Source organism: Macaca mulatta, chromosome 9, assembly GCF_049350105.2.
Source record: "Macaca mulatta isolate MMU2019108-1 chromosome 9, T2T-MMU8v2.0, whole genome shotgun sequence".
NCBI classification, from domain to species: Eukaryota; Metazoa; Chordata; class Mammalia; order Primates; family Cercopithecidae; genus Macaca; species Macaca mulatta.
Genome location: NC_133414.1, coordinates 76,674,299 through 76,902,500, shown reverse-complemented (window position 1 = coordinate 76,902,500; position 228,202 = coordinate 76,674,299). Strand labels below are relative to the sequence as shown.

General features: G+C 39.3%; 2 protein-coding genes and 2 pseudogenes across 7 annotated transcripts; 2 read left to right on the top strand and 2 right to left on the bottom strand.

Moving 5' to 3' along the window:
* Positions 1 to 18,330: 18,330 nt before the first annotated feature.
* On the top strand, positions 18,331 to 227,681 carry MCU (mitochondrial calcium uniporter). Of its 6 annotated transcripts, XM_077946635.1 has the most exons (11): positions 18,331 to 18,489; positions 34,988 to 35,061; positions 41,723 to 41,845; positions 42,469 to 42,517; positions 177,586 to 177,655; positions 201,968 to 202,138; positions 203,255 to 203,359; positions 211,481 to 211,641; positions 213,815 to 214,018; positions 224,280 to 224,396; positions 225,746 to 227,681. In XM_077946635.1, the coding sequence occupies exons 4-11, from the start codon at positions 42,491 to 42,493 to the stop codon at positions 225,821 to 225,823; spliced, it is 933 nt and encodes a 310-aa protein (XP_077802761.1). In that variant the 5' UTR covers positions 18,331 to 18,489; positions 34,988 to 35,061; positions 41,723 to 41,845; positions 42,469 to 42,490; the 3' UTR covers positions 225,824 to 227,681. The 6 variants fall into 6 exon arrangements, with proteins under 6 accessions (XP_077802761.1, XP_015002893.1, XP_077802760.1 ...); XM_015147407.3 differs by lacking the exon at positions 34,988 to 35,061; XM_077946634.1 differs by lacking the exon at positions 34,988 to 35,061 and having other exon boundaries at positions 42,377 to 42,517.
* LOC708539 (40S ribosomal protein S10-like) lies at positions 46,244 to 47,407 on the bottom strand. The gene has a single exon (XM_015147409.3). The coding sequence runs from the start codon at positions 47,366 to 47,368 to the stop codon at positions 46,871 to 46,873; it is 498 nt and encodes a 165-aa protein (XP_015002895.2). The 5' UTR covers positions 47,369 to 47,407; the 3' UTR covers positions 46,244 to 46,870.
* LOC107000162 (interferon-induced transmembrane protein 3 pseudogene) lies at positions 51,125 to 51,577 on the bottom strand (annotated as a pseudogene).
* On the top strand, positions 55,789 to 56,683 carry LOC144331146 (high mobility group protein B3 pseudogene; annotated as a pseudogene).
* Positions 227,682 to 228,202: the final 521 nt, after the last annotated feature.

The window sequence follows — 228,202 nt, the reverse complement described above, 5'->3', positions numbered from 1 at the left end:
ATAGTAATCTTTTCCAAATAGAATTGATCTGGCTCAAACTCAGAGAGTACTAAGTACCTAAAAATACCAGTGGAAATAATTGAAAGGACACTCCTCTTTATATAGAAATGTTCTAGCGAGATCCAAGAATTTTTATAGCATTGATACCAATTCCCTGGTAATTACTACATTTGTGTGAAGGAGGCGGAAGGAAGATGAGCAAATGCTTTATCATTTTTTTTCATAGATAAAGAAACTGGGGTACCAAATTGGCCAAATTCTTGCTTGAGACCGTAATGGTACATCAACTGAAGAAATAAGATTGCGGCATCCTCTTATTTGTTAGCTTACAGAGTGTTTTTTCCGAATTTCATTGCTAACATAATTGAGATTCCCAGTAATAATAGGAGATGGTCAGGGCAGAGTGGTGGTAATGAGCCAGAGAGAGAACTGAAAATAGAGTCCAAGCCTTCTAACTCCTTGCTCATTGATCCTGCCATTAAGCTGCAAGACTAAATTACTGAATTTCATCAAAAAGTGTTACCCTAACGCTATGAAGGGCTAACCAGCATTAATATTTTTCATTTTAGATGAGCAGAATAATTCATTTTTTAGCTTACCTAAGGGAAAAAAAATCTAAAATGGAAATTCTTTTTGGACATTGTTGTTTTTTTCTATTTCAGTATTTACTTGTGTGATACAAAAGGATCTCGGTTGACTGAAGCTTGTTAGGAGTCAGGAAATAATAAAGACATTATGAGTTAAAAACAATCATCTCTTTGCTTAAAGAAGGTGTGAATCAGCAAGCTGGAGAGCTCAGTTTTTCAGTGCGTTGGCTAGTCTATTGTGTCAGTCTGAAAGGTAATGTGGTCCATTTCAAGCTCTGAGAATAGACCAAGGAAGAAGAGGAGAAAATAGAAGAGACGGAGGGGGGCCAGCTTTTGTCCTACATTTAAAACATCTGTTGCTTAACCTTACACATATGGATAAATGACACCAGTCAGAAATCATGAGGCTTTTTACCTAATTTGAAAAAGATTATAAGAGAATCAGTGAGATGAGTTCTTTTTTTTTTAACTAAAAAAATTTTTTTGGTAGAGATGGGGTCTTTCTTTGTTGCCCAGGCCAGTCTCGAACTCCTGGCTATGAGTAATACCTCCCACATTGGCCTTCCAAAGTGCTGGAATTACAGGAATAAGCCACCATGCCTGGCCAGTGAGATGAGTTCTCATTATATAAGCTGACACTTGGTCCCCTCCTCAGACATACATGTATTTTCAAGGGCACAGGCATTTGCACTGCTTAAAGAGATATAAAGCTCATATAGACTTCCTCAACAGTGAAACTTTTCATATAAATCAGAATTCCAGAAAGGTAGGAGCCAAATGAACAAAGATGTTATTTCTTCATAATTCTCTCTTAGTTTTTTGTTTTTTTGTTTTTTTTAAACAATAAATTAGAAGATGCAGAACATCTTTAGTGTAACACTCCTGGTTTTAATTAAACTGACATTTGTTAGGCTGTCATGTAGCTTTATGTACGTAATCTTTTTCTTTTTCTTTTCTCGCTTTTACATCTTTACAACAACCTAGAGAATTGAGTATTCTCATTTTACAGGTTGGGAAGCAGAAATTGAGGAGCAGTTTGGGCAAAGGTCACACGGATTGCGTGGTAGTAGATCTAGATGCAGAATCTAGGTCTCCAAAACCACTTTCAATATTCTTTCTACTATCTTTTCCTAAAAGGCTTTGGCAATATTTTGATTTTTACCTTTGAGGCAATTTATTTTCCTTTTTTTTTTTTTTTTTTTTGTTTAGATAGGGTCTTGCTCTGTCATCCAGGCTGGGGGTATAGTATCATGATCACGGTTCATGGCAACTTCGAACTCCTGGGCACAAGTGATCCTCCCGTCTCAGCCTCCTGAGTAGCTGGGACCACATGAGAAAGAATGCCACCATGCGCAGCTAATTTTTGTACTTTTTGGAGAGACAGGATTTCGCCACGTTGCCCAAGTTCGTTTCCAACTTCTGGGCTTAAGACATCCTCCTGCCTCAGCCTCTCAAAGTGTTGTGATTAAAGGCATGAGACACTGCACTCTGCTTGAAGCGATTTCTAGATAAACTTTAAGCTACTCAATAGTTTTTTTGAGAAATGGATGCAAAAATATTTATTTTGCATCTTTTTTTTCTTTTCTTTCTTTTCTTTTTTTTTTTGGTTGAGACAGAGTCTTGCTCTGTCACCCAGGCTGGAGTGCAGTGGCGTGATCTCGGTTCACTGCAAGCTCCGCCTCCCAGGTTCCCGCCATTCTCCTGCCTCAGCCTCCCAAGTGGCTGGGACTACAGGCGCCCACCACCACACCCGGCTAATTTTTTTTTTTTTTCGTATTTTTAGTAGAGACGAGGTTTCACTGTGTTAGCCAGGATGGTCTCGATCTCCTGACCTCGTGATACGCCCATCTTGGCCTCCCAAAGCGTTGGGATTACAGACGTGAGCCACCGCACCTGGCTGCATCTTTTTTTCATTGTATTAGCAATGTATAGATATTAGACCATTAGACATCGATTGTGAGTCTTTTTTTTTTTTTTTTTTTCCAATAAGGTAGAAATGCATTTCTTTAAATGTGTCTGGGTACTATATGCCTATTTGTTTAGGGTTTTACCAAGGGTACTATAAGTTGAACATGATAGTTGCAGGTAGAATCCTAAAGTTAGAACTGTGAATTGACTTGCTATAAATGATTTCCTATGCTTTCTAAACAAGCTGGAGAAGGACACTAGTGAATTAACTGAGCTACAAACCTTTTTTTTTTTTTTTTTTTTTTTTTTTTTTTTTTTTTTTTTTGAGACAGGGTCTTGTTCTGTTGTCTAGGCTGGAGTGCAGTGGTGTGATTCTCAGCTCACTGCAGCTTCAACCTCTTGGGCTCAAGCAATCCTTCCACCTCAGCCTCCCAAGTAGCTGGGACTAGAGGGGAGCTACCACCACACCTGACTAATTTTTTTGAAAATATTTTTTTGTAAAAACGAAGTCTTACCATGTTACCTAGGCTGGCCTCAAATTCTTGTGCTCAAGAGATCTTTAGCAAGTTACTTCTCAATGTCACATTTGTTTTTCATTGGAAAAATGGAGGCTAGTGTAGTATTTTCCTCACAGGGATATTGTGAGGATTAAACAAGAAGTTATAATGTAATATCTATACAGCACCCAGCACAACACCTCACTAACAGCTGGTACTCAACATCAAACAGTATTTCTTTCTTTCAGATTTTAGAAAAATAGTCTAAAATCTAGAGTCAATTAACCTTGTTATGACCTTGTTAAAGGGTCTGCTTCCATATGCTGCTTGCCAGATGGCCCACTTACAAATGAGAAGTCAACAGCTCACCTGTGATAAATCAGCCCATTGAAGGTCAATGCGGTGGAGTAAATGGGGTTCACATAACTGAGAATGTGCAACTGCACAAACTCAAGGAAGCAATTATCGGTGACAGGGCGTGGTAGAATGAGACAAGAAAAGCGTGAGTCAGAAGACCTCAATTTGACTCAGCTCAGCACATAATACTTAACCTCTTTGAATGATTTCTTAGTTATGTGCCTGAGGGAAACTACTTAAGCTCTTTGGACCATTATTTTTCTCATCTGTAAAACTGGGATGAGAATATACAATTCACGGAGTTTTTTGTGATCACAGTAACTGCACAGAGTAGGGGATCAGTAGATCAGTGAGGGCTGCAACTAGGCACTGTGAATATTAGTTCCTTTCTCATTTTCTAGGGCTATCTTGGGAAAAGAGTAACAACAGTGGGAGTGCAGGCAGAGCAGGCCCTAAGCAACATTATGATGTATGTGCTTGATACAAGTTGGTCACAAATTGTTCAGTGCACAGTAAGTTTTCACTTAATGCTGTTGATAGATTCTTGGAAACCATGACTTTAGGTGAACTGACTATAAAATCAATTTTATCACAGGCTAATTGTTATAAACAACAGTTAAGTTCCCATGGCATATTCCTGGTCACAAAAACATCATCGAACTTGTTAATAAAGACTCAGCCTGGGCGTAGTGGCTTAAGCCTGTAATTCCAACACTTTGGGAGGCCAAGGTGGGCAGATCACCTGAGGTCAGGAGTTCAAGATCAGCCTGGCCAACATAGTGAAACCCTGTCTCTACTAAAAACACAAAAATTAGCTGGGCGTGGTGGTGTGTGCCTGTAATCCCAGCCGCTCTGGAGGCTGAGGCAGAGGCAGGACAATCACTTGAACCCAGGAGGTGGAGGTTGTGGTGAGCTGAGATCATGCCACTGCAGATGCCAGCCTGGGCACCAGAGCAAGATGCAGTCTCAAAAAAAAAAAAAAAAAAAAGACTCAAAACATTTCCAGTATTAAATATTGAAATAAATGTGAGCTATATATGCATTTAAGAAAGATTAGGCAAGGCGAGGTAGCTCATGCCTATAATCCCAGCATTTTGGGAGGCCGAGGTGTGCAGATACACAAAAAATACAAAAATTAGCTGGGCATGGTGGTGTGCACCTGTGGTCCCAGCTACTTAGGAGGCTGAGGTGGTGGAAGGATCACTTGAACCTGGGAGGTGGAGGTTGCAGTGAGCTGAGATTATGCCATTGCATTCTAGTCTGGGAGACAGACCAAGGCCTCCCTCAAAAAAAAAAAAAAAAAAAAAAAAGAAAAGAAAAAGAAAAAAAGAAAAGAAAAGAAATTAATAAAAACAAGTAAGATAACAAGTAAGATAATTATTTACGTATTTTTGGTGAATCAGTGAGTAACAGTGGTCATACTGGTGGTGGGTGAAACCAAGGAATAAATGTGGGCAGAGTGAAAATTTTAAGGAGCAACTCCCCTCACCACACAGCGTAAACGAGGCAGGCTCCCCGAGTGCTTTCATACCTCATTGTTTATTGTGTGGTGAGGGTTGATTATCATCTACTTTATGAATTTTTATTTTACAATAATTTATATTCATTCATTCATTTTCTGACTTGTTTATTCCAGTTCAGGGTCCTGAGTGGCCAGAGCCTATCCTGACAGCTTAGGGAACAAGGTGGGAACCAGCCCTGGGTAGGACACTATCCCATCATAGGGCACACATATGCACATGTGCACACACATGCACACACACTCACTCAGACTAGGACAATGTAGACACGCCAATGAACCTAATGTACACATCTTTGGGATGCGGGAGGAAACCGGACTACCTAGAGAAAGCCCATGCAGACATGGGACAGGGGGAATGTGCAAACTCTGCCCAGCCAGTGGCCCCAGCCAGGAATTGATTCCTTTTTTACCCCCCTTATCAACATTGTAACAAAACAACATTGGGTGAAACAATGTTATTCTAGAATCTACAAGGGGACCACTGTGGGTGGAAATCCAGTCTGTGTTCCAGGATGTGCAAAAGGGGTCTTTTTTTTTTTTTTTTTGAGACAGAGTTGCTCTGTCACCCAGGCTGGAGTGCAATGGCGTGATCTTGGCTCACTGCAACCTCCGCCTCCCAGGTTCAAGCGATTCTCCTGCCTCAGCCTCTCGAGTGTCTGGGATTACAGGCAGGCGCCACCACGCCCGGCTAATTTTTATATTTTTCAGTAGAGATGGGGTTTCACCATGTTGGCCAGGCTGGTCTTGAACTCTTGACCTCAGGTGATCCACCCACCTTGGCCTCCCAAAGTGCTGGGATTACAGGCATGAGCCACGGCGCCTGGCCAGGGCCTCTTTTTTTAATTTGTACAAAAGTGCTCCATTCTCTATGCTTGTTTCTGCCTCAATGTCCTTCCCACTTTCCCTAGGAGCTCAATGACTTTATATGCCATGACCCCTCACTGCAGTTCCCACTCTAACCTACTTCATACATATTAGGCCATCCTGTACCATTTGATTCTGCACGAAAATCCTAATCTTTCCGGAGTCCTACTCCTTCAGGATTCTTCCAAGAGGCAAGTGCTAATTGTATAAATAAATTTCAGCTAAGGTGTTGACAAGATCTTTCTTTAGTTATACTGTCCATTGGCATTTTCACAGAGGTGTCCAGTGCTCTAACCCAAAGGAGCAAATAATGTGAGGGTTTGAGGTATTAAGACAAAGCTAATGTAGCAAAGCAGTTTGAAAGCACAATCTTTTGGCTGGGCGCCGTGGCTCACACCTGTAATCCCAGCACTTTGGGAGGCCAAGGGGAGCGGATCACAGATCATGAGGTCAGGAGTTTAAGACCAACATGGCCAATATGGTGAAACCCCCGTCTCTACTAAAAACACAAAAATTAGCTGGGCATGGTGGTGCGCACCTGTAGTCCTAGCTACTCCAGAGGCTGAGACAGAAGAATTGCTTGAACCGGGAGGCAGAGGTTGCAGTGAACCGAGATCACACCACTGCACTCCAGCCTGGTGACAGAGCAAGACTCTGATTCAAAAACAACAACAAAAAAGAAAACAAGATTTTTTTTTCGCACAGCACATCCTACCTGCTCACTCTGCTAATGTGTAGAATTGAAGGTGGCATTGCATATAGACCAGGAAGTAGAAGCTGCAAAGGTGTAATTGCCAATCCTTCCTAACTGTGTCAGCCAGTCCATTCAAAGAGTCAACAAGAACTTTGGATCCTATACTAATACCTATCCCCAAAGGAAGAGAATGTAGGAGGGGCAGATTTTGTGGTATAGTGAAAAGAGAACTGCTTTGAGAGTTTGGAAACTTGGATTATAATCTTGCCTTTACCACCAAATAGCTTTGTGGTCTTGGGAAAGTCAGTTACATGCTTAGACCTCAGTGGCTCCATTGTGGACTAAGAGACTGAATTAGAGACCCTTTCAAGTCTTTTTCAGCTCTAACCTTCTATACTGCTTTTTTTTCCATTGCAAACTGAATGGCCTGGGAGATATAAAAGCAATGATGAATTATAGCTTTAAGAGAACTATATTGGACTGCACATCAAGAGTGCTGGTTACTGGAGAGGCAGATTACATTAATAGTTAAGAGTATAGGTGCTGGAGTCCCTCATTCCTGAATTTGGGAACTGAATTTAAGCCGATTCTCATTCCTGAATTTGGGAACTGAATTTAAGCCAATTCTTTTTTTTTTTTTTTTTTTGAGACGGGCTCTGGCTCTGTCACCCAGGCTAGACTGCAGAGCACAGTGGCACAATCTCAGCACACTGCAACCTCTGTCTCCTGGGTTCAAGCAATTCTTCCGCCTTGGCCTCCTAAGCAGCTGGGATTACAGGAGCCCACCACCTCGCCTGGCTAATTTTTGTATCAAAAAATTTTTTAAAAAAAATTTTTATTATTGTTTTGAGACAGAGTGTTACTCTTGTTGCCCAGGCTGGAGTGCAATGGCACAATCGTGGCTCACCTCAACCTTGGCCTCCCAGGTTCAAGTGATTCTCCTGCCTCAGCCTCCCGAGTAGCTGGGATTACAGCCATGTGCCACCATGCCCGGGTAATTTTGTATCTTTAGTAGAGACAGGGTTTCTCCATGTTGGTCAGGCTGGTCTCGAACTCCCGACCTCAGGTGATCCGCCTGCCTCAGGCTCCCAAAGTGCTGGCATTACGGGTGTGAGCCACGGTGTCCAGCTAATTTTTGTATTTTTAGTAGAGATGGGGTTTCACCATGTTGGCCAGGCTGGTCTTGAACTCCTGACCTCAAGTGATCTGCTCACCTTGGCCTCCCAAAGTGCTGGGATTACAGGCATGAGCCACTGTACCCGGCCTGAATTTGGGCAGATTCTTAACCTCAATTTCTTCATTTATAAAAGAGGAATACTAAATTGTTTAATACAGATTCCTTAATACAAATTCTTTTTTTTTTTTTTTTTGAGATGGAGTCTCACTCTGTTGCCCAGGCACGATCTCAGCTCACCACAATCTTTGCCACCCAGGTTCAAGTGATTCTCCTGCCTCAGCCTCCCAAGTAGCTGGGATTACAGGCGCCTGCCACCATGCCCAGCTAATTTTTGTAATTTTAGTAGAGACGGGATTTTACCATCTTGGTCAGGCTGGTCTTGAGTTCTAGACCTCATGATCTACCCGCCTCGGCCTCCCAAAGTGCTGGGATTACAGGAGTGAGTCACCAGGCCTGGCAATAAAAATTCTTAATACGAATTCCTTAATCTTTTTCATGAGATACTTTGTCACCTGCTCTTATTGCCTCTCTGATATCAAATGTCGCTACTCTCCCTCTGGCATTTACTCCTACTGATCTTTCAGACCTCACCCAATATTGCTTCCCTAGAAGTGCCTTCTCAGATCCTCAAATCTGGGTGAATGACTTCCTACAATCTTCCCCTGCTTTCCTTATTTTTATTATATGGTAAGCTTTGTTAGGCCAGAGCCTTCATTTTGTTGGCTGTAGTAACTTAACCAAGTATTATTTGTTGAAATAAAGAGTTAATTTCTTGAACCTCAGTGATAGCCATTACTGCAGTTGCAGAATTTGTTTTATTAAATTTAAGAAGTATTTCAGATCCTTTTAACTGGGAGATGTCTGGACACAGTGTAGTTACAGCTAACACATTTGGAAGAGTATAAAGCCAAAGTTCATCTTATTTATTCAGATGCTTTTAGGAACTATTGTTTGTGATGAGCATGTATTAAAAGTGTATCTGTCAAGATGAAACAAAAATTGAGAATTCCATCTTAAAGGATACATTCTAGAAATGATTAGGGTTTTAATTCTCAAAATTGGCCTGCTTAGTATTAGCTTATATGTAAAATTTAATTCTAAAAGATTCATTTATGTCCCAGGACTTTTTTTTTTTCTTTTTTTTTTTTTTTCGAGACCGCGTCTTGCTCAGTCGACCAGGCTGGAGTGCAGTGGCGTGATCTCAACTCACTGCAACCTCCACCTCCCAGGTTCAAGCGATTCTCCTGCCTTAGCCTCTCGAGTAGCTGGGACTACAGGCGCGTGTCACCATGCCTGGCTAATTTTTTGTATTTTTTAGTAGAGGCGGAGAACCACCACACCTGGCAAGCAATTCTTTTGTTTTTTAAGAGATGGGGTCTTGCTCTGTTGCCAAGGCTGGAGTGCAGGCATGTGATCTCAGCTCACTGCAGCCTCATCCTTCCGGGCTCAAGCGATCTTATCACCTTAGCCTACTGAGTAGCTGGGACCACAAGCATGTGCCACCACGCCTGGCTAATTTTGTTTATTTTTGTAGTTTTAGTAGAGACGGGGTTTTATCATCTTGGCCAGGCTGGTCTCATTGTGTTGTCCAGGATGGTCTCAAACTCCTGAGCTCAAGCAGTCTTCCCGCCTCAACCTCCCAAAGTGCTGGGATTACAGGCATGAGCCACTGCACTCAGCCTGTCCCAGGACTATTTCTGGGAGAAGGACCTGGTTGGCAAACAAGAAGTTATTTGTCTCTTCATATTTTTTCACCTTCCAAAAGGCAAAATTGGTAAGAAAGCAGCAAAGCAGCGAAGATGGATTTTAAAAGAACCATTAAATCTTTACAATCTTTATTAAATCCTCTTTGATATCAAATCCATATTGTGGGAGGTAATAATAAAGATATTTCCAAATTAAATCAAAATTCTGAGTAAGGATCTTTCACGCGCCATCTTGGGTTAATCGTCTAGTGGTATTATGTGAAAATTTTCTCTTGGCAATAAACAAAATGTTTTGATCAAACAGATAATAGGCATAATTGCTTCAGGGCCTTAAAGTAGTAGCATTTATAGGTGCTGAAAACTCAGCTTAAATTTTAACAAGCTTATTAGTTTAGTTATTTCCCCTGATAGTGAGTAACCCAAAGGGCCCTGTTTCAGCCTAATATATATATCTTAGCAAAGCAAGGCATGAAGAAAGTAATACCATGTTGTCTTATAATTCTCTGAGACTGAAATTTAGTTTATACCCTAGGCAATGAAGTAGTTTAAAACCATTTAAATAGAATTGTACTCTACTACACATTGACAGGAAAAAAATTACAATCTCTTAGTGTCTTTTTTTTTTTTTTTTTTAATGGAGGCAGGGCCTCACTATGATGCCCAGGCTAGTCTCGAACTTCTGGGCTCCAGTGATCCTCCTGCCTCAGCTTCAGCTTCCCCAGTGGCTGGGATTATAGGAGTGCCACTGCACATGGCTATTCCTCATGTCTTCTTTTTTTTTTTTTTTTTTCCGGAGTCTCGCTCTGTCACCCAGGCTGGAGTGCAGTGGCGGGATCTCGGCTCACTGTAACCTCTGCCTCTTTGGTTCAAACAATTCTCCTGTCTCAGCCTCCTGAGTAACTGGGACTACAGGAGCATGCCATCACACCTGGCTAATTTTTGTATTTTTAGTAGAGGTGGGGTTTCGCCATATTGGTCAGACTGGTCTAGAACTCCTGACCTCAGATGATCCACCCACCTTGGCCTCCCAAAGTGCTGGCATTACAGGTGTGAGCCACTATGCCCAGCCTTTTCATGTTTTCTTAATAAAGTCATTGAGTGGGGTGATTGTTACATTGGTGGTATGTTTTAAATTCATATTATGTTAATGCTCTGAGATTGCTCAAGGGATCTTTCATTCTTTGGAGTGATATGTAAATGTTTGACTACAAAGTTATGGGAAGGATTTATTCCATTTCAAGGTCAGGGTTATGGTGGTTAGATGAATATTTCAGAAAAAGAAATACACAATATAGGGAATGCAGATTTTGGAAAATTTCTCCTCACATATATTGCCTCGCACCTACTATTCAATATATTTTTCTTGACTGACTGACAATGAATGAATTAGTAAATTATATTAATCCAGGTCTTGTCCCCTTCTCTGAATTAATAATAATTATTTTCTGAGCTTCAACCAATGCTTTTAGATGCTTTTGCTCCCATGTTTTGGCAGCTGGAATGGCTTTTAAAGTCCCTAATTAAGAACAATTTGTTAATAATTATCTTTGAATAATTTCCTAATAATTTCCTTCTCCTTTTTTTTTTTTTTTTTTTTTTTAGAAAGAGTTTCGCTCCTGTTGCCCAAGCTGGAGTGCAATGGTGTGATCTTGGCTCATTGCAACCTCCACCTCCCAGATTCAAGCAATTCTCCTGCCTCAGTCTCCAGAGTAGCTGGGATTATAGATGTGCACCACCATGCCAACTAATTTTTTGTATTTTTAATAGAAAGGAGGTTTCTCCATGTTGGCCAGGCTGGTCTCAAACTCCTGACCTCAGGTGATCCACCCGCCTCAGCCTCCCAAAGTGCTGGGATTACAGGAATGAGCCACCACGCCTGGCCTCCCTCTTCTATTTTTTTAAGCTGCCTTTATACCCTCTAAGTCTTTTACTATTTTTCATTCCTTAGGTTAGTTTTTATTAAATAAAAGAGAACAAAACTTTTTTCTCTCTGCCTTTTAATAAATGTGACCCTTTCTGTCATCCTTTCCTTGATCCTTTCCAAATCAGTAGCAGTTGCCATAAGTGACGGCTGAGAGACAAGACGCCAAGTGCCATGGCTAAATTTAAAGAGCAGTGTTTGCACCTGTTGTTAACCGGCAATGACCAATCTCACGCCTACAGTTTCTTCCACGCCCTGCCTCCCACCAAGTACAACCCATAGCCTAGATTCTATGTGTTCATGTGTAAATAAGTACTGATGAAGATTATATACATTATATCAAAATTGAGAACGAATATAGCTTTTTTCTTTTCTTTTCTTTTTCTTTTGTTTTTCAGGGATGGAGTCTTCCTGTGTTGCCCAGGCTGGAATACGGTGGTATGATCATGGCTCACTACAGCCTCAGCCTCCTGGATTCAAGTGATTCTCCCACTTCAGCCTCCCAAGCAGCTGGGACTACAGACATGTGCCACCACACCAGGCTAATTTTAAAATTTTTTTGTAGAGATAGGGTCTCACTATGTTGCTCCCAGGCTGGTCTCAAACTCCTGGGCTCAAGTGATCCTCCCAGCTCAGCCTCCCAATATGCTGGGATTACAGGTGTGATCCACTGCATCCAGCCCCAAATATAGCATTTTGACAATACATTAGTTTAGTTTAAGAGGAGCTGAAATTTGGGCAAAACCCAGCATGATATAAAGATGTATCTGACCTTGAAGAAGGCAGACTAATATGGCTCAGTATTTGATGAATTTTTGAAGACTTTTAAGGGACCAAAATAATTTTTTTAGACTTGCCACACTTTGTGAAAATCTTTTAGAAATCAGCATTGAAACTCCTATAAATATAAGTGTTGTATAAAAGAGGCAATCTAAGGAGTAACTGATATCATCTAAAGTTAGCTTCAATTAATTTACCAGATTGGTACCTCTAACCTGGAAGAGCTCTGTAGGAGAAAGATAGTAACATAAACAATTTTGATATGAAATATACATAGAGGCCGGGCGCGGTGGCTCAAGCCTGTAATCCCAGCACTTTGGGAGGCCGAGATGGGCGGATCACGAGGTCAGGAGATCGAGACCATCCTGGCTAACACAGTGAAACCCCGTCTCTACTAAAAAATACAAAAAAAAAAAAACTAGCCGGGCGAGGTGGCGGGCGCCTGTAGTCCCAGCTACTCGGGAGGCTGAGGCAGGAGAATGGCGTGAACCCGGGAGACAGAGCTTGCAGTGAGCCGAGATCCGGCCACTGCACTCCAGCCTGGGCGACAGAGCGAGACTCCGTCTCCAGGAAAAAAAAAAAAAAAAGAAATATACATAGAATGGTGGGAGACGGGAACTGTGGCCCAACCAACCAAAATAGCCTAATTAAATAGATGTGATAATCAAGGCCTATGACAGACCTCCCAGTCAGATAAGCTCAGATCCAGGACCAAGATACTGAGATAGAAAGTCAAACAACAAATTATGAGAAGATGCAAGAGGGAGAGTTTAATTTTACTGGGACATTTACCCTCAGATGAGACCAAGCTGGTAATCAAAAGAACAGTAGGACAGGTGGCTACAGGGAGAGTAGGAGCAAAGAGTGGAGGTTGGAAGTGTCAGGGCATATTCAGGGTATGGAGAGTAGATGTCTGGGCAGGAGGCTGGGCGTGGTGGGTCATGCCTGTAATGCCAGCACTTTGGGAGGCTGGCGGGTGGATCACCTGAGGTCAGAAGTTTAAGACCAGCTTGGCCAACATGGAGAAGCCCTGTCTCTACTAAAAATACAAAATTAGCCGGGCGTGGTGGCACATGCCTGCAATACCAGCTACTTGGGAGGCTGAGGCAGGAGAATCACTTGAACCTAGGAGGCGGAGATTGCAGTGAGTCGGGATCGCGCCACTGTACTCCAGTCTGGACTATAGAGTGACTCCACCTCAAAAAAAAAAAAAAAAAGTTATCCAGGCCAGGGATTGCTGAGAGAGGAGCCGCTTTACTAATTTGGGATTTTTTTTGTAGTTGAACCCTATTAGAGAAAGTTATGATCTTTTGGCACTTTTGAATGCTCTGGAATGGATGGTGTTGGGTTCCGTAAGAACGTGAGCTGAATTCTTATGCACTTAGGAGGTGTGGTTTATTTAAGTGTAAAATTAGTGTCCCACCCTTTGAATCACTTCCGATAGAGACAAAAGACTTCCTATATCAAGAAGTCTAGTAAGCAGAAGATTACAGGAGGCCACATGTCAATGGAACACAAAAAGGACAGCTTTAAAGTTTGCTGCCAACCTCTCAATTTCCGAGAAACATGAACAAAGATAATCCTATTTGAACAAGCCCTGCCCTTCCCAACTCAGTGCTTTCCTGGAGTTCTGCTCTCAACAGAAAAACTTGCAGATTGGATGTTCCTGACCTAAAAGAATGTTAGATTATAAGGCCACTAAGTTATAAAATGAATGTGGAGTCTGTCATCCTTTGGAGACCAGGACATGAGCCTCCTTCCACACAAAACATTTTACAGGGATTATATAAATCTATCTCTGACTTATTATTTTTATTTATTCATTTTTTTGAGACAGAGTCTTACTCTGTCATCCAGGCTGGAGTGCAGTGGCCCTATCATAGCTTACTGAAGCCTCTAACTCCGGGGTTTAAGGGATCCTCTCACCTCAGCCTCCTCAGTAGCTGAGAATACCGACACACATCACCACACTGGGCTAATTTTTTTGTAGAGCTAGGGTCTTGCCATGTTGCCCAGGCTGGTATCTCTGATTTAGACTAGGGTTGAAATCTATATTAGAGTATGAGAAATGGGAGTGTTGGAGGAAGAAAAAAGAGAAACAAAAATGAGGAAGGAAAAGTTGTGTGTGTGTGTGTGTGTGTGCGTGTGAAGTGAGAATAGATATAGATATAGACAGGAAAAGATATGTCCTGCAGTTTAAGAGTAGAAACCTTCTCAACTACGCTGACTAGAAATATTTATGATCCAGAGGAGCTGACAGAAAAAAGACAGGAATCATCACAGAAACTAGGAAATCATGGGAACAGGCGTGGTAGTGATGAAGAGTTGACTGCAGGTGGATATACGAGGAGAAATGGGAATAGAAACATCTGGATAAACAGTAAAGCATAGCCAGCAAACAGGTCTAGGCTGTGGTTCGTAATAAATATTGGAAGGCGAAACCCTTTCCTTTTGGCTTTCCTCTTCGTATACCTTTTCCTGTTAAATACTGCTGATTTCACTTGAATAATAATTCATATTATCAGTAAGCAATGAAATGCAGCCCCTAGATCTCTGGGCAGATTCCTTTTATGCTTTCTTGATCATGTCAATGAACCGTGTGCATCACCTACCCTAGCTATTCTGGAATGCTTAGGCAAATACTCCACTGATTTGAGTCATACTTGAGAGCTGACGTCAGTGTACATTTTGGTAGAGAACCTAGTTAAGTTTCATGCTCCAGGAAGCCTGTTCTGATTAGTTTTAGTTTAAAAAAAAAAATCAACCTGCGCTTAAGAGTTGGCACAGAAAACAATTCCGCAGCCATGTTGGTTTTAGTGACCATGTTTTTATAATTACACAGTAATATGCAGGTGAGAACAATTTACTTTTCATATATATATAAATTGTAAGGTGTGTATATATATACATCTTAAATTCAAGCAGATGAGAATATTTTAAACCATTCAGAAGAATAACTATCCCTTAAAACTTCCCAGAGGTAACATGTTTTCTTCTGGAAACTACTATCTATCTAAGTTATACATATATATAAATTACTTTAAAAAGGGTCATCTATGCTCTGTCATCTATATTATTTAAACATATAGATAGCACCTGTAATCCCAGCATTTTGGGAAGCTGAGGTGGGAGAATCACTTGAGGTCAGGAGTTCAAGACCAGCCTGGCCAATGTGGTGAAACCCCCATCTCTACCAAAAATACAAAAATTAGCTGGATGTGGTGGTGCACACCTGTATTCCCAGCTACTCAGGAGGCTGAGGTGAGAGGATCGCCTCTGAACCCAGGAGACAAAGGTTGCAGTGAGCCAAGATTGTGCCACTGCCCTCCAGGCTGGGCAATAGAGTGAGATTTCATCTAAAAAATACATATATATATATGTATAGATAGAATAATTTTTTTTAAGAGGGAGGGTCTCACATTCTCACCCAGGCTAGAGTGCAGTGCCATGATCATAGCTTACCGTAACCTCAAATTTCCTGGACCCAAGCAAGCCTCCTGCCTCAGCCTCCTGAGTAACTGGGACTACAGGCGTGCACCACCACACCCAGCTAATTAAAAAAAAATTTTTTTTTAGAGATAGGGTCTCGATGTGTTGCCCAGGCAAGTCTCAAACATGTGGTCTCAAGTGATCCTCCTGCCTCAGCCTCTCAAAGAGCTGGGATTACAGGTATGAGCCACTGTGCTTGGTACTCAATTTTTTAATGGTTGAATAATTTTCTGTTACAAAGTTAGTATCTAATGTATTTAACCAATTCCCTGTTGGAAGACATTGAGGTTTTCTTCAACTTCTTTCTCATGAAAGTTACAATTTTTAAATGTTTTCTGTGGTTGTCTTGCCATATTTTTTAAATATAGTATCTCTGGAGTGATCAGCACAATCTCTGGCACATAGCAGGTATGTTAATTCTCTTCTCTCTCTCTATAATGTGTGCGCACACACACACACATATATACACACACGTACACACATAATTTTTTTTAGGTTTGAGAATGACTTTCTGTTGAGCTATCTACACTTTCTCCTTATCAGGCTTGGCCAACCAGCTCATTTGAGATATGTCCTTTGCAGCTATGAAGAAGTTTTTCTCTGTGAGGAGATAATTGATATTTGTTTCAATTAATTGCTGGCCTTGGATTACTAATACCCAGAACTGAGTATAGTCAGTTAATCCTCAGATTTATACAGCCTACCTCTCTCTGGTGCATCAGTGGTTTCATCTTAGTAGATAAAAGATGACATATTTTGGTAAATAGGTAGGAAGAAAACTTTTGCTAATACCTCCAGTTTCATGTTTGTGTACTTAAAAATATTATTTACTTAGTTCTTTTGCTAATGCACATGAGTAAATCTCACTGCAGGATGCACATCTAATGTTCATACTTGGAAAAATAGAGTAAAGGCAATTCTAGTAAAATTTCTTAAAGTGGAAAGTGGAAATGAAAGGAGCAATCCTGATTCATAGCTAGATCTGGTGAAGGCACAGAAAATAAAAACAAAACTAAAATCCATGGTGATCTTTGTAAGAAGGTGTGAAGGGGTGAGAGAGAAAATGACACAGTATGGGTAAGTACATCAAAAGCAGTTGGGATAAATATAGATGGGTGGAAAATGATTGCAAGGGAAATTGTTCCAGGAATGTCATGGATTTCCAATGAGGGGGATTACTGTGTGCAGCTGTTGAATGGGGGCTCATTCTTGAGGTCTCAAGTTCCACTTGTTGGGTAATAAAGCCTTTTGGGTGAGTGACGTGATATCTCACCCGGAGAAGCCAATCATCTCACTGTTTTGGGGTAGGTGGGGCATAAGGATTAAACAAACAAAAACTTCCACGTAATTTTTAAGCTATTCTTGGCCAAGAAGGTACCATTTCAGTCAAACTTTAAAGAATATTCTTAGAACAAGTGATAATATTTTCTTCGTATTTATGTGTGTGTTTTGTTTTGGTTTTAAATTTATCATCTAAGGCTATACACTACAAAGATGTTTTCCAAAATTTAAAATAATGCTTGTATTTGCTTCCCGAACTATTTTCCTGCTCCAGATTTTAAAAAGAGGTGTGAGAATTTAATCAGCTCATAATAATAAACAGATAGCAAGGAAATCCTCTTTTAAGGAAATTCAGGACCCAAAATTTTTCTTAGGCAGTATTCAAGGAGCCCTCATTGTGAGTTTAAGTGGAAAGAAGTATTTTTCGCGAGAAAGTGATTGTTACTCCAAAGTGTATTCTGAGAGCTATTGTGGCAAATTTATGAAACATCATTAAAATAGCCTTTTACATGATTTTTTTTTTTTTGAGAGGGAGTCTCTCTCTGTCGCCCAGGCTGGAGTGCAGTGGTGCGATCTCGGCTCACTGCAAGCTCCGCCTCCCGGATTCACGCCATTCTCCTGCCTCAGCCTCCCGAATAGCTGGGACTACGAGCGCCCACCACCACGCCCGGCTAATTTTTTGTATTTTTTAGTAGAGACGGAGTTTCACTGTGTTAGCCAGGATGGTCTCCATCTCCTGACCTCCTGATCCGCCCGCCTCGGCCTCCCAAAGTGCTGGGATTACAGGCGTGAGCCACCGCGCCCGGCCTTATATGATTTTTTATGACGTTATTACTGCGTTCTGTTTCTGTAAATGCACACAAGGTAAAGTAGTGCTGTTTCTGGAGAGTGTAAGAATATCAGTATAAAGGTGCTGTAAAAATGAATTGGGTATTTGAGATGTATACAGGTCTGTTAATTCACTCTGATGGCATGTACTCATTCTGGGACTTTGATATTGTAATCGTTCTACCCCTCCTATACTATGCTACACATCACAGTCATTAGATCACTCCGTGATGCAGGGTTAATTTCAGCATATCTAAATATTATCAGTTATGAATGATAACTCTGGGCGTGTAGTTGAGAGTTACAGCATACAGTTAATGGTTATTTGGTGCCTATTTTGCCAACTTAGAACACTGACTTAGAACTCAGAACAAAGCTTTTCACAAATATCTATATCCCCCGTTACCCTTATCATAGTTCTACCGTTGGTGAAGATTAGCTGAACCGAACATGCCATCTCTATTGCTGTTATTTTCACGGGCTTGGGTGCCAATTACCGGTTCCCTAGAATTTGCCCGTAATTGACTATGTCCCACTATAGGTAACTCTGGAAGTGACAGGCAGTTTCCAATGTGGTTCTCCCGCCTGTCGATTGGGCCTTGCAGGAAGCCCCGCCTCATCAACTCAGTCAAGGGCGTTAGTTGGCTCGGCGTCGGTGAGTGGCGGATCTTAGCTCCGCCCCGACCGTCCGCTGCGCTGCCTGGGTCGGCGCCGTTTCCAGTTGAGAGATGGCGGCCGCCGCAGGTAGATCGCTCCTGCTGCTCCTCTCCTCTCGGGGCTGCGGCGGCGGGGGCGCCGGCGGCTGCGGGGCGCTGACTGCCGGCTGCTTCCCTGGGCTGGGCGTCAGCCGCCACCGGCAGCAGCAGCACCACCGGACGGTGAGCGAGCGCGCCCGGAGGCTCCGGGGAGGGCGGGGCGGCGCTGGCGTGTGGGAGCCGCCGGCGGGCAGGCCGCCGGGGCAGCAGGCGAGTTACCTCAACTCCCGGCCGCTCCCGAGGTTGCCGGGCACCGAGGAGCCGCCGTGCCCTTCAGGCGCCTGCGGCGGCGACCAGGAAGGGAGGGAGGGCGGGCGGGAGGAAGCCTAGAGGAGGAGGAGGGGCGACGGCGGGGATGTTCCCGCAGGACTGGGGACACCAGGGCGGGGAAGGCACGGGACTTGAACCTCTCCCCGACCCACCCCCAATCTCGGTCCCTCCCTTCTTCGTTCTTAACAGCCCTGCCCCAAGGCTCCCGAACGGAGCCCGGTGGAAGTTGTCCCCTTTCCCTCCTCCTCTGGGCGGGTTGGGGAGTCCTGAGTTGCCGCGGCCGCCTTGTGTGTGCCAGGAGAGTGGCAGTGCCATGCTGCTGGGAGCTGCCCCGGAGAGCAGCCCAGGACCCCGGCGGGGCCGCCCCTCGTCCTCTCTCGTCCCGGAGGGGTCGGGCAAGAAGGAAAATCAAAGTTTATCCCCCTCTGTGACTTCCTGTGTGTGTGTGTGTGTGTGTGTGCAGGGGGAACCAGCTCCCTCGAGATGGATGCTGCATTGCTTCAGGAGGCAAGCTCCATACTCTCGGGTTCTTAAAGGTGCTTTTGGGGGTCCTTTCGAGGGTTACTGTATAAGCGTGTTCACGCGTGCCTGAGCGGGACGGTGGGCAGCAGGCACAGGAGAAGCGAATATGACAAGTTATTGACAGAGGCAGAGATTTGGTGGTTGTATTAACCAGTTGTTGCTAGGTTTCATTGGCTGGCAGAAAAAGAGGATTTCTGTTTGAACACTCTTGGGTGAGTGTGTGTGTGTAAGAGAGAGAGACAGAGTGTGAGAGAGATTTCTTTTTTCAGTTGCAAGAGATGAATTTGGCATGGAGTTCTTAACCTAACAAGTCAGGAGGTTTCCTTCCCTTGGGCTTTCTAGACCTGTATGTGTTGGTCTCTGGCCACCTCTGAGGGAAAGAATGTAGGTTTTATTTCCTGGGGCTGAGTTGTATAGTGTGGTTATTAGAGGATCACTGTAAACAGCCTGATAGGAGAAACTACAATAGTACCTTCAACCCTCAATAAACACATCACCTGCCTTGTTCTGATCATAGCTCTTAAGAGGAAACTGAACTGGAGCTCTTCAGAGAGGATACTCCTAAGGCCAATGACAACATCAGAATCAAGTGTCTGACAGAGCTATGAAAAGACCTAATGCTCTGCACAAGCAAGGTGGTATTATTATTAGTCATAGGTATGGGCTCTATCCTCATTCTTGTAAGAAGATTGTACCTCTTTTTATTTGGCATACTGGCATATTGCTTTGCTGAAGCTTTTGGGTGAGAGCCGAGCTTTTCCACAGTTCAATTTAATTTGCTTGTTTCGTAGCCTCCAGTTATGTGTTTTGTTCTCTTAAAAACATAAGGCCACCCCAAATTTTGATTGCATTCCCCTTTTCCTCGAACTATTTAAAGGCTTCCCAAGTTGTCCTTAAGTCCATATTTTAATAAGACATCTTCTGACTTTGCACAGTTTTTAAGACTGTTTGGGTGTGATATTCATTTAGCATTTTTAAAAATTTGTGCCTTGTATATTTTCCATTATGCAAATTTGTCAGGCTGTGAGTGTCTCCCTTGTGGGGATGCTTCATGAAGGTGTTCTCTGTGCTATTCTAGGGTGGGTAAAAATGAAGTGCTGAATTTGTAACTGAAAGCACAATTAAAATGAAATGTTATTTCTAAAAGGCAGGAATGTTATGGGAATGGTGACTTGTACATGAATTTAGAATTGTAAGATTTTGAAAAAAATCGAACCCGATTATTTAAAATATATAAACAGACTTTTTATTTTTCTACAATTCTTCTGAAGCCATCATATATACAGCTGTTTCCATAGGATAGTCTGTGATTCCTTACAAGACATTCCATTTAGAAGATATTGAGACCCTGAACAGAGAGAGGCTTGGCCAAGGTTATGTTAGCTAATACGTAACAGTTTTAGGACTCCCATTCATCTGAGATAGTCTCACCCCTTATTGTGTTCCTTTTATTGTAAAGTGCAAATGCTGCTTTACATCTCTTTACTACCTTGTAAAATGTCCTATTGTCCGTTAGGAAAGTATTGCTATTTCAAAACCCCATGAAGGGGAATTCTCCTGTAAGTAGGGTTGATTTGAGTACATATATTAGGTGAATATGGAAGCAAACAGCTTACCAGAAAGAATAGATGTTCTGGTAAAGTTCCCTGAGAGACACTAAGGTTGAATCTTGCTTGGGAGACATCCTGTGTATGTGCAGCAGATGGCAGTCTGCATTGGTCTGGATCACAAGTCCAGTTTGTGCCACTTTTGTTCTGCTGTATGGTATAGTAAATTACAACCGGGGGGCATAACCAGTTACAGCATTGCCTAATTTTTTGAGTGAGAAATTCATGTTTTCCAAGTTTCGAGAATGAGTCCAAAGCAATACAGTAGCTCAGCTAGTTGGTAAGTGCAATTATGAGGTTATAAACTTAGTTTGTCCCCTCCCCCTTCTCCATTATATCTTTCAACTGAGTAAATAAGAGTAAAGGTACAGGGGCTTATTCAATATTTTTAGCACCATCTAGTGTAATTTTTTTCCTTCTCTCCAGCTTGTGACTGTAACCAAAACTGATGTAAAATGTTTGTTGCCTGCTTTTCTGTATGGTTAGTGAAGGTGGCTGCTATTTTTAAGGATGGTTCTTCGAAGAGGAACTGCCTTTCACTGTGAGCTGTGTAATTCCATTGCTAAAACAAACTGTTTCATGTCTGATTATGACAGCCCCACTGTTGGCATTTTCTAGCAGTTAACGGCTATGCTGAATTACTACATCTTTTACTTAAGTCTGTCATTGTCCTGTTACAGTTTGTGACTGACTTGCTCTACTTTACACATCACAGTTCTTTTGGCAGTGACATTGTTTCAGCTTAACCTGAAAGTTTTAACAGGTTACATTGCCTGATACAGAGGCAGGTCCTAATTCTTTAATTGAGTTCCTCATGGTCTGGCCCAATCTTATGCCAGATTCATCCCAGCACAAATACTCTGTTGTACTTAAGCTAGTCTCTGCACTGTCCCATACATCCATACTAAACCTTTATGGATTTTTTGTAGCTGAATTTCAGCCTTTATCACCCCAATCACTCCTCTAGCCTCTAAGGTTCATTTCAGGTTACAGACTGTGATGTACAATTCCCTTTGAATCTAACATTCTCACTTTACACGTGAGGAAACCTAATAAACTGAGGAAAGTGACTGTTAAGTTATGTTTGTGGTTACGAACAGACCAAGGATTAAAATTCCTTTACTTTTTTTTTTGATACAAGGTCTCGCTTTCTCACCTAGGCTGGAATTCATTGACACTATCACAGCTCACTGCAATCTTGAACTCCTGGACTCAAGCTGTCCTCCCACCTCGGCCTCCCCAAGTAATGTGCACCACTGTGCCCAGCTAATTAAAAAAATTTTTTTTGGCTGGGCACGGTGGCTCACACCTGTAATCCCAGCAACTAGGGAGGCTGAGGTGGGCAGATCAGGAGGTCAGGAGTTGGAGACCAGCCTGGCCAACATGGTGAAACCCCGTCTCTCCTAAAAATGCAAAAATTAGCCGGACATGGTGGCAGGTGCCTGTAGTCCCAGCTACTCGGGAGGCTGAGGCAGGAGAATCACTTGAAACTAGAAAGTGGAGGTTATAGTGAACCAAGATCACGCCACTGCACTCCAGCCTGGGCGAAAGAGCGAAACTCCATCTCAAAAAAAATATTTTTTTTTTTTTTGGTAGAGACAGGGTATTTCTACCAGGCTGGTCTCGAACTCCTGGACTCATCCTCCCAAAGAGCTAGTATTATATGCGTAAGCCACTGCATCTGGCCTAAAATTCCTTTAAATGGAGATGGATTCAAGAATTCCTAGTGTGAAGATGATACTTTCAGGGATAATTTCTATAGTTCATTACTAGAAAAATTTCTCTAAATGTGTAGAGAAAAAAAATTTCCTAGTTTGAATCTTGATTTGTGTAATTCCTGATTCTTAACCCTTTTCTATTTTTATTCTGTCCTCTCTGAATTCTGATGAGATTTATTATCTTTAGGACACAGATTGACACTGACATGTTTTCTAAATGTTTTATTTGTGGGCATCTGATCTTACTGGGGAGATAAAGCAATGATGTGTATCTTATTACCTTTGTGGCTCATAGACTCTAGCACAATGCTGGGTACATAGGTGACACTCAGACAAGCATTAATTAGCTATGTACCCCTTTTTCTGCTTGCTGGGGAAAAGATATGCCCTTTATCTCCTCTTCCTATCCCCCTACCCCCGGTTTGGCTTGCTTAATAGCCTTCCTTAGGTAACCACATTTGGAGAATTGCTTTAAGCTTAGTATTGCCAGTACTGTCTTTGGTTATATATTACACTTCTTTATGGTGGATTGATGGAAAGAGTTGGTACCACTGGAGTAGCTCAGCAGTGGTCACTAGCTTTCTGACAATAGCCAGCAAAAGTATAGTAATTACCCAGATTATTACAAATATATGTTTGAATCAGATTCCACATTTGTTGGTTTATTCTATATTAAGATTTTGAGAGTTCTGGATAAATATGTTTAAGAACAGACTTCTATATATTTATTTTTTTTAGATGGAATCTTGCTCTGTTGCCCAGGCTGGAGTGCAGTGGCGTGATCTCTGCTCACTGCAGCCTCCACCTCCTAGGTTCAAGTGATTTTCCTGTCTCAGCCTCCCAAGTAGCTGGGCTTATAGGTGCGTGCCACCATGCCTGGCTAATTTTTGTATTTTTAGTAGAGATGGGGTTTTGCCATGTTGGCCAAGCTGGTCTCGAGCTCCTGGCCTCGGGTAACCCACCCGCCTCGGCCTCCCAAAGTGCAGAGATAAAAGGCATGAGCCACTGCACCCAGGCCAGACTTCTTCTATTTTTTTTTTTTTTTTTTTTGAGACAGAGTCTCACTCTGTTGCCCAGGCTGGAGTGCAGTGGGATGATCTCGGCTCACTCCAACCTCCGTCTCCCGGGTTCAAGTGATTCTCTTGCCTCAGCCTCCCGAGTACTGGGATTACAGGCGCGCACCACCACACCTGCCTAATTTTTTTGTATTTTTAGTAGAGGCGGGGTTTTACCATGTTGGTCAGGCTAGTCTTGAACTCCTCACCTCGTGATCCACCCACCTCGGCCTCCCAAAGTGTTGGGATTACAGGTGTGAGCCACCGCGCCTGGCCGACTTCTTTTATTTTTAAGGAAGCAACCATTCTTTTTTTTTTTTTTTTTAATATATTTTTTAGAGACAGTCTTGTTCTCTTAACCAGGCTACAGTGCAGTGGTGTGGTCGTAGCTTGCTGGAGCCCTCTACTCCTGGGCTTAAGCAGTCCTCCCATTTCAGCCTCCTGAGTAGCTGTGTATATAGGCATGTGTCACCATGCCTAGCTCATAAAAAGACTTTTTTTTTTTTTTAGAAACAGTCTTGCTATGTTGCCCAGGCTGGTTTCTTAACTCCTGGCTTCAATAGATCCTCTCACTTTAGCCTCCCAGAGTGCTGGGATTACAGGCATGAACTACCACATCCAGCACAAAATCTTGCTTATTTTAAAACTCATAAAATATCTGAATAAATGATCTTGGATATCTTAAAATTCTGATTATTTGAACTTAGTTCTAAGTCCCAAGTGGCTTTTCTTTATGCTTCATGTAACTCTTTTCTTTAACATGAAATCTAAATAGAAAATACAGCATCAAGAGTGGTGTAAGTCAAAGGCAATACATTGGTAGGAAATCATTCAGATGATGTTATCAATGAAATGCTATTTGATTTCAACTTCAAACATGAGGCAGCCCTAAAAAAATGATTTGCTATCAACCGCTTGGATGTTTTTTCTTCTTACGTTTTAGCTTTGCATCCCTATAGATTTTCTTAAAAATTACTGTTTGTTTTCCTGTGATTAAGGTCAAGATTACCTTTTAATATCTCAGGATAGCTGTTAGAATAGAGGATTCAAAGGCTAATAGTCAGCCTTTGAATCTTCTATCCTTTTTTTCAGACAGAGCCTCACTCTGTCGCCCAGGCTGGAGTACAGTGGCGCAATCTTGACTCACTGCAACCTCTGCCTCTCAGGTTCAAGCAATTCTTCTGCCTTAGCCTCCCGAGTAGATGGGGCTAAAGGCACGTGCTACCACGCCCAGCTAATTTTTGTATTGTTAGTAGTGATGGGGTTTCACCATGTTGGCCAGGCTGGTCTTGAACTCCTGACCTCAGGTGATTGGCCTGCCTCGGCCTCCCAAAGTGCTGATATTACAGGCGTGAGCCACCATGCTCAGCCCTTTATTCTTTTTTTTTGAGACAAGGTCTCACTCTGTCACCCAGACTGGAATATAGTAGTGTGATCACGGCTCACTGTAGCCTTGAACTCCTGAGCTCAAGTGATCCTCCAACCTCAGCCTTTTGAATAGCTAGGACTATAGGCACAAGTAATCACACTGGGCTAATTTTTAAATTTTTTGTAGAGATGAAGTCTCACTATGTTGCCCAGGTTGGTCTCGAACTCCTTGGCTCAGGCAGTCCTCCTGCCTTGGCCTCCCAAAGTACTGGGATTAGAGGGTGAACCACCATGCCCGAACCCTTTATTCTTTGATTAATGCTGTACCATGGCTCGTGGATATATTAGAATTACTAGGATAACATGTTAGGAAAACTAAGATGTTACTGTGGAAGTTGTGCACTTTAAAGAATCTTAAGAGTTGGCTGGGCACGGTGGCTCATGCCTGTAATCCCAGCATTTTGCGAGGCCGAGGTGGGCGGATCACGAGGTCAGGAATTTGAGACCAGCCTGACCAACATGGTGAAACCCCGTCTCTACTAAAAATACAGAAAAATGAGCCGGGTGTGGTGGCGCGCACCTGTAATCCCTGCTACTCAGGAGGCTGAGGCAGGAGAATTGCTTGAACCTGGGAGACGGAGGTTGCAGTGAGCCGAGATCACGCCAGTGCACTCCAGCCTGGGTGACAGAGCAATACTCCGTCCCGAAAAAAGGAAAAAAAAGAATCTTAGTGTTTAGAGTTCAGTAAGACCTTATATTGAGGGAACAAGAGTATGAGCAGTGAAATGGCTTTTTGTTTTTTTTGAGATGGAGTCACTCTGTCGTCCATGCTGGAGTGCAGTGGTGCTATCTCGGCTCTCTGCAATCTGTCTCCCGGGTTCAAGTGATTCTGCTGCCCCAGCCTCCTGAGTGCCTGGTACTACAGGTGTGCACCACTGCACCCTGCCGAGTTTTGTATTTTTAGTAGAGATGGGGTTTCACCATGTTGGTTAGGGTGGTCTCGAACTACTGACCTTAGGTGATCTGCGCGTCTTGGCCTCCCAAAGTGCTGGGATTACAGGTGTGAGCCTCTGCGCCCAGCCGAAATGGTTTTTTTCTTAGTAGCTCAGCATGTTAATACAGAACTGGAAATGGGTCACGCATCCTCTGATTTTCCTGTTCAATTAGTTTTCCTACTAAATTACACAATTCTTTGTTTCATTTAAAACACTTAAGCTGAGAGTGGTTCTAAAAAGTGGATTGGGGTCAAATTCTTTTTTTTTCCGAGATGGAGTTTTGCTCTTGTTGCCCAGGCTGGAGTGCAATGGTGTGATCTTGGCTCACTGCAGCCTCTGCCCCCAGAGTTCAAGTGATTCTCCTGTCTCAGCCTCCTGAGTAGCAGGGATTACAGGCACCTGCCACCACGCTGGACTGATTTTTTGTATTTTTGTTAGAGACAGGATTTTACCATGTTGGCCAGGCTGGTCTTGAACTCCTGGCTTCAGGTGATCCCCCCACTTCAGCCTTTGAAAATGTTGGGATTACAAGGTGTGAGCCACTGTGCCCGGCCAAATTCTTAAAGTACCTAACTTCAAAGTCAGTCTCAAATAATTACCCTCTGATTTAGATTAAGCTTGATAATAACTGTTAAAAAATCTTTCCTCTGTAGGTTGAACACAAAAGGGAAACAATGCATTTATTTCATTGCACTTTGTTAAATGCTTGCAGTTAGCCTGTGTAAAAATGAAAGTTGACTTCAAGCAAATTAATTTTAATAAGTTTAGTGAATTATTGGTTCATAAACTGTGTACACACTTGAATCTTTTATATTGATAAAAATATAGCTTCATAAATTTTATCACCAATTGGGTCTAAAGCATGCTAAAGGTGAACTTTTTCTAATGCAGTTCTGGAATAATTTGATGATATGACATTGCATTTTGACATCTCAAAGATATGAGCCTTTTCCAAATGTTCTTTAATGACGTTAATACTATTTATTAATCCAGAAGAGTATTAATTTTTATGCTTTATTCCTAAAGTTTTCAGTTTTTATGTATTTTTTCTTGCTATTTATTTTCCACTTTATTGTTTGGGGAGTGTTTGTAATAATCATCAGAAAATTGCTGAGGAGTCCATTAGGTGTTTGAGACTGTGTAGAAGACAGTTAGAAATGTACAGTCCTGAACTCTACTGCCTTGTAGGTATCAGTATCATTTAAACTTCTTTTTTGCCTGCTGAGACAGGCCTACTTTGTACCTCTTTTCTATGGTAAGTAATGTTAGAAGATGTTTAAGAGCACTGTATTAATACCTGCTTTAAACTTTAGTTCAGAGAAAGTTAGTGTGACTGATAAGTTGTCAGATAATAAGAGAGCATAGCCGGGCACGGTGGCTCACGCCTGTAATCCCAGCACTTTGGGAGGCCGAGGCGGGCGGATCACAAGGTCAGGAGATCGAGACCACAGTGAAACCCCGTCTCTACTAAAAATTACAAAAAATTAGCCGGGCGCGGTTGTGGGCGCCTGTAGTCCCAGCTACTCGGGAGGCTGAGGCAGGAGAATGGCGTGAACCCGGGAGGCGGAGCTTGCAGTGAGCCGAGATCGCGCCACTGCACTCCAGCCTGGGCTGGGCGACAGAGCGAGACTCCGTCTCAAAAAAAAAAAAAAAAAAAAAAAGAGAGCATATAGATTAGCTTGAACCACTTGGTTTCTACAGATAGAGGAATAGACATAGAAGAAACCATCTAAGACCTGAGGACATTGTTACTTCATTTAATTTTTTACCATAACCCTATGAGAGGTATTATCCCAGTTGTATAGTTTAAGTGTCATAAACTGGTTTAGTGCTAGGGATGCACTGAAAGCCAGGACACATGTTTTGGATTTAAGCCTAAGTCTGGCTAGAATGAATACTGTACTGTTCTGGGGGTCAGTGTGGGTCATCCTTCCTTTTCATTTCTGCTCCTTTAGCATGTTCTTCCTCAAGCATCTACTGCTGTTTTCCTTCAAGAGATCTTGACATCCTTCCCACTGATTACCTTTCTTAAATCTCTTTCCTCACCCTCCCCTCCAGGTGTTAGCTGTTAGAGGTCTGAGATATTTGCCTCTTGGAGATATTCCTAATTTAGTTTGGATTTCTAAATTATTCCACCCAGCTGGGTGCTGTGGCTCGTGCCTGTAATTCCAGCCTTTTGGGATACCGAGATGGGGGAATCACCTGAGGTCGGGAGTTCAAGACCAGCCTGGCCAACATAGTGAAAACCACCCCCCCCATCTCTATTAAAAATACAAAAAACAAAAAACAACAAAAAAAGATTAGCCAGTCATGGTGGGGGGCGCCGTAATTCCAGCCACTTGGAAGGCTGAGGCAGGAGAATTGCTGGAACCTGGGAGGCAGAGGTTGCAGTGACCCGAGTTCATACCACTGCACTCCATCGTGGGTGACAGAGCAAGACTGTGTCTCAAAAAAAAAAAAAAAAAAAAAAGAAAAAGAAAAAATAAGTCCCACCCAGTAAACCTGGTAATTATTGAGTTGCTTCTATACCAGATGCTTTTATAACATTCTCTAGAGTACTCTACAACAGTCCTTCTGGCAAAATAGTATTCCCATTGTACAGATGGAAAATGAAGACTTAGAAAGGTTTGGTAACTTGGAGATATTCAGAAAATATCTGTGGAACTCCTGCATTTTATGAGGCACTGCCGTGAGCATTGGAGAGAGAAATGCCTTTGTGCTGGTCGTAAAAGAGTTCACAGTCTGGCCAGGAGACATTGTAGAAACAGACTATAAGTGGCTGTGCTCCTTTTTTTTTTCCTAAAGAAGGTTAAGCGGGAGCACTTAGGACCTACCTGTGAGAGCTGAGGAAGGCTTCACAGAAGAGGTCTTGCTTAAGAGGAAACATTTCGGGCCAGGCACAGTGGTTCAGGCCTGTAATCCCAACACTTTGGGAGGCTGAGGCGAGTGGGTCACCTGAGGTCAGGAGCTCAAGACCAGCCTGGCCAACATGGGGAAACCCCATCCCTACTAAAAAAATACAAAAATTGGCATGGTGGTGTGTGCCTGTAATCCCAGCTACTCAGGAGGCTGAGGCAGGAGAATCACTTGAACCTGGAGGCAGAGGTTGCAGTGAGCCGACATGGCGCCATTGCACTCCAGCCTGGGCAACAAGAGCGAAACTGTCTCAAAAAAAGAACAACAACAGCCGGGCGCGGTGGCTCAAGCCTGTAATCCCAGCACTTTGGGAGGCCGAGACGGGCGGATCACGAGGTCAGGAGATCGAGACCATCCTGGCTAACACGGTGAAACCCCGTCTCTACTAAAAATACAAAAAACTAGCCGGGCGAGGTGGCGGGCGCCTGTAGTCCCAGCTACTCCGGAGGCTGAGGCAGGAGAATGGCGTAAACCCGGGAGGCGGAGCTTGCAGTGAGCTGAGATCTGGCCACTGCACTCCAGCCCGGGCTACAGAGCAAGACTCCGTCTCAAAAAAAAAAAAAAAAAAAAAAAAAAAAAAAAAAAAAAAGAACAACAACAAAAAAGCAAACATTTGGAAATATAATGAGACCGGAAAAGCATGGTCAGCATTCCGGCAGCACCAATCTGACATGACCTCATGAGTGAGTAAGATGTATTTGAGAAGCAGCCATTGGTTTGTTACAACTGGAGTATGGGCAAGAATAGCTGGAGATTAGGCTGGACAATAGTAGTTATGCCAATGATAGTATTTTTCAAGTATATCGTGTGCCAAGAATTTCACGTAGATTATCTCATTTAATTCTTGTGATACACTATGAGGTACTGTTTTTATCCTCATTTTATAGGTAGTGAAACTAAGTTACCTACTGAGTTAAATGATTTGCCCAGGGTCACAGCTGCTAAGTGACACGCCGTAAATGACTTACCCATGATCACACAGCTAGCAGATGTCACACCTAGCATATAAACCCAAACAGTGGCTTCAGATCCTGTCTCTTAACCGCTGTTTCTATGATGAGGGATCAGACTATGAAGGGACTTCTGAAGAAATTGAAATTTTATTCTGTAGGTCAGAGTTTTTATGTTTTGTTTTTAACTCAACCCACAGTAGAAGTACATTTTACACTGTGACCCAGTTATGTGTATGCATTGTACACACATAAAACTAAAGAAAAGTGTCTGGGCATGGTGGCTCACGCCTGTAATCCCAGTACTTGAGGAGGTGGAGGCAGGCAGATCACTTGAGGCCAGGAGTTTGAGACCAGACTGGGCAACATGGTGAAACCAACCTAATACAAAAATTAGCCTAGCATGGTGGCATACACCTGTAATCCCAGCTACTCCAGAGGCTGAGACATGAGAATTGCTTGAACCCAGGAGGCGAAGGCTGCAGTGAGCAGAAATCACTGCATTTCAGTCTGGGTGACAGCAAGACTCTGTCTCAAAAAAAGAAAAAAATACCTAAAGAAAAGTTTCATGAAATAATATTTTTACTATGTATTTTATATAGTTTCTGTTCTGTTTTGTTAAAGAAATACTGGTTGAGACCTAAATTGATTTTACATCTTAAGCCACAGTTTGAAAAAATACTACTTGCCCATAGGTGAGCCTCTGAAGAATTTCAAGTGGGAGAATCAGATGATCAGGTAGGTAATGCTGGCAGCAGTATGAAGGCTGGCTGGAAAGAATGGGATCAGAGAGGTAGAAGGACCAGTAAGGAGCGTCTCACTGAACCAAGGAAAAGATGCCTGAACTAGGACAGTAGCATTGTAGATAGAGAAAAGGAAATAGAGAGAAGAGAGATTTAGGAAGTAGAACTGATAGAACTTGGTGATTGAATGTAGACTATCACTACCAGTAGAAAGGCCATTCAATTCAAGGTCTGTCTGACTTTATTACTCAGGCACTGAAACTTTATTTCTTTTTTTTTTTTTTTTTTGAGACGGAGTCTCACTCTGTCGCCCAGGCTGGAGTGCAGTGGCGCGATCTCGGCTCACTGCAAGCTCCGCCTCCCGGGTTCACGCCATTCTCCTGCCTCAGCCTCCTGAGTAGCTGGGACTACAGGCGCCCACAACCGCGCCCGGCTAATTTTTTGTATTTTTAGTAGAGACGGGGTTTCACCGTGGTCTCGATCTCCTGACCTTGTGATCCGCCCGCCTCGGCCTCCCAAAGTGCTGGGATTACAGGCGTGAGCCACCGCGCCCGGCCCGAAACTTTATTTCTTGACCTTCGCTGAGTGTTCCTTTTTACAATCATGTTAAATATGCTTTTTTTCTATGCCTCTAATTTTGTATTTAAAACTGTGCTGACCTGCTACAATTTTAAGTTTTGACCTGATTTAAAATTTGTGATTTAAAAAAAATTTTTAAATGAAATTAAAACTTTTCTAAAGACAAGGTCTTCCTCTGTCACCCAGGCCAGAGTCCAGTGGCACCATTATAAATCACTGTAGCCTCGAACTCCTGAGCTGAAGGGATCCTCCTGCCCCAGCCTCCTGAGTATCTGGGACTACAGGCATGCACTGCCATGCTTGGATAATTTTTTTTTTTTTTTTTTTTTTTTTTTGAGATGGAGTCTTGCTCTGTAGCCCAGGCTGGAGTGCAGTGGTGCGATCTCGACTCACTGCTACCTCCGCCTCCTGGGTCCTGGTTCAAGCAGTTCTCCTGCCTCAGCCTCCCCAGTAGCTGGAATTACATGGACACGCCACCATGCCCAGCTAATTTTTGTATTTTTAGTAGAGATGGGGTTTCACCATGTTGGCCAGGCTGATCTTGAACTCCTGACCTCGTAATCTGCCCGCTTCAGCCTCCCAAAGTGCTGGGATTACAAGCATGAGCCTCCACACCCAGCCACCTGCATAATTTTTAAATTTTTTGTAGAGGTGAGGGTCTTGCTATGTTGCCCAGACTGGTCTCAAACTCCAGGCTTCTAGTGATCCTCCTGCGTTGGCCTCCCAAAGTGCTGGGATTATAGATGTGAGGCACTGTGCCTGGCCAAAACAAATTTTTGTAAAAAAATTTTACTTTAAGTTCTGGGATACATGTGCAGAATGTACAGATTTGTTACATAGGTATACATGTGCCATGCAAAAAAATTTTTTTTATTTTAAAATTTATATATCAAAAATCAGATGCCTACCTTATTTTCATATGCCTGCTTCCCCTACTCTGTTCCATAGAATTTGAATGATTTGCATAGCAGTATGAAAATATTTGTTGAAAGGACATATTCTGGGCTGGGCGCTGTGGCTCACGCCTGTAATCCCAGCACTTTGGGAGGCTGAGGTGGGTGGATCACTTGGGGTCAGGAGTTCGAGACCAGCCTGGACAACGTGGTGAAACCCTGTCTCTACTAAAAATACAAAAAAAAAAAAAAAAAAGACTGGGTGCAGTGGCTCACGCCTGTAATCCCAGCACTTTGGGAGGCTGAGGCGGGCAGATCACCTGAGGTCAGGAGTTTGAGACCAGCTTGACCAACATGGAGAAACCCCATCCCAACGAAAAATACAAAAATTAGCTGGGTGTGGTGGCACATGCCTGTAATCCCAGCTACTAGGGAGGCTGAGGCAGGAGAATCATCTGAACCCGGAGGAAAAGGTTGCAGTGAGCTGAGATTGAGCTATTGCACTCCAGCCTGGGCAAGAAGAGCAAAACTCTGTCTCAAAAAAAAAAAATTAGGTGTGGGTGCACATGCCTATAATCCCAGCTACTTGGGAGGCTGAGGCAGGAGTATCTCGCTTGAACCAGGAGGTGGAGGTTGCAGTGAGCTGAGATCGAGCCACTGCACTCCAGCCTGGGCAACAGAGCAAGACTCTCTCAAAAAAAAAAAAAAAAAAAAAAGGGTATATTCTGTTTATTATACTTCTCTGAAGCTTTGTGCTATAACTGAATTTTATGTTTGTTAATTAGAAGAATACTTTTGAGTAATTTTCTTTGACTTTATTCTCTTTAATTTTTCATTTCTATAATATATAAGTTGATAAAGAGCTTTCTAATGGCCTTAACTTGTTTTGATCTCCTTTAGGGACTATTGAGCATTGTATGATGGTCTTATCTTTTTTTTTTTTTTTTAAAGTAGCCATTACTAAGCATGAAACCTTTTCGTAGTAAAATTGTACCAGCCTTCCCCTCCACATTAGAAATACAGATATATGAGATTCCTACTGCTTCTGCTGCTCCAGTGACTCAGAAGGTATAAAAATATATAATTGAAAATGTTACTTGGAGTGATTATAGCATTTTGATTGACTAGGTATCTTACTAGATTGCTTTAGACAACACACATTCTTTGGTTTTCTAGTTATTACAGTACAAAAGTGTAGGTATTTATTTCTTTGATAACTATGAAAGTTTTTAGAGATGTTGCAATATCTCTTTTTTTTTTTTTTTGAGACAGAGTCTTGCTCTGTCACCAGGCTGGAGTGCAGTGGCGCGATCTCAGCTCACTGCAACCTCTGCCTACGGGTTTCTAGCGATTCTCTTTCTCAGCCTCCCAAGTAGCTGGTGACTACAGGTGTGTGCCACCACATCCAGCTAATTTTTGTACTTTTAGTAGAGGCAGGGTTTCACCATGTTGGCCAGAATGGTCTCCATCTCTTGACCTCGTGATCTGCCTGCCTTGGCCTCCCAAAGTGCTGGGATTATAGGCATGAGCCACTGCTCCTGGTCTTTTTTTTTTTTTTTTTTTTTGAGACAGAGTCTTGCTCTGTCGCCCAGGCTGGAGTTCAGTGGCACAATCTCAGCTCACTGAAACCTCCACCTCCTGGGTTCAAGCGATTCTCCTGCCTCAGCCTCCTGAGTAGCTGGGACTACAAGCACTTGCCACCATGCCCGGCTAATTTTTGTATTTTTAGTAGAGGTGGGGTTTTACCACATTGACCAGGCTGGTCTTGAACTCCTGACCTCACGTGATCCATCTGCTTCGGCCTCCCAAAGTGCTGGGATTATAGGTGTGAGCCACCGCACCTGGCCGGACTACCATATCTTCTCTATCGGAAGAGAGATTATATTTGTAATGCTATTGGTGAGCCTTTTGAAATCTTTTTTTTTTTTTTTTTTTTTGAGACAGAGTCTTGCCGTGTCGCCCATGCTGGAGGGCAGTGGTTGAGTCTCGGCTCACTGCAACCTCTGCCTTCCGATTTCTAGCTATTCTGCCTCAGCCTCCCGAGTAGCTGGGATTATAGGCGCACACCACCACGCCTGGCTAATTTTTGCATTTTTAGTAGAGGTGGGATTTCACCTTTTTGGCCAGGCTGGTTTTGCACTCCTGACCTCAAGTGATCCACCCGCCTCGGCTTCCCAAAGTCTGGGATTACAGGCATGAGCCACCGCACTTGATTCGCCTTTTGAAATCTTATGGGAGCCAAGGATTGCTGTACCATCACAAAATATTTTTATTATTAGTTTTCTGAGATAGTTAAATAAATGAAGAGGTGGTCGTAGTGAGTGGGGTGGGGTGTGTGTGTGTGTGTGTGTGTGTGTGTGTGTGTGTGTGTATTTCCCACCAAAACAAAATTGAAGAGAATTTGGTGCCAAGTGGTATAATAGGAACTGGGTCTGTTCCTCTTTGTTCTGTTAACTTGTTATTTGATCTTGGACAAGTGACTTAACCCCTTTGGTCTTAATATTTTTGTCAGTTAAATAAGGATGCTTGATTAGGTGAACCTAAAGGGCTTTTAATTTTTATTTTATTTATTTTTCTAAGGTGGGGGGTCTCACTATGTTGTCCAGACTGGTCTTGAACTCCTGGGCTAAAGTGATCCTCCTGCCTCAGCTTCTTCAGTAGCTGTGACTACAGGCATGCACCACCATGTTCAGTTAAAAAAAAAAAACCTTAAAATTATAAAACATGTTGTATTTTTATACAGTACTTTACAATTAATTATGTTATTTCATTAGATGGCTTGTGTAAAATCATAAACTCAGGTATCACATATTTGCTTATTCTCACAAGGGCCAAGAGCTTGAAATGAAGAAAAACAGCCTTCAAGTTCCTCTTTAGGACAGTTTTCATAATTATTTCTGACATCTTCATGAACAATTTACCTTGTATTCCTCTTAAACAGTTCATTATGCCTGTAGTCTCATCTTTCACCTTTGTTTTCTTTTCTCTAATCCAAATTGCCGAAGGGAGTGGAGGAAGAGGTGAAGATGTGGAAAGCCCAGAGAGTTGGAGAGTTGAGAGAAGGAAGAAAGCAGTTAAGGTCAGAGTACTGAAGTAAGATGGGACTGTACTAGTAATTTATTAATTCTGAGTTGTACCTTGCCAGCCTGAAGCAGAAAATGTTTTATTTTGTAGTAACACTGTAGGAATCCTAGGTGTGAAATCCTTAAGTGATTAGTTGCCTGCAGGAGTCAATAGGCATAGTAGCCCTTAAATTCTTCCAGCTCTGTGAACTGAGCCTAGTGTAGTATCAGTCACATAGACATTCAGTCCATGTTGGGTGAATGAGAGTCAAATAGTCCTAGAAACTATTTCCTAAATCCTTCAACCCTGTGGGTAACACAGCTGTAGATCATCTTGTTCTCTGTGCCCAGATACTACAGTGATGGGAATTATGGGAATGTCAAGACGGAATTACTTCTCTTTGATTCATGTAGCAGCTAATACTCTTAAAACAGGTCCGATTGTGCTGAACAAGCAGGACTAAATAAAATGCTAAGTAAAAATAGTAATGAAAGAAGATTGTAGAGCTATTATGTTAAAAGTAATTTGAGGCCAGGCTCAGTGGCTCACACTTGTAATCCCAGCACTTTGGGAGACTGAGGCAGGAGGATCGCTTGAGCCTAGGCTATGGTAAACTTTGATTGCACCACTGTACTCCAGCCTGGGTGATACAGTGAAACCCTATCTCTAAAAAAAAAAAAAAAATTTGAGAAATTGATACAGTGGCATCTACCTGGCATGATTGGTGGGAGTGTAGGCCATGCTGGACACTGCAGAAGAGAGAAAGGAACTATTTCAAAGAGGTGCTGCCAACTGTAGATTCTTTCTGTATATATATATTTCCAAAGAAGGCAGATTTTTGGAAGTGTTTATTTTGGAACTAATCTTGTGTATTTCCATTCTGTCCCCACTGTATCCTGTATTTTGTATTGCCAGAATTCTGATAGCTGCCATGAAGCAGGGCTGTGGCAAGTGGCCAAGTGTGATAAAAAACTATTTTTCATTTTAAAACAGAAAGTACAGATGTCAGAATACTTTAAAGAAGTATTTAAAGATAGAGTAGAATGGAAGAAGTAGTAAAAACCTAATGAGAAGATTGAAGGTTTTCCACTTGCTTTGGATGCAATTACATTTTTTGTAAACAGAAGAATACCAGGTTATATCTGTCTTGATCTGTTAGTTTCTCTCTCCCCCTTTTTCCTCATCTGTGAGTGCTGATGCTAGACACTTGCTGAATAGACAGGAAAAATTGATTTTCTGGTGTTTTTTTTCTTTTTTGAGAGGGCCCGTAGGGTATACTTTGTGTGAATATCTGCCTAGATATAGATATAGATGTTAATAGTTTGGTTTTCTTTCTTTATTGTTTTAAACCCAAAGAAAATGAAATCTTGTTTTCTTTATTATCAGCTGTGACTTAAACGTTAAAAATGCTGTCTAAGCACAGTTGAGATAGTAAAACAGAATTTTAGTGTAACATATTACAATTTTGGAATATTCATTTACTTAATGGAGAGCTGAACTCTAGTCAGTGCTTTCTTTAAGTTTAATATCTCATCCTGCATTGGTGTTTGATTCAGAATGAATTCGAGTTCTTAGTGTGGCCAACTGCCACAAAGTTGGGTGAACTTTGAATATATAATGGCTTTCTGTTTTGTTTGTTTTGTTTTGGAGACGAAGTCTCGCTCTGTCACCCAGGGTGGAGTGCAGTGGTGCGATCTCAGGTCATTGCTACCTCTACCTTCCGGGTTCAAGCAATTCTCCTGCCTCAGCCTCCCAAGTAGCTGGGACTACAGGCACGCGCCACCACGCCTGGCTAATTTTTTGTATTTTTTAGTAGAGGTGGGATTTCACCATGTTGGCCAGGATGGTCTTGATCTCCTGACCTCGTGATCTGCCCCCCTCAGCCTCCCAAAGTGCTGAGATTACAGGTGTGAACTACAGCGCCCGGCTAATGGCTTTCTTTTTAATGATTTCTAGAGCTTTTAACATGAAAAAGTGGAAAATGAAAGGAAACTATAATAGATTTCTTGCCTAAAATGGGTATTCTGTGTAAGATGAAAAGTAGAGACAAGCCAAGACCCTGAGTTATGGATCCAAAGGTCACATCACAGCCAGTGTTAGAAAGTCATAACACTAGTGGAAGAAAAGGCAGAAGGTAAACTGATGGGAATGCTGTCAAAGGAGCTCACTTGGAAGGGCCATTCCATCACCTGAGGGTTTTTTTTTTTTCTTTTTTGGTGGAGGTGGGGTGGTCGTTTATAAGGAAGTTACATTATGTTCAATCAGACGTACAAGGACAAAAATCTTTTATTTTTAAATTATGAAGTGTGTCATGTGTATAAAAAGTAGAATAATATAATGTACAACCTTTAGCATGAGAAATTGAATATTATGATTATAATTGCTGCCCCCAAGTACCCTTCCGTAGACCTTTCTCCCAAAAGTAACATTCTCTTAAATTTGGTGTTTACCATCCCATGAGTGTCTTTATCCTTTTGCACTCGTTCTCGCGCTCTCTCTCTTTCTCTCTCTCTTTCTCTCTCTCTGTGTGTGTGTGTGTGTGTGTGTGTGTGTGTGTGTGTATAATCCCATCTTTTCGGGAGGCTGAGGCAGGATAATTGCTTGAACCCGGGAGGCAGAGGTTTCAGTGAGCCGAGATCACGCCATTGCGCTCCACCTGGGCAACAAGAGCAAAACTCTGTCTCAAAAAAAAAAAAAAAAAAATTACACTGTATGTATCCTTCTGCAAATCTTTTTTTTTGGAATGGAGTCTCCCTCTGTCACCCAGGCTGGAGTGCAGTGGTGCGATCTCAGCTTACTGTGATCTCCGCTTCCTGGGTTCAAGTGATTCTCCTGCCTTAGCCTCCTGAGTATCTGGGACTATAGGCATGCGCCACCACACACAACTAATTTTTGTATTTTCAGTAGACACGGAGTTTCGCCATGTTGGCCAGGCTAGTCTTGAACTCCTGACCTCAAGTGATCTGCCTGCCTCTGCCTTCCAAAGTGCTGCAATTACAGGCATGAGCCACTACGCCTGGCCTTTTTTTTTTTTTCTCTTAATACTTAAAAAAAAAAAATTAGGCCAGCACAGTGGCTCATACTTGTAATACCAGCACTTTGGGAGGCTGAGGTGGGAGGATTACTTGAGGCCAGTAGTTTGAGGTTACAATGAACTATAATTGGGCCATTGCACTCCAGCCTGGGGATAGAGCAAGACTGTGTTTCTTTTCTTTTCTTTTTTTTTTTTTTTGAGACAGAGTCTCACTGTGTCGCCCAGGCTGGAGTGCAGTGGCGCGGTCTCCTCTCACTGCAAGCTCTGCCTCCCGGGTTCATGCCATTCCCCTGCCTCAACCTCCCGAGTAGCTGGGACTGTAGGCGCCTACCACCATTCCTGGCTAATTTTCTGTATTTTTTAGTAGAGACGGGGTTTCACCTTGTTAGCCAGGATGGTCTCCATCTCCTGACCTCGTGATCCGCCTGCCTCGGCCTCCCAAAGTGTTGGGATTACAGGCATGAGCCACCGCGCCCGGCCCAAGACTGTGTTTCTTAAAAAAAACAAACAAAAAGCAAGAAAAACCTTATTTAGTTGATACATGTGGTTCTGGTTCATTCATTTTTAACTACTTTGGCATTTCTGTCTCTATTTCATATATTTAAACCTCTGTTGACTGACAGACTTTTTGCTGAATATTCTGGGGGACAGGAAAGAGGAATTTATTATGTCATTTTTAAAGTTAGACTAGGAATGCTGTTTTGACTTTCAAAAAAGCCAGTTTTCCTTTTTTGGTGTGTAATGTCCTCGTTTATCATATTCCTGGGAAAATCCTTTGTACTTCCTGAGAGAAGGCAGAGAAGAAGAATGTTTTATTACACAGATGAACATGTCTTGTACAAAATGCAGAGCAGCATCTGCCACAATACAGTGAACTCATGGGGAATTGAGCTGCTGCAACAAAAGCCTGGGTTACTAAAATTCTCAGATGTTTCAAGTGCAGAAAAGCTGTGGGTGGAAATTTGTTGGCATTAATTCATTGTTTCTTTTCTGTGTGTTTGGAATTGTCTGCAATTTGGGAACTATCTGCTTTATTTTGTAAAAGGAGGTGCGCCTTTTATGGTAAAAAGGCTGTTCTTGAATTGTGTCGTGGTTTTATGGGGCAAGCAAAAGAAAAGGTCTAGAAATGAGGGGGCATATTTTTTGAGACAGGTAGTTGATGTGAAATAAATATTTGTTTTAATAATAAATCTGTATGTATTAGTCAATGTATATTCTTACTTTGAAGTCGTTGTTTTAAAAAGACAATCTCTGATAAAGTTTTTTATCTTCTCAATTTCATGCTGTTGTCTTTCATTTCCAACATTCTTGATAATGGTTTGAGCATTGTTGCAGAGTACACAGGGCAGAGCTTCATTCAGGTTGTCCCTCCAAATGATTTGCTATAGTGCATCAACGAGAAATGCTGAGGCAGCAAGGGAAACACTAATAAATTGGGTGGTTTCCAGGGACTATAGCTAAGGCAAGCAAACACAAGCCAAAATTAAAATGTTAGTTAGGCACCCAGGATATAAGTCTGGCCAGATATGCTATTAACAGTGAATCTTCCATTCTCATTAAATTATTTGAGATCTGTACAATTTGAAGATTGTTACAAATGGTGACCAATTTTAAGCATATTTTAGTTAGGGATGGTACAATAGTCTTTTGGCTAAAACTTAATTAGAATAAAAAAATACTTTTGCCTCTTTTATTTGATAGATTCCAGTGCCTCAGGAATGATTAGAACTTAGTTGCCTATTTGTTTCTTCCATGGTTCTGAAGGGAAAGAGTGCTGGATGGACCTCCAGTAATGGAAGAGTTTTTTCTTTTTCCTTTTTTTTTTTTTTTTTTGAGACGAAGTCTCGCTCTTGTTCCCCAGGCTGGAGTGCAGTGGCGTGATCTCGGCTCACCGCAACCTCCGCCTCCCAAGTTCAAGGGATTCTCCTGCCTCAGTCTCCCGAGTAGCTGGGATTACAGATGCCTGCCACCAGGCCCGGCTAATTTTAGTATTTTTAGTAGAGATGGGATTTCACCGTGTTGGCCAGGCTAGTCTTGAACGCTTGACCTCAGGTGATCTGCCTGCCTTGTTAGTGCTGGTTTTCTTGCTAACTACACAAATTATACTTCTGTAATAATTTTCACAAATTATTTTACCTGTGAAAAGTATAGGTATGGGGAGAGGAGATAGTGGTATGTGAAAGGGCCTTTTATATTTTTCTTGTTTTGGAATGATTTCCAATCATTTTCAAACAGAACCCCTACCAAAGAGTTGTGTGACTTGGCAAATGAACCAGAATTTTTTAAAATTTAGTGCTCCAAGGTTTCTAAAGTTTGTAAACTTGTTTCTGAAACTAGTGAAAGCCTGAAACTAGTGGATAGCCTAAGACTTTTTTAATTTAAAAAATATTTCTTGTTTCTTCATTATTTGTTAGGGTTCTGTCAGTTTTTTATATTCCGGAAGCACAGAGACGGGGTGAAAATTTTTTTCCTCTTCCTTCATTTGTGTGTGTGTGTGTGTGTGTGTGTGTGTGTGTGTGGTGTTGGAGTGTCGCTCTGTCACCCAGGCTGGAGTGCAATGGCACGATCTTGGCTCACTGCAACCTCTGCCTCCCGGGTTTAAGTAGTTCTCCTACCTCAGCCTCCCGAGTAGCTGGGATTACAGGTGCGCTCCACTACACCTGGCTAATTTTTGTATTTTTAGTAGCGATGGGGTTTCACCATGTTGGCCAGGCTGGTCTCTTTGGCCAGGCTGGTCTCGAACTCCTGACCTCGTGATTCACCCACCGTGGCCTCCCAAGTGCTGGGATTAGAGGCATGAGCTACCACGCATGGCCAATTTTTTTCTTCTTTAATCTAAAAATATTTATAAAAGAATTGGTTTACGAGCTGTTACTTCAGTCCCCCCCCCCACCACCTCAGTGTTTTTCAGAGTTGGGGTCTTGCTTGTTGCCCAGGCCCGGGCTGGCCTTGAACTCCTGGGTTCAAGCAGTCCTCCTGCCTTGGCCTTTTGAATAGTTGGGACTATAGGCACACACCAACACAGCCAGCTAACTCCCAATTTTTATATTTGTTGAGCTTATGTGATTATCAGATATTTATTATTATTATTTTTTTTGAGACAGAGTTTTGCTCCTGTTGCCCAGGCTGGAGTGCAATGGCATGATCTCGGCTCACCACAAACTCTGCCTCCTGGGTTCAAGCAATTCTCCTTCCTCAGCCTCTCGAATGGCTGGGATTACAGGCATGCACCACCATGCCCTGCAAATTTTGTATTTTTAGTAGAGACGGGGTTTCTCCATGTTGGTTAGGCTGGTCTTGAACTCCAAATCTCAGGTGATCCACCCCCCTTGGCCTCTCAAAGTGCTGGGATTACAGGTGTGAGCCACTGCGCCCTGCCCAAATACGTAATACTTTATTTCTGAAAAAAGTATTTCAGAGTTTCTTACAGTCAATCTGGATTTTTCTAGGTTACAAGTCATTTTTTTTTAAAGTGCTCTCTTGTCCTAAGGGTCACTGTAATAACTAGTGGCTAAGAATGACTTAAACAAGGTCTTTTCAGACTTTCTTTCTTCTTTGGCATTATATGCTGAGGTACCCACATTAGCAGGCTCAAGAGGGCCTTTACCTTTGACATTTACTTTACTTTTTTCTATTCTTTTAGGTCTTTCACTACCATTCCTACAGTGATCAGTGATTGGCAAGATACCGTTTCCACCTCACTCTCCATGTACCATGCCAGTGACATCTTAGCTGCTAGAGTGTGGAGCTGGCCTGTGGGAGTCAAGTAAGTGCCTTTTTTACTATTTGGCATGGTTTTTGCTTACTTTGCAAAGCCATGTAGAGGAGCTTCTTAAGATTAGTTTTTAAAAAGGCACTTGCTTGACCCTTATGGGCTGGCTCTTTGCTCCAGCCTGCTGTTGAACACTTGGTAGCTAACATGGGGATGAGTTTAGTGAGGTGACTGTTGCACAATAGAATATTTTTACTATGGTACACCCTAAGGGATAACAGATCTGATCTTAGCCTGATTAGACCATATTGGTAAACAACCCCAATAAATCAGAACTGTGCTACCTCAAACAGTTACTCTGGCCTCTTGGAAATTTAATAGGTTATGGATGACCAAGGCTCTGCTGGTGTAAACCAACTAGATTGCATGGAAACAGGGCAGCTCTCCTAGGAAAGCCAGTTACCTTGGCATTTATCTTAATTAATTTGGCTTAATATATGGAAGAAGTAATGGTTGAGGTTAATCGGGTATGGGTTTCTATGTTTATCATTAAAGTTGCTAAAACCTGGTATCTTACTTTTGCAGGTCATCTTGTAAATTTTGCCTATATAAATTAACACATCCCCTGTATGTCATAACAACCATGTAAGGGAGAGTGTTTTCCTGCTCTGTCTTAGGTTTTGGTGATGTGACCTGTTCATGCAGGGGAAACTTGAACATTTGCAGGTATGTGAAAATCATGATTCATAAGCATTTTTTCCCTGCAAGCAGAACAGTTTATTTCGGTGTGAACTCATGTGGTTTTATGAAATCTATATTGCCAGTTGATTTTTCTGCCCCCTGTTACTATAGAACAGGCCTTGACAAACTGTAGCATAAATGGTTGCTTGATTTTGTAAACAAAGTTTTATTGCAACACAGACATATCCATTTGTTTACAGATTGTCTGTGGTTGCCCTGGCACTATAAGGACAGAGTTTAGTTGTTACAACAGAGACGATATCGTCCATAAAGCCTGAAAATTTTTTATTTGGCCCTTTAAGAAAAAGTTTGCCAACTGCTACTGTAGGTGAACCAAACTTCAAATTGTATTTAGAAATAAGCTTGCCAAAACCACAGTTGTTCTCAAATAGGCTTCTAAAGAGAAAACCAGGAAAGCCAAGACCTGTGCCATAATGGTGACTAACAAGTAAATATGTGCAGTATGTATAGTGGTATGATTGATTACTAATACAAGGTTACTGAAATGGAAAGCTATAATGGCAGTCCAGCTTCTTTATCTTTTCTTTTCTTTCATTCATTTATTCTTTCTCTTTCACACTGACTCTCGTTTCTCTTTCTCTTTTGCTTTCTCGCTGGGTATAGGCATTCATTCAGTGGCAGGATGTTACTACTATTAGTGGATTCTCTAAAGGTTTTATAGGCTGGTCATGGTAACTCACATGTGTAATCTGAACACTTTGGGAGGCTGAGGTGTGAGGATCGCTGGAGGCCAGGAGTGCCTGACCAGCTTGGGCAATATAGTGAGGCCCCATTTAAAACAAAAAATTAGTTGGGCATGGTAGCATGCCCCTGTAGTTATGGCTACTTGGGAGGCTGAGGTGAAAGGATCGCTTGAGCCAGGAAATTTGAGGCTGCAGTGAGCTGTGATCACGCCATTGTACTCCAGCCTGGATGACAGAGCAAGACCCTGTTCCTTGAAAGAAAGGACCTCCAGATTCATGGAAGAATTATTACAGTTAAAATACCAGTCAGGGTAATGGAAATTGAGGACCAGAGTTATTCAAGGATCACAGAGCAAATCAGTGTTCTACTACTGAAACCAGAGGGTAGGTCTCCTGCTTCCTTTCCTAGGGTTCCTTTTGCTAGGTCTCACACCATATTAGGGGATGCTTGTTTTCCCTACTAGTTGAAAGGTGCACAGTCTATTTCCTTTCTCTCTCTCTCTCTTTTTTTTTTTTGGCCCCTGAAGTAAAAGCAAAGACTCAATGATTTAAACCACAAAGATATGGTTGTTAGAGTATCGGTCTTACTTGGAATTTGGATGCTTTTATTGTTTGAAGATAACTAGGGGATTGTTTCTTTTTTTGAGACAGAGTCTCGCTCTCTCGCCCAGGCTGGAGTGCAATGGCACGATCTCGGCTCACTGCAACCTCTGCCTCCCGAGTTCAAGCAATTCTCCTACCTCAGCTTCCTGAGTAGTAGCTGGGATTATAGGCACCCACCACCACGCCTGGTTAATTTTTGTAGAGACGGAGTTTCACCACTTTGGCCAGGCTGGTCTCAAACTCCTGACCTCAGGTGATCCGCCTGCCTCGGGCTCCCAAAGTGCTGGGATTATAGGTGTGAGCCACCGTGCCCGGCCGGGATTGCTTCTTAATGAGTCACTAAGTGCTTATAGTATATACTCAGAAAGGTTGGCTTAGATGGAATAAAAAAAGAAGTTAGAGCCTTGTTCATAATTTTGAAGCTAGGAGCAACACTAAAATTGGCATAGATAGAATGCTTTCCTCATATATCTATGTATCTAAGACCATAGATAGAAAGTATATTTGTGTATGTGTATGTGGGTATGTGTGTCTAACAGCTTTAAAAGTGCATCTGGATTGCATTTTGAAAGGAGTTTAGCAGGTGTGTTGCAATCTGCAGATTATGTTGCAGAGTTTTAATTGGACTTTAAAAAAAATTTTGAACAATTTTAGATTTACAAAAAATGGGAAAGATCAGACACAGAATTCCCATATATCCCTCACCTTCTTCTATTATTAACATTTTACATTACTTTGGTACATTTGTTACAATTAATGAACCAATCTTGATATATTATTATTAACTAAAGTCCATTCTATATTCAGATTCCCTTAGTTTTTGCCTAGTATTCTTTTTCTGTTCTTGGATTAAAGGAATTTTTATTAGCATGTTCATTGAAGTAGGAGACCTTTATATGATCACGTGAAGGTTAGGCTAGTTCTGAAGTCCCTTTCAGTTTCCAAGAGTCTATTTAAATGAGTACAACAGGCAAAGTTTGGACTTGTAAAGTTTATATTCTCCTGTTACATGTTGGGGAAAAAAATCGTTACTTTATCTTATTGATAGTAATGGCTCATCAATTGTTTCTAAATTTTAGCATCATCAGTTTCAGAATGGGCAAGATGGATTTGGTTACTTCTCTTATTAAGTGTCATATGCTAAATTGCTGGTGAAAATATTCTAAAGTAAATTGCCTCCTTTGGGAATGATGTGGATCAACTCTCCTACGTCAATAAGTTTTTTCCCCACTGAAAGTAATTTTGGAGTCCATACCTTCTGATGAATCTATTAATCATTCATACTTCCCCATGAAGATTTAAAATAGTTTTTCCTTAAAAGTTCATTAGTACTCCAGCCTGGGCGACAGAGCGAGACTCCGTCTCAAAAAAAAAAAAAAAAAGTTCATTAGTTACTTACAAAAGTTGAACACATGCATACCCTATGACTCAGCAGTTCCATTTCTAGATTTATACAAAACAGAATTATATGTCTATATTCACCAAAAGACATGGACAGAAATGTTCATGGCAGGACTAATAGTCCAAACTGGAATTTTCCAAGTGCCCGTCAGCAGTAGAATAAGTATATAATTTGTGATATAACCACATAATGAGTATTAAACGGTGATCAGAATGAACAGGTTACAACTACATGTAAAAATGCATGGTTCTCACAAATAACATGATGAACGAAAGAAGCCAGACACTAACAGTGCATGATTCCATTTATATAAGTTCAAAAGCAGGTAAAACTAATCAATAGTGTCAGAAGTCAGGAGATTGATTACCCTTGTTGGGGGTTTGGGGAAAGTGACAGAGGATATGAAGGGGGCTCCTGGAGTGCTAGTAATGTTCTGTCTTTTGGTTTAGGCATTGGTTACATGGGTGGGTTCATTTTGTGAAAAATTATCAAGTTTATACTTTTTCATTTGCATGTTATTCAGAAAGTATATACAAAAAGTATTAAAAGTATTAGCAGTTCTGGAAAAAACACAACATTTCACTGTTAACATTTACAGGATATACAGCGAACCAGTTGAACAAATGAACCTTTTGTCTTAGAATATATGCTGTCAGAATTATAGGATTATCAAGATACCATTATGTTACTGGAACCTTTACGGTCTTATTTGTATTATAAGAAGAATAAAGTAGCTGATGTTAATGGTCTCTTTTTATTGTAACCAGGTTTTTGAGATGCCCCAAAGGAGGACATCTTTTCTTTTTGGTCTGTTTTGAGTCACCAAGTCAAAACGTTCATCTGTTCTTTCACTACAGTAAAGAATGTTCAGTGAAATAGTTGTGCCTTTGGAATATTCGTGTGTTCGTGAGTGCTGGTATGTGTTCCTTCCCACTGATTGTTACATCAGCGAGTGAGCTGCAGTCTTGGTTGTGTGTGTATTTTACATGTTCTTTTGGCTTTTAAGGTATCACTTAACATAACCAGAATGTAGAATCTTCTTCCCAAACAAAGCCCTTTTTGTGACTTTTCTTATTGTCACTTTTGGTTTTTCCAGTGACTTGAAGATAAATCACCTCAAGCATTTATCCTTTGTATTTCAAACAATACAATTATGTTCTTTTAGTTATTTTAAAATGTACAATTAAATTATTATTGACTATAGTCACCCTGTTGTGCTATCAAATTCTAGGTCTTACTCATTCTTTTAATTATTGTACCCATTAACCATTGCCACTTCCCAATCATTTTTATTGATTGGTTAGTTGATTGATTGAGATGGGAGTCTTGCCGTGTTACACAGGCTGGTCTTGAGCTCCTGGCCTCAAGTGACCCTCCCACTTCAGCCTCCTGAGTAGCTGGGACTGACTACAGGTGCAAAATACTACACCTATCTAATTAAAATTTTTTTTTTGGAGAGACGAGGTCTCACTAGGTTGCCCAGCTGGTCTTGCCCTCCTAGCCTCAAGCAATCCTCCCACTTTGGCCTGGGATTACAGGCATGAATCACTGTGCCTGGCCAGTAATTTTTTTTTTTTTTAAGGTTTTTTGGCTGTAAGTTTATTCAATGCAAAAGAATCTTCTCCAATTTTACTGAGGTGGCTGACCACATCCACGACCGAATCCGCCTCTAAACTGGAATTCGGTTGCTGACCCAGCCCCAGCCTCGGCTTTCTTGTTGGCACCAGATGGCACAGCACTCTGTCTGTAGGTATCTCTGTCAGCTTCCCCTCTTGTGAGTCTCGCAGGTCGCTCACCCTGCAGACCTTTAGGCCTAGGCCTGCCAGTCTCTGGACGGCTACAGCGTTGGGTGGCAGGCACAATCTCCGGGGGCAGATGAAGGTAATCACGGAGATACTGGATACCCTCATTGGTAAGGTACCAGTAGAAATGTCTCCAGGCAAACTGTTCCTTCACGTAGCCTTGGGACTTGAGAGACTGCATGGCCTTCATGACATGAAGGTTGGGCACATTCTTGTCTGCCAGCTCCGGGTGCTTAGGCATGTGGACATCCTTCTTGGCCACCATGACTCCCTCCTTAAAAAGGAGTTCATAAATGGCAATCTGGTTCTTCTTAGGCATCAACATCTTGGCGGCTGCAGGGTCTGGAGCTGGGGCTGGAAAAGGCCAGTAATGGTTTTGCTAACGAGTGACTGCTTACTAACTTTCAGGTAGTGTGACATACCATACGTATATGATTTTATTTCATATATTCTGTGCACCAGTCCTATAAAGTAGGTACTATAATTTCTACTGCTGAAGAAATAAAGACAGGAAGGTCCTATGTAACTTGCCCAAGCTAGTAAGTAATGAAATTAGGAATTCAGGTATATGTCTCCATAGTTCCCAATTGTAACCTCTGTCTCCCCACGCTCCTGAATGCCATGAGTAGATTACTCCTTAATCACCAAGTGCATTCCCGTCTTTGTCTTAGCCCTTTCACTTTGCAGATCCACTGCCTATTAGGCCCTTACTTGTTCCGTTTGTTCATTTCTCATCATCTCACTCTATCCATCCTTCAAGGCACAGCTCAAGTCCCATCTGTTCAGTGATTTCTTCCTCCTCCTTTCCAATTTATAGAATACTCCTTCGCCCTGCCACACATTTTATACTTTCATTGTGTTGAATCTATCTTTTTATATATGGATGCTTTAGTTTAAACTTCAGATTGTAACCTCCTTGAGGAAGGGGCTTGGATTACAGATTTTACTTGTGTTCTCTGCAGTGTCTTATAATAGATGTTCAATACATGTATATGTTGATCAGTTGAAATGATAATAGAACCCTTAATAACTGAAGATATGTAACGTGCATCTAAGACTCCTGGTTATTTGAGCTTCTTGAAGTACTTTATACATCCAACTAACAGTCTTAATTCAGAACCAGGAATGACATGTTTAGGTTAGAGTTAGATACTGATTTCTAGATAGGAAGCTTAGTAATTGTTGCTACATACTGATGCAAATCAGAATAGTTCTTTGTATCCAGAGCCTGAACAAAAGAGCCAGTGGTGAGACAGTGAGTTGATTACTTCTCACTGTTTCACCACTGGCTCTTTGGTTCAGGTTAACAATGTATCTCACCTAGATTATATTAACAGCTTTCTAATTAGTCTCCCTGCTTTTGTTCTTTCTTACCTGTGGTCATAACTCAGCAGTGGGAATGGTGACGTCAGGCAGAAGGGAACTTATCCAGTAGCTTCTGATCTCACTCAGTAAAAGACAAGAGTTCTTCAAGGGGCCTACAGGTAGTGACGATAAACTGGCTCTCTGGAGGGGGAAAAGGTTCTGATTTGTAGCATTTGCCTGTTTTACTGGTAAAATTACTCCCACTCTGGCTGATTCAAAGTTCTAGAATGTACAGCAATCTGCTCTCCAGCCAGTATTGGCTTGAGCACATCACTGTTGAACATTTGGCTCCCTGTCTGACTCCCATCTGCTGCCACTTTCCCTCTTGCCCACTCCATTTTGTGATACTGACCTCCTTGCTATTCCTCAAACATGCTGAACATGCACCTACCTCATAGGATTTTTGCATTGCAGTTTTCTATCATTAGAATGCTTTTCTCCTGAATATATGCAGGTTTTCATATTTCTTATCCCTCTCAAGTCTCTGCTCAAATCTTAATATTCTCAGTAAGGTCTTCCATGATCTCCCTACATGAAATTTTTGTTTTATTGGTTGTTCTGAGATGATTTTAATATACACTACAGTGTTTTTGTACTCGTCTAGTGCCTTGCTGTAGTGATGCATTACAGCTATTTCTAGGCAGTGTCATCTGTGGGTGGGGATAATGGTTATATTTGTTGTTGAAACTTAAAAAGAATCATTTCATTTTGTTTGAAACAAAAATATCTGTGAAACATGTAAACAAATCAGTTTGGGTCTCTTATTGGTAATTGCAACTTGAATTACTATCCACTTAAGCTCGTTATGGGGAATACAACAATATTTATGGTTAAATGTACATTTGGTAGTATATTGTTCTCACAGTAACATCATTGTGGGTTTGAAGATCTGTGCTAAGTTATGAAACAATGGAATTTATACACTTTATTTAAAGATAAATTGGGTTTATAAGGAATTCTTGGTATAAATATTAAAATGTATCAATTAGTATAACATACTGATTTATTATAATTAAAAAAAGGTGTGGGCATCTGAATCCCAGCTATTCGGGAGGCTGAGGCAGGAGAATCACTTGAACCTGGGAGGCGGAGATTGCAGTGAGCAGAGATTGCGCCTTTGCACTCCAGCGTGGGCAACAAGAGCGACACTCCATCAAAAAAAAAAAAAGAGGGTATATGACTTCTTATGAACTAGATGCCACCTTTTCCCCTTAATCTCAGCTGTTTTTTTTCTTTTCTATTTTACCAAGGAACTTTAACCTTCCGCTTGACTTAATCTAGGCGTAGCCAACATTACAATGAGGTAACAAGATTGAGTAGTAGTTATTGCCACTTTTTTCTTTCTTTTTTTTTTTTTTAACATTTAACTATTTTTACAAGCAAAAGTCTAGTGTAACCAGAGTTGAAAACATGATAGCTATAATTACTTTTTAAAAATTAATTTTTCAAGATTAATTTCGATAACCCATTTTTGGGGGGAGTTTGATTTATAAATCAAAGAAGAGAGTAGCTTGCACTGAAAGTTGCTACTTCTTCCTGTTAGATGATTAAGAAATAGAGACAAAGTCTGTTTCTTTTTTTTATGAGACCTTTTGTTACTTTCTTGGGTGACATTTTAACTAAAATTTGCATTATTTCTTTTCTCAAGACTATTGAACATGGGAGAAAAAGTCTCTTTTTCTTATCAAAGCTTAATTTCCTTTGTTCTGTTACTGTTATGTTTAGAAAATGTTTATTTTTGGCCAGGCGCAGTGGCTCACGCCTGTAATCCCAGCACTTTGGGAGGCCGAGGCAGGCAGATCACGAGGTCAGGATTGATCAAGACCATCCTGGCTAACATGGTGAAACCCCATCTCAACTAAAGATACAAAAGATTAGCCGGTTGTGGTGGCGGGCACCTGTAGTCCCAGCAACTCGGGAGGCTGAGGCAGGAGAATGGTGTGAACCTGGGAGGCGGAGTTTGCAGTGAGCCAAGATTGGGCCAGTGTACTCCAGCCTGGTTGACAGAGTGAGATTCCATCTTAAAAAAAAGAAAATGTTTATTTTCTAGTCTTTTTTTTGCAGTTGAGTTTTTAAAAATTACCAAATTGGTCAGAACAGAGATTAAATTAATAAACCTAGTTTTCTGTTCATATATATGATGCTATGATTCTTATTTTTCTAACATATTCAGAATCACTCATTTTTTTAAAAGTACTAAATATTTTGTCATAGAAAATTGAGATGTACAGAAAAATGGAAGAAAGAAGTGCTACTCAGAGACAACTATTGTTAACATTTTTATGTATTTCCTTCTAGACATTTTTTAATGGAATTCATCTTGCTTTGATAAAAGAATAGGTCATCTTTATATACAACATAAAACCATATAACTTACCATTGAAGATGACTCAAGGAAGAAAAAAACCCATGTAACTATATTTTGCTTTTTTTGCTCAGCATTATACAAAATATTTAACAAACTTGTCATACATATTTAATGGCAGCATAATATTCCAGAGTGGCTCTATCAATAATTTGTTCTTGCAACATGCTTTTCAAAATATATTTTATTTTTGCTAGCACATTTGAGAATTTTTTTTTTTTTTTTTTTAACCAGAAACATGTATACTTTATTGACTGCCATTGTAGAAAAGTGTGTGAGGATAAAGGGCTGATACAGGACTCAGCTCTGGGGGCAGGACCAGGAATGGAAGGTGGAGCACGTGGGATACAGGTTATGGGCAGAGCTCCTGGCCTGAATGATGTCTCCTGATCTATCGATGGGCTTGGTAGATCAATACCGGGATGACAATGAGCGGAATGGTCATGAGGATGCCCAAAATCAGGGCCCAGATGTTCAGGCACTTGGCGGTGGAGGCATAGGCCTGGGCCCCAGTCAGGTTGCCAACCATCTTCCTGTCCCTAGACTTCATGGAGTAGGCAAATGCTATGAAGCCCAGGCAGCAGGGGTGTCATGAAGAGGGTGTTGAACAGGGACCAGACAACATGGTCGGGCATGGAGGTCTCGCTGCGGATGTGGATCACGGTGGACGTCGGGGGAGCAGGGTTGTGGGGCGCCCCCAGCACAGCTACCTCGTGCTCTTCCTTGAGCATCTCATAGGTGGGGGGCTGGCCGCTGTTGACAGGAGAGAAGACGGTTTGGACCGTGTGGTTCATGGTGTCCTGCAAAGGCCAGTACTGGTCGGGTTAGTGGGATGGTTCTCAGTGGGCCCTCCCTTTCCCTAGTACATTTGAGAATTTTAAAGGTAAACATTCTTTCCTCATTTTCACCTGATGACTTTTGTAGTTTGTTGCTCTGCAAATAGATTAGGTTACCTCCCTGACCATGTTCTTCTACACTCACAGGTAATGGCCACAAATTGTAATAATGCTATTCAGAACATCCTTAGAAGTTCATCTGTTTCAGATGGTATCTTTGAGAACTTTTAACACAAACTGTCAGATTCTTCTAAGATCACTGGAAAGCCCATCCTTTTGTCTCTAGATTTGCTCATCAAGAATGTTAAGAAATAGCTTATGATTCTTTAATATAGAAGATATAGTATACTTTAAAAAAATCAATTCCCTGTTACACATGTATGTTGTTTCCAGTCTTTTACAGTTAATTGCTATGGTGAATAACCTTGTGCATTCATCATTGCTTGTGTATGAGTTTATAGAATGTATTCCTCAAAGTAGAATGTATTAGAATTACTATCTGCTTACGTCTTTGCCAACACAATGTGGTACTAAACTTTCTGACTGGTGAAAAAGTGGTATCTCAATGAAGCTTTAATATGTTTTTCTTGTATAAGTGAAATTGAGCATCTTTTAAAAGTACTGTCTTTCCCTTTGCTGTGAACTAAAACTCATGTTCCTTAACTCTTGTAGAGATGTTGGTTTTTTCTTTGTAATTTGTGGGAGTTCTTTGTATATTAGGGAAACTAATCCTTTGTAATTTTAGCTGCATTTCTACCCCCCCCCCGCAAGTTTGTCACTTTTTAACATTTTAAGTCCCTTAAGTCTGAATCTGGACATTCAACTCTTAGGCACATTTAAAGGGCTGTGTTACATATGAAAGTAGGGAACTACCTGTAAATGTTGCCAAGTAAACACAGTACTAGTCTTGAACATATTTGAAGACAACTATGTGGATGAAGGTTAGATTAGATTCATTCTTTTTCTTTATGGAGAAGCAAATTACAGCTCAGCATATGGAAGAATTTTCTCTCATTAGATCAGCTTCAAAATGGAATGGAAATCCTTTGGAATAGATGGATTATTTGTACTAGATTTTTTTATTGGAAAGGAGATGCCAACCTTTTTCCCAGTTCATTGCACAAAATAAGCACTTAGTGTTGAATAAGTGAATCTTTGGGGCATCTGGATGGTTGGATTAGCTGGTTTTTAATAACTTTCATACTGTGTTTACTTTTTTATTTTTTTGAAACAAGGTCTCATGTGGTCATCCAGGCTATAGTGCAGTGGTGTGAGCATGGCTTACTCTCCTGAGCCTTGACTTCCTGGGTGCAGGGAATCCTCCCACCTCGGCCTCTCCAAGTAGCTGGGTCTACATACACACACCACCACACCTGGCTAATTTTTTTTTTCTTTTGAGACGGAGTTTCACTCTGTCGCCCAGGGTGGAGTGCAGTGGTGCGATGTTGGCTCACTGCAAGCTCCGCCTCCCAGGTTCACGCCATTCTCCTGCCTCAGCCTCCCGAGTAGCTGGGACTACAGGCACCCGCCACCACGCCCGGCTAATTTTTTGTCTTTTTTAGTAGAAATGGAGTTTCACTGTGTTATCCAGGATGGTTGCAATATCCTGACTTCGTGATCCGCCTGCCTTGGCCTCCCACAGTGCTGGCCAGGCGTGAGCCACTGCGCCTGCCCCACACCTGGCTAATTTAAAAACTTTTTTATAGAGATGGAGTCCTACTACGTTGCCTAAGCTGGTCTCTAACTCCTGATCTCAAGTGATCCTCCCACCTGGGCCTCTGAAAGTGTTGGGATTACAGTTGTGAGCCATTGTGCCTGGCTCATACTATTTTCGTTTAAAAAATTTTTTTTTTTTTTTTTTTTTTTTTTTGAGACAGAGTCTCGCTTAGTCGCCCAGGCTGGAGTGCAATGGCGCGATCTCGGCTCACTGCAAGCTCCGCCTCCCGGGTTCACGCCATTCTCCTGCCTCAGCCTCCCGAGTAGCTGGGACTACAGGCGCCCGCCGCCTCGCCCGGCTAATTTTTTGCATTTTTAGTAGAGACGGGGTTTCACCGTGTTAGCCAGGATGGTCTCGATCTCCTGACCTCATGATCCGCCCGCCTCGGCCTCCCAAAGTGCTGGGATTACAGGCGTGAGCCACTGCGCCAGGCCTAAAAAATATTTTAAATGAAATGTAAGCCAGGCGCGGTGGCTCACGCCTGTAATCCCAACACTTTGGGAGGCTGAGGTGGGTGGATCACCTGAGGTCAGGAGTTCGAGACCAGCCTGACCAACATGGTGAAACCCCGTCTCTACTAAAATACAAAAACTAGTTGGGCATGGTGGTGGGCACCTGTAATCTCAGCTACTCAGGAGACTGAGGCAGGAGAATTGCTTGAACCCAGGAGGCGGAGGTTGCAGTGAGCCAAGATCACGCCATTATGCTCCAGCCTAGGCAACAAGAGTGAAACTCTGTCTCAAAAAAAAAAAAAAAATTAATCTATATGTTCATACATATTGCCTTTCATATAACTAAAATCAAATTTCTTTCTTCCTTTCTTGCCTGGTTCTCTCTCCTTCCCATTTTGCTCCAAGATAACCATGTCGTATATATATCCTTCCATATTTTTCCTCATACTTGAATGATTATCCTATCTGTTTTTGTTTATTTATATATTTTAAGATAGGATCTTGCTTTGTTGCCAGGCTGGTCTTGAACTCCTGGGATCAAAGGATCCTCCCACCTCAGCCTAGTATCTGGAAATTATTCTAATAGACTAGAAGATAAATTGAGTTGAGACGAATTTTAATGTATGGCTTTGGGGATGGCGGTTGGAAAATAAAGGCCATTTTGGCAATAGATTTTTATCTTTAAAGTGAGTATCCACTTGGTTGCAAGAGGATTAATTATAGGAATCTCTTCCTCTTGTAGTCTCTCAGCTTGAACAGATAAATATAGAGCACCAGTGCTCAGAGAGGGAATGCTGTAGAGAACGTGTGGGTAGCTGCTGTAGTTTTACACAGCAGATAACATCTAGAATAAAGAACAGATGAAAATACTCATTGAGGATTAGTGTTCTTGAAACATCATCAAATGGAACATTCCCCAAGCCTAGCATTCAGAGCCATTCATAATCTTGCTCATCTTGCATGTCTGATAATATCTCCTATCGAGCCCAACATACTTTTCCCTAATCCCACTTTACTCTCTGCCTGCTGCATTCATTCCTAGTGCCAGACATTTGTTTTATCCTTTCGAAGATACATCTCTGCCTTTCTACATTCCTGATTACAATCTGTCTTTTCAGTACTCCACTCAAGTGTCACCGCCTTCGTGAAGCCTCTTTGCTTTCTCTAGACCACATTGATCCTTTTTATCTCTTAACTCCTAGAGTACTGATACTTTGAATTCTTCATATTGGTTCCCGAGTATGTGTTTGTGTAGCAGTAGGAAGTGTTTTTTGAGTGCCTCTTGTATGGGAAGCACTATGGTAAATATTGGGTTTATAGGAATGAACACGACAGATAATGTCCCTGTCCTTAAGAAGTTTTATATTCTTGTGGGGAGAGACAGCTAATAAATAATTAACAAGAAAATATCAGTAAGAATCTGATGAAAAAATGTATGAAGAATGAATCAGAGCTCTTAGTTGAAACGGCAAAGCCCAGTAGTTTATTTAAGCAGAATTAAAAAAAAAAAAATTTTTTTTTAATCTAATAAGATAGCTCACAGAATCTTCACGGATGCCAGAGAATCAGTCTTGGCGTCTACTTAGCTAGGAAAAATGCCCAAATTATACCACTGGACCAAATCATTGGAGACTACTGCTTTTGCCACTGGGAATAGGTATTAGAACTTGTAACTGTCTGTGCTGAGTGTGAGATGCCACTGCTAGGACCTCTGCTATTTCTGCTTCTGAAAGAATGCTGATATAACTCTGAAATGTTCTTTAGAATGGATTTCACATGGCGTCTCCATTATATCACTTGCCTTCTAATGAATATCATGTGAATGTGTTTTATTGGCATAATATAGGTCAATTACCTGCTCCCGGTTTGCAAGAGAGGATGGGTAACTGAATTTCTGACTTTTATTTTGAGGAGGTAGGATTTAAGGGATGAGAAATTCGCCAAACAAGAAAGGCTGTTTAAAGGTACTGAATACTTAACTAGTCGATTATTAATAAACTATGGGAAATTTGATACAGTGGAGTGATTGGAGGATTAATTTAGATTTGAGTAGTCAGAGAAGATTTCTCTAAGTTCATGATACTTAAGCTGAGACATATATGACAAGGAGAAATCCATGTAAAGATACGGGTGAAGAGGAACAATACAGTCAGGATGGCTAAAGGTGACCTCAAGAAACCAAAGGGCAAGATGTCTGCTTATGCCTTCTTTGTGCAGATGTGCAGAGAAGAACATAAGAAGAAAAACCCAGAGGTCCCTGTCAATTTTGCAGAAGTTTCCAAGAAGTGCTCTGAGAGGTAGAAGATGATGTCTGGGAAAGAGAAATCTAAATTTGATAAAATGGCAAAGGCGGATAAAGTGCGCTATGATCGGGAAATGAAGGATTATGGACCAGCTAAGGGAGGCAAGAAGAAGAAGGATCCTGATGCTCCCAAAAGGCCGCCGTCTGGATTCTTCCTGTTCTGTTCAGAATTCCGCCCCAAGATCAAATGCACAAACCCCGGCATCTCTATTGGAGACGTGGCAAAAAAGCTGGGTGAGATGTGGAAGAATTTAAATGACAGTGAAAAGCAGCCTTACATCACTAAGGCAGCAAAGCTGAAGGAGAAGTATGAGAAGGATGTTGCTGACTTTAAGTCAAAAGGAAAGTTTGATGGTGCAAAGGGTCCTGCTAAAGTTGCCTGGAAAAAGGTGGAAGAGAAAGATGAAGAAGAGGAGGAGGAAGAAGAGGAGGAGGAGGAGGAGGATGAATAAAGAAACTGTTTATCTGTCTCCTTGTGAATACTTAGGGGAGCACGATAATTGACACATCTCTTATTTGAGAAGTGTCTGTTGCCTTCACTAGGTTTAATTACAAAATTTGATCATGATCATATTGTAGTCTTTCAAAGTGCTCTAGAAATTGTCATTGGTTTACATGAAGTGGCCATGGGTGTCTGGAGCACCCTGAAACTGTATCAAAGTTGTACATATTTCCAAACATTTTTAAAATGAAAAGACCCTCTTCTTGTTCTCCTCACTCTGTGCACTTTGCTGTTGGTGTGACAAGGCATTTAAAGATGTTTCTGGCTTTTTTTTTTTTTTTTTTTTTTAGTTTGTAAGGTGGTGTTAACTATGGTTATTGGCTAGAAATCCTGAGTTTTCAACTGTATATATCTATAGTTTGTAAAAAGAACAAAACAATCAAGACAAACTCTTGATGCTCCTTGCTCGGCGTTGAGGCTGTGGGGAAGATGCCTTTTGGAGAGGCTGTAGCTCAGGGTGTGCACTGTGAGGCTGAACCTGTTGACTCTGCAGGGGGCATCCATTTAGCTTCAGGTTGTCTTGTTTCTGTATATAGTGACATAGCGTTCTGCTGCCATCTTAGCTGTGGACAAAGGGGGGTCAGCTGGCATGATAATTTTTTTTTTTAAGTGCGATAGTTTTTAACTTTGTTTTTAAACAAACTGTAGAACTCTTCATTGTCAGCAAAGCAAAGAGCCACTGCATCAATGAAAGTTCAAGAACCTCCTGTACTTAAACATGATTTGCAACGTTCTGTTATTATTATTATTTTTTGTATGTTTAGAATGCTGAAATGTTTTTGAAGTTAAATAAACAGTATTACATTAAAAAAAAAAGATATGGGTGAAGAGTATTTCAGTAGAGGGAACAAGTGAAACGCCCCTGGTTTGAGATTGGGTTGGGGGTTTAGGGCATGGATATTATATGGTCTTATACTTACAACAGGAAAGAGTAGCAGGATGGCTAATGTGGTGGGAGTGTGGGAATGAGAGGGAGTATAGTATGAGATAACACTGGGGAGAAGGTTCTGTTTTAACATAAGTTTGAGGACACTCCGCTTATTTCCTTTCCTACTCTGAGAATGACTTGTTGAGAGTAGGGATGAAATTATAGGTATATGGATAAGAAAGGCATTCCTGTGTTATTAAACCCCATGAACTATTGGATACCATGAAGGGACTAAAATTATTTGTATATTTGTTTAGGAGGAGAATAACATGAGGGATCTAGCAAAGATAAATACTAGAAAGACTATGTTTCTAGTGAGTAGAGGAATGAAGCCTGTTTTTATTCTAGTGTCCAAATCTGGTGGGCCTTGAAAAGAATTGCTTCTTCATTCTTCTTACCTTGGTATCCAGGAACAGTGTATTATGGTTGCAGTTACTTGTATTGTGCTAGCTTTTAGGACTGCTTCAAAATACCAAAAGGCTCTAAACCTAAATGTACACTGATAGATCTTTCCTATTAAAGAATAGCATTATATAGTAAAGTGATAGAAAATTGTATTTTAGGCCGGCCGCGGTGGTTCATGCCTGTAATCCCAGCACTTTGGGAAGCCAAGGCGGGTGGATCACCTGAGGTCAGGAGTTCGAGACCAGCCTGACCAACATGGAGAAACGCCATCTCTACTAAAAATACAAAAAAAATTTAGCTGGGCATGGTGGCATGCGCCAGCTACTCGGGAGGCTGAGGCAGGAGAATTACTTGAACCTAGGAAGCAGAGGCTGCCATGAGCCGAGATTGCGTCACTGCACTCTAGCCTAGGTGACAGAGCAAGACTCTGCCTCAAAAGAGAAAAAAAGGAAACTGCTTTTTATATTCCTTTTAAAAAAGAAATCAGTCCCACAAACACATGAGATAAATTTGCTTTTGGAATGTTAGAACAGTAACCACTCTGATTAAAGTGGTTTCTGCTTCTTGCTCACTCTTTTTCATTTGTGAAACTCAGCTTCTCACACTAGAACAGATAGATTAATACTTTCATACTGTGGAGTAGTATTTGGACTTTAGATGCACTAACAGGACTGTAGGTGGTAGTACTCAGAGTTACTCAACCTTGGCATGTCTGATACTTTGTTTCAGATCATTGAGAGGCTCTCTTGTGCATTGTAAGATGTTTAGTAGCATCCCTGGCCTCTATCCACTAGGTGCGGGTAGCGCTTCCCTCCCTAGCTGATAGCCAAAAATGTCTTTAGACTTTACCAAATATCACCTGTGCTTAAGAACCATTGCTGTGTCTCTCTTCAGCATTCTTTTTTTTTTTTTGAGACAGTGTCTGGCTGTGTCATCCAGGCGGGAGTGCAGTGGCGTGATCTTGGCTCACCGTTAACCTCTGCCTCCGGAGTTCAAGCGATTCTCCTGCCTCTGCCTCCCTAGTAGCTGGGACTACAGGTGTTCACCACCACACCTGGCTAATTTTTTGTATTTTGAGTAGAGATGGGGTTTCACCATGTTGGCCAGGCTGGTATCGAACTCCTGACCTAAAGTAATCCACTTGCCTTGACCTCCCAAAGTGCTGGGATTACAGGGATGAGCCACCATGCCCAGCCTTTAGCATTCTTTTAAAATTTGTTCTCCTATTGGTCCTTTTTTTTTTTGAGACGGAGTCTCACTCTGTCACCTAGGCTAGAGTGCAGCACCTATCCGCTTCCCGGGTTCAGGCAATTCTCCTGCCTCAGCCTCCTGGGTAGCTGGGATTACAGGCACGTGCCACCATGCCCAGCTAATTTTTGTATTTTTAGTAGATATGGGGTTTCGCCATGTTGCCCAGGCTGGTCTCGAACTCCTGACTTCAGGTGATGTGCCCGCCTCGGCCTCCCAAAGTGCTGGGATTACAGGTGTGAGCCACCGTGCCTGGCTTATTGGTCCTTTTAAATAATATCTGATGACCACACCCTGTAGATGTTTTGCTGAGAATGCATACATGTGAACAGTCTCTGAATATGACCTCTTTATCCTAAATAGGCAGAAAGCTTTAACATAGTTTAAAAATGAGAAGACAAAATCCCTTTTCCCATGTGTATATCATTTGGATCTTTCTAATACTTCTTTTGTAAGATCAGATAAGATTAAGTATGCAGCAATGCACTGTGAGCCATGCAGTGGTTGATTCTGCAACAACTTTTCCCCATTGTGCACCAGCAGTATGATTTCTGAAGGTTTCAGGTGTGAGTTCTGATTAGCCTTAAGCCAGTCGGTTTTTAAAAAATTATTATATTTTTAGAGAGATGGAGTTTGGCCATGTTGTCCGGGCTAGTCTCAAACTCCTAGGCTCAAGGGATCCACCTGCCTTGGCCTCCCAAAGTGTTGGGATTACAGGCGTGAGCCATCACACCCGGCCCTAGTTAATTTTTTTAAAAAAATTCTTCTTAGTAGGGATGTGGTCTCACTATATTGGCCAGGCTGGTTTTGAATTGGTCTCAAGTGATCCTCAGCCTCCCAAAGCACTGGATTATAGGTGTGAGCCACAACACCTGGCTGCCTCATTCTTTTTAAGTGGCCAGAAAAAAAAAAAAAAAGGATGTGTAGAGATCAAGCCTGTGAGAAAATGGAAACTAACTCCACTTGTTCAGATTTAGATCCTTTTATTGTAGATATCTTGCCACTGAGTGCCCAAGGAATGGATATTGGAAAGCTGTAGCTGTCCTTAACTTCAGTGTCAAAGAGTAGGAATTTCCTTTTTTAAAGCAGCGGCTTTATTGAGATCCAGTTCACATAGCATAACGTTCACCCTTTTAAAGTATACAATTCAGTGGTTTTTTTTTTTTTTTTTTTTTTTTTGAGACGGAGTCTGGCTCTGTTGCCCAGGCTGGAGTGCAGTGGCCGGATCTCAGCTTACTGCAAGCTCCGCCTCCCGGGTTCACGCCATTCTCCTGCCTCAGCCTCCTGAGTAGCTGGAACTACAGGCGCCCGCCACCTCGCCCGGCTAGTTTTTTTTTTTGTATTTTTAGTAGAGACGGGGTTTCACTGTGTTAGCCAGAATGGTCTTGATCTCCTGACCTCGTGATCCGCCCATCTCGGCCTCCCAAAGTGCTGGGATTACAGGCTTGAGCCACCGCGCCCGGCCACAATTCAATGGTTTTAAAGTAGTCACAGAATTCTGCAACTGTGACTATCACTAATATCTGATTCCAGAATGTTTCCATCACTGCAGGAAAAAAAAAAGAAAAACCCAACAACCCATGTTTAGCAATCACTGTCTATTCCCCTCTATACCCAGCCTGTGGCCATCACTAATCTTTCTTATTTCTATAGATTTTCCTCTTCTGGACATTTCATTTGAATGGAATCATATAATACTTGGCCTTTTGTGACTAATTTCTTTGACTTAACATAATGTTTTTGGGGTTCATTCATGTTGTAGGATGTTTTGACATTTTATTCCTGTTTATTGCTAAACAATAATGATATAAATATCCATTCATCAGTTTATAGACATTTGGGTGGGTTTTTTTTACTATTATGAATAATGCTGTTATGAACATTTGTGTACAGGTTGGACAAATATTTGGACAAATATTTTTATTTCTCTTGGGTATATACCTTTGAGTAGAATTGCTGAGACAGGGTAATCCTGTGGTTAATTTGTTGAGGAACTGCTAAACTATTAACATTTCCCAAAGTGGCTCTACCATTTTTTAATCCCACTAACAATGTATGAGGGTTCCAATTGCCCTGTCTCCTTGTCAGCACTTCTTCATGTCTTTTTTATTTTAGCCATCCTAGTGGATGTGAAGTGGCATCTCATTGTGGTTTTGCTTTGCTTTCCATAATGACAGATGATGTTCAGTGTGTCTTTGGAGAAATACCTATTCAGCACTTTAGCCCATTTTTAAATTGGGTTGTCTTTCTGTTGTTGTAAGAGTAAGGATGCCTTTTTAAAGCTCCTTTTTAATTCATTATGAATCTGGCATCTATTCATTTAGTTCATCTATTTGATAACTCTTAGAATATTTTTTCAAACAAGGCAGTTTTGTGCCCTTTTCAGTATCCTTCAGTTATTTTAAATGCTGGTCAGCAAGAGATTAAACTATAATTCTTAAGAAAATGAGATGGAGACTGTTGATGCGAACAGACAGATATGTGAAAGAAATTATAAAGCACTGCTAATGTAGATCAAACATGATAGGATGTGGTGAACCGAATTAAAGCTCTAGAATTCCTGTGGGAATTTGATTGAGCAGGTAATCTATAACTTCTGAGTGTGTCAAACTGCCCTTGGTTTCTGGTATGCTCCTTAAGCACACTTCCTCATCAGGAATATAAGAAACACCTGTGCTTAGTTTTGTACAGTTTTGTACATAACATGTTGATTATGTATTTGTTTTACCTTTCCTCACCAGAAATTTGGGTTTAAAGAATTCATAATTGGTTTAACTAGATCATGTAGCTATGGTGTACCAACTTTTGTAGCAGCAAATGAAAGCTACTGAATATATTCTTACCTTGATTAAATGATAGGCGAGGGCATCCATGAGATGAAAATGGCCCTTTTGAGTGCTTTTTCTACATTTAGTGAGGTTAACATAATCTTTCAGTAAGAGCATTTATGTCAGATTAATATTAAATGGAAGAAAATAATAGTGCTGAAAGAAAGGTAGAGAAGGTTGGAAAAAGCACAGGTTTTGGTGCCAGACTGAATTTCAGATCAAATTTTAACTCTCCCTTTCCTCTTTGAGTGACCTTGGACAAGGGAATTAATCTCTGTAAACTTCAGTCTTCATCTGTAAAATGGGATGGATTAAATATATCTTGAGGCTGTGCGCGGTGGCTCACGCCTGTAATCTCAGCACTTTGGAAGGCCAAGGCAGGTGGATCACGAGGTCAGGAGTTCAAGACCAGCCTAGCCAACATGGTGAAACCCCATCTCTACTAAAGATACAAAAATTAGCAGGGTGTGGTGGCGCGTGCTTGTAATCCCAGTTACTTGGGAGGCTGAGGCAGCAGAGTTGCTTGAACCCGGAAGGCAGAGGTTGCAGTGGGCTGAGATCGTGCCACTGCACTCCATCCTGGGTGACAGGGTGAGACTCTGTCTGTCTCAAAAACAACAACAACAAAAAAACTATCTTGTACTGAGGCAGGAGGATTGCTTGAGCCCAGGAATTCGAGTCCAGCCTGGGCAACACAGCCAGACCCCCATGTCTAAAAAAAGGGAAATCTTGTAAGGTTGTTGTGAAGATAAAATGAACCAACGTGTGAAAAGTATTTAGGGCAGTGCTTGGCACATAATGAGTACTCTGTTGATGGTACCTGATATATATGTTTCAAATACACACATATATATATGTATTTTTTTTTTAAAGGAAAATTTAGATAATTTTATATAGCTTAACTTGCAGCATCTACTCAGTCTTGACAAGCCTTTCTGGTAATTTAATTTCACAGAAGGTAGATACAGTAAACCTGGGCCTGCTTTTTTTGTTTGTTTTAAAGAATTAACTTTTTATTATGATGGTACAATATGCTTATTGGAGAAAATTTGGAAAAATTATTTCAAAAGTAATTTTTTTAAAATTCAGAAAATTATAGTAGGAGTCTGTTAACAGAAACTTTAAAGGGAATGTGGTCCAAGAAGGAAAGAAAAATTCCTCAGAAGTAAATAATAATTATGTTAATTGGAAATTATAAGTAAGAACTAGAAGCAGAGTCTATAAAAACTGATGAATACTACAAAAGAAATTCCTGATTGGGTGTGGTTGCTCACACCTGTAATTCTAGCACTTTGGGAGGCTGAGGCAGGAGGATCCCTTCAGGCCAGGAGTTCGAGGCTGCAGTGGGCCATGATCGAGCCACTGCACTCCTGCCTGGGCGATGGAGCAAGATCCTGTTTCTAAAAAAGAAAGAAAGAAATTCTTCCTTGCTTCACTGAGATCTAAAATGGACATTTAGTCACTGGCCACATGTGACTTGAGGTGTGTATAGTCCAAACTGCTATGTACTACAAGTATAAAATACACATTGGATTATTTATATGTTGCAATAATATTTCCTGTATATTGTATTAAGTAAAATGTTATTAAAATTAATTTTGTCTTTGTCTTATGAATGTGACTACTGGCCTAGTTAAAATTATATATGTGGCTCACATATTCTGTTGGACTGCGCTGTGCTTTAGGCATTGTAATACTTACTAATTTTGAAATATTTGAAAATTTAAAGTTAAGATATTGGATAGTGAACCAAGGTTTTAATAATTTCCTTATAAACAATAACTGTTTTTTTGAGACAGGGTCACTCTGTCACCCAGGCTGGAGCTTGGTGGCCTCGTCATGGCTCACTGCAGCTTTGACCTCCTAGGCTCAAGCAGTCCTCCCACCTCAGCCTCCCAAGTAGCTAGGACCAAAGGCGTGTGACACCATGCCTAGCTAATAAAATTTTTTTTTTTTTTTTGTAGAGACAGGTCTCACTATGTTGCCCAGGCTAGTCTTGAACTCCTGGCTCAAGCTATTCTCCCACCTCGACCTCCCAAAGTATTGGCATTACAGGCATGACCCCGTCTCTACAAATAATTAAAAAAAAATTAATTGGGTGTCGTGGTGCACACCTGCAGTCCCAGCTACTAGGGAGGCTGAGGCTGTATTGCCTGAGCTCAGAAGGTTGAGGTTTCAGTGAGCTGTGATCAGGCCACTGCAGTGCAGGCTGGGTGACAGAGTGCGATTGTCTTTAAAAAAAAAAAAAAAATCGTCTATGTTGTATCATGTATCAGAATTTTTTTTTTTTTGATAGCTGAGTAGTATTTCAGTGTTCAGCATTTTTATTAATGACATGGATAGAATGTTTAGACTTGCTTTGCAAATCCATATACGACCTGGAGTTGGCAATGAAAATAAATTGTATTATTAAAGTGTCTTGGGTTTTTTTTCAGACTAGAGATTGAAAATAGTTATCAGACTGAAAGAATTGACTTAATTGATTAAAACGTATTCAACATTGATAAGTGCAAAATCCCATATATGATTTAAAAAGTTAGTGTTATTGTAAATGGATGTGATGTGGTTTAATAGCAGGTAATATGAAAAATACCTGGAGGGTTTCACTTGACAGCATGTTCATCATGAGTCCACAGTGCGATCTGGGCTCTATTAATAGAAGCGTGGTGTCCAGAATGAGGACTATGATTGTCCCAAAGTATTGTGTTCATGTCTAGGTACCTTACTTTAATGGTAAGCATTTAAAAACAAAGGCATATTCAAGAGAGAAACCAGAATGATCTAATGGGAAGGTAACTAGCCACTTAGTATTAAAATAAAGCTGTTGTAAGGTAGAGTGGACTACCTTGCGAGGTAATCAGATCTATATCACAGGATTTGTTCAAGCAGAAGCTGGATGAACACTTGGCAGGGACATTGTAGACTATTTTAGTTTCACTAGTTGGGTATAGGGGTGGAAAAGGTGCCTAATTATATAGAATATCTTTGTGGATTTTCAACCTTGTTATTAATATTTTGTAATCACAGAACGTTGCAGAATACCGGGGTTTAAAGTGTTAATAGTGGTTGTCTCTAGGGGATGGGATAGGAGACTGTCATTTCCCATGTTATGTACTTCTTTAGTTAATTTTAGTTTCTACAATGAGTATATGTTGCTCTATTAAAACAGTTGTAAGCACTTGTTTCTTGGCTAGTGACATTGGTGCAAAAAAAAATTCTTGTTTTGTAAATCAACACAAATTAATACTTAAAAAATTTTCAAAAGTAACTTAGTAAATTAGTATAAACAATTTAAGTGTTTAAAACCCTTTGTATTGGCAGATTTGCATATTCATGGACGTTGGATATATGGACTTTTTTGCCATTGGAAGACTGATTTGCTTCATGAGCCTTTATTCTTTTCTGTAGTTGATCTGGCTGGTGACAGTCAAAGTTAGCTGGGCTGTTACAAATCATTCTGCGTGCTCAGATTTACCTTCAGCTCCAAGGTTTGGATTATCAGATAATTAAACAGTAATGCCCTGACTGCTGCTGCCTAGTACCCTTGTCTAAAGGCTTAGTCCTAAAAGAAAATGAGAGTGGAAAAAATTGTTGCGTTCTTAGGAAAATATTTCCTTCTAACCCAGACATCTTTTGTTTTTCCCCAGATGGTTCTGTTATATCCCCCAGAGACCAAGGGTTGGCCCTTTATGCTTATTAGGAAAGAAGGATTATGACCAACACTTGCCTTCTGGATATGTTTAGGATAGATGTTGCTAAGCTGCTTTAGTAAATAGATCGTAAACAAAAACTGAGCCACACCTCCTCCTGCCATTATTAAATGTTTGCTTAGGATTTTGATTACTTAAATGCTGTGTTTCTCTCATGTACTTAAAAAATCTATAACATTTTGTCAGTAAAGAGATGTATTAATATGCTTCCTTTGCCTTAGCTCAGTAGTGCCCTTTTGATGATTTTTTTGGGCCAGGCATTTAGCAGTTTAAATGGTGGACTATCTTGGACATTGCCGCTTGCTGTCACCATAAAGCTGTTTGGTGTTTGAGATGGTAGTGCTAGGAAAAATGTGTTAGCATTTGCTAAAAGAGCTTTCACAGGCTGGTCGCTTTCAATGTTTAAAAAAAGTTTATATAAGACTGTTTATACTTCACTACAGTGTTCCCAAAAGCTTTCTAGTCTTGTTAGTGAAGCATGTGGGGCATATGAATTGTGGTTTAAACTCTAAATGGCCACAAACATTTTTCTTTAATATGACTCTAAACTTACTTTCTCTAAACTTCAGTTTGATACTGTAGTAGTTGTTGGTACCATAGTAGTTGTGTAGTTCAAACTCTCCAGTCATGAGTTTTCATTCTTGGATATGTTAGTGTCTTTGAGGTCGGGAAGAAAGAACAGAAGTCACTAATGTTAATAGCAGAAACTTTATAGGAATAAAAGTGGTAATAATAGATGAGCAGAAACCTTAATTCAAGAAATACTTGTTTCAAAAAATTATTATTCTGTACCTTCTGTGTAAAATGCCCATTACTAGGCCTGGGCCCTGGACTTTAAAATAGCATGTAGTCTAGTTGTAATGGATCGATAATTTAAAATGTAAAAGGAGGGGTAAGGGAAGCAGCCGTATATGAATTCCTTAGAAGGAAAGTTGGTGTTATTTTCCCTTTTTCTTGCCTTTTCTTTCTTTTTTTTTTTTTCGGAGATGGTATCTTGCTCTGTTGCCTGGGCTGGATTGACGTGGTGCGATCTCAGCTCACTGCAACTTCCGCCTCCTAGGTTCAAGTGATTCTTGTGCCTCACCTCCTGAGTAGCTGGGACTGCAGGTGCGCACCACTATGCCTGGCTAATTTTTGTGTTTTTGTTAGAGATGGGGTTTCACCATGTTGGTCAGGCTGGTCTTGAACTCCTGGCCTTAAGTGATCCTCCCCTCTCCAACTCCCAAAGTGCTGGGATTTCAGGCGTGAGCCACCACGCCCGGCCTGTTTCCCCTTTTTCTGTTTCTTACCTTTTACTTGAAGTTCAAGAGTGAGCTGTGTAGGCACCAGGGCAACAAGATGTTTATTATATTCCTAGGAACTCCATATTCTTTCTGCTTTTAAGTTGGCATGGAGCAGGGATGAGCAGTGGTATTGTTGGGGTTATCTTTAGGTACAATTGTTGCTTTAGTAGTCTTTAGGACTTACAGGCTTTTGAGAGTTAATGCAGCTGGATAAATATTTTAAACAAATGAGAAAACCTAGACTGGACACTGGGAACAGAGTTACAGTCTAAGTAAAAACCACTGGAAAAAGCTTTCAAATTCTGTTAATATAACAAAACTAATAATTATAGTAATCAAGAAGAATTTATTTGGGAAAAGTGAAGGGGAAGTTGGAGTAAACTTATATGAATAAGTATCCTGGGGGCTCTGAGAAATTGTTCCCACTCCTTCTTCCTTGCTTATACGTCCAACAAATCAAAAATAGCCTCCTGGAGTGAAGAAGAGAGCCAATCATGTATAGCAATAAAGTAAGTATATCCTACATGCTGGATTTAGCTTTTAGATTGAACAAATGTTAGAAAAGACTCTTTTCCTCTGGTTTGTGCTATTTATTTTAGATAAAATGGGGCAGAAAGACAAAGAGCCTTTCTAGAAAGTTTATGCTAAGCAAGGAAATGTGGATTTTTAATTGTCTTGAGAAAAGAAATGTTGAGTGCTGATAGCCATGATGTTGACATCTCAGCCCGTATTTTATTTTATTTTATTTTATTTTATTTTATTTTATTTTTTGAGACGGAGTCTCGCTCTGTCACCCAGGCTGGAGTCCAGTGGCGCAATCTCGGCTCACTGCAAACTCCTCCTCCCAGGTTCACACCATTCTCCTGCCCCAGCCTCCCGAGCGGCTGGGACTACAGGCGCCTGCCACCACACCTGGCTAATTTTTTGTATTTTTAGTAGAGACGGGGTTTCACCGTGTTAGCCAGGATGATCTCGATCTCCTGACCTCGTGATCCACCTGCCTCAGCCTCCCAAAGTGCTGGGATTACAGGGGTGAGCCACTGCACCCGGCCAGCCTGTATTTTAATAGTTAAGAGTTATAAATAGCAAAGCCAAAGGAAATGTTATGTAAAATTTACAGTTTCTTATCTGTGGAAATGCCATATTTGGCACCGTTTATAATGGTCACTCCTTCTGCTTAAAATCCTCTGTTGACTGTTGCCTGGAGAATGAAGCTTAAAATCTGTGAACTTTGGTATTGAAAGCCCTTGATGGTTGAACTCAGCCTAGCCTTCTAGGCTATTTTTTTCTCCTTTCCTTTTTGCACGGAGCCTTTTGCTGTGCTAGATTCCTGAGATGTGCCTTATGGTTCTCTGACTTTGTTCACATCTTTCTGTGTGGGATATCCTCCTGTTCCTTTTCTACTGGTCAAAATGCTCGGGTTTTTTTTTTTTTTTTTTTTTTTAAGGCTCCAGCTCTTTTGTTTATATGATTAACAAGAGACACTCTTCTCATTATTATATTCAACTAGAGTATATATGGGGAGACACATAGCTATGTGCACTTATACAGTGTGAACATTGTGGTTTAAATGTCATGCCACAGTGATGCGCTATATATTATAGATGTATAGTAAATCATAATTAAGTTACTGAAGTAGAAACTATGAATTGAGAGAGACTAGGTGTAATGTACCTTAAAATTTTTTTGACTACTAGTGACTAATTTTCAAAAAAGAAAAGGCTGGAATGACCAGTTTACATTACTGTGAAGTTCATATATTCGAATTTGTGCTAGACCATTCCTTTCAATGCACTTTAAAAGTAACATTTGGAGTTATATTTAGCACAACTGGAATCTTATTAAATTGTATTGCATCACATAGGATTTAAAAAATCTTGTATTAGGAATTGGAAAAGCGATAAAAGTCAGACTATATATGTGCTTTTTTTCCTTTAAATTCCAGCTTAAAAATGTTAATTTTAGTTCTAGGTGAATCCAGCATTTTAATGGTCTTCCTTGGAGTAGTGTTTTAGGCCTTCTTTGTTTATGAAACAGAGAAACATTTTCCATTTTAAAGAAAGCCAACTTCTTATGTTCCCAAAGTGACTTTTTCCAGGGGTACTGCTTTAGGGGTATGTGATTATTCAGCCTCTTTCCTCTAAAAGTAGGCTTGGTATATGAAGTTAGCCAATGAAGAATATTAAGATTTTTTTTTTCTTTCTTTTTTTTTTTTTTTGAGACCAGGCTGGCATTCAGTGGTGCGATCTTGGCTCACTGCAACCTTTGCCTCCTGAGTTCCAGCGATTCTCCTGAGTAGCTGGGATTACAGGTGCGCACCACCATGCTTGGCTAATTTTTGTATTTTTAGTAGAGATGGGGTTTCACCGTGGTTGCCAACTGGTCTCGAACTCCTGACCTCAAGTGATATGCCCGCCTCAGCCTCCCAAAGTGCTGGGATTACAGGCGTGAACCACCGTGTCCAGCTGAAAATTAAGATTGTTATTTTCTTCTCTTATGATCCTATCAATCATTGTCTTTTCTCCTTACTGTGTGTTGGTTAATAGCTCTCTTGCTTACTGTTCTGTGGCCAGCTGTAAAAAGAGTGCCATCACGCAGTGGCTCACGCCTGTAATCCCAGCACTTTGGGAGGCTGAGGTGGGCTGATCACAAGGTCAGGAGGTAGAGATCATCTGGCCAACATGGTGAAACCTCGTCTCTACTAAAATATAAAAAGTTAGCCGGGCGTGGTGGGGTGCGCCTGTAGTCCCAGCTACTTGGGTGGCTGAGGCAGGGGAATTGCTTGAACCTGGGAGGCGGAGATTGCAGTGAGCCAAGATCACAGCACTGCACTCCAGCCTGGCAACAGAGCGAGACTCTGTCTCAAAAAAAAAAAAAAAAAAAAAAAAAGAGTGTCGTCTTCATGATCTTCTCACTTCTAGTGTGAACCTGACTCTTCCATTATCTCAAGATAGGAAGCCCCATAATTTGTTAATAGTGAAATGACTGGAATATACTATTAGAAATGGTTTTCCAAAATTGAACTTATTTGTCAGTTTTGTTGGAATGTCTTGAACAATGAAGCTTCAGAATTGTGATTTTTATTTCTGTATTTCTTTCTGACTTCTCACTTGTATTCCTATTTATATTTTGCATGTTGTTTGTTTTCCTGATTTCTGATTTTGATTCCAGTAGGTCATAAGAGCTAATGTAGTACAAGGGCTGAGTTCAAACCAGCAGGTGCTATGAGTCATTTGCTCCTTTGCTGGGGCAGCCAGTGTGCTGCTGTTAAGTGTGGCTGTGTCTCAGCTCTCAGGAAAGATCCATTTAATCCAATTGTGACAGAGGGGAGATGAGAGCATGGTTCTGAAAGAAAAAGTTCCTAAATCACATAGGCAGAGACTTCTTGGATACATAAAAAGATTCTGGCCGTGTTTAACGTAATACAGGCTTTTCCATTGTATTTTAATAGTTATTAACAATATATTAATAGTCATCCATTTACTTATAAATATATTTAATTGTAAGCAATTAATCTTTTTTTTCTCAGATACAGTAGTTAATGAGTTTATGATTGAGTTCTTGAGAGAATAGCGTTTTTTTCTTTTTTTTTTTTTTTTTTTTGAGACAGAGTCTCACTCTGTCCCCCAGCCTGGAGTGCAGTGGCACGATCTCAGCCTACTGCAACCTCTGCCTCCTGGGTTCAGGTGATTCTCCTGCCTCAGCCTCCCAAGTAGCTACGATTACAGGCGCCCATCCCCAGACCTGGCTAATTTTTTGTATTTTTAGTAGAGATGGGGTTTCACCATGTTGGCCAGGCTGGTCTCAAACTCCTGACATCAGGTGATCTGCCCACCTTGGCCTTCCAAAGTGCTGGGATTAAAGGCGTGAGCCACCGTGTCTGGCGAGAGTAGCATTTTCTTGACCATAACTAAATACAGATTTCAGTAAGCATAAGCAAATTATGTCTAAAATATGTCCAATTTACTGGCATTTACTGAAAAGCATAAACAGAGAGAGACAGTCTTCTTTTGACAGTAGAAGATATTTCCATGCCAGGTAAAGCGAGAGGTATCTTAACAGTGAGAAGAGTGTCCATGTTCCCTGTGGTTAGTGGACACCAGCGTTAACATTTCCTGTGTTATGCTGCCAAGTTGATGATGGCTTGTAGGTTATGTGTATCTAAAACTTATGTCTGATTAGTCTTCTATCCTTTTCTGTGTATATCATGCGCTGCAAAACGACATTGCAGTCAACCATAACCTGCATGTATGGATGGTCCCATAAGATTATAATGTCGACTACTGTACCTTTTCTATGTTTAGATATGCAAATATTTACCATTGTTTCACATTTGCCTATAGTATTTGTTACAGGAACATGTTGTACAGGTTTGTAGCCTCGGAGCAATAGGACATACCGTATATTCTAGGTATGTAATAGGCTGTACCATCTCGGTTTGTGTAAGTACACTGTGATGCCTGCATAATGATGAAATTGCCAAAGAATGCATTTCTCAGAGTATATCCCTGTTGTGAAGGAACACGGGACTGCACTCTGTCCATCCTTGTCATCACAGGATTTTTTCAGACTTGCAATTCTATTTTATTTATACTCTGTTGTGTTGCCATTTCCCCCTATAGCTTCTCCACATTTTTATATATCATCCAGCTATTTTTTTAGACTTAAGTAAATAATGCTTAGAAATGAATATGATTCTTATAGCCTTGGTTTTCATGTGTTCTTTGGATGCTTGCATATTTATTGGAGAGAGTGATTGTGTGAAAATCCTGTCTAGTAGTATTTAATTAGGACAAAGTGGAAGATAAGTTAAACATGTCTTGCCCCCAAACTTTCACACATGTAAGTGTGCCTAATAACGAAGAGCTATTAATTTTAAGAGTATGTGGCCCATGGGCAGGGGCTGGACTATAGATAAATTGCAGGGATTGATTATACCCATTAGGGGAGACAGAAAACACCAGGGAACCCAAGTTAGGAAAAGTCTTTCTCCTGAAGATGTAATTAGAATGGCAACTTGCTCTTTGGGCAACTCCTGAGGTGATTTCTAGGGGGATGCAATGCTATAAATGCTGCTAGGGGTTTTATTCAAGGTAGGAAGTCAGGGAAAGGGGGTAAACAAGTACTCTATATTTGGTTTTGGTATCGAATGGACATGTGAGAGTGTGTGAGAGAGAGCAGTGAGAGAGTATGAGAGAGAAGGTGAGGGGGAGAGAGAGAGAGAGAGAGGAAGAGACTTGATCATCATGTTGTATTTATGGCATTGCCCCGTCATTAGCTGTCTAGAGAAAAGTGAGGATTTTTGGGCCAGGCGTGGTGGCTCACACCTGTAATCCGGGAACTTCGGGAGGCTGAGGCAGGTGGATTATCTGAGGTCAGCAGTTCGAGACCAGCCTGGCCGATATGGTGAAACCCGTCTCCAGTAAAAGATACAAAAAAAAAAAAAAAAAAAAAAAAAAAAAAGCAGGGCATGGTGGCGGGTGCTCCTCGGGAGGCTGAGGCAGGAGAATAACTTGAACCTGGGAGGCAGAGGCTGCAGTGAGCCAATATTGCACAATTGCACTCCAGCCTGCGTGACAGAATGAGACTCTATCTCAAAAAAAAAAAAAGGGGGGGATTTTTGGAGCCCCTTTAATATATGTATCTTTATGGGGGGAGATAGTAATATTCATTAGAATTAATTCCTTTATTCATTTACTGAATACCTACTGTATATGAGACACTGTTCTAATTATTAGAAGCTTTTTTTTCTGTACTTGTACAATTAAGGTGCTATGCAAGTCATGTTTCTACTTCTAGAAGGTTGTGCAAGTTATGCAGATTAGTGTATTATGAACTTAGAGGCAAATGAAAGAAACTTCAACAAATACAGATTAAATTTTTTTTATCACCTAGAGGGGTGGATGCTTTCATTGGAAGAGTGGCTATGAGGAAGTCATGGAAGATTTTTATGGGCATGATGGAATTTGAGACCAACTAATTAGACTTGAAAATAACCTTAGTTCTGCATAGTATATTTCTATATGAAATTCTCTTGGTGCCTGACGGCAGCTGATTCTGAGAAGCTGAGGAGGATACTGTTCTGTGGTATAATTAAACTCTGCCCCTCTTTCCAGAAATGCAGCCATTTGTGTTTTGTAGGTTATGCTGTAGCTCATCATTTTCATGTCTCTCCCTTAATAGTTTATGTATATGTGTGTGTATTTATATGTATTATAACATATATATGTTATTTATATACATAAATAAAATATACATGCATCTCCCTGTTAACCCACTCTTAATATAGGAGGTATTTTCTATATAGTTTATAAATTCTTTCTCTATATTATGGAATAACTATATATAACTATATAGTTGATCTTTTGGCTTCATTTTTCAGATATCTGAAGATGCTTTTTTTTTTTTTTTTAAAAGATTTTTGGGTGGGTAATATTTTGGAGAACTTTAGCAGTAATGTGCTATGCCTACTTAGTGACAGACTGAATGCAGGCTTGATTCATAGATTGACTTCATTTTGCCAACTAGCTTCTTAAATGCAGAGGAGTTTGGTGGGGAGGAGAAAGTGCTAGAATTTTTGGCTCACTGGCCATAGCTTTGGAGCAGAACACAAAACAGCAAGGGTAGACTAACTTCATTTTGTTAACTAGTTCCTTAAATTGGTGCACACCTGTAGTCCCAGCTACTCAGGAGGCTGGGGCAGGAAAATCGCTTGAACCCAGGAGGCAGAGGTTGCAGCGAGCTAACATCGCGCCACTGCACTCTAGCTTGGGCGAAAGAACAAGACTCTGTCTCAAAATTCAGGAGTTTAGGGAGGAGAAAATACCAACAGGTCACAGCTTTGGTACAGAACATGAAACAGCACAGCTGGTAGTTATTCAAAAGGGTAGGTCTGCTCTCCTTTCTTAAAAACATCTGGTTCTGCCAGCTCTCTTTGAGTACCATGCAGACTTCTTACTGCCAGACCTGTTTCTGAGTTGGAGATCATTAAAGGAATGGTCAGATAAACCTCTGGGGTCAGCAGATAATCCCTGTGTCACCAGTTGAGATTTAATTATTTTGTTTTTTAAACCTTTGGGTGTTTAGTGTAAGATAGAGGTTTGTTTTTGTTTTTGCTTTTTTGGTTTTGGTTTTTCCCCTTAACATGATCTACCCCTCAGCTTTTCTTTTGAATTTGTATAATAAGGCCCACAGATAAGTGTTTCCTTTTAATATTATAAAATTGTTTTTGGGTTAGTCTACATGCATTAAAAAAACCTATTTATAAACTCTCAAGGCTTATGGACAACTTAGATCAAAACAATTTAATTCAGTTTTCTTAAGCATGTTTATTTCTAAAGATTCAGATTTTACATTTACCTAAAGTTAGTTTTTCTTCCACTGGAATACTATTCAGAATTTTTTTTTTTTTTTTGAGATGGAGTTTCACTCTTGTTGCCCAAGCTGGAGTGCAATGGCGTGATCTCGGCTCACTGCAACCTCTGCCTCCCAGGTTCAAGCGATTCTCCTGGCTCAGCCTCCTGAGTAGCTGGCATTACAGGCGCACACTACCACACCCGGCTATTTTTCTCTATTTTTAGTAGAAATAGGGTTTCACCATGTTAGCCAGAGTGGTCTCAAACTCCTGACCTCAGGTGATCCACCCGCCTCGGCCTCCCAAAGTGCTGGGATTACAGGCGTGAGCCACCGTACCCGGCCACTATTTGGTATTTTATGCATAAATAGCTACTATAGCATGCTACTTTCATCACAGGGATATGGCAAACACGTAGAATTTTCTCATAGTACAATGTTTTCACCGAGAGTCTTTTTTCTTGTTTATTTTTTCCTTTACCATATATTATAATATGGTATATTATCATATGTCATTACCATAAAATGATATATTACCATTATGTGGTAGTATACTACGTATCGTTGCATGGCCAGACTTTCTCACCAGAGTCTCAGTGTCTTCCTGTAAAAGCATAGTCAGATGTCACGCTTGGCTAACTGTTAAAAAAAATTTGTTTTTATTGTGGTAAAGTATACATAACATAAAATTTACCATTTTAAATAATTTTTAAGTGTATAGTTCATTGACATTAAGTACTTTCATGTAGTTGTGAACCATTACCACTATTCACCTCCAGAATGTCTTCATTATTTTGTACTGAGTGGCTATTTTTCATGTTTCTAGGTGGAAGGGCATCCCAGCTGCTCCTGCCTGTGTTTTGTTTCCGTGCATACAGTTTTTCTTTGCAGTTTGGTGATAGTGGACATACTTGTCCTCTTCTCATTTATTCACTCACCAAATATTTGTTGAGCATCTTATGTGTGCACAGTATAGCATGAAACCTAGTGGAAAACTACGGTTATAGTATTCGAATATAAGACTGATACCAGCCACACTGGCATTGCAGTAATTTTTAAGAAACCAAAAAGAAAAGGCCTCCATGAAATGTTTGAATTATAGTCAGGCTTAAAATGAAAAAATATTTGAGCAGAACCTCCAAGTCACTTCACATATCTGGAGAATCAGAAGTTTTTTTGTGGTTGTAAAAAAACAAAACAAAAATTTTTTGTACAGGCGTTTTACCTTTAAGTAGAGGCGTAAATGTCATCTGTGTCTATGTAAATACTACCTCCCTTTTCAGTTGGATAAATCTGACTTAAATGCTCTCATTAAGTTAAATGCTTGAATTGTATCTATTAGAACAGTATCCTAAGCAGCAAGCCCGAGACTGTTATTTTCAGGCCTTCTGGTTCTAGGGTATGTAATAAGACTTCAGTGTTTGAAATGTCTGAAATTGTCTCCAAATAGATATTACGGTAGCCCTTATGTGTTTGGGGATTCTGTGCTAATTGCATAATTGTAATGTTTAGCAGCCATCTGAAATATAAACTTAATACCAAATTTGTTATAATTGCTTCCATGGAAGGTAACCCAGGGTTCAGAAAAAAAAACAACTTATTTGGACTTCTAATCCCTGCCAACTCTGAGATATCAAGACATGTAGTTATTATGTAGTGAGTTGGGGAGGTGACTAATTTATGATCTCTATCTAGAAGTTTGGTAAACACTTAGTGGTAGGTTGCTAGGCATGAATTTAGTCTGTTTGAAATTTGGAAATATAAGTGTAATTCTGAACCTAACAGTGAAACTGTTTAGGCCTTTTCAGCCTAACCCTGGAAATGTGACTAAAACCAGCTAAAAATATAAACTAAAAATATAAGGAAAAGTTTAGGGACTAGATGCAGGGCAGAGGTGCTGATTTTTAACTCTGGTTGCTTCCACTTGCTGCTTTTAGTCCATGTTCAGTGTCCGTGTTTTGCTTCCTCATTCCTCATTGCATTCCTTCTCTGTTGCCATGGGTTTCCCAAACTGGCATTATGGTCTTCCAAAATCCACTGTTGCATTGTTTTCAGATATTTCAGGGATCACACATTGTCTATACAAATGTTATAGATACTTAATACATTCTTAGAGGATACATTCTGAACCACAAAAGTAAGGAGTAGTGCATTTTAAAAACTTTCTGAGTTTTTGTTGGTTTTCTTTTCTTTTTGTTCTTTTAAAAAATCTGTTAAGGAATGTATAGTGCTTGTTATGATAAGGTAATAAGGACTGTTCTTGTTACAGATAATTTTGTAGCTTTTGCACTTTGCTGCAATTGTTGTTATGCCTGCTATTGGTAATACGACAATTATTTTGGAAACACATCAAAACATAGAAATAGGTCAGGCATGGTGGCTCTTGCCTGTAATCCCAACACTGGGAAGCTGAGGCAGGAGGATCGCTTGGGCCCTTGAGCCCAGTCAAGGGAACACAGGGAGACCTTGTCTCTACCAAAAAAAAGGAAGGAAAAAAAATAAAAAAGCTAGATGTGGTGGCGCGCGCGCCTGTGGTCCCAGCTATTCAGGAGGCAGAGTGGGAGGATCACTTGAGCCTGGGAGGTCGCAGCTGCAGTGAACCATAATCATGCCACTGGCTTGACAGAACAAGACCCTGTCTCAGAAAAAAACAAAACCAAACCATGGAAATATAATATGGCCATATATTTAATTTAAAATATTTTAGTAGCCATATTTTAAAAAGTGAGAACAAGTAAAATTAATTTGAATAATGTATTTAACATAAAAATATTTCACTATGTATTCAATATAAAAATTATTAATGAGTTACATTCTTTTTTTCGTACTTAATCTTCAAGAGTCTTACCACAACCATCTTTTTTTTTTTTTTTTGAGGCGGAGTCTCGCTCTGTCACCAGGCTGGAGTGCAATGGCACGATCTCAGTTCACTGCAACCTCTGCCTCCCGGGTTCAAGTCATTCTCTTGCCTCAGCCACCTGAGTATCTGGGATTACAGGTGCCCGCCACCACACCCAGCTAATTTTTGTATTTTTAGTAGAGATACAGTTTCACCAGGTTGGCCAGTCTGGTCTGAACTCCTGACCTCAGGTGATCCGCCCGTCTTGGCCTCCCAAAATCCTGCTGGGATTATAGGCGTGAGCCACCGCGCCAGCAAACTGTCTTAATTATCGTTAGATTAGACACATTTTAAGTGCTCAGTAGAGCATGTAACTGTCGTATTGAACAGCTTGGGTCTGCATTTTATTATCTTTTCCCCATCAGATCCATTAACAAGGAGTGATAAGTAATAACTTTTTTCCTGTCTAGTGAACTATCCAAAGTGAATGTCAAGGAGATATAATGGCTGAGCGAGGTGGCTCATGCCTGTAATCCTGGTGCTTTGAGAAGCCTAGCAGGGAGAATCACTTGAACCCAGGAGTTTGAGACCAGCCGAGGCAACATAGCAAGACCCTGTCTCTACAAATAATGAATTTTAAAAAAGGAGATATAAGGAGTCTGGTTAATTCATTTTCTGAAGAAATACTTCGTTGTTTAAAAAAAGAAAAAAAACAAGATAAACCAGAAAGGACATCCTGGTCCATGTTTGTAACAGTCTCAAGAAAATAATTATAATTTGAAACCTGTTCTTTCCTTGACAATGGTATTAATTTAAGGAAACAGAAGTAAACTTTCCATCTGAGGATTAAGATGTTAGGGTCATTTAGCTTCTCTAGAATTTGCCACACAGCATCCTAAATTGGGATGAAAAGCACTTACTATTCCACACTATCAAATAGCTGTAAAACTTGAGAATGTTGGATTATGATGGCTCATGCCTATAATCCAAACACTTTGGGAGGCCAAGGTGGGAGGATTGTTTGAGCCCAGGAGTTCAAGACCAGCCTGGGCAACAGCAACATGGTGAAATCCCATCTCTCCCAATAATTGAAAAAAAAAATTTTTTTTTTCTGGTCATGGTGGCACATGTCTGTGGTCTCAGCTACTTGGGAGACTGAAGTGGAAGGATTGCTTGAGCCTAGGAGGTCAAGGCTACAGTGAACCGTAATCATGCCACAGCACTTCATCCTGGATGACTGAGTGAAACCTTGCCTCTAAAAACAAAAACCAGCTTGAGAATGGTGACATGGGTAGAGATTTTAAATGAGTGATTTATTTTTCTCCAACCTGACTGATAGGAGCTTTTCTTCTAAGGTATAAGGTATTTACTAGAGTGTGAAGCTATTTATATGCAATTATATAATGCAAAGAATAGAATTTTATTAAAATATAACACATTAGGTTGATCAAATTAAATTTTTCTGCCTTTTTTGGCCTAGTATAGGGATTTCTGTTTATAAGGACTGCTTTCTATGTCTTGGTGATAGATAAGGATTAAAAGTTAGATTCTTAAAGGGGGTTAGGATGGCCATGTAAGTCACCTCTAAATTACAGTGCCTTTTGAGTGAAAAAGAGTGCTGACAATAAATACGTTACAGGAGTAGGTGTTAAGCTGGACTATCCCAGGCAGATTGGGACATATGGTCACCCTAGTTAAAGGGTGCTGTTGCAGCTTTGCTACCTTCTTCTTCTTCTTCTTTTTTTTTTTAATGGGATGGAGTCTTACTGTGTTGCCCAGGCTGGAGTGCAGTGGCGTGATCTCGGCTCACTGCAACCTCCGCCTCCCAGGTTCAAGTGATTCTCCTGCCTCCGCCTCCCAAGTAGCTGGGACTACAGGTGTGTGCTACCATGCCCGGCTAATTTTTGTACTGTGTGTTTTTTTTTTTTTTTTCCAGTAGAAATGGAGTTTCACCATGTTGACTGGGCTGGTCTTGAACTCCTGACCTCAGGTGATCCACCTGCCTTGACTTGGCCTCCCAAAGTGCTGGGATTACAGGTGTGAGCCACCATGCCCAGCCTTTGCTACCTTCTTTTTGGAGAATCCTGGTAGGCTGTAGAAAGTGAAGTCACAGAATTCATCAGTGTAAAGTTCCTGATCTGTGAATGAGGTCTCCTTCATCTCAGAGCTTAGAACACTTTTTATTCAGGGAACACTGAACTGGAGAGATTGAGTAAGAAGAAAAAGGTAAATACTTTTAATTTAACAGACGAACAATTTCTCCCATCCCTGCCAGAAGGTTTTACATGCGTGAAAACCAATGTGACAGAAGGATGTTTCCTTTTAATTGTGTAATATTATTATTTTTATTTTTAAATTATTATTTTTATTTTAAATTATTATTTTAAATTATTATTCCAATTTTTAAATTCTAGATTAAGATAATAGGTACAAAATTGAGCTCTAAGAAAACTTTGTTGCAAGGCATTGATTACAAATTTGATTTTTAAGAACATTGTTCAGTGCCCTTATTTAGGCTTTTTGTTAACCATCTTTGAGGGAGATATCCTGGCATTTATGTGGATGGGTGTCTAACTGCATGATCCAGTAGGCTTTTACATTTTCAAGAAGTGAGTATGTGATACATCTGATGTCATGGTCTTAGATATGCATCATTTGGAGGAGATACTGATTTTTTTCAGAATTTTAAAGTCTGTATTTAATAAAACTGACCTTTTTTTGATGTACATGTCTATGAATTTACATAGATTTGTGTAACTACCTTCACAATCAGAATGCAGAACAGTTTCATTGCCCCTAAATTTCTGTTGTGCTGCCCATTTGAATTCAGTTCTTCCTCTCATCCCTAACCCCTGACAACCTTTCATTTGTTCTGTTTCTATACTTTTGCCTTTTGCAGATTGTCATATAAATGAAATCAAATAGTTTACAACATTTATGTTAGCTTATTTAGCTTAGATTAGCTTATTTCACTCAGTACAGTGCCTTTGAGGTTCATCCATGTTATTGCATGTATCATAGTTTGATATTTTAATTCATTTTTATTTTTTATTTTATTTTTTTGTAGACAGAATCTTGCTCTGTTGCCCAGGTTGGAATGCAGTGGCGTGATCTTGGCTCACTGCAATCTCCATCTCCTGGGTTCAAGTGGTTTTCCTGCCTCAGCCTCCCGAGTAGCTGGGATTACAGGCACATGCCACCATACCTGGCTAATTTTTTATATTTTTGGTAGAGATGGGGTTTCACCATGTTGGCCAGGCTGGCCTCGAACTCCTGACCTAAAGTGATCCGCCTGCTTCGGACTCCTACTAAAGTGCTGGGATTATAGGCGTGAGCCACCGCACCCAGCCTCAAATGTTTTTTTTCTCTAACATCTTCTTCTTTCTTTTCTTTTCTTTCTTTCTTTTTTTTTTTTGAGACAGACTCTTATTCTGTTTCCCCGGGCTAGAATGCAGTAGCGTGATCTTGGCTCACTGCAGCCTCTGCCTCCTGGGTTCAAGTGATTCTCATGCCTTAGCCTCCTGAGTGGCTGGGACTACAGCCATGCACCACAAGGCCTGGCTAATTTTTGTATTTTTAGTGGAGACGGGGTTTCACCATGTTGGCTAGGCTGGTTTCAAACTCCTGGCCTTAAGTGATCCACCCACCTCGGCCTCCCAAAGTGCTGGGATTATGGGTGTGAGCCATTGCACTCCACCTCTTTCTCTTCTTAATGATGATGATGTTGCACAGGCTCATGAGGGTCTGGCTTCCTTTGAGACATTGTTTTTAATCCCTGAGTGTCCTTCATTCAGCAAAAAATTTTTGACCACTCATTATCTATTCCCTGCTGATAGGCATGCAGCTAATTTCCAATTATTTTCTGTAATAAAGATGCTGCTGTGAACATTCTTGTGCAGGCCTGCTTGGGTACATGTGACAGATTTTCTTTCTTTCTTTTTTTTTTCTGAGACGGAGTCTCGCTCTGTCACCCAGGCTGGAGTGCAGTGGCGTGATCTTGGCTCACTGCAACCTCCACTTCCTGGGTTAAAGTGATTCTCCTGCCTCAGCCTCCCGAGTAGCTGGGACTACAGGCACCCGCCACCACGCCCAGCTAATTTTTTGTATTTTTAGTAGAGATGGGGTTTCACCATGTTAGCCAGGATGGTCTTGATCTCCTGACCTCGTGATCCCGCCTCCCTTGGCCTTCCAAAGTGGTGGGATTACAGGCTTGAGCCACCATGCCTGGCTGCACACATTTATATCTTTAACTCATTTGTTTATTTGAAGTCAACCCTTAGGAGATAATAGTTTTCATGCATTATCTCAGAGCAGATCAGTCTGCTGAGGACATAAGTGACAGGTCCAGATTTTTTTTTTTTTTTACTAGGGACAGGGTTTTACCACGTTGGCCAGGCTGGTCTTGAACTCCTGGCCTCAAGTGATCTGCCTGCCTCAGCCTCCCAATGTGCTGGGATTACAGGCATGAGCCACCATGCCCACCCTCCAAATGTTTTTTTGAATGGGCAAAATAATCCACAGTAAATATAGACTGTGCTTTGTGTCTAAATGCTAAGAACATACAGGCATTAATGAAGTTGAAAACATTCTTTCTTAGTACTGTATTGATAAATGTATGGGTAGCTTTTTGGTGGTAGTAATAAACATGAATAACAACAAAGCGATAACAAAACTGAGGGCACATTTGGAGACAAAGAGACATGAAGGACAATATAGGATCTGGTGTTAGTTTTGTTTTGGGTTTTGCCTGCTGCATGGGTCACAGGAAACATTCAGTGACCGAACTGGAGGCCTATTAAAATCCTCTCATTTGTAGGCCTGTGGCCTGTGTTTCTTACAGCAGAGTAATGTCTGCTGTGTGACTGTAAGTTTTGGATTTATGGTAATAGAAGCTTTAAATATCCCAAACATTGCAGTAAAGGTGGAAGGAGCCCTTCGTAAAGAAGCAAGGTCAAATACTCATTTTGAAGTTGAAATGAATCAACAGGCAGTCTCTGAAGAATGCCATTTCCAAGTTCAGAGAAGATGCAGTTATGCCATCATAACATCGTAACAGTCTGCTGGTTTCTGCACGACATGTGGATATAAAACACCATCTTTTCTATTGAGAGGCCCTAATTTAAAGCAAGAAAGTTCATTGGTTGTGGTGACTTTTTTAAGTTACTTCAAACATTATAGAGTGAAGAATTTTTCTTTCATGGAGGATACTAGTTAACCTTAGACCTCTTAGATTTGTATTGTTTACATATATCTCTAATGAAATAATTTTTTTCTTGCAGTTTAAAGTGATCTATGAGCATGATTATCTTCCCTAAAATAAGTAACACCCAAAATAAGAATATATGATGTAAACATTTTAAAGAGTTAATACCAGCTGCAAAAATATTACTTGATGCTCCATCATATTAATACATTAAGTTCTAGTTACCAAGAACCCTTTATATTTACTCATTGTTACATTGTATGATATAGTTGATAAACTGCTTGTTCATTTATCAAATTTTATTCAACATTCCCAGAAATGTCTAGTGCAGTAGGTGGTATTCATTTTTAGCATATTAGGAATCTGAGGCTGAGAGAAATTATGATATTAATGGTTACAGTTTATTGAGAACCTGTTAAGTACCTGGCACCTTAACTTGCATCATTTCATGTAATACTCAAAACCACATAATGGGCCGGGCATAATGGCTTATGCCTTTAGTCCCAGAACTTTGAGAGACTGAGGCTGGTAGATCGCTTGAGCGCAGGAGTTTGAGACCAGCCTAGGTGACATGGCAAAATCCTGTCTCTACAAAAAATACAGAAAATTAGCTGGGTGTGGTGGTGGCATGCGCTTCTGGACCCAGCTACTTGGGAGGATGACGTGGGAGGATCACTGGAGCCTGTGAGATTGAGACTGCAGTGATCTGTGATCATGCCACTGCACTGTAACCTGGGTGACAGAGCAAGAAGACTCTGTCCAAAAAACAAAACACACACACACACACACACACACACACACACACACACACACACACACACACAATGAAGCAAGTACTGTTTTCAACCATATTTCCCAGATAAGGAAACTGAGGTTTAGAGTGAGTGATTAAGTAACTTACCCTAGATTATATTGCAAGTAGCAATTATTATATAGTAAGTAGCAGAGTAGGCAGAGCCACACTAGCTATGAGAGACTTCTGTTTGGATTAGGAAAGTTACCCCCTGTGGTGAACCAATGAGGAAGCCAAACTTCTTCTGGCCTGGCACACCACCCCAAGCAGTAACTTGGGGACCTGTGCTTAGATACCACTTATCTCAGCATCTGTGAGCTGAACATGGGCAGAATTTCAGCCTTATTTTGCTTCCTTGATGCCTTTGTACTGTGCACAAACTGAGCCACCCTTACCTAAAGGTCTTAAAGCCCAGATTTCAATCCAGGTCTGTTTGAGTCCAGAGCTTATATTCTGTTTAATAGCATGCTGCCAATTAATGGCAAAGTTAAGACTTCAGCCAGATTTTCTAACCATCAATGTTTTCCTCTTCCTATTATATATCATACAGGTTGGTTGAATTACAGATGACTCTGGAGCCTGGATCACACCTGTAATCTCAGCACTTTGGGAGGCTAAGGCAGGGGGATTACTTGAACTCAGGAGTTTGAGATGAACCTGGGCAACACAGACCCTGTCTTTACAAAGAATTAAAAAATTAGCCAGGCATGTTGGCACACACCTGTGGTCCCAGCACTTTGAGAGGCTGAGACAGGGTTTCACCATGTTAGTCAGGATGGTCTTGAAGTCCTGACATCAGGTGATCCACCCGCCTTGGCCTCCCAGACTGCTGGGACTATAGTCATGAGCAGCCCAGGAGGTTGAGGTGGCAGTGAGCCGTGAGCGCACCACTGCACTCCAGCCTGGGCTTAGCTAGACACTGACTCAAAAACAACAACAACAAAAAGTCCAACAAATGACACTCAAGTCCCATACTGCTCTGGGCCCAGTTTGCAGACTTTTTTTGCGGATGATGTTAAAGATTTCTTAGGACTTAAAGGGTAGTAACCTCACATATTTCATAACCAGCTGTGTTTTTATGTGGCTCAAGATTTGTATTGAATTCCTGGTGTCACCACCTAGTTAGCTGTGTGACCTTGATCAAGTTAGGAAGGGAATATAATAAGTATAGTGGTTAAAAGCATGGACGGTGGACTCAGATTACCTGGGGTCAAAATCTAGCTATTTCTTACTAGATATGTGAACTTGGGCCGCCCTTTTTTTTTTTTTTTTAAAGACAGAGTTTTGCTCTTGTTGCCTTGTCTGGAGTGCAGTGGTGTGATCTCAATCACTGCAACCTCCACCTCCCGGGTTCAAGCAATTCTCCTGCCTCAGCCACCCAAGGAGCTGGGATTACAGGCATGCGCCACCATGCCTGGTTAGTTTTGTATTTTTAGTAGAGACGGGGTTTCACTATGTCGATCAGGATGGTCTTGAAGTCCTGACCTCAGGTGATCCACCCGCCTTGGCCTCCCAAAGTGCTGGGATTACAGGCATGAGCCACCCCGCCTGGCCAGCTTGGGCAATTTGCTTTATGTCTTTAAGCCTGGTGTGTAATGTTGATGGTAGAGTGGGGAACAATTATACCTATCCAATGAGTTGTGAGTACTATATGAGTTAAATACATGAAGCACTTAGAATAGTGCCTTGCACATAAATATAGTAAATACATTAAGTACTATTTAAGTGCTAACTGTTGTTATTGTTATTAATATTAGATCACTATGAGTTTGCACTTGTAGCCTATAATTCAAAGCAATTTGAATGGCCAAAGCATAAATAGATAAATGATCATCTAAATATGGCATCTCTTCATCCTTTGTTATTGTTCTTGTTTTTTTTTTCTTTTGCCATAAGAGTTTTCAAAGATTGTGCAGAGTGCTTACTTTAGGGATATTAGCCCAACTGAAACCATTTTTTTTTTTTTTTAACTGAGACAGAGTCTCTCTCTGTTACCCAGGCTTAGAGTGCAGTGGTGTGATCATAACTCACTGCAGCCTCAATCTGCCAGGGTCAAGCAGTCCTCCCACCTCTGCCTCCTGGGTGGCTGGGACTATAGGTGTGTACCACCATGCCCAACTAATTGTTTTCTTTTACATATTTTGTAGAGACAAAGTCTCACTTTGTTGCCCAAGTGGGTCTCGAACCCCTGGTCTCAAGTGGATGCTCCCACCCAGCCTTCCAAAGTGCTGGGATTACAGGTGTAAACCACCATACTTGGCTAATTTTTTGTGTTTTTATTAGAGACAGGGCTTTACTGTGTTGCCCAGGCTGGTCTTGAACTCGTGAGCTCAAGCAATCTTGTTGCCTCAGCCTCCAAAAGTACTGGATTACAGGTGTGAGTCTGGCCAAAACCAGTTTTTAAAAGAGGTTTACATGGCTGTATGGTATTTTATTTCTTTTTTGGAAACAATACTATTTGTACCGTGTTGTGATATCAATCTATGTTTGGATTGTTAGCATTTAAGGACTACATTTTTCAGTAGATTGCTCTAGGTTATAGCCACTAACAATTACTTATACATAAAAATTTTCTTTTGAGTCATTAGCCAGTTTGGGGAGCCTCTCAGGAGAAACTGCATAATTCACTGGGTGAATGCAAGTTCATTGCTCTTGGAGGCTGTGATAGCATAATCATTGCTTGCTGTATTCATGGTCAGTACACCTTCTGATTTGTTTTTAGCAGCAGTTTTGCCATATTCAAAGAAGAGCTCAATCTGAGAAGACTCCTTGATTTGGCCTTACTTTGGCATAGCTAGCATATTACCTTAAGTTAGCCTTTGCCATCCATTTTGTTCCCTGACCTTCCTTGTTGACGTTTTTATGCCCCCCCACCACGCCATGTCCAGCTCCCCTCCTCCCAATCCCTGCACCATCTTCTTTTACAGCATTTACAGCATCTGTAAATGCTGCCATCTTCTTTAGCACTGAAAAGTTAGAGTTTTGATCTCAGAGTCCATGAACTCAAGCTTTTGCTTTATATTTATAAAAGAACCATGTGAAGCTGGGCTCAGTGGCATACACCTGTAGTCCCAGGTACTTGGGAGGCTGAGGCAGGAGGATTATTTGAACTCAGAGTATGGGTCCCGCCTGGATAACATAATGAGACCTCCATCTCAAAAAAGAAAAAAAAAGAAAAGAACCATATGAAAGTACATAAGTATATGAAAAAACTACTTAACATTTCAGAAAGCAGTAAATGGCACATTGCCAGGTGAGTAGTTTTATCAGTCAGGGTCTCACAAGGAAAACAAACCATTTCAGGCATTTACAACAGAAGGAATTCGATGAGGAAAATTATAACGCAGGTAGTGAAAGAGCTGAGAGCCAAATAGGAGATGGTGAGGTAATGTAGAGATTAGCAACAGGAAGTCACCACCACCACCTCCTTCAGCTGAAGAAACAAGGGAGATGTGACATTATTGTATAAGGAATACAAACATTATTGTTTCAGGGAAAAACATGAAAAAGGAAAATATAATTTGGGACAAGTACAGTATGCTTCATCTCCTTCTTCCTCCTACTTCCCCACCCCCCACCCAAAGAACATACAGAAAGCTCTGTAAAAATTGCTATTTTTTGAATGGAAGATTTTTACTTTTTCTAAGAGGTGCTAGCCTGTGTGTCAGTGCTAAAATATAAAAGTAGTTTTTCAAAAGACCATAAAAATTGGAGTAACATCACCTAGTTCTTACAGTTTTTTTTTTTTAATCTCTAAAGAGGGAAAGAATTTATGCCTAGCTAGCTGAAGTGGTCTGAAGAGATAATTTGAAGAGTTATTTGATAATATAAGCCAGTGTTTTTCCCCAACTAAATAATTCTGTACCCCTCCCCCATGAGAATGTTCTTTGAAGCAATTGTCAGAGAAGAAATATAATTTTTCCTTAACCCTCATAAGTTCACATTTGGGGACAGACCTTTATGACAAATGACAGATTAACAAGCGAAAAACAAGCAGGTGTATATTCATGTGTGCAGTGCACATGATGCAGGAGAAACCTCAGTGAGAAGTAATTCAAAGCAGTGGCTTACAACACTCGCCTATGTAGCATCTTCAACAAAGAGCAATGAATTTTCCAGAAGTGACAAGACAAAGGAAAGCAGGTTAACACTTCCAAAGGTGGGAAACTATGGGAAGGAAAGGTAAATATATGGCAGTAAACTAGTGGAGTAAGATTTGTGATCCCTCTGGTGCCATATCTGAGTTGATAAGTTGTCTCCAGTAAAGGAGAATTTATATCTTTAGGTGGAAATGTAGGAGAGGAGGATAGAAAGAGCTCTTCCTTTATTCATTAATTTTTCTCAACTCCCTCTTCACAGATTGTTTGTTTATTTGGTTAAGAGTGTCTAACTATGTTGTCCAGGTTGGCCTTAAACACCTGAGCTCAAGTGATCTCTCATCTTAGCCTGCCGAGTAGCTGGAACTACAGGCACATGCCATTGCATCTGCTTCTTCAGTTTAAAATACTTATGTCAAAGAGAAATATTTTGGGGTGACATATTCTGGCTTCCTTTACAGCCCTCTGTCCTCAGTTCCTCATGTCCACAGATAACAGTTTTTTACTGGTACACAGAGAGACAGTATGTAAAATCTCAGATAATTGATGGTGTATGTATGAAACCTCAGAGAAATTGCCACCCAGAGAAAGGGAAATAGTTACGAAAGCAGTCTATTTCTCTTTTCTGAAAGTATGAATATGCAACTTTCAGTTACTAGAAATAATTTCCTTTAGCCTGCTTGTGGGTGGATGAGATTAATTGATGAGTATTGGTCAAGAAATAAGCCAATGCTTTTACTGAATGTGCTAGTTTTTTTTTTTGGCTTTCCCTAAAAGCAGAAATCACAGAATCATTAAGCTAATTAAACCCTGGTTTTCATGACTCTGTTTAATCTCTTTTCTTGGCTTTGAGAAATTTAGTGTTTGAGGCTTTTAAAAAAATCTCCCTTTCCATAATATTACTTAAATTTTCTGTTGGAAACACAGTTTTAAGACAGATTTAAGAAGTAGTGTGGAATAAGACAATGGTAATACACTTAGAAAAGGTTTGAAAAATGCAGTATTATTTAATGGAATGAGCTTCAAGATAAAAAGGCTCTAGTTCTGTTTGTAGCTCTGTACCTATTTAGTTGTATTATTAAGGTTATGTTGCTGAACCTCTTTATGTCTGTTCCTCAAGTCTGCATGTAGGGTAATAGTACTTATGTTCATCTTACAAACTTAGCATGAAGTTTAAATTAAGTCTATGAAATTTGCTTTAAAATTAGAGACTCTCAGTACAAAAATAAATACTCTTTGTTACAGACTGAATGTTTGTTCCCCCCAAATTGATATTACAGATTTACACATTATAAGGTTGAAGCCCTAACCCTCAATGTGACTATTTGGAGATAGTGGCCTGTAAGGAGGTGACAGAGGTTAAATGAAGTCATAAGGGTGGGACCCTAATCCGATAGGGCTGGTACCTGTTTAAGAAGACGACATGCCAGAGCTCTTTCTCTCTACCGTGTGAGAACACAGTGTGAAGGTAGCTGTCTGCAAGCCAGGAAGAGAGCCCTTACCAGAAACCAGTCCTTGATTTGGAGCTTCTAGCCTCTAGAACTGTGAGAAAATAAATTTCTGTTGTTGAAGCCGTCCTCTCTTTGGTATTTTGTTTTGACAGCCCGAGCAGACTGAGACACTCCTGATGCTACATTATTTTTAAATTCTATAAAACTTCAATTTTTTTTTTTTTTTTTGAGACAGAGTCTAGCTTTGTTGCCCAGGCTAGAGTGTAGTGGCGTGATCACAGCTAACTGTAGCCTCGACATTTTGTATTCAAGTGATCTTCCTACCTCAGCCTCCTGAGTAGCTAGGACCACAAGCATATACCATGATGCCAGGCTAATTTTATTTTATTTTTCATAAATGTTTTGGTTTTCTTTTTAGAGAGGGTCTCACTCCATCACCCAGGCTGAAGTGCAGTGGCATGATCTTGGCTCACTGCAGGGTCAAACTCCTGGGCTCAAGCAATCCTCCTTTCTCAGCCTCCTGAATAGCTAGTACTACAGGTGTGTGCCGCCATGTCTGGTTACTTAAAATTTTTTTTTTTTTTTTTTTTTTTTTTGCAGAGACAGGGTCTCACTATGTTGCCCAGGCTGGTCTTGAACTCTTGGCTCAAGCAAGCCTCCCACCTCGGCCTGTCAAAGTGCTGCAATTACGGGCTTGAGCCACTGTGCCAGGCCCATACACATTTTCATTCCTATTCAATAAACAAGGCAACTAAAACCCAAGATCTTACAATTAGTAAATGATAGGGCTGAAATTCAAACATAGTCTCTCAGAAGCTTTTAAATTATGTCCTGATTCCTTCTGTTTCTTCTAGTTGTACTGGACTCAGTCGAATGCCAGGCAGGATATAAAGGTTAATGCCACCTTAGAATGTTGTAGGTCAGAAAAAAATTGTAGACTTCATCTAATCTGACTTTCTCATTTTATGAATGAGAAAACTAAGGTCCAGAGAGTTAATGAAGTGACTGAAGATTACAGCTAATTAATGAAGTGTGAAGATCAATATTGCTAATGTTTTGCAGTCCATTTTTAAGCCTGTGTAAATGCTAACCATTAGTAATGAGAAGCATCAGAAAATGTTGAACAAAAGGTTTGAGTTGTATATGGAACCAGTCTTAAGCCACCAAATGAGCCTACATTTGTAATCTTTCTACTTTTTGTCTCCCAAAGAATGGAAGTAACAGTTGATAAGAAAGATAGGGCTGTCATATAATTTACAGACCTATTTTCATCTTGGAAAATTTATTCTGAGGTACAAAGAAAATGAAGTTATCTTATGGCCAGAATACCTTTTCTCACCTTGTCACATGATGGTACTTTTTGGTATTTTATGATAGGCACTGCTATGCTTTCATGGGGACCTGTCTTTTTGCAAGTTCTTTCTCAACTGTGATGAATGACTTTGCCCAAATTCCAGATTTGATTAGTGGAAAGAATGATACATATGTTGATGTAAGAAATTTACTTTTAATTTCTTTTTTAAAAAGTATTTTTAAATTTCAATAGCTTTTGGGCTACAGGTGGTTTGGTTACAACCACCTGTAACATAGATGGTTACATAGTTTTTTGGTTGTATAGATGAAGTATATAATGGTAAATTCTGAGATTTTAGTGTACCCATTACCTGAGTAGTGTACATTGTACCCAATATGTAGTTTTTTTTATTCCACACTCCCTCCTCTGAGTCTCCAAAGTCCATTATATCACTCTCTATGCCTTTGTGTACTCAGAGCTTAGCTCCCACTTATAAGTGAGAATATTTCGGAACATATTTTTAGTTCTAACAATTCCAAGATCTGTTAAGAACTATTTTTATTTATCCGAAGTGCTTTGTCCTTAGGCTCCTTAGGCCCCCTGAATATCTGACAAAATATATTAGTACTGAAAGTTCAGCCCTTAAATCAAGGATTTAGAAATCTTCAGAAAGTATCAAAGTACCATTTCATAACCCTCTAAAATCAAAACATACAAACCTGCTAGATTAAATCAGGAAGAAAAGAAACCCTGAACAGACCAATAGCAAGCAGTGAGATTGAATCAGTAATTTTAAAACTGCCAACAAAAACAAAAAAAGCCCAGGGCCAGATGGATTCACAGCTGAAATCTACCAGACATTCAGAGAAGAATTGGTACCAATCAATCCTACTGAAACTATTCCAAAAGACTGAGAAAGAGGGAATCCTCCCTAAATCATTCCTAATGACAATACATACTATGATTTTTAAAAATACATGGTATTTGATATAATAGAGGAACAGGGATTTTTTTTTTTTTTTTTAACTACATACATGCAAGTTCCATGGAAAGACTGGGTCACAGTGAATCCTTGTCTTAATAAAAAGAGGCATGTGAGAAGTAGTAAACTGGAAGGACTGGTGAGGAAATGTGAAAGGAACTCATATTGGCAATTAAGATTCTGGATTGAAGAAAAATGTTTTAATTATAGTAATAGAATCTTTGAAATTATGAACATGTGTCAGTTCTAAAATACTATTGAGCATCTCTATGTACAGGAACTATGCTAGGTACTGGGAATGCAGTTTTAAGTAAGAGTTTCTGCCTTCGATATTGTTAAGGTTTAGTCAGGGAGCAGGCACAGATAGTGATAGTATAATGTCATAAAACTGTTCCCAAGTGTATTAGATGGTTTTTTTTTTTCCTGCAGTAATAAATTAAAATAACAAATTTATTATCTTGCATTTCCGTAGGTCAGAAATCTGACAGAGGTCCCACTGGGCTAAAATCAAGGTGTCTGCACGGATGTGTTCCTTTCTGGACCTGTGAGAGCAGAATCTGTTTCCTTGCCTTTTCTGGTTTCTAGAGACTACCCACATTTCCTTGGTTCATGATTTTTTTTCTCCATCTTCAAAGCTAGTGTTTTCATTTCCTTTCAGGCTACCATCTCTCTGGCACTCTGCAGCTGGAACAGGTTTTCTGATTTTAATCGATAAAATAACTGTGATTAGATTGGGCCCACCTGGATAATCCTGAGTGCAAACTTTTACATTTTTACATCAGAGTCCTTAGCCATGTCTGTAAAGCTCCTTTTGCCATGTAAGGTAACATATTCACAAATTTTGAGGATTAGGGCATGGACACATTTTGGGGTCCTTATTTCGCCTACCATACTAAGGAAATATGAAAGAGTCGGCACCTAACCCAGTTTAGGAGCCCAGGAAAAGCTTCGAGGAGCAGATCAGCTGGGTCTCAAACTGGGTGAAGTGGGAGTGTGAGTGGCTGCTGGCTGGGTGTCAAATGAGTGAGGGAAAGGCATTTGAGCTAAGGGGAGCTACATGAGTATATATAGAGGTGTGAAAAAGAATGGGTTTTAAAATTTTTATTTTTTAAAAAATCATAAATTAGTAAAAATGTAGTATGAAATGGCAGCTTGGGGATGGGTAGGGATGGAGAGAAAGGTTTGATTGTGGTGGGACTTTGCATACTGTGCTTCACAGCTTTGGTTTATCCTGTAGACAGTGGCATGTCATTGAAGGATTTGAAACTGGGGAGTGACTTGGTTAGATTTCACTTTAGGTAGATCATTTTCAGCTGTCTGGAGGGGGAATAGGCTGGCAGTAAAGAGACTGAAAAGGCTGTTACTATAGTTCAGGTATCTTTATATATAATTCAGCTGATTAAGTTTTTGACTTAGGTGACTGAGTCATGCCAGCAGAGATAGGAAAATACAGAAAGAAAGGTATGAGAGATGTAAGGTAATATTAATACTCTCCCCTTCACACTCCCCTCCCACACACACACACACACACGCTCGCGCTCAAAACGAAAGAATGAACCGTGATTAGAGTCAACCTAAATTCCTATTTTTTTCCTCTAAAAATAGCCATTTACCGTCAGTAAATAAGCAGAACAGTTTAGGTTCAACTGTTACATTTTTCCTTCTTAAGAGCTAACTTTGTTCCCTTTAGCATCCCCTTCACATTTACATAATGTTGACTGGACACATATTTTGTCTTTCCTTGCCCTGTGGCTTTCAGTTCCACTAAATGATTTAATAAATTAAGGTGTTGTACAAGTCCATTCCAGTTTACTTTCTTCTCCTTCATTTTGCTGTGGTGATTGAGCCAGTTTCTGGCTTACCAAATAGCCCATTATTCAATTTAATGGACAGTATAATCTTGTCTGAAGAAGGAACTTGATATTTGAAGATATCAAAAAAATTCCGGTGGCATAGTTACTAGTTGGGATTGGAATTTGCGTGTAGACCTGATGTTAAAAAAACCTTGTGATTTCGCAGCATTCTAATGTATTGCATACCTAGGAATTCTAGCTATTTTGAAAGAATGATTCTGTGGTTGGTCCGGTAGCTGAAAGGTAACATAACATTTGAGCACATGTGCCCAAATATGTTCTGCTTACCAGCTGAATTAAGAGTTCTTACATTACACTGCTAAAACTATAAAATGTTTAAATGGTGATTATACTTTTTCATTAGGAAGACTATGCAGTAGGGAAGAATTATAATTTGAATTTAAAATATTGCATTCCCCTAAACAGATTTGGGGTTATAATTTTAATATTTCTAATTGAGATATGGGCTACAGTCTACTCAGAGTAAGAAATGTAATTGCCATGAAGTTCTAAGTAGATGTATATGACTTTTGGCTATATTAAGAGAATAGGGTTTATCAGGGAATGGTCTGAATTTCTATAGCACAAGTTAACTGTAAATACTTTGAGAAAGCCACTAAATAGGTTCATTAATGACCACATATTTATAGAATGGGAAAACATATGACTTATATTGATGTGATGTTTGCCCTTATAAAGAATTAAATATTAGAGGGCCAGGAGTAATGGCTCATGCCTGTAATCCCAGCACTTTGGGAGGCCGAGGTGGGCAGATTGCTTGAGCCAGGAGTTCAAGAAGTGAACCCCATCTCTTAAAAAAAAAAAAAAAAAAAAAAAAGAAAGGGCATATAGAGCAAGAGTTGTAATGAAAAGATGTTTGTGTTTGACCCTAACCTCAGTTTATAAATTCAGTTGTTGATAGCATAGTGCAGTTAATTCACAACTATTTGATTGTTTAGAAATGTATTAATTAAAATAGTTTTGCCATAAAATGTTGCAAAATCTATAAAGGGTTTCATAAGTACTATAAAAGAGGAAATGATAGAAGAGGGTAATGAGTAGAAGGGAAAGGTTTTATTAGCCTTTTGTTCTTCTTTATGCTAGCTCCTCCTGCAAAGTTGTTATTTCCTAGGTCATGTTTTATATTTCAAAGATTATTATTTTAATAATCTGTAGGGCTTTCTATTATAGATATTATTAAGGCAAATACCTCCAGCAAGAATAAGGAATCAGTCTGGGCATGGTGACTCACACTTGTATTCCCAGCATTTTGGAAGGCCAAGGCCAGGAAGATTGCTTGTGCCTGGGAGTTCAAGACTAGCATGGGTAACATAGCAAGATTCCATCTATACAAAAAATAAATATAACCAGGCATGGTGGCACATATCTATGGTGCCAGCTACGCCAGAGGCTGAGGCAGGAGGATTGCTTAAGCCCAAGATGTTGAGGCTGCAGTGAGTTATGATCTACACTCTAGCCTGGGTGACAAAGCCAGACCTTGTCTCAAAAAAAAAAAAAAAAAAAAAAAGAATCCCTTTTCTCGCCAATGAGTTATAGTAGCTCTAAAACTTGACAGAATAAAAACAATTCAGATGACTGTTTTCTCTTTCCTTCCTTCCTTCCTTCCTTCCTTCCTTCCTTCCTTCCTTCCTTCCTTCCTTCCTTCCTTCCTTCCCTCCTTCCCTTCCTTCCCTTCCTTCCCTTCCTTCCCTTCCTTCCCTTCCTTCCCTTCCTAACCTTCCTTCCTTCCTTCCCTTCCTTCCCTTCCTTCCTTCCTTCCTTCCATCAGAATCTTGCTCTGTTGCCCAGGCTGGAAGACATGGAGTACAGTGGCCAGATCACAACTCACTGCAGCCTTGACCTCCCAGGCTCCAGTGATCTTCTTGCCTCAGCCTCTAGAGTAGCTGGGACTGTGGGCGTGTGACACCACACCCAGCTAATTTTTAAATGTTTTGTAGAGATGTGGTGGGCTCACTATGTTGTGGGCTAGTCTTGAACACCTGGCCTCAAGCAGTCCTCTCACCATGGCCTTCCACAGTGCTGGGACTGTAGGTGTGAGCCACCGTGACTGACTGTTTTTCATTTCTTGACATTCATATCAATTGGAATAAAGTTAAGATAAATTTGCAAATTTTGAGTACCTTTTGTGTGGCTCTTTTTTCTTGTCTTTCTTTTTATAGTATAAATATGACAAGACTAGATTTTCTTGAATCTCAGATTAAACCCAACCTATCTTAATTAGCATTAGTAATTTATGGCAAAAGTCAAGGTTTGCCACAGTCTCTGAAGTTCAGATATCAGCTTTTCTTTTAATGGTCTTTATGTATTGCTAAGTACAAAATATGCAAGAAAAAGCCAACCTATGTTTATTCATTACACATAGATCATTGAAGTTGTGAATTAGAAATCTGTACCTTAGAGCTGCTTGGACTACTAGAACCCTTGAATATTTTTCAATTTTACCTTTCACTAAAAAAAAAATTCCTTTCTTATCTGTACTTTAGGAGATTGCAGAATCTTGTGGCAAGGGTATTAAAACTGACCATTCAAGGTCATAGCCCGTTTCTTGGTACTTGCATTTCTCTCTGTGTAAAATTGGTACTTCATAGCCTTCTGATGCTGTATTTCTGATACTTATTGATCAATTATGATTGAAAGCCAGGTTGTTTAATGCTCTGTCCGTTTTCAAATGAACTTTTATTTATTAAACTGTTTATTCCTTCTGATTTAAATAAATTTCATTTCCCTAAGATGAGTAGGTATGAAAAGTAATACTCAGAAGAGATTGTTCTTGTGGGGAGAATGCTTCTACAGGATCTATCTTTGATTTTGTATCTTTCAATCTTTTTAAAGTCAACTTTAATGAATTTGAACCTATTTTAAGTGTACAAGTAATAAGTTTGACAATTGTATGTGACTTCTACCATAATAAAATATAGAACATTTTTATCATTGCATAAATTCCCTTGGGCTCTTTGCAAAGTTACCTGTCTTCTGTCATTACAAATTAGTTTTAGAGTTTGTATATAAGAAATATTTTTTATTTATCTTTTCATTATTTTGTGAAAAGGATTATTTTATGTCTTTCTTTTTTATTTTAATGGATTACTTTGGTTTAAGACTTCAGGAGTTTCCAAATTAAAATAATTTCCCTTCTGCTGTCTGTCATGATCTTCTCATTTCTGAAGTTGCCTAGGAAAGGTCTTAACTGCAATTCATAGTTAAGAAAACTGAGACACAGATATTATAGAGGCTCAGAGATTACACAGGACTATGTGAGTTCTTGCTTGTTGAAAAAGGACTCAGTTGGAAATCTTAGGAGAATGAGAATATTTTGATTTGACTATATTTATGGTTTTTACTATCAAATTGGTTAATTTAAGCTCTTTTGTATTTAATTTAATTTAGGTTTGTTTAAATTTTTTTGTAGAGATGAGGTCTCACTATGTTGCTTGGGTTGGTCTTGAACCCCTGGGCTCAAGTGATCCCTTGGTCTCAGCCTTCCAAAGTGCTGGGATTATAGGCACACGTCTTTGCACCCAACCCGTTTCAGCTCTCTTGTCTCTGGCATACTAGGTTCGGATGAATTTATAAAGGATAGAAATTAAGGATTTAAGATTTGTGTTTGAGTGCTGAGTCTTTCACTTTTTTGGGGGGATGACTTTGGTCAAAAGGTTTAGTCACTTAAGATTTCTGAAGTTTAGTTTTCTGATCTGTAAAATGAAATAATAATTCACAGTCTTATAGGAATGAAAAGAGAATGTATGAATAGACAGGAGTTTAATTTTGGGATCAGTTTTACCGGTTGTTTCATCTTCATCTTGTTAGGCTCTTTTAATTTAGGCAGATTTTAGATGATCAGATCAACTTGGAAAAACAGTATCTGAGGGAACATAGAAAATGTCAAGATTCTTAAAATGACTTGTACTATCTATTAAGATGAAGAGTTTCTAAGGGGAATAAAAAAGGATCATGAAACAAAGAGCAGTTATCTTTGAACTAGAGAGGAAAACAAACAAAACAAAAACAAAAAGACTTTAAAAAAAAAGTTGCATTAATTTTTGCATAAAATAAAATTGTCATAGAATCTTAAATTCTGTTTCTGCAATCCTTGGAATTTTAGGTGAAACTACTGATTATGAAGTCATATTGGTATTTTATTAATCCATTTTGCCTAGGTTTTGAGATAGACATATGGTTTGTAGTCAATAATAAGATTCTGAAGAACTTCTACACAAAGGCTTCTGGAAATTTATTTCTTGTTTTTAAAAACATTTATATAATCTCAGTCAATTTAGGATTTAATATTCACATTAGAATTCCAGTAAATTAGAATTAGGCAAATCAGTCTGGAACGCTATGCTACATAGTGGAGTTATCAAACCTCTTTTGTAATATTGTGCATCTATACAGTGGTTGCAAAAGAGGCTCAGAAGGTTGCATAGAACTAAGTTAGCAAGATTCATCCCGTTAAATGGTGAGGTTAGTCTGTTCACCTTGATTGTCATTAGTAATATACTGTTCCATATTTCATTGCCTCTAAGATGCCATCAGTTGTAAGACACCGTTATTTATTAGCAGTAAGAAAAATTAGTTAAGATGACAATGCTTTGTCATGTGATTTCTTATTTTATGCTTATTGAAAAAGTTAGTTTAAAAAAAAAAATTAGATACAACTTTTAGACATTTAAATTGTCTCAGGAGTTCTCTTCCAAGCCGCTGACACATTATGCATGGTTTTTGTTTTTGAGACAGCAGCATCTTGCTCTATTGCCCAGGCTGGAGTGCAGTGGTGTGATCATAGCTTACTGTAACCTTGAATTCCTGGGCTCAGGTGATCCTTCTGCCTCAGCATTCTTAGTAGCTAGTACTACAGGCATGCACCACCACACCCAACCATTTTTTTTTTTTCTTTTAAGAGATACAGTCTTGGTATGTTGCCCAGGCTGGTATCTACCTCCTGGGCTCACGTGATCCTCCCGCCTAAAAGCACTGGCATTACAGGTGTGAACCATCGTGCCCAGACGTTTTGTACTTTTTGGTCCTGGAACTTTCTTAGTGTCAGTGGAATGTCTGAGCAACAGGACTTTTATTTCCTCCTAAAATGAACCTTAAGTGGTTTGTTGTCAAAGGGTTTTAGGTAACCAGTTATGCCATGAAGAATAAAACCAAGTTCTTGCTCACACTAACAATGACAACTGTGTTATAACTGCTACTTTGCTGTCAGAGATTCCACTGCAGGTAGATGCATCTTGGTTTCATACATGTTAAAATATGGGGAGGAAAGGTTTTAATATTGATGGAACATACTATTTTATTTATTTTTCATTTTTGTTTGTTTTTTGAGACAAGGTGTCTATGTTGCTGAGGCCGGTCTTGAACTCCTGGGCTCCAGTGATACTCTTGCCTCAGCCGCCTAAGTAGCTGGGATTGCAGACATGCATCACTCTGCCTGGCTGTAGAAGTTTGTTGATTTTAACAGCCTTATAAAATACAGTTACAAACCATACAATTCACCCATTTAAAATGTAACTCATTTCAGTGGTTTTTAGTGTAGTCACAAGAGTTGTACAGCCTTTACCACAATCAAGTTTAGAACATTTTCATCACCCCAGAAGGAAACCCCATACCCATTAGCAGTCATTTCCCATTTCCGCACAATCCTCCCAGCCCTAGGCAACCAGTAATCTATTTTTTGTTTCTGTGGATTTACCTACTGTGGACATTTCTGTAATGGAATCATACATTGTGTAGGTGTTTAGGTTATTGATTTGAGATCTTTTAAAATATAGGTGTTTACAACTATAAATTTCCATCTGAGCACCACTTTAGCTGCATCCCGTAAGTTTTGTTGTATTGTGTCTTCATTTTCATTCATCTCAAAATGTTTTCAATTTTTCCTTTGTGGTTTTTTTTCTTTCTTACATTGGTTATTGGTAGTGTGTTGTTTAATTTCCACATATTTATGAATTTCCCAAATTTACTTCTGTTACTGATTTCTAATTTTATTTCGTTGTGATCAGAGAGCATACTTTATTATTTCAATCCTTTTAAATTTATTGAGGCTTGTTTTATGGCCTAGCATGTGATGTCTTATATTTTTATACCTCACTTTTCCCTCACTGCTTTCTTTTGCATTATGTGAATATTTTCTAATGTAACATTTAAATTCCTCTAATGATTTTTTTTCCCCACTGTTTTAAAAGATTATTTTCTTACTGGGCTCCAGGGTTTATCATATACATCTTAATTTACCAAAATCCACTTCAGATTTGTACTAACTCAATTAATGTGAAATATCAAAAAGTTGCTCCAATTTGTCTCTCTTTCCTCTTTCTCTTTTGTGCTATTACATTTTTTTCTGTGCTATTATTAAATATTATAGGTATATATGTTACAAACCTAACAATGTTATAATTGTTACTTTGCATAATTTTATACCTTTTAAAGAAACCAAGAGAAATATGGAGAGCAAGGGATTTTTATAGAGTTTGTTAATATTCACCTTCTTATTTACCATTTCTGGTTGTCTTCATTTGTTTCTGTGCTTTCAGGTTACCTTTTGGTGCTGTTTTCCTTACTTCAATTCATGTTTGCTTCTACTTACTTTCTTTGTTCTGATATCATCAAATATATTACATTCCTAAATGTTGTAGACCCAGTAGTACAATTATATACATATTATCCTATATAATTGCTTTTTAAATAGTTAATATAGAAATATGCATTTATACTGTCTTTTATAACTGTAATTACATTTACTGGAACTCTTCGTTTTTTTTTCCTTTGTATTTGAATTACTTTTCAGGGTCATGTTCTTTCAGCCTGAATAGCTTTCTTTACTATTCCTTGTAATGCAGATCTGCTAGCAAGAAATTCTTTCAGTTTTTATCTTGGGATGTTTTATCTGCCTTCATGTTTTTTAAAAAATTATTATTATACTTTAAGTTCTGGGATACATGTACAGAAGGTGCAGGTTTGTTACATAGGTATACATGTGCCATGGTGGTTTGCTGCAAAAATCAGCCCATCATTTTACATTAGGTATTTCTCCTAATGCTATCCCTCCCCTAGCTCCCTAATCCCTGACAGACCCTGGTGTGTGATGTTCCCCTCCCTGTGTCCATATTGTTCAACTCCCACTTACAAGTGAGAACATGCTGTGTTTGGTTTTCTATTCCTGTGTAGTTTACTGAGAATAATGGTTTATCTCATGTCCGGCTCTATCCATGTCCCTGCAAAGGACATGAACTCATCCTTTTTTATGTCTGCATAGTATTCCACAGTGTATGTGTGCACATTTTCTTTATCCAGTCCGTCATTGATGGGCATTTGGGTTCATTCCAAGTCTTTGCTATTGTGAATAGTGCTGAAATAAACATACATGTGCATGTGTCTTTATAGTAGAATGATTTATAATCTGCCTTCATTTTTAAAGTCCACTTTGCTGAATATAAGATTTTTGGTTAACACCTTTTTTTGTTGTTTCGACACTTAGAATGTCATCCCAGTGCATTGGGAGCTTCATTTTTTATTTTTATTTTTATTTTTATTTTTCATGTTTTAAAATTTTACTTTAAGTTCTGGAATATGAGTGCAGAACATGCAGGTTTGTTACATAGGCATACATGTACCATGGTGGTTTGCTGCACCAATCTATCGTCTAGGTTTTAAGCCTTGCATGCATTAACTATTTGTCCTAATGCTCTCCCTCCCCTGACCCTCCTCCCCACCACTGGCCCCAGTGTGTGTTGTTCCCTTCCATGTGTCCATGTGTTCTCATTGTTCAACTCCCACTTATGAGAGAGAACATGCAGTGTTTGGTTTTCTGTTCCTGTGTTAGTTTGCTGAGGATGATGGCTTCCAACTTCATCCATGTCCCTGCAAAGGACATGATCTCATTCCTTTTTATGGCTGCATAGTATTCCATGGTGTATATGTGTACATTTTCTTTATCTAGTCTATCATTGATGGGCATGTGGGTTGGTTCCATGTCTTTGCTATTACAAATAGTGCTACAGTAAACATACATGTACATGTGTCTTTATGGTAGAATGATTTATATTCCTTTGGGTATATATCCAGTAATGGGATTGCTGGGTCAAATGGTATTTCTGATTCGAAATCCTTGAGGAATTGCCACACTGTCTTCCATAATAGTTGAACTAATTTACAATCCCACCAACAGTGTAAGAATGTTCCTATTTCTCCACAGTCTCTCCAGCATCTGTTATTTCTTGATTTTTTGATAATCGCCATTCTGACCAGCGTGAGATGGTATCTCACTGTGGTTTTGATTTGCATTTCTCTAATGATCAGTGATGTTGAGCTTATTTTCATATGTTTGTTGGCCACATAAATGTCTTCTTTTGAGAAGTGTCTGTTCATATCCTTTGCCCACTTTGATGAGGATTGTTTTTTTCTTGTAAATTTGTTTAAGTTCCTTGTAAATTCTGGATATTAGACCTTTGTCAGATGGGTAGATTGCAAAAATTTTCTCCCATTCTGTAGATTGCGTGTTCACTCTGATGATAGTTTCTTTTGCTGTGCAGAAGTTCTTTAGTTTAATTAGATCCCGTTTGTCAATTTTGGCTTTTATTGCAGTTGCTTTTGGCATTTTCGTCATGAAGTCTTTGCTCATGCCCATGTCCTGAATGGTATTGCCTGGGTTTTCTTCTAGGGTTTTTATTTCTTTGGTTTTTACATTTAAGTCTTTAATCGATCTTGAGTTAATTTTTGTGTAAGGTGTAAGGAAGTGGTCCAGTTTTAGTTTTCTGCATATGGCTGGCCAGTTTCCCCAGCACCATTTACTAAATAGGGAATCCTTTCTCCATTGCTTGTTTTTGTCAAGTTTGTCAAAGACCAGATGGTTGTAGATGTGTGGCGTTATTTCTGAGGCTTCTATTCTGTTCTATTGGTCTATATGTGTGTTTTGGTACCAGTACCATGCTGTTTTGGTTACTGTAGCCTTGTTGTATAGTTTAAGTCAGGTAGTGTGATGTCTCCAGCTTTGTTCTTTTTGCTTAGGATTGTCTTGGGTATACGAGCTCTTTTTTGGTTCCATATGAAATTTAAAGTAGTTTTTTCTAATTCTGTGAAGACTTGTCAATGGTAGTTTGATGGGAATAGCATTGAATCTGTAAATTACTTTGGGCAGTATGGCCATTTTCACGATTAATTCTTCCTATCCATGAGCATGGAGTTTTTTTTCTATTCATTTGTGTCCTCTCTTATTTTCTTAAGCAATGGTTTGTAGTTCTCCTTGAAGAGGTCCTTCACATCCCTTGTTAGCTGTATTCCTAGGTATTTTATTCTTTTTGTAGCAATTATGAATGGGAGTTCATTCATGATTTGGCTCTCTGCTTGTCTGTTGTTGGTGCGTAGGAATGTTTGTGATTTTTGCACATTGATTTTGTATCCTGAGGTGTTTATATTATTCTCTGATGAATAGTTTATATTTCTGTGGGGTCAGTGGTGATATCCCCTTTATCATTTTTATTGTGTATATTTGATTCTTCTCTCTTTTCTTCTTTATTAGTCTAGCTAGCAGCCTGTTTTGTTAATTTTTCAAAAAACCAGTTCCTGGATTCATTGATTTTTTTTTTTTTTGAAGGGTTTTTCGTGTCTGTATCTCCTTCAGTTCTGCTCTGATCTTAGTTATTTCTTGTCTTCTGCCAGCTTTTGGATTTGTTTGCTCTTGCTTCTCTAGCTCTTTTAATTGTGATGTTAGGGTATAGATTTGAGGTCTTTCTAGCTTGCTGATGCAGGCATTTAGTGCTATAAATTTATCTCTTAACACTGCTTTAGCTGTGTCCCAGAGATTCTGGTTCATTGTCTCTTTGTTCTCATTGGTTTTAAAGAACTTCTTGATTTCTGCCTTAATGTCATTATTTACCCAGGTGTCATTCAGGAGCAAGTTGTTCAGTTTCCATGTAGTCGTGTGATTTTGTGTGAGTTTCTTAATCCTGAGTTCTAATTTGATTGCACTGTGGTCTCAGAGGCTGTTTGTTATGATTTTAGTTCTTTTGCATTTGCCGAGGAGTATTTTACTTCCAATTATATGGTCAATTTTAGAATAAGTGCCATGTGGCACTCAGAAGAATGTGTATTCTGTTGATTTGGGGTGGAGAGTTCTGTAGATGTCTGTTAGGTCCATTTGATCCAGAGCTGAGTTCAAGTCCGGGATATCATTAATTTTCTGTCTCATTGATCTAATATTGACAGTAGGGTGTTAAAGTCTCTCACTATTATTGTGTGGGAGTCTAAGTCTCTTTGTATGTCTCTAAGAACTTGTTTTATGAATCTGGGTGCTCCTGTATTGGGTATATATATATTTAGGATAGTTAGCTCTTTCTTGTTGAATTGATCCCTTTACCATTACGTAATACCCTTCTTTGTGTTTTTTGATCTTTGTTGGTTTAAAGTCTGTTAGAGACTAGAATTGCAGCTCCTGCTTTTTTTTTTTTTTTTTTCTGCTTTACATTTGCTTGGTAAATTTTCCTCCATCCCTTTATTTTGAGACTGTGTGTGTCTTTGCACATGAGATGGGTCTCCTGAATACAGCACACTGATGGGTCTTGACTCTTTATCCAACTTGCCAGTCTGTGTCTTTTAATTATGGCATTTAGCCCATTTACATTTAAGCTTAATGTTGTTATGTGTGAATTTGATCCTGTCGTCATGATCCTGTATGGTTATTTTGCACACTAGTTGATGCAGTTTCTTCAGAGTGTCATTGGTCTTTATATTTTGGTGTGTTTTTGCAGTGGCTGGTACCGGTTTTTCCTTTCCATATTTAGTGCTTCTTTCAGGAGCTCTTGCAAGGCAGGCCTGGTGGTGATGAAATCCCTCAGCATTTGCTTGTCTGGAAAGGATTTTATTTCTCCTTCAATTATGAAGCTTAGTTTTAGCCCTTATAATTTCTGATGAGAAGTCTGCTGCTAATCTTTTAAAAATTCCCTTATTAAACGATGAGTTCTCTTTCTGCTTTCAAGATTTTGTCTTGAGCTTTCAACATTTTTACTTAATATGTCTTGATGTGGATCTCTTTTTGTTTATCCTACTTGGAGTCTGTTGAGCTTCCTGGATATGTAGATTGTTTTAACTAAATTTGAGCAATTTTTAGTCATTATTTCTTTAAATACTTTTTTCTGATCCTTTTTCTCTACTTTGTGAAAAAAAAAGTTTTCTCTGTGCTCCTATTATGCATATGTTGTTATGCTTAATGGATTTCTACTTTTTCCAAGGCTTCGTAATTCATCCTTTTTTTCTCCATATTCTTCAGACTGCATAATCTCTTATTAATTTGTATTGAAGTTTGCTGATTCTTCTGCCATTTCACATCTACTATTCAGCTCCTCTACTGAATGTTTTATTTTCGTTATTGTACTTCTCAACTCCAGAATTTCCATTTTGAAGATAACTTATATATCCTAATGATATTCTCTATCTGATAAGACATTGTCCTCATAGTTTCCTTTACTTTTTAAAGTGCTGTTTTGTTTAATTTTTTGAACGTATTTTTAACAGTTGTTTTGAAGTCGTTGCCTGCTTTATTTGACATCTGGGCTCTTTCTTTTTTTTTTTTTTTTTTTGGGACGAAGTCTCGCTCTGTCACCCAGGCTGGAGCGCAGTGGTGTGATTATGACTCATTGCAGCCTTCACCTTCCGGGTTCAAGCGGTTCTCCTGCCTCAGCCTCCTGAGTAGCTGGGATTACAGGTGCGTGCCACCATGCCCGGCTAATTTTTTGTATTTTTAGTAGAGACGGGGTTTCACCATTTTAGCCATGACAGTCTCGATTTCCTGACCTCATGATCCACCTGCCTTCACTTCCCAAAGTGCTAGGATTACAGGCGTGAGGCACTGCGCCCGGCCCATCTGAGCTCTTTCAAAGGCGGTGTCTGTAGCCTGCTTTTTCCCCCTGTGTGTGGGTTATACTTGTTTCTTTGCATGTTTTATAATTTTTTGCGAAAACTGAGCATTTTAGGTAACATTATAGTAATTGAGGATACTGAGTCCATCCCCCAACTTCTCCATCCAGCTGGATGTTGTAGTTGTTGTTTGCTTATTTGTTTAGTGACTTGGTTGGACCATCTTGATAAAGTTTATTTTCCCTGCAGTGTGCAGCCTCTAATGTTGTTCCTCAGAGGTTACAGTCTTTGGCATGTACAGAGTCACCTTGGGATGATGGTTTTAGCAGGGCTCTCTAGCTGTCTCTTTCCTTGTTCTCTTTTAAGCTGTTTGCATATGTAGGTATCACACCCAGTTATTAGCCTCTACTAATTGCTAGCTGATTGCTCTGTTGTTATCAGTGATGCCAATGGTATAAATTCTTCCATAGTCTGATGCAATTAAATTTGGGCTTCATTACAGGAGTAGTTTTGAGGCCAACCTTTGTGGTTTGTTCTGAACTCAGGAATACTCTTTTTAGTCTTCTCTTTCCTAGGCGTGGTCTCTGGTAGAATTCTAGCTGATCTATGCTTTAGCTTGCTATTCTGGTAGAGCTAGCTACCAGTCTCTTGTTAATTGCTTACCACCAAAATCTTTATTGTTTTATACAGTGCCCTTAGGCTTGAACTTCCCTACACTGTGTTCTAAATAAAGTCACTTTCTTTGGGGAGAGATTTAGAGCTCTTCTCTTGTTATGATCTGCATCGAACCCTGGGCCAAACCTCTGTCACTACCCTAAAGCTGGGGGTGAGGATAGTGACCTGCTTCTCTCAGAATGACATCCCTGCTTGGTTTTCTGGACCTCTTTTATTGTGGAAATTCCACTTAATGAGTGGGCTGGGGCAAGGCAGCTGAGAGCCAGTATTTTTGGTACCTTGCCAGGGTAGAACTTCTGTCCTGTGACTGGGTCTGGGTAGAGAAGCCCCAGACTTCTCAGTTACTCTTGTTACAGAGTTTCTGCAACGTAGAGATGGTTGTATGAGAAACGTGGGTGGCCTGCCTCTCCTGGGAAGAGATGATAGTTCTCAATTGGGAGTTGAGGGAGGAGCTCTTTATTCTTTATTCAACCTCCGCTCCTGGGTTCAAGCGATTCTTCTGCCTCAGCCTCCCGAGTAGCTGGGACTACAGGCGTCCACCACCACACCTGCCTAAGAGTAGAATTTATATCACATCGAAGTGGGAGGCAGTGGGAGAAGGGAGCAGGTTGTGGCTCAAATACAAGTTTTCACTCTTCTTACAGAAATTTAGTAGATTTTCTTGAATACATATTACTTCATCTGTTGCATGTTTTTAGGACAATTTCCAGACTTTAAATGATTGTATTTTGTTGTTTTTTTTTTCTTAAGAATTTTCACAATTATGGTTGTTTTGCTTGGTAGATGGTGCACAGACATCTTCACAATTTCATTCTAGAAGTTGTCTTCATTGATATTTATTTTCATCATCTTATTTTACACTTCTAATTACTATTTATCTGCTATTTTTCTTGTGCTTTCCTTCTTTCCTTCTTCTTCTTACTGAAAATGTATTATTTGTGGCCATTTCCCTCCCTCCTCCCCCATGGGTTTAGAAGTTATATGTTCTTTATATATTTTATTAATATTTACCTGTACCTTTTTTTTTTTTTTTTTGAGATGGAGTCTTGCTCTGTCACCCAGGTTGGAGTGCAGTGGTGCAGTCTCGGCTCACTGCAAGCTCCATCTCCCAGGTTCATGCCATTCTCCTGCCTCAGCCTCCCGAGTAGTTGGGACTACAGGCACCTGCCACTACGACCGGCTAATTTTTTGTACTTTTAGTAGAGACGGGGTTTCACCGTGTTAGCCAGGATGGTCTCGATCTCCTGACCTCGTGATCCACCCGCCTCAGCCTCCCGAAGTGCTGGGATTACAGTCGTGAGCCACCGTGCCCGGCTCTACCTGTACCATTTTAACATGCATTTCTGTCTTAAAGTCTAAAGTTAATCTGTATCTCTACTTTTCTTTCATACAATTCAGAAACCTTAGTATACTTTTACTACCATCATTTCTTCTGTAATACAAAATGTTCCTTTTATTTTTTTATTTTTTATTTTTTTGAGATGGAATCTTTCTCTGTTGCCCAGGCTGGAGTGCAGTGGAGCAATCTCTGCTTACTGCAACCTCTGCCTCCCAGGTTCAAGTGATTCTCCTGCCGCAGCCTCCCGAGTAGCTGGGACTACCGGTATCCACCACTACGCCTGGCTAATTTTTGTATTTTTAGTGGAGATGAGGTTTCACCATATTGGCCAGGCTGGTCTCAACCTCCTGACCTTGTGATCCGCCGGCCTTGGCCTCCCAAGGTGCTGGGATTACAGGCATGAGCCGCCGCACTCAGCCTATTTTTTAAATTTTTACTTATTTATTTTTTTGAACTGGAGTGTCGCCCTGTCACCCAGGCTGTAGTGCAGTGACACGGTCTCGGCTCACTGCAACCTCTGCTTCCCCAGTTCAAGCAATTCCTTGCCTCAGCCTCCTGAGTAGCTGGGATTACAGGCATGCACCACCACGCCCAGCTAATTTTTGTATTTTAGTGGAGATGGGTTTTACCATGTTGGTCAGGCTGGTTTCGAACTCCTGACCTCAAGTGATCTTCCCGCCTCAGCCTCCCAAAGTGCAAAATGTTTCTTTTATCTAGCTTTTTTTTTTTTTTTTTTTTTGAGACGGAGTCTCGCTCTGTCCCCAGGCTGGAGTGCAGTGGCCGCATCTCAGCTCACTGCAAGCTCCGCCTCCCGGGTCTACGCCATTCTCCTGCCTCAGCCTCCCGAGTAGCTGGGACTACAGGCGCCCGCCACCTCACCCGGCTAGTTTTTTGTATTTTTTAGTAGAGACGGGGTTTCACCGTATTAGCCAGGCTGGTCTCGATCTCCTGACCTTGTGATCCGCCCGTCTCGGCCTCCCAAAGTGCTGGGATTACAGGCTTGAGCCACCGCGCCCGGCCTCTTTTATCTAGCTTTTAATTCTACTTCTTATTCTTCCCAAATAATTGTTGTTGTTATTGTCATTATTGGTTTTTATGTAATGCTGGTTTAGATTTATCACAAGTTTTGACAGTTTTTTGTTTTTTGTTGACCATTTCTTTCAGGTTCAGTTTTCTTTTTTTTACGTATTTAGTAGTAATTTCTCTTAGGGTATATAGTAAATTCTCTCATACTATGTTTTTGTGAAAATGTTTTCATTTTTTCTTACCCTTAATGATAGCCTAGTGGCATATGGAATTGTAGCTTGACAGTTATTTTATCTCAGTCTTTTGATGATATAATTCAATATTGGAGTAATTAGACTAGTGTCATTCTAATTACACATATATATGTACATATATATACAAACATATACATATGCACACACGTATATATACATACACATACATACACACATATACAACACAAACATTACTATCTTTTTTTTTTTTTTTTTTTTTTTTTTAGGAGTCAGAGTTCTGCTCTGTTACCCAGGCTAGAGGCTAGAGTCCAGTGGCATGATTTTTTTTTTTTTGAGACGGAGTCTTGCTCAGTCGCCCAGGCTGGAATGCAGTGGTGCGATCTCGGCTCACTGCAAACTCTGCCTCCCAGGTTCGCGCAATTCTCCTGCCTCAGCCTCCCGAGTAGCTGGGACTACAGGCGTCCACCACCACGCCTCGCTAATTTTTTGTATTTTTTTAGTGGAGACGGAGTTTCACCGTGTTAGCCAGGATGGTCTCGATCTCCTGACCTCGTGATCTGCCAGCCTCGGCCTCCCGAAGTGCTGGGATTACAGGCATGAGCCACCATGCCCAGCCCAGTGCCATGATCATAGCTCACTGCAGCCTCAAACTCCAGTCCTCCTACCTCGACATTTTGAGTGCCTAGAACTACAAATATGCCCCATCATGCCCAGTTAATTTTTTAACATTTTATTTTGTAGAGATAGGGTCTCACCATGTTGCCTAGACTGGTCTCAAATTCCTGGCTTCAAGTGATCCTCCCACCTTGGTCTCCCAAAGTTCTGGGATTACAGGTCCAAGCCATTGTGCCCAACTTTTAACCATTTTTATTTATTTACTTATTTATTGATTGATTTTTGAGACCGAGTCTTGCTGTGTTGCCCAGGTTGGAGTACAGTGGTGCAATCTCAGCTCACAGCAACCTCCATCTCCCAGGCTTAACCAGTCTTTGCATCTCAATCAATCTCCAGAACTTTTTAATCATTTCAAATGGAAATTTTATACTCGATAAACAGTAACTTCTCTTTACCCCTACCCCGAGTCCTTGGTAACCACTGTTCTTTCTGCCCTATAAATTTTACTAATTTTAACTATCTCCTTAAAGTAGAATCATACAATATTTATCCTTTTGTGTCTGGCTTCTTTTACTTAGCATAACATTTCCAAGGTTCATCCATGTTGTATTATTCATCCATGAATAATATTTCAATCTTAAAAATATGGTATATACATGTATATACCATATTTTGTTTATTCACTCATTTGTCTATAGCCATTTTGGTTATTATCACATTTTGACTTTAGTGAATAATACTGCTGTGAGCATGAGCGTACAAATAACTGTTTGAGTCCCTGTTTTAAAATCCCAGGCTGTATACTACCCAGACTAAGGAACTTTTCCCCATGGTTCTGGTTTTCAGTTCTCAATTACAGGTCCATGGGAATGTTTCTTATTTTTTTATGTGCTCTGTTATGCTTTATGCTTTTTTACCCCCAAAGAGACAGGGTCTCACTTTTCACCTAGGCTGGAGTGCAGTGGTGCATTCATGGCTCACTGTAACCTCAAACTCCTTACCACACCTGGCTAATTAAAAAAAATTTTTTTTGTGGAGATGGCTTCTTGCTATGTTTCCCAGGTTCCCAGGCTGGTCTCAAACTTCTGGCCTCAAGTGATCTGCTCACCTCAGCCTCAAGCTGTCTTCCCACCTCAGCTTCCCAAAGTGTTGGTATTATAGGTGTGAGCCAGTGCACTCAGCTCTTGTTATATATTTTTAATTTTAATTTTTGAGACAAGGTCTTGCTCTGTCACTCAGGCTGGAGTGCAGTGCTGTGATCACAGCTCATTGCAGCCTCAACCTCCTGGGCCCAAGGGATCCTCCCACCTCAACCTCCCGAGTATCTGGTACTACAGGTGCATGCCACCATGCCTGGCTAATTTTTATTTTTTAAAAAACTTTTTGTGGAGACTGGGTTTCACCATGTTGCCCAGGCTGGTATCAAACTTCTGGGCTCAAGCAATCTTCCCGCCTTGGCATTGTTCCAAAGTGCTGCAATTTTTTTTTTTTTTTTTTTTTGAGATGGAGTCTCGCTCAGTCACCCAGGCTGGAGTTCAGTGGCGCAATCTTGGCTCACTGCAAGCTCCACCTCCTGGGTTCACACCATTCTCCTGCCTCAGCCTCCCAAGTAGCTGGGACTACAGGCGCCCGCCACCATGCCCGGCTAATTTTTTGCATTTTTAATAGAGACGGGGTTTCACCGTGTTAGCCAGCATGGTCTCAATCTCCTGACCTTGTGATCCACCCACCTCGGCCTCCCAAAGTGCTGGGATTACAGGCGTGAGCTACCGCACCTGGCCCAAAGTGCTGCAATTACAAACACGAGCCACTGTGCCCAGCCCTTTGTTATATTTTTATCCAGCATTTCTCCACGTTTTGTGATAAAAGCATTTTTATTTATTTTTATTTTTATTCTTTTTTTGGAGACAGAGGCTTGCTCTATCCCCCAGGCTGGAGTGCAGTGGTGCGATCTCAGCTCACTGAAACCTCTGCCTCCCAGGTTCAAGTGATACTCATACCTCAGCCTCCTGAGTAGCTGGCATTACAGGTATCCATCACTATGCCTGGTTAGTTATTGTATTTTTAGTAGAGACGAGGTTTCACCATGTTGGCAGGCTGGTCTTGAACTCCTGACCTCAGGTGATCCGCGCACCTTGGCCTCCCAAAGTGCTGGGATTACAGGTGTGAGCTACTGTGCCAGGCTGTAAAAGTGTTTTTTAGCTTATCTGGTCTAAAGTATTGGTGATAACAAAAGTACTCCTTGATATCATTCAGGACATTTTGCATATGTGAACTAGTGCTAGTTCATGTGGAACATATAGCAGTGTGTTTGAAAATCCTGGGATTAAAGAAATCTTCCTTAATTTCCAGAATCCTTGTCTTCGGATAAAGGTAGTTGTCATGGGAGAAAGAGAGTTCAAATTCAATTTAAATCATATTGCTAGTAGTACTACAGCTTTGACTGGCCTGAGGAAAGATGGATTGATAGTATCTCTGGTTTTTTACAATTTATTTACAAACCTAAATTATATAGCCTACTTATAAGTGGTATAATGATGCATTGTTATTATCTAGCTCCCCTGCCAAAATGCATAGTAATATCAGCATAGTTTAAGATGGGAAAAGTCTCAATTTTCTTTTATTTGTTAGTATATATGTTATGATGAATGGTGAATAACATATAGCAAATACTGAGAGAGTATATAATTCACTGTTTCCCACTACGCATTTACAGGGGAAAATACTGAAAATAGGTAGCCATTTGTCTTTGGGCCTTATTGGATATGGAATGCAATGAAGTACTTTTTGGATCCAGGGGATCTGTGATTAGCTTATACCAACATTGGCACATGAGGTTACAACCTTTTATTGCTGTTACTTTTTATCAAATAGAAAAAGCCTTTGGGCATGAGGTAGCAGAAGGTGAAATACAGTTAACCCTGAACAGTGTGGGGGTTGGGACACTGACCCTCCACATAGTTGGAAATCTGTGTATAACTTTTGAGTCCCCCAAAACTTAACTATTAACAGCTTATTATTGATCAGAAGCCTTTCTGATAACATATATATGGATTTTTTTGATAGAGTCTTGCTGTACGTATTATATACTGAAGCTAGAGAAAATAAAATTACTAAAAACCAATGGAAGAGAAAATATATTTACTGTTAATTAAGTGGAAGTGGATCATTGTATGAGTTGATAATTTAATTCTCCTACCACTGTGTTTCTATTAAGTCTGTTGTAAATCTTTTACTCAGGGCAGCATGATATCATTTGGTCTTTAATGTCTTAATTGTAATACCTCTCTGCTTTTCTTATTAGCTTAGGTAAATGAGGGAATCTGATGACTTTGTGTGCTGGCAAATACACATGTAGGCACACACATATCCTGGTGGAACTCAGTTATAAAGTATTCATTCGGATTACCCAAATTTTCAAAGGTAGTAAAGGCTTGAAAACAGGGTCTCACTTTTCACCTAGGCTGGAGTGCAGTGGTGCATTCATGGCTCACTGTAACCTCAAACTCCTTACCACACCTGGCTAATTAAAAAAAATTTTTTTTTTTGTGGAGATGGCTTCTTGCTATGTTTCCCAGGCTGGTCTCAAACTTCTGGCCTCAGAAGTTTTTTTTTTTTTTTTTTTTTTTGAGACTGAGTCTCACTCTGTCGCCTAGGCAGGAGTGTAGTGGTATGATCTCAGCCCACTGCAACCTCTACCTCCTGGATTCAAGTGGTTCTCCTGCCTCAGCCTCCTGAGTAGCTGGGATTACAGGTGCCTGCCACCACACCTGACTAATTTTTGTATTTTTAGTAGAGATGGGGTTTCCCCATGTTGGCCAGGCTGGTCTCGAACTCCTGACCTCAAGTGATCCACCCACCTTGGCCTCCTGAAGTGCTGGGATTACAGGTGTGAGCCACTACACCTGGCCTAAAACTTCTTATTGAGTACTCCTAAACTGTTGAGTATACAAACACAGACCTGGACAGTGATCCATATTGAGAAATCTTAACTAGATCACTAAGATTCTACCATGACTCTATGACTAGGAAGCTATTCCTGTAAGTGATGGCAGCAAGTATATATACACATTTCAGGGTGTCTCACTATCTTAGATTAGGAAAAAGTATGAAGTTAAATGAAATTAGAGTATCTTTTAAACAGGAAACTAAAAACAATCATACTGTCTCATTGCAGTAGGGCAGTGGTTCTCAAATGGGGAAGATTTTGCCTCCTAGGGGATATTGGCAATGTTTGGAGACCTTTTTAGTTGTCAACAACTGGTGGGAGGTGACAACAGTGCCAGAGCAATTCTACTGGCATCAGTGAGTAGAGGCCAGAGGTGCTTCTGAACATATTTTAATGCACAGGTCAGCCCCTCACAACAAAGAATGATGACATAACTCTTTAGAGAAGACAAGCTGAGTGGAGTCAGTGGGAAGGTATACATATCAGAGAGCACTAACCTTTATTTCCCTTTATAGTAGGAAGTCAGTAGCTAATGCATGAACCTGAAAAGTCAAGAAGTGGTACTATAAGTGTGTTATTTAGAACTATGAAAGCAAACACCCAAAGCAACAGTTCAGAGTGATTCCTGTGGGGATAAGAAGAGGTGATGTGGGGGCTAGGAGCAGGTGTGGTGGTCATGGGTTACTGGTTTTTACAGGTTTGCAGATTACATAACATTTCACATAATGTGAATGTATAATGGGTGAAAAAAAATGAAAGAGAATAAATTTGTATATACACATTCAAACCAAATACAGTGAGGCCCATTAAAATACCTAGTCAGAAATGAATATCAGTTCTACTGTGTCTCTGTGACCAAAATAACTATGGAATTATAAAAAGAAGTACAAGATTTATACATTGACAATTATAAAACATTGAAAGAAAGAAAACCCAAAAAAGAAAAAAGATATTCAATGCTTATGGATCAGAACACTTAATATTGTTAAGAGATGGCAATACTCTCAAATTGTTCTACATATTTAACGTAATTACTCTAAAAATTCTTGCTCTTTTTTTGCATAATTTGATAAGCTGATCCTAAAATTTATATGGATATTCAAGGAACCCAGAACAGGCAAAGTAATCATGAAGAATGAGAACAAAGTTGGAGGACTCACACTTAAAACTTACTACAAGGCTTCTAGTTCCAAAATGACAGTGTGGAAGCAAACTGGCTTAACTACCCCAGACCCCTTGCCCCATACCCCCCTACCACAGAACCACAAAAATTAATATACAGCACTAAGATTTTAACCAGTAACAACCCAGAGTTCAAATATGAGGATTAGAGAATCCTAGGGCCACAGAGAAGTGAAAAATTTTAAGCAGACGGTAGGAGAATCAGACTTCCATATCTTCATTGCCCCACTACCCCATTCTACCCAGGACCAAGAGTTTGTAAAATATCCTTCCAACTCATGGCTTCTACACTGGAAACAGTGAGGTAGTCAGCGAACTTCCCCACCATCTTGGGTTCCCTGTTGGGAGACTTGTCCTTGCCTTAACCTGTGGGAAGCACAGTGACTGCCTGAAGGGAGAAAATGCCTGAGGACAGGCAGAGACAAAGTGGGGAGGTGGGACTACCATCCTCAGCCCTGAAAACTGCTGTTACTCAGTCAAAGAAAATGCCAAATCACAGTGGCTGTTGAGCAGCACCATGCTGTAGGGGTTAGGTTCCCCAAGTCCCATGGGCACGAACTCCTAGCTAGCCTTGACACACTGCTGGGACAATCCCTTTGGGACCTCCTAGAGCTCAAAAGGAGGCAGTGACTTAGCAATATTGATTCACTAAGCAGATACATCTAATAAAAATCAAAGCAAGGCTGGGTGCAGTGGCTCACGCCTGCAATCCCAGAACTTTGAGAGGTCGAGGTAGGCAGATTGCTTGAGGCCAGCAGTTCAAGATCAGCCTGGCCAGCATGGCAAAACTCCGTCTTTACTAAAAACACAAAAATTAGCTGGGCATGGTGGTGCACACCTGTAATCCCAGCTACTCAGGAGCCTGAGGCACAAGAATTGCTTGAACCTGGGAGGTGGAGGTTGCAATGAGCTGAGATCGTGCCACTGCACTCCAGCCTGGGTGACAGAGTGAGACTCTGTCTCAAAACAAAATAAAAACAAGCCAGATAGAGAAAACCAGAATAACAGATCCTTCAATGCAAAGACATAGAAGGTATACCCATAAGAAACAACAGGGAATCGTGACCTTCCCAAAAGGACAAAGCAAAAATTCAGTGACTGGCCCTAACAAGATGGCAGTTTATGAGCTTTCTAAGAATTCAAAATAGCAGGGGTTTTTGTTGTTGTTGTTGTTGTTTGTTTGTTTGTTTTGAGACACGGTCTCGCCTTGTCGCCTAGGCTGGAGTGCAGTGGCACAACCATGGCTCACTGTAGCCTCAACCTCCCAGGCTCAGGGAATCCTGTCACCTCAGCTCCCTTAGTAGATGGGACTACAGGAACATGCCACAACACCTGGCTAATTTTTGAGTTTTTTGTAGAGATGGTCACACCATGTTGGCCAGGCTGGTCTTGAATTCCTGGCTCAAGTGTTCCTCCTACCTTAGCCTTTCAAATTGCTGGGATTACAGGCATGAGCCACCATACCTGGCACAAAATAGCAGTTTTAAGGAAACTGAGCAATCTCCAAAATAACAAAGAAAAGTAGTTCAGAAATTTATCAGAGAAATTTAACAAAGAGATTGAAATAATTTTTAAAACCCCACAGAAATCTTGGAAACAAAAAAGACATTTGCTTAACTGAAAAACTGTATGGAGGCTCTCAGTGGCAGAATGGACCAAGCAGAGAAAATAATTAGTGAACTTGAAGATGGGCTATTTGAAAATATACAGTCAGTGCAGAAAAAAGAATGAAAAGGAACAGACTGTATAAGATACAGAAAATTACCTCGAAAGGCCAAATTTAAGACTTATTAGTGTTCAAGAAGGAGCTGAGCAAGAGGAAAGATAGAAAGCTTATTCAAGGAAATAATAGCAGGTAACTTTTTAAAACTTGAAAAAGATAGAACTATCCAGTTACAGGAAAGTCTGTGCCAAACAGATTAAACCCAAATAAAACCATCTCAAGGCATATAATAAACTCTCAAAAGTTAAGAACAAAAAGAAGATCCTAAAAGCAGCAAGGAAAAGCAGCAGGTAACATATAAAGGAACTCCAATTAGTCTGGCAACAGACTTCTCAGTGGAAGCCATACAGGCCAAGAGGGAGTGTAATGACATTTTCAGAATTCTCAAGGAAAAAATTGCCACCCAAGAATATTTTGCAAAATTATCCTTCAAAAACTGAGGTACAACAAAGCATTTCCCAGACAAATAAAAGCTGAGAGAATTCACCACCACCAGACCCATCTTACAAGAAATGCTAAAGGGAATTCTTCAATCTGAAAGAAAAACAAACAAACCAACAAACCAGTAACGTGCTAAAAGAAGCGTTTTCAACGTATAAAATCCACTGGTAAAATTAAGTACACAGGCAAATACAGAATACTCTATTACTGCAATTGTGGTGTGCAGTACACTTATAACTCTAATATAAAGCCCAAAATCACGTCTGTCAAAAACAATAATAACTACAGCGACCTGTTAAGAGATAGGTAATGGAGGTAATATTAAAAATGTAAATTGAGTCAAAATATGGAGGAGATGGAGTTAAAGCATAGAATTTTTTTTTGTTTTTTTGTTTTACCTTTGTTTGTGTATTTTTGATCTAAGTTCTCATCTCTTTAAAATAACGTGTTATATCTCTAAGATGTTTTCTGTAAGCCTCATGGTAACCAGAGTACAAAAACCTATAATAGATTCACTAAAAATGCAACAAATTAAAAACAAATTACTAGGGAAAGTCACTTAACCACAAAGGAAGACAGAGAGAAAGGAAGAAAAGTGGTTCAAAACAATCAGAAAATAAGCCACAAAATGGCAGTCTTGAGTCCTTACTTATTAATAATAACACTGAAAGTAGTATTGTCAGTTCTCCAGTTAAAAGGCATAGAGTGGCTGAATGGACAAAGAAACAAAACCCAACTCTATGCTGTCTTCGGGAAACCCACCTCACTAATAAAGAAACACATAAGCTGAAAGTGAAGGGTGGAACAAGACATTCCATGCAACTGGAAACCAAAAAAGAGTCGGAGTAGCTATACTTACATTGAATAATATAGACTACCAATCTAAGACTGTAAAAAGAAACCAAGAAAGGCACCATATAAGATAAATAGATCAATCCAGCAAGAAGATATACAAATTATATTATAAATATCTATGCACCCAATACTGGAGCACTTAAGTGTATAAAGCCGATGTTAGTAGATCTAAAGGGAAATGCAGACTACAACACAACTATAGTAGGGCGCTTTAACACCACAGTCTCAGTAATGGGCAGATTGTCCAGACAGAAAAATCAAGAAACATCTGAGTTAAACTACACACTAGATCTAATAGACTTGATATTTACAGAACATTCACCCAATTGCTGCAGAATACACATTCTTTTCATTAGCACATCAAACATTTTCTAGAATACAGTATCCCATAGGCCACAAAACAAGTCTGAAGACATTTTTAAAAAACAGAAATAGTATCAAGTATCTTTTCTGACCACACTGGAATAAAACTAGAAATCAATAACAGAAGGACCCTGGAAAATACACAAACACATGGAAATTAAACATCATGCTCCTGAATGACCAGTGGGCCAATGAAAAAATTAAGAGGAAAATTTAAAAATTTCCTGAAACAAATGAAAATGGAAAATACAACATACCAAAATCTATGGGATACAGTAAAAGCATTACTAAGAGGGAAATTTATGACAATAAACACTTCTATCAAAAAAGAAAATTAGAATTTAAGTAAACAGCCTAACAATGCACCTCAAAGAAATAGAAATGGAAGACCAAACCAAACCCAAAATTAGTAGTAGGAAAGAAATAAAGATCAAAGTAGAAATAAATGAAATTGAGACCAAAAAATCTCCACAGAAGATCAATGAAACAAGAAGTTGGGTTTTTAAAAAGATAACCAGTATCAGCAAATCTTTAGCTAGTCTACAAAGGAGAGAAGATCCAAATAAAACAAAAATTGATAAAGGAGGAATAATAACCGAAACCTCAGACATACAAAGAATGGTTAGAGACTGTTTTGAAGAACTATACACCACCAAAATGGAAAATCTAGAAGAAATGGATGAATTCCTGGATACCATATAACCTACTAAGATTGAACCATGAAGAAATATAAAACCTCAACAAACCAATCATGAGTAATGAAATTGAAGCTGTAATAAAATGGGGCCAGGTGCAGTGACTCATACCTGTAATCCCAGCACTTTGGGAGGCTGAGGTGGGAGGATCCCCTGACACTCGGAATTTGAGACCAGCCTGGGCAACATAGTGAGACCCTGTCTCTACAAAAACAGTTTTAAGAAATAGTTGTGTTCGGTGGCATGTACCTGTAGCCCCAGTTATGTGGGAGGCTGAGGTGAGAGGATCACTTGAGACCAGGAGTTTGAAGCTGCAGTGAGCTATGATTGTACCACTGTACTCCAACCTGGGCAACATGAGTGAGACCCTATCTCTTAAAAAAAAAAAAAAAAAAAAAAAACTGAAGAGGAGATAATACTTCCAATCTTATTCTGTGAGGCCAGGATTACCCTGATACCAAAACCAGAAAAGGACCCAAGAAAAGAAGAAAAGTACAGGCCAATATTATTGATGAACATAGATGCAGAAATCCTCAACAAAACACCAGGAAACCAAATTCAACAACACGTTAAAAAGATCATTCACCATGATCAAGTGAAATTCATTCCAGTGATATAAGAGGATGATTCAACACATGCAAATCAATAAACATGATATATCACATTAACAAAGTTAACAAAAACCACATCATTGTTTCAACAGATGCTGAAAAATCATTTGATAAAATTCAGCACCCCTTTATGATAAAAGCCCTCATCAAAATGGGTATAGAAGGAGCACACCTCAAAATAATAAAGGCCATAAATGACAAATTCATAGCTAACATCATACTGTATGGGGAGAAATTGACATTCTTTTATCTTAGGACTGGAAGAAGACAAGGATGGCTACTTTTACCACTGTTATTTAGCATAATACTAGAAGTTCTGGCCAGAGCAATTAGGCAAGAGAAAGAAATAAAGGCCATCCATATTGGAAAGAAAGAAGTCAGATTAGCCTTGTTCACAGATGACATGATCTCATACCTAGAGAAACCTAAAGACTCCACAAAAAAAATTGTTAACACTGATAAATGAGTTTAGGACAATTGCAGGATACAAAATCAACATACAAAAATCAGTAGCATTTATATATGTCAACAGCAAACAATCTGAAAAATAAATCAAGAAAGCAATCCCCCTTATAATAGCTACAAAATATCTAGGAGTTAATCTAACTAAATAAGTAAAAGATCAAGGAAAACTATAAAACTCTGATGAAAGAAACTGAAGAGGATACAAAAAAGCAGAAAGATATTCCATGCTAATGAATTGGAAGAATTAATATTTTTCAAATGACAGTACTACTTGATGTAGTTTACAGATTCAGTGCAATACCTATCAAAATACCAATGATATTCTTCATAGAAATAGGGAAAAAAATTCTAAAATTTATATGGAATTACAAAAGACCTTGAATAGTCAAAGCAATCCTGAGCAAAAAGAGCGAAGCTGGAGACACTACCTGACATCAACACTACAGTAAGTGAATAGCGTGATACTGGCATAAAAGCAGACACATAGACCAATGGAACAGAATAGAGAATCCAGATATCAATCCATGCATTTACAGCCAATTGATCTTTGACAAAGGCACCAGAACATACAATGGGGAAAGGACAGTCTTTCCAATAAATGGTACTGTGAAAACTAGATAACCATATGCAGAAGAATGAAACTAGACCCCTATCTCTCTACATTCACAAAATTCACATCAAAATGTATTAAAGCTTTAAATCTAACACCTGGAACTGTGAAACTACCAAAATGAAATACTGGGGGAACCCTCCAGGACATTGGTCTAGGCAAAGATTTTTTGGGTTAGACCTCAAAAGCACAGGCAACCAAAAGCAAAAATAGATATGGAATTACATCAAGTTAAAAAGCTTCTGCACAGCAAAGGAAACAGTCAACCCAGTAAGGAGACAACACAGAGAATGGGAGTAAATATGTGCATCTGACAAGGCATTAATAACCAGAATATATAAGAGCTCAAACAACCCAAGAGCAGAATAACAAATAATCTATACAGTGAGCAAAAGATTCAAACACATGAAGACATGCAAATGGCCAAATAGGTGTATGAAAAATGCTCAGCATCACTAATAATTAGAGAAATGCAAATCAAAACCACCATGAGGTATCATTTCATCCTAGTTAAAATGTTTTGTATTAAAAATGACAGTAACAGATGTTGATGAGTATGTCTAGAAAAGGGAACCCTCATAAACTGTTGTTAGGAATGTAGATTACTACAGCCACTATGGAGAACAATATGGAATTTCCTCAAAAAACTAAAAATAGAGTTACTATATGATCCAGCAATTTCACTACTGGGTATATAGGCAAAAGAAAGAAAATCAATATTTTTAAGGGTTATCTGCACTCCTATGTTTAATGCAGCAATATTGATAATAACCAAGATATGGAATCAACCTAAGTGCCCATCAGTGGATGAAAGGATATAGAAAATGTGGTATATATACACAATGGGATATTACTCAGCCTTAAAAAGGAATGAAATCCTGTCATTTGCAGCAACATGGATGGAACTGGAACCCATAATCTTAAGTGAAATAAACTAAGCCCGGATAGAAATATCACATGTTCTCATTCATATGTGGGAGCTTAAAAAGTAGATCTCATGAAGATAGTAGAATGGTAGTTACAGAGGCTGGGAATGGTAGGGGGAACGGGGGGAGGTTGGGAGGCACGGGGTAGAGCACCAAAGAATATAAAGTGGAAGCATAATCATGTTGATAACTTAATTGATTCATGCTAGCAAGAACACTGTCCTTGTTTCGTAATAAACCAATAGTTATAATTAAAATGCCCCACAGGCATTAAAAAATATCGTGCATGGAAATAATGAGAACAATTGAATATTGGACTAACTGGTCAAACTAGATTTTGACTGTTAATATAAAAAATCACTATCCTGACCAAGTACACATTGAAATAATGTACTAAGCAACAAAGGATTTTTCGGTATATGATAAATACTGGAAAACCGGAAAAAAAAAAATTCAGTGGGGAAAAAAACTGGCTGCAAAGCAACAGTAATGAAAACAGTGGAGAGCCTGCATAAGGATGGACTATGGAATAGAATCGAGAATTCAGAAGTATCTTTTCTTCTTTTCTTTTCTCTTTTCTTTTCCTTTCTTTTCCTTTTATTTTGTTTTCCTTTTTCTTTTCTTTTCTTTTTTAGATGGAGTCTCACTCTGTTGCCAGGTTGGAGTGCTGTGGCATGATCTTGGCTCATTGCAACCTCTGCCTCCTGGGTTCAAGTGATTGTCCTGCCTCAGCCTCCCAAGTAGCTGGGACTACAGGCACACGCCACCACACCCAGCTAATTTTTGTATTTATAGTAGAGACGGGGTTTCACCATACTGGCCAGGTAGATCTCAATCTCTTGACTTTGTGATACCCCCACCTCGGCTTCCCAAAGTTCTGGGATTACAGGCATGAGCCTGGCCTCAGAAGTATATTTTCACAGCACTTTGGGAAAGGCCTAAATGTAAGAGTTACAGCAATAAAACTCTGAAGACAACAGGTATAAACCTTCATGGTCTTGGTCTTGGACTCGTCAAATGATCTTTTAGGTATAACACTAGAGGCACAAGTGGCAGAAAATAGACTTCATCAAAATTGAAAACTTCTGTGCTGCAAAATGATACCATTAAGGAAGTTAAAAAACAATCCACGAAATGGGAGAAGATATTTGCAGATCATTTATTTGTTAGAGGACTTGCATCCAGAATTTTTTTTAAAAAACCTCTCACAATCCAATAATACAAGGGACAAAAATCCCAACAGAAACGGGGTGATTTGAAATGACATTTCTATAAGGAGATGTACAAACTGCCAATTAGCACATGAAGATGCTCAACATCATTAGTCATTATAGAAATACAAATGAAAACCACAATGAAATACCACTTTATACACACTGTATGGCCAGAATAATGAGACAGAAAATAGCAAGTGTTAGTGAGGATATGAGGAAATTAGAACCTTCATTCATTGCTGTTGGGATTGTAAAATGGTACACAGCCACTTAGGAAAATAGTTTACTTCTCAAAATGTTGAACGTATATTTCCCATAGAACCTAGCAATTCTACTTGTAAATATGTATATACCCAATAGAAATAAAAGCACATATCTACACAAAAACCTGTACATATATTCATAGCAGCATTAGTCACAATAGCCAAAAAGTGAAATAACCCTAATATCTGTCATCTGATGAATGGATAAACAGAATGTGGTATATCCATACAATGGAATATTATTCAGCCTAGAAAGGAATGAAATACTGAGACATACTATAACCCAGATGAACCTTGAAAATATTATGGTAAATGATAAGCCAGTCACAGAAGACCACATAATACCTGATTCCATTTGTTTGAAATGTGCAGAATAGGCAAATCCATAGAGAAAAAGTAGATTAGTGGTTGCCAGGGCCTGGGTAGAGGATAATGGAGAGTGACTACTTATGGGTATGAAGTTTCTTTTTAGGGTGATGATATTACTGGAATTAGATAGTGGTGATGGTTACGTAACTGTATACTAAAAACCACTTAATTGTACATTTTAAAAGGGTGAATTTTATGGTATGTAAATTATTTCTCAAAAGGATTTTAAAAAAACAGCTGTGGAAGGATGAAATGGAAAATTAAGTCTGCCGGTTATTTTAATGTTTTAAAGTATTCTTTGGCTAAGTGTGTGTGTGTGCGTGTGTTGGGTGAATTTGGAAGAGAGATACTGTTGTCATCATTTGTTAAAACAAATTTGCCATAACCTCTTACCATAGCAGGAATATCAGGGCTCCTTGATTTAGATGAAATCACTCAGAGCTTCTCTCCTGCTGCCCCCTCCCAACCTTCCCATCATCTGGAAAGATCTAGCAAGGAAAGACTTGGAAGAGTGATGTCTGGATCTTACCATGTCACTGCATCTCTGGTTTTCTCCAATGTTAGTGTCTTCTTTACACTCACAGGCTTATTTGTGATAGTTAAATGAAGTTTTAGATGGGAAAGGACTCTTAAAGAATTAAAATCATTCTGCAAATATAACACAAATATAATGAAACACTGAATGGTGTTTTAATTTGGTGACATTGTGATACCTATTTAATTGGTCTGACTGACATGTAGAGACAATAATTTAATTAATATTTTATTCATTTATTTGGGGGTATTTGCCTTCTTAATGGAATTTTAAGAATTGGAACACTCAGAAAATTAAAAATTTTTTTTTTAAAGAATTGGAACACTGGAGTGGGGAGAAAGAGGATGGAACTATGGAGGAAATTTAGGTAGGAAAATATTTGATGTAGAATCTGGTGTGTTGTTATTGGTAATCAGGATAATTCTGGTGAATTGAATTTGTCGGGCAGAGTTTGGAGATAAAAAATTGTTGGCTGAGGCTATTTGGAGCCAATAGGACATCTTTGTTTAGATGTATAAACTAATCATCATACTCTTAACCTGGGCTGCAAGCTTTCAGAATTTTTCCCCATGGCTTAACTTTGCCTCTGACACTTTGCTTTCTCCTACAGCTTACTCAGTATCTTAGATTTATTAATTTTAAATGAATCATTGTAGAGTTAAAGTCATCTCTTAAGTCCTAGTCAGGTTATAGGTGGTAAAGATTCCACAAAACCAAAAATACACAGAGTATACAGTATTTGAAGTATCATTCATTTATTCAATGTTTGGTTAAAACAAGCCTTTGGGAGTTTGAGTATTTATGGTTGTTTTTAGAAATAGATGGTCATGTGCATCTGTAAAACTTAAACAGATGTTTTGTTTTCCTGAGAATCGGTTGAGGCTTAAATATGAGAGCTTAGCCTGAGCTAATTTCTAGGTGAAGAATGAGAGTGACAGGGTGCTTAGTTCCCAAATAGTACTTCAGAAAAATAGGAACCTACTTTTATGTCATTTCTCTTTTTTTCCTCTTCCTTTGGTTGCTGCATTATATTTAAGGTCTTTTTGACTTGGCCAAAGGAATAATGATCTTGGAATCCATTTTAGTGACAGGATCTCTCTGGAAGATCCAAATAGTCAATTCTGACAGAACAAGGACACTGACTTGTGGCCATGAATAGGCTGCAACAAGGGGAAACGCCTTTTCATCTTCATCAGATGTTTGGGGTCACTTTCACGAAAGAAACCAACGAATGCTACCAGGACACTGCAGACTCCTCCCCACAGTCCCCAGATCATGAGTCTCTATACCCTGCCCTAGAGCTCTCCTTCACCATTGCTGATTCCACAAAAAATACCATGACCACACATTCAGATGAGAGTAACACAGCAATTGGCAATACAAAAGAATGTGCCATATTCTTCCTTAGTCTGCCCCAAAACTCCTTTGTGGAGTACTTGTAGAGGTAGAGTGATACTTAAGCTTGTCCATTTTTACTTGTAGAGTGCCCAGTACTTTCGTACCCTCATGCTATGTGTGTATTTCTTCACTCTGTGCTTTTTCAAATACTCTCTTGTTCTTTTCCATTTTTCTAACTTGTACATAATCCTTAAAATCGTGAATCTGTTTTGTTGTTGTTGTTGTTGTTTTTGGAGATGGAGTTTTGCTCTTGTCACCTGGGCTGGGGTGCAGTGGTGCAATCTCGGCGCACTGCAACCTCTGCCTCCTGGGTTCAAGCGATTCTCATGCCTCAGCCTCCCGAGTAGCTGGGATTACAGGCGCCTGCCACCATGCCTAGCTAATTTTTGTATTTTCAGTAGAGACGGGATTTCGCCATGTTGGCCAGTCTAGTCTCAAACTCCTGACCTCAGGCTGCCCGCCTGCCTCCCAAAGTGTTGGGATTACAGGCGTGAGCCACTTTACCCAGCCTGTAATCCTTAAAAATCAAACTGAATTTCTGCCTCTTATGTAGAACTCATTTTAACTTTTGTTTGCTTATTTAACTTTATAGGGATGTGTGTCTAGTTCCTCTCATTAGTTTCTAAGTTCCTTGCATATAGGGCTTATGGATTGTTCGTATCTTGTCCAACAAAGCCAGTAGCTGCAGAAGTTATTTTGACTCTAGTGCAGCTGTCTTACTGTGAGCCAACATCCTGCAAAAGAAGGAGTTTGGAAATATTTGTGACTGGTAATGTCTTTCACTGAACCTAAGGCAAACCTGAGCAATTTGCAGAATCAGTTGAGGCTTAAATATGAGAGTATGTATATATATATATATTTTTTAAGATGGAGTCTCGCTCTGTCGCCCGGGCTGGAGTGCAGTGGTGGCGCCATCTTGTCTCACTGCAACCTCCGCCTCCCAGGTTCACGCCATTCTCCTGCCTAAGCCTCCTGAGTAGTTGAGACTACAGGCGTGCGACACCACGCCCAGGTAATTTTTTGTATTTTGTGGTAGAGACAGGGTTTCACCATGTTAGCCAGGATGGTCTTGCTTTCCTGGCCTTGCGATCCGCCTGCCTCAGCCTCACAAAGTGCTGGGATTACAGGTATGAGCCACCGCGCCTGGCTGAGAGCTTGTATTTAAGCTTCCTATAGGAAAGTGCGTAGGGAGTTTCCGGCCATGGAAAAAGGAAATAACTCAATTGGTTTGAAGTATTTGTGGAATGCACTTTAAGCATAATCAATATTCATCCTAAGTACTTCATTGAATAGTTTGAATGAAACCACCACATTGCATGTGCTCCCCCTTGGCTAGAGAATGTCAATGTGTAGACTTTTCAAATTAGATTTTATCATCTGGCATGGGTATACCAACTAGTTACATTTTATGTAGAGCCTCCAGATATTTTGAAATGGATTATGTTTTACATTCCTTCCTATGCTTTCAGAACCATCACCTTCATGTCCAAAACAGTGTGATGCTATTCATTTTAGAATATTATTGAGGATATCACACTGGTGGCTCTTTGAAGGGATGTGTTTTGGACTCAGGTATGGAACTGCCACATGCCACTCATTCAACTCTTCGGCATCTAGGAGGCTTTGCATATGCCATGTGAATCCTCTCGTCCTAGGAGAGTTTACTTAGTGGAACAGTGTTGGGATTTCTAGCCTGTTTTCTTCTGAGGAAAAAAACATGTCAAGTTAAACCTTCTAGGATGAAGGGAGGATTTTGCTGGGGGGAGCTGTTGTATCTGAAGTGTTAATGTAGAGCAATTGCAGTTTATTTTCTCAAAGGAAGAAGAGAGATCATGCCAAGAAAAACGCATAGAGTGGGGTGGAGTGGAGTTGGGAAAGAAAATGTGACAAGTCCCTAAAATCAAATGCCTGTAGGAAGGATTTTCCCCATCATTAGCTCCAAATGTTGGGGGGTGGGGAGGATGTTGCTTGTTTCTTTATTTCTTTTTTAAAAATTATTTTACTTTGTTCTTGACTCTTTAGTTTCAGAAGCAGATTAAGGAAAAGCTTATTAGGAAGTCTAGAGCCATAGGCACTGTAGAAATTACCAGCCCCTAAAAGTCAATATCCAATTACTGTACCTTTTTGGCTGTTCCACGTAATTAACCATGCTGCTTGATCCAAGTGAAGCCAGGGGGAAAGCCAGGCACTGTTAGATGGTGTAGCTCCTTGCTTAATTAACCTCATGTTGTAGTGCAAAGATGAGTGCCCACTTACCTGGATCTCTCAGGCGATGACATTTTCCAAAAGATTTTCTTCTGGTCCCTCTTGAGAACAATATAAAAAGTGTGTAATCCCAGCACTTTGGGAGGCCGAGGCGGGCGGATCACGAGGTCAGGAGATCGAGCCCATCCTGGCTGACACGGTGAAACCCCGTCTCTACTAAAAAATACAAAAAACTAGCCGGGCGAGGTGGCGGGCGCCTGTAGTCCCAGCTACTGGGGAGGCTGAGGCAGGAGAATTGCGTGAACCCGGGAGGCGGAGCCTGCAGTGAGCTGAGATCCGGCCACTGCACTCCAGCCTGGGCGGCAGAGCGAGACTCCGTCTCAAAAAAAAAAAAAAAAAAAAAAGTGTGTAATTCAGAGAGAGATTACTTTGAATTTGACTAAAAGGGAAGTACAAAGGCTTTGTTTTTTCAGATCCTATCAAATTAATACTGTCACATTTGGAAAATGTTGCTCTGTTTTAATAGATCTCTTAGAAGCATGTCTCTTATGCAAATAGTAATTGTGGTTTTTAAAGCTAATATAAATGTGATTCATTTACTTAAAATCAAGCCACCTTGTAGCTGTGAGTAGTTTTCCCATTTTGTTGAAGGTAAGTACAATTTTTAATTAGCTACATTTGGTTGCAGAAGAGGTTAAAGAATAGATTTAAGTAGGCATGTCCAAAAAGGACAGAAAGTCCCGCAAAGCAGTTGTCAGCAGGGATTAGATCTCTGGATGTCCTTGTTTGTCAGGAAAAGCCTTCCGTGTATCCAGTAGCTTCTGAAAATGTTAATGTGGCACTGTGCAGGGAGTCAAGGGAACAATCTCCTCATTTTCAGTACAGGATGCTAGGGAAAGCCTGTCGCTACGTGTGCGTGGGTGTGTGAGTGAGGGCTGGCTGTGCACTCTACCTCTCTGGCTGAAGTAAGTTGCAGTGCAGCTTTGCCTTTTCATGGGCTTGGGTGTGGGGAATCCCTCCTACCAAGAGTATTTTGGGAAATTCCTAAATGCTGATGTGTTCTCAGCTCTATATAATGCCCTTGTTGGAGTGAGTAGCAAAACGCACATGGAGAATGATTTTAAAGCACCAGTCAACCAATTCCTGGTATGTGTCTTTTACTTGCTTGATAGAGCTGTTCAAGGAGAATCTTGCTGTTGGTCAATGATTTTACGCTTCCACATAGCACAGGGATTGCTCTTCTTTTCCTTTTCCAGGGCTTTTCCTGTCTCTAGATATTTAGCATGCAGATGCAGTTTCATGATCTAGCACGAGAATCTCCCACATTTCCACATATATTACACAGTCGGCGAAGCAAATGGTAATGGTGGCTGCTCCAGCCAAACCTGGCGGTGCTACTGCCATCACTTTTCTAATAACCTTGGTGTCTCTGCAACAAGGTTAGTGGTGGTATTTACCAAAGCTACAACTTTCTTTCTCCTTTCTCTTTCCCTGCTTCTGTTGTCTCCCTGTCTCCCCTCCTGCTGCCCCCTACCACTTAAGTTAATGAACTTGCCTGTGGTATGCAGAAATTAGTCAAACATGCATCTTTAAAAAACATTTTAGAGTTTTAAAAAATGTGCATAATAGAAATATATCCTAAAGTTCAAAAACATTCTGAGATTGTCACAGTTAGTGGCAGATTAAGGAAACAGAATATAAAATAGCCAAATATATTCCAGGAAGTCATGCTTGTTGAGTAGGCATTTATCTGACAGATTGAAATGAGCTTCTTTTGTGTGTTGGCACATAGTCCAGAATTGCAAGTTTTTCACTTTTAGTGTTTATATAAAATTCTCCTGCTGGCTCATTTCATGGAAATAAAGGCTCACTCACTTCATCTGTAACTTGTATCTGTAGTAAGACCCTTACAAGGACCACAATTTTCATCTTGGTTTAATTTGCAAGAAAAACATTATTATGTACATATAGCTACTTGTTTTAATTTAGTGTCAGTTGTCAATGTCGTAGTAGAAATGAAGAAAGTCCTTTTGGAAAGGAGATTTTTATGGAAATCAAAGGAGTATTGCTCAGCAACTCTTAATAGGTGTTTACTGAATATATACTATGGGAATGTATGTGTGCTTTAGAGATTCTAAAGAATAACATATCCTTGCCTACAAGGTGTTGCTTACCAATTTGAGATGAAGATTCTCCATAGAATAGGGAGTGAACAAGCACTGTGTGAAAAAAAAAAGTTATTATGCTGTGCAACAAAATTTCAAGAATAGGGTAATACGTAATGGACCGATTTGCTGTGGAGATCATTTCATTATATGTGAGATTGATGTCCAGAGATGTCATCCAGTTTAGTTAATGTAGTTCTGGCTAGCTGTTTGTGGAATTCTGGCTAGTTTGTTTTTTTAATGTCTTTATCCTCTTTCTTGTGTTATACTTGAACACATCAACATAGAGTGAGAAGTTAACTGTTTTTGTTACCTAAAATTAGTTACATAGTAAAAAGAGATGGGTTGAGAATCAGATATATTTGATTTTAAATCCTGGCTGTGCTCATTCTTAGCTCTGTGTGCCTCAGTTTTCTCATTGGAAGAACTGGGATATAAGTTACTAATTTACAGATTTGTTGGGATTAAATTATTTTCAAGCACGGCTGGGTGCTGTGGCTCGTTCCTATAATCCCAGCACTTTGGGAGGCGGAGGCGGGCAGATCACCTGAGGTCAGGAGTTCGAGACCAGACTGGTCAACATGGCAAAACCCTGTCTCTACCAAAAATACAAAAATTAGCAGGGCGTGGTGGCAGGCACCTGTAATCCCAGCTACTCGGGAGACTGAGGCAGGAGAATCGCTTGAACCCAGCAGGTGGAGGTTGCATTGAGCCTAGATTGTGCCACTTCACTCCAGCCTGGGCGACAGAGCAAGACAATGTCTCAAAATAAATAGATAAGTAAAAATAAATAAATAAATTATTTTGAAGCACAAAAGTGTTGCTTTTTCAGTTTTCTCACCAAATTTAATCGTCCTGGAAACATGCCATCACTGGTAGAATATTAGGTATTTAGGTTATTTCCCATAGCACTTGGTCTTATGCAAATTACCAGATTTGTGCTTTTCCACTCTCTCTTATGAATCCTTACATCCCCAGTGTCAAATAGCAAAATAGCAAAGAAAATTTATATATGGGAAGAGAAGGATTTTTCAAGGACCATATTTCAATCTCATGCTTAAAGGGTAAATTTCTATCCATTTAATAATGTAATATAAATTATTTTCATATTAAGCTAAACAAAACATAATTTGAAAGACAAATCTGCTGCCTTTGCATCTTACAAAATAACATGTCCTTCTAAACCCAGCTAAAGTCCTATCTCCACAAAGCCTTCTCTGGCCACTCCCGCCCACGGTAATTTTTTTCTCATTGAAAATGCAGTTTCTTTTGGTTATACAAATTTCACTGAGTTTTTGTTTGTATTGTTTTTTGAGACAGAATCTCTCTCTGTCACCCAAGCTGGAGTGGAGTAGCGTGATCCCAGCTCACTGCAACCTCCGCCTCCCGGGTTCAAGCAGTTCTCCTGCCTCAGCCTCAAGAGTAGTTGGGATTACAGGTGTGTGCCACCATGCCCAGCTAATTTTTGTGTTTTTAGTAGAGATGGGGTTTCACCATGTTGGCCAGGCTGGTCTTGAACTCCTGACCTCAGGTAATCTGCACCCCCCTCCCTCCCCCAGCCTCCCAAAGTGCTGGGATTATAGGCATAAGCCACCGTGGCCAGCCAATTTCATTGAATTTACCTCTCATTTGGCACTTAAGCATTGTTATAAACCAGTATATGTGTATTTTTATTATTGTATCCTGCCTTGCCAATTAGATTGTAACCTCTTAGCAGCCATATATACCTTGTCTGAGAATTAGTTATTTTCTTTTTTTTTTTTTGGAAATGGAGTCTCACTCTCTGTTGCCCAGGCTGGAGTGCAGTGGCATGATCTCGGCTCACTGCAACCTCTGCCTCGGGTTCAAGCAATTCTCCTGCCTCAGCATCCTAAGTAGCTGGGATTACAGGTGCGCCACCACACCCAGCTAATTTTTGCATTTTTAGTAGAGACGTGGTTTCACCATGTTGGTCAGGCTGGCCTCGAACTCCTGACCTCAGGTGTTCCACCCGCCTCGGCCTCCCAAAGTGCTGGGATTACAGGCATGAGCCACTGTGCCTGGCCTAGAATTAGTTATTTTCTTCACAATACCTCGTGGTGCTGTGTACGTGATAGGCACTGAGTTGATACCTGGTGCTTGAGGAAAGTGGTAACAATGTCAGGAAACAAGAACAGGTTTTTTTCTGTATTCAATTTGTACAGGAGGTTCTGACTTATTTATTCAATAGGTATAGGGTCCTTACCCAAATAAGTAGCTGCTGACTATGAGTGTATGACTTCAGTTGATTAAACAACTCAATGACTGCTTTTCAGCACGCTGAAATGATGGGATTGTAGTGAAAACACAAACACATAGGTAGTAGGCTGGCATAAATGGTTGTACATACAAACTAGTGATGAGTGGCTCATGCCTATAATCCCAGTACTTTGGGAGGCCAAGGCAAGAGGATCCCTTGAGGCCAGGAATTGAAGGCCAACCTGGGCAATATAATGAGACCTTGTCGCTACAAAAAATAAGAAAAATAGCCAGGTATGATAGTGTGTGCCTGTGGTACCAGCTACACGGAACCCTGAGTCAGGAGAATCACTGGAGCCCAGGAGTTGGAGGCTGCAGAGTGCGCCATGATGAACCACTGCACTCCAGCCTGGGCCACAGAGTGAGACCCTGTCTAAAAAAACAAAAACCACAAACTAGTGATGAGTGAAGTTCATCTTGTGCTTTCTATTTGGAAATTTTACACCAGATCCATACTTCTAAGAGATGGCTACAGGAGAATGTCTTTTTAAAATGCATTTCATATTGTGTATTGTCACCTAGTAACACATCATGAATAGTTGACTCTTGATAAAGTGTTTGCTTGCTAGTCCATAGCAAACCATATTTTAAAAGATACTGCAGTGAACCAGGTGGTTTGTTGGAATAAACCTCACATTTGCTGAGGAATTGCTGGATATATCTGATTTCCTTCCTTTGACAGTAGTCTAGAGTGGAGTGTGATGTCTTGGAGCCACTTAAAGACTTATCTTTTTCCCTAAGTGAAAAAGATAAAACTATACTTAGAGTCCTATAACTTGTTCACTTTTGCTTTCTATAATGTTTGTGTCTACTCCTTGAGCCTTTAAGGAGTAGGTTTGGGGTATTAGATGAGGAAAATTCGAGGGTTAGCTTGTAACTTCTAACTCCTTTTCCTTGGGTGACTTGACCAGTTCTGAAAATGAGATTGAATGGCTAGAGACTTTGGAAACATCTAAGGTACTTAAAGAATATAATCTTAGCACAATAGGTAGTAAGATGTTTTAGGTATAAATAATAATATGTAATTAAAGTTTTCTTGTTGGTAGCATGTGTACAAGTTAATATCTAATACAGTCAAATGACTTGAATTTGGGTGGTTGCCAATACGTATTAATTATAATATAACATTCCCAAAATGTCTGTAGTTTCTGTGTTATGTTTAGCTACCTTAGCTTTAGCTTCGTGTCAAGTATAGGAGCTTATAAGAATTTATAATGCTAGCTTTATGTCATCTTATAGTCTAACCATCTTGTTTTCAACTCTTGAATCAACTTGTTTCAACTTTCAGTTTTCTTTTATGAGAAACTGCTCCATTTTCATACTACATCCAGATAAAAAAGGTCAAACCATGTTTGACATACAAGATTAATTCTGCTCACCTCAAATGTAAGATTGGTAAAGTTTACCTCCAGGGTTCCTAGCTTGCCCTTTCTCTTTCCATTAATCCCTGTTAAGACCTGTTCCCTCATTATTCTCCATCAAATTTTCACCCAGGAAAAAGACTACCAATATCTTAATCTTTGTAACCCTCCTGGGATTCTGAAATTAGATTCATATTTCTAATAATCTACTTTCTGGCATGAAAGTAGTTTTCCTCTTTTAAAGGCATTTCAGACTTCAAGCCATTTAAATCACACCATACAATATGGAGCCCAGGAAAATGAATGTGAAAACCACCTAGCATAATCAAAGACCTTCAAAAGGATGGCGGTTCTTCTTCTCACTACATGGTCCACTAGCCATTTCTAGTTACACGCTTTGGATGTATTTGCTGGCTTTGGTTCTGATTCAGACAGGGGTTTGATTCAGCAGACTTTTTGTGGAACTTGTTCTAGGCCACACACATCATAGAACATTTAAACTGCAGATGTACACATCAGAATTCTGAACTCTATGTATCTTTCTTAACCCTACAGCATTGAAGTCCCAACACCAGCATTTTGGTCTAGGTCTAGTATCTGTCTTTCATGTTGCAAAATTCACCAGAGAAGATGGGGGAAAAGACATTCCCTGAATCTGTACCCACTGAATGTTGGAATTTGCTATAGAAAGAGAAGAGAAATAATTCTCAGGTAATTCCAGTGCCTTCCCTCTTCCTTCTTCCACCCCCAGTTGGGGGTTGGGGGAGAAGCTACATGAATGTTGTATGTATTTTGTAACTCCCAGAAGCCTAAACAAACATCTAGAGATTTTGAATGGAATGAAATGTAAGGTGAATCATATACACTCCTCTTAGAAATTGTGGTATTAAAAAAAAGACTGCAACATGATTCTGATGTATTTTATTTTTGAATTCTATTGTAGATGAATGGAGATGATGATATAAAAAGTATGATATGAAAGTTGAAGTGTACATCTCTTATTAAATTAAATATCTGATTGCTTGATTAAATAACTCTGGATATTCCTGGGATTCCCTGGTATTTATTTATAGCTCTGTATCTAGGGAAGGCTGGTGCTACATAATAAAAGCTACTAGGTGTGCTTTATGCCACTATGCTCAGAAAGCTTTGATTGCAGAAGTTCTTTTGTGAATAACACCACTTCAGTTGAAATGTAATCTCCTAGGATCTCAAATCCAGTATTTATTTTAAATCATAATAGTGCTTTTCATTTTTGTTACAGAGAACTAAGAAACAAAGAAACATATTGTGGTCTGACAAAGATAGATCAGATATTTTGGAAGCATTTTAAAATCTTGAAAGCCTTGCTCTATTCGTACATAATTAGTGGATATTCTCCAGAGTGATTGTTTCTCCCCAGAAGAAATAGTGTTCATATTCTATATTCTTGATAGTCTTAGAAGTTGGGGAGAGGGGTGGCAAACATACTAAAATTTAAAGTGAAATCATCTTCTCATTGTTAAGAGGTAACAAGTGGTGGCACATTTTACCTTTGTTGCCCTGTCTTCTTCCCAACAGTTTCAAATTAATGGTGAGTATCATATCATTTTAGATCCTTTAAATTATGGAATGACTATAGTGTCTTAAAATCACATGTATGAAGCTCAGCTGCTGGCTGGCTCTCTCTTACCATAGTTAAAAAGTTGTGCAAAATGAACTGAATTTTAATGTCATGTATAGACTGTAAACCGTAACCATTAGTATTCATTATTTCACTTCTTTTTGATTTTCACTCTCTTCACAACCTCCCTATCTATACCCCAGTTCAGGGGAAGAATGTCAGTGTTTTTTATGCTAGTCCTTGGATGAATTATCTTCAGAGAATGTTTCTCTTTTTAAGAAACAGTGCTGAAAAGGCTATGCCTTTTCTTTCTCTTTCTTTGAGGTTTTATCTTAGTTATATTGCTTGTTTAGATATAGGATAAGTTATTTTTATTTTTATTTCCAGGAAGCCTTTCAGCCCAATGTGCTTTCCCATAGTTATTGAAATGCCACAAATCACCGGTGCAACTAATCTGAATAATTAGTAACTGAGTACAGGTATACTGGTTGTAAAATTATCTCTACATCTTTATGTAAGAATAGTAATTACATGAATTTACTTTTAATTTTTTTCCCTGCTGAACATGTTTTCTTTTATGTAGGAAATTCTTTCTAAATGCCAAAAAAAAAACCTAAAAAGATTTTTAAGTGATTCTATCCAGAAGAGATTGCTACCTCAGTTCCTTTTATCAAAAGCAGCCATACATGTAGTCATTTTAAAGAGGGGGGATTTTGAAGTCAAGTTTGAAACCCAGCTCTTCCACTTCCTAGCTGTTTGACCTTTGGGTAAAGTCTTTCAGTATCTCCATGTGAATATGAAAATAGTGTTATGAAACTGAACTGGGGTTTACTCGCCTGGAGCAGTAAAACCAGATATCCACACAGACATTTTGCAGTGGCAGAAAGAAAGGCTTTTATTTGCAGGGCACCAAGGAAGGAGGACCAGGCAGCTAATGCTTAAATCCTTACCTCCTTGATAGCTTACAGGTAAGGGTTTTTAAAGGCAGGGGTAAATTTCAGGAAAGCAGAAGTGACAGACAAAATCCTATGTCAATGCATGGAGGTTACACAGTGGTTTTGGCCTAACAGGACAGGATATCTTGAAGCAGCAGCTTATAGGTCATAGGTAGAGTCAAAATTTTTCCGATTTGTGCTTAAGGAAGAGAAGCTTTGTTTAAAAATTTGGAATCATTGGAAAAGAATGTTAAACTGCTTCCTGGGGATGACTCCCTCCAGGCCTCTCAGGAAGAAATTTAGAACAAAGAAAGGTGGTCAGAGTTCAGCCTTCAGTTCTTCCGTATCTGAGGTCTACCTGCCAGTGGATCAGTTCCCAGAGAGTCCTAGGTGGGGCTCCTGGTTTTTGAAAAACTCAGAGACATATGTTAACATGTTATCTTCAGTCTCTGTAGGGAAACCAAACATCTCTAACCTTCCCGTCACCTTCTTTTTATCAAGTTACTTATTTACATCTCAGGGTCAGGTGCCTGGAATTTCCCTTAAAGGAACTCAGGATTTTCCTTTATTTTTTTATATGCTTGCCCAACCCCCAATAACTCTCCCTCTCCACCCCCCCACCTACTCGCCCCAAAAGGGGCCTGCCTGCTCCATCTTAAATAATGTTAAGACCTCCTCAGGAGTTTGCATTGTAGAGTGAATGACATCAGTGCATGTAAGGTACAGTGCATTGTAGGGCTAATGCCCAATGGACATTAGTGGTAATGATGATTACACGGCCTTTCTTTTCTTTTCTTTTTTTTTTTAAATTGAGATGGAGTCTCACTCTGTTGCCCAGGCTGGAGCGCAGTGGTGCGATCTTGGCTCACTACAACCTCCACTTCCTGCGTTCAAGTGATTCTTCTGCCTCAGCCTCCTGGGTAGCTGGGATTACAGGCGCATGCCACCACGCCTGGCTAATTTTTGTATTTTTAGTAGACAGGGGGTTTCACCATGTTGCCCAGTGGTCTCAAACTCCTGACCTCAGGTGATCTGCTCACCTTGGCCTCCCAAAGTGCTGGGATTACAGGCGTGAGCCACCGTGCCTGGCCTGATTACACTGCTTTTTAAGGCTTACTGCAACAGTATAGCTAGGTACCTAGAAATAAGCATTGTCACCAAGGTGAGGGAGAGCCTGCCTCAGATCCTCAGGCAAAATAAAGTCACAGATGAGAAGCCAGATGTTGAGCCACTTAAAAAGAGAGAGCAATCAACAAAAGGAAGAAATGGAGGAACTATTAAAATATTTTTGTAGAAGCCCAGTAGTTTAGGACCACTTACTAAATAGGCAAACAGTCGTATATACCTTTGTGGCCATGAGGATTTAATTTATTAAAGCAGCAACAGATTGGGTTCTGGTTATCTGTTGCTTTGTAACAAATCAGAATTAGTATCTAAGACAACAACCATCATTTTATTATTGTCTCTTAATAGTGTTGTGGGTTAACGGGGCCCAGCAAAGTCGTTGTTGCTTGGAATATCTGATATGGTCACAATCAGATGATGGCTGGGACTTCCTCACACGGATCTGACTGAGGCTGACTATTAGCTGGGCCCTTGGTTGGGGCTGTGGGCTCAAATATATCTACATGTGGTCTGTGTGACTTAGATTTCCTAACTGCATGGTGGCTGGGATCCAAGAGTAAGCATCCCCAAAGATCCAGGTGTATTGCTTTTCATGACCTAACTTCAGAAGTTATATCATTACTTCTTCCATATTCATGGGAGTACTCAGATTCAAGACCCACTTCTTGATGGGAGGAATAACAGTCTGATCATGCGGTGAGCTGAGCATGTGAGATGGGATGTATTGGGATGGCCATCTTTAGAAAACATTCACAATCCTCACATATGCAAATTACATTCAACACCTATCAATACTCCCAATTTACATTCTATTACAGTAGCAACTCTAAGTCTAGGATCTCATTATCTAAATCAAGTCCATCCCATTCTAGCAGGTGTTGTTAAAATTTTTTTTTTAATTAAAGAAATAAATCAAGCCCATGTTTGATTGAGGCTCCTTGGTCGCAGTTCCTTTCATCCAGCTCCTTGGGAGTCATTCCTCTTGATTTGAAGACCTTTTACTAAAGAGATAAGTTATCTGCCCCACATATACACAACATACAGTGGTGGGAAAAACATAGGATCACCACTACAGACCCTCCCATTCAAATAGGGGGAAAATGAGATTCGTAGAGTTACTGATCTGGAATCCAACCAGACACGTGGTGCTATTTCCTTGATTGGGGATAAGTCTTTCTGCCTATGGGGTTGTTTCCTAAGGCTCTTGGTTCTGCCTTCTGGGCTCTTCGTTCGCTGAGTCATCCTTGCTTCTGCATAAAAGTAGCCTGTTTTTATTGCTGAGTAGTTTTCTTGGCCTATTTCTTGCCTATAGAAAGAAGTTTGGGAAGTCCAAAAGCCTCCCTTCATTTTGTTCTGTTTCTGTCCCTTTCAGTCCAAGCTGATATAATTTCTTTTGAATCTCTGTGAATTTCTTATGAGTCAGTTTATGAATTCACTTCATTAGACAGACCGACACCCCCAAATTTCTAAAAGATAAGCCTCTCTACCTTGAGCTCCCTCTGAGACTACTGTGGAACAAGACCCTTAGGCTTCTTAGAAATCTCTCTTTAATGTAGAGTATCTGTGAGGCATGCCCTTAAGATCTTTAAATAGTTTACCCCACCTCCCATTTGATAGGGTCTATAGAGTACCTGTGTAAATCTCCCTGAGTCTTAATAAAATATTTTAAAGGTTCATTCTGGATTTTATATTTTGCCCAGAATACATTTCTTCATTTGAGAATGGCTTGCTTTCTGGATTGAATGAAAAAAATGTTTATTTTTCAAACCCAGAAAATCCTAGGTTATTTATGTTTTCTTAAAATATTCCTTGAAAATTAGTTTTTAAAATTTATACTATCTCTCTTCCATTTCTGTTTAACTATAGCCAGCTAGAAGAAGACAAATAGTACCTTCAAAATTCTGTCCTAAAATCTCCTCATTGAGCTCATTAGGTATATTTCTTATTTTCCACATTACCATAGGTGACTATGTTACCAAGTTTTTCACCACTCTAGCTTCCAATAAAATTTTCCCCACTTTCCTGTAAGTTTTCATCATCACCTTCCTCAGGCCCACCCTGCCTCCACCTGCCATCCCATCTCAGTCATTGCCACACGTTTTTGGTTTTTGATATGGCATCACCCCACTTCCAGTAATATTGACTCTGGGTTATCAAGTTAAAATTGTTTCATATTCAGTATGTTTTAAGAAAAATGAGTAAATTTTAGAAATTTTTCCATTAAAACTGCTAAAAATTTGAAATGTGTATATGTGTATGATATGGTGATTTTTAAAAATCTTATCTTTTAGATATATTGAAATTTAGTGTATAACACGATATAATTTTTGGGACTTGGCATCAGCAATATATTAGTGGCGGAAATGGAGTGTGGGTACAGTTTGATTGTAGCTCCCGATGACTGAAAATGTTGGTGGCTTCTGATGAGGCATCTATAATGTGGTGTCTGTTTCTTGGCACAAAGGAACAGTGTAGTTAAAAATGCCACTCTGGACCCGGGTGCAGCAGCTTACGCCTGTAATCCCAGCACTTTGGGAGGCTGAGGCGGGCGGATCATGAGTTCAAGAGTTTGAGACCAGACTGGACAACATGGTGAAACCCTGTCTCTACTAAGAATACAAAAATTAGCCGGGCGTGGTGGGCCGTGCCTGTAATCCCAGGTACTCTGCTGGCTGAGGCAGGAGAATTGCTTGAACCTGGGGGGGAGGCCGAGGTTGCAGCCAGCTGAGATCGAACCACTGCACTCCAGCCTGCATGACAGAGCAAGACTCTGTCCCAGTGGAAAAAAAAAAAAAAATGCCTTTCTGTAACTGTTAGAGCTCATTGATCCACCAAGAGTTTCTCATAAAACATTTCTCTCAGACAGTGATTTCTCTCAGAACCATTGTCTTAAACTGCACGCAGTACTTTCATTTCTCAAAGAGAAACCTTTAAAACAGTCCAGTTGTGGTGACTCACGCCTGTAACCGCAACAGTTTGAGAGGCCAGTGTGGGAGGATGGCTTGAGGACAGGAGCTTGAGACCAGCCTGGCCAACATAGTGAGACCCTGTCTCTACAAAAAATAGAAAAATTGGCCAGGTGTGGTGGCATGCACCTGTAGTCTTACCTGCATGGGAGGCAGAGCCCAGGAATTCGAGGCTGCAGTGAGCTATGATTATATCACTGCACTTCAGTGTGGGTACCTGAGTGAGACTGTGTCTCTAAAAAACCACAATAACAACAACAAAAACCTTTAAAACAACAAAGAGCTATCCTAACGAATACAAAGCCAGAGCTTAAACAGGAAAATTTATTTTGTTAATTTTTTATTTTTAAAGAGACAGGTCTCACTTTGTTACTCATGTTGGAGTAATATAGTGCACTGCAACCTCATCCTCCTAGCTTTAGGTGATCCTCCTGCCTCAGCCTGCCAAGTGGATAGTACTACAGATGCATGCCACCACGCCTGGCTACTTTTTAGTTTTTTTTTTTTTCTGTAGAGATGGGGTCTTGCTGTGTTGCTCAGACAGGTCTCAAATTCCTGGCCTCAAGTGATCCTCCTGCCTCAGCCTCCTAAAGTGCTGGGATTACAGGGATTTAACAGATAAATTTAAATCTGTTTCCTCCTTGACCAAGAATTATTTAACAGAGTTTCAAAATTTCCAGGTGGAATGACTTTATTTTCTGATTTTGTTTTATTGCAGTATGATTAAGGATTTTTTTAAAATTTTTGCTACTACTTAGAATTTATTGATGTTTTCTTTGTAACCTAGTGTTCAATTTTCATAAATGTTGCATGGACATTTGATAATAGTTTTGTTTTTTAACTTCGGGGTACAGAATGCACCCATAGTATTGTAGCTTATTGACTAGGTTAAGTAGCCTCATTATTTTTGTCTACATGAATTGCGACGGTCTAAGAAGTAAAAGTCTCCTGTTACTAGTATATTTCTGTATGTTTCACCTTGCTGTTTCTACTTTATAACATAATTTTGTTTTATTCTTTTTTTTTTTTTTTTTTTTAAAGACGAGGTCTGACTCTTACCCAAGCTGGAGTGCAGTGGCATGATTTTGGCTCACTGCAACCTTTTCTTTTTTTTTTTTTTTTGAGATGGAGTCTCGCTCTGTCGCCCAGTCTGGAGTGCAGTGGTGCGATCTCAGCTCACTGCAAGCTCCGCCTCCCGGGTTCGTGCCATTCTGCCTCAGCCTCCTGAGTAGCTGGGACTACAGGCGTCTGCCACCACGCCCGGCTAATTTTTTTTGTATTTTAATAGAGACAGAGTTTCACCGTGTTAGCCAGGATGGTCTCAATCTCCTGACCTCGTGATCCACCCGTCTCAGCCTCCCAAAGTGCTGGGACTACAGGCATGAGCCACCGCACCTGGCTGCTCACTGCAACCTCTATCTCCTGGGTTCAAGTGATTCTCCTGCATCAACCTCCTGAGTAGCTGGGATTACAGGTGTGTACCACCACGCCCAGCTAATCTCAGCTCACTGCAACCTCTGCCTCCTGGGTTCAAGCAATTCTCCTGCCTCAGCCTACCAAGTAGCTGGGATTATAGGTGCATGCCACCATGCCCGGCTAATTTTTGTATTTTTAGTAGAGATGGTGTTTCACCATGCTGGCCAGGCTGGTCTTGAACTCCTGACCTCGTGATCCATCTGCCTCAGCCTCCCAAAGTGCTGGGATTACAGTCATAATCCCAGCATTTTGTATGCTCCTCTCAGGAGTTTTTTTCCTAGATGCATTTAGTTGTTTTTTTTTTATTTTTTATTTTTTAGAAATCTTTTCTTACTTGAGTAATATGTGGTGTTTATAAATCAAAATAATACAGAAGTGTTACAGAGCAAAAAGTGAAAGCCCTCTCATTAGCAGTTTGATATACATTCTTTCAGACTTTTCTCTGTGCATATACAATGTGTGGATATAATTTAAGCTAAAGTATAGAATCATACTCTATATTTTGAATATAAAATCAAACTATGTTTAATTTTATAAATTAATTTTTATACCTAAGATTCTGTAATATACTTTGACAGCTGTGTATGTGGATCAGTCTGATTCTTTTATTTTTGTTTTTTATTTTTTTGAGACGGAGTCTTGCTCTGTTGCTTAGGCTGGAGTGCAGTGACCTGATCTCGGCTCACTGCAACCTCCACCTCCCAGGTTCAGGTGATTCTCCTGCCTCAGCTTCCTGAGAAGCTGGGACTACAGGCCCCTGCCACCACGCCCGTCTGATTTTTATATTTTTAGTAGAGACGGGGTTTCACCATATGGCCAGGCTGGTCTCGAACTCCTGACCTTGTGATTCACCCGCCTTGGCCCCCCAAAGTGCTGGGATTACAGGCATGAGTCATCGCGTCCGGCCTCAGCCTTATCCTTTTTAAAAGCTATATAGTTTTCATTGTATTGATATATCATAATTTATTAGATGATTTCCAAATATTCACTATAATTAATAGTATTACAGTGAACATTCATTCATTTAATAAATATTTAATGATTACCTGCTGTGTGCCAAGCACTATTTTTGGTGTTGAAAACTGGTAGACAAATCTTAAGTTCTAGCCTTCACAAAGCTGTTCTCTGTAAGCACTTCTAGCTTTGTGTACTTGTGACAATTTCAATATATAACTTTTTTTTTTTTTTTTTTTAAACGAGATGCGGTTTCACTGTGTTGCTCAGGCTGGACTTGAACTCCTGAGTTCAACTGATCCTCCCACCTCAGCCTCCTGAGTAGCAGGGATTACAGGTACATGCCACTATGCTCAACTCAGAACATTTTTTGAAAACAGAATTGTTGGGGCTAAGAGTTCACATTCGATACTGCTAAATCTCTCTAATCTTTTCTCATCTGATAGAAAAAAAAGGTAAAACAAAACTCATGTCATTGTTTTTAATAAATATCATTATTATTACGATTAAACATTTTTTTCAGGTCATTGGCCATTTGTATTTCTTATTTTATGAATTACTTATTCATATCTTAAGGATTACAAATAATATCTGATAAGTAATAATGCATTGCTTTTGAAACATATTAGACATACAACATTTGGTTGGATGATTATAGTTCCTATTATTTCATTGTTTAATAATCAGTCTTGACAAATACAAGTTCAGCATCTCTAATTCAAAAATCCAAAATCTGAAACGCTCTAAAATCCAAAACTTCTCGAGTGCTAAAATGACATGCCAAGTGGAACATTTCACACCTGACCTCATGTAACATGTTGCAGTCAAAACGCAGGAATACAGCACACAGTTTATTCAGGGATCTCAAGGGAAAAAAGACCTCCCCCAGTGCCCTCCAGTTGTGATATATCTTTTCCAAGCACAGCATGATGGTGATGCCAGACAGCCACAAATTGTCCACATGGTGGCCAAGATAGTTGAAACGTTTGCTTTCTGATGGTTCAATGTATACAGACTTTGTTTCCTGCCCAAAATTATTTAAAATATTGTATAAAGTTATCTTTAGCCTATGTGTATAAGGTATATATGAAACATAAATGAGTTTTGTGTTTAGATTTGGGTCCCATTCCCAAAGTATTTCATTATGTGTGTGAGAATATTTCAAAATCCAAAGAATTTCGAAATCTGAAACACTTTTGGTCCCAAGGATTTTGAATAGAGAATACTCAACTGGTAATGCAAAAGAGATGGAAAAGCCTCTTGCTCATATATCAAGATGTATTTACTGAATGACTTAATGAGTCCATATATCTTCCAAAAACCCTGTCTATAGATTACAGCCTCTCAATTGTTCTTTCAATTTGAAAGGCTGAGAATCACTGATAACAAAAGAAAACATCCTATAACAGAATACTGAATAAAAGAGAGAGCTGTGCCTTCCTAAAGAAATTTTTGAATTCATTTGTGTTTGGATGATCTTTTCTAACCTTGCCATCATGCATTTTTAATTGATATAATTTACACACAATGCAGTACACAATCTAAGGTGTTGGATTATTTTTTAAATAGTTTCACTGAGGCCTAGCATGGTGGCTCACACCTTTAATCTCAACAGTTTGGGAGGCCAGAAGTTCGAGACCAGCCTGGGCAACATAGCAAGACCCTGTCTCTACAAAAAAATTTAAAAATTAGCTAGGCATGGTGGAACACATCTGTAGTCCCAGGTATTTGAGAGGCTGAGGTGGAAGGATTGCGTAAGCCCAGGAGTTTGAGACTACAGTGAGCTCTGATGGATCACACCACTGCACTCCAGTCTGAACAATAGAGGGAGACCCTGTCTCTCAAAGTTTCACTGAAGTGAGAAACCAAAAATTTTAGTATGTTTTCACTAATTTGTGGGGGTGGGGATAGGTAGAGGACATATTCATAGTACTTTGGGCAGTGTTCTCTAGAAAATTTATAGTACTTTTCGTGTTATTATACACTATCACCTATTAAGGTAACTATTCGGTTATAGTACTTTAGAAATGGAGGTGATGAGAGGTTCTCATTGATTACATAATTTCCTAGATAGTGTTAACTCATAACATTTTTTCTTTTTCTTTTTTTTGCTGAAAGTATTTTCAAAAGGTAGTAATCGGTTCTGTTGATTTTATAGGTACAGTGTAGTGAATATAAGTGCCAGCCAGTACTGGAGCTAACATTAGAACTTTACCCTTCTGACTCTAGTTTCATGTTCTTCCCATAAACCTTACTTCCGCTTGGGTGGCTTGGACTGACTCTGACCCACAGACTTCTCAGGTGATTTTTGATAATTCTTTGTCAGTTTGTTTTCTTGAAAATTGCTACTTCATTCTAAAAGTAGATAATCGAAAACATCCTGTTTCCTATTAGTTGATGATGAGTCTAGGTAATTAGTTCAAAGTAACTTTTTTTTTTTTTGATATGGGGGTCTCATTCTGTCACCCAGGTTGGAGTGCAGTGGTGTGATCTTGACTCACTGCAACCTCTACCTCCCAGGCTCAAGCGAACTTCTTGCCTCAGCCTCCCGGGTGACTGAGACCACAGACATACACCACTATGCCTGGCTAATTTTTTATATTTTTGGTAGAGATGGGGTTTCGCCATGTTGCCGAGGTTTGCCTTGAACTCCTGAGCTCAAGCAATCCACCCACCTCGACCTCCCAAAGTGCTGGGATTATAGGCGCTAGCCACTGTGCCCAGCCCTAGGTAACTCTTAATTGTGTTTTTACACATTTGTGTGGGATTTCCTTTAAACCACTTATGTGGCCTTTGAGGAATTGTGATACCAAGTGTTCCACACAAAACTGGAAACTTCACTATTGAGAGGTTCATCCATTCTGTCCTGAAGGACAACAGGCATTTCCTGCTTTCCTTCTAGGTTTAACTTGTACTTCTTCAAGGGGCACATGGTTCTGGAGGGGCAGGTTCGTAGTGTTCCTGAGGATTTTCCCTGCCTCCTTTTAAACAATCATCTATCATTGCTTCAGTAACTAGCATTTTCAGTGAGTCTTTTGATTCAGTAGGGATAAAGAATAAACAAGACAAATTTTATTAGCCTTGTTTTCATTTAAAAATAATTCTGTACTTAAGTGAAATATAAATAAACTCTGTTTGAGTTTTCTTTAAAAAAATAAAAAATAAAAAAAATGACTCAGAACTAACCACTCTGGCCAGAGCTACTGAACAATGTCTTAAAAGTTCTCCAGTGAAACTGACAAGAACCTGAACAAGGCTGACAAATTTGTAATTTCATCAGAAACTGAGCAAAAGGAAATGTATGGTAAAGGTAAATACTTATCCATTGTAGACCGTTGGATAACCACAGCTCTCGGAGCCTGCCTTGCTGAAATATATTCAGTGTGTATCTACATACGAAATATTCAGCCTTTGCTTTAAAAGGCAAATAGAACACTATTCCTTTGTATAATCCTTAAAGCTTCAATTTCTGGTTTATGTTTTATGCTTTTATTTGAACATTAAAGCAATATTTGTTTGTATGTATTTCCCCTTATTCTGTATGAAAGGTGATCTGGTAAATCTGTTAAATCCTTTACAAAAACATCACCACTCAAACTTACTTTGAAATATTTGTAACTCCTGAGTAATTATGTTGAGTAGCATTTCACTATAGCTTAACCAACAGTGGTTTCATTCCCTGTACAACCATCAGATCGTGTACCAAAAGAATTGTATCTTATTTCATGTACTCATGACTCATTGTTTCTGTATTTCACCGAAAATAGACTAATACTCCTTTTCCCCTCTTCTCCTTTGTGGATTTTATTGTAAGAGAAGATAGGCTTAAAACATAATAATTTTCAGGAGCAAAATTACATGGGTTTTTCCATCTAGGTAATCCATTTTGGCTTTTATTATTGTGGAGGAGAATATAGCTCATACAGTAGATGGTTGGTTGTTTCTTTTTCCTGCTTTTTTTTTTTTTTAAAGAAATAATTTCTTCACAAAATCAGCAACAATTCTCCTTGAATTTTTCTTGTATTTCTTCATCCAGTTGGCTCTCATTTCCCCCCATCTTCTGCTTGCCTATTGTGATACTCAGTGAGCCTGAGGAGCTACAGAACTTTCATTTAAAAATGCAGAAATAGAAACAATTGACAAATGCTTGCCACAAAGAAAAAATTACAAACTCATAAATCTGGCCTGTTTAATTTGTTCTGCAGTAGCATCCTCTGCTATTAATTTATTTATGTAAGCTGTAAAGTCCAAGAAAAGGCTTGTGTTTTTAAAGGCTTTTCAGTTTCTGTTCTCCAATTTTTTTTGTAATAAGCATAAACTTCCATTTTATATTCTTCTTAATATTTTACTATGAAAGTTGAAAACCTTTATGAAAGTTGGAGTAATGGTTTAATGAATCCCATGTACCCAGTACCTAACTTCATCAGTTACCAACACATAGCCTATCTCACTTCATTTTTACCCCCACTCATTTTTTTGCACACACACAAAATACTGGATTGTTTTATGGAAATCATTTATTATATTGTTTTTCTGTATATACTTCAATATATTTCTCTGACATGTAAGGATAGCCACAATACCATCATCAAATCTAAAAATATTAACAGCATTTTTAATATCATAGAATATCTAGTCATTGTTTAAATTTTTCTGATTGTCCCATAAATTTACAGTTAGCTCATTTTAAACGGAATCCAAACAAGGACCAAACATTATATTCTTTCTTAATCTATAGGTTCATTCTCTTTGTTTTGGAATGTAAGTAAAAAAATATATATATATATAAAATAAGAGTGCCAACAATTTGCAATTTTTTTTTTTTTTTTTTTTTTTTTTTTTGAGACAGAGTCTCTCACTCAGGCTGGAGTGCAATGGTGTGATCTCAGCTCACTGCAACCTCTGCCTCCTGGGCTCAAGTGATTCTCGTACTTCAGCCTCCCAAGTAGCTGGGATTACAGGCACCCACCACCGCATCTGGCAATTTTTTTTTTGTATTTTTAGTAGAGACCGGGTTTCACCATGTTGGCCAGGCTGGTCTCGAACTCCTAACCTCAGGTGATCTGCCTGCCTCGATCTCTCAAAATGCTAGGATTACAGGTGTGAGCCATCACGCCTGGCCAATTTACTTATTTTTAAAGTCAACAAATGCATCAAATACCACAAAATCCAGAAGAAAAACAAAACATTTTAATTAATTACCTGATACACCTCTATAATACTTTTTGTTCCTGCTTTGTCTTCATACTCTTTGATCACTTCTTCATATGACAAAGATTTTCTATTATAATTTCTTATAGAGAATAAACCTAATTCAGCCTTTTTCCTAACAGTTGATTGAAATTTGTTTTTTTGTTGTAGATCACATGCAAAAAAACTGGGAAATTCGCACACAGCTGCAGTGATTGTAGTATTAATGCACACAGAAGAGTATCAGTTCTATTTTGTGTGATTCCCAACAAAAATGAAAACAAAATATTTTGCATTGTAATTGCACCCACGTGTTAGCCAATAAATTTCTTCTTACTTATTGGTTGGTTGGTTGATTGATTGGCTGAGTGCAGTGGTGCGATCACAGCTTAGAGCAGCCTCAATCTCCTGGGCCCAAGTGATCTTACCACCTCAGCCTCCCAAGTAGCTAGGACTACAGGCGTGTGCCACTAGGCCTGGCTAATTTTTTATTTTTTGTAGAGATGGGGATTTGCTGGTTGCCCAGGCTGCTCTCAAACTGCTAGACTCAAGTAATATTCCTGCCTCTGCTCTGCCTCCCAAAGTTGTGGGATTACAGGCATGAACTACCTCACTGGACCCTAGTTTCTTTGTTTCTTTTCTTTTTCTTTCTTTTCCCCCTCCCCTCCCCTCTCCCTCTGTGTTTTTTTTTTTTTTTTTTTTTTGAGACAGGGTCTCGCTTTGTCGCCCAGACTGGAGTGCAGCAGTGCAATCTCAGCTCACTGCAACCTCCGCCTCCTGGGTTCAAGTGATTCTCATTCCTCAGCCTCCTGTGTAGCTGGGACTATAGGTGCCTGCCACCATGCCCAGCTAATTTTTTGTATTTTAGTGGCAACAGGGTTTCACCATATTGTCCAGGGAGGTCGGACTCCCAAGCTCAGGCAATCCGCCCACCTCAGCCTCCCAAAGTGCTGGGATTACAGGTGTGAGCCACTGCACCCGGCTGCCCTAGTATATTTCTGATGACAGAGAACTTCCATTTTGATAAGGTGTCAGTGAGAACCCAATCCTTTGCTTACAGTTTACCCTCTTTTTTTCCCCTTGCTGTTTATTTGTTGAATAAACCAGTTCAACTGTGCTATAGAAAGTCCCTGTGGAATTTGCTAGTCATTCCCTAGATATTTACCCATCTAATAAATATTTATTGAGAGTCTGTTATGTACAGGCACTTCCTACTTTCATAGTGCAACAGTCTAGTAGATGAACAAACACTAATAATCTCACGATTAAATATCAAATTTTAATTTCATAAGCACTTAGAAGAGAGATTTGAAGAAAACTTTAAGAGCATTTCATAAGGGATTTGACCTATTCCAGTTATCAAGGAGGTGGTAATTGAATGAGGTCTGCAAAAATGAGTAGGCATTAACCAGGTGAAGAAATGACCTAGGGGATCTTTCTCTAATCAGAAGAATGGGGAAAGGCCTGGAGCCCACAGAGAAGAATGAAGAATATAGGAAATTTCAAAAAGCCTGTGTGGTGAAGTACAGAGAGTGAGAAGGCTGATGTGAGATGAAGTCAAAGACATAGGTAGGGAATAGTCCGTGAAGAGCTTTTTCTTTTTTTTTCTTTGAGACGGAGTCTCACTCTTGTTGCCCAGGCTGGAGTGCAATGGCATGATCTCGGCTCACCGCAACCTCTGTCTCTTGGGTTCAAGCGATTCTCCTGCCTCATCCTCCCAAGTAGCTGGGATTACAGGCATGCACCACCATGCCTGGTTAATTTTTTTGTATTTTTAGTAGAGGCGGGGTTTCTCTATACTGGTCAGGCTGGTCTCGAACTCCTGACCTCAGGTGATCCATCCGTCTTGGCCTCCCAAAGTGCTGGGATTACAGGCATAAGCCACTGCACCCGGCATGAAGAACTTTTTTTTTTTTTTTGGTTTGTTTGTTTTGAGAGGGAGGCTCACTCTGTTGCCCAGGCTGGAGTGCAGTGGCGCGATCTCGACTCACTGCAAGCTCCAGCTTACTGCAAGCTCCGCCTCCCAGGTTCACGCCATTCTCCTGCCTCAGCCTTCCGAGTAGCTGGGACTACAGGCGCCTGCCACCACGCCTGGCTAATTTTTTGTATTTTTAGTAGAGATGGGGTTTCACCTTGTTAGCAGGATGGTCTCGATCTGCTGACCTCGTGATCCGCCAGCCTTGGTCTCCCAAAGTGCTGGGATTACAGGCGTGAGCCACCGTGCCCGGCCATGAAGAGCTTTAAAGACGGCTATGTGGAGGCCTTTGATTCATTAATTCATTCAGATATGCAATGGTTATTTGAGGGAACGTGTCGGTTATTTGAGGGAATGTGTCTGTTATGTGACAGGCACTTCTCTTGGTGCCAGGAACATACAGAATTAGTCATGGACCTTGCATTCTAGTGGTGGTGTAGGCAGTGGGGAAGAGGGTGGGAACAATAAATCAATAAGAAAGAATCACATGTGAAGTTCCAAGAATAAAATAAAGCAGAGTCTTGTGTTTAAAGCGATTGTTGAGCTACTTTAGATTGAATGGAAAGAGAGGACCTTTTTGAGAAGGGATTGTTTAGTGAAACCTGAATGATGAGAAGAAACCAGTCATGAAAAAAAAAAAAAAAATCTATGGAAGGAATGTTTCAGGCAGAGAAACGAAATTATGCAAGGCCATGAAGCCAGAAGCAAGCTTGGCCAGTTCAAGGAACAGTTCAAGAAGACGTTGGCCTGGGACATAAGTAGTGAGGATGTCAGAGTTACAAAATAAGGTTGGGAGAGGCATATAGCTAACATATAGCTATTAAACCATATTACAGAATCAGTCACAAAATAACACAGCTCTAAAGAGTGACATTTGCTTTGGTAGTAAATGTGGTTCCTTAAATCACTGAGAAACAATATTTATTGTATTGCTTTTCACACTCAGGAGTAGCATTTTCATTTATTATGTGGAAATTTAGCTGAGCTTAAAAGCCTGATGGCCACAAAGACTTTTATAAGGTTGTACATCTGTAGAGTGAAGGGGGAAAGAAGATGCATTGACAGTAATTTAATTATTTAGTACAGTCAGCTGAACTAAAACTTAAATGAGAATTTGGAGTATATTACCTAAGCCTAAAGATAACCTTTTAATGGCTTCCTATTGTGCCAAGAGCACTTCTTCTGAAATCTTAAAAAAAAAAGTGACAGCACTTCTCCTTGGAAATGGCAACTTTTAATGTGGTCTAAGCCAAGAAGACTAATGAAATTTGCTTAAGTTCAATGAGTTCTTTTTTTGTTTGTCATTTTTATTAGAAAAGGAGGCCAATCATCATAGTATAATCAAACTCCAAAGTTTAGCTCCCAGGTAACTCAGTTCTAAATAGTTCATTGGAACAGTATATCTAATACTTTGATTGTTTTGCCTCCTTTTACTCCTTTCACCATATACATACCCACCCTCTCTCTCCTCTCTCACACACACATAAGCTTTACTCAGAAAATAGACCTGATGTTGGATTTTTGACTTCAGTGTTGACTGGCTGTTCTAAGGGATGGCCAACAGAAGATAGGGCACTGGGAATCGTTTTCCTTTTCTTACCCAAGAACATCTGTTATTCATAAAATAACATATTCTGGTAATATGTATTTCCTGCAAATTATTAGCAGGAAATAGAAAAAACTGAAAAGGAAAATAATTGATTTCTGTCCAGATTCTGTTTACTTACTTAAACATCTAATTACTTTTCCAAATAGAAACAGTCACTTAAATGCAATCTAGTCAATAAGCAACATGAAATAGGAAAATTTATAGCAGTCTATTGACAAGCTTATTTTACTTGATGGTAAATAGAGGATTTCTTTACGGAACACTTTTTAGGAGAAGAATAACCTGAATTTAAAGAGTAGTCACATTTTACAATGCCATGCTATCACCACTAATGGATATTAGGTTTCCTTTGTCATTATATTCAGCAATTGGCTTACCTTTTCTTCCACCTGCTATCTTTGAAACTCAGCCATTTTCTCTTGTCTTTGGCTTCTGATACAGATCTCATTACCAGCCAAATGAGAACAGATTCAAGTAAATGTTTGCCCTGAAATTAGACAAGTCTACTGTAGAAATTTGTTTGTGAGGCAAGAACAGTCATAGGCATCTGAAACACTAGCTTCAACGGAACATATAATGATTGTAGAATCCAAAGAAATATTTCACAATTTTGACTCAAGAATGAAGTTCCCATAAAATTGTTTTAAGTTTTCAGGTAGATTCTTAATATTCATGGCGTAGATAGCCATTAGATGAAAGGAAATAAGACCCTAGTAACATTTTTTAAGGTCATCTTGTAGAAGGAAGTATCCTTTCAGTACCTTGAGGGAGAGTTAAGATTGGTTTATTTTCTGGAAAGCCTCATGCATTAGTCCGTTCTCACATTGCTATAAATAACTACTCGAGACTGGGTAATTTATAAAGAAAAGAGGTTTAATCGACTCACAGTTCTGCAGCCTGTACAGGAAACATGGCTGGGAGGCCTCAGGAAACCTAGAATCATGGCAGAAGGCAAAGGGGGAGCAAGCACATCTTACCATGGTGGAGCAGGAGAGAGAGAGTGTGAAGAGGGAAGTGCTACATACTTTTAGACAACCAGATCTCGTGAGAACTCACTCACTGTCATGAGAACAGCAAGGGGGAAATCCGCCTCCATGATTCAGTCACCTCCTACCAGGTCCCCCTACCGAAATCGGGAATTAGAATTTTACATGAGATTTGGGTGGGGACACAGAGCCAAACCATATCATCTTGGAAATTATAAGATGTTTTGTCTTTATCCTTTCAGCAATGAGGAGCCAGTGAAAGTGTTCTGAAGAGATGATAATATCATCCTTTCTTTCTTTTGGAGAGCGACTGGTGCATTCTGATGGATATATTAGAAGGACAAAAGATTGGAGGCAATTGCAGTAGTAGTGACAATAACAGTTCTTTTTTGAGTGCCAGGCACTGTGCTCACTGTGCTTAATGCTTTATATGCATTAGCCCTTTGTCTTTTTTGTTTTTTTGTGTTTTTTTTTTTGAGACAGAGTCTGGCTCTGTCGCCCAAGCTGGAGTGCAGTGGCTGGATCTCGGCTCACTGCAAGCTCCGCCTCTCGGGTTTACGCCATTCTCCTGCCTCAGTCTCCCGAGTAGCTGGGACTACAGGCGCCCGCCACCTCGCCCGGCTAGTTTTTTCGTATTTTTTAGTAGAGACAGGGTTTCACCGTGTTAGCCAGGATGGTCTTGATCTCCTGACCTCGTGATCCGCCCATCTTGGCCTCCCAAAGTGCTGGGATTACAGGCTTGAGCCACCGCGCCCGGCCAGCCCTTTGTCACCTCACAATATCTGGATTTATCTAAACAGAAACTAAGACTTGAGGTAGTCAATGGAACTTGCTCCAAACCACAAAGCTAATAAATGGGAGAGCTGGGATTCAAATCCATTGGTGACTTTAGGGCCTGTGCTCTTAACCACTGAATTATATTAATGTTGATAGAAAAAAGAAGGAACAGAAAGAAGCAAAAAGGGTGATGGTAGACTTGATAAGACGTGGAATTGGCTGGGAGTACAAAGTGAAGACTCTAAAATGACTATGGGTCTTAAAGCCTGAGAGACTGAACAAAAAGTTTGAGTTATAATTAATCTAAATAGGAAACATCAGAGTGGAGCAGGTTTGGGAACATATATTACTTCAGGGACTTAGAAGTATATTTGATAGAGCTATTCTAATAAGCAGTTGGAAATTTGAATCTGAAAATCAGTACAGAAAGGACTCAAGACATTATTTTCATTGAGATAATAACTTGAAGTTCTAAGAAAGGTTGAGCTCTCCAAACAGAATAAGTATGAAAAGACAAGGGCAAAGAATAAGCCTTGATGAGTATTTAGGGGATAGCTGGAAGAGCAAGAAGTCAATAAAGGAGACATAGAAGTGGTCAAAGACAGTAGAGTAAGAAGTAAATTCAGAAACTCCTAGAGTGTCATAGAATTCAAAGAAAATTTCAGGAGGGAGGAGGTAGTCAGCAGTATCAAATGTTTCCAAAAAGGCATGATAGTATGAAAAATGAGAAAACATCAGTGGAAATTAGGATTAGTGAAGGCAGGCTTTTGTGTGTGTGTGTGTGTGTGTGTGTGTGCGCGCGCGCGCGCATGTGCGCAACGTATGTGTATGGGGGTGGGCACAGTGTAGAACTAGACATGTTTAAGGTTGGAGAAAGGAGCTATTGAAGTTGGAGCATTAAAGATGCAAGAGAGAAGAACTAACTGAAGAAGTAAAGGTATTCACCTTGCAAAGGAGTGGGGAGACATCTTTCCCTGTGTTAGAATGAAAGAAGAGAAAAAGAAAATTGAGAGAAACTTGGTGTTGGAGAAGACAGAAATTGTAAGGGTGAAATTTCAGAAATTTCCTATTTTAATGGTTTCGTTAAAATAGGAGGTGAGGTCTTCAACTGAGAGGCAGGAAACAGTTCAGAATAGCTTCTGTAGGGAAGAAGTCCGAGAGTCCACTGACACATGTGAAAGCATTTAGTGGGTAAACTTTATCATCTAGCTGAGATTGGATAACATGATTTTGTAGTGACGTCAGTTAAGACAATTATGTTGCCTTTTTTTTTTTTTTTTTTGGTGATGGAGTTTTGCTCTTGTTGCCCAGGCTGGAGTTCAGTGGTGCAATCTTGCCTCACTGCAACCTCTGCCTCCCGGGTTCAAGTGATTCTTCTGCCTCAGCCTCCCAAGTAGCTGAGATTACAGGTGCCTGCCACCACGCCAAGCTAGTTTTTGTTGTTGTTGTTTTGTGTTTTTAGTAGAGACAGGGTTTCACCATGTTGGCCAGGCCGGTCTTGAACTCCTGACCTCAGGTGATCTACCCGCCTCAGCCTCCCAAAGTGCTGGGATTACAGGCGTGAGCCACTGCGCCTGGCCTGTGTTGACTTTTTCTCACAGGCCTTGCTTTATCCCACAGCAGGAGTTGATGAAATAAATTTACCAGAAGGTTAGAATTGGCACAGTAGGTCTAGGAGATCAAGGAAGCCAAAATGCTAGAGAACACAGTTAAAATAAGGCTTATACTGAGTATGGAGGTAGTAGTAGAGAAAGGACAATAGGCCTGGAGAATATTGAAAAGACTTGGTAACTTTTGGTTGTACCCAGTAAGAAACCTCCAACCTTCTCAGTACATGCTTTTAGAAATAGCTATTCAGTGTATACTTTATTAGTTTACCAACTGGGGTCACCCTTCGAACCAAAATAAACTTAAATCTTTTACTGCCAGTTTCTCAAGACAAAAATGAGTAATTTATAATGTAGGAAAGATAGACTGTAAAATAATTGATAAGATTTAAGTCTGGATTGCCTTTTTCAGTTTGGTTGTGGTGGCTATTGTTTGAGAAAAAAGGTTATTAATGTTAAAGGATAGTTGCATTCTAGACTCAGTGAGCCAAAATAAAATTTGTTGCGAACTTGTTAATGTGTTCATGTGTGTTTTTTGTTGAACTGAGTTGACATTTTTATGACAAACATTTTTTTGTGTCTGTTGTTCAATGAGAAGAGGGCCAAATATAACCAGTAGACTTGGTCCTCTACTAATCTGAATAATAAGATTTGTTTTGTAAGACCTGTGGGGTCCCTTCAGATTATTCTTACAATTGGATTTTCTTTTCTTAGCTAAACAGCTGCACAATCTCTCTTTGCTTTTCTTTCAATGATCACATTAGAGTTCCAGAGCAAGAGGCATCTTTCACTCAGTTTAGTTTGATTGAAAAGGCCCACTTAATTAAAATGCGTAAGTTGTCTTTGAGCTTATCATGTAATGATTTTCTTCTATCTCTGTATTAAGAGACTAAGTAATGATAATGTTTTGAATTTTTGCAAAATAAATTTCATGTTAACTTATCTTTGAAGATAAAAGATAATTTCTCAAGATAACATAACTATGTTTTAAAAAGAATTTTACCAACAGGCCATACTGTCTTTTTCAGTCTTATTTTCATATTCATAGAATTCTGAATGCTGTCTTTTCTTTTATTAACATATAATCAGAAACATTTCCCTGTATCTTCCTCCTTGTTCAGTAAAAAAATAAATTTTATTCAGCCAACCCTGTGTTCCTTGTCATTTATGTAGTAGATACACTTGAAAACAGTTTCCTATATTGAACGTATTTTAGGAAATAATAGTATTTACCTATTCATTTTGGATGTTTATAGTGCTTTTTTTTTTTTTTTTTGACATGGAAAGTAAAATGCTTTTAATTTGTAATTTCAAGGTTTCTTTTCGAGAGGGAGTCTTGCCCTACTGCCCAGGCTGGAGTGCAGTGGTGCGATCTCGGCTCACTGCAACCTCTACTGCCTGGTTCAAGCAATACTCCTGCCTCAGCCTCCCAAGTAGCTGGGATTACAGACACCTGCCACCATGACCAACTAATTTTTGTATTTTTAGTAGAGGCAGGGTTTCACTATGTTGGCCAGGCTGGTCTCGAACTTCTGAGCTCAGGTGATCCACCCGCCTCAGCTTCCCAAAGTGCTGGGATTACAGGTGTGAGCCATTGCGCCCATCCTCAAGATTTCTTATACTTCATTATTGATATGAGGTGGAGATAGTGGGCTGAGCAAGAGACAGTACAAAAGGAAGAAAAGTGACCGGAGAGAACAGAATTCTGCGAAGAGATTTAGTGGTTGAAGACATGATGCAAAAGGACAAAGGAACCTCAGGGATGGTCTCTAGTGAACAATCTTTAGTATTATGGAGATATGCTTTAAAATAGCATCAGAAATGAAGGGCTGTTTTCTGACATAACTTTCTATCATTACAGAAGCAAATGGTTGCAAAGCAATGTAAAGAGGAAGTAAGCTTTCTTCCCATTACTGCTTTATGTAATGTTTTATCAAATGCTTTGGCTTTATGTTGTCCGGTTTTTAGTGTCCTGTGGGAAGTTAATGGAGAGGAGTATCCAGCCCTGAGTAAATTCAAAAATACGCAGCTTGACAAGTTAATCATCTCTGTGGCTTAGTGCTTCAAGATGTGCTTTAACTGTCACCTCTGATTCCTGGATCACTTTCTTCACTGTCTTTCTGAGCTGTACTAAACATTAAATAACATGAGGGCTCCTTGCTGCCAGCATTTGGCATACAGTCTAGTTCCTAGCCCAGTGTCCTAGCCCAACATTCTGGATTTTTTATATATGCTGTGAGGATGACTCATGGCAAGAGTTTGTTCAAACAGATTCACCATAGGAAGCTGAAGTGAGAGCTTTTGGCAACACAGGTAGGGCCCATTGGAACATAAATTCAAATGATATATTGCTAGTTGTGGACTGCTAGTGAGCAACAACTGACCAGCCAACTTGAAATTAACATTTAGAGTTAGTGTCTTTTTATGAGCAAAGGCATCAGCCAGCAGTGTTATGTAACGTCCAGAGCTGTAAACAACTCTGCAGAAACCTAACCCTTTAATTGTAGAAGGTAATGAAAAATCAGGTAAAACTTGGGAAAGAAGTTGTAAGAGATCTGTTAATTTAAATACCAGCTCTTTTTTTTTTTTTTTTTTTTAAGAGGGAGTCTTGCTCTGTTGCCCAAGCTGGAGTGCAGTGGCACAATCTTGTCTCACTGCAACTTCCGCCTCCCGGGATCAAGCCATTCTCCTGCCTGAGCCTCCTGAGTAGCTGGGATTACAGGAATGTACCACCACACCTGGCTAATTTTTGTAGTTTTAGTAGAGACAGGGTTTCACCATGCTGGCCAGGCTGGTCTCGAACTCCTGGCCTCAAGTGATCCGTCCCGCCTCAGCCTCCCAAAGTGCTGGGATTACAGGCCTGAGCCACTGTGCCCAGCAAATAACATCTCTCTTGATGTCTGCACTATGGATAGCATATTTTTGTGATTTTTTTTTTCCTGAATGAAATGAAACAACACGATTGTTGTAAACAATATGGAAACTGTACATAAATTATAACCTGCAGATCTATTTAGTCTATGTCCTTCAGGTCTATAAATATATATGTGTGTATATATATGTGTGTGTGTGTATATATATGTGTGTATATATATATATATATTTTTTTTTTGAGACGGAGTCTTGCTCAGTCGCCCAGGCTGGAGGGTGGTGGTGCGATCTCGGCTCACTGCAAGCTCTGCCTCCCGGGTTCATGCCATTCTCCTGCCTCAGCCTCCCAAGTAGCTGGGACTACAGCGCCCGCCACCATGCCCGGCTAATTTCTTTGTATTTTTAGTAGAGACGGGGTTTCACCGTGTTAGCCAGGATGGTCTCGATCTCCTGACCTCGTGATCCGCCCGTCTCGGCCTCCCAAAGTGCTAGGATTACAGGCGTGAGCCACCGCGCCCGGCCATATATATATTTTTTAAACATAATTTAGGTTCTTGCTGCACACTGTGTTTTGTAACTGACACCTAGACCCAAAGAATTTTGAACCTTAAAAACCCCCCCAATCTAACCTTATGAAATTGGAGGAGATATTTGAATCCAAGTGGCAAGGGATGGAAAAGGAAGGCAGTTACATACATGTCAACAAATGAGGGTCAAAGCAAATGGAAGAGTGCAACAGGAACTTTAGTAATGGTCAGGTGAAACTGGTAATCCTAATCATGGTAAACTGGTAAAAACCTAATTTGTAAGTGTGCCATGGAAGTCTTTTATAGTACAGCATTCTGCAACTGCCTTTAATCCAAGTGATACAACTGATTTGGCATGGCTGCTGGAACGGATCTCCAAACAAATGTTGTTCCTGGCACAGGCTTGTTCTGAGCAATTCTTTCACACTGCTGATGTTGTTTTTTTTGTTTTTTTGTTTTTTTAAATATATCTTTCATTCCCTGGTGCATTAAAACCTATCAGGCCTATAATTTTTTGCTTTAAAGATTAGCTCTTCTTACAATGTAATGTGTGAGGAAGAGACTTCAATTAAAAGTAGCAGAATAAAGGAATTTTTACTCTTCCTTTCTTTTTTGAAACTCACTAAAAACAAGAAGACAGGAAAATAAGAAGTTCATTATTAGTGAAACTAGGCACAAAGCTAAGCCCCAGAATACAAACAATGAAGCATAACTTGCCAAATACATACTATGAAATCTAGACCACATATAGGAGGATGCTGAACCTCTCCTGTGAATTCCAAGCAATGTACTGATTTCTCTAAAAGTAAGGGTTATATTACTTTAAAGGTCTAACCAGTGAACCTTTATTGTAGTGTTCTGACATTTAGTTTTTTTATAGACTCAAATTATAGATATGACCTGTTACAAAAAATAGGAATCTGTCCAACACAAGTGTTAAGAAATAATAAGGCAATAGGAGGAGATGAAAAACCAGTGGGAAAACCTTAGGAAAGAAGTATAAAAGAAAAATAAAAGCGTTAGAGAAGTGAAAACCACATCAGAAATAACAAAGAGTAAATGTAATCAGAGACATGGCTAAGAGGCTTGAGGAAATTATATAAATTTAAGAAAATACAGATATAAAAATTATAGAGAAGATGATAAGGGAAAACAAAGGACATCTATGCATGGCATCAGCAAATTTGTAAAGGGCCCAAAAATAAATACTTTAGGCTTTGCAACCATATGGTTTCTGTTACAGGCATTCAGCTCTGCCTCTTATAGTACAGGAGCAGCCATACACACTATATATGGCTGTGTTCCGGTGAAACTTTATTTACAAAAACAGATGGTGAGCTGGATTTTGCCTGATTTTGGTTGCTGACCTTCGTTGTGGAGAGAAATAACAAATGGAACTGAAGTAATATTTAGAGCTATAATAGAAAAATTTTTCTGAAATCATTAAAACCTTGAATCAAAGATGACTACCCCGTGGCCCAGGAATAATTGATATAGAACAATTGATACTGAGGCATATTTTGGTGAAAGTATAGAACTTAAATGGATAAAGAATTTGGTGGTCATGTAGGTAGTGGGATGGGGGACAGAGCTTGGGCTTACCTTAGCTTTCTCTTTAGCAAGAAACAATGTTAGAAAACAGTTGAGGAATGTTGACCATGCCTTTAGGTTAACCTGGGATTTTTTAACCAGCAAAATACTTTAAGCATAAATATTAGTACACGATGTGCTCTAGCATGGAAAAGCTCAGCAAATCTAATACCCATGAGATCTTTTTTAGACAGATTACATCATGATTAAAAACCTACCTAATCGAAAGAATAATCAAAGAATTCAGAAATAAACTGATAAAAAACAGTGTGATAAGAATTAAATTCATTTCATTACAGAGTTAATATGCCTCAGTGGAAATTATACTTTCAGAATAGATTATAAGTTTATAATCTTGATATTATAAAAATAACATAAATCAGGTGGGGAAGGGAAGTGTAAATATCATTCCTTCATAGCAAGAAGGATCACTTGAGGCCATAAGTTCAAGATCAGCCTGGCCAACATGGTGAAACCCCATCTCTATTAAAAATACAAAAATACATGGTGGCAGGCTCCTGTAATCCCAGCTGCTTGGGTGGTGAGGCACGAGAATCACTTGAACCGGGGAGCGGAGGTTGCAGTGAGCCGAGATCATGCCACTGCACTCCAGCCTGGGAGACAGAGTGAGACTCCATCTCAAAAAAATAATAAAAAAATAAACTCTAGAGGGATCTTTTAGGAACTGGTATATCATATGATTCAACACTCATTAACAAGTCTGGTTTTACATCAGATTTTTTTTCTTCAGCTATTTCAGTGAAAACTTTAAAATATTTTAAAAATAACAAGTAGGAATGGGCAAAACATAAAAGATGAGATTTATTCAGTTGTACAGTAGAAGTTTTAGCAATCATTTAAGTAAAAGGAAATTTCCTCTGGCTTCCTGAATTCAGTAATTGAAAGCTATTCCTTTACAGCCAATTGGTGTGTGCTTTTAAATAGCCAACACACAGTGATTAAGACTAAGACGTCAGCGGGGCACAGTGGCTCACACATAATCCCAGCACTCAGGAGGCTGAGGTAGGAGGATCTCTTGAGCTCAGAAATTTGAGAACAGCATTGACAACATAGCAATACTGAATTTCTATTTAAAAAATTAAAAATTTAGCTGGGGTGGTGGCAAGCACCACCAGCTACTTTAGATGCTGAGGCGGTGGATCACTTGAGTCCAGAAGACCCAGGCTGCAGTGAGCTGCACTCCAGCCTGAGTGACACAGGAGATGTTATCTCAGAACAAAACAAACAAAAATGAATACATAACCTGGTGAGGTTGCTGACCTTCATTACAAAAGAATCTTCTGGACAGCCAGGAAAACAAGCAAGTTCATATAAATGTGTTGAGGAATGGTAACATACTATCATTATTTAAATAGTTGCATTTAACAACTTAATTGACTAATAAAAATTGTTCTACAGCAAACTTAACTACTCATGTATTTCTATTTCTTTACTAGTGATTTATAATTACTTATTGGGCTAGTTTCCTGCATATTCTTCCCCTGACACCTTAAAATTAGTGTAATCCAGAAGCATTCAGGAGAATCATTTTTGGTTAGTAGTTTCCCTTACACCGTCTGTTACTTGGTCCAGAATTTCTGTGGTATCAAATATAAGACCTCTATATTGTAAAGCAAATACCCTATATCTATGTACATTTCAAGTAGAGTAATTTCAAGCTTCCACCTTGGAGAAGAGAGTAAACTCTCCTCAGATATGTTTGTTTTTTACCCTTCTACTTAGCATCATTGACACAATACAGTAATAGGACCCTTTCCATCTCATCACATGTCATTTCCTTGTAGAATTCCAATTTTACTTTATTTTCTTGTATTGACCTTACCTCCTTCTTAATAGTAACCTGAGGTAGGCTAGTTTGCTATACTGTATAAGGAAACCTGATATTATTTTGAATAAACGTGTAAATCTGTTCTTTAAACTTTGCTTGCCGTGACCACTGTCCTTGGACATTAGAATTTTATTGTCTTTAAGATGACAGTTATTAAGTGGTTACTATAAATGAGCATTAATAGAAGTACATGCACTGTTCCTGTTTTTAAAAGGCTTACATTCTAGTTCAAGTTTTTGTTTTATTGTTGTTGTTTTTAAGAGATGGAGTCTCACTGTGTTGCCCAGGCTGGACTCGAACTCTTAGGCTCAAGCAATTCTCCTACCTCAGCCTCCTGAGTAGGTGGGACAGAGGAGTGTGCCGTCACACCCAGTTTAGTTCGAAAAGTATCTTAAATGTTAGTAAAACTGTGTCTTATTTTGTATTAGTAAAGTAATAAGTAGACAATAGTAGAGCCTTTAATGGACTTCAGTGACCCAGAGAACACTTAAGATTTTGTCCCAATGGAAATTAACATTTATTGAGTGACTTTGCATGTACTATAACAAAATCCAGTCAAGTACTAACTCTAACCTCTAAATGTGAAAAATATTTTGACTTGTATTGTTCTTTTAGAATTTTGTAAAATGGAAAATAGCTGCTTGAAAATAAGCAAAATTAACAATGTTAAATTTCCCTCTTGAAAAAGAATTAGCTGATAGGAAAGTTATAGAGTAGAAAACTTAAAAAGGCTTAAACAGTTTATAACTAAGCAACTCTTCTGGCTATGTTAGATTGAAAAATTTGATTTAAAATGAAAAGTTCCTCTCTAACCTAGGTCACCTGTGACTTTTCAGATTTTCATGTGCTTCAAAGCTAGGATTAGTGAGAAGAGAGAGGCTAAGTGTGAGCAAACCATGATTGCTTTGTTGTGGTTAATAATATTCACAGTGTTTTGCTAACTCACATTATGAAAATAAAGCAGAAAGTACTATTCTAAGAAGCCATCGACGTTCTTTGGCCTTCTTGACTTCTATGATTTCTATTTTGGAAACTTGAACTCCTTTACCACACCCTGATTGTAGAACTGACCAGTTTTTATTTATTGCCATTGTTACTGAAGATAATTAGTGAATTATTTAGTGGCATTGAATCTAAAGATGAAGACGATGGCCATCCTCAAAGAGCTTGTGTTGTCAAGACATAAGAATAGTACTAACTCAACCGGGCGTGGTGGTTCATGCCTATAATCCCAGCACTTTGGGAGGTCAAGGCGGGTGGATCACCTCAGGTCAGGAGTTTGAGACCAGCCTGGCCAACATGGTGAAACCCTGTCTCTACTAAAAATACAAAAATTAGCCGGGCGTGGTGGCGCATACCTGTAATCCCAGCTACTCGGGAGGCTGAGGCAGGAGAATTGCGTGAACCCGGGAGGCGGAGGTTGCAGTGAGCCAAGATTGCACCATTGCACTCCAGCCTGGGCAACAAGAGCAAACCTCTGCCTCAAAAAAAAAAGAAAAAAAAAAAAAATACTGACGCAACATTGTCTTATCAATGCTGTTAAATGATGTTAAACATATTGGCATTCAGTGTTACACATTGGAAATAAAAGTTACTTCTAACTCTTAATACTTTAATCCTCCTTTTTTAGAAATGTTCATTCAGTATATAAACAGATGCCAGTTTTTACTCTGTTGTATCTCTGTTATGCTTTCTTCTGCTGGACAAGACAGAGCAATAGATAAGATATTTTGTAGGATGACATTTGAAATTTTCAAGGGAGAAGTCCATGAAGAATGGTGTCTGGAAATTTACCAACATCTCTAAAAATCAATAGCAGAGAGGGATTTAGTTCAGTTTTCCTTATTTTGACAAATCAAGTGAGCCAGGAACAGCCTTATGACTTGCAGGCCATACATAGTTTGCTACTTTGAGGAAGTAGCTTTTGTGGCACGTCTGACATTTTTGTGAGAAGGCAGAGTAGAAATAGGGAAAGAAGGGGGGCGAGAAGAGACAGCTACCACATACAGTCAAGACAAAACTTGCTAGCCCTTTCATTAATTGTTGCTACTTCTGTTTCCCACCATTCCCTCTACCCCAACATGCTAAATATTCATCCGTAAGTTTGTTTGTTTATTTTTCATCAGTAACTTTGGATAGCAGAATTCTTATTAAATAAAAAGCAAGGGGAAAGTTTTTACATTCAAGGAGCTTACGATATTCTGAGTATCACTTTCAGTTTCCTAGGCTGTAATAACTCATCAACCTAACATTTTTGGATTTTTAATAAATACTTCCTTTTTTATTTTGAAAATTTTCCAATCTGTATAGAAGTGAAAGAATAATGCAGTAGACATCTAAATTCCCTTTACCTAGATTCAGTAGTTGTTAACATTTTTCCAGTCTTTTTTTTTTTTTTTTTTGCACTAAGCCATTTGAGCCATCATTGACACTTCATTCATAAAAAGTTCATAATGTGTCTCCTATGGACATTCTTCTACATAATCATAATACAAGTTTTGTACTCAATAAATTTATCTTAGGTGATAGTATTGTATAGTTAAATTGTAGTGTATTGAAAAATATAGTGAGATAGTTGTTAACTCAAGGAAAATTGGTTTTTTACTGCCTGCCTCGATGGAAAATACATTTTGCCCATTGAAGAAAAGTCTGAGGGGAAAGTGTGTACGATTTATTCAGTGAACATGAGTGATATATGTCTGTTATAGGGCAGGAAGAAATAATCATGCTAGAAGTAAGGATCTTGCATCAATGGGGATGTGTCACAAAATATCCATTTACATTTCTGCCTCAAAGAATATTTCATTTGTGCTGTGCATGTGAATATATTTACATGCCTTGTGTTTTTGTCATTATTATTTACAAACATTTCTAGATAATTTTGTCAGTAAGAAATAAGGTGGTATGTGCCAGGTGCCATAGGAACTATTTATTAGATTTGATTCTTAATAATTTTTCTCATTCTCCTATTCTACAAGCTATACTCATGAACTTCCCAGGTTAATTGTTGGAAGGAAATAGACAGTTTTGGTATTTCTCAGTTTCACTTTTGACCTCATGCTCATAGTTGCTGTAGGGTAAACATTTAGGTGATTATTTGTCAAAATTGCTCTGACTTTGCTTTGAAAGAGAAACACAGGTGTCCTTCTGGACTACTTCATCAGTTTGATTAGTATTTTTTTTTTTTTCGAAACAGAGTCTTGCTTGTTGCTCAGGCTGGAATGCAATGGTGCGATCTTGGCTCACTGCAACCTCCACCTCCCAAGTTAAAGCGATTCTCCTGCCTCCACCTCTCAGGTAGCTGGGATTACAGGTGCCCACCACCACGCCCAGCTAATTTTTTGCATTTTTAGTAGAGACGGGGTTTCACCAGGTTGGCCAGGCTGGCCTCAAACTCCTGACCTCAGGTTATCCACCTGCCTTGGCTTCCCAAAGTGCTGGAATTACAGGCGTGAGCCACCGTGCCCAACCTGGTTAGTATTTTTTAATGGGATAACAAAATGAAGTTAACAGTGCTTTTGGTCAGTAGTTATTCCCTACCACTTTCCATACGTGTTCCCTTTCTGTTGTTGGTTCCCCCCCCCCAAGTGGTGACATGGTACTAGACTCCAGAGAATAATCTGCCCTTTAACAGCTCAGTATTGAGACCAGAACCTGCATGTTGTACATACAATTCTGTTCCTAGATTCAGTGCCCGTTCTGCTAACTGAAATTGATTTTTCCTTTATTTCTAAAGCATTGTCCCATTTTTTGTTAACTTTGTAACTTCTTTGTGATCATTACTCCTGTCTAAGAGAAGTGATGGGTTCCTATATTGTAGGAAACAAACTAGAACGGGAACAAAGATCCATGATGAAAGTCAAACAGGCTTGTAAGACTTAATTTTTTTTTTTTTTAACTAAAACTTTTGGTCTTCAAGGCCTGCATGAAGTACAAGGATCAACATTTTCTTAATGAAATGCACCCGTCTCATAAAATGTAGTGAAGTAATCAGCAAATTTTAAATTTCATCTGGTGTTTAAATATTATGATTTATTTGTGAGAAAGTTTTTGAATAATGTGTATTCCTTCTAGAAAACTGCTTTAAAAACCAATTGATTTATGTAAATCTGGAGAATGAAAATGACCCAGTCCAATCTTTCTTTCCAGTCTCAATAAGATTGATATCCACACCTGAGTTCCAAAAGCATGCTTTTCTGCTTGACTTTTACTCCACAATGTTTAGGGTGGCAGCATATTATATTTAGAAAGTTCCTCAGAACAATTTCTTGAAAATCTTGACTTTACAGGGATAGAATATCTCTCTAGGCTGTGAAGAAACAAAGTTAAGCCCTTTGTCATACACACGAAAATGTCAACTTCAACTCAGCTGGTATTAAAAGCCCATGGCAACATCAAATCCAACAAAAAGTATTATAGGATTCTTACTTTTTTCAAGTGCACATGGAACATTTTCCAGCTGACCACAGTTAGACCATAAAGCAAGTCCTAATAAATTTCAAGGGATTTAAATCATACAGAGTATGTTCTCTAACCACAGTGGAATTAAGATAGAAATTATATTTTCACTGGAAAATCTTCTGGTATTTGCAATCTGCATCAAAGAAGAAATAACGGCTGGGCTGGCGGTGGCTCACGCCTGTAATTCCAGCACTTTGGGGAGGCCGAGGTGGGCGGATCACTGGAGGTCAGGAGTTCAAGACCAGCTTGGCCAACATGGTGAAACCCCGTGTCTACTAAAAATACAAAAATTAGCCGGGCGTGGTGACAGATGCCTGTCCCAGACACCAATCCCAGCTACTAGGAGGCTGAGGCAGGAGAATTGCTTAAACCTGGGAGGCGGAGGTCACAGTGAGCCAAGATCGCGCCGCTGCACTCCAGCGTGGGCAACAGAACGATACTTCTTCTCTAAATAAATAAGGAAATAACAACCAAGACTGACAGATCAAGAAAAAGTAGTCATAGTTTACTAATACTAGGAACAACAAAAAAAGGCAATGCCACTATACATTCTATGGCCGTTAAAAAGTTATGAGGGTATTCTGAACAACTTTATGTCAATACATTTAAAATTTCACGCAAAATGGACAAATTCCTAGAGTAACATGACTTACCAAAAACCAACATTAAACTTGATAATAAAAAGACAACCCAATGTAAAAATGGACAAAGATTCCGAATAGGTATTTTTCCAATGAAGATATAAAGGTGGTCAGTAAGCATATGAAAAAATGCTCAACATCATTACTTATCAGAGAAATGGAAATCAAGGCCACAATGAGATACCATTTAACATCTACTAAGATAGTATAATTGAAAAGACAGATAGGACTGGGTACAGTGGCTCCCACCTGTAATCCCAGCACTTTGAGAGGCCAGGGCAGGAGGATTGCTTGGAGCCCAGGAGATCAAATCTGCAGTGAGTCTTGATTGTGCCACTGTACTCAGCCTGGGCAACAGAGTGAGACCCTGTCTCAAAAAAAAAAAAAAAAAAAAAGAAAAAAGACAGTGTCAAGTGTGAGTAAGGATATAGAGAAACTGGAACCCTCGCTGTAAATGCAAATGTAATGTAAAAATAGCAGCCACTTTATATAAATAGTATGGCAATTCCTCACAATGTTATCAGAGTTCCCATGGGACCCCACAGTTCTACTCCTAGATAGCTATCCAAGAAGTAGGAAAATATATGTTCGTACAAAAACTTGTACATGAATGTCTATAGCAGCATTATTCATAATAGCTAAAAAGTGGAAACAACCCACACAGTCAGTGACTGATGAATGGATAAACAAAATGTCATATATCCATACAATGGAATATCATTTGGTAATAAAAAGGAATTAAGTACCAATATGTGCTACAACATAGATGAGCCTTGAAAACATCACACTAAGTGAAAGAAGGCAGTCACAAAAAGAGTGCAAATTGGGCCCTGTGCATCTCAGAAAATATAGAAGATGGTAGTGATGTTAGTAATGGTATTCTTTCTTTATACGCAAATAAGCATCTGCTGGTCTCTCAACTGTGTAAAGTTGTGACTTAGAATGGCTTGCTAAGAGACTGGTCCCCATGTGATCCCTAAACAGACAGGAGAGGTCAGCTGGAGTCATAGGCAGAGTGGGCTGAGGACCATTCTGGGTTGAATGTTTTCAGTTTTGAATTATATGTGAAAATCCTCTTAACTCTCTTATTTGATCTTCCCCTTTATACTGCACTAAGACCTTTAATGACTGTTACTCTTTGGTATTAATCTTAATCTGTTCATTATGTAAAGTTACACCTTGGCATGACTTTGTTAAGGGTATTTTAAAAAACCAAGCAAATAAAAATAAGTCCCCTTAGCTAAAGGTAGAGAAAGAGAATAGAGGCTATCAAAATTAGTGCATTTGTTTGAAGCCAAAGAGTTAAAGACAAGTAAGACTTATGGGCTAGCACAGTGGCTCACAGCTGTAATCCTAGCACTTTGGGAGGCCGAGTCGGGAGGATTCCTTGAGGTCAGGAGTTGAAGACCAGCCCTGGCAACATAGCCAAACCTCATCTCTACAAAAATTAAAAAACTTAGCTGAGCACAGTGGCATATCCCAGCTACTCAGGAGGCTGAGGCAGGAGGATCACTTGAGCCCAGGAGGTCAAGGATGTAGTGAGCTAGGATCATACTGCTGCACTCTAGTCTTGATGGCAGAGTGAGACCCTGTCCCTCCCTACTATCCCCAAAAAGGCCTTTATGAATGCTATAAAATCTCCAATTAATGGAATGTGCTTTGTTGTTCTTATGGTGTTCCTACTGGATAAAATCTGGAAGGAATGAAGGAATCTTATTAGTCAGCTGGTACATGATTTCTTTCTTTCTTTCTTTTTTTTTTTTTTGAGACAGGGTTTCGCTCTTGTCACCCAGGCTGGACTGCAATGGTGCGATTTTGGCTCACTGCAACCTCTGCCTCCTGGGTTCAAGCAATTCTCTTGCCTCAGCCTCCCGAGTAGCTGGGATTACAGGTGTCTGCCACCACGCCCGGCTAATTTTTGTATTTTTTTTTTTTTTTTTTTTAGATGGAGTCTCACTTTGTTATCCAGGCTAGAGTGCAGTGGCACGATCTCAGTTCACTGCAGCCTCCACTTCCCAGGTTCAAGTGATTCTCCTGCCTCAGCCTCCTGAGTAGCTGGGAATACAGGTGCATGCCACCACACCCGGGTAATTTTCGTATTTTTAGTAGAGACGGGGTTTCACCATGTTGGCCAGCCTGGTCTCGAACTCCTGACCTCCTGATCCACCCGCCTCGGCCTCCCAAAGTGCTGGGATTACAGGCTTGAGCCACTGCGCCTGGCCTTTTTTTTTTTTTTTTTTTTCAGTAGAGATGGAGTTTCACCATGTTGGTCAGGCTGGTCTTGAACTCCTGACCTCAGGTGATCCGCCTGCCTCGGCCTCCCAGAGTGCTGGGGATTACAGGTATGAGCCGCCACGCCTGGCCCATGATTTCTGTTATTCCAGTTTTGAGGTTTGTAACTAAGTGAGACAATTATGTTAGAAATGTAGGTAGCATATTTATTTTATTTGTAATTAGGTAAAATAACTTACAGTAAATGGAAAAAGAATTCTAAAACAAAACCAGCTACTTTGCTATAACTTTCTCTTTTTATATTTTTTTCTTTTCATGGTATGAGTTTCACACTCACACAACACATGGGAGGGTAGAGAGTGATTTTTATAGCAGCTGTTGTATCCCTCTCATTGCAGGGGAATAAGAAAGGCCTATAGTTATTTATATTTGTGAGTGGTAACTGCATTCTTTTTGTTATTAACTGAAGCTAGAGCAAAAATGAAAATCACACAAAGCATACTTTTGATTTGAAATTGTTTACTTCATTAATACAAAGAAGATTTGAGATGACTTCTCACCAGCATTTCTTTTTCCCTTTTTATTTTAGCCTTACCTGAGAAAAAAGTTAAGTCTGTAAGTCAGGGTTAAAATAAAGTAGCAACATGGAAGTGTACATTACTGAAATTCTTTCTATACTGATCTTTTTTTCTTCTATTCTAGCTTTTCTGATGCCTTTTAAAGGTTACAGAAAAGTAAATAAATCTGTTATATATCACCTTAAAAAAGAGAAGAATACAACAGAGCACAATTGGGTCAGTAGATATTTATAATTCTTTTTCTCTCTTAATTTTTTATTTTGAAAAAATTCAAACCTACAGAAAATTGCGGAAAGACTACAAAGTACAGTCTTATACCCATTACCTAGATTCACCAGTTACTCATCTTTTGCCACATTTGCTTTATTTCTCTCTACCTATGTGTATGCACATGTGTATATGTATACATATGCATATTATTGTTTCCTGATCTGACAGTGTCAGGCATCATAATCTTTCACCTCTAAATATTTCAGCCATGTTTTTTCTAAGAACGATAGCATCCTCTTGCTCCTGTACAATTCCAAATTTGTTTTTAATTTTTCCAGAATCCTATTACCTGTGTTTTATCAGTATTCAAGAACAAAGGAAGCAGTGAGAGAAGTTATTAATAGCAACCACCCACTTCCTAAGTTATTCACCACTCTGCATCTTCCAGAAACCAAGTGGGAAAACAAAGAGGTTGATTTTTCAAACCAAATAAATACAAAGTAATTGATAGACAAGGCCCCATAGCATTAAGTAGGCCCAATTACTTATTCTATCACATATGGTTGAACTGTTTCTCTAAACTACTTTGTGGTGTGTGTCTTGTGTGTCAGGAAATAATGTATTTGTATTTATTTTCATGAATTAATAGACTTTCAGAGTTGGAAGGGCCTTACAATGTATGTTATATAACCCATGCATTTTACAGATGAGAACTAAGATTCAAGGTCATGTAACTAGAGATGAGACTAGAATCTAGCCTTTGAAACTCAATGCATTGGTTTCTGCTATGTGGTGTTTCCTCTCTATGAACCCTAGTTGCTTATGCTGGGGTCTTGATAAATGAGAATGGTGAAAGGTCTGACAATACTGTTCCTAGCTAACTAATGCATCCCTTTGGACTCATTTGCATGAACTGTGGTAGTGCTTCTCAGACATTAATGTGCGTGTGAATTTCCTGGTGACCTTGTTAAAATACAGATTCTGATTCAGTAGGTCGGAGGTGGGGCCTGAGAATCGACATTCTAACAAGCTCCCAGGTGATGCTGATGCCCCAGATCCATGGACTACATTTTGAGTAGCCATTTTCTAAAACAAACACAGATTTCTCAGGCCCTAGGCATCATCAAAGTAGAAAAAAAACACTTAAAAATATAAGCCCTTTCAGTTCTATGAGGTATAGACACAAATGTAACTAACACCTGTTTATCCATCACCAAACCAAAATAAAATACTTTGTAAAGTTTGTATTTTCCTAACTTTTATGGCACTTTAAGAAGGAAGTTTTATCTCAATATGTTGTAATAGATGCAACTAGTTCCCCAACATTGTTATGTCAACAAATGCATTGAGATTCCACAGGCTTTAATGGCACTGTGTAAGGAAATATGAATTCAGGTGATGAAAAGAACCATTGCCAAACTGAACTGTCTATCAAAAAGGGCAACCAAATGAAGTTCCATTTTTACTCTCAATAAAACTCTACAAGCCAACTACATTTATTCATTTAACAGATACAGTACAGTGGTTCCCCCTCACCTGCTGTTTCACTTTTTGTGGTTTTCACTACCCACAGTCAGCTGCAGTCTGAAAATATTAAATGAAAAATGCTAGAAATAATTAAGTTTTAAATGGTGCACTGTCCTGAGTAGTATGGTGAGATCTCACACAGTCCTACGCTGTCCCACTCTGTCCCACCCAAGACGTAAATCATCCACGTACAGTACAATAAGATATTTTAAGAGACCACATTTGTATAACATTTATTACAATATATTGTTGTAATTATTCTTTTTTATTATTGTTAATCTCTTACTGTGCCTAATTTATAAATTAAACTTTATCCATAGGTATGTGTTTATATGAAAAAACATAGGGTTTTGTACTGTCAGTGGCTTCAGGCATCCACTGAGAGTCTTAGAACATATCCCTCACAGATAACGGGGGAATACGTAGAGTGTCTATTCGCATGGAGTTTACATTCGGACTTTATTCCCTTGCATCTAAATTTATATGCTGCTTTGAATTGCATAAATGATTGTTAAAAGGTACAAATGCTAGGTTTTATGTGACAGTGAGTCCTTTAAGTAAAGATCTTTGCATTTGGGTTTTTAGTTTTTAAAAAGTAATAATGAACAACACATTCAATGACCATCTCAGTACAACATGGAATGCATTTGTACCTACATCAGTCAAAAATAAAACAGACCTTTAATATATAGGGAGAAATTTGTACTCTGTATCAAAAAATGCTTACAGAAATCATAATTACTTTTATTTCTCAGAGTAGCTTAGCAGTAAAACAACAAATCTTCAAATGTGTTTTATGTTGGTATCTGAAGAGATAGTCTTTTAAAACCTCAGATTTCTACCTTAACATCATAAGATGTTTATTTTGTATATTATCTCTGTTTAGAGATAGTTGTGGTTTTTGAAATGTATTATAGTAATTAAATTTTTTATGTTGAGTCAATCTCTTAAGGATATTGAAGGTTTATTTTGAGTTTGTTTCTGTAGAATATTAGTCATTCAAGTGTTATCATGTTTATATTGTCACTTTCCTTAAGTGAAACCAGCCTTGTGAAATGGTTTTGTTATCATTGTTGCATTATTTTTAATTTAACAGATGAAGAAACAGAGACTTAGAAGTGGAAATTCAAGATAGTGAGTTGTGGAAGTGGGCCCAAGTCTTCCCATTCCAGTGTTTTCCCCCACTATCCAATCTCCAGGTTAAAGCCACAGTCCTTATTTAGTATATCGGTAGATTAGAAGTAGTAAATGTTGCTGATATGATGTTTCAACAACTTTGCTGTATCAGGGATATGGAAAAAGACTGATCCCAACCTGTGTAAGTTGTTACAGGTGTGTCTTGCTTTAGACCAACTGAAATAGTTTATGCTGCTAATTGGAGTATCCGTACAAGCACTGAATTTTGGAGACAGGTTTGGCAGAGTTGCTGAAATATGGGTACTCTGGTCTTAGAAACGAAATTTTTGGAACATTATTGAAAGGGGTTCATTTTATAAGCATTCCATGTTGTGCTAAGGGAAATGTAACAGGGAGATACAAGTGGACATATCCAAACTTGAGGCAGAGTGAGGCTATTTATAATAAGATTTTAGCCATGGACAAATACATAGATACAGTTATTCCATCTAAAGCGGTTTGATGCAGTTAATATAGTTTAGTTTGATGTAGTTGGTAGGTGTTTGTTTCTTAATGAAATTAGATCCCAAGATTTTCTTAAAGGGAACTAGGTTAGTAAGAAAATAACTTTCCATCTCTTTCTTTTTTTTTTCCTCTCTCTCTCTCCCTCCCTCCCTGCACCCTCCTCCCTTCTTCCTCCTCACCATTCCCCTTCCTTTAGCCTGATGTCTATTTGACTGTGAATATTTGGGGGCTATTGACAGGTTATTTAGATTTGACAATCCTCCCAAGTTTCTGGAAGGAGTATACTGCTGAGTTTGCTCTTTTGAACTATGAAAGATGAATTAAGTATAGTTGAATAATTTATGATCACAGTAAGGAATTTAAAAGTAAATTTTGACTTGAATTTAATACTTTTCTGAGGGCATAAAATATCTTTTTTATCATTCTAAAGTTTAATTTTTATTGGCTTAAATCTTATGTTTTGGAGAAATAAAGTTACAGTGTTTTGTAGCCTGACTCTAAATTGATAACACTAGGGATTAAGATCAAAGGTAAATGATTATAATACTACGGCAGTCGTTATACTTTCTTTTAGTTTCAAGTCCCTGATATTCCTTAAAGTTCTCAAGTTACTTATTAAAGATATGGACTGGTACCAAAAGAATAAACTTGCCGTCTCTTTTCAAGGAACTATGGGGGCACCAAATCACCTTATTCATTTGGCACCAATATTTCTAGGGAGGCTGGGTGCCTTGGCTAATGCCTGTGATCCCAGCACTTTGGGAGGCCAAGATGTACAGATCACTTGAGTTCAGGAGTTCGAGACCAGCCTGGCCAACATGGTGAAACCCTGTCTCTACTAAAAAATACAAAAATTAGCCAGCCGGGCATGGTTGGTGCTCGCCTGTAGTCCCAGCTACTCGGGAGGCTGAGGCAGGAGAATCGCTTGAACCCAGAAGGCAGAGATTGCAGTGAGCCAAGATCGCGCCACTACACTCCAGCCTGGGCAACAGAGAGAGACACTAAGAAGAAAAAAAAATTCCTAGAGATTTTCCCTTTCTCTGATAATTTTTGAAATACTTTCTAAATAATTAACTTTACTGAAGTTTAATCTTTGTATCTGCCAAGATTTAACTTGACTATTTTAATCTTGGTATCTGCCTGTGAAATTTAAATATGTAAATATTACATACCATTTGCCTGATTGTTTTTGCTGACTTTTCTTTCTTTTTTAACTTTTTGGTATATTTTTCAAACTTTCAGCATCAGTCAAATATTTATTAAAAGCTTCCAAGGAAAGTAAAGGGGGAGGAAAAAAAAACCTAAACAGTAAAGGAAAAAAACTTTTAAAAACTTACTATTTTCTTGTGACATGTTAAAAATACAAAATTTAAACCACGAAATATTTTCAATTTAGGGGAGTTATGGAAGAGTTTAGAATAGCGATGGTTCTTTGACCTTGAGCTCTTATAATTGCTTCCTTGGTTTTTTTTGTTTTTTGTTGTTGCCATATTTCAAGGAAAAAAGGCAAGAGCAAAATAATTTTTGTTTTTGTTATCTTTATTAGACTCTAAACTTCTGGAAGGTTTAAAGGAAAAAAAGGACTTATATGTGTGTTTGTAAATACTTAATATGTGGTACTTTATAATTGGCAGTGTCATTATAGAAGTAGGTGGGAAGGACTTTGAGAAAGTGAATTATCCCAAAACTACAGAAACTGTTCTATAAGCAAGGATCAGCAAACATTTTCTTAAAGGGCCAGATGGTAAATATTTGATACTTTGTGGGCCATGTGGTCTCTGTTGCAGCTACTCAACTCTTGCAGCTGTATATCAACCACTCAATTTTGCTGTTGTGATGTGAAAGTAGTTGAGTGGGGTATAGAGAGTAAGTAAATGAATGAGTTTTGTTATGTTCTAATAAAATGTATTTACAAAAACTGGCAGCCAGCCTGCCAACCCATGTTCTATATCATCTAACAAATATTACTCATAACCAACCATGTAATGATGTGGTTCTCTGCCCCACAAAAACATATTTTATTACTGTTAAGGATAATTTATGAAGTCATAGAGGACAGAGGATTTCTGTTTTAAAACGGCCCAGTGTATGTATATTGAAGTGATATGATGGTTGGGATTTCCTTCTAAGATACACTGAAGGGAAAAAACTAGGTGGATATAGATGAACTGAATTTGATAAAATGTTGATAAATATAGAAGCAGATGATGGGTTCATGAGATTTCTTCACACTGTGCTTCCTACTGTATGTGTTTGAAGATGTGAGTATTTAAAAGTTACTACATAAACAAATAATGGCCCAGTAAAGGCAGCAGTTTCTCTCTTCTCTTCTCACATCTTGGAATAGGAAAGAGAATAAGACAAAAATACAAGCCCCATCTTCAGCACAACTAGGGAGATCTCTGCAATTCCAAAACACTTATTATATAAAGGAAGGTTGTCAGATCCAGTGAAGGTCAAATAGAGGTGTGTGGGGAAACCCTGAGGAATGATACCTATGGTTGCAGATCCCCAACAAAGCCAGCCAAGCACAGTTCTCCAAAGGAAGCTGCTGACCTCAGACTTCTTCAAAGCAGCATTCAACACGGATACTTTCCCTTCCAAATCCTCAAGGAAAGATTAATTTAGAAATTAACATGCCAAGCTACAGGAAATTTAGCTTTTATGAGTCCTACTTCTACAGGAAGAAGTGCAGCCAACCAAGAAATGAAAGGAGAAACTACAGCTAAAGTATTGGCAGTGAACATAGAGTCCATTGATCTATAGCATTAAGACTAAAACAAATGTGGAAATTAGATTTATAGAGCAGAATATGAATCGTTAAAACCTTGACAGTGCAGTAATGAAAGTTGATGAGGAAATAAATGATGTTGTCATGTTTTATAACAACCTGTCAAAAGATGTCATTTGAAATCAATAAATCTAGTAAAATCTTAAGATTGGGGTGGAGGGGAGTCTATAGTTGATACATAGATACGTAGGTTAGAGCGAAAGGTAAACACTAAGAGAAATAATCTAATAAACCGAGTGGTAGAGGGAAAGAAAAAAGAAACATAGCTGTATTAATCATTGCTGATAATAGAGATAGGATTTTTATATGTTACAGTATATTTTATGTAAAACTATAGTTATAAAAAAACTATAAAATATAGGATTTTTGTTTTTGTTTTTGTTTTTTTGCCTAACATGTATTCGATGAGGACTTGTTATTTGCCAAGCACTGTCAGTGACCAAAACAGATGAAAATTTTTGCTTCATGGGTTGGAGGAGACAGACAAAATAAAAATAATAAGTAATTTGTTAAGAGGTGTTAAATGTATGGGGAGAAATACAGCATAAAAGGATTAGGAGTACCCATTGATGAGATTGCTTTTTTTGTAGTGGGTGAGTAGACCTTAGTCAGACAATGAAATTTGAACAAATATTTGAAGGAACTGAGCCAGATAGTTATTTAGAGAAACAGTATTCTAAGCAAAGGTAGTTGCTATTACAAAGGCCCTGAAGCAAAAACGTAGCTGGGCTCAAGAAACAGGGAAGAGTGTAAAGGGGTAAAGCACAGTAATATAGGAGGGAGAGTGGTAAGCGATGAAGTCAGAGAAAATGGGATATCAGAGAATATTGGACTTTCAGAGGCCGTTAAAAGACTTCAGACTTTTACTCTGAAGTAGCTACTAGAACAAAAAAGTAAACCTTTTTTATTATCAGAAGGAATATGTACATAAACAAAGTAAGCACAAATCATTGAGTAATTTTATTTTAATGTTTTTTAAGAAATGAGGTCTCACTCTGTTGCCCAGGCTGGAGTGCAATGGCACGATCATAGATCACTGCAGCCTCTTCTAACTCCTGGGTTCAAGCAATCCTGTCACTCAGCCTACCAAAGTGCTGTGATTACTGGCGCAAGATACCATGCCCAGTCACTAGTAAAGTATTTTTACTTTAGAAAACATCGCATACAATTTCATAACTGATGAGAGCTTAAATATGTATGCTATATTAATTAAAGTAATTCTCCTATTAAAACATTCTCCTATTAAAACATTCCCAGATTCTAATTCTCCTAATTCTATTAAAACATTCCCAAATCAGATTACTAAGAAAATGAAAGCAAAGAAACTCAGAAAGGATAACAAAATTAAAGAACACGCAAAGCTGTAATAGGCATGTGCAAACTCAAACATGCAGGGATCATGTTCCTAATATTGGACAAGACTTAGTACAAAAACCATTACACGAGGAAAAAGAGCCTGCAAGATCTGCTTGAGAGCAACTTTAAATTGCTTCTCAGAAATACAAACAGAGACTTAAATGGAAAGACTTACAAGATTCTTTGGCAAAAATCAAAATCCTTTTTTAACCCATGAAGTTAATATCTCACAACAAGATATAGCTAGTATTTATTGAGAATGTACTCTATGCCAGGCATGTTCTAAGGACTTTATATGTATTACTCATTTAGTCCTCACAAGTACTTTACATGGGTGATGTTAGTATCACTTTTTGCCCATTTTTCAGTGAAGAAACCAAGGCACAAAGAAGTTAATAACTTGCCCAAGGGTTGCAGTTAAAGTTACTGAACTACAAAATGAACTCAGGCAAGATTATTTCAGATTCTGTGCTTTTAACCACTGCACAATACTGTTTTTTTTGAAACCAATAGCTGTGCATGTGTGTGTACGTCTAGATAAACTGACTCTAAAGTTCATATGGAGAAACAAATAAGAATAACTGGGAAATTTCTTAAAGAAAAGTAATAAGGGAAAACTAGCCCTACCAGACACTGAAATATAAGACTAGAATGTTAAAACAATGTGGCTACTAGAGCATGAGCAGAATAGAAGTTCAGAAATAGATCCAAATTCATGTAATTATCTGGAAAATTATAAACATAACATTTCAAATAAGAAAGGAAAAGACGTATTATTCATTGTATGGGACAGCTATGTTGTCATTAGAGGGAAACTAGATTTCGACTTACTTTGACTAGAAGTAATTCCTAATGAATCAAAGATTTAAAACTAAACTAGCTGTAAGCCAAGTCTCAAGTAATTTTTAAATTATTTATTTAAATTTTTTATAAATGTCAGTCTCACATTTCTGCATGCTCTCTTAAGTTGAAACGAGATGGAAATTAATGATAGTCATATGAAGTGCATCAACACAAAGAAAAATCATTTAGGACTCTGTGACAATGCACACCTTAATACAGCTTAGTAGATGCTAAATGATTTTTCTTTGTGCTGATGGAATGGAATATGTCAGGCCTGAAGCAGGTATATTGGATTTTATTCAGTTAATGCCTGCCCTTCCTCTTCCTTTGATACTTTTTGGGGCTGGGAAAGTAAAAGATACAAAGGAATAAAGTATTTGCCAAGTGAGAAATGTATTCAGTATTCATTCTGAAACATGGCTTAGTTATGAGAACCTGAGTTCCAGATCCACATCCACAGTGACATTGCTCTTCAAGGAAGTAGTAGAGATGGATGTGAGTGGGAGTGATTTTTTCTAACACTCTGAAGCGGTCATGATTAAGGACTCAAGTAGTGAGGTTGCCTCTCCAAGTTTTTTAAAAAGGAGAGTGAACATAAAGACCAGACACCTACTCCATAATAGTAAATTGTTGATACAGCTACTTAATAACTGTTATACCTGGTAAGAGATAGGAAGGAGATAAAGGTCTGAAAGGTAACCAGAGGAAGAAAAAGCCAGAAAGTTTACTTGAGGCCTGATAGTACCTAGAATCAATATTAAGTGTTTTTAAAGTACATAAAACATGATTTGTATAATTCTAATTTTGTTTAATGTAACATGTATACTTGTGTTTGTATATGTAAATGTGTTTGCATAAATCTTGAAAACACCAAAATGTTCACCACTATTATTTTAGGATGATAAGAGTTTGAAAGACTTTTATTTTCTTTTATCTATATTTTTAAAGTTTTCTACAAAGCATACATATTACTTAAGTAATCATATTTATATATTTATTATATACACACACATAAGTATATGTTTGTTGTTCCATTCTGACAGTAGATGTATCTTTTATGTTGTCTAGGTACACCAAAGGATCTCTTCCTGGCAGAATTTGGGAGTTGTTTATTGCAGTACTGTTGTGCCCTCTGATGGTGAGTTTCAGCAAATCCACCTTTTATGTCTAATATTATTTCCCTCTTAGCTCAATGTTTCCTATTCTCTATCTGACACAAAAATTTATAAACCATACTCTTTCACTTAAGATGGGCTTAGGGGTTAGAGAGGGAAAGGAGGAGAAGGAAAATAAAATTTGGATGAGGATCTAGTGAGTTTAGAGAAGAAACCAAGAAGAAACACTAAGATCCATTAAGACTTCATAGGTTATTAAATGATCATATATCTTTTATTTTTTATTTTTGAGATGGAGCCTTGGTCTGTTGCCCAGGTGGAGTGCAGTGGTGCGATCTCAGCTCAGTGCAGCCTCCGCTTCCTGGGTTCAAGCAATTCTCCTGCCTCAGCCTCCTGAGCAGCTGGGAACAGGCGAGCACCACCATGCCCAACTAATTTTTGTATTTTTTGTAGAGATGGGGTTTCACCATGTTGGCCAGACTGGTCTCGAACACCTGGCCTCACGTGATCCATCCACCTCAGCCTCCCAAAGTGCTGGGATTATAGGCGTGAGCCATTGTGCCCGGCCTCATTTATCTGTTAAAACTAGGGACATGGTTAATTTGAAGATCACGGAAGCACCATCTTTTGTGTTTTCCAACCATTGGGTCTTCACATTATGGATAATGATGATCAAACACTCCAGCCTCTTGTTGTATCAGAGCCTAGACAGAAGGAACTCAAAGTCTAAGACCTCCTACTCTTGCTTGTCTTTTTCCCTACTTAGGTATAGGACTACAATACTCTTCTTTGATGTGGGAAGGGATAAACAGATGCTTGCAGACCACATGCAATCTTTTTTAAAGGTCTATGATGCTATAAACTGTTGACAGGATCCAAACCTTTGTTGTTTTTATGGTAGTGGAGGGAGATGTGTTTATAACTCTTACTGCCATTTCTCTTACCCAGTATTGTGCATTTACAGTTTAGGTTGCTTAGTTTAGGGGTTGACTGTTAGATATGTTTCCTCTGTGTAAAGTTGAGTTTGATAGAGCTCTGATTTCAACCTTAGAAACATTTATTTATAAGCACAACAACCGCTGAAAGAGCATCCTGCAAATTTACAAGGGTGCCTAAAACTAAAGAAGCCCAGAAAATGAATCATGAAAACACTAGAATCCCCAACATTTAGTCAGTATAATTTTTTGCAGTGTTATCAGAATCACCTCCCAAAGCTGTTACGTGAATTTATAGATAGTGTGCTCGTATTTGCCAGATCTTCTAAATTTGGAAGAAAAATCCATTGTGATTACTTGTTTGTAATACGGAAAGGTTAAAAAGGGGAAAATAGACCAAAATCAAAATAAGGAAAATATTAGCTGGCTCTCTGTTTCCAGTCTCTTAAAGACAAAAAAACTAATAAATTAGTACCAATTAATGTATAAATTAAAAAACAGTACTTAGCACTGTGTTGTGGCCAGAAAGCTAGCTGTGTTGCCCCCAGTCAAGAGTCAGTATGTACCCAGATAGCAGTACTTTCTACATGGCCACAAGCCAGAGGACCATAATGCCACCTGGCTATGCTACCTATTCCTTTCCCTCCTTAAGCTCCTTCAATGCAGTGGGTGGGTATCTCTCTTCCTCCTGACACTGCTTGGTCCATTAAATAGCCAAATGGTGACTGTCCACATCTATGCCAGCACCACTCCCAGGTTCTGACTTACTCCATTACCACTGCAGGGTGCCATCATTAGATAGTTTGAATAAAAAGAATTTCTCTCACTGTAAAAAAAAGAAAAGAAAAGGTTTATATTGCTGAATCCACTCAGCTTTTGCTGAACTATTTCATTCAAAAATTTCTAGTCTTTATGATATTGTTTAAAATTATCACATATTCAATATCCACATATATCAGTACATATTCATAAAGAATATCAACCAAGTCACATGTTATACTACAGCAGGAAGGTCAAGTCCTATTGGCAGTTATGATATTTAGTGGCAGTTAACTTGAACTAATAAATTCATATTGGAATTGATATTAATTTTGCTACTTATTGCCATTACTATTATCCTGTTATATATACCTACATATAGGCTGTGTTATATATACCTATATTCTGTCCATATGGAGATATTTCAGTAATTTAACAATGGTACAGTTATACTGGGGTATCTGGTCAAATGTTATCAGAGGACATAAATGCTAATAGGTTGCCAGTATGAGGGTTTGAAGGCAATATTATTTTTACAAAAACTAAAAGGATACCAACTTAAGAAAAAAAAGAGTGTCTCCCCAAATTCCAACCAACACTATTTATCCTTCTTAAGAAAACTAATTCATATTACTTATCAAGAAATAAAAGCACAAAATTATTTGTTTTAATGTAGCTTGATGTTCCTTATTGTACATCTTTCTAATTTTGTACTTTTTTTTTTTTTTTTTTTTGAGACAGTCTCACTCAGTCACCCAGGCTGGAGTGCAGTGGCACAATCTCGGCTCACTGCAAGCTCCGCCTCCCAGGTTCACACCATTCTCCTGCCTCAGCCTCCCAAGTAGCTGGGACTACAGGTGCCCGCCACCACGCCCGGCTAATTTTTTACATTTTTAGTAGAGACGTGGTTTCACCGTGTTAGCCAGGATGGTCTCGATCTCCTGACCTCGTGATCCACCCACCTCAGCCTCCCAAAGTGCTGGGATTACAGGCGTGAGCCACCGCGCCCGGCCATTTTGTACTTCTAAGTTAATTTTACCTTAGGTCAGTATAGCTTGTGAGAAAACTGCTTAATCCACAGCTACTCCAGTAAGTAGAGTTTGGTCACCAGCAACAGAAATTTCTACCATCACTCCCTGCTCTTTGTTGTGACTGCTGGTCATCTTCAGTATTAAATGAGGGCTTCACCCTCGGTTTTTAGAAGTGCAAGGTCTAAAATATCATATCCTGTAATTATGGTATTTATATACTTAGTAAATATACCTATATATACTGCTTTTCAGTAATTATTAATTATGTTAGTTGACAAATCTGGTTATGACGGTAACAACTGATAATAAAATATGTAGATTATCTTAAATGCTTACCTCTCTAACAAAGCAATCTAACAGGTTCTAGATTTTTTTTCTTTTTGGTATCGTAAATACTTATGAGGATCTATTGAAAGCTCTAGACCCTTTCTCTAGAAGAATTTATATAAACATAGGAAATTTTGCATACAATGTTATAGTGATACAGATTCCCCTAGACCAAACCGTGGAGCAAACACATACCCATACTGACACCCACGTTCCGTTTTATGAGAGGCATTCTGCTTAAAGGTTAGGAGTACAAGCTTTGAAGTCAAGCAGACCTAGGTTTATATCCCAGTTCTACCACTTAACCTCCTTATAACCCCCGGTAAGTGATAAGTCAAAGCCTGTTTCCTCATCCATGAAATGTAGATAGTAATAGTTAACACCTCCAACAGAAAAATGTAGAAATAGTACTTATTCTGTAAGGAGTGGTTGTGGTAGTGTTAAAGACCTCAAATCTAAAACACGTGGTCTTAGACTTATTTTAATTTCTCTGTGCCCCAGATCCTCAACTGTAAAATGACTAATAGTAAAATTTTTATGGTTATATAGTTTATACTTACTTGAAGTCTTTAAAGCCTTCAGGGGTTTCCCTTCATGTTAGTGGAAGTTACAATGATGTGGATAATTCTGCTGTAGACAGTTTGTCTAATTTATCATCCAACTCAGAACACTTTTGAGAATGAAAGGAGATGCCTGATTTTTTTTTTTTTTTGAGACCGAGTCTCGCTCTGTCACCAGGCTGGAGTGCAGTGGTGCAGTCTCAGCTCACTGCAACCTCCGCCTCCCGGGTTCAAGTGATTCTCCTGCCTCAGCCTCCCGAGTAGCTGGGATTACAGGCACCCACCACCACGCCTGGCTAATTTTTTTTTTTTTTTTTTTTGTACTTTTAGTGGAGACGGGGTTTCACTGTGTTGGCCAGGATGGTTTCGATCTCTTGACCTTGTGATCCATCCGCCTCAGCCTACCAAAGTGTTGGGATTATAGGCGTGAGCCACCACACCCGGCTGCCTGATACTTTTTAATAGTGTAGACCAGGACCTATCTTCACTCTAGCTATTGGGAAAGTGTGAAAAGTGAGCTAGAGAAAGAGCAAGAAAAATAGCCTTATCTAGCTGCTTTTTTTTAAAATCCAGAAATGAAACCCTACTCAAACTGCCTTATATTAAGAATTGCTAGGACCTGGCATGGTGGCTCACGCCTGTAATCCCAGCACTTTGGGAGGCCAAGGTGGGAGGATCTCTTGAGTTCAGGAGTTCAAGACCAGCCTGGGCAACATAGACCTCATCTCTACCAAAAAATACAAAAATTAGCTGGGCGTGGTGGCATGTGCCTGTGGTCTCAGCTACTTGGGAGGCTGGGGTGGGAGGATTGCTTGAGCCCAGGAGGTCAAGGCTGCAACGAGGTGGGAAATCAAGTCGACAGTGAGCTAGGATCCGCTACTGCACCGCTCCCTCCTGAACGACAGTCAGACCTTGTCTCAAAAAAAAAAAAAAAGTGAGAATCGCTAGAGAGTTGTTATGTTTATCTTGTACTTAACAAAAGATATAAGATTTCCCTACAAAAATTGTTTGTGGGCAAATAATTTTAATAATGAAAGTATCTGAAAATTCCTGTTTAATAATAAACAACCATCTGTTTAGTCAACCCAAGTAATAGATAATATATAAATTCTAAACCTAAGGTCTGCGAGTGGTTTTGGGAACCAGATATATGCTCCAGCTTTTTTTTGTTTTTGTTTTCTGTCCTGTTGCTTTTTAAAGAAGCTTTATTGAGCTGTATTTCACATACCATAAAATTTACCCATCATTGTACAACTGTCACAACAAACCATCTTTTTTTTTTTTTTTTTTTGAGATGGAGTCTCGCACCATCACCCAGGCTGGAGTGCAGTGGTGCGGTCTGGACTCACTATAACCTCCCCCTCCCAGGTTCAAACCATTCTTGTGCCTCAGCCTCCCTAGCAGCTGGGATTACAAGCATGCACCACCATGCCCGACTGATCTTTTTATTTTTAGGAGAGAGGGGTTTCGCCATGTTGGCCAGGCTGGTCTCGAACTCCTGACCTCAGGTGATCCACCCACCTCAGTCTCTCGAAGTGCTGGGATTACAGGCGTGAGCCACCACACCCAGCCACAACAATCCATTTTCGAACCGCTCGCTTGTTTGTCAGTTGATAGTGTAGCAAAAAAATTTTTTTTAAAGTTCCCCAGTTCTAATCTTCACTCACACCCTCAACCCCAGATAACCACCAATTTGCTTTCTGTCTCTGTAGTTAAACCTTTTCCAAAAATGTCATATAAATGGACTCATACAATATGTAGTCTTTTGCATCTGGCTTCTTTTACACAGCGCAATGCTTTCAAGGCTTATCCATGTTGTAGTGTGTATTTGTAGTTCTTTATTTTTATTGCTGGGTAGTATTCCAGTATGTAGAAATATCACATTTTGTTTATTCATTCACCAAATGAGGGACATTAGAATTGTTTTCCATTTTGAACTATTAAAAATAATGCTGCTGCCAACATTTGCCTATAAATCTTTGTATGGACATGTTTTCATTCTTCTTGGATAGATACTTATGAATGAAATGGTTGGGTTATACTGTAGGTGTATGCTTAATTTTTTTAAGAAACTGCAAACTGTTTTCCAAAGTGACTGTACCATTTTGCATTCCCACCAGCAGTTCATCGGTGTGACAGTCTCCCTACATCCTCCCCAACCTTGGTACAGTCAATCTTGATTATATACACTCTAATGGATATACAATATTACTTCATTGTGGTTTTAATTTGGATTTCACTGATAATTAATGATATTGAACATCTTTTCATGTGCTTATTAACCATTCAGATATTTTATTTAGTAAAGTGTCTATTCAAAGGACCTTTTGAAAACATTTGACTATTTATCTTCTTATTATTGAGTTGTAAGAGTTCTTTATATAGTCTAGAGTTTTTCTTGTTAGTTTTTCAAATAGTTTTGAGAGAAAGGGGACAGATGTTATTAATGACTTTTTGTCAACTCATGTTAGTAACTGTTGTACACAGTTGGAAATTCTGTGTCATTATTGTATTGAGGGCACATACATACCCAACCACTATACCCCACCACTATATATCTTTCTTTCCAGCTTTAAAAAGACTTGACAACAAAAAATAAATGAAGCATTGAAGCTACTTAATCACCAAAAATTATAGGGCTCACAGAGCTTAAGTATTTTAACGTGGCAGAGTTCTCACCAGCTTAAATACAAAGTTGTGAAAACAGAAGCACCTTATTTTTTTTTATTTTAAAAATATATCCAACAGTTCAGATTTTTTTTTTGTAAGTAGTAATTACAATTTGAAACTTTACCAAAATGTGGATGCACTTGTTTCATCACAGAACTCTTTCCTTGAAGGATTCTTCAAGATTGACTTTTATATTATCAAGAAAAGAAGCCACATGAAAATGGAAAGACCTTTAAGCTTTATGTGCTGACAGTGAACTACTTCGCTTGGAGCAGAAGAAAATTTATGTCAGATTTCAGGTGATGCCATCCACTTCAGGATTGTCATCATTTTTTCCAATATTTTGAAGTGAATTTTGAGGGAATTGGAAACTAACTCATTTTCCTCCAGAATGCAGCTTGGTGAAAAAACTGATACTGCTTAAAGCAGTTAGTTCCTAGTTTTTGTCTGTTAACATGCATGTTGACACAATTAAAGAAAAATTCCTAATATCCAGGTCTCTTGTGGAAATTACAAAGGCTGTTAATATTAATGGCTACCAGCATCTCTGACAGACTGTTAAATTTCTTTGCCAAAATAACTACCAGAAAAAAATTTTTTTTTTTTTTTGAGATGGAGTTTTGCTCTTGTCGCCAGGCTGGAGTGCAGTGGCACTCAGCTCACTGCGCCCTCCTTCTCCTGGGTTCAAGTGATTCTCCTGCCTCAGCCTCCTGAGTAGCCGGGATTACAGGTGCCTGCCACCATGCCCCCCTAATTTTTGTATTTTTATTAGAGACGGGGTTTTACCATGTTGGCCAGGCTGTTCTCAAACTCCTGACCTCAGGTGATCCACCCGCCTCGGCCTCCCAAAGTTCTGAGATTACAGGCATGAGCCACCACGCCTGGCCCAAAAAAAATTTTTGACTCTAATGAAGATCTTAGTATTCTGCACAGATGGCGCATCTTCCAAACTTAGCAATGTGCATACTTATACTGCCTCAGAGGAGAAAGCAGCTCCACCCATTGTAATAATGCATTGCTTTTCTTTCTTTCACTGGCACATACTGGCTTTGAAGACTCTTCCAACAGGCCTAAAAATTTTGCCTGCTCCCACAGAAGTAATCAATTTCATAAGAACAAATTTTTATCAAAAAAAAAGTTAAAAAATTTAAAATTCTCCTTTGCTTTATTAAATTTTTGGCAGGAGTTTTGCTTTTTGAAAGAAAAGAAAGGTTAGTACAGGAGGAGTTTATTTGTGGCTTGATTTACTTGGGGATATTTGGAGCTTTATGAATGAGTAATCTAATTCAAGACCTTATAGTTGTTATGGATTTGGCAGAAAAATCATAAACTCTTAGCCAAACTATTGCTCTGAGTAAGGTAAAGCCAGGAGTTTGAGACCAGCCTAGGCAACATGGTGAAACCGTCTCTACTAAAAGTACAAAAAATTAGCTGGGCGTGGTGGCGCACACCTGCAGTCCTATAGTCCTGTAGAAATGGACAACCATGTGAATTTTCTACTACTTGAAGTATCTCTGTAGGCTAGTCATGAATGAAAAGTTTTGTCAGTTTCTCCGTAGGCATATAGGAAAACCGCAGAGTTCTTAAAGATTACCTTCACACAGAAAACCTCACAATTGAAACTTGGATTTATAATCTTTTCACTTTTCATATTGTATTGAGTAGTGATATGAAATCAATTCTCAGACAATTCTTAGTTTCCTTGCACAAACTTAACCTAGCATCATTTCACAAAGTGAGCTGTGATTCTGTTTGTTACCGTATACCTTTCTCGGAATTTTCAGTACCACTTTCATCAAAATAGAAAGTGCACAACCTTTTGGATATCAAAGATAATATTCAGTTTACCATGTTCCAAAACTAGGGCAGTATGTGACTTCTTTAGTCAAGCCAAACAATAGCAGCCTATAATTTACATGTTCTTTCCTCTTGAATTAACTTTTATTTTCCGTTTAATTTGTATATTTTATTTCTTTGTAAAAAACAGGAAATGGCCATTAATTTTGGTTCAAAAATGAGGGAAATAATCCTTCAGGTTTTGTAAACATTGATTTTTAAAATAGGGCAATACAAAGAAAATTGTATTTTCTTCGTATTACATATAAAATAAAGTAGTTATATAAAATGAAATTTTATAAATTATATAATTATAAAATAATTGTAAATAAATACAATAATTTATTTTATAAATTATATCTAAAATTTTTATGTACAAACTGGATTTTTTCAGGAAATAGGGTTGAGGAAGAAGTTCATCTATAGCTTTATCAGATTCTCAAAGAGGTTAATTAACCAAAAATACTAAAAAACAGACTATTTTTTTAGAGCAGTTTTAGGTTCACATCCCAAATGCGAGAAGGGTACAGAAATATCCTATATATTCCCTGCCCCTAAATCCTTGCATAGCCTCCCCCATGATGAATATCTCCCCATGAGAGGAGTACATTTGTTATAATTGATGAGCCTGCATTGACACATCATTACAACCCCAAGTCCATTAATTTTCGTTAGGATTCACACTTGGTGTTTTACATCCTATGGGTTTTGGGCAAATGTATATATGACATGTATCCACCATTATAGTATCACACAGAGGAGTTTCACCGCCCTAAAAATCCTCTGTGCTCTACCTATTCATATCTCCCTTTTCCCTAACTCCTGGTAGGCAGGTACTAATCTTTTACTGTCTCCATAGTTTTGCCTTTTCCAGAATGTCTTACAGGAATCATACAGTATGTAGCCTTTTCTGATTGACATCTTTCACTTGGTAAGATACATTTAAGTTTTCTCTATGTCTTTTCATGGCTTGATAGCTCATTTCTTTTTAGCACTGAATAATAGTCTGTTATCTGGGTGTACCACAATTTGTCCACTTGCCTACTGAAGGACATCTTGGTTGCTTCCAAGTTTTGGCAATTATGAATAAAGCTACTACAAACATCTGTGTGCAAGTTTTTATATGGGCATTTTTCAGCTCTTTTGGGTAAATACAGAGAATTGTGGTTGGTAGCAGTATGTTTATTTTTGTAAGAAAACACCAAACTGTCTACCAAAGTGGTTGTACTATTTTGTATTCCCAGCAGTAATGAATGAGAGTTCCTGTTGTTTCACATCCTTGCCAGCATTTGATGTTTAACTTACTCTTTCCCCTTGTTAAACTCAGTGGAAGCAGTCATTTTTCTTCTCTTGACATTTAAAGAAAATTTTAATTATTTTATATATTTAAGTAGATTTTTCTGAAATTATTGTGAAGCAACACATTTTGTTTATACATATTAATTATAGATATTCTGTCAGATGCAGCAGCTCATGCCTGTAATCCTAGCACTTTGGGAGGCCAAAGCAGGTTGATCACCTGAGCTCATGAGATTGAGACTAGCCTAGGCAACTTGGTAAAACCGTCTCTACCAAAAATACAAAAAATTAGGCTGGGCATGGTGGCTCATGCCTGTAATCTCAGTACTTTACGGGGCCAAGGTGGGCGGATCACCTTAGGTCAGGAGTTCGAGACCAGCCTGGCCAGCATGGCAAAAACCCATCTCTACTAAAAATATAAAAATTAGCTGATCATGGTGGTGGGCACCTGTAATCCCAGTTACTTGGGAGGCTGAGGCAGAAGAATCGCTTGAACCCGGGAGGCAGAGGTTGCGGTGAGCCAAGATTGCACCACTGTTGCCTGGGCAACAGAGCAAGACTCCATCTCAAAGAAAATGTAAAAAAATAGAAATACAAAAATTAGCTGGGCGTGGACGCATACATCTGTAGTTCTAGCTACTCAGGAGACTGAGGCAGGAGGATCTCTTAAACCTGGGCGGTTAAGGCTGCAGTGAGCCCTGATCATGCCACTGCATTCTAGCCTGGGTGACAAGAGTGTGACTCTGTCTCAAAAAAAAAAAAAAAAAAAAAAAAATATATATATATATATATATATATATATATGTATGTGTAAATATTCTGAGGATGTTTTTGCGATAATATATAAGGAAGCTCCTTATTGTCACCAAAGTAGATAGATATTTAGTTTATTCTGTTAAAATGATAGTCTTATATTTTGTCTAACATATAATTTAACAAAGCATATAGACTTTTGGAATTATCCTTAGGAATATAGAAGTGATTGTTAAATTACTTGAGGGCATCTAGGCATAAAACTAGTAAAAATAAAATGTAAGACATTTATTGAGAATAATAAACTTTATTGAAGGACATAAGATAGGAATAAATGCAGTGTTATACCATCTTAATAGATATGAAGACAACAATTGTAAATTGTCTATTTTCCTTAAATGAATTTATAAATTCAATGCAATGCTAATCAAAACCCCAGTGGGAGCTGATCAACTTACTTAAAAATTCACATGAAAGAGTAAAGCTATATAAAAAACTAAGATAAATTTGGAATAGGAAAACACGGGGACATGTGGTAACTAAGCACGTACTAAGACATATTTCTAAAACTGTAATAATCGAAACAATGAAGTATTGGTACAGGAAAGATTGTTGGATCAGATTAGAGAAAGCTTACATATATAGAAATCTGACATGCGATTGATTAGCATTGTAAAGCCAAGGAAAAAGGGCAGACTATTTAATAAATGGTGCTATTACAATCAACTTCTCAACATCACAAAAATAAATAAGTTCCAGATGAATTAAGGAGTAAAATGTGACACACAAGGCTCTAAAAGGAAATAAAAATTTATATCAGAAACTAAAAACATTGAGTAGTGCTACTTTCTCTTAGCCTTATTTTTATTTATAATAGGGGAAGAAATCTGGTTTTTCAATATACAAATTATGGTATACAGTCATGCATGTACTGAATAACAACGTTTCAGTCAACAATGGGCCACATATATGATGTTGGTCCCAAAAGAGTATAATACTGTATTTTTACTGCACCTTTTCTATATTCAGAAATGTTTAGATATACAAATACCACTGTGTTATAGTTGCTGACAGTATTCAGCACAGTAATTCGCTATACAGGTTTGTAGCCTAAGAGCAATACCTAGATACCTACTAGGTGTGTGGTAGGCTATACCATCTAGGTTTTGTAAATATTATCTATGATGCTCACACAGTGACAGAATCACCTAATGATGCATTTCTCAGAATGTATCCCTGTTGTTAAGCGATGTATTCATAGAATGAAATTCTATATAGGAGGTTTTTTTTCTTTTTTTTAAATTTACCACTTCCTTATATATAGGAGTTTAAGTGAATGTTTCCAGAAATATGATTCAATTTAGATAAACCTCAAAGCAATGATTGTCATAAAAGACAAGTTTTAGAGGGTTGTAAACACCGTGATCCTTTATATATAGGAGTCTCCCCTCCACCCCTTTTTCCATGGCTTCACTTTCCATAGTTTCAATTACCCACGGGCAACTGCAGTCTGAAAATATTAAATGGAAAATTCCAGAAATAAACAATAAGTTTTTGTTTTGTTTTGTTTTGTTTGAGACAGAGTCTTGCTCTGTCACAGGCTGGAGTGCAGTGGTGCAATATCAGCTCACTGCAACCTCTGCCTCCCAGGTTCAAGCAATTATCCTGCCTCAGGCTCCCGCGTAGCTGGGATTACAGGTGCCTGCCACCACACCCAGCTAATATTTGTATTTTCAGTAGAGTCAGCGTTTTACTGTGTTGGCCAGGTTGGTCTCAAACTCCTGACCTCAAGTGATCTGCCTGCATCAGCCTCCCAAAGTGCTGGGATTACAGGTGTGAGCCACTGTGCCCAGCCCAATTAATAAGTTTTAAATTGAATGCTGTTCTGAGTAGTGTGATGAAATTTTGTGCTATCCTGCTCGATCCCACCTGGGATGTGAATCATCCCTTTGCTCAGCATATCCATGCTTTATATGCTACTCACCCATTAGTCACTTAGTAGCTGTTTCAGTTATCGGATTGACTGTTGTTGTACTGCAGCACTTGTGGTCGAGTAACCCTTATTTTACTTAATACTAACCCCCCATGTACAAGAGTAGTGATGCTGGCATATTGTTTTAATTGTTCTAATTTTTTCTTAGTTCTTTCTGTTAATCTCTTATTGTGCCTAATTTATAAATTAAACTTAAAAATTTTTTTTCTTCTTTTTTGAAAATGAAAATGTTTGACTGGACTGGGAAGGCTCCCCCCACCCCTCAAAGCCAGAGCTGACAAAATTGTTCCCTTTAGGGTCCAGATGGAGGGAACCAGGATAGGGACTGGGAAGAAACCAGGAAGCAATGAAGGGAAGGAGTGGAAAGGAATAATCCAAATGGAGAGGAATAAAGCCTCCAAAAATCTTCTACCTAAAAGTAGGAGATCTTAGATCCAGGGGAACTTCCTCCCAGTGTGGCCAGGGAGACAGTTGAACTTTAGATGTCAGTGTATCTGTTTCCATTTTTATTGAGACGAAGTCTTGCCCTGTCACCCAGGCTGGAGCGCAGTGGTGCAAACTCGGTTCACTGCAACCTCCGCCTCCTGGGTTCAAGCAATTCTCCTGCCTCGGCCTCCCAAGTAACTGGGATTTCAGGCGCATGCCACCATGCTAGGCTAATTTTTTGTACTTTTTCACTAGAGACGGAGTTTCGCCATGTTGGCCAGGGTGATGTAGAACTCCTGACCTCAAGTGATTCGCCCGACTTGGCCTCCCAAAGTGCTGGGATTACAGGCATGAGCCACCGTGCCTGGCCTGTATATTGATTTCTGATCATGTTGACAAGTTTACATTTGGTCAAGAATGTACCACTTCTCCATATGGGCTTCTCCATAGGGCTGCAGGATTGTCCTCATGATATGATGACTGGCTTCCCCTAGAGCAAGTGTACAAGAGACCAAAGCAGAAGCTGTAAAGTCTATTATGACATAGTCTTAGAAGTTACAGTCATCACTTCAGCTGTATCATATTGGTTCTGCAGACCAGCCCTGATTTGATATGGATGACACTACTCAGGGCATGAATATAGACAATCCCTGACTTCTGATGGTTCAACTTATGGTTTTTTGACTTTATGATGGATTTGTTGGATTATTAAATGCATTTTTTGACTTACAGTGGGTTTATGCAGAGATAATATCATAAGTCAAGAGGCATCTATACTATCTTAGTCCATTTCTTTGCTGCTATGTCAATTGCAAACTGAGTAATTTATGAAGAAAAGATTGATTTGGCTTACAGTTCTGGGAAGTCCAAGATCGAGGAGTCCATCTAGCGAGGGTCTTCTTGCTGCATTGTAACATCGCAGAAGGCATCACATTGTGGGGAAGTGTGCACAGGAGACAGAGAGGGGAAACTGAGTTGAACTCACCTTTTTTGTTTTATCAGGAACCCACTCCCCCAGTAACTAACCCACTCCTATGATAATGGCAAAAATCCAGTTACAGGGGCAGAGCCTTCATGACCTAATCACCTCTTAAAGGTCCTGCCTCTCAACACTGTTACAATGGCAATTAAATTTCAAGGTGAGTTTCAGAGGAGACATTCAAACCATAACAAATACTTACAGGCAAGGATTATAGAGAGTCTTCTTGAAGGCTGGCTATCACAGTACTAAATATCGTGTATTGAGATATATATTTGTGCGTGTGTGTGTGTGTGTGTGTGTGTGTGTGTGTATAAATGGATGGAAGTTTATACCAAGTTGGTAAACACCAACTACCAACTTCAGGATAGTGGCTTCATTTGGAAAAAGATCACCCTGCTTCAATGTGGAAAATTGAACTGGAGCAAGGCTGGAATGAAGGACTCCAATTACAGTGCAGCTGATAGAATAAAAAGACAGTGGTGGCCTGGACTAAAATGGTGGTAGTGTAGAGAGTATCAGAGGGCTTAGAGATGTTTAAAAAATAGAATGAAAGGGCCAGGTGTGGTGGCTCACACCTGTAATCCCAGCACTTTGGGAGGCTGAGTCAGGTGGATCACGAGGTCAGGTGTTCGAGACCAGCCTGGCCAACATAGTGAAACCACGTCTTTACTAAAAATACAAAAAATTAGCCGGGCGTGGTGGCAGGCACCTGTAATCCCAGCTACTCGGGAGGTTGAGGCAGGAGAATCGCTTGAGCCTGGGAGGTGGAGGTTGCCGTGAGCCGAGATTGCGCCAGTGCACTCCAGCCTGGGTGATGGTGCAAGACTCTGTCTCCAAAAAAAAAAAAAAAAAAAAGAAATGAAAGGACATGATGAGTAATTAGATCTGAGGAATGTCAGATTCAGATTCTGGCTCTACGAGTAGTCAAGGATAGCAGGTAATTTTCTGGCTTGGTCAAAAATAAAATAATGGTGGTGTTATTGGTTGAGATTATGGGTGGTTAGGGAAGATGGATTCACTTTTAGGACTTTTGAGTTTGAGTTATGGCTGTGGGAGACCCAATTTCTAGCAGACAATTGAATATAGGCTTGGCATATCATCAGCATTTACATGAGACTTTGGGAAGACACGAGATTCCCTAGAGAGTGTGTGAACTGAGAAGCACAGAGGCCGAGGACAAAACACTTAGAAACTTTTAAGGGATGAGTAGAGGAAGAATAACTTATGAGGGGAAATTAGAAGGTCGAGACAGAAAGAAAAGCTAGAAACCTCATAGAAGCCAATGGGGAAACTTTTTTACAAAGTGAGGGAGTCGTTAACATTAGATGCTGCTAAAACAAGCAAGTTAAGAACTAAAATATCTACTGAATTTAGCAAACTAATGTCATGTGTGACCTAGAAGAGGATTTCTTAGTCAAATGAACTATTGCTGTTGAATTGAAATATGTGATCTTAGGAATATTATCTTTTCAGGAATATTGTCTTTTTCTTTTTTTCTTTTTCTTTTTTTTTTTTTAGACAGAATTTCGCTCTTGTTGCCCAGGCTGGAGTGCAGTGGCACAATCTCAGCTCACTGCAACCTCCCCCTCCCGAGTTCAAGTGATTCTCCTGCCTCAGGTGCCTGAGTAGCTAGGATTACAGGTGTCTGCCACTACACCCAGCTAATTTTTTGTATTTTTGGTAGAGATGGAGTTTCACCATGTTGGCCAGACAGGTCTCGAACTCCTGACCTCAGGTGATCCACTCACCTTGGCCTCCCAAAGTGCTTGGATTACAGGCATGAGCCACTGTGCCCAGCCCAGGAATATTATCTAACATTACTAGACTCTATTATTCTTAGCTGCAAAAGAAGGTTGTTAGTTTGTATGATCTCTCTGGCCTTCCAACACTGAAATTCTGTGAATATATCTCACATTTATGATGCAGAATATTACACAAAATGGGGAGGAAATCGATAACGTTAAGATCATAAGCCCCTGAAATCATCCATCATACATAGTTCTACTCCAAGTAGCTTTGCAGAAAAAGCCCAACATGGGCTTCCTTACTGTACCAGTTCCCTTTCATAATAAGCCCTCAAAATATATACAGGTGATATATTTTAGTGGAGATTTTACTCATTATTTTGAACACTAGCCAAACTTCATACTATATATTTTTACAAGCATTTAAAAAATATTTTGCAAAATAATAAGCATTTGTATTTTATGACTGTTTTTCAACTCCTGATGCCTCAAAAGCATTTTTTAAAAATGTATTCCTGCTTCAAATGCAATTGTTTGTAGTTCCTGCACTACTCTTCTTAGTCTGCACAATTCCACAGCTTTCTGTTTTTATGCCTAAATCTGTTATCGTGTTATCATGTTCTAACTCTAAGTATTCATGTTGAACGCTCCATAATTTCTAGGCTTTTTTGAAACACACTGCTCTGGAACATACTTATGTTATTTCTTATTTTATTCACTTGGAAATCAAAACAAAAGAAAAAAAATCCAACCAAACAGCCACTTGATGCAATGTATACTTTAAAAGAATATTTTGTCTCTAGATGATAGTAACTGACAACTGTCATTAGCTTGTGAATACCCATTCTGACTTCACTACAACCAGCTGTTTATTGTTTATATTGTGAAACTTGAGGAACCTTGGCAATTGTTATTCCTGAATTGCAAACTAAGAAATCTAATGTTGACATTACAATCCACAGTGTAGGAGAGAAGAGCAGGCCTTGGGATTTCAAAAGCAGTATAATAAAGGCTTGTCAGCTCTGAAATGCGCTATTCATTGTAGAGTTTCTCAAAAGCTTTCTTATTTCATTCCCTTGAAAAAAGCATCATGCTCTTTAAAGGAAGAAGTTAAACTGGGTATGAAAGACCTTCATATTCTCCGTTGACTTTGACTCAGTTATTTTAAAACAGTAACCCCTAAGCATTTACCTGTGAAACTGATGTTTTAGTGCATTTGTAACTGCCCAACAGCTTCTCTGTGCCCAGTACCTATATAGAGCCAATTTGTCAAGACAGGAGAATTGCAATAGAGAAAGAGTTTAATGCACACAGAGCTGGCTGAATAGGAGACTGGAGTTTTATTACTCAAATTAGTCTCCCCAAATTGGAGGCCAGGGTTTTTCAAGGATAGTTTGGTGGGCAGGGGGCTAAGGGAATGAGTGCCACTGATTGGTTGTGGATGCAGTCATAGGGGTGTGGAAAATGATCCTCATGTGCTGAGTCCTCTTCTGGGTGGGGGCCACAGGAGCCTGAAAGGACATCTCAAAAGGCCAGTCTTAGGTTCTACAACAGTGATGTTATCTGCAAGAGTGGGTGTGGGGAAGTTGCAAATCTGTGACCTCTAGAATAATAGCTGGTAATCCCTTACACTTACATTTTAGCAGAATTCAGCCTCCTCCCATCTTCCTAACCTGGTGCTCTTTCGTTAGTTTTGTGAAGGCAGTTTATTTTGGGGGAAGGCCTATTATTTAAACTAAAAACTAACTTTCTCCCAAAGCTAGCTAGGCCCAAGCCCAGGAATGACCAAAGGCAGTTTGGAGGTTAAAGGAAGTATGGGGTTGGTTAGATTAGGTCTCTTTCACTGTCATAATTTTCTCACTTTTATAATTTTTGCAAAGACACTTTTAAGATTCTCCAGATATATTTCAGACTCACAGATTCTATCTCTTTTTTAAATTCAACTCTCTCTACTTCTTGATCTGTGGTTACTCTTTTTCACATATATAGAAAGGGGATAATTGGATAATTTAATCACTAATCTTAATGACTTCATCATCATTACTGCTATAGAAAAGATAGAAATATTCTCATGTTAGTGGTTCTGACTTCAGGAAACAGTAGATTAATTGCTAAGGATTCTTTTAGAACAAGAAGGAATATGACACATTTTAAAAATATCTTTAGGTATTGCAAACTTTAGATAGTACATGCTTATATTCAATTCAAATTACTATTTTGACCTCTTCTTCCTTAGGAAACAGACTATTCCTTTGAAATTTTTATGTAAAAATCCAAATCATACATCCATGAAGTATTAACTGCTGTGGGAATTACTATCCTGCTATAAACAAGTAGAACACCAGACAAAATATCTGAAACAACTCTTTTCAGACACTGGACGATAGGCACACAGCACTGTGATGCCTGAGATAAGAGGAACAAATGAGTTAAACCCTGCATTGGTTGAGTTTACAGCCTGAGGCAGCCTCTAAACTGCATCACAGAGAAGGGAAACAGGTTGGCCATCTAGTTAAGATGAAGAAACAGAGATCAGAATTTGTAAATCTCAAGGCAGCTAGAATTTATGAGACAGAGATTTACAGAGGAAGGAGCTATGAAGAAAAAGAGGAGTCTTGGAAATCTGCAAAGGCATCCTGTGAGACTTTGGCTGAATTCTAAACCACAACACCAGGCTAAAACTTCCTAGAAAATAGCTATTGCCAGTAACATAAAATGAATAATTTTGCTTCCCTCTAGCCACAGTAGAGAGATACATTTGAACACTTGAACATTTGGTAGACATTCTCATAAGAACCATATCTTAGAAGTAGGGACAAATTGGTCCTAGAATAAAGGATTCTCTAGATCTCTCCTAAAAGAAGTTTTTGAAGTCTTGAAAGTGCCAAACTAACATGCAAGTAATTTAACTATACAAGACCCAGCACTCAACAATGTAAAATTAAAAATGTCTAACCACCAATCAAAAATTACTAGGCATATGAAGAAGCAAAAAATAAACCTTCCAAAAATACAGTCAATGAACAGACCTGGAAATGTCAGAGATAATGGAATAAACAGCCAAGAAGTTAAAATAGCTATTATAAATATGATCCTTATGCTCATAGAGAAAAGGAAAAGCATAAATATAATGTGAAAAGAAATGGAAGATATAAAAAGAAGTGGAACTTCTAGAGGTGAAAAATATGTCTGAAATGAAAACACCATATAGATGGAATTACCAGAAAATTAGACACCGCAGAAGAAAAAAATCCATGATGTTGAAGTATATTGCAATTAAAACTATCCAAAATGAAACTGAGAGGGGGAAAAAAAGAAGCCCCTGAAATGTATGAAGAAAACCTCAGTGACCTGTGAGACAGTATCACATGGCCTAACATAAGTGTAATTGGAATCCCAGAAGGGTAGGAGACAGAAAAAAATAATAGTTGAATAAAGGTCAAAAGTTTTCCAAATTTGAGGAAAGCCAGATCTAAAAAATCTAACAACTCCCAACCATTCACAGAGAAAAGCAAAGCACATCACAGTCAAATTGTTGAAAACCAATAATAAAAGGAAAATGTTAAAAAGCAGGCAGAGAGCTGGGCATGGTGGCTTATACCTGTGAGCCCAGCATTTTGGGAAGCCGAGGCAGGAGGATTGCTTGAGGCCAGCCTTGGCAACATAGTGAGACCCTGTCTCTACAAAAATAAAAATTAAAAATTAAAATTAAAAAAACTAGCTGGCCCAGCGCTTTGGGAGGCTGAGGCGGGTGGATCCCCTGAGGTCAGGAGTTCGAGACCAGCCTGGCCAACACAGTGAAACCCTGTCTCTACTAAAAATATAAAAATTTGCTGGGTGTGGTGGTGCGTGCCTGTAATCCCAACTGTTGGGGAGGCTGAGGCAGGAGAATCGCTTGAACTTGGGAGGTGAAGGTACAGTGAGCCAAGATCACACCACTGTACTCCAGCCTGGGTGACAGAGCGAGACTCTGTCTCAAAAAGAAAATAAAAATAAAAATTAGCTGGGCATGGTGGCACATGCCTGTAGTCCCAGCTACTTTGGAGGCTGAGGCGGGAGTATCCAGTGAGCCCAGCAGTTGAGACTGAGTGAGCCATGATGGTACCACTGAACTCCAGCCTGGGCAACAGAATGAGACCGTGTCTTTATTAAAAAGTAAAAGTTTTTAAAAGGCAGACAGAGGAAGAAAGACATAGAGGAACAAAGATAAGAATATACACAAACTCTTAATATATACTATACAAAACAAAATCTGTTTAAAAGATAATCAGAAGGTAAACCACACAAAAATAATGTGTGGTTTATAATATATGTAGGAAAATGTGTGAGAACAATACCATGAAGAATGTAAGCAGGGGGAATGGAAGTATATTGTTGTAAGGTTCTCTAAAACTATACCTAAAGTGATACTATATTATTTGAAGACTGATTGTGATATGGTAGAGATGTATAACACAGAACAGAATTCAGCAAACTATGACCTTCAGCAGTGCTCCTCAACATTTTTGGCAGCAGGGACCAGTTTCGTGCAAAACAGTTTTTCCATGGTACCAGTCTGTGTCCTGGGGGTTGGCGACCCCCTGACCTACAGGCCAAAGCCAGCCCATTGCTTATTATAAATAAAGTTTGTTGGAACACAGCCATGCCTATTTATTTGTATATTGCCTGTGGCTGCTTTTGCACCACAGTAACAGAGTTTATAGTTGTAACAGAGTTTATAGTTGTAACAGAGATCTTATGACCCACAGAGTCTAAAATATTTAATACCTCAGCCTTTACAGAAAAAAGTTTAGCAATACCTGCTCTAGAGTAATGCTTAAAAAAAAAATAAAATAAGGGCCAGGCCTGGTGGCTCACACCTGTAATCCCAGCACTTTGGGAGGCCAAGGCGGGCAGATCATTTGAGACCAGCCTGGCCAACATAGTGAAACCCTGTCTCTACTAAAGAAAAATTAGCTGGGTGTGGTGATGGGTACCTGTAGTCCCAGCTACCCGGGAGGTAGAGGCAGGAGAATGGCTTGAACCCAGGAGGTGGAGGTTGCAGTGAGCCGAGATCACACCACTGCACTCCAGCCTGGGCAACACAGCAAGACCCTATCTCAAAATAAATAAATAAATAAATAAAATAAATTGTATTTAATAAGTCAACAGCCGAGATTAGCTTGGGCATTGTGGCTCAATCCTGTAATCCTAGCACTTTGAGATGCTGAGATGTGAGAATTGCTGGAGTCCAGGACTTCAGGGTCAGCCTGGGCAACATAACGAGACCCTGTCTCTACCCTGCCCCCCCAAAAAAAATTATCCAGGCATAGCTACATGTGCCTTTAGTCCTAGCCACTCAGGAAGCTGAGGGAGGAGGATCACTTGAGCCCAGGAGATCAAGGCTGCAGTGAGTTGTGATCACACCACTGCACTCCAGGCTGGGAGACAGATTAAGACCCTGTCTCTGAAAAATAAAAGTGAGAAAAAAAATAGAGATTAAATTAAAATAAATAGTGATTAAATGAAAAAATCCTTTTTAAAGAGATTAAAAGATAGTAAATCTAAAAAATGGCAAGAATAGAGGAAAAGTAGAAGAAAGAACAGTAGGGTCAAATAGAAAATAAGTAGTAAGATGGTAGACATATACTCAGCCATACTTATAATTACATTAAATACAAATAATATATACACTTTAATTAAAAGACAGAGATTGTTAGATTGGATAAAATAGCAAGACCCAACTATAAGCTTTCTGCAGGAAACTCACTTTAAATAAAACATGGATAAGGTAAAAGGATAGGGAAAGATACACTATGAAAACATGTCACACAAAGGCTTGTATGCAAATAATCATAAAAGCTTTATTCATAGTAGCCAAAACCTGGAAACAACCCAGATGTTCATCAACAGGATAAACAAGTTGTGGTTTGTCTATGCAATGACACCCTTCTCAGGAATACAAATGAATGACTACTAATGAACTAGTTAATTGATGAACTACTAACAACAACATAGGTGAATCTCATAATCATGCCAAGAGAAAGAAGCCAAATACAAAAGGGTCCATAGTGTGATTTTATTTATATATAACTCTATAAAACTCTAATCTGTGGTGACAAAAATCAGATCAATGGTTACCCAGGGATTAACTGGGATGGGGATCAGAGAATTTGGGGGAATCAAAAATGTTCTTTATTTTGATTCTTATGTCAAAACTCATCAGATTTCCATTTTAAATAATGTATTTTGTTATTTATAAGCTATGTCTCAATTAGGGTTATTTCTTGAAAATTCAAATCATGAAAGATTTTAGTGTGAAGATTTTGTGTATAATGTAGACCTTATCAGTTACTAGAATAGACAAGGAAATAAGATGTAGATGTCTACAACTACAACTATGGAAAACTTGATGCATTTTGGATTTCCAAAACATTAATCTCACACATTTCCTATAAACTCTTTGATTAGTAGGGATATAAATCCTTAGAAGCATAATAGAATGTAATTTTTGACTCATTTTATTTTTAAAAATTGTTTTTAGAAGCCAGGCATAGTGGCTCACGCCTTTATTCCCAGCACTTTGGGTGGCCAAGGCGGGTCGCTGCTCAAGCTCAGGAGTTCAAGACCAGCCTGGGCAACATGGTGAAACCCTGTCTCTCAAAAAAAATATATATATATAGCATGGCATGGTGGTGCGTGCCTATAGTCCCACTAACTTGGAAGGCTGAGGCAGGAGAGTCGCTTGAGCTTGGGAGCTCGAGTCTGCAGTGAGCTGTGATCATGCCACTGCACTCCAGCCTAGGTGATAGAGCAAGACCCTGTCTCAAAAAAAAAAAAGTTTTAGACATGGGGTCCCACTCGGTTGCTCAGGCTGGAGTGCAGTGGCACAATCATAGCTCACTGTAGACTCAAACTCCTGGGCTCAAGCAGTCCTCCTGCCTCAGCCTCCCGAGTAGCTGGGACTACAGACACGTGCTGCCACATCTAGCCAACCTTTGATTCTTCAAAGGAGCTAGTAAGGAAACATTATCATTTATGTATCATGTAGTGTGCTAAGTGTTTTAAATTATTTATGTATTTCACTCATTTCTCACAACAGCTCTATGAGTTAGGGATTAAACCTTTTTTTTTTTTTTTTTGAGACGGAGTCTCGCTCTGTCACCCAGGCTAGAGTGCAGTGCCACGATCTCGACTCACTGCAACGTCCTCCTCCCAGGTTGAAGTGATTCTCCTGCCTCAGCCTCCCTGGTAGCTGGGACTACAGATGTGCACCACCACGCTCAGCTAATTTTTTTATTTTTAGTAGAGACAGGGTTTCACCATGTTGGCCAAGATGGTCTCAATCTCTTGACCTCATGATCTGTCCACCTCAGCCTCCTAAAGTGCTGGGATTATAGGCGTGAGCCACCACGCCTGGCCAAAGCCCATTTTATTATATGAAAAAAGTGAGACTCAGAGAAGTTACATAATATGCCCAAAATTACAGAGCCAAGATTCAGTCCCAGGTTTGACTCCAAAGCCTGTTTTCTTTCTTCAGTGCTAATATCATCTTTAAATGCTTAGTTGCTTATGTAAAACATTTTGATTTTTAAAATGCATTTTAAAAAAAATGTATTTGAAAATTATTGCGAAAGAGGGTTATTCTGATGTTTGTTTTACTAGGGCCCTACAAATCAAGAATACTGAGGGAAAAAATAAGGAAATAGGCATGCTATGCTATACTTTTGTAGAAGATCCCTTCAATTTTATAACTCATAATAAACTTTCCCTTCATAACATTTTGTTATAAAATCTTAAACAACAGAGTTTTGGTTCTGTCTAGCCAAGCTCATGAAGACATTCAAGAGAACATGAATTGTTTTTGATAGAATGCTAACTGAAGAATGACGAGGTTCATGAATTTGGAAAGGAGACGTATATTTCTCATAAAGGTTGCAGCCTGCAGGGTGGCCATTCTGACAGGCTGGGAAGTGTAGCCTCTATTCAGAAGCCAAAAACAGACACTTTGAGGAATAGGCAAAAAGAACAGGAATGCATGCTGAGCAGGGTGGCCAAATGTACATACTCAGTACACTATAGGAGAGGCCATGCATATTTATGAAAAGAGAAACGTGTATGCACAACTGAGCTTCATGCCCCTTCATGGGTCCCGTGTACAAAAAATGGCTGCATCAGCATGATCTGAGGGTGGAGTTTTCAGCTCTCTGGTGTCAAAAGATGAAGCAGAGGGTGTGAAAACCCTCACTGTGCATTCTCCGTAGACTGGCCAGAACCACTTCACGGTCGGTGGCCTCTTGTCAGGCAAAAAAGAGGGGCAGTGTTGGGCAGTTAATTGGTTGATATCAATGGTGGAGTCTTTTGAAACGGCTAGTTTCTCTTAAGCCCTTAGGAAAGAGTGCCTAATGGTGGCTAGCAAGGAGGGGATATAATGAGTTGTGTCTGACCTCCCATCCTGTCATGGCTGAGAACTTAGCTTTAAAGGTTTACCCTGGGTGTCCCTTTGGCCAAGAGGGAGTCCATTCAGTCAGTTGAGGGGCTTAAGATTTCACTTTTGTTTCTCACTTATCAACTTGTACTATATATACATGAATTGACTGTTTTGGAGTAGGAGTCTCACTTATTAGGGTACTTCTTGAAAGCTCTGGATCCCAAGAGCCACGTCCTATAGGCTATGAAGTCTGGCCCAGCAATCTCTGACTGCTTAATAAAATCTTGCTAAATGGATCCAGGGCTTGTATTCACCAATATCAAGAGCTTCACCTGATATCCTTGGGAAAGCCTCTCCTTGACCCACTCAGAAGACAGTTCCTTGCCTGTTTTTTCATATCTGTAAAATGAGCTGTGTGATCCATTTGATCTTTTATAAGCCGGTTTCCAGAATAACCTTCAACTAAAGCTAAAGGGCATGTTCTTAAACCTTCTTTGAAAACATTTTAAATCATGCTAATAATAGACCCCCATGCAAGAATAGTAATAATGTGACTTTAACTTACATTGAAATCCAATTATCATATGTTTTTGGATCTTTTTCATTCAGATGTTACAGTGGTTTATCAAAATGGGTTACCTGTGATATCTGTGAGGCTACCATCCCGGCGTGAACGCTGTCAGTTCACACTCAAGCCTATCTCTGACTCCGTTGGTGTATTTTTACGACAACTGCAAGAAGAGGATCGGGGAATTGACAGAGTTGCTGTCTATTCACCAGGTATAGTCACCATCATTATTAATTACCATCTACCCCTCATTTCACCCCACAGCAATTTCTAGACACATACATACACCATACACGTAGCTACAAAAGAACCCTATACTGTTAACTTCAGAAAACTTTTTTCTTTTGCTTAGCACTTACCAGGAGAGAAAGTGATTTCTCTCCCAGTAGTACTCAGAGTATAATTGATCGATTTTAGCAAATGTGTATGCACAGGGAATCTCATTCAAAAGCATCTCACATATAATGCCATGAGCAAGGATGAACAGTCAATCACATTTTATATTATCGAGACTTTTTATCATTACTTTAGGTGTAGAATAAATACTTCCAGTAGTTAAACCCTCATGTCTGGAAAGAAAAGTTTGCCAAAATAAAGAAGTATATGATTTGAAAAGAATATAAAATAAGGCACTAAAAATTACCATTTTATGTATTTCATTTATTTATTTTTTAAGTTTTTTAATTTTTTTCCCATTTTTAAGTTTTTTTCCCATTGTTTTTTTCCCCATTTTTACTTTAAAATTTTTTAAATCTACAGAAAACTTGAAAGATTAGTACAATAAATGCCCATTTACCCTTCACCTGGATTCACCAGTTAACAATTACCACATTTCTACTCATCTGACAATATAATTAGTAGACCAGCGTGGTGGATGTATAATACTTTGTTAACCCCAGCATCTGTCTCTACTGAATTATTGGCAACTAATCAATGACTGTACTGAAGAGTACCATATGTCAAAAAATACTGGTTTTTTTTTTTTTTTTTGACTCAACCAGCTTCCATTATGGACAATGTTAAGTCCATACAGCTCTCCCAGTGACCCTAGATTTCCAATGTACACCTACAGAACTATGACCGTTAATTATTTCACTTGCTCATGTAGTTCACAGGAGAAGCTGTTGTTAAATCTTCACAAACTCGAGTCCTAGAAACAGAGCTTTAGGCAACCTAAACTTTGCATAGAACTGGGAAATGAGGTAAAAAGTTAACTGAAATTTAAAAAGGAGGAGGTAATTTTTAAAAACTATTTTGAAGATTGAATTTTCCTGACCATTCTTGAATAATTATGGACCTATGACAAGTTTCATTTGAAATTTTCACAGATGGTGTTCGTGTTGCTGCTTCAACAGGAATAGACCTCCTCCTCCTTGATGACTTTAAGCTGGTCATTAATGACTTAACATATCACGTACGACCACCAAAAAGAGGTAAAATAGTAACCTTGGTAAGGTCACAGAAATGTGGGAAGGGCTTTTGGAAAGAACTTTATTTTTTTTCCTTGGGTAACCTTGAGAAACAGACAATATTCAAAGAACACTGAAAGAGCTCATTGAGTACCTGGCACTTGACTAGTACATTGACTAAAATCACTTAGATTCTGCCTTGACTAAAATCACTTAGATTCTGCCTAGATGCCAGAATGCTTTATTATCTGACATTGTCACTCTGTTTCACATAAATGAATGTCCTACATAACTGAAGCTCCTTCCCTTCATAAAGGCCAAAAGTCGTACTACTTTAATAACATTACAGGGGATATCTTTTTAAAATAAGCTGTAGGCTTCTCTGTTCTCTTAAGTGTTGTAATAAGTATTGAGCTTTTTTTATGGCTCAAGGTCAGCAGTCTGAAAGTCAATTATTGTACAATAATAATAGTTCTTAGGAACTTCTGACATGATGCATGGTTGGTTGTTTTTTTGGTTTGTTTGTTTTGTTTTTTGTTTGTTTTGAGACAAGGTCTCACTCTGTCACCCAGGATGGAGTACAGTGGCATAATCACAGCTCACTGCAGCCTCGACCTCAAATTATCCTCCTACCTCATCCTCCCAAGCAGCTGGAGTAGCTTGGACTACAGGCATACAGGCATGTGCCACCATGCCTGGATAATTTTTTTTATTTTTGTAGAGATAAGGTCTCACTATGTTGCCTAGGCTGGTCTTGAACTTCTGGGCTCAAGCACTCCTCCCTCTCTGGCCTCCCAGAGTGTTGGGATTATAGGCATGAACCACTGTTCACAGCCTGTATATGCTTTTATGGGAAAAGGAAAGGTGCTTGCCTCAGACACAAATTTTAAGAGGGCACCAAACAACTCAGTAATCAAGATAAAGAATTGTTGTTTTGTTTTTGTTTTGTTTTTAAGAGTCTTGCTCTGTCGCCCAGGCTGGAGTGCAGTGGCGTGATACTGGCTTACTGCAAGCTCCACTTCCCAGGTTCAAGCTAGATACGGGTTTCACCATATTTGTCAGGCTGCTCTTGAACTCCTGACCTCAGGTGATCTATCTGCCTTGGCCTCCCAAAGTGCTGTGATTACAGGCATGAGCCACTGTGCCCAGCCGCCAGGCTAATTTTCGTTTTTAGTAGATATGGGGTTTTGCCATGTTGGCCAGAATGGTCTTGAACTCCTGACCTCAAGTTATCCACCTGCCTCAGCCTCCCAAAGTGCTGAGATTATAGGCATGAGTTACCGCACCCAGCAAGATAAATGGTATTTTAATGTACTACTTTAAAAAAACAGAGTTAATGCAAACAATGCATGATGAATAAAATTTTAAATAAAGACAGAGTCAGTATTGCTAATATTTCTTTTCATCCTGGTCTCTACTGTGGCTCTGCACAGTACAATGCTAAGTAGCCCTCTAAAATAGCGTTTTGAGTTGTGTCTTTTTTGGTCCTGTTTCTCTATTTGCCCTTGATATTCATTGTTACTCACTGCTGTTGTTAATGCCCCTTCCACCACTCCTTCCACCAGCGCCATAGGACAGCAGTTCCCAACCTTTTTGGTACCAGGGACCAATTTTGTTAAAGATAATTTTTCCACTGACAGTGGTGGCAGGGGCAGAGGCAGTGGTTTTGGAATGAAACTGTTCCATGTCAGATCCTCAGGCATCAGTTAGATTCTCATAAGCAGCACACAACCTAGATCCCTCACATGCACAATTTACAATAGGGTTTGTGCTCCTGTGAGATCTAATGCTGCTGCTGATCTGACAGGAGGTGGAGTTCAGGCAGTAATGCTTACTGGCTGGCCTCCTCCTTTGTAGCCTGGTTCCTAACAGGCCACTGACCAGTACTGGTTCGCACCCCAGGGGTGGGGGACTGCTGCTGTAGGACATTCCTTCTTTTCAATCCTGCTTTTAGGAATTGGGTTTAGGCCTGGTAAGGTGGCTCACACCTGTAATCCCAGCACTTTAGGAAGCCGAGGCAGGAGGATTGCTTAAGACCAGGAGTTTGGGACCAGCCTGGGCAACACAGTGGCAACCAGCCTGGGCAACACATCTTTAAACAAAAAAAAAGAGAAAGAATTGGGTGTAACATAGAAAAGTTCTGAGTGAAACCCTGTTATGAAATTCCTCTATAATCTGGTCCACATCTACCTTTTAAAATGTTTTCTTTCCCTCTTACATGTTGCCTACTTTTTCTCCACTGTGTATTCCTTTATGGTTTCCTGAACTATGCCCTGTTCTTTCCCATCTCACTATTTGCTCACTTTCTTCTGCCTAAGATGCCTTTCTTCCTAACCCCCGTTTTCTCAAGTCAAAATTGTCAATATTGACTCTTCCAGTAAGCCTTTAATGATCATACTCTTTCCTTCTCTGACCCCTGACCAACCAAAAGTGATAAATATCTTCTCTGAATTTTGCTTCATCCTTTTCTTTGATGCTCTGAGGGAAGGCACTGTGATTTCATATTCCCCATTGATTCCATCTATATTGAGTGAATTAAATGTGTTCGCTGGGTAGCATTTTGATTGTGCAGAGGCCATATTCACTTTCTTTAAGCTAGATGAGAGGGGGCTAGCTGGGAGAAAGTATAGAAAAGTATCCTTAAATAGTAAGAATGGAAAGATATTCTTTACATACAGTTGACTGTTGAACAAAGCAGATTTGAAAAAACTTGCAAACGAACCACATAACCTAGAAATATCCAAAAAATTAAGAAAAGTTAAGTATGTCATGAATGCATGAAATATATGTAGATACAAGTCTATCTTATTTTATTTTATTTTGTTTTTGAGACGGAGTCTCTCTCTGTCCCCCAGGCTGGAGTGCAGCGGTGCAATCTCAGCACACTGCAACCTCTGCCTCCTGGGTTCAAATGATTCTCCTCCCTCAGCCTTCCTGTAACTGGGATTATAGGCACACATGTTTCACCATGTTGGCCAGGTGACCTCAAACTCCTGACCTCAGGTGATCCACCCACCTTGGCCTCCCAAAGTGCTGGGATTACAGGCCTGAACCACCACGCCCTTCCTATTTTTTATCATTTACTACCATAAAATATATACATATCTATTACAAAAAGTTAAAAATTATCAAAACGTATGCACACACAGACCATGCATGATGCCATTTGCAGTTAAGAGAAATGTAAAGATGCAGTATTTAATAATGTCTGCATAAAATTGACTCTAGTACATAGTATACTACTCTAGTGATTTCATAGCCACCTCTTGTTGCTGTTGCTGTAAACTCAAGTGTTTTTGATATCAGCTTAAAATGCTGTGTGATGCTAATTATCTCCTCATGGGTAGTTCATTTCTCTAGTAAATTGTCTATTGCAGTAAAAATTGATCTCTTGCAGTTCTTGAATTTTTTTGTGTGTTTAGTCCACCTTGAATAACACCATGGGACCTATATGAAGTGATGCTGGAAGTGCTCCCAAGAAGCAGAGAAAAGTGATGACATTGCAAGAAAAACTTGGATTGCTTGATATGTACCGTAGACTGAGGTCTGCAGCTACGGTTGCCCATCATTTTAGACAGATGATTTATCTTGCAAACAGACAATGTAAACTTACAATGTAAATAAATACAGTATAGCACTATAAATTTATTTTCCCTTTATGATTGTAATGTTTTCTTTTCTCTAGCTTACTTTACTGTAAGAATACAGTATATAATACATATATAAAACATTTGTTAATTATGTTATTGGTAAGGCTTCTGGTCCAGGTAGGCTATTAGTAGTTAAGTTTTTGAGGTTTCAAAAGTTGTAGGGGGGTGGTGCCCCAACCTCGCCCCCCAACCACATTGTTCAAGAGTCAACTGTAGTAAGGCATTATCGAATCAGATTTTATGAACTTGGAATAATTAAACATGTAGACCAGGGACAGTTAGCCATATATCAGCTATGCTAATGTGTTTTTCTTCTTTATTCCCTGATTCTCAGGCTAGAAGTTCTCTTTAAAATAACAGAAGTACAGGTCCTATTTTACTGAGGTGTGTTTTTGTGTGAATTGCCTAGAGAGTTCATCTGTTTAGATTTTCTATTGGTAACATTCCGAAAGTTCACTAATATATTCCTATTAAGTATAACAATCAGGAAAGTTAAGATGTGAGTTTCCATATATTATGTTGTCAAAAACTAAAGGTATTTTAATCAATTAATAAATACCAACCATTTCTGTAATAACTGTATTTTTTAAACAGAAATGAATGTTTAGTTTTTTAAATAAAGCTTTTCTCAAATTGAATAAGAAAAGGTAGAAATTGAAAAAACAGGGGATTGTATTTGATTCCCTGGTGATTTGGCAGCCTAAAACAACCCATTGCTTTATCTGTATCCAGGAACTGTGGAGTATCTACCTTGCTTTTCTAGAAGTAAATTAGGGTATGAAGCTTGCAAGGGTCAAAAATCTGTAATTCATGGAAATAATCGTAAATTGAAGTGTGGACTTTAGTAACTCAGTAGCAGCATTGGTGTAGAATTTCAAAAGACCTTTTTAACGTTTAGATACACACATCATAGCTCTCTTAGTTCTGTTATTCTATAGTGAGATTATGCCATCAGATACCATCTCTCACAGAAACTCAATATGATTTTAAATCCATAAACACTTTGTTTTCCTTGATCTTAACTTTAATTATTTTTTTGAGACAGGGTCTCACTCTGTCACCCAGGCTGGAGTGCAGTGGCGTGATCACAGCTCATTGCAGCCATGACCTCCCAGGCTCAAGCAGATCCTCCCACCTCAGCATCCCAAGTAGCTAGGACTACAAGCACACGCCACCATGCCTGGCAAAATTTTTTTTTTTGTAGAGATGAGGTTTCCCTATGTTGCCCAGGCTGTGTTTTCCCTCTTTTTTTTTTTCTTTTCTTTTCTTTTTTTGAGATGGAGTCTTGCTCTGTTGCCCAGGCTAGAGTGCAGTGGTGCAATCTCGGCTCACTGCAAGCTCTGCCTCCCGGGTTCATGCTATTCTCCTGCCTCAGCTTCCCAAGTAGCTGGGACTACAGGTGCCCGCCACCATGCCCAGCTAATTTTTTTGTATTTTTAATAGAGATGGGGTTTCACCATGTTAGCCAGGATGGTCTCGATCTCCCGACCTCGTGATCCGCCCTCCTTGGCCTCCCAAAGTGCTGGGATTACCGGCATGAGCAACTGCGCCTGGCCTTTCCCTGGTTTTTAAACATAGTAAAGAAAATCTTTTTTTCTCCTTTTGATAAAATGCAAAGTAGGCTCAAATTTTGTTTCTACCTTGTGTCTTTCTGTCCCTGGTTGAGGAAGGTATTGCTGGCATCCAAGGTACCACCACTCTTTTTCAGCTGACTACAGTAAGAGAGTGGTTTGAAATTCTGTATTTAAGAGGGATGCCATTCATTGAATAAGCATGTTCCTTTGCCCTGTGTTGCAACGCTTTAGTGGAAGGGCTAAATGGAGGAAAGAGATAGAAGGCACTAGGTTTAGGATGTTTAAGAGGAATAATACTAGAGTTTCTTTGTGTTTTTTTGTTTTTTGTTTCGTTTTGAGGCTGGGGTATAGTGGCGCAATCTCGACTCACTGCCACCTCCACCTCCTGGGTTCAAGCGAGTCTCCTGCCTCAGCCTCCCCAGTAGCTGGGATTACAGGCGTGCACCACCATGCCCAGCTAATTTTTGTATTTTTAGTAGAGATAAAATTTCATCATGTTGGCCATACTGGTCTAAAACTCCTGACCTCGTGATTTGCCCACCTTGGCCTCCCAAAGTGCTGGGATTACAGGTCGTGCCCAGCCAATACTATAGTTTTATATATACATGGAGAAGATGGAACAAATCTGCTTTATCTAATAAAATAGTTCATGAAAGGGGACTGAACTTGCAGAAGAAATTTAATATTGGTATAGTAGAAGCACTGTAATGTAGCCACAGGCCTAGAAATCAGGAGACGTGGACTCTACCCCTTACTGTGCCATTTTGGACAAGTTACTTCAGCCTCCTAGAGTGCAGTTTCTTCTTCTGGTAACTTTAAGGCTATATGCAAATGTGAGCAGCAGCTTTGGTACAAGGAAGACACTGTTGACATAGATGACTTCTGGAACTCAAAGTGCTCTTCCTTTTATGTTCCCATTAATTCAGCACACATTTACTGAGGCATACAAGATACCCAGCTAGGTGCTATATCCCGTTTTACTATATCGGCTCTTCTCTAATCCAGTTTGCTACCTTCTTTTGAATTTTTTCATTGATCGAACTTCTATAATAACTGTACTAAAGGACATCCTTAAAGAATGTTCGAAATACATGGTTAATTCTGACTGTGGCTTGTTTTGTTTAGAAGAGTGCTACCCTTATGCTGTACCTAACATTGAAAGCTAGTAAGAATCTAAAAAAAAAAGTGCTTTAAAAAAAAAATGGACAGCTTTAGTCAGCAGAGTTTTTATTTGATTCTGAAAACATAATTTTTAGATTTCTAGAAATACATGCTACTCATAGTAGAGGATATTGAATGAAAGAACTTAATCTTTCACCCTTTCAGTTGTTCTCATAACTTCATACCCTTTAGACCATGATACTGAGGCTCCTACAGCTATTCTCTGTCTTTCCTCATCAGGAATGAATAAAAGTTGGTATACTAGGGAGAAGAAGAATGAGAGTTAAGATTATTAGAATGGGCCAGGCACAGTGGCTCACGCCTGTAATCCCAGCATTTTGGGGGGTTGAGGTGGGTGGATCACGAGGTCAGGAGATAGAGACCATCCTGGCTAACACGGTGAAATCTCGTCTCTACCAAAAATTACAAAAAATTAGCCCGGCATGGTGGCAGACACCTGTAGTCCCAGCTACTACTCAGGAGGCTGAGGCAGGAGAATGGCGTGAACCTGGGAGGCAGAGCTTGCAGTGAGCGAGATTGCACAACTGCACTCCAGCCTGGGTGACAGAGCGAGACTCCGTCTCAAAAAAAAAAAAAAAAAAAAAAGATTATTAGGATGATGGCATTTTTATTTATGCCTTTGTATTTGCAAATTTGAAATACTATATATTTTTCCCTTAGGACTTACTAAGGGGAAAAAAATCAATTAAAATGGCAGGACTACAGATAAATTATAGTCACCATTTTAATAAGCATAATAATCAGATTGATTCTAAACCTCTCTACTAGTTTTTAACAGTTGCTTTAATTTTGTCTTTATCTAATGAAGATCATTATTATTTGTATTATTTTTCTTAATGTTAATCATACCCTCATTTGTAGCATTTAGACTTCCAAGAATATAATGGTAGGTATTTGTTTCAAATTTTTTTAGTTACCCAAATACGAATTTACTTTTTTTTTTTTTTTTTTTTTGAGGCGGAGTCTTGCTCTGTCTCCCAGGCTGGAGTGCAGTGGTGCAATCTCGGCTCACTGCAAGCTCTGCCTCCCGGGTTCACGCATTTCCCTACCTCAGCCTCCTAAGTAGCTGGGTCTACAGGCGCCCGCCACCACACCCAGCTGATTTTTTGTATTTTTTTTTTTTTTTTTAGTAGAGACGGGGTTTCACTGTGTTGACCAAGATGGTCTTGATTCCCTGACCTCGTGATCATTTGCCTGCCTTGGCCTCCCAAAGTGCTGGGATTACAGGCGTGAGCCACCGGGCCCAGCCATGAATTAACTTTTTACACTTGTGGACAACTTTTTTGTTTTAACAAAAACTATAGGCTGGGCATGGTGGCTTACGCCTGTTACACCAGCACTTTGGGAGGCCAAGGCAGGCAAATCGCTTGAGCCCGGGAGTTTGAGACCAGCCTGGGCAACATGGTGAAAACTTGTCTGTACAAAAAATACAAAAATTAGCCAGGCTTGTGGCTGGTGTGCACCTGTAGTCCCAGCTATTCAGGAAGCTAACCTCAGAGGATTACTTGAGCCCTGGAGGTAGGGGCTGCAGTGAGCCAAGATCACACCACTACACTCCAGCCTGGGTGATAGAGTAAGACATTGTCTCAAAAAAAAAAAAAAGAGAACTATTACTTTCCTTCAGTTTAACACGGAAGGCGAGATACCTATAATGGATCAGTCTGCCTCATGTGATAGTCCTAGGAATAGTAATCATTTAAGGCATACATTTTTTAAAAAATGTAACTCCTTTGTTTCAGACCTCTTAAGTCATGAAAATGCAGCAACGCTGAATGATGTAAAGACGTTGGTCCAGCAGCTATACACCACACTGTGCATTGAGCAGCACCAGTTAAACAAGGAAAGGGAGCTTATTGAAAGACTAGAGGATCTCAAAGAGCAGCTGGCTCCCCTGGAAAAGGTAAAACTTCAAATCTCAGGTTTTTCACCTTACCTGTGTTTTTTCCAGAGCATATATGTTTCTGTTTTTTCTTGTAAGTTTTATGCAGTTGAGTCATGTCAATCAAATTAGTTCTTTAGTTTATGGGACTGAACCATAAAAAAGTTTAAGTCAAAGCTGAGAAAGGGCTGAAAAAGGAATTGTTTGGAGCCTTGATAATGGACTTAAGAGCTTTCAGTTCTGAATGTACTGCCCTTAACCAGATTTACCACCTTTAAAATTAAGATCAGAATAATTGCTGATCAGGAAAGGCTCTTGAGTATAGTGGATAATGATTTTAGCCAAGTTAAGAAGGAATATTACAGTTGGCCCTCTGTTATCTGTAGGTTCTACATTCGCAGATTTAACCAACCTCAGATAGAAGATATTTGGTAGGGGGTGAGGGGACAATAAAACATAACAAGGCTGGGCATGGTGGCTCACACCTGTAATCCCAACGCTTTGGGAGGCCAAGGCAGGCCGATCACCTGAGGTCAGGAGTTTGAGACCAGCCTGCCCAACATGGCAAAACTCCATCTCTACTAAAAATATAAAAATTATCCGGGCGTCATGGCATCATTTGCCTATAGTCCCAGCTACTCAGGAGGTTGAGGCACAAGAATCACTTGAACCCAGGAGGCAGAGGTTGCAGGGAGCCAAAATTGCACTACTGCACTCTAGCCTGGACGACAGAGCAAGACTCTGTCTCAAAAACAAACAAAACAACAACAACAAAAAAGAATACAAATTTTAAAAATCAATACAATAACTACATAGCATTTACATTGTATTATAAGTAACTAGAGATGATTTAAAGCATATGGGAATATATGTATAGGTTATATGCAGATACCATCCCATTTTATATAAGGGACTTTAACATTTATGTATTTTGATATCTTGGTTTGGGGGGTATCCTGGAACCAATTCACCACAGATACCTAGGGACAACTGTATATAGACTATTATGCAACTATTAAAGGGACTATATAGATTTTATTTGCCATAGAAACCAAATTATAAAATAGTATGCATACTATGATCCAGTTTTTAAATGTATTATGTATATACCTATACGCATTTATATATATACATACACAAAGAAATCAGAAGGAATACGTTCCAAAATGCTAGTACAGTAGTCGGGTTATGACTGATTTTTCTTTACACGTTTCTGAATGTTTACAATGAATATATGTTACCTTTATTTTTTCTATGATATTTCAATTTTAAGAAATCAGATTGTAAGGAGTAAGGAAGGGAACAAAGACTCTTAGTCGTTTGCATTTTCTGATTCCTGAAAAAGAATTTTCATCGTTTATAGAATATTTACTATGTTTCGTGAATTGTGCTAGTATTTTACCTATATTTTCTTATTTAGTCTTCGGAACAACTCTTTAATGAAGTTAATGGTGATTTGCAGATCAAGGCTCTGAATTGAGCTGCTTTAAATCCAGAGTCCGTGTTCTGTCCCTAGTATATCACTGGAGTTAAAACTGAGAATAGATTAAATCGTGTATGCAACAGTGAAAGAATATAGGTATGTGTGCATTTCCCTCTTTCAGAGAAGATAATCTTGTGATTGGATGAAGACCTGTTAGTTTTATTCATGCCCATATTTTCACCCACTTCTAGGGTGAAACATAAAATACAAATGCCCTAAATAGTAGTTATACTTACATGTATATATATATTTTTCAAGGCGGTTTCATTCATTCACCCAGGCTGGAGTGCAGTGGTATGATCTTGACTCACTGCATCCTCCAGTTCCTGGGCTCAAGCGATTCACCCACCTCAGCCTCCCGATAGCTGGGACTACAGGGATGTGCCACCATGCCCTGCTAATTTTTGTATTTTTTGTAGAGATGGGATTTCGCCATGTTGCCCAGGCTGGTCTTGAACTCCTGGGCTCAAGCAAGCTGCCCACCTTGACCTACCAAAATGCTGGGATTACAGATGTGAGGCACTGCATCTGGCCTAAGATATTTTATTCAGTGAAAACTGCAGATACTATTTAGGAAGACAAGCTATATTTACTAGAACTGAGACTTGTGTCTTGATTATGAGCCCTGTTTCTTTAGTGAACATAGAACAGTTTAAACCTTTTTAAATTGGTGTTATGTCAAAATGCCTTACAATTATGTGTGCCCAATAGGTACGAATTGAGATTAGCAGAAAAGCTGAGAAGAGGACCACTTTGGTGCTATGGGGTGGCCTTGCCTACATGGCCACACAGTTTGGCATTTTGGCCCGGCTTACCTGGTGGGAATATTCCTGGGACATCATGGAGCCAGTAACATACTTCATCACTTATGGAAGTGCCATGGCAATGTATGCATATTTTGTAATGACACGCCAGGTAAGAATTCCTCTTCAAGTAACTTTTTATGAGCTAGTAATAAAGTTTTAATTTTCAAAAGAGTTTTCTCTTTTTTCTCATTTTCTAATGCCAGTTTTCTTTAAGTACTCATCCTTTACACACATACACACACGTGTGCCACTTGTGTATTAGGCAATATTCCAAGCAAGTGCTATAGATTGAGAGGTAGATAAAAGACATGGATGACAGTTGCGTCTCATATTTAATATGGCTGCTGTTGAACATATGCATTTTCTTTCTGTTGTTAGATCAGTGGTCACAACCTATTTGTGTTTGAGAAAATGACAGCACAAGAATGTTATTTAACCTATCTTGGCCTTCCAAATGTGTCTAATAGAGAAGAAAGTAAACTGTTTTATGTCCTACAATTGCTTGCTCAGACTTCTTAGCACCTAGTGGCATGTCTGGCTCATACTAGTCACTGTGAACAGAACTGAACAGTCACATCATTCTTATCTGATCACAGCTCTGGGCATGGCTTGCATCTGTCTGTGACATTTCTCTCTCTGTCTCTCTCTCTGTGTGTGTGTGTGTGTGTGTGTGTGTGTGTGTGTGTGTGTGTGTGTATCTTTAGCGCTTGCTCTCTTGTGCTCTCTCTCTCTTCTCTCTCATTTACACACACTTTTAATGGCTTCTTTTTATCTACTGATTTAAGTCCAAACTCCTTAGCCTGGGTATTTATAACAGGTTGCTATCTGTCCTTTTCAGATGTCTCTCAACTCCTCTGTGTATGTTCTAAACAAGCCAAATTCTATTCTCTATTCCCCACAGTGACCTGAGTTTTCCACCCTTTTGTTCCTTCCTTCACATCATTCTTTCAACTGGGAAAGTTCTCCCTGTTGATCTCTACCTGTCATCTTTCAAGGTTTACTTAAATGTTTATCTTTCATGAACCTTTGACCAATTCCTTGTAGCTAACTTTGATCTCTCCCTCTTCTAAATTCCTATAACATATTGTGCCCCTCATTTTACTCATCCCATGTGCTCCCTTTTATTGTAATTATTATATGCTTTCTTTTTCTCTGTGCTAGACTGTAGTATCTTTTTTTTTTTTTGGAGATGGAGTCTGTCACCCAGGCTGGAGCACAGCGGCACGATTTCTGCTCACTGCAAGCTCCTCTGCCTCCTGGGTTCACGCCATTCTCCTGCCTCAGCCTCCTGAGAAGCTGGGACTACAGGCGCCTGCCACCAAGCCTAGCTAATTTTTTTATATTTTTACTAGAGATGGGGTTTCATCGTGTTCAACAGGATGGTCTCGATCTCCTGACCTCGTGACCCGCCCGCCTCAGCCTCCCAAAGTGCTGGGATTATAGGCGTGAGCCACCGCACCCAGCCTAGACTGTAATATCTCTTGAGGCTAAGCATTTGGTTTTATTCAGTTTTTATTTCTAAGATCTTATTTCTAAGACTTAAGTCTTAAAAGTCTAAAAGACTTAGACTTAAGTCTTTTAGATAAAAGGCACATGTTACACAGTGATTTATATCTACATTCCCTTAGGCACTGTGTAACATGTGCCTTACATCTAAAATACTAAATGAACTGAACATATCAAATAAATGACACAATGCTTTGGGAGGCCAAGGCAGGAGGATCACTTGAAGCTAGGAGTTTGCAACATAGCAAGACCCTGTCTCTACCAAAAAACAATTTTTTTAATTAGCCAGGTGTGGTGGCATATGCCTATAGTCCTAGCTACTTGAGAGGCTGAGGCAGGAGGATCACTTGAGGCCAGGAGTTTGAGGTTACAGTGAGCTGTGATCATGCCCCTGTACTCCAGTGACAGTGCAAGACCCTGTGTCATAAGTAAATAGATATATAACAGCCATGTTTTCAGCCAAACACTAATTTTTTCCAGTTATACCTTAAATCTAATGATCACCCTTGATATATCTCTTGCTGATTAATTGGGTACAAAATGGTGGTATTTCCTTGTGGAATTTGCAGTTCCTTGATTACTGAAGAGGTAAAGCATTCTTTCCACTGTGAGATACCCATACCTTTTGCTTGGTCATTACTGTTAAGTACCTTTTGCTAAGCCTTATTATGTGTTAAGCATTTTACATCTAGTAACATAAGTACATATATTCATATATTTAACCTCAACCGTGTAAGTATTTATATATCCCCATTCCATAGATGAGGAAACTGAGTCTCCAAGAGGTTAAGTAATCTGCCCAAACATTATATCTAGTTCACTGTAGGACAAGGAATTGAACCCAGATTAGTGTGACTCTGTAGGCTGCTCACTTTCTACTCAATTATACTGCCTTCCGTTTAGTTCATTTATGAGGAGTAACTTTTGAAAACTATAATTAGAATAGAAATAAAAATATATTGGGGAAATAATTACTGCTTACAAAAAGCTGTTTTGTAAATGTTTTCTGTATTAGACTTGAATACAGTGTTACCACTTTCTCCCTTTTCATGCTGCTATAGAATCTTTAATGCCTTACCTGTCCTGCTAGTTAAATGCTCCATTCTGTGATTCCCAAAATAGTCTTGCTGCCCTCAAGTGACAAGTTGCAAAATAGCAGTAGTAAACAATTTAGTCACTATTCACTTATGAATAGGAAAACAGTGACCAAATAAAATGTAGTTTTCACATTAAATATTTTTACTAACATATCCATCTTAATACCCCGAAGCAAATGCCTGTTCAGTGGCATTTAAACTCTTCTAAACTGCTGTTACTATGAGTTGCTGTACTTGTTAGCAATCTAAATATATGCCAATAATATGTTAAGTTCCAAAGAATCTTTCTAAGATGGCAAGCTCCTTGAAATCATAAAATCAAATGGAATATTGAGTATTGTTGATTAATATTTCAGTAGAACCTGAGTACTGATTTCTACTATGTAGAAAAGGAGCTGGGCAGTAAGACTTGCCTGTGGGAGCTGTGTCATCGTGCACATGGGCCAGCCGCCCCACTATCTGGCCCATGCCTTTTCAATGAAGGGGATGATATTGCCTCATGGGAGTGAGCATTGATTCTTGGGGAGTAAAAACATTTTACATATTACAATGCATAAACAGATAAACAGTATATTAAACCTCCTTTGGGAAGTAGGAGTAATCAGGAAAAAATGCCTTAAAAGGCTACTTAGGGGGGCAATAATGAAAAAAGTGTTCATAAATAGTGACCTAGCCTTTAATACCCTTTACCTCCTCAATTCCAATAACCATCATTTATATTGTATTCCAGCAAACCACTTCAATGGCTGTTCAGGGCCTTCTTTCCTAGAACTGTCCCACTTATAATATAAATTAGTATGTTAATTTCTGATAATTTATTTTCTTTCTAGACCTTTTATTCACTCACTCACTCCTTTGACCTCATCCAGACCTCTAAGCTACTGGCATCTTTCTCTTAACTTTTTACTATCACCTTCCTCCTGTATCACTTCCTTTTCTGTCCGATTTAAACTGCGTTGTCATTCTCTTTTTAGTATCCTACCATCCCTGCCCTTTTGTCTTTCTACAGTATGTACTCCATAAACTCCTAATATTGGATTAATCTAGTCCTTTATCCTATCTATGTCTAGGCTATTAAATATTGCTAGAGAAAAATCATGTCATAGTGTAGAACGGGCCACTGCTTGTGTTTCTAATCACGTTTTCTTCCCTCATATCCCCATAGTAGTTATTCTAAGACTTCACATCAAGATCCCCATCCCACCCTTAACCTTACCTCCTACTTCTCCTAGAAAATTGAAATTAACAGATAGAAGCTTTCTAATTCTTAAGACTGTAAATGCAACTATATCTGTACCGAATTTTACACTATTTCCATCAAATTCCAAGAAGAGGTGGCATTTTCCTATTTAGGGCTAGCCCCTCCACATGTTCTTAGTCCCGTTCCTTCCTCCTAGTATCTTATTCCAATTTATTTTTTGTATTCCCTGTGTTTTCAACCTCTCCCTCCGACTTTCTTTCCTAATGAAATTATCTGCATCTTTTCTCACTTACTATCAAATCACAATTTTTTTTTTTTTTTGAGACAGGGTTTTACTCTGTCTCTTAGGCTTGAATGCAGTGGCATAATCACAGCTCACTGAAGCATCTACCTCCCAGACCCAAGCAATTCTCCCACATCAGCCTCATGAGTACCTGAGATTGTAGGCATGTTCCACCATCCCCAGCTAATTTTTAAAAATTTTTCGTAGACAGGGTTTCCCTACGTTGCCCAGGCTGGTCTCGAACTCCTGAGCTCAAGTGATCCTGCACCTCAGCCTCGCAAAATGCTAGGATTACAGGCATGAGCCACTGCACCCAGCCCAAATCACAGAAATTTTAGAAGAGTCTAGTACATAGTTGCTCAGTAAATGCTGGTTGCCCAAAAGAGGAAGCACAGAATAGATTTGAATAAACTTAATTAGTGTGTATATTTACATCCTAAGGGAACATAGGTGAATAGCCTAGTAACAGCATGTTAGATGAATGTAGAGGGCTTTCCCTCAAGTTCTTAATCCACTAATTATCCCTTCAGTCGATTCAGACCTCGATTTTATTCATTTTAAAAAGGTTTCCACAAACACTTTAGCTATCAGTCTTCCAGTATCTATTATCTGTCATCATCAATAATTAAATATTTACTCTGTTTCTAGTTGTAGCATACTAGGCAATCAACCAGTCCTTCCACTAAGAAAAGTTAGAATTGTTAGACAAAACAATACACATCTGCTTGAAGATACTAGAGAACTAACAAAATAGCAAAAATTGCTAGGTGAGGGTCTAAATAAGAAGAGTTCCAGGAAGATGAGACTAGTATTTAGGTGTGCTTTTTCCTCTGGTAATTTATGCTAATTGAGGAGGGTATAGTGGAGAGGCCAAGAAGCTGAGCCACACTTGTTAGCCTAGAGGAACCGCAGCCTTAGAGATTGGTGTCTAATGATCACTAGAGTAGGTGAAACAGAAACCGTCTTGCTTTGATTTGGAACCTGTAAAGGCTACCATTGTAGAATAAGGATGAACCTGTTATAGGCTCTCTCAAGTACTGTAGCTCATCTTTCATTCATCTCAATCCTGTAAATTAGATTGAGGTAGTCTTGGAATAATGGTAATCCCCGAGTGCTGATGCTCACAGGTTTAATGCAGAAGCAAACATAAATCATCCCTGGGAGGAGATAACATTATTCTAAACCTTAAATTACTTCTACAAATAATTTTGCTTTTTTATTTTTTTATTTTTATTTTATTTTATTTTTTTAAGACAGGGTCCCACTCTGTTGCCCAGGTTGGAGTGCAGTGGCACAATCATGACTCACTGCAGCCTCAAACTCCCAGGCTCAAGCAGCCCTCCCTCTTAGCTTCCTGAGTAGCTGGGACTACAAGCACGTGCCACCATGCCCAGCTAGGTTTTTTTTGGCATTTTTTGGAAAGCTGTAGTTTCTCCGTGTCACTCTGACTGGTCTCAAACTCCTGGGCTCAAGTGATCTGTCTGCCTCGGCCTCCCAAAGTGCTGGATTACAGGTGTGAGCCACCGTGTCTGGCCAGTTTTGCAAACATTAAATTAGACATACAATAAAAATAAGCAGATACACAAATACCTACAGAAACAATAGACATTACAGACACAAGGACTCCAGATATTGGTATTATCAGACATAGCCTTTAAAATAAATATACTTACTATATTCAGGGAGATAAACAACAAGGTTGAGAATATTGGCAGATAACTTGATTTTTTTTTTTTAAAGAACCCATTGAAAAATTTTAGAAATGAAATATAATGGATGAGTTTAATAGTAGATTAGACGTGACCTTGAGTGAGGCACAAGAAACTATTCAAAATGAAGTGTGCAGATACAGAAAGATGTAAAATATAGGAAAGGATAAGAGACACAGGACACAGTGGAAAGGCCTAATATATATTTAATTTTATTGGAGTCTCGGAGAAGAGAGAGAGGATGGGAAGAAACAATATTTAAATAAAGAGTATAGGCTGAGAATTTTCCAAAATGATGAAAGACATCCATTTACAGATTTAAGAATTCCAACCAATATCAACCAATATAAAAACTGGGCGCAGTGGCTCACGCCTGTAATCCCAGCACTTTGGGAGCCCGAGGTGGGCAGATCACTTGAAGCCAGGGGTTTGAGACCAGCCTGGCCAACATGGTGAAACCCCTTCTCTACTAAAAATACAAAAATTAGCTGGGCATGTTGGCGCACATCTCTAATCCCAGCTACTCAGGAGGCTGAGGCATGAGGATCAGTTGAACCTGAGAGACAGAGGTTGCAGTGAACTGAGATCACACCACTGCACTCCAGCCTGGATGATAGAGCGAGACTCTGTATCAAAAAAATAAAATAAAAATAAAAAAGGAAATTTCCATTGAGACATATCCGTAGTAAAACTTCAAAAGCCAAAGCCAAATGGAAAAATCTTAAAAGCAGCCAAAGAGAGAAAAAGTTTGCCTTCAAAGGAGTCCCTGTTAGACTGAATGCTGACTTCTCAGTAGCAGCAGTGAAAGCCAATGGGATAGTATCTTCAATTTTTAGAAAGAAAATAACTGTCATCTTATAATTCTATACTCAGCAAAAAATATCTTTCCAAAATAAAGACATTTGCAGACAAACAGAATTTGTCACCATCAGATCTGCACTGAAGGAGATACTAACAGATGTTCTTTGGGCAGAAGAAAGATTATCACACATGAAAAGTCAGAAAAGCAGAAAGGAATAAAGAGCAACAAAAATGGTAAACCTGTGAGTGATGAGTCTAAACAAATATTAAATATATAAAACCATTATAATAAACTCTTAAGGAATTTAAGATATAGAGAGAATTAAAATATGCAACAACAGGCCGGGCTCATGCCTGTAATCCCAGCACTTTGGGAGGCTGAGGCAGGCAGATCATTTGAGGTCAGGAGTTTGAGACCAGCCTGGCCAACATGGCGAAACCCCGTCTTTACTAAAAATACAAAAAATTCAGCTGGGCACGGTGGCACACACCTGTAACCCCAACTACTGGGGAGACTGAGGCATGAGACTTGCTTGAACCCAGGAGGTGCAGGTTGCAGTGAGCTGGGATCGCGCCATTGCACTCCAGCCTGGGTGACAGAGTGAGACTCTGTCTCAAAAATAAATAAATAAATAAATAAATAAATAAATAAATAAATAAATAAGATTAAATATGCAACAACAATGACATATATGTCTGGAGCAGGTAAATAGACTTAAAATGTTCTAATATTCCTTCATTGTCTGGGAATAAGGTAGAAGTACCACTCCTGTTCACCTTTGAAGAGGAGGCCCTAGCCAGTGCAGAAGGCAAGAACAGAATATGGAAGATACAAGGATTGGAAAGAAAGAAAACTGACACTTAGAGATTTTGTACATGAAAAAATACAGAAGAAATGTACAGATAATTGGTTAGGATCCGTAAGTGAGTTTCATAAGGTTATTGGATACAAGGTCAATGTATGTAAATCAATTGCATATCTATATGCTAGCAACAAACGGTTAGAAAATGAAAATATTTTAAAGCTGCACCTTAAAATTACTTTTAAAAATACATAGACCACATGTAGAAGGCAAAGAAGGGGGGAAAACCCTAGAAATATATTGTATAAAAAATGGATAAGACTCTATCCAAACATGTCAATTCTACCCAACTGATCCATTAGATTCAGTGCAATCCCAGTCAGTCAAAAACCCAACAGATTTGGGGATTGGGGAAGAGATTTGAATAGACTGCTTCTAAAACTGATATGGAAATGTAAAAGACTAAGAAAAGCCAATAAACTCTTGAAGAAAAACTGGGTAAGAGGATTTGCTCTATTAGATATGAAGACTACAGCTTTAGTTATAACACTTCAATGACAGTGGCACAAAGATAGACCTATAGAATAGAAGAGTATAGAAACAGACCCAATGTAAATGAACTTTTGATTTTAAAAAGTGATAGGTCATGCCTGTAATCCCAGCGCTTTGGGAGGCCAAGGTGGGAGAATCAATCACTTGAGGCCAGGAGTTCACGACCAGCATGGACAACATAGTGAGACCCTATTGCTAAAAGAATTTTTTTAATTAGTTGAGTGTGGTGGCGTGCACCTGTAGGTACCAGCTACTCAGGAGGCCAGGGTGAGAGGATTGCATGAGCCAAGGAGTTTGAGGTTGGAGTGAGCTATGATTATACCACTGTACTCCAGCCTTGGTGGCAGAGTGAGACTCAAAAATAAACAAACAAAAAAGATGGCCCTACAAAGAAAGGAGAGTCTTCTTCAATCAATGGTGCTAGGATAATTGAATGCCTATATTAAAAAATGAAATAACCCCATTTTATACTATAAACAAGAATGAATTCCAGGTAAATTATAGATCTAAATGTGATAGGTAATGTAATAAAACTCCTATAAGAGAATATCTTAATGACTATAGAGAATGATTTCTTACACAGAATGAAAAGCACTAACCATACAGGATAAGAATGATAAAGTAAGCCAGGCACTGTGGTGTGTGCCTGTAATCCCAGCTACTTGGGAGGCTGAGATGGGAGGATTGCTTGAACCCAGGAGTTTGAGGCCAGCCAACATAGCAAAATCCCATATCACAAAAGAGAAAGAATGATAAATTAGACTACATTAAATTATTATCTGTTTATTAAAGAACACCATGAAGAAGGTAAACAGGCTAGAAGGAGATACTTGCAGTATGTATAACCTACAAAGGATCTATATCCAGAATATAAAAACAAATTCTACAGATCAGTAAGAAGGTGACAGAATCCACTAGAAAAAATGGCAAGAGATCTGGACAGGCATTTCTAATAAAGGATATGCAAATGGCCAATAATAGATTAAATGAAAAGGCCTCAGCCTCTTAGGGATCAGGAAAATGCTGTGTATCTCCAAGAGAAATGAAAACATACATCCACACAAAAGCTTGTACACAAGTGTTCACAGCAGGATTGTACATAATAGCCCCAACATGGAAACAATCCAAATGCTATCAACTGAGGAATGGATAAATAAAATGTGGCATAACTATTAATGGAATGTTATTTGGCAATAAAAATAAATGAAATACTGATACATGCCACAAATGGATGAACCTTGAAAATGTTATGCTAAGTGAAAGAAGCCAGATACAAAAGGCCATGTATTGTATGATTCCACTTATATGAAATATGTAGAATAGACAAATTATAGAGGCAGAAGATAAATTAGTAGCTGCCTAGAACTGGGAGTTTGGGGGGAAAGGAGAATTGACTGTCACAGGGTATGGAGTTCTTTTTTGGGGTGATGAAAATGTTCTAAAATTGTAGCAATGATTGTACAACTCTGTGACTATATATAAACCATTCAGCATTATACTTTAATTGGGTAAATTGTATAGTGTGTGAGTTATATCTCATTAAAGCTTTTTTTTTTAAATGAGATACTATTTCATACACAGCAGAATGGCTAACATCTTTTAAACCAGCAATATCAAGTATTGGCAAGGATGTGGAATGATGGTACCTCTCATAATCCTGCTGGTAGGAATATAATTGGTACAGCCATTTTGGAAACTGTTTAACATCACTTCTTACATTTGAACACATGCATACCCTGTGATCTAAGATTTTCCACTCCTAGATATATCTCCAGCAGAAGAGATAAATCCAGAAATGCTTTTGGCAGCATTATTAGTAAGAACCAAAACAACCCAAAAGCTTATCAATAGTAGAATGGTTAAATAAACTACGATGAAGTCATACAATATAATATAATGGAAATGAATAGACGGCAGCTACACACAAAAGGTGAATTTCACAAACATAATGTTGAGTGCAAGTAGCCATATAAATATGTACTGTATGACTCCATAAAATTCATAAAACAGGTAACACTAAGTTGTGGAACTTAGGAATACATGCTTAAGGAGGTAAGTTATAAAGAAAGCAAGAAAACAATTACCATAAAAGTCAAGAGACTGATTACTTTGGGGGAAAGAAGTGTGAGTAATTGGAAAGGGGCAAGAGGGAGTTTCTGGATTGTTGGCAGTGGTCTATTTTTATAAAATCTGGTGATGAGTAACATGTTCATTGTGTGTTGATTCATTGTGATGTACATTTTGTGTGTACTGCTCTGTATGTTTCACAGTAGAAATGTTCAGGTAGTAATTAAATACTTAACACAGCACATGTCAGCATACATGTGTATATATGTATTGAATCTAAGCAGCAGTTAGTGACTATTTTGTGAAGATAGTATGCCAAGGACTGATAATTCCATTTCTTCATTTTTTTAGGAGTATGTTTATCCAGAAGCCAGAGACAGACAATACTTATTATTTTTCCATAAAGGAGCCAAAAAGTCACGTTTTGACCTAGAGAAATACAATCAACTCAAGGATGCAATTGCTCAGGTATTACAAAAATTAAAATAAATCCCAGCCCCATCTTGCATGGTTATTATTATTATCCACAGCCACAGTTCTTCAAATGAGTAAACTGAAAGAATGTTCCAACCTTCTTCCTGTATAAATTACTCGTCAGTTGATTACAGTAACTATTTTAGGCATGGACATTTCACTAGAAAGTTTTATAAAAAGCAAGTGAGAAGATGGTGTGTCCGCTCCATCCTGTTAACACCAGCACATTGACATTTTTAGACCTACTTTTACTTTTTTTTTTTTTTCATTTTATTTCTTTGTAGTTGTCTGTTTCTACTTTTCCCTCTGCTTTTTGATTATTTCTATAATAATTGATCTAAGATTTTTCACATAAATGTGTGGTAGCAGTGGGGAAAAGTAAAACCCAGGTAAGAGGGAAAGACTGCTAGAAATCTTTGCCAGGGACAGGTTAGAGGTTATTAAACTAGAAGATACTTGGAAAAGATTGATATATTTTATTTTTCATAAAAGCTACCTCTTTCAAATTTCTGGATGTGCCTTCCTCTCTCTGTTATCTTTGATTTTGGTGAATAAACCCTTATTCTTTTTCTCTGTAGTCTTTGTGACTTAAGAGATTTTTCAGCAATCTCTAGAAGCTTTTCCATCCTCTTTATGTTTAGTTGCCCTTCTCTGCCTTTCCTGTCTCTTCTTGATGATGGGGTTGTGCTTTGAATAGGCTTAATCCATCTTCCTGCTTTGGCCTAAGTGGAGTTCTGTCTTCCTTTACTATGTACGGTGGTTCTAAACTGGAGGGAATACATCAGAATCATCCCTGGATCTGTTAAAAGTACAGATGCTTCAGTCTCACCCTAGGCTTGCTCGTTAGTCCAACTCCTCTGGGGTGAAGTCCAAGCATGTGTGAGTTTTGAAAGTACTACAGTTGACTCCACACGCTGTTTTAAAATTAATTGGCTAAGTAAAAACTTAAACAGATACTGGATAAATAAAATCTTGAGTAGCATGAAGTCCTGGCTCTTAGCCCTTGTGAAAGGGCTTCTCACTGGAGAAACACCATCAAGATGCATGTCTCAGATGCTCTTTACATTCTTAGCCTCTGAGTCCTACCCTGTTGATAGCACTGCTTTTTCTGGAGGCTTTGTTGAGGGCTGAAACTGCCAAGGAAGGTTTCCATTTTGTATTCACCCTTTGTTGTCCTGTGTCGTGAGTTAAAATGCTTTGTTTTTCAAGGCACTCTTATTTTGAGAGTTATTGAGATGATCTCTGACTCATAGTAATGGAGAACAGTTTCCTTTTCTCGGTAGAGAGTAATTTCATTGAAAGCTTCGCTAGCCAGTTTTTCTCACCTTTTGTTTCTATTTTAGGCAGAAATGGACCTTAAGAGACTGAGAGACCCATTACAAGTACATCTGCCTCTCCGACAAATTGGTGAAAAAGACTGATCTGCAAAGAGCCTCTGAATCCCGGCGAAGGAACACCTGTTTGCCTTTTTAATTAAAGCCTTGCAGGTGGAAGCTGGGAGCGATGGGGGATAGAGCGTTTTTACCTTTAATTATAAAACAAAAACAGAAAGGATCTGAGGGAAGAAGGGAATGTTAAAACCTGAGGATCAGGCATTGTGGACTATAAGCTCAAAGGGCTTAGTGAATATTGTCTTAACCAAGTATCTCAGTTTCTGGATGAAAATGATGCAGTTATATAGTAGAGAGATTCATAAAGAGAAAATGATGCTGGAGGTGTTTGTTTCTTGCATCTTTGCAGAGTCAGCAAAACAGTAACACACCAGCACCCCACTCTGCTCCATTTGTTTTTAATTTAACTGTCCCTATTTTTGACATAGGAGTAAATAAATCTACCAGAAAAGCAAATTCTCATGATATGCTAAAATATCATTAGCATTTATTTTAAATTGGACCCAGTCTCTGCAGAGTTACCAGGAATCTCTCCTTCCTGCATCCCTTTACTGACCACCTACCTGTACCTCTTAGCTACACTCATTTTTTCCATTTGATAATTGGAACCAACTTAAAACTGTTTAATAATTGACACTTTAGATTATCTCTTAATACCTTCTTAAATGTCTATATATCCCAGTGCTCTGGATCAGTGTCTAAAAATCATTGGCAACACTGCATGAGGTTGTTGGTTTTGTTTTGTTTTGTTTTTTTATTAGTTAGTCTTTCATAGGAGGAAAAATTGCCCTCCTTTATATACTTATCTATGGATAATCCCCTCTCCCTCCACAACACAAATCAGAGGGAAGGGGGGCATTCAGCTGTACTACCAAATCAGGAAGATGTAAGGTTTACAAATTGGCTAAAAATCATGGCTCTGTAGCCATTTCAACCAGAATAAGTTTATTGCTAATCTGCTTGTGTGACAGCATTCCAGGCCAGCCAGATGGCACTGCCTTGTCTGGAGGCTTTGTTCATCTCGAAGGACACACAATTCCACACTGTTTGTGAGCCCTCCCACCTCCACAACTTCAGTTGTTGTAAATCAAGTGTGTGAATCTCAAAGGGTGCAATTTATCTTTATATAGAAATACATTTCTAGGGCTTCCTTCAGCCCACTCTCTTCACCCTATTTTTTCTTATCTTGAGAGAAAGAGAATTAATCTTATACTTTGTCAAAACATTTTCTACCATATTTCCAGATGACATCTGCGCTTGAAGAGTCAAAGGAATCTGTGTCTAATATCCTGTTTTTAACTGCTGTAGGGGCAGGATGGAAAGGATGATGGGGGCTGCCACACCACTGATTGGCCTTTTCTTTCACGTGATTCATCCTTCCTCATTGTGGCAAGGAGTTTCTCTTTTTCTTCCTCCTTTGGGATCATTGTGTATGAAAAGAAAAACTTTAAATGACAAATCCAGACTCCAGGTGCCTTGCAAAGGTTGAAGGCCAGCCAGGATTGCTGCTGCTGCTACTCCTGCCACCACCCCTTTCATTGGCATGATGGAATGAAAGGATGCATGTCTCCACTTCCTGACCCTCCGCCCACTTCCTTCTCCCTCCACCACCCCCAGTCATCAGCTCCTTCCCTCATTTATTTTTGTTAAGTTGTGTGAATTATTTTTAAACCATTTATCCTGTTTGTGCATAGGGTTTTTAAGAAGAAACAGCACAGTGCAATGAGCAAATCTTTTCGGGGTGTGTGGGAGGCAAGGGAGGGAGGACATGGAGAAAAGTTCTTTAAACAAATAGCAAACTATTGAACATGTGTAAAATCCTGTATCATTTATGAAATATGTATAAAAAGCAATGTACCTCTGGAACAATAAATACTCAATTTTTGAATGATACATCTCATTATTTAAAACAAAACCAGAAAAACTACATTTCCTGTGATTCTAGGTAGTAAGTTTTTACTTCTAAAATTCATTTTTATAAAAATACCATTATCAAATTAAGCTCTCTTCCTTAAGCCCATATTTCAAAAACAGGCGTTTCACTAATTCTTCCTGAACCTAAGATAGTCAGTATTTTCCTAATTTGCCAGAGTCACCAAGAGGTTGAGTGACCTCTACAACCATAAATAAAGTCAGCAGCAGCAGTCTCAGTGAGCCTGAATCCTCATCTCCTGATTGACAGGAAAAATGTCCATGGTATCGGATCACCTGGATTGCCCAGTGTGGGCTCCTGGACTCAAGAATTAATTGTTCAAAGATGCACCAAAATTAAGTATTCATTATTTTCAGAGTTTGTATCAAATTTACAGTTGTAGCCAAACAGGAAATATTACATGCTGCCAAGGTCACCACAAGCATATTTAAAAACTTGTATTAAATATCTGGTTGCTGTAGTGCAGTATGAGGTGC

Bases quoted from the DNA above. Each gene is read 5' to 3' on its own strand.
- MCU (XM_015147404.2), top strand. From the start codon at position 18,340: ATGGCGGCCGCCGCAGGTAGATCGCTCCTGCTGCTCCTCTCCTCTCGG. The intron at 211,642-213,814 runs GTAAAACTTCAA...TGTGCCCAATAG, and splicing joins AGCTGGCTCCCCTGGAAAAG to GTACGAATTGAGATTAGCAG. The intron at 224,397-225,745 runs GTATTACAAAAA...TTTCTATTTTAG, and splicing joins TCAAGGATGCAATTGCTCAG to GCAGAAATGGACCTTAAGAG.
- LOC708539 (XM_015147409.3), bottom strand. From the start codon at position 47,368: ATGTTGATGCCTAAGAAGAACCAGATTGCCATTTATGAACTCCTTTTT.